Raw genomic sequence first — 235000 nt, 5'->3', positions numbered from 1 at the left:
AAAAAATTTATTTTATGTATTTTATTCATAGCATGTTGTGTGTGCTTGATGTGTATTTGCTTAGTGTAAGTTTCAGCATGTTTCAGACAATAAAAACGTGACATATTCTGGAAAATACAGTATAATAATGACAGGAAGGGTTTTGGGTCGGATGGGACGCCAGCAGCATCAGGAATCAGCTCTAAACCAATCATTAAAGTGCAGCTAACCACATAACAACAAATGTAGCTTTAGTTGCATACGTCAAAACCATGAATGACTGTAAAAAAAAAATACACGGCAGTCACAGACATTCCTATCTGGATTAGATTTCCCAGAGGAGAAAAACTGTAGATTTGATTTCTGATTTTTACACGTTCTCTGAGAGATGTCTGTGAAATCTTCAGGAGAAACTAGTCCAGTCAAAATGAGCTGAAGATCAAAGTCAAGCAGAGCACGGAGGACACTACTGCTTTATACACACAGACCAACACAAAAGACATAACTGAGGGAAGCACACAGTGACGGGAGTGAGATTAGTCAAATAACCAATGTCTTTGAGGTTAAAACCAATGAAAGCAGGTGAGACGAGACACAGTGTGACGGATGAACAGACACAACTCAACACAGCATCTACAGAAGAACGGGACTATCTGTGTGCATATGAGAGCACAGCTTCACCCACATGATAGAAACACCTGCAATCAGCCCTAACTAGTCCTCATGAAGATCAGTCATCAGACAGCATCTGAGAGGAACAGTTCACTCAGAATGATCATTCTGTCATCATGCTCTCTGCCTCATGTCACTCAGACCTGTGTGACTTTCAGAAGCAAAGACATTTTCAAAAACCTTGGGAACCAAACAACTTTGGACCCCATTGACTTTCACTGTATTAACAAAAACACTGCAACATTCCTTAAATTATCTTTTGTTTTGCGGAGGGAAGTCACACAAGTTTGACATGAGGGCGAGTAAATAATGAGAGAACGATGATTTTAGTTAAACAGACAAAATGCAGTACTGAGTGCTGGTCAAGTCAAGAAACAGTGATATAAAACAGACACATTGCATCAGAAAAAACATTAAAACACACGTTCATTCATTCAGTCAGGCAGCACCGAGTGTCATACTAGCATTGAGCAGATCTGAGGCTAGCTGAGCGTAATAAACAGCGGGAGTAATTGCCAAACAATGAGAATGTCCACAGATTGAGACTCTGTGCATTCTGAACACAAACACACCCTTCATCTGTGAGTGACATTAGAGCAGCATTTCAACCCCAGCAGAGAGAGCGAGAGCAGAAGAGCGTTACCTGTGTCTGGGAGGTCAGAGGTCATCTTCAGGACGCACAGCGTGGAAATACAGCAACACAGTAAGATGGGGGGGAGGGACAGAGTTCGGAGGGTTCGGGACAAAAGACGGAGGGAGGGGAGAGACGGACAGATCTGTTTCCTCACTAAATAAAAGAATGGAAAACAGAATGAACCATACCTTGGCTGTTTAACGTCAGGTGCGCCAGACCTTGAAGGAAAGAACAGAAAAAAAAGATAGAAATGAAAAAGAAGAAGGTCATAAAAAGGCACGGGAAGAAAGCAAGCATTGTCACAAGGTTGGACTGCAGTTTGTGACAGACATCCCGGGGCACGCTCGGATGTCAAAGATCAACTCAAAGAAAGAAGAGAGAGAAAATAAAAGCTGAAAAAACAAACGAACGGACGAACGAGTGAACGCTTCTTGAGTGAGGTGGGGATCGGAAAAAAAAGCATTTCATTCAGTGCAACCCCCGAAGGCCATTGCTCGCTCAAATGCTTTTTTTCCCCTCTGGTCTTATGGAAACACACACACAACTGTTTGGCAGAGTTCAAGAGTGTCTCATCTAGAGCACTCCGTCAGAACACAAACACCTACACTATTACCAGACCAACTCCGGACTCCAGCCTGAGACGTTACTAAAGACCTCGGCGTACTTCACCAGCTGATCTATGACACGAACAACTGAAAACATGTTTAGTATTTCTGAAATGTTATGTTCAAATATGCAAGTGAACTGGATGAAGCCTGGTTCAAAATTCTTGTTTGATTTCGTTGACATATTAAGAGTTAAATGCTTTTTTTGGATTCTGGATTTCTCTTTTTATCACTCCATAAATCAGAAAATACTGTCAACAGTTCAAAATTGTTTTTTGGTTTAGTTTGTTGTGTAAATCAGTGTGAATGAAATATGAACAAACCTTCAGAATATAGAAAGGAATAAAACTGTAAGTTTGGTGTTTGTAAGTGCTGCTGAAGAGGAGAAATAAACTCTTCAAGATAGGGATTGACATCTACAGAGGCAAATAGATAAAGTGCAATAAAATAAACACTTAAATGTTTATCTTGGATTTTTTTTTTCTTTACTCTAGTCTGAAAAAAAAAACAACAACAACAACAACAAAAAAACACATTGTGAACTGTCCAAAATCTCAAAATTGACCAGCGCATGTTTTTGCCTGCAGTGTCTTGCCTTAAGCAGAATTTTAATTATTTTCAAAATGAAAGACTGTAAAAATCTGTTTGTTCGCACATCATGATCAAACCACAATAACAATCTTGAACTGTCCAAAATCTCAAAATTGACCAGCACATGGCAGTGCATGACTTACATCAGGGTCCGTGTGTGTGTGTTTTGCCAACTAACCCAGAAATAAAACTGAAACGTGATTATGTGTAATGTGATCTTCTAGCATGTAACAGATCGAATATGCACCAATAAAATAGAGGATTTGACTGGACATCAACAACAAATCATGCAGAAGTGTCTTCTACACTCTTTGAAAGGCTACATAAAACAAGCTGTATAAAGCTGTCACATCATTACTTCCAGTGCGTGATCCAGCTCATGATCTGATTCCAGCAAACAACGTCTTCTGAAACACAAAAGGGTTTTTACATCCAACACCTACAGAGACACAAGACCATAGAAAACACACACACACACACACACACACACACACACACACACACACTCTCACACACGCACACTCTCTCTCTCACACAGACACACACACACACACACACACACACACTCACACACTCTCACACACAAACACACACACACGTATAAACACACACACTCTCTACAACTCACACACACACACACACACACACACACACACACACACACACACTCTCTCTCTCTCACACACACACACACACACACATACTCTCTCTCTCTCTCTCTCTCTCACACACACACACACACACACACACACACACACACACACACACACACACACACACACTCACTCTCTCTCTCACACACACACACACACACACACACACACACTCACACACACTCTCACACACACACACACACACACACACACACACACACACACACATGACACAAACACTCGATGAAATATTTTTTTTTTTTTTTTTTTTATAAAAAAAAAAACACACACACACACACAGTCACTCACACTCTCTCTCTCTCTCTCTCACACACACACACACACACACACACACTGACATACACTAACACACACACACACACACACACACACACACACTCACTACACACACTCAAAATTGACACTACTGTTGCCTCAAAACCCTCGACTCAAGCCGACCGTCAGAGGCAGCACATGGCCAGGATACGCTGCGAGAACACAGCATGTGCTAAAATGCAGCGATTTCATCCCGTAAGTCGAGCGCAAGTCAAGGACTGCTGGAGAAGCACTTTTCTCTTTTAGCAGAACATTGCTAATGGATGACACGAGCTGAAGAACCCAGTCTAAAAACACACATCCAGCCATTATCTATTGCATTTAGTTCGGTGATGCTAACTGAACTTAGCACAGGTGTGTAATTCTGATCAAAGACTGCAGAACTTCCTCTCCCTCTTCTTCTCCGTCTGTCAGCAGGATTCAGACCATAAGAATCGACTCCTTTGATTCATTAGTGTGAGTCTCAACTGAATTGTCCACAACCAGGCACGTGCAGAAGGTGTGTGTGTGTGGGGGGGGTTTAACCCTTTTTCAAAATTATTCAAAAGTGCCCCTCTCGGACAAATAACAATGATATTGTGGTCGATAAAACTAAATGCATTTGAATTATAATTAACATGACAGTCTGTTTATTTTTACATATCTGTCAATCCGAGGCGTTGCTGTGGTTGTGTGTTTTGCTTGACTGATGGATATCCCACAGTCTGTTCGGAAACTTCTTTCAGTGAGTGCCTATGGGTCTATGGGTCTAACTCAACAATAGGTTATTTTAAACGTTTTTTTCATCAATAATCAAAGTGTGTGTCGATTCAGCGGCGGCACTAGAGCGGGGCTATAGCCAATCAGAAACTTGCTTAGCCCCGGCACAGACCCCCCAAGGATTTCCTAATCATTAACACTGAAAAATAAACATTAAAAACCTAAAAAAATAATAAAAATAAATAAAGTGCCTAATACGTGGCCCTTTGTTTACTATTTCAAGAAACCATCATAGTTACTGAAGCCCAAGAGCCACCTACAGGCCTTTTATGTGAAGTGTAGGCTGACGAAATGGTGACGTGAAAGGACTTTATTATATTACCATTTTTTATAATTATGCAGCATTATGAAAGTGTCTTATGCTCATCAAGCCTGAATTTATAAAAAATACAGAAACAAATGTATTTAAAAAGAATAATTAAATTGTACTCAATTTAAAGTAATGTTTTTCTATTTTAATATACTTTAAAATATAATGTATTTCTGTGATGCGCAGCTGTATTTTCAGCATCATTACTCCAGTCTTCAGTGTCACATGATCTTCAGAAATCATTCTGATATGATGATTTATTATCAGAGCTGGAAAGAGTTGTGCTGTTTTTTAACCTGTATACTTTTTTGGTGTTTATTGATAAATGAAAAGTTAAAAGAAAAACAGCATTTATTCAAAATAGAGATGTTTTCTAACAATATCAATCTTTACTATAACTGTTTGAATTTAACAAAACCTTGCTGAACAAAAACTATTTAAAACTTGTTTAAAAAAAAACTGACCTCAAGCTTCTGAATGGTAGTGTATATTGTTACAACAGTTATATTTTAAATAAATGTTGTTCTTTTTTAGCTTTCTATTTATCAAGTAATCACAGGTGAAAAAGTATCACAGGTTTCCAACATTGATAATAAATCAGCCTTGCATAAAATGTATTTTAAAGTATATTAAATTTTTGATCAAATAAACACAGGCTTGATGACCATAAGTGACTTCTTGCAAAAATATAAAATAGTAATGTAACCAAACTTTTGACCTATAATTTATTTATTTATTATTATTTTATTTATTTTTTACATTGCCCCTATTTGAGCCCCTGCCCCTGAGGACCTCTCTGCATGTCCCTGTCCACAACACACGGGAAGCTGAACTAGAATGAAAGAAAGAGTTTAAACACAGCTGATGCATTCTGGGAAATTACTGTAACTGTTCTTCCACCCTGATCCAAGTTCATTAATTAAATGTGATGAAATATAGAAACTAAATGCAAATGTATTGGTAACTCTTTACAATAAAATCCCATTAACGATATCTATCTATCTATCTATCTATCTATCTATCTATCTATCTATCTATCTATCTATCTATCTATCTATCTATCTATCTATCTATCTATCTATCTATCTATCTATCTATCTATCTATCTATCTATCTATCCATCCATCCATCTCAATAATGCAAGGCTTTTTAAGCATCTTTCAAAAATTTCAATTCAGAATTTATTAACTCAACATTCTGAGTTTTACAAGACAAACTGCTTTCTATTATAATGAAAATCATCTTGTGAATTTCAAATCGTGTTAATTCTGCGTTAGTCACATTGAAATTGTAATTTTGCATCCTGTTTGATTTTGTCGAAGTATAAGCTGAATTCTGAATGACGCACAGCCCTGATGTAAACAGTTAGTTCAACACAAAACACTTTATTTACCGGTATGCAAATGCACATGTTGAAGGGACTCATTATATTGTGTTTTTGCCGCCGTCTGGTTTAATTATGCAGCACGATCGAGCAGAGTCACGCAGGTCTGGAAGCAGATTCAGGCGATATCTGTTTCTGGATAAACTCTTTCTTTCATTCGCAGGTTAGCACAACAAGGATACCTCATATCTCGTGTTTCAAAACCACACTAATTAGTTGTGAACTTAATGAGCAACATCAGAGATATAATGAGTCTGCAGTGCATGTTGGAGAGCAAATCTCGCTGAGAAACAAGAAGCGAGGAGAGTAGTTTGTAGGTGGCGACGCAGATCTCAAATGCTTTCATCTCTGAGATGATGAACTGTGGTCTGGGTTTGAGCAGTCACATGTGTGTTCGACGTCCTCACAGATAATGAGATGCAGCATTCAGAGCTTCCTCTTCACACAACATCACGCCGCGCTGACCTTCTCTGTCTTGACCTCTCTTTCCTGATCTGAATTATTTTGCATATACCTGTAATTGCTGCATTTTGGTTGCTCTGCTTTCCTCTCCACACGCTGCTGCTTGTTACCAGAGAAGCTTCTTTCTGTCAGCAGTTCTGCTGGGAATCAGGTCTGTTCAGGAAACCACCCTAAACGCAGCTAACCATATAATCATGTGTAGTTAGGATAACAAAAACCAATTAAGTACAGGTTAAATAAAAAAAAAATGTTTTTGTTAAGTGGTAGAGGATTGTGGTGTTGTTCTGCAATGTTAAGCTGGAGGAAAGCCAAACGCTGCGTGAGTTTCAGGTTTGTTGAGTGGATGGTGGTCTATAATCTAAAGTGCATTATAAGATTGTGCTTGGGTGTAAAAACCTACAGAAAGAATCAGAAGATAACATCTGCCAGCATTCGGAAGAAACACTGATGGCATATGCAGAACATGTTACCCAGAATTCACTTTTGCCCCTAAAAGGAAGCAACAGAGAGAAGAAAATAATGCAGCGATGACAGGATATGGAAATGCTGCTGTCAAACCACTGAGAAAGAGAGCAGTGAAGTAACGCAACTTAGACGAGCTCAGCCAGACAGTAGAGCAGCAAAAACAGTTACCGTAAGTATGAATTATGAATTAGACTCACATGGAGGACGTGTCGATTATACTCTAAAATCACCTTCAGTCCTCCTACTGCTGGTGACTCAGAGCAGAGAACAGGTGGGTGTGAGGACAAGAGCACCACAGATCACATCAGATCAAGAAATACATCCATACAGGACACAAAGATCAAATCAAATCAAAATAATTTAAATTAAAGAGAATAATAAAATTAAAAATTAAATACCATAAAACTATAATATAAAATAAGAACATATAAAATATCTAAAATAAACACACTCAGGTAAAATAAAATAGAACACTTTTATTAATATAAAATAAATAAAAATAAAAATAGACAGGCTCAAATATTGTTTGGGATCAAATAGAAAATAAATAAAATAACGTGTGTGTGGGGGGGGGGGGGTCTATATACTGTATATAATGAAAATGTAAATTAATTTATAAATAAAAGAAAAAGATAAAATAATAAACATAATAATGTCAACAGAAAAATAAATAAATAAAGTTAATTTCATGCAGTAAAAAAAATTAAATTCATTACAAAAAGAGCTCTTCCCTCCATCAGAGCAGAACTGAATTAATTTGAAAATATTAGTCAACTGACAGCACTAGTTATCATATAAATAACTATCTCTAAAAGGTCAACCTCACACACAGGCAGCGCAGGAGCATGGAGAGCTGTGATGAAGACACTTCCTGTACAAGACCACACACACATACACACACACATGCACACACTCACACACACACACACACACACACACACACACACACACACACACACACACACACACACACACACAAAAAAAAAAAAACTAAAAAAAATAAAAAAAAAAAGAAAAAAACGCACACCACGCACACACTCACACACACACACACACTCTAACACTCACACACACACTCTAACACGCACACTCACACACACACACACACACACGCACACTCACACACATGCACACACCCACACTCACACACACACTCACACGCACACGCACACACCCACACTCACACACACACACACTCACACGCACACTCACACACTCACACACACACACACTCACACACACACTCACACACACACTCACACACACACACACACTTCGTTTGATCTGAAGGAACAGGGCCAGTTGTAACAGGATCTGAGGAGGCTGCCGTATGATTGTCCATATGTGAGTGTGTGGAAAACTCCGCGGCCAACAGCGACATGGGAGTCCCATCGCTTTCACACGTCTCGCAGAAACACAGCGGTCCAGAATCCACAGCCAAATCAAACGCCCGCATCACTGCCATCAACAGATTACCAAACCCAGCCATGTGCTGCTCAGTCAACAGCCTAATAATAGAGCGGAAGAGAGTTTCACATCCTTCACTGTCATTAACCGTCTCTCTCTCTCTCACACATGCATTCATGACTGCGTCGTATTATTATTATTATTATTATTCATACTGCAGCGGAGCTCAAGCATCCTGCCAATAATTAAGACAACAATTCACAAAGCAGGCTTCAGCACACTGAGCATCTGATTGGCCGACTGATTGAGTGACAGATGGAGAAAGTCTCATCATTTTGTCATTAAGGAGGATGTGCTTGGAAACTCAAACGCGTCCTGCAGCTGCAGTCTGTCTGTCTGAAGAGCAAACTACTAGTGCTACAACTAGTACAGAGCTCACCAGTTAGTCTGATTCCACCTGGACCACAAAACATTTAACATTAATATAATTATCATCAGAGCATTTTCACACAGAATCAGTATCTATATGCATATGCACTAGTGCGATCACATCAGTTTGTAGCAAAACACTGCAAGTGCTCAAATGTCATTACTTTGATTTTGCATGAATTCTGAATGGATTCCAGAGTGGAGGATGAAGCATCGCTCTCTGCCATCATCATGTGACTGGACAGATGTGTGATGCTCCGCCAGATGATTCTCTGTTGGGACAAAAGTGCCAGTGAGAAAAATAACCATCATCATTATTACTGTGAGACGTTCTCAGCTCATATCCATCAGCATGAGATCAAACTCACATCCACCGCTGACACGTGACACATTCAAACAGAGTCCACACACACACACACACACACACACACACACACACACACACTCACTCACTCTCTCACACACACACACACACACACACACACACACACACACACACAGTCACACACACACAAATAAATAAATAAACTCACACACACACACACTCACTCACTCACTCACTCATGGTCAGAGTGTTGGACTTGCAACCCAAGGGTTGCGAGTTCGAGTCTCGGGCCAGCAGGAATTGTAGGTGGGGGGAGTGAATGTACAGTGTTCTCTCCACCTTCAATACCACGACTGGTATCTGTGAGGATTTCCATTCAGGATTTAGACCGTATCATAGTACTGAGACTGCTCTCCTTAGAGTTACAAATGACCTGCTCTGACCGTGGTTGTATCTCTCTATTAGTGTTACTGGATCTTAGTGCGGCGTTCGACACTATTGACCACAACATTCTTTTGAATAGACTAGAACACTTTGTTGTCATTAATGGAAGTGCATTAGCATGGTTTAAATCGTACTTATATGACCGCCATCAATTCGTAGCAATGAATGAAGAGGTATCATATCGATCACAAGTGCAGTATGGAGTACCTCAAGGCTCAGTACTAGGGCCGTTACTCTTCACGTTTTACATGTTACCCTTGGGAGATAACATCAGGAAACACGGTGTTAGCTTTCACTGTTATGCTGATGATACTCAGCTCTATATTTCTTTGTGGCCTGGCGAAACATACCAATTTGAAAAACTAGCGGAATGCATAGTCGATATAAAAAACTGGATGACGAGTAATTTCTTACTACTAAATTCTGAAAAAGCAGAGGTGTTAATTATAGGACCTAAAACCTCAGCATGTAATAACCTAGAACACTGTCTAAGACTTGATGGCTGCTCTGTCAATTCTTCGTCATCAGTTAGGAACCTAGGTGTGCTATTTGATAGCAATCTTTCCTTAGAAAGCCACGTTTCTAGCATTTGTAAAACTGCATTTTTTCCATCTCAAAAATTTATCTAAATTACGGCCTATGCTTTCAATGTCAAATGCAGAAATGTTAATCCATGCGTTTATGACCTCAAGGTTAGATTATTGTGATTATTTATCGGGTGGTTGTTCTGCACGCTTAATAAACAAACTCCAGTTAGTCCAAAATGCAGCAGCTAGACTTCTTACTAGAACCAGGAAGTATGATCATATTAGCCCGGTCCTGTCAACACTGCACTGGCTCCTTATTAAACATCGTATAGATTTTAAAATCTTGATTATTACTTATAAAGCCCTGAATGGTTTAGCACCTCAGTATTTGAACGAGCTCTTGTTACATTATAGTCCTCCACGTCCGCTCCGTTCTCAAAACTCTAGCAATTTGATAATACCTAGAATATCAAAGTCAATTGCGGGCGGCAGATCCTTCTCCTATTTAGCACCCAAACTCTGGAATAACCTAACTAACATTGTTCGGGAGGCAGACACACTCTTGCAGTTTAAATCTAGATTAAAGACCCATCTCTTTAACCTGGCTTACACATAACACACTAATACGCTTCTAATATTCAAATCCGTTAAAGGATTTTTAGGCTGCATTAATTAGGTAAACCGGGTACACTACCCATAACACCCGATGTACTTGCTACATCATTAGAAGAATGGCATCTACGCTCATATTAGTCTGTTTCTCTCTTATTCCAAGGTCACTGTAGCCACCAGATCCAGTCTGTATCCAGATCAGAGGGTCACTGCAGTCAACCGGATCCAGTACTTATCCAGCCCAGATGGTGGATCAGCACCTAGAAAGGACCTTTACAGCCCTGAAAGACAGCGGAGACCAGGACTAGAGCCCCAGATACAGATCCCCTGTAAAGACCTTGTCTCAGACGACCACCGGGACAAGACCACAGGAAACAGATGATTCTTCTGCACAATCTGACTTTGCTGCAGCCTGGAATTGAACTGCTGGTTTCGTCTGGTCAGAGGAGAACTGGACCCCCAACTGAGCCTGGTTTCTCCCAAGGTTTTTTCTCCATTCTGTCACCGATGGAGTTTTGATTTTTGATTGCCGCTGTCGCCTCTGGCTTGCTTAGTTGGGGACACTTCATTTACAGCAATATGGTAGACTTAATTGCAAATTATTGCACAGATATTATTTAAACTGAACTCAGCTGGATGATGACATCACTGAATTCAATGATGAACTGCCTTTAACTGAAAAATTAGTGTTTACTATTGTCATTCTGCATTATTGACACATTATTTTCCTAATTAATTTTGTACGGTTGCTTTGACACAATCTGTATTGTTAAAAGCGCTATATAAATAAAGGTGACTTGACTTGACAGACACCAAATGTACAGTTTTATTCCTCTCTATCGTCTGAAGGTTTTTACTGAGGGGTTTGTTCGTATTTCATGTATCTATTCATGTATTTCATGTTTCATCTTTAATGTATGCTCTAGAAATATATGCAAACAAGTGCATATTTCATTAGATAATAGGTTAGGGTTAGGGTGAGGGTCATTTGTATATTCAAACATATCATTTCATAATGCTTTCAACCCTATTAACCTGTAGTGACCCGCCTTAATTATATTTATATTTAATAATATTTAATATGGTTAAACTAGTCAAAGTCAAAGCAGAAGCATATTTCATTGACAGATCAGAATACAAATGATTTCCTTTCAGCGATTACAGCATCTGCTCGACGACGCAGCAGTGATTTACTTCACTATTAACTGGACCCGGTGAAGACAGAAGTAAGCTGCTCTCTCACACGCAGTAGATCAGCGTCCGTCTGGACGTGTACAGAATAAACCGCCGTCTTTCCAGAAGAATGCTTTCCTGCTGAACTTGAAGAGCTTTAATAATTCAGGAGGGTTTCTGAGGGAGGAGAGGGGAACTTATCATAACATACAGTGCACGGATGATAGATGCGCAGCGGTCCCTTCCTCGCCTCCGCGCCGTTAATAATTAAAGCGGGTCGCGGCTGCTATCAGAAGCGGGTGTTAACTGCCGCACAGCGAGCATGTGCTTTTACAGCCCTCTGTGATGAAATGTGTCTGTTATTATGAACCGCAAACCAACAGGAATAACTGACATCGTTCATATTTCTGCTGATCGCATACGGAAAAAAATCCATTAGAGCCAGACGACATACGCGACTCACCACCATTAGAGTATTAACAGATATTGTTTTAAAAAACCAAACTCCTCCCAAACCGATTTACTTCAGTGTAAAACATGTAAGAGGCAGATAAGAGTTTTGTGAAAAAAAGTGTGAAAAAAGCAAATTAATAATAATAATAATAATAATAAATAAAAAAAATAATACACCAATACACCAAACAAGTGTTTGGTGTATTAATTTTATAATAATAATAATAATAAATAAAAAATTAATACACCAAAAAAAAAAAAAAAAAAAAAAAAAATATATATATATATATATATATATATTTTCCTCCAAACTATATATATATATATATAATAATAATAATAATAATAATTTCTACAAAACAGTGTTGTAAAATCCATTATTTTATTTGAGAGGTGGTGGAAATGGGCATGATATTTTAGAAAAAATAACATAAAGGTCACAAATGATCATGTATTTCTGTAGCTTTAAATTGTAAAAAAAAAAAAAAAAAAAAAAAAAGTGGTGAAAGTGTGTTTGGTTCACATTAACTCCAAAGAGACTTTCTGCAGGTTTCTGCATCATTCCACCAGTAGAGGCAACAAGTGATTCTTTATGAGTGAGTCATTGACTTGAATCGATTCACTGAATCAATTCATTCAAACATTGATTTAGTCAGGAACAAATCAAGTGGCTGTCTTTATGAATGAGTCATTGAATCGTTCATTTAACTGATTCATTCAAAATCACTGCGTCACATAAATGCATCAGTGAATCATTTATTCAACTGATTCATTCAATAACAAGGAATAATTTTCTCTCTCCATGTCTCTCTCTACTTTAAAACCTTTTTTTTCATAATCTACTTTTTTTTATAATCTAAATGTGAAGATAATTCAACAGCAATAAATTAAAGATTTGATAGATAGATAGATAGATAGATAGATAGATAGATAGATAGATAGATAGATAGATAGATAGAAATCAAAAGACTCACTGCTTGTGCTGTGTGATTAAATGAATGCATAAAATAATACAATTCTCCTTTCAGTCTCTCAGGCAGAGAAATGCAATTTGCCTCTATTGTAACAATAATTATATAATGAAATTGAAGTAGTTCAGTAAATCGTTCAATGTTTCACATTTTCCTGATTAAAGCAACTTGCGTATACTTTTGGCTGATATCTTTGGAGTGGAGCGGCCGAGGAGGAGAGATCGTTTACACTCGTTTCATCTTCATTAATGTGCTCATAAATAAGTTCAGCCTCCATCTGCTGTCAGAGGATTTTGAGCGTTTTCTCATCTGCGAATGAAACCCAACACTTCAACCTACGGCAGAAAGCATTAATAATGCCTGTAACTTCATAAAACAAACTATCAATTAGCCATCTCTTCTCTCATATTTATTACAGTGTGTGAGACTGTAAATGTAGAGCGAGGCTCTCAGTGACTATAAGGATGATGAGTCTCCATAATGCCAGCGATCACATGCCACTCTTCTCATCTATTATTCATGGTGTGGAGGTTATTATAACTCTTGGCCTTCCTGAGCCGCACATCACAGGCTGCCATCAAACAGAAACACTACATTTACATTTAATGGAGCGTTAATGGGAGCCATGTGTTCTTCAAGAGTCCACACGTGTGCTGAGGATCAATGGACAGAAGAACAGCATTCATGACAGATTTCCTCTGGATCCTCAAACCCTTAATCAGCACTGAAAAGCCATCCTGACGTCATCGCTTGTCTCTCCATACGAACGAACATCTGCTGTCTTTCAGCTCATTTCTGAACCATCAGCAGACGAGCAGCTTCTTCTGACCGGACAGGAAGTGACTGAATCACAATGACTGACATTGAAAACATTTCATAATAACTCAAATGTTTGTATCACAGACAAAACTCATCATGTATCTCGTGGTGCCAAGTTCCTCAGATAAACCTCTCTCTGATGCCACTAACCTGGCAACTTCAGCCAAAATTAGGGGGAAGTCGTGGCCTAATGGTTAAGTTGTTTTGGTTACGTGTGGTTAGGTTGTTGGTTAGTGTCTCGGGCCGGCAATACCACGACTGAGGTGTCCTTGAGCAAGGCACCGAACCCCCAACTGCTCCCCGGGCGCCGCAGCATAAATGATACCCACTGCTCCGGGTGTGTGTTCACAGTGTGTGTGTGTGTGTGTGTGTGTGTGTTCACTGCTCCAGGTGTGTGTTCACGGTGTGTGTGTGTGTTCACTGCTTGGTGTGTGCACTTTGGATGGGTTAAATGCAGAGCACCAATTCTGAGTATGGGTAACAATACTTGGCTGTATGTCACGTCACTTTCAAATCTAACAACCAGTAGTATCCATATATATATACACGCTAAAGTATTTTATCAATACGAGGTAATAAGGCACTGTTCTTGAAGCAGATGAACTTACAGTTTCGCTGATGAAAATAACCATAATTTATACACTTCCAGTCAAATATTGCGCTGCAAACATCATTTACAGCTTTAACTTGTCAATGCTGGCAAATGACCATGGTATAAGCAGGATAATACACCACTAACTGATAACTGATTTTAATGCACTCTGTTTTAATGCCTCCATGTAAAATCGTTTAATGCAAAGCTACCCGTGTATTATCCTTTACACATCATATATATGGGAGTTTTACTGTGGTTTATCACTGCATCCATAATTAAATAAATAACAGAAAAGGACAAAAACACACAACGAAATTACAGCAAAAATAAATTAATCTAAAAAAGTATTTCAAACTATTTATGAAAACTATAATGATATGAAAATAACACTGACACCTTCGATTCCAGTTGAGCTCATCAAGAACATTCCTGCTCCGCCATCAGAGCTTCTTAAATCACTGCTTTAACGAAACAAAAGCGCAGCGTAAAGCCTGCAGCGTTTGAGTTTAAGATCTCATCTAAATGATTTCTCGCTGGTTATATTTTAACACTCTCATTAGACTGGAGTAATGAAGCTCTGCTTAATGTCCTGAACGCTGGCCTGGGCGAGAGGAACCACGCGCCGCGCAGCAGGTGCAGCACCACACATCCAGTAACGAGGAATTAATGTCCTCACGCAGAGACGCCACACAAATCTGCTCTGCCCACTAACTTATCTGAAAGCAATTAGCACGCTAAACTCACAATGAAAACTTTGAGGAGATGCTGCTGTTCCAATGAAATCAATAGAGGAAGCGTTCATCACGCGGTCACTGTGGCTTCTTCAGCACCGAGCCGAGAATATTAATAAATCTGTGTGAATGAGAAGCAATGGAGTGAAGAGCGTCTGAAAGCATCAGCATCTCGCGCTGATTGATTGGGGAGCTGAATGCGTTCCTCTCAAACGTTCCCTCGAGGTTCACGCCGAGCGCGCGCGCATCATTTCGGCCCGTCACGGACATTTGATTCTCACCCGCTGGAATACAGATGAGTTATTTATCTTTAGGTTTAATTTTTTTCTTCATGTGGATGAGGGTTTTTTTTAACTGTTTAATCAAAGTAAAGTTTAAATATTTAATAGGATGGAGGTTAATTATAAATGATGATGTTGATTGAATACACGCCAGCAACGCCGTAAGGATTCAGTTTGAAGAGCGAATGCCGACTGAAAACAGCGTTTTGTGTAACAACAGAATGACATTTTGCCTCAATGAAAATAGATTGGTAAATAGTAAGTAGACAGGCAACATGTTTTCACATTCAGAGGGAGTCTGGTGGACCAGAAAATATAACAACCAGAAGAAGTCAAAGAAGAAGCATTGCTATAGTTATCTATAGTTAAATAAAACCAAAATCAATAATAATATTAATAATAATAATAATAATAATAATAATAATAATAATGATTTGGTTTGTTTGTTCATATATAATAAATTTATTGTTAATATTAATTTTATTGTTGAAATTGACTTTTTTTTTTCATACTAAGAAAGTCAATGGAGACCCAACTGAAGGTGATCAAAAATGAATTTTTATAACTCAAATTCTAAATATGAATAAAAACTACAATAGTATCTCAGTGATAATCAAACTAATAATGATATAAATACTACTAATGATAATAATAGTAATAATAATAATACTATTTGCCCATTAAAGAATGGCAACAATCTGCTGCAGCGAGAGAGAGAGAGAGAGAGAGAGAGAGACTGCAGGGGGAAAAAAGTTGATCAGAAGAAAATTAAACTGCACTGAACCTTGTAAACAAATATTTCAACAATGTTTAACCGACTTTACAAGCCGACAGGGTCAGTGTGCTGTGAAATAGTGCTGCAGCGTCGCCCGGAGACTTATTTTACGAGCCGGAGACTTCACAAAAAAAAAAAAAAAAAAAAAAAAGAGAGAGAGAGAGAGAGAGAGACAAAAAAACGAGAGAGAGAGAGAGAGAAGAGCCTCTGTGGTGCGCCTCTGCAGGACCGGGCCGGACGCACAGACCCATGAACACCTGACCTTGAGCTGCCACGAGCGACACACGTGTCCAGTGTTACAGTCAGAACGGACTCCTGGATACTACGCGCTGATTGGACGGAGCGAGTGTCAATCACAGAGCGCTGCGGGCGGACGGGCGGCGTCGTCATGGCAACAGGCTCAGCTCAGAGGCTGCGCTGCACTACAGTATGACATACCCTGCGTCTCAGTGTGCCTACTTATACTACGCCCTTAAAGTTTGTACTCTTTTGGTGAAGAAAAAATACACACTTTTGAGTGTGTAGTAGAAGAGTAGGCAAGCTTTGGGACATTCTATCACGTCACACAATTGCGTCTTTAAAGGAGCGCTCTGTCGCAGCTGTCACTGTAAACTGACCTGTCAATCATCTGTCACAGTTAACATCCTCCACATTTCATTTCATTTAACTTCCTACCATACTGGAGAGAAAAGAAGAAGCTCGTTGATCTGCCAGTCGCGGGTCTTTCATAAGGAGAACTCTGCTCATATTCTCTGCATAATGACGAATTTAAAAGTTAACGACCAGATGGATGTTTATAAGAGTTCACATTGCTGATGCGGATGAAATTTAACACAGATAACAATAAATAAATATTTTTTTACCAGGTTAAATGTTGATTATAAGTACTGTAACTCAAACCCCTTTTTGTAAGCCTCTCTACCTAACCGTCGATCGCGCGCATGCGCCACGTTTGTAGTTTTTCTAACATGTTTTATTTGTGTTTGTAGTTCTGGACCGAATTCTTCGCCAAAGCGCAATGGATTGTGGAAAATTTCAGCCATTAAAGTGTGCACGGACCCACACTTCAAAAATCGACCTGAAATAGTAGAGCATCCGGGGGCTTCTGGCACACTCTTTTCAACATACTGTGCTTTGGGACACACTTATTCTAATCTCACATACTATTTAAGATGGATAGTGTGAACATTGAGACGCAGGGATACAGTCGCTCCGCAGACGCTTTCATCCCACAATGCCACGCTTCTACAACAGACAGTGTGTTACAGCATCAGAGAGACTCTACAGTCTGACGTGTGCCTTTAAACAGGACTGCGGGTCACACTGATCTCAGACCTGCTGATCCCATAAAGGCCGCACTGAAATGGCATTTGATGCAGGTGTCAGTTGCGTTTGAGGTGATTCACGCTTTACGACTTTAGCGCTTCATTAGATTTGGATTGTAGGACAAAAAACTATAAGTTCTGAGAAAATAACACACGCACCTCCTCTCTTATTTATTATCAAGATAGTAATGATGACTACAGGCCCTTAAAATAGGATTTCACTCCTGAATAAGAATCATTTGACCCTTTCAAAATTATATTAAAGGGGTCATATGATGCTGCTAAAAAGAATATTATTTGGTGTATTTAGTGTAATGAAATGTGTTTATGCGGTTTAAGGTTAAAAAACACATTATTTTCCACATACTGTACATTATTGTTTCTCATCTATGCCCCACCTTCTGAAACACGTCTATTTTCACAAAGCTCATCGGTCTGAAAACTGAGGTGTGCTGTGATTGGCCAGCTATCCAGTGCGTTTTGATTGGCCGAATGCCTTAAGCGTGTGACGGAAATTTTACGCCTCTTAACATACTGTGATGCCAAGCCGCGGCCGGCTGGTGTGAGCAGAGGCGGGCGGCTTGAGGCGGATTCTACAAAGGAGCGTACCTTGGTCTTGCAGCAACCACATGTGATGACCCCCGGCTGGCGCCTCTTAGTGAAAGCCCATTCCGCTTCGTCGACGACAGGTGAAAGCCTCATTTGTGAAGGCCAAACAAGTAGTTTCTCTGTGAAACACACAGCGTAGCAGATGTGTGGGGGTGTGTTGTGAACTTCTTAGAACGAAGTGTTTAGAGAGGGGGAACATCAGGGGGGCGTGGATGAGTCTTAACTTTGATAAAGAATATCTCTTTGGATTTGAGACTTTAGTCTTTGTAACTTTACAGATCTTCTTTATTCACCAAGAGCTTGTAACACTCCAAAGAGAAAGAAAAAATTTGAAATCGCATCATATGACCCCTTTAATCATCACAGTCAAACACATTCAGTCTGGGTCACATACACCTCTTTTCAAGCGTTTGTGTCAGTGAGATTTGTTATTTTTGAAGAAATTAATAGTTTTATTAAACAATGATTTCAAATTTGTCTGTTAATTTGTATATTATCTATTGCTCTAAAATTATTTTCCCACTGAACTTTAAAGAAATTCATACTTTTTTTTATATAAATTCATCTGTGAATCCTGAGAAATACACTGTATCACAGTTTACACAGAAATATTGAGCAGCACAACTGTGTTCAACATTGATAATAATCAGAAATGTTTCTTGAGAAGAATATAAAATATATCAGTTTTCACATGAGTTTTGTGTGAGAATGAATGTTGGAGTAATGATGCTAAAAATTCAGCTTTGATCACAGAAATACAAATTCATCTTAATCTCCTCAGATCTGTTCACATGTCTGTTTGAGAGTTTCCAGCACTAAACGTCTGTTCATAAACACGAGTCTCTCTAATGTCTCTACTGAACCAGCATGAGTGTGTGGAACCAATAAACAGCGCATGTCCTGTGGCGTGTGTGTGTGTGTGTGCAGGTCATCAGATCATGTGTGAGTCCAAGTCAAACCATCTGCTCTGCTTTCACCCGCGGCCTGACGGATCACCTGCGCAGATCAGAGCGAGCGCTTGCTGTGTGTGTTAATGCACTGCTGCTGGCTGGACGAGCGCATCCGGCCCCGAGCGCAGGTGAAGCCACCGGCAGTGCCACCCACGCCAGCACCCGCCCACCGCTCGCTCCCTGCCCTCCCAACACACCCGCCCGCCCCGGCACAGCATCTCTCACACACACACACACACACACACACACACACACACACACACACACACACACATAAACATTCACACACACACGTGAGCATATTTAATGAGTGTTGTGTAAGAGCGCAGAGGCAGTAGCGTTCCTGCAGGAAACAGGATTATCTGGCGCTCCGGAGGGATTCAGCTCCACACGGCACCTTTGTCTCACAGAAAAACCTGCTTACATGCATCTCTGCTGCAAAAAAGAGGGAAATTAGCAATAGAAGACGCCTTTGAAGTCGTTCTGGCAGAGATTAGGACGGTTTTGTTTCTGAGTCCAGTTTGTGTCTCATGAGCATGAGTCTCTCTGAATCTGCCTCTGATGGCGATGGACTTTCCTCCTACACTAAACATTCACACACACACACACACACACACACACACACACACACACACACACACACACACACACACACACACACACACACACAATTGACACCCATACTGAGTTAATTCTCCTTCTGCTGTTATTATGTTGCCTCCATCCCAACCAGGGACATTTCTAGAAAATCGCTCTCTAGAAGCTTTATAATGTCTGTCCCTCTGCAGAGGAGCTACCAAACTAGAGCTGCATGAAATCCAAATAGCTCTGCTGTAATGCTTAAAACTATAGTGTAATGAAACATGGAAATTCTGTCATCATTTACTCACCCTCAAGTTGTTTCAAACCTCTACATGCTTCTTTCTTCTCTTGAACATAAATGAAAATATTTAAATAATGTTGGTGACCAAACAGTGGATGGTAGTCATCGACTTTCATAAAATGGGGAAGTCAATGGCTGCCAGCAACTGTTTGGTTACCAACATTATTCAAATATCTTCTTTAATATTCAACAGGAGAAAGAAACTCGCACATATTTGTGGAGGGTGAGTAAATGATGACAGATTTTTTTTTTCATTTTTCAGTGACTGTTCCTTTAAATACGTTTTGGTAATCAAAAAGCATGCCTGATTATTTGAAATCATGAAACTTTCAAAAGTTACACTTTAAGGCCTTATGATATCATTTATTTTTTTTCCCCCCAAATTCAGTGTTTTCCATTCTTATTTTTTTCTGGATTCTGAATTTTAATCATCTTAATAATTATAATAATCTAATAATTGTAATTATCAAAAAGCATGTCTTATAAATTTAATCCATTAAACTTTTACCATCTAATAATTTATGTTTAAAGTTATATTGTTTATAATAATAGGGCCCTATGACATTTTTTTTTAACTTTTTGTTTTTTTCAGAAATTCTAAATGGTTTGGATTAAATTTTCTGAATTTTAATATAAATATTTTAATATAAAAATATTAATAAAAATATTTTAATATAAATGTATTATCAAAAACAGTGGAAAACAAATAAAGGCATAAATCATTATTAATTCAACTGATCTTTTAAAATGTAGGCTAATCAAATAAAAGTGAACAATGAAGACAAAATGAAGTAAATTGTGTAATACATCTTTAAAAAAACTTCTAAATTGTATTATCATTACTGGTGGCCAAGCACTGTAGGTTGTAAATTAGTCATAATCTTCTTCTTGCAAACATAGAACCAGCACAGGAAAGTTATGAAATTAGAGGACGTTCTCAATATTACCCACAGAAGTGTGGATTCTCTAACTCAAACCCTCTAGCGCCACCAACTGTCTAAATTTGCACTCATGCTTCTGCTAACAACTTCTGAATCGTAAGACTTCATCACAGCCGTCGGACACAGCTGGAGAAAGGAAACACTAAACCACAAGAAAAAGAAAATCATTTCAGTCGTTTCCAGCAGCAGCTTCTGTTCTACTTTGATTTATTCTCCACATGCACTTCTGAATGATAAATTGACTGTGCTTTTCGTCAGTCAGAACATCTGCTGAATGATGTAAATGTCAGTACGAGAGAAGCACAGACTCACTCGAGTTCTGATCATCTGAGCAGGTCAACAGGATTCAGACGGGGCCGAGAGCCCGAGGTGAACGAATCGCTCAAAGATGACGTGAAGGAAAACATCAGAGCCAACAACATTTACAGAAAACAACAGGCTGCCAGCAAAGCATGGCCTCTCGCACCGAAACAAACAGCAAGCCAATGAATTATTGAGGGCTACCTGGAAAGACGAAAGGAAGACTGAAATGATTCATCTTTGAAAACCACAAATAGCCAGAGCCCTGAATGCCTCACACGCTTATCTTCATCAAAGGGAAAGGCAATGGGTGAACAAATACATATATCAAACAAAACACGTATAGTGAAGCGACCCAGCCTGAGGGAAACACACCGCGGTAAATGAGACGTATCGCAGTAAATGCAGCTGTTAAACAGAAGCGCTCAGATTCCCTGAAGAACGGAATCGCTTGTGGACGCGTTTGCTGAAACTCTCAATGCAGACACACAACGCTGGATTTCAGAAATGTGTCAGCAGGCTTTTTATAATACAGGTTAGTTAGTCCACAGGTTAACTAGCTACTTAACTAGTACGGGAATGGAGGTCTGATATACGGCCACAGTAACATATGTTAAGGAAGCGCGACGGGGACTGAATGCTCACAGCGTTTCTGACCTCAAACTTCCTTTCAGCAGAGGAAATTCGGTTTCATGGTCTGAATCTCTTGACATTGACAACTGGGGAATATTAATGAGCTAATAAGCACAGGACTGGTGGGATACGGCGTGTGGGATCTTCTCGCTCCGTGGTCTCATTGTCAGGGCAGGATAGTTTGACCACAAGGTCAGTGAGCTGCTAAATCCAATTAAATCCAATTACCCAGCAGCCCCTGCTCTGAAAGAGACTTATATCTGTGAGTGGGTGCGGCCCGTCCGGCCGAATGGACAGGTGTGTGTGTGTCCAAATCCATCCGAGGTCTCTTCAGTCAGGAGAGGCTCGCAACCAGAGACACGCCGGGAATGACCGAATGAAGCGCTGCAGAAAGGACACACTGACCTGCTCGAAGCAATAAACACAACACAGCTAACCAATGCTGCACGAGTCTGATCCTGGACGCAGGAGAAACAGAGCGCAATCTCCAAAATGAATCAAATGTAAAATAAAACAGCATAGTCTTCACTGTATGAATGAAATATACATTGATTCTTATTAAAGCTTCTAAAGGGATTCAGTCAAGAGCAGTGAGTGATTTTCTCTCTGTCTTTTGTTGTTTGATTATCATTAAAGACACAGACGTAGCAGCAGGTTTATTAGGCTGCTGTCACTCTAAGACCTAAAGCACGAATCCAATATGATGATACATATGCTATTTTCTCCCCACTGTTTACATTCATTCTGATGATATTCTGTGTATGGCTATTCAAGTGCAATAAACTGTGTTAGAGAATCAGAATCAGAATAAGCTTTAATGCCAGGTATGTTTACACATATGAGGAATTTGTTTTCGTGACAGAAGCTTCCGCAGTGCAACAGAATGACAGTGACAGAACAAAAAACACATAATAAAAGAATAAAAAATAGAACAAGTAAGTAAGGAATAACAATATACAAATTGACAACTGTATGTGCAGGTATATTACAATAGGCAGTCTTGTATGTACAGGTATATTACGTGCAAACTGAAGTGTAGTCTAAGTATGTGTGTTAGATAAATAAGTGTATAAGTGTATAAATAGTGTTGTGTGTTCCACAGTTATTATCAAGTGTTCATTAGATGGATTGTCTGAGGGAAGAAACTGTTCCTGTGTCTGGTCGTTCTGGTGCTCAGAGCTCTGTAGCGTCGACCAGATGGCAACAGTTCAAACAGGGAGTGTGCTGGATGTGAGGGGTCCAGAGTGATTTTGCCAGCCCTTTTGCTCACTCTGGATGAGTGCTGTTCTTGAAGAGTGGGGAGGGTTGTACCAATGATTCTCTCAGCAGTCCGGACTACCCTCTGTAGTCTTCTGAGGTCAGATTTAGAAGCTGAGCTGAACCAGACAGTTACTGAAGTGCAGAGGATGGATTCAGTGATGGTGGAGTAGAACTGTTTCAGCAGCTCTTGTGGTAGGTTGAGCTTCCTCAGCTGGCGAAGGAAGTACAACCTCTGCTGGGCCTTTGTCAATGTAAATGTCCCACTTCAGGTCCTGAGAGATTGTGGTGCCCAAGAGAGCAGCATTGATGATAGTGTGCGGTCTGAGCTTCCTGCATGCGCTTCAGGTGAGTGTCAGTCAGCAACTGAATTCTTTCTGAAGTATTATTATTGCACCTTCATCACAGTCATTTGCTTCATCTCTCTCCTTTATTAAACAACTGAGACCTGGAGACAGATCTTCTTCCATGTCTCTTCTATTTGTGCACGACATAGTCTTATCCAATTATAATGAATTTATCAAATTCACTGGACAAAAGCGAGGCTAGCAAAAATTAAGCAGAGTCTTGATCCTGTATGGCATCACTGCCCTCAGGCCCCTGCAGATCTGATACATATCTTAAGTTGTGTCCATCCATAACTTCTTTTATTATTACAGCATAATTATGTATTGAGTACTTTTTTTAAAATGTATGTTTCAAACGTATGTATTTTAAATTTAGCTTAATTGAAACTATTTTTACAGTTTTTTATGCTGTTATTGTAAAAGTTCAATAAACAAATTAAGCAAAAAAAGGGTTTATATATATATATATATATATATATATATATATATATATATATATATATATACACTGTACTGTATATATATATATCTTTATAGATTTATATATAGCGTGTGACTCTGTTACAGCTGCTGTACAGTGAATCTGTCTCCCTCAATCACACACAGACACCACTGACCCTTCAGATAAACGACGCAGCTTCGACCTGCACAAGAGATGCGCTGAATAACCCGATTCTAGACAGAAACTGCAGCAAAGAATGAAAACACACGTGAGCTCAGAACAGACTGACGGCTCACGCTCATCCAAAAACTTGAGTTATTTCTAGTCGCTCTAAATGAAGGAAGGTTTCTCACATGTGAGCATCTGGATTGGTGGAAATCTTATTATTTTCTCTTCATTTTAATGGTCAATGTGTCTTGCGTCTCAAACGCAGCATCTGTCGCCCTGCGGAGAAGCAGAAGTTATGGACGCCTGTGACTGTCTGACTGAAGCTGCACGTGTGTGTTCTCAGTCTCCATCACAATCCACATGAAAAACACCAGCCGGAGCACGCGTGCATGTGTGTGTGTGCGCATGAGCGATTTTACAATGTGTGCATGTGATTTCATACGCTTACATCTGTCACAGCACAAGAATGTTTCTCTGGCCAGAATGTGTGTGTTTGAGTGTGTGTGGTTGTGTTTGTGTGGTTGAGTGTGTGTGGTTGTGTTTGTGTGTTTGAGTGTGTGTGGTTGTGTTTGTGTGGTTGAGTGTGTGTGGTTGTGTTTGTGTGTTTGAGTGTGTGTGGTTGTGTTTGTGTGGTTGAGTGTGTGTGGTTGTGTTTGTGTGGTTGAGTGTGTGTGTTTGAGTGTGTGTGGTTGTGTTTGTGTGGTTGAGTGTGTGTGGTTGAGTGTGTGTGGTTGCCTCTTATCTCTCTCTGCCAGATCCACTCAGCGCACAAACACTCGTCTGCCCGCAGGCCGTCCATCACACACGCCTGGTGAAATGTCACGAGAGAGAGAGAATGAGAGAGAAGCAGCTTCACCATCAGCTCTTATCACACCGTCACTCACCTGCACCAAACACAGAGCATGCTGGGAAACTAAACTCCTCTCTGCTCTCTCTCTCTCTCTATCAGTTTATTCTTCTGCTGGAGTCAAGCTGCTTTTATGCTGTAGAAACGTGACCATCCTCATTAATTATAGCTATACATCACATCGATGACAGCAATGCATTCTGGGAAATCTGGCTCTAATAAACTTGTTTTTTCTAGCTTTGAATCGCTCTGAATTTCAAATCAGTTTAAATACTTTAATTTTATAATTTAATAGTTTAATTAATTTAATTCTTTGATACTTTAATTTAGTTTTTTTTAGGTCTGAATTTATAATTTTTTTATATTCTTTTTTTTTTTTTATTTGAGGACCTGTTTATGCTGTGAGGGCGTGTATTCAAAATAAACAAAGACCAGGTAGCTAGTTTGATGACGCCGTGACTGAGTGTGGAATCATGGGAGTCTTTAACCCCACAGCCGATGCAATCCGACAGGGTAAAGCAGCGCTGTTTTATCACACTCTGTTATAATGCTACTCTGTGCGGTCATCACCGGTCTATTAAAACACACAACATATTAAAGCGTCTTTGGTGTTTCCATGTTTTCTACAAAAGAAAACCGGAAATCGATGGGGTTATTGGACGTGTCATTGGCAGGCGAAACACGGTCTGTGGCACTAGTTAAAATTGCTTATTTCTCTGGATTTAAACATTCTTCACAACATTTGGGATAATGTAAGTACACAAGTCAGCCAAATATATAACACTGTTCTAGTGGTTTTTGGATATTTTAATAAAAAAATTCGTACATATTGTGCCTTTAATTTCTGTTTTAAAATGGTAAGAGATCAGAAATATATATATATATTTTTTAATGGCACAGTCTACAAAGATACATTCATTATATTCAAACTGCACATTATTCAGAGAAAACACTGCAGGATGTGGCATATTTTTTTTTTTTAAACAAATAAAGGATTTGGCTTGCTTAGTTGGGGACACTTCATTTACAGTGATATCGTTGACTTGATTGCACAGATACTATTTAAACTGAACTGAGCTGCATGATGACATCACTGAATTCAATGATGAACTGCCTTTAACTGTCATTTTGCATTATTGACACACTGTTTCCCTAATTAATGTTGTTCAGTTGCTTTGACACAATCTGTTTTGTTTAAAGCGCTATATAAATAAAGATGACTTGACTTGACTTGATTCAAACGAATTAAAACTCTTATGAGTAATTATTAGTAATTATTTATTTTTTCCCCATCAAATTATGTTATTAATCAAGGGGAAAAAATAAATCAATAGATAAATCAATAATTAAACTAATGGCATTAATCTCACTCTCTTAGAGCAGGGATGGTGAACACCGGTCCTGGAGAGCCACAGCCCCGCAGACTTCAGCTCCAACCCTAATTAAAACTCACCTGCCTGTAGCTTTCTAGTAACCCTTCAGACCTTGATGAGCTTGTTCAGGTGTGTTTGATTAGGGTTAAAGCAAAACTCTGCAGGGCTGCGGCTCTCCAGGACCGATGTTCCTGGACCCTGTCTTAGACTGTCGCCCCACTGTAGCAGATGACCCGAGAGAGGCTTTCCAGGACCGATGTTTGTGTGTTTGTGTGTGTGTATGGGGGTAGAATTGCTGCATTATTCCAAATAAATAGATTATGATCCACAAATAAATGTAGAGATTTAAAAAACATTAAACATATTGACAAATAAATAGAATGAGGTCCACAAATACATCTCAGAGTTTCACAAACATTAATTAAACCTACAAATAAATACAATGATATTTGCAAATAAAAAGCATATTCACAAATACATTATAACGTCACAGACACAACTTTGTCGGGCATTCCTTTGTGAATTGTGTCCTGTGCATTTGTAGATTGCTGCACACATTTGTGGATCGCTCGCTGTGCATTTGTGGATTTTGAAACATTTCTAGCGTCAATACGCTGACAATCCACAGATGCGTGACTCCAAGATCACATCACCCCAATTCTACGTTCTCTGCATTGGTTACTAGTCCGATACAGAATTGACTTTAAAATTTTATTATTCGTCTACAAATCTCTTAACAACCAGGCCCCCAAATACCTTTCCAACTTAATTAGCATTCATAATCCATCATCATCTCTTGGCTGTTCCACGATCTCGCTTAAAATGAAGAGGTGATCAGGCTTTTGCAGTAGTTGACCCTAAGCTGTGGAACACCCTACCACTACATGTTAAATCAGCCTCCACACTAGCTGAATTCAAATCCTTGCTGAAAACACATTTTTTCTCTAATGTGTTTAATGTACCATAACTTGTATGTTTTTTGTCTTGTTTTGTTTGTTTTTGTTATTTTACTGTACAGCACTTTGGCCAACCAAGGTTGATTTTAAATGTGCTTTATAAATAAAACTTGATTGAATGATTGATGCGTGACTCCACCCACTGTCTACTCAAGCCAATCAGATAACAGCCAACTTCGCTGACTAATCATAGCACATTCTCGCTATAACCAATCAAGTTTTGCTTCACACTCAGGGCGGTCTAGTCCTGAAATAACTTCATTCATAAGCTGCGTTCCAATTCAAAGGCTAAGTCCTTCCAAGGACGCTCCACTAGGGCTGCATGATTAATCGCATGTGATTGTCCTGTGCATCTTGATCTGTCTTGATGTGCGATTAATCTCAATCGTTCTGTGATTCAGAAAACTGTTTGTGGCATTAGCTTGTCAGTGAACTACAGCTCTGTGTAGAATGCTGCTCCATCTGAAAATATGTGAAAATCACACATTTAATGAACATGTGCGATTATTACAAACTTCATAACGTTCAGTCGAGTTTTGAAAAAATCATTTCATTTCATTTCAATTTCATTTCATTGTAGTTTTATTGCTCCATGTAAATGTGAAAATTTTCATTTTCTTCTTTAGATAACATGTTATTCCCATACAAAAGGGATCAGAAAGAAGATAAAATCTTATAATATCCGTCAGTCGAGTGTTTGAAATAAATCCTTCTGTGAGATGATGGGGCTTCTCACACAGAATAAGGCACGCAACATATTTCATTGTATTCTAAGCAGTGATAATGGCCATGTCGATTAACATTACATTATAGATATACTTTATTACAATGAAACTTACAATACAGTAAGTCAGACTCAGATAAACCATATATTGTGGTAATTGTGTGTTTATTAATCATGCTGAATCAATGAAAGCAGTTAAATCTTCTGTTTACTGGTACGAGAAGAGAGCTGCCATATATTGTATTTGTTAATGAAAATAAACCTTTCAGACCTTGATGAGATTGTTCAGGTGTGTTTGATTAGGGTTGAAGCAAAACTAGGGCTGCAGCTCTCCAGGACCGACGTTCACCAGCCCTGCTTTAAATGTAAGTATTGGGTTTCGACTTTCTTGAATATTGTAAAGATATGAAAAAACTAAAAATAAAGTGGTTAAATGTTGACATATATCTTATTAAAATGCGATTTTATGTAGTTTATTGTGTTATTCATTATTATGTACATAAACGGACCAGGGTGAACATATTTGAACAGGTTTTCAACCCTGTTTAGTTTTATACAGCTGAATATAAAAGTCCACGTACAAACGTTACTGCCGCTCGTCAACGGTACCTGTCACAGTTGCTAGGCAACAAGAACATTCCTCCGTAGGCTAGACCGGTGTCCTGACATTTCATCCTACCCTTCAGACTGCCCTACACATAATTACTGTACTTCCGTTACTGTAAGGCTAGGTTTAGGGAATTAATAAAGCATAATCTAATGGGTAGTATTTTTTGTTACCTGCTGTTTCAACGAGAGGTAGCAAAATCTGACAGGATAGCAGAAATCGTCAGAACACCAGTCCGAGTCCTTCACACTACTCGGGTAGTTAGTTATTTACTTTGCAAAAATAAACAACTTCCAGAAGTACTACTTGTCTTTTATTTACAAGTTTCAACTTATGATACAAAAATAAAACAATACAGAGAAATTACTTTGCTTCATTTACAAATTATTTAAAATGACAAAAGTACAGAACTTCATTCATTTCATTTTTAATTTTCACAGCAGCCCCATTGTCTCCAGAACTGTTCCAAAAAAAGAGAAAAAGGAAAGACTCATGAACAATATTAAGACAGGACTGCAATCTTAAGATTATTTTATAGAGAATTTTATTATATTGCAAGTTACGTCCACAAATGTTTTAAGCAAACTTGATCCAGAAATAATCAGCCCTCAATTTAATAAATAAATAAATACAACAACTTTTGCCTCCGATACACATATTTAAGAAAGACCCCTGATTTTTAACACTATACCTCTAGCTATTTCAATAAATGAAAACACAATACTTACATTTATAAATGTATTTGTCAGTTGCCACAGAACTATTACCCACTATTTTGTTTGAAAAAAAAAAAAAAACTGTTGTCACCAGCACTCTATAGATCTTCCCACATAGTGACGTAGACGTTTATTTCCTTGTAAAAAAACATTATCTTCGTCTTTAGAATGCAGTTCCTTACAGGGGTGCAAAATGAATCTGCTCCCACCCTGATTGTAAAGCAAACCGTGATTGGCTACAGTGAGAATGTGCTATGATTGGTCAGCGAAGTGTGGCTGTTATCTGATTGGCTGGGTGGAGTCATGCAGTTGTAGATTGTCAGCATCTTAACGCTAAAAATGTTTCAAAATCTACAAATGCACAGCGAGTAATCCACAAATGCGATATTTGTTAATACGTTTAATTTTTTGTAAATCTCTTTACATTTATTTGTCGATCATAATCTATTTATTTGGAATAATGCAACAATTCTACCCCCGTGTGTGTGTGTGTGTGTGTGTGTGTGTGTGTGTGTGTGTGTGTGTGTGTGTGTGTGTGTGTGTGTGTGTCCATCTGTCGTCAGTGGTTCACGAGAGGCAGATGTTCAGTGGTTCATCAGTGGTTTCCAGGACTGAAGGAGGCTCATGAGTGTTTGAAGAGCTCTGTTTCCTCTCGTTCAAATGTGCAGCTGTGAACATGAGCACAGTGACTCACAGAGATTCACAACCAAACCTGATTTCAAACTAGAAACACACGCAAACAAAAGACAAAGATCACTTCATGAGCGTCAGTGGAGAGAGAGACAGATGATGATGATCACCATCATACAAGAGTTCATTTATACTCAGATCTCAAGTGTTTCCTTCTGTCTCTCCATGAGTATAGACACACACACTCACACACACACACTCACACACACACACACACACACACACACACACACACACACACACACACAAACAAACACACACACACGCACACACACACACTTTATCTAGTCAGTCTCAGAAACTTTTTAAACACGTATATCACCTTTGAATTATGGGACAGTTGGTAGGTGTCTATTAAATCATCTTTATTTATTACAGAAACTCTGATGTGTTCCTGCTGCACACGTCACATGGATCTTCACCACAATCAGACTAAAGTGGAGCGACTACACAATGGCATTTGACTGAATGAAGTAGAAACACGTTTACGAGTCTGTAAGTGTGTTTAACGCGTAATTGAGCTTCCATTTCATTTTCCAAACAGAGGGACGAGACAAAGTCATTTTCTGTGGCGTCTGACGGCGTCATACACGCTCAAACAACCATCTGCTCCCTTAGAAACACTTCCCATGATTCCACAGAGAGACAGAGAGAGAGATAACACTGAATGTGTGCTAGAAACACCAGTACTAAAGAGCCTGTCCTCCAACAAAAAACGACCATATAGGTCTTTTGTGCAAGCACCTTATAACGACCTATATTTACGTTTTAAAGTTAAGTGGCCTCTAGCGGGCGTAAAAATAATGACAGTATCGCGTTGCGTCTGTCGTCATGAAATGATGTATAACATCATTACCAATCAAAACGCACGTTTATTTAAATGCAGTGTGTGGACTTTTTACACCGATCTCACAGTAATTCGTACATATTTTACTAGGTGGCTTATTCGTTCGAATGACCACACCTAAACCCCACCCCTAAACCTAACCCTCACAGAAATCATGCTAAATTATGATTTATTGAGCATATACATTTTACGTGCACGTCTGTTCTCTGGGATCGAACCCATGATAGCATGATTGCATATCAAGGTATAACACAATAATCTACCAACTGAGCTACACGAAACGCAAATCACAGTGCAATAAAAGAGTTCAAAACATTAATATGAAAACAACCTTTTGCCGATAGGGGCGCAATTGTAGTATACGCTCTGATGGGTCGTATTTCAGGGATTTGGACAAACGACCTATACGAGCGTATTAGTTGGAGGACAGGTTGGTACTAAAATACAACACACAAAATCAAATGAATACCTCAGGAAACCTGATCAGTGGCACAGCAGAACATCTGCATTTACACACATACAGTATTCAGTGTCACGCATAATGAAGCCTGACCCAGAGATCTTCACTGAACACCATCTGACAAACAGCCATAATGAGTCTCATCAGCGAGAGATTCTGCTCGTCCACAGACAGAAACATCTACCCTTCATTCAATGACAATCAGCGTTTGAGGTGTGACCCAGAGATCTTCAAATGAGCGTTTGGGTTGAGAACTTCAGGTCAGTTGAAGAGTTAAAGTAGATGATAAACAGACTCTGGCCGGATGACATCCTTCGAGTCTGTCTGTCTTTGGGTTTAAGTGTTTGTGTTTTCTCATGCATCCACATCACTGACATTCACCATTCATGCAAACACTCACGTTTAATATTTCAGTAACGTTTATCTTAATTTATACATGTAACTATCATTTTCTGTGACATTATTCTTGTAATCCTGCAGATGTGTCTGCGATGAACATTTCAGCTCTTTAATGTTTCAGTGTGAGCGTCCAGCGATACGGGTCATTAAAAGAGCCCAGAAAATGACTGTAATCACCGCAGTCACGTCATTCAAACACATTCACAGGAATACATTACTATGGTGCCTGTGTGCGGTCAGAGACATGACAATAAAGTCTATAATAATAATAAAATAAATTAATTAATTAAAATAAACAAATCACTCCAAACTCACATGGTTCTCTGCAGAACACACACACATATTATTAAAAATCACTTATTTCCATTTACTGCATGCTGATCACTGCTCGAGTTTAGCTGCTGTTTATTAAAAGATTGCATATAATAAGACTGGGATATGAATCTGGATCTGTTTGTGCTAAAAAAAAAAAAAAAAAAAAAAAAAAAATCTTTCAGAAATAAAATGGGTTTCACAAGCATTTAAAGAAGTGCGTGAGATATTAAGAGCATGAGACGGTTTAAGCACTGTGCTTTCCGACTGACTCTCTCTCCTGTGTTTGATCAGGTGCTTTGATTGTCTCTCACCCACACTCTGAGTCAGTGACTGACTGAATGAATCACTCATAATCCAGCTCAAAACCATCAGAAACCTTCCACCGGACTCTGAGAGAATGAGAACTAAATGAGTCAGTTTCTGATCTGAGCTTTATTCAGGAAAACACAGCAGCTCTGCGAACAGCTGATCAAACGCTGCTGTTGTAGCGGCGTCCTCCTTACAGGAAACTAAACGAGTTCATGAACCGACAGACACACCGTGACACGCGTGTGGGAGGAAGTGACCTCAGAAACCACTGCTGCGCTTCCTGAGCAGAGATCGATAATACTGAGAAACTCCATCAATGATTCACTTCAGAGCACGGACACACGTACATTCAGCCAGTAACTCCAATAACATCATGATCTGGGTCTCACTGATTCAGAATAAACACAAGCAATCTGAGTGTGCATGAATCTAAAGACTTTGACTGCAGCAGAAATCCTGCTATCATTATGATGAAAAAAACATTAACAACACCTCCGTGCTCAGTTCATCTGCTGTTAACCGAACCTGTGGAGTTTATTTCTGACGTGTTCTCAGGCTAGCATGATCAGGACTGAAGCGTGTAAACAGTGACACACACACTGGGCTTCAAATCAATATTACTCAGAGAGTCTTATCAAAGACAGCAGCTCGACAGCCGCCGCGGGCGACACACGCCTCAAACGCTCTTCACGCCTCCAGATCTTTCTTCTGTAGAGACACACGCGGGAACCTTCAGAGCCATCATCTTCACCGATGCTTCTCTCACGCGCGTATTAAACCTGTGAAGAAAACACGGATATTCACCTGCCACGTCATCGACGAAAGCAACACCTGAATGACAGAAAAGATGATTCAAGAACAAAAACTAATGCATCTGGACGCACCGTTCGCTCCACTGGACTATAAAACACATGCTGACTTTCAGAAATCAAAACGTCCTTCCCTGTCCAAAAGAAGAAATGAAAGAAACTGAAGTACAAAAACATCTCATGATGATGATAAGAATCCCTCCTGCCTTCAGTGCCATGTGTGTGGAATATAAACGTGTGTTATGGATAATCTTAATGAACTTGATGAATGTGTGTGAGTGTGTGTGTGTGTGTGTATATGTGTGTGTGTGTGTGTGTGTGTGTGTGTGTGTGTGTGTGTGTGTATGTGTGTGTGTGTGTGTGTGTGTGTGTGTGTGTGTGTGTGTGTGTGAGGTGTGTGTGTGTAAGTGTGTGTGTGTGTGTGTGTGAGGAGAGTGTGTGTGTTTGTGTGTAAGGGAGTGTGTGTGTGTGTATGTGTGTGTGTGTGTGTGTGTGTGTGTGTGTGTGAGAGAGAGAGTATGTGTGTGTATGTGTGTGTGTGTGTGTGAGAGAGAGAGAGAGAGTAAGTGTGTGTATATGTGTGTGTGTGTGTGTGTGTGTGAGAGAGAGAGAGAGAGAGAGAGAGAGAGAGTGAGAGTAAGTGTGTGTGTGTGTGTGTGTGTGTGTGTGTGTGTGTGTGTGTGAGTTGTGTGTGTGTGAGAGAGAGAGAGAGAGAGAGTGTGTGTGTGTGTGTGTATGTGTGTGTGTGTGTGTGTGTGTGTGTGTGTGTGTGAGAGAGAGAGAGTGTGTGTGATTGTGGCAGCTGGTTTGCTGTAGTCACATGGTCTCTCTGCTCTTCTTCATGTGACTCATCATGTGTTTCTGAAGCTTCATTCTCTCTCTGGTCACACTGATGTGGAGATGAGACAGCAACGGGAGAAATACAGACACAAACCAAGACTGAGCAACCGCATCAGCACCATCACACAGACCGACCAGCAGTGCATTATGGGAAGATAAAACAGTTAAATACAATTAAATCCAGTCATAAAAGGGCAATGACTTCAAGGGGTCAATTATTATTTCTAATAATAATTATAATAATTCCCTGGGAATCGAACCCATGACCCTTTGCGCTGCTAACACAATGCTCTACCACTGAGCCACAGGAATATTCAATATACATATTTCTACAGGTCAGTAAGTATTTGTTAACTCGAGTTATTAAAGACACTGTCACACTCATCAAACCTCAACCCACAGATTCACAGCTGCTGGTTTATAAATGACAAACACACGACTAGACAAATGAAACATTAATACTAGTGGATTCAGATCTATGATCAAACCAGATGCTGGACTAACACAAAACACTAAGATCTTGACCACAAGATCCTGATCTTGACTAAGACCACAATGACCTGTTTCATCTGTATATCACACAAACCCATCGCATACAAAATGAGAAAAATTCTCTCTGGTCTGCTCTGGAGAATGTTCTGAACTAATCCATAATCTGGTTTAGTTGATCCACTCTAATCTGTGATAACTGCAAACTTTAATCTCATATCTACAGAGAACATCAGCCTTCCATTTTACGGCCAAGAGAGGAGGAAATATCCAAGATCCTCCAGCCGTCATGAGGTTTAATCCCGAATGTTCCAGAGGCAACGATCATTAGCTGGGATCGGGCAGATAAGGACCGCAGCCGATCGCCAGACCTGCAGTCAGACAAACAAACCAATCGCCCGTGACCAGAAGAAACAGCTTTTCTGCTCCCAGAAGCTCTGAATTACTGCAGAACAAACGGCAAAATGCTTAAAACTCATTCCAGGCGAATCAGAGTTCACGTACACGGTTAGGAAACACATGTGACAGGTTTCGGAGCAGAACGGGGTCATGGCGTTTCCGCCTCATCCATGTGCAGGGCTTTTCTCTTGTAAACGAGAGCCTCCTTCTCCACGGGCACCTGAGAGACGCTCGATCTCATCCATCTAACCCACCTTCTGAGCACATGGTCAGAGCCGCTAATTAGACCAACCCCTGAAAATAGGGCATCTAAGACCCAGCCAGGGCCAAAATCTAGGAGGGTCAACAATTAACCATCCGGCTTAAGCACGGCTGTCCGGGGAGGAACGACCGGCGGCTCCTCAACCACGCGTCCACTCATAATAACAGCAGGTTATCTAACGCTTTACCCTACACATTTATCACTGCCAGTTTCCACATCCACACATCTCTCACATTATTCACAGTCTGGTCATCTATAACAGAGCAGGACCTGAAGGATTGTGGCTATTTATTGAGCATAATTCTACTCATTCTCATGGGTTCTGCACTTGTAACGTGATGACAGATGACGGATGATTGAATGTATTGCCAATTTAAACTTAAGTGACTTTAAACCATTCAAGTGCAAAAAGAGTGAAAATACAGAACTCGTGCGCTCCCTTATAGACTGTTTTCTGTGCACACACACCCTAAAGTTAGAAGCTGCTGCCTCTGAAACAGCGCGCAACGAGTTATATGTTGTGCATTATTGTGCGGAAATAGTCAAATACCCACAAAATTATGTCAAAATGCCTGTCTTGGTGAGTATTCACGTAAACACAGTCGGTATGTAAGCTATTAAGTGAATGTAATTGAGATGCGTGCATGAGGTCTTAAAGAGACAGCAGCCCAAATAAATGTGCATCTTGTTATTGTTTTTGTTTGTGCTATTGCATGTCATTTATTTATATGTTCTTATTTCATTACTTACTGTATACTTGTCTTTTTTTAGTTAAAATGAACTGAATTCTTTGTTTGAGTTTGAGTGCATGTGGTCCATGGGAAACAGTCCTGCCACCACAGTCTCTTCCACAAATCATCTCATTATCTCCTTTACTCGCCCTCGTGGTAATCTGAAGATGTTTTTGAAGAACGTCGGGAACCAAACAACACTGAACCCCACTGACCTTCATTATATGGACTAATAATAAATAAATAAACCTTTATTTCTAAAGTGCTTTACAGATTGTTTCAAAGCATCTTTACAGTGTTGAACAGGAAAACATTGATTCAGTGATGCAAACAAAGCATCTGCTTGAGCCACAGTGAAACAGTGAATTATTACAATTATTATAATGCACTTCATTTATTTTCATAAATGTGCAGATAAAACTCTCTGTAGTTTTGTATTTTAATTTAGTAAAGGTGCTTTGGATAAAAACATCAGCCAATTGAATAAATGCAAATGTAATGAAACTCTTTTTAAAGATGATCAGACTGTTTTAAGTAAAGCTAAATTAACAAGCTGATTAACAAAATGGCCTTTTTGTAATCCAGGTCAGAATCTGACGAGTTCTTGCAGGTTTAGTTCATTAATAGATAATCAGTCATGATCACTCATCTATAACGGTCAAAGATGAGCTGACTCTTCAAACACCAGAGGTCTGCATACTAATCACCGCACAAGCGGTCAGCACTAGCCTTCTGACATTTGCAGGAATGACAGACACCTAATCAGTTTTTCAGTGTTTGTGTTCGTCTCGCTCTCTGCATGTATCTCATAGTTCATTATTCATGTAGCAGATGCTTACAGTGCCTGACTGACCGGAGCTGTGGACCAGATCTCTAGAGTCTCCAGCGTCTCACATCAAGGCCTCTCTGCTTTACTGACCCACACAACACCAGCAAATGTCAGCTGCTTCAATCAGAAAAAAACTGCTTCTGTCCACAAGGTTCTGAAACAATTATTTCTAGTCTCCCTCTTTGCAGAAGCTGCACAGACTCAGAGACTGAGAAGAGTTCAGTCTGAAGTCATGATGTGCTGCTGGAGAAGAGCGCCAGGACAAAGACATACACTTCTGACATCATTTACTCTCACTTTCCAAACACTTTAACCAGTCAATCACTATTGCCTCGTTTGCAGACCGCTGTTCAGATTTTAGTCTACACTATATAGGGTGAAAATTATTATTGTCCTCTTTTAATCTGTTTGAAACATTTGTTTCCTTCATACAGTTTTATTGTTATTGTTTTACTGTATTTAAATGTTCTTTTTGTTATTTGGGAAAAGTTGTTCAAATTGTCATTAAGGGGAAAAGGCTTAATGTTTTTATAACACAATTCAATACCACGATAAAGGTTTAAATTATTGTAATATGAAAATTGATATGCTTGAAAATGATATTGAATGGTGCTGAAGCTTCTGCTGCTCAGACGATAATGCAGATTTCTAACTTCGGCTATTATCAGATTTGTGTAAATCAAGCTGAAAACACTCTCTGGGAACATCCATGAGGCTCCTGCCAATGAAGCGTGTTCTGCCATCATCATCAGCTCACGCACACACGCATCTCCTCTGTTGCCATAGCAACGTGCCTCCCGAGGCATGTTGGGTAGAGAGGGGTAATCCATCAGCAGCGTCCTGATAGATGGAAAACATCCAGATACCTGCGCCTTATCCCCAAACACACACCTGAGGGAAGCACAGCGCCATCAATTACGCAGACAAATCCAGCCTGCGGGGGAATTATGGGTAAATACATCTGGCCCTCGACGGACGCGAGCGGAGTTTGGTCTCGCATCGTATCTGTCAGACACCGGAGGGACCTCATCGGGAGGGTTTGACCTTCAGCATACGGCATGAGAACCAGTCTACATGCTGAACTTCACACGACAGAGCGGCTTTAAAACCACACTGAGCCATTCGACTGCATTCGCTCCATTTCAACTGACTCAAAAATAAAAATCAAACCAACTCATAAGAAGAAAAGAAACAAGGAGGAAGAGTAAATCTCATTTCGCAGCAAATCAAAGCCCCCAGAAGTCGCCAAAACCGCAGTCCAATCTGAGAACAGCCTCGCTGCCGCCGACACCAATCCTCAACATCACACACCTTCTTAAACTGTTAATAATCAGCCGCTTACCTTCCACCGCGTACTCTTCTGTTCCCGGACAGCACCGAGGAGAGAAAGAGAGAGAAAGATTGGATTAGTGCCATGCTTCACAGTCACACATCTGACAATCAGACACATGAATCTTTCAGTGGAGAACTGATCAGATCAAAGCCAGCGAGCAAGAGAAGATGAAATGTCAGGCAGGTTCATTTAAAATGTGAGACGCCCCGCTGAGAAACATTAGAAAAGCAGTGTAAGACAATAGCAGATATGAGTTTCACATTCACACGGGTCAAACGCTCGTCCTGCCGCAGCTCATTAGAGGCGCTCCGCTCGCTCTCGCACCAGATTCATCAGTGTCTAGTTGTGATATTGACCTGAGAGACGCTTAACAGCTCAGCTGAATTAGGTTAATTACTGCAAAACTGTTGGTAAGAAAGTTCCGGAGAACACGACTTCAACACAGCCAACATGAGCCGAATCCGCTCACAGTGAATCTGGATACGTTCACACGTCCAGCCTGAGTGATGAGGCCCACTGACATGAGCTTAGGGACCATCTGTTTGACTGACCAGCTGACCAACGGCTCACACTGTATCTGCCACTGACTGTAGTTTATGTTAACACTGTTCTCAATTCATCCGCCTCCATTTCAACACATTTCCAGTGGTGCAGAAACTAAACATTACAAATCTCATTTTAGTGAAAATGATGAAAACAAATGTAAATGCCAGTAAGGGATGATGAACAGTGTGAAATATTAAATGAAATATCTGAATCACTGATCAGAAAGAGGATTATTGGCTTAAAGGAACAGTTCACCAAAAATGATCATTCTGCCATCGTTTACTGGCCCTCATGTGACTCCAAGCCAGTATGACTTCCTTTCTTCTGAAAAAAAAGAAGAAAAAAAAACACTGGGACCCAAACATCATCGGATCCATTAACTCGCATTATATGGACAAAAATAGACATCTCTCAAAATGTTTTCTTTTGTGTTCCACTGAGGACAGCAAGTTTAAGTTTATTTTTATCTTTAGTGAACTATCCTTTACAGTCTTTACTGAGCAGAGTCTTTAGATGAAGGAAACACACGGAGATCTGAGCAGATCTAGACGAGCGTTTGTGAAGCGTTCAGCGCCTGTGTGAGTGTGAAGGTCACGACTACAGACTAACGAAATGAGTGCTCAAAACATACTTCATTGGCAGTCCAAAGACACACACACACTCACTCTCTTTCTCACACACACACAGTTTCAGCTTTGGTGACTCTATGAGAGAGTGTGTTCATTTATCAGCAGTCTATTCTTTACTGTACGAGATTTTCTGGCCATCAGCAGGTCATGAAGTCTCTGCTCCCTCATTATATTTGGGCTTTGTGTATATTTTTAGATGTGCCCTAAAATCAGAGAAGAACAACCTTCTGATGACCCAGAATCTGCTGATGGCGGTCATTCTGAGGTCAGAGATCTGTGGATCGTGAGTCCTGATGGACAGACAATGTGATATGATACACAGTGTCAGGTTTAGATGTACAAGCTGTCATGTTATGCATCATCTGGCTGCTTTCATCACAGGTGGGAAATAAACACAAGCTCTTTTTTGTTTTTAAGATAGTCCACACAAAATGATCTTTCTGTCTTCATTTACTCAAGCATTAATTTGTCTCAAGCCTGTGAGTTTCTTTCTCCTGTTATATGTTTTCCAGCGGAGGGAAAGCTCTGGAGAGCGGTCGAGTGTGATTTACATGTTCAGATCACGCTCGTGAACGCTGCTGTTAATTGCCTGCGGTGATGAGGTTCTCTGAAGACACGCGTTTAAGTTTCTCTGGAGATGCCGTCAATCTCTGGAGTGTCCAACTGTCCCCGACTGAATTCACCGGGAGAATATAAATGAGAAAATACTCTCATATAACATCTTAATGTGATCTGAAGCAGAGGTGAGCGCTGTTTGCTGGCCTGTAGAGCTCAGATTAATGTTTCAAAGTTGTAAATAAAGGTTATTAGAGTACATTGTGCAAGAAAATACTTTTCTAGTCTTTCTACTTCAAAAACTGCCTTTTTATAATTTTGTACTGTTCTCTGAGGTCCTCTTATAATGTTATCAAGATTATTACATCATAATTGAGAAGTAATAGTCTGTTTTCTGTCTTTCTGTTTTGACCCTCATCAGAGCACTCTGTCTGAATAGATTTGGAGGATTGTCTACGTGTGTGTGTGTGTGTGTGACAGCTACAGCCTTCACAGATGGACGCTGCTGTGATTTAGGATAAAAACCATAAATACTCGGTACATATATAAAGATCTGTAATAACAGACAAAGCAATAGTGAGCATGTAATAAAAGTTGCTCACACTCGTGTGGTGTGACGTATTCGTTTTCTTTCATCTTAAAAAGGGATTTGTGGAGAGAGAGAAACATCAGCTTGTTCTTCTGTGTTTTCTCAAAGGTTCTTCCAGGTCGGATCCGTCCAGATGATAATCGGTCCGTGGTGTGAGTGTCCAGCGATTATTGATGAGACGTGAGAGTTGTGATGTAGATGTAGACAGGAGCCAAACCATACAAGCTCTTATAGACAAACAATAGGACCTGAAGCTGTTTCCTGTATGAGAGGAAGCTGGTGAAGAGAATCAGCACAGGAGAAGCTCAATCACATTACCACTGAAGACGTGAGACAGAGGATTGTGTAACTCCCAAATAAAGTGCACTGTGGTAATCAAGTCTTGATGAAATAAAAATGTGTTACAGCCTCCAATTCATTAAAAGTAAAAAACACAAAAAATAATCTCCCAATCCTTCTGAGTTGATAAAAACAGCCTTTGACCACAGGATTAATATAAGGGCTGAAACGAAAAGGACTCTCTTGAGATCAGTCAGTCCTGGAGCTTCATAAACGCTTAGATGTAAACTTCACAAGTGTTAAAGTCAATCATCTGTCTGAGTTGGGTCCTCCTGAAGTGAGGTTTGTTCAGGTTCTTGTCATGTTTCCAGTGGAGAATCCACACTGAGCTCTAAACACTCTCACGGCCGCCATCATGAAATCTTAATAGCGGGAGGGAGGGAGACAGATTTATGAAAATGAATAATTCACCAGTGTTTTCTCTTCTTCCTGTGAAAGCTCTGAGGACTGAATATTTAGAGATTTTCAGCTTATTTACTCTCACATGCTTTTCAGATGCACTGCTGTGTGTTCAACAGTGACTGTACTGTATGTGGAGTACTGTACACTGTCTGCTAAATTAAGAATCTCATTAAGAGCTTGTTATGATTTGAGATCGTAAAGCTTTGTTAGAGGCATGTGATTATTAGATGCACGTCAGTGACGTTACTCGGTTGTGATCATTTGCTTCAGCTGATGTCATCAGTCATTGTTTTTCTCTCACTGAACATCCTCTTTCCTTTAGTAACGTCAGATACGGCGAGTTCAGTTAGCTCTCTACTAGTTTACCTGTGTTAACTAAGTCATCACACAGTGTGTGAGTGTGTGTGTGCGTGTGTGAGTGTGTGTGTGTGTGTGTGTGTGTGTGTGTGTGTGTGTGTGTGTGTGTGTGTGTGTGTGTGTGTGTGTGTGTGTGTGTGTGTGTGTGTGTGTGTGTGTGTGTGTGTGTGTGTGTGTGTGTGTGCGCGTGTGATTGTGGGTGTGAGTGGGGGGGGGGATTGGCTCGGTCTCACTCCGGACTCCAGGTCAGAGTCTCCTCACAGTGGTTCTGATGGCACTGAGGGAATGACTGACCTGCATCACTCCATCATCTGTCCTCATTCCCCCGTCGGCCATCACTGCTCACACACAGCACAGGTGTCATGACATGGAAAATCTAAATGTCCCTAACTTAACTCACATCATACAGTGTTCGACAACAGCAGGCGATCGCTGAGGCTGCACTGGTTCAGTATAATAGCACTCATACAGCTCTATTACAGCGAGCACATTCGGTCGAGTGAAGTTCACCGATCACAGCAGTGCACGTTTACTTGTGTTTGTAAGGGTGGTTTCCCTGTAGGATTGCCGAAACACTAAAGAAACACCATCAGCACGATGGTATGATACTGTACATTCCTTGTCTTTTCCCACCCACTGCCACTTATACCAACAATGGGAATAAGCGCAGTTAGAATAGCAAAATATGTAGGAGAGCGTTGCTATTGTGATTATATTGTACTGAAATAGACTGAACTTAAATGTTAATGTTGAATCAAGTTAGCTCATAATTTATAAGTTAAAATGGTTTAATAACAATATTTCATTAGGGTTACACTTGAATTGATTACAAAAAATGGATGAGGGATGGTAAAACATAAACAGTTAAATGAAGCCAGCATGTATGTTACCTGAGAGAGAGAGAGAGAGAGAGCGAGAGATGGCTGCCCCCAGAGCAGAGATCTAGTCAGTAAAGCCGGTTCCCTGATTAGCGTTAAATCGCCATCACCTGCATTCAAATGGAGCGGCATTTAATAGACAGAGCCGTAGATCACTGACAAGCTACGCATTAGATTCAATAGATTCAAAAGATGAATCGCCTTCGATAATGAACGCAATATTGCGTAGCTTTTCAGCATCATTACTCCAGTCTTCAGTAATTTATTTCTGTGATGTGCAGCTGCATTTTCAGCATCATTACTCCAGTCTTCAGTGTCACATGATCTTCAGAAATCATTCTAATATGATGATTTACTGCTCATGAAACATTTCTGATTATTATCAATGTTGAACACAGTTGTGCTGCACAATATCTTTGTGAAAACTATGATACACTGAGTTTGGGTTAAAAAATGCAATTTTTCATCACAGGAATAAATTACATTTTACAATATATTACAATAAAAATCACTTACTTTAAATTGTAATAGTTCACTGTTTTTACTTTATTTTTGATCAAATAAATGCAGCCCTGGTGAGCAGAAGATACTTTTTTGACCACCAGTGTATAATATATACATACAAAGATCTGAAATACAGAGAAATGTTGTCTTAATGCAGAGAATATGAGTCTGAGCACTGCGTTCTACATTTGTACAAAATTACTGTCAAGCTTCATGTGAATTCAACTCAACCTGACAAAATAATGAAACAGGAGTCCAGACACCACTAATCAAACCCTGAGCGTCGTCTGTCGATTACAGAACAAGCGGTGAAAAGCTCGAGAGGATCCAGACCTTCACTGCTTCAGAGAACATCAGTGTTATTACTCTCCGTGAACAACAGGAGCACAAACTCCATTCATTCTAAACTGCTGTAGAAATGCTGAAACCAGTCAGGAGCTCTGGCTTGTTTTACAGGAAAATATATCAACATCCTCAGTAGATATAAAGATTTCATACAGGGTTCTTGAACACATTAAGCAAACACCAAATATTATTATCCACACTATTTCTGTATTATCCCATTACCATGATGCAAACACACACTTAATTAAGAGCATGCGTTTATATTCTCAACTGCTTCACTGCTAAACTGCTAAAGACTTCCTCATGTTCAGCTCAGATTGTCCAGCGTGGATCCGTCCTTTCTTCACGCTGCTGCTCGTGTCACGGTGAGCACATCTAATGCTCTCAGACAGTCGTGTCAAAGCCGACGCAGTGACAGTCTGACAGGCGAGAGAACAGTGACCTCTGCACGCGCTTCAGAATAAAGGTCCTGACACGATCTGCTCATCCAAACACAGGACCGCTGCTCTGGAGATCAACAGAGCTCTTCAGATCAGATGCTTCACACTGAAATATAACTTCTTTAAACATTATTAAACACTCATTGTTTTTCTGCATTCAGAAGAAGAAAACAACTGCAGCATACAAGTAGGGTGAGGAAATAATGACAGGAGGTTCATGTTGAGGATGATCTGATCCTTTAAATCGGCTCCAAAAAGACATTAAACTCTCAAAGGCTTTTTTTGCACGAGCAGAACATCAGGAAACTAACGAGCAAACATCTACAGGACGCTTCATCTGGAAAACACTCCACTGTGGTCCAGGTGACTGTGTTATTCTGCTCCACAATTCAAACGGATGATTCGATTTCCTCTCATCTAGCTATTTTAGCTCAAATGAAAAATGAATTTATGCAATCATGAAGAGATTGATTTTTATGTAACTCTGAAATCCAATCAGTTTTTCCCCAGAGACTGAGAAATCAGCGTCTGCTCTGTAGGAGTCTGATGCTCTAATATCCTTATGAAACAGGACACTGCTGTATTTATAATGTCCAACAGCAGCCCTTACACAACACACACACACACAGCAGAGGGAAAGACGCTCATTCTGAGGTTTTGAAACTCTTTTCAGACAGATGTGGGCTTGTGTCTCCTGTAGGAACATCTGGGAGGTAATTATAGAGCGCAGATGTAATTGCAGAGGTTTATCGAAGAATGCGAGTCTGGCGTAATGCTGGAGCGTCACCATGGAAACACGGCTAAAAGCCTCGAACTGACGCTCACGTGGCACTCCTAGACCATTATTAGCTGTGAATAATGGACTAATTACTGCTGATGTTTGTGCCCGCTGGCCGTCTGCAGGAACAAACCGTGAGCTGGAAATCTGGACGAAGAGCGTTTGGCTCACGTGAATCTGTACGTTTGTGTAGCGCTGCATCACCGCGCTCCTTCCCATCAATCAACGTCCGCTCGGCTCTCATCTGCAGCGTCTCGGAGTCAAAACATGTAACCCCGCCTCCTGCTGTGATTGACATGTGTCTTCACCAACAGTGACAAACGCCTTTGGCAGCCTTTCAGCTTCTGCCCCAAACAGCCGAGGCGCTCAAACAATCTGCCTGTGTTTGTTTGGAAAGCTTGAGATCTCGGTTTCTCTCAGCTGTAAATAATACAAATCACATATCACTCTCATCCCATCCCAGAAAACCTTTCTACAGATCGCAGCTCAACACAGGCCAAATCTAATCTAATCCATCAATGCTGAAAACAGTCGTGCTGCCCAATATTTGTGTGGAAACTGTGATACATTTTATTTTTCAGGATTCACAGATGAATAGAAAGTTCAAAAGAACAGCATTTATCTGAAATAGAAATTTACTGTAACATTATACATAATAAACATTATAAATCTTTACATACACTTTTGATCTATTTAATGCGTCCTTGATGAACAAAAGCAGCATTTTTTAGCAGTTTATCACAGTTTCCACAAAAATATTGAGCAGCACAACTGTGTTCAACATTGATAATAATCAGAAATGTTTCTTAAGCAGCAAATCATCATATTAGAATGATTTCTGAAGATCATGTGACACTGAAGACTGGAGTAATGATGCTGAAAATACAGCTGCACATCACAGAAATACATTACACTTTAACAGAGATTCACACAGAAAACAGCTGCTTTACATTAGAATAATATATATATATATATATATATATATATATAAAATACTGTATTTTTATCAAATAAATACAGCCTTGGTTAGCAGAAGAGACTTCTTTTTAAATATTATTAGAAATAGCATTCTCTTTTCATAAATACCATTTAATTAGATTACTATCCTACATTCAGTTTATTGGGTAAACTATAAATGAATAATACATAACAGGACCTGAAGAGAAAATCATCAGTCATTTACTGATCGTGCAGCAGGGTTGAAGGGAAGTGTGAAACACTCGTCCTGGTGTCAGGCCGCTCAGACAGATCAATGATGTGGAAGTGTTTCATTCTTACAGTGACTCTGAACAGTACAGTAAGTCTGGACATGAAAACAATGCAGCAAGGTCAGTGAGTCGGGCAGATGTTGTCCTGTTCGCGTCTCTCACTGACGGCAGCAACTTTCAGCATCTGCACCGGAGCTGATTTCACAGTCTGATCGATATACATAAACACATCTTTATCTGCTGGCCTCGACTGGCAGGATCTTCAAGGGTGAGCCGTGACTTTGGTCCTCACATGAACACAGAAAGCCTGAAAGATGAGACGCAGTGAGGAGCAGCTGACAGTTCATCAATGCTGCTCGTATATTAGTATCGACAGCAGCAGCCGGTGCGGGAGGGGCGGGGCTTATCGCAACAGACCAATCAGACAGAGCAGGGCAGAGCTTTATCTCCTAGATATGACATCAGACGACCTGACTGGACGCAGGTAAAGAATCAACTAAAATAGCTTCACATAGCACTAGATATGACTGTGTTTTATCTTTAAGAACAACGATGAAAATCAACTGCATTTCAAACTGAAAGCACAGACTGGCACAGGAATATTTCTACATTAAATCTAATCAGATCCATCATCTTTCCAGCCTGGATTACTGCTCAGGACACACACTGAAACACCTTCGCTGCTCCTCACCCGACCCGACCCTCCTGAACTCACTCACATGAAGACTCGTCCTCTGAAATAAACTCTACATTTACTTTAACAAGCATCTGCTAAATCAGTAGACGTCGATGCAGTGAAAATCTTTTAAACCTGGATAGTTCCGGGGTTTGAAATATCAAAAACATTATGTCACAAAATGAAGAGATTGTTCGGATTGTGCTCTATTTCTAGATCTATTTCTTAATCGAATGTAAGTAAACGAGTGCTACTGATCATGTGACTCTTTGTGCTGAAGCTGAAGATGCTCTTGATCAGGGGCCACCAGTAGCTCGCCAAGACGTCTTTTTCATCCAATCAGATTGAGCTAATATAGGTCTGTACCACACCCCCTCCACGGCAATTGAGGTTATTTTTTTAATAATGCAGTATTAGCTGGAAAACTTTGTTTACATCAGGATGAATAAAGACATCATTCATGCAAAGAATGGGAAAAAAATACTATTTTCATGAGGAATGGGAGAGAGCATTTTTCTTTACAAATGTAGGCAAAAGATGTGTTCTGTGTGAAAACATGACGAAAGGCAGATTGCTGAGAGTAACTGTATGAATTAATGAATTGTATGCATGCATAAGGGGAACCGACTGTCTTCAGTAAGGTTTCGATGGCATTTACTTTTCAGCTTCCCTCAGAGTAATGCGTAATAGAGCAGTGCTGCTGTTTTGTTGTAAATTTTAACCGGTACATAGAAAATTGGCTGCCTTGTTATTCAAAGTGTTGGGATTTTTAGAATGCATATTAGCTTATGTAGAACAAATTTATGGAACAGAAAAAATGTCATTTATTATTCTGACTCATCCTTTTCATAAAAAAAAAATAAAATAAAAAAAAATAAAAAAATAAATAATTAATAAAATGATTTAAAGGCTGAAATGTGAGGTCTTTCATTTTATGAAACATGTTTTGGTAACACTTTACAATAAGGTTCCATTAGTTAATGTTAGTTAATGAAAATACAGTCGTTCTTTATTAGTTCACGTTAATTCACAGTGCATTATCTAATGTTATCAAGCACAACATTTGATTTTAATAATGCATTGGTATGATTAAATTAACATTAGCTAAGATTAAGAAATGCTGTAGAAGTATTCTTCATACTTAGTTCATGTTAACTAAAGTTAACTAATGAACCTTATTGTAAAGTGTTACCCATGTTTTGAATAGTTTTTGTTCATTTCAAATCCAGCCATTGTTTTAAAGTTTTTATTTCAGTGTGAAAAAAAGAAAGCGCATAGTGCTGCTAATTTTATTTGTTTGTTCAACATAAAACTTGGTGAGATTATTTCAGTGTGTATTAGTACCTTTTTTTTTCTTTTTCTTTTTTTTTTACGTTTCCAGCACATTTGAACAGTTTGAATTGCTACATTACATGAATGAAATTACAATTACATGAAAGAAATTAGGTAGAGAGCCCTGCTCTGGATCGTCTCAGATGCTGCTGGATGATGATCATCAGGTGCAGTTCATGTAGAGACACAAACGCCATGCACATTAATAGTGTTTAATAATTATTTAAATAATAATAAAATACAATTCTAATAAAACAGAACAGAATTCAGTCTGATTAAACACACAAGCCTTAATCTTGTGTGCTTGACAACAATGTTTTTATATTTTTTATTCTTTACTCCTCTGCTTCTCCCTACCAAACTGGATTCAGTTTTTTCTGATTTAATCCCGATTTGCATGTCAAAACTGCACAATTATTGTGGTGACCTCAAATAACTGTGATTAGATCAAGTAAGCAGGATCAGATGTCTAATCAATAAATGTGATGGGCCTAATATGAAACTTTACTAAATTAGGAAAAAAGCAAATAGAAATGTTAACTGGTGACGAGTGAATGCAGACTGCACATCAGCTGCCGCTCTGTTCACTGGATTCACGCTGTCTGTGTCACTGCAGCACTTGTGTTTTCTGAGCTCACGGACAATACAAATGAACACAGCAATTCTGACTCTCTATCTCCTACATGTTTAGATAAAGCGTCCGTTCGCTAACGGTCCTCATTCTAACCCTTATTAAATTCTGGCCAGCACAGCTGCATTTCTCGGTTAATCACGCTGCCAAACACAGCAGGCCTCTCTCCTCCTAAACGCTTCACATCGCCAGCAGCAAACAGACTCATCTCAGCTCAATGAGACGTGCCGAGAAACGCTAATGAAGAGAGAAAAACAAGAACGCAGCACCTCGTCTCTGTAACCTTTACCGCACTGTCATTATGTGTTTACTCACAAACACCTCTCATGTCTGTCTGTCTGCTTCAAACCACAGCCATGCTAACACTGCTCACGCTGCACCTCCTGACCGCCGCCTAAAAGATACGCCAGCGACACGTGAGCTAAACATCCGCGCAACTATATCATCCGAGTAGCTGCAGAGCCGAGTGTATAAATAGAGGCGGAGAGGATTATGGGACATTTCACTTTTGAATATGACTCACTCATCGACGACGCTGTCATTCTAGCCAAATTACCAAAATAGATGCTCTGTGAACACCATGAGAATATCTGACTGTCAGAAACTTGTGCAGGATGTTCTCGCTGTCTGAACGTCTGGGAGGAACAACACAATGGGGGAGAATCCATTAATGCAGATATCAGCGCATGATCGGCGTCAGAGAGCTCCGCCTAACAGCACCGAAATGTCAGAATGTCATTATGTTCTCCTAATGTTGCTCACATCCTCCAGCTAAAGATGGTCAACGTCAATTTAACCTCACAAGACCTGCCTGCTTTTCACAACTAGGATTAGACTGAAATTGATTTGTTTTTATACATTTTTAAATTTTTTTTTATGGCCGTTGCATATAATTAAGGAATGCCAGTTATAGGCCGATATACCAGCCTCGGTGATATATCGGTCGAGCACTACTCAGAATCTGTTCACACAGCACACCAATAAACCCTGTGCAGCGGTACAGAATTGAGAGCCAGAGACTGAGGAAGACTTACACTCTGTTGTGGATGAGCTTTTTTTGCGTTAGGATTGAACCCAAGCGAGCACAAAAACACACTTTCTTTATTCAGTCACTGTTTCTCACAGATGAAAGACGCATGAATTATACGCTCGCTCTGGCCAGTGAATATGGATTGAGAGCTGAAGCTGTCTCATGTCTTAATGTTTTATTGGTTTTTAACGGTCCAATATTACACACCACAATCTCTGAACACGCAGCCACAGTTACACAGGTTCAAAGCGCCGCTGCTCCACGTTATATTCTGAGCATCTTCACCTCAAACACATCTCAAAGAGCTAACGATCCAAAGGCTTCTGCTTCAATCATTCAAATTAGCTTGTAGACAAATATAAATTGTGCCTATGTACTGTATGTGTCTCATTTTAGTGAAGGGTTACAGCAGGGGTCAGCAACCTTTTCGGTATGACGTGCCATTTTTAATTTTTCTGGTTAACCTCTGTGCCACTGGCCATCTCAGTCATTTTGACATTGACAAGCACTGTTAGACTGCTGAGGCTTTGATCTGAAGTGCCTAGTATGTGCAGCGGTCACGTGTGCATCCGTAGACTAGCACAAGTTAATTCTAACACTTTAATAGTATTACTCCTAACAGGCTGTGTGACTATGAGAAGTTATTACCTCAAAATGTACGTCAGTATGCACTTTTCCCTATTGCTCGTGTGCCAGCGATTATCCCTCTGCGTGCCATAGGTTGCCGACCCCTGGGTTAGAGGAACAGAACTAGCTGAAAATGTGCACACCCTCAGGCCATCAAAGGTGTAGATGAGTTTGTTTCTTCATCAGATCTGGACAAATGTAGTATCATTTTCCACAGTCCATAATAACACTTCCTCCAGTGAAAAAGTGCATCTCCTGTTGTCTCTCACATATTTGTTTAGAGCTGTTTAAACTGCTTGATCTGTGCAGATTTCTCTCCTGATTCACACCAGAACACTTTTTCACTGGAGGAAGTGTTATTATGGATTATAGACTCTATGTATTTGAGTTAAAAACGTCTTAATGCTGGATGTGTTTCATCTTTTGTCTTCTCCAGATGTTAAGTGATGGACTTGAGTGCTGTGGATTACTTGTGGATTATTGTGATGTTTTTATCAGCTGTTTGGACTCTCATTCTGACGGCACCCATTCACTGCAGAGCATCCATTGATGAGACACTGATGCAGTGCTACATATCTGTCTATCTGTCTGTCTATCTATCTAGATGTATAGATCATATATATTATTGTTCTGATGAGCGGTGTAATCCCGTGTTTGGTCGGTCAGGTCAGGTGTTGTAATCTGCAGGTAAACTCTGCCGGTCATCTCTCTCTCTCTGTCTCTCTCTGCTCTGAACAGATTACAGCGTTCAGGATCAAGCAGGGCTAATTGGACTTGTCCAGCTCAGCTCCGTCAGTCGTGAGGTGCAGACGCTTTCCACGGATTACAGACGGAATGGGACGACGTGTGCGGGCAATATATGAGAGACTAACTCAACGGCCAAACACTTGTCACTGGATTCAGTGCATCTGTGCAGAACGACTGATGTGATCTCAAGCTCTTCTGCTGCTGATCCATTAATCCAGGGGCTTGTGTTTTTAAACATCTTCTGTGAACTCAACCATTGTCAAGTGCTAAACAGATCTGTGGCAAAATAAACACTGAACTGCAGCAGTCAAACAAAAAGAAACTTGAAGACAGAGACACAGAGACACAGAGAGAGAGAGAGAGAGAGAGAGAGAAACAGAGAGACAGACAGACAGACGCCTTGAACTCTGTACAGCACAGCTCTTAAATCTCATCTACAAACCTTAATCTAGTCAGAGTGAATTATACATGACTGGAACATGGTATTAAAACATAGACAATCATCACTCACAACATCAATAATGCAGCGGCTACAAGAACATTCTGAATCAGAAACATCTCCCAGAGAGATCCTTCTCACTCACACACACACACACACACACACACACACACACACACACACACACACACACACACACACACACACTCCTACACACACAGTAAAGACCCCTCACACCCAGAACCAGCACCAGAACAGCCAGACACAAGAACAGTTTTTTTTCACACAGGCTCTATTCAACCTGAACAATTAATCTTCATAATTATACATCGTCCATCACAACTAACAGAGTTATCTGACATATTTATATTAAACTGCACACTTTGTAAATAACATATCTGCACACTAATAATATACATGTATGTTATCTAAACAATTTTTTCCCCTATACTTCTATTTCTGTATATATAGTACATTATTTAATGTTTTGTTTTTCTTTTTTTATATATAAATATTAGTGTTATATTACATCCCTACTGTGTTATTCCTATGTATGTCTGCACTATGTTTGTACTTTCTTCTACACTGGAAGCTTCTGTCGTCAAGTCAGATTCCTTGTGTGTGTAAACATACTTGGTAATAAAGCTCTTCTGATTCTGTTCTTTTTTGTATGTTTGCTATGTATTAAATACTTAGTTGTTTTTTTAACTGAATATAAACCCTAACAGAGCACGCAGATCATTAGGATCGAGTCAGTTAGAAATACCAAGGGTTCACACAAAACAAGGGGAATCTTCTTTTAGTTATTATCCCACCGGCAGTTGGAACCAGCTTCCAGAAGAGATCAGATGTGCTAAAACAGTAGTCTCATTTAAATGCAGACTCAAAACTCATCTTTTTAGCTGTGCATTTATTGAAGGAGCACTGTGCGATGTCCGAACTGATTGCACTGTATTTTATGTATAATCATTTTCTATTCTTAACTGTTTTAAACTAATTTTAAACCTCTTAAATCAATTTTTAATTCATTTTCAAAGTTTTTAATTTCCTTGCTTTATTGTTGTGATTATTTATTATTATTATTATTTATTTTTTCTTTTATGTAAGGCACTTTGAATTACCATTGTCTATGAAATGTGCTATATAAATAAACTTGCCTTGCCAAAAATGAAAATTCTGTCATTAATTACTCACCATCATGTTGTTCCAAACCCGTAAGACCTTCATTCATCTTCGGAACACAAATGAAGATATTTTGGATGAGATCTGAGAGCTTTCTGACCCTGAAGGTAACTACCACGTTCAAGGCCCAGAAAAGTACCAAGAACATCAACAAAATTCCTTTAGTGGGATTTCTGATTGCTTGTTCATATGATAATATGCAGTTACATATTTGCAATATTGTTAATTTTAATATAAATATTTAAGCAATTTAAACACACACACACACACACACACACACACACACACACACACACACACACACACACACACACACACACACACACACACACACACACACATATATCAAGTACATTCTTGCCTAAAAAAAAAAAAAATCTTAAAACTACTTTCTGTGACACAAAATAAGTATTACTTATTACTTACTAACTACTTTACTTACTTAACATTATAGCTGATTTGGGCATCTGCCATGACACTCGCTGTGAGAAATACTGCAAGCGGAGGGATACAGACGGTGAAGCGGCTGGAAGAGTTCTGTTATCACTCTAATATCACACACCTCTCAGACAATCAGACTGAACTAAAAGAACTGTTGTATATACAATACATACACACACAAATATAAATTTGTATCAAAAACACAAATGTGATGTTTCGAGCTGAATTAGCAGTGGTTTTAGTGTTTTAGTACCTGATAAATTAATTACTTCATGTTCATTTTAGACATTCAATCACATGAACCTTCACAACCTTCAGATCTTCCACGAACGCATACTGTTATTTTAATTATAAACACACACACTCCTCCTACTAATACAACTATAATAATGACAATGTGACCTTTTCAATTAATTACTTACAAACTTTATTAATAATTTCTCATTGTAAAGTGTGTTCTTTAAATGACACTTTCACAATGATTGACAGCTCTAATTTGCATGTAACATGTAGCTCATTTGCATGCACAATTCATATATCTATTACCTTATACTGTACAAACCGTATATTCTATCACTCTACCCCAACCCTACACCTAAACCTGCCCCTCAAACAAAACTACAGGGATTTTTACATTCTCAAAAAACTCATTCTGTATAACTTACTTACTTACCTCAACTTAGGTCCCCATGAGTCAGTGTGTATTCAGGTTTAAGGTTTAAGTCCCAAATTGGTATAGAAAAACATGTACACACACACACACAACTGAAATTTAGCCAACATCCAGATGTTTAGGTGTGCATCCTATAAATCTGCATGATGTGCGTCTCAGTTTGCTCAGTTTGAAGTCGTGTATATATCCAGTGCCCAGGGAGCAACTAGCTCAAGGGCACTTCAGTCATGGGTATTGAGGGTGGAAGAGAACACTGTTCATTCACTCCCTCCCACCTACAACTCCTGCCAGCACCAAGACTCGAACCTGCGACCTTCGGGTTACAAGTCCAAATCTCTAACCATTAGGCCACAGCTGCCCCTACCTGCTTTACTACCTAAACTCAAACATGCGTGATGCTCGTCTGCATCTCAGTAAATTAACACATGAACTTAATCTCCAGAGCTGCTCTGAAAGTCACTTCAGCGGGAAAAATAACACAGTCAAAGACACACACCAAAACACAGATCTTCACCACAACCAGCCAAAATAAGAGTCCAGTTTAACTTGACGAAATCATGATAGAAATGTCATATATATAAAAGATCAGGCCCTTTCTTTCAGAACATGCTGCACAGCTCCTTGTTCAAGCTCGTGTTCTGTCCAGGCTGGAATATTGCAACGCTCTCTTGGCAGGTCTTCCAGTCACTTCTATCAAACCTCTACAATCAATCCAAAATGCCGCTGCAAGATTAATTTTAATGAGCTGAAAGAACGCACGTCACACCTCTGTTCATCAGTTTGCACTGTCTCCAGTATCTGCACGAATACAATTCAAGGCATTGATGTTTGCATACAAAACCACTGGCTCTGCACCCCTTTACCTAAATTCATTACTTCAGTTATATTATATGCCTCTAGAAGCTTGCGTTCTGCAAGTGAATATCACTTTATTGTTCATCTCAAAGAGGCACAAAATCAATTTCACAGACTTTTTCCTTAACTGTTCCCTCCTGGTGGAATGACTGCACAACTCAATCCTTAAACGACTAAAAACACATCTGTTCCATCGTTATTTGACCCTCTAACTCTAGCACTCTTTATTCTATTTTAATACCACTTTATCTATTTATCTTCTTTTTTTATAAAAAAAAAAACACTAGCTTTCTATTTTTTCTATTCCATCTACTTGATTTTCTTTGTGTGTGTGTGTGTGTGTGTGTGTGTGTGTGTGTATATATACTGTGCTAGGCGCGTGTGCTAACCCAGACTTGTCATTTGCACTTACATATTGTTGCTCTTTTGTTGTTGCTCTTTTTGTTAGTTTTGATTGCTTCTATGGTCCTCACTTTGTAGAGCGGATTGTGCTTTGGATATAAAGTGTCTTAACTAGGCTACAAGTTTTACAATAATTTGTTTCATTAGCCAAACGTTTTGCTGCCCATAACAAATTTGCATCTGGGCCAAATCGTATTTGAAGTTTCTGTGAATGATATGTTGTGTTTTTATTTGTTTTGTCTATTGTTCCTGTGTTAAATTTATATGTTATTTTTTTATAAAATATTGTTTACATATTTCATGAGGACTTAAATTAAAAGGTCACTTCACAAGTATTTTTTGTATTTACATTCATTCTCGAGGACTAAAAAACAAGTGGAAAGCATCTCATTGCCTATTAATGGTATGAATTAATACTGTGACAAATATCAAATGATAGAAAGACATATCATGATAATATTTATGCCCATATCGGCCAGCTTATACACTGTGTGTGTGTGTGTGTGTGTGTGTGTGTGTGTGTGTGTGTGTTTTTTGTGTGTGTGTGTGTGTGTGTGTGTGTGTGGTGGTGTGATTTTTTTTAACAGGTTTTAGTATTATGTTCTATTGTGGGGAGATATGATATTTTTGAGGCACAACACAAGCCCAGCAGCAACTGCAATTATGAGACGTGTAAATAACCTGCCATTGTAACTGCACACACACACACACACACACACACACACACAATCACAGGTTGTTCAGAAAGGCACACTAACACACACGTGTCTCTCTGCAGTATATGATGTGTTTGAGTGCAACATCTGGATCAGAGACGCTGAACCAGGGCCGCCATGCCATGAGACAAAAATGTTACTTTTTTTTTTTTAATTTTAATGCAATTTATTATAACATAATTGCAGATAACGCAAAATGTACTTTTGACTCACAGCCTTCAATCATGTTTGATTTTTGGACATGTCTGATCTAGATAATCTATCAATGGCTGTAAGTGTCCCATCATTTCCATCAGTGAGTTTACAGAGGGTTTGTTTTTGACTCACAAACGCTCAACTTGGAGCATCATCAGATGGAGCAGCTCAAGCACTTCAAACACACTGGAAACATTATAACAAAAAACAAAAAAAACCCATCTGAATTCATAAAAAATCCCTTTTCTTTGATAATTAGGCCACTTAAATTGGAATATTTGAAATGGTCCACAAAATGTGTTTGGTGGTTGTTGATGCGAGAGAGAAGCGCTGATGCCATGAAAACACCTGAGAGTGAGACAGCCGTCTGTCTGCGTCCGCCGTCTTCATCATCATCATCATCACCACACATGCTCTGACCGCACGGCTGAAGGTTTCACTGTCCGTCCTCAAACAGCGTCTCACTAACATTTACTGTGTTTGTAATAAAGCTCATAGACAGCAAATTTATTCATTATTAAGTTATTCCTGCAACACCGTAAACATGCGAGAGACTCGTGAAATGACTAATGACAGGCTGTAAACTATTTCACTTTCTTCTAAACAACCTTGTTTCACAGTTTGCTGTAAATGTGATTATGGTGAGAGATATTAAGAGCGAGAGAGAGAGAGGACATGCACTCCTGAGCTCCTGCAAAACCACCTTTTAATACTGGATTAACTTGAACTACAGTATGTTAGATATTTTTTTTAGGAGACACACACACACTTACAACCATCAACATCACTACACCTTGGATTAAAATTCTTTACATTAATCTGGATTTTGAAACAAAATATCTGGAAAAGGACCCAACAGACCCTGTACCAGAAACTTAAAGCCATCAAAAGAGCTAAAGGGAATATCTGTTACAGAGGACTATTTGTTACAAGGGACCAAAGTAAATACCTTTTCTAAAATCTGCTCAACCTGATCTGCTCACACATACTGTCCTAGGACAAAATCTGCCAACAAAAGTAACATCCCGTGTGTAACCCCTCTCCCCCGGGTCCTCACCGCCACACCTTGTCCTTGCTCCAAGTGGGCCTCGAACCTGGGTCTCCAGCATGGGAGGCGGACGCACTAACAAAGAGGCTAAATGACTGCAGCCACTAACGTCTGCTGCACAGCACCTACTCGCTGACCTCCGTTACACATGAATAACAAAACATTTATCATATCATGTTTGAATTTTTATTGTTTGGGGTTATATTGTTTAAGGAATAGAATTCAAAAAAGAAGTCTTAAACTCAGAAATAATCATCCTGCAGGAGACATGGACCCACTGGCTTATTCAAGGCCTGAAGTCATCTTCTTTCGGAATGAACCAAACTGCCTGGAGTGGCTCAGGGAAGAGACTCAGGAAGGAATGCTTATCTGGGTGTAAGTCCAGTTTAGCCCACCATTAATATGTGTTAAAAAACAGGCCACTTTATACATAGATAGAAATTAACACAGCCGTCACCTCAACGGAGAAGAACATCTTCCTGTGTGCAACTTACTGTACATCCCTCCAAAAGAGTCTCCCTACTTTAACGACTGACAATTTCCCCACCTTAGAAGGAGAGATCAACTACTTCCAGTCACAGGGCAACATACTGATCTGTGGAGACTTAAATGCCAGAACAGGTGAAGAACTGGACACACTTCACTCCCAGGGAGACAAACACATACCAGGAGGTGACATCCTTTCATCACCAACACAAACCCCAAGACCATGATACAAAACAAACAGAAATGTAACACTCCTTCTACAGCTGTGTCGTGCACTGGGTCTGTACACAGTCAACGGCAGACTGAGAGGAGATTCGTATGGTAGGTACACTTATAGCTCAGTGCTGGGTAAACAGTACAGTGGATTATTTCATCACCAACCTAAATCCAAATTCTCTCAGATCGTTCACAGTCAGCCAAACTACTGTCAGACCACAGAAAAAACACCCTCTATCTAAACAGATAAAAACCTAACTCAGATGCATCAAAACAAACCCACCTACATGCCCTCAAACACACATACAGATGGAAACACAATAGTGAAGATACATATCAAACCCTAATTTGTGAACCAAATATACAAAACCCATTAAATAATTTCCTAGCTATGCCATTCCTACACAACACTGAAGGGGTCAGTTTAGCAGTAGACAGGATGAACCAAATATTTGCAATGACAGCAACACTATCTAACCTAAAAACCACAAACAAAAAATAAACAGGGAACATGTATATGAGAATTGGTTTGACAACGAGTGCAAAAACCTTAGAAAATAAGTAAGAACTTTATCAAATCAGAAACACAGAGATGCTGACAATGTAAACACACGGCAACTCTACCACGAGAAACTTAAACAGTATAAGAACATCCTAAGAACGAAAAAGAAACAAAATATACAAAATCAGCTAAAAGTAATAGAACAATCTCTAGAATGAAACTGTTTCTGGGAAAATTGGAACACATTAAACCGATCTTACCCATCCAGAACAGAGATGTGTGGATAAACCACTTCTCTAACCTCTTCAGCAATATAAACAAAAACCAGGAACAAAACTCACTATACAATAGACTATGTGTTCTAGAGTCAACCATTAAAGAGTACCAGAACACCCTAGATTATCCCGTTACACTAGCTGAACTGTGCCATAATATACAAACACTTAAATCCCCAAAAGCATGTGGTATCAATGGCATTCTGAATGAAATGATTAAATACACAGACCAAAAATTCAAACTGGCCATTCTTAATCTGTTTAATATCATCCTTAGTGCAGGTGTATTTCCCAGCACCTGGAACCAAGGCTTCATCACCCCAATGCATAAAAGCGGAGACAAATTTGATCCTAATAACTATCACGGAATATGTGTTTACAGCAACAGGTAAACTCTTCTGTAACATTCTAAACAGCAGACTCCTTCCTTACCTTACTGACAGAAGTGTCCTGAGTAAATGTCAAATCGGATTCCAACCAAAATAACGCACATCAGACCATATACAGGTATACACCCTAATTGACATAGAACTCCATCTGGCATGAGAGGGTTTACTTCAATTAATCCAATGCGGCATCGGAGGAAAAACATACAACATCATCAAATCCATGTACACTAATAACTAATTTGCAGTTAAAATGACATGAAGACACAGATTTCCTCCCCCAGAGTCGTGGTGTGAGACAGGGCTGTAGCTTAAGCCCTACACTATTCAATATCTACATCAATGAACTAGCAAGAGCCCTAGAACAGTCCCCAGCACCTGGTCTTACAATACTAGACACTGAAGCTAAATGTCTTCTGTTTTCGGATGATCTAGTGCTGCTGTCACCCACAAAAGAGGGTCTACAGCAGCACCTGGACCTCCTGCACACCTTCTGTCAGACATGGGCCATGTCAGTTAACCTTAAAAAGACTAAAATTATCATATTCCAAAAAAGGGCAACATCACAGTTTAAAAAAATAAAACAACATGCCCTTAGAACACACTAAAAAATTACACATACCTCGGAGTAAAACATCAGTAACACAGAAAACTTAAACACAGGGTCAGCTGTGGCCTAATGGTTAGAGATTTGGACTTGTATACCGAAGGTCGCAGGTTTGAGTCTCGGTGCTGGCAGGAGTTGTAGGTGGGAGGGAGTGAATGAACAGCGCTCTCTCCACCCTCAATACTCATGACTGAAGTGTCCTTGAGCAAGGCACTGAACCCCCAGTTGCTCCCCGGGCGCTGGATATATAGCTCCCCACTGCTCCGGGTGTGTGTTCACGGTGTGTTCACTTCTCACTGCTGTGTGTGTGCACTTGGATGGGTTAAATGCAGAGCACCAATGTATGGGTTACCCTACTTGGCAAATGTCACGACTTTCACTTTAACAAGGCTGTGAACGACCTGAGAGACAAGGCACGAAGAGCTTTTCACTCAATCAAGAAAATTATAAAACTTGACATCCCAATTGGAATCTGGCTAAAAATAATCCAATCAGTTATAGAACCAGTCGCACTCTATAGATGTGAGGCCTGTGGTCCTCTCAAAAAACCGAGACTTCACCAAATGGGACAAACACCCAATAGAGACTCTGGACTTCACCAAATGGGACAAACACCCAATAGAGACTCTGCCCAATAGAGCAGAATTAGGGCTGTACCCACTAATAATTAAAAATTAAAAAAAGCCATTAAATTCCATGCGCACCTAAAAAGCAGTCATACTGAGACCCTTCTCCATAAAGCCTTAAACTACCACAAACTGAACCCAGAGAAAAGCCCCTCAGAGAACTGACTTTACAATCCAAAACCCCAGCTAGACTAAATCAAATCATTAAAACACAGAAAGAGAAATATCTGAAACACTGCACAGAAGCAACAGCTCAGCAAAGTAAATTAGAATGCTATCTGTCTCTAAACAGAGAATATAAACTGACAGAAGACCTAAACACAGTGGCAGACCCTAAACTAAGAGAAGTCCTGACCATGTCCAGACTCAGTGACCATCACCTCACTATAGTGACAGACAGACCTGGCTGCCAAAAGAAGACAGATTGTGTCCACACTGCACACAACATTAAGTGGAAACAGAACTGCACTTTTTAACAACATGCCCTAATTATACACAAATTAGGGAAACTTTCTTTCCCCAATTCACAAACCAGCACAAAGACTTAAACCAGATACAACAAAAGGACAAACTGCCGTACATTCTGGAGAAACCTCAACAAGCTCTAACCTGCTGCAAGGTACGTCGAGTCCTGCCATGATAAAAGAACAAGCAGCAGAACAGAAGCAGAAGAAAACACTGTACAACACACACAACTGACATGACAGGATCCAGGCCTTCTCCTGTCTCTTTATCAGAATTTTTATTAGTACTTTTGTTTTACTGAATACAGATATATAGACTCTATATGCTATATACTTCTATTCTTATGTATACTTGTGTTAAATGTTTATTTAATTTTTTCTATGCTTTGACAATGTAAAGATACTTTTTTTACCATGCCAATAAAGCTACTTGAATCTTGATATTAATGAAAAGTGACGTGACATTCAGCCAAGTACGGTGACCCATACTCAGAATTGGTGCTCTGCATTTAACCCATCCAAAGTGCACACATACAGCAGTGAACACACACACACACACACACACACACACACACACACACACACCGTGAACACACACCCGGTATGATTTATGCTGTGGCGCCCGGGGAGCAGTTGGGGGTTCAGTGCCTTGCTCAAGGACACCTCAGTCGTGGTATTGCCGGCCCGAGACTCAAACCCACAGCGTTAGGGTTAGGAGTCAAACTCTCTAACCACTAGACCACGACTTATTATAATAAAACTATAATTGTAACTGCAGCTTCACACCAAAACAAAGGATTTTCACACACTTGTCAGACTGAAAAAACACCCCTGAGATTCACGATGGAGCGAGTCTCAAGAACACAAACCGTCTGCGTCTGCGACTGCGAAAGCAAAAGTGTTTTCTAATGCGGCGTTCATCAGAGCTCGGCTCTCTAGGTGAAACGCTCATCACAAGACGTCACAATTCAGAAATATGGCTCCTATTGCTGAAAACGCAGCAGCGCTGGTGAATTCATTCCCTGAGATGCAATTCATCTGAGATTTTCACCAAACACACTGGCCCATAAAAAACAACAGAGGGAAAATATCCGTGCAGTTTACTGAAAAATGTTACTGGACAAAAAGAAGATGTGAGGGTGATGGTGTGAATCTAACATTGTTCACACAAGCTCTCTAGTAGAGGCCAGTTTACTTGCTCTGAGAGGAAAGACGAATGGCTTTGGTCAAAGGCCTGGTTTACGGGTCGCTCTGGGCTTCAATTTTATAGCCTCAGCTCAAACAAAGCCACGCCTCTGTGGGTATTAGATAAGGCCACACCCCTCCATCACCTGATCAGACCTTTACACTGACAAAATCATCTCAACTTAATGAATCCCTCAGCCGTCGGTCAGAGCGACACACACACAGAGTGTTTCTAGAGAGCGTCTCTCAGAGCAGGAGTCACTAACACATTTCTCCATCTCACTCTCCTGACTGTGATTTCGCTCTGCTGTAACCCTCTACATCAGCATGTGTGTGTTTAGGGTTGGAGGGCAGATGATCCCGCTGTGATCCATGCGATGCGCTTTACATCTCCTGTTTCTCTCTTTACTTCCATTGCCAGCTCATCTGGCTTTTCTTCTTCTGTTCCTTACGACACTTTCACGTTGTCTTCCTCTCTGCTCCCTCTAGCTTTCTTTTTCTCACCTAGATTCTCACCTCGCTCACTCTCAGCTTTAGTTTCAGTGTAAGCGTCTTTACTGGCATTACCAAAACTGTTCATTCTGCAGCTTATCTGCACACTGTGAGAATGGGGTTGGGTATCGTATCGTATCAATTCTGATTCTGCCTATCCACTCCAATTTTAACAATTCCCAGTTTGTAAAAACAAAATATGAAAATGAACTCAAACATTTAGATATTGTAAATGTAAAATAACACTGCATAGTTTTATCCTTCTAAACGTTACAAAAGCAGACAATGAGAGGATGCAATATTACCACAGATAATGCAAGAAATGCACGTTAAAGAGGACGAGACAGCTGCAGCATAAACGTTACAAAAGCAGACAATGAGAGGATGCAATATTACCACAGATAATGCAAGATGGGTTAGCGTCTCACCAGCTGCAGCATTAATTAACCGATGTGACAGATTATCTGTACCTGAAGTCTCTTTAACTCACTGACTGAGCCAGCAAACACAGTCTCTCTCTCTCTCTCTCTCTCTGTTTGTAATAATGGTTCTGTTCCTCCTCGTTTAATTTGCTAAATAAATGTACTTTCCTAACGTAGCGTGTCTGCTGTGCTCTGGAGAACCAAGAATAAAACACAGAGCAAATAATACAGTGAAACACAGACAGAGAAAAGAGACGAGACGAGTTTCAAATGCTGTCATTACAGTGGTTTAATGAAATGATCAGGAGCTGAAGGAGTGATTAAAGTCTCCGGACTGCTTTTATTCTCCAGTCGCTCGCTGCAGAGCTGCACGGCTGCTTTCAAATGCAAATATGTACAAAGCACCTAAAACAGGCCATTTGAACCCCAGAGAAGAACAAAATGTCAAATGTACTTAAAGTCAGCCGCACTGCTAAACAAAGACACACTGATTAAACGCTCGAGAGTCTGATTGAAGTTTAACACATGACCCTCACACTCACCGTACATGTTAAACACGCTAATGCTGCAATGAGACCAATGTCTGCACATCTCAGGTACATCACTCTCTGAACACAGCATGTAGTGCTAAATAACCCTAAAGCCCCATTCGGACAGGATTCGTTTGACAAGGGTAGATGGAAAAATGTAATTTGAGCACAGGACGTTGGTAATATCAATGGCTTATTCATACAGGATAAGAAACTTCGGTAAAACTAGCACAAGTGGGAGGAGTAGCTTGATTCACGCACCTCAGTCTCCTCCCTGTCGTCATGTTGTGCAAACACAAATTAATTCATCGTTTGACCAGACCTATATATCTGTACTTGGAGAAAAAGCATGGAAAACTACTTTTAAACAGAAAATGACCGGATATTTACATATATATTCACAGCTGGTCTGTTCGCACGCGATTAACATTACCTGAGGTCATTTTTACAGACCTTTTACAGAAGGTAAAAGTCACCATAATCTTTACTGACTTTAGCCCAATTCGGATGGTAATGGGGACATTTACAGGGGTTAGTCGTGATTTTACTGCCGTCCAAATCCAGAATGTCAGTTTCTCTCCCACCACCCACGTAAAAATCCCCAGTCGAATTACCTCCTGTTTATGACAAAAGCCAAGGTTGTGTGGTGATCTAGCTATTGTCTGAATCCACATCTCTAAGGTTTACAAGAAGAAATCGATTCAAAATTCACTGTTTAAATCCTTTTTGACCACTGCCAAACACTGTGCGGTAACTGTTTAAAACGAACAAACACTGTGCGGTAAACACTGTGCGGTAACTGTTGCACTTTAGTGTAATTTGCATGCATATTTATTAGTTGCACTGTAACAAACATCCACACTCCAAACCTCATAAAAACACTAAACACACTTATTAATATAATTGTATGTATGCATATCATTCATCATTTATTTGCCTAGAAATAAATGTGTGTGTGTGTGTACATTCATACATATAACTATTATTATTGTGTCTGCTTTTTGTACACCCACATGCATATAATCCCAGTCCATCGCTGCTAGTGTCTGTTCTTGTAGTTCTTTAGTCCCCAACACTGAATGTGTGAAGCAGCACAATCAGTCATTTATTACCAGGAGAATCTTCAAACAGATGGTGAGAATCACAGATGCTGCAGATACTATAAAGAAGATCCTCTGAGTGTGTGTGTGTGTGTGTGTGTGTGGATATAAAGACCACACTAGAAGTCCAGACGGAGGCAGAGGGCCTATTGAATCTGCTGGGATCAATAAGTGCAAGGTAAATAAGGCCTCCTGCTGCGGTCAGGCTGCTTAACGAAGCTCTTCGCTCGTCAGGTGTGTTCAGATAAAGACAACACCAGCCAGCCCAACATCTGTTCTCTGACAGAGGCGATATATTACATCCTGCTGCCGGAGAGCAGAGAGGTGGAGCGACCAGCAGGAGTCTGCTAAACATCACACCCCCTCACCTGATCACCTGACACACATACACAAACACACACACAAACACGCACGCACGCACTCACTCACTCTCTCTCTCACTCACTCACACTCTATCCAGATCAGAGGGTCACTGCAGTCACCCGGATCCAGTACGTATCTCTAGATTCTAGATTCATCTTCCCAGAGTATTGTGGGTAACTGAGTCTAGTACAGCTTTGACAGATCGTTTGCTTTTTCAGCAGTCTCTAGCTCTTCATATATATGCTTCATTATTACATTGACATTTATTTATGTAGCAGTTGCTTTTATCCAAATAACTTATGAATTAAGAACACAACACACCAGTGATTCTTCCCGAGGAGATGATAGCATGAGAAAAGCTGCAATACAAAGACAAAGAACAAATGAGTGTATCCTGTATTTGAGTATATGGGAGTGGCTACATGAATGTAGGTGTGTTGAGTTTTGGAGTCCTATGATTGAAATGTTTTCAGGCATGAACCTGTTTTGGTTGGATTTGAGAAGATATTTCAGCTTAGAAATGATGAATTTGAATGTGCCATGATTATACTGTTAAACCATCTCTACAGTAGTTACCAGTGGCCTTGATCTGTTTGTGCCATCTACATCTGTATACTCTGTTCTATATGTTCTGCTGATGTATGATAGTGAGTCATTCTCATTGACCTGAATCAGATTGTTCTAGTCTGAATGATCTCTAGTGATGGCCAAACACGGTTCCTGCTGATATTTGTTTGTGAGTGTGTTTGTGTGTCAGCTGAATACTCAGGGCTCATAAAGTGTGAGTGGATGAGTGTGTGTGTGTGTGTGTGTGTGTGTGTGTGTGTGTGTGTGTGTGTGTGTGTGTGTGTGTGGGTGGGTGTGAGTGTGTGTGACTGTTGTGTGTGTGTGTGTGTGTGTGCGCGTGTCTGTGTGTGTGCGCGTGTTGGTGTGTGTGTGTGTGTGTGTGTGTGTGTGTGTGTGTGTGTGTTTGTGTGTGTGTGTGTGTGTGTGTGTGTTTTTGTGACATATCAGGACACAACTCTGTATAATGTCATGGGTAAGACACAGGTATTACAAGGAGAGGGTGACTTATGAGGACATAACCCATGTCCCATTTTTCAAAACGCTTATAAACCATACAGTATTAGTTTTTTTGAGAAAGTAAAAATGCACAAAGTTTCCTGTAAGGGGTAGGGTTAGGTGTAGGGTTGGTGTAGGGCGATAGAATATACATCAGACTCATCTTTTTCGCCAGCACTTGACCAACTAATACTAGCACTTACCTTTTCTTGTCTTTTCTTTTCTTTTCTTTTCTTTTCTTTTCTATCCTATTCTTGGGAAAGGAAAACACAACACAAAAACCTTGCTATGAGTTCTGTACTAATGAGACTACACTGAGACTTGTCATGGCACTGTTATTGCTTCTATTGTTCTCATTTGTAAGTCACTTTGGATAAAAGCGTCTACTAAATGATTAAATGTAATTGTACAATATATAGTTTGTACAGTATAAAAACCATTATGCCTATGGGATGTCCCCACTTTTCACAAAAACAAACGTGTGTGTGTGGTGAGAGAGAGAGAGAGAGAGAGAGTGTAATTATCTAAGTGATGTATTACTGTCCTGAATGTCCTCCACACTGTGGTGTCTCTGTGAACTGGTGCTTGAGTCTCGCCGACCCATGAGGACAAAATGAGCCATTTGAATGCACTAAAATGTCTGTGCTTGTGTGTGTGTGTTCAACACCAGCAATGGCTGAGCACCAGCTATACTTATGATATTTACATTAAGAGGTGCATTCTGGTTTGACTCGTCCTCGTGTAGATGTTTAACACAGCCATCTGCCAGTAATTTACACCAGAGACGTTTGCTCATAAACCCGCTCTAATCCAATCAGCATGAGTGACTGCACATGGCTCGTGTCGTTTAACTGATCGCTCTTAATGTGCACCCTTAATCTCTCGCCCTCCTGCTCCACGCAAATCTGATTTTACATCTGTAATTACAGAAAGAGGCCTGAGATTCTCACGTTTGACAGGCTGAAATACACATGAAACGACATTAAACAGCCCCGGCATCATTACAGGGCTCAGAGCGACTGAATAGCATTCAATCCATAATGCTCTTGATTTCAAAAACAGCTGGATGGAACAGAATGCACAATAATGCACAATTCATTTTAAAATACTGACTATTTTCAAGACAATTCCTCTGAGAGGGTTTAACTCAGCAAACAGAGAAAAACTAATTATTGCAGAGCTGAACAAACATCAAGATCAAAATAAGCACTTCAAAATAAGGTTCAATTCATTAACGTTAGTTAATTAAGCATTGTGAACTAACACTGAACAACCATTTTTACAGCATTTACTTACCTAAATGCTGTAAAACCTAAAACAAGTTCATTATTAGTTCATGACATCTAATGCACAAACTTACATTAACAAACTTAATTTACTAAACTTAAAAAAATAAAAATAAAATAAAAATATGTGATTCACTTGCCACAGAAAAATTTAGACCATCCGTAAAGTAAATAGCAGCTGTTTTCTGTCTCCACTACCAAGAGCTTCATCTTTCAGTTCAGAGCTGATAATTGTAATAATGCAGTGAGATATTTGTATGTTTAGGAGTTGGACAGCAGCCGGTGCTGCACACAGAGATCTGATCTCAGGACTGGATTATGATCAGATCAGATCTGTGTGCAGCACTGGCTGCTGTCTGACTCCTAAACATACAAATATCTCACTGCAATATTACAATTAATGGCAAAAGTAATGCTTAGAAATGTAAACTGATATTTCCTACTGACACACTACAGCAAAAGATAGAAATAACTGACTTAAATGGGACAATGGATGCCTTTTTGTTGTATGATTCTTTAGGGTCTTCATGAAATGTCTAACATACTTCCGTTAAAATCCCTCTGTAAACAGCGAGCTGTTTTGGTGCATGTCTCTTTAAATGATAATGAGCTACTCCTCACCTCGCCTGTTACCATCAAAAAACAAAACTAATGCACTGCATCCTCAGTGGTTTGATGTCGGGAGAAAATGAAGACTCCTATGTTCACTTTTACATCCAGCTACAAAACATCTGCACTGCTTACGAATCACCGCTGTCACTGCAGCTGCTCGAGCGTACAACTGGCTGAGGGCAGAGATATTCTAACCCTGAGGGGGAACACTAGACACCCCTGCTGAAGATTTCCCAGGGAAACAAATCTCTAATGCAGAAACTAATACAGAACTCACACAACGACTACCGTGCCCATTTAACGAGATTATTCCTGCTGTGTTATTCACAGAAAGTCAGAGCGAATAACTCAAGTTTCCAGCCCACAAGCCGCTTTACATTTTCTCAAACACGTCGACACGGAGTGAAGGAAACACATCTCAATAGCCTTTTCTCAAAAGGACAAACGTTTCCTGCAGTCACAGCGGTGCTGCATTGGTATGCTGCTCTCAGTTTAGCCGAGAGCCAAGCAGTATCAAACTCTCCGTGACCTCCGACTCGCATCCCAACACAGAGGAGAGAAAATACAGAAAAACCAATGGGAAATGGAGAGCAGAATCTCAGTCTGAATCTCATTTGAAAGCCAATAAAGACTTTGAATGGCCCAACAGAAGTAACACATGCAATTGATTGAGGGAAACAGGCTACATTTCTATTTTCAACTTATTTTTTCCTTAAGACATTTCCCTTTAAATACAATAATCATCATCTAAATGCAAAGTGACCCATATTTGGTTTTTAACCGCTGAAAATGTGTTCAATTCAACTATTTACACCTGGAGCCATACTGAGATTCCAATATTGCTGGAATTTAACCATACAGAGCCTTACAAATGAAGTTGCCAAAATTAAAGTTTGTTAAGACTCAAAATCTAAAAGGGCATTAAATATCTGTAAAACATCTTGAGTTACAGGCATGCAAACTTTTGAGAAAAACTTGAAAAGTGCTTTTTCCCATTTTTCAATGATCACCACTGGCGTGTAATGCAACAAAATGGCTAAAGTCAATTGCCAACGACCCCCCCCCCCCTCGAAAAAAAATTGTGGATTAGTCATTAAATAAACTTAGATGCAATTTATTATTTTGGCTTTCATCGCTATACATGTTTATCTTTCTTCTGAGAAAATATTGACAAAATCAAAAATTTGAGTCGGGAACCTCTGGTTGAGTTGACACAGAATGACTCTATTGGTCTTAAATGTGGGAAACAGCTCAAATAGTAAAGTTGCCATAATTCAGAAATGTAACCAACAGAAAGACAGCATGAAAATGAAAAAGATAAAAAAAAAATAAAAATAAAGAACCGGCTGAGATAATAGAAGAACTGGTGAGATGAGGAGGAGGAGAGATAGAGAGAAAGAAGACAGGAGCAGAGAGTAAAAACAGTGGGTCTGGAGGAAAGCATAACAGATGAGTGTAGACAAGTATAAAATGGATCTCGCTCGAGAAACTGAATTGATTTCTGGAGCTCAAGACAGCGAGCGATTGGGAGAGAATTGAAACTTGCTTTAGAAAAGAACAAAATATAAGAAGCAGTGATTCATCTCTCTTAGAACAGCCTGAACTGTCTAAAGGGTGGAACACAAATTGTCCAGAAGCGACAGCAACAGACAGACTGAGCAAGTCCAATCCAACCAGCACTACACCCTTTATAAGAGTTGTTCTGTAGTATGACCATTACAACATAATTCCCCTGGATTCATCCAAACATTGGTACATACAAAAAGCAGAACCAGTACTAGTCATGTCTTACGTGTGCGACTCTTACCTTCTTTGCAGTATTTCCCTCGGAAGCGTGTGTGGGAGCAGTCGCAGTAGACCTCGCCGAACTGGACGGTGCAGTGTCCCCCGTTGAGACAGGGGTTCTGCTTGATGCACAGATACTCCAGATCGTTATGAATGCCGTTGTTGTTGAGTAGAGTGGGAGGCATCTCGCCTACCTTCAGATTGGAGATCAAACCCATGAACGGAGGCTCGTATTTGACCGTGCTGGATGTGAGGGCGGACAGACGGATGTCCGGTGGAATGCCCCCCACGAACAGGTCACTGACGACCGCCATCTCCTTGCGCTTGGAACGCACCTCCGCCACTTTGGTTTCCCCGTCCACCATCAGCATGGTCTCGCGGTAGTTTCGGGTGAGCAGTACCATGTGCCAGCGGTCATCGTTGACGCGAGTCTCCATCTGCAGGGTGGCGGGTTCGGCGCAGTGGATGGCGAATCGCAGCTGTAGGTGTCCGCCGCCAATGAGCAGCTCCAGGAAGTCACAGTTCCCGCCGTCATCCAGGTACAGAACCAGCGCCTTGCTCACATTGGTCTTGAGGCTAAAACTGAGCTCCCCAATCGAGCCGGCCTCCCAACGGGCGTAACGTGCCCACTGCCCCGGGGCGCCGCCGAACTCCAGGGCCCCGGCTGACAGAAAGAGTCCCCCTAGCAGCATCGGCCACAGGGGCCAGAGAGTGAACCAACAACGTGACTTCATTTCTCCCACCCTGATGATACAAGCTCAAAATCCTGCTCTCGGCAGAGGCTGAGGGGGCAGTCTCAGACTGCAGAGTTTCTCTTTGACTTTGCCTGAGAGATGGGAACGATCGCAGAGGAGCTGAATTCCCAGAGCTGCCAGATCAGCACAGGTACCTTCTGCCAGACGGTCCGTTGTTCACTCCTTTTCTCGCTCTTTCTTGGCCTGTCTCCACTTTATCCAGACTCTATCTGTAGTCTCTCCATTGGTCGGTGCAGGCAGGGGTGATGAGGGATAGATGGGAATTGCTGCTTTTTATCCCCAGCTTGGTTGCCAATTTAAGTTTTCTTTGAGAAGCTTTGGATTGAGATTTCAAAGCAATGTGATTCTTGGGACTGAGGTTTCCTTCAGGCTGATGTATCTAAATGAGACGGAGAGGCGTGATGCAGCTATCCTGTGGACCACAGGTGATGGTCATGGTTGAGTCTTTATCTGTGATTCATTTGTCCATGTTCTTCCAAATTGTCTCATCCGACATGAGGAATCATGGCATGAACACTCTACTGGCCTCCAGATTCCAGCATTCTTTGGGCCTACAACACAAAAGGAAACATTTGATTAGCTACAGCAACATACACAACCTTACTAAATACAACAAGAAGGAGTTATGGTTTTGAGAGGGATATTCATTGACAAACATTAATCTGCGCAGACACTGGGATTTGAGGTTTGTGAGGTCGTCCACACCTCTTCACAGCAGAAACTGCTTGTGGTGTTTCAGATCTGATCAGGCATTTCTGTTCAGGGGGAAAACTACCTGCTACACACAGTCAACATCAGAAAGTTTGAAATGCTGCATTTGTAGGGCTGGTGTGAACCAGATTTAAAACACAAAGCTCTGAGAGAAAAAAAAAAAAAAAAAAAAAACAAGACAGCACACAAATGCTCAGCATGACCTGTATGGTGACAAGTTCATTCTCGGTTAGTCAAGTCAAGTCACCTTTGTTTATATAGAGCTTTATACAATACAGATTGTGTCAAAGCAGCTTTACAGTTTCAAACAGGAAACTAGTGTGTTTATAATGTAAGAGGACAATAGAAAACACAAAATTTTCCAGTTAAAGGCCGTTCATCATTGATTCAGTGACGCCATCATCCAGCTCAGTTCAGTTTAAATGGTATCTGTGCAATCAAGTCAACGATATCTCTGGAAATGAAGTGTCCCCAACTAAGCAAGCCAGAGGCGACAGCGGCAAGGAACCAAAACTCCATCAGTGACAGAATGGAGAAAAAACCTTGGGAGAAACCAGGCTCAGTCGGGGGGTCAGTTCTCCTCTGACCAGACGAAACCAGCATGACGTGGCTCCACATACTGTATCGTCTCTCATTACGCTGATGTATCTTAATGAAGATCTGTGCTGAGCACTGATGTTTATATTACAACGCTGCTCTAATCTCATCTGAAACAAAATGGAGTCGCTGTCTGGAAAGGCTGATTGCTGCTCTTGACCCGTTGGCCTTCACTAAGATCTGCCCATTATTTCTGAAGAGAGAATTTAACTGCCTGAATGGAGCGCACACAATTAAACACTTGTCTTCCTTCACCGGATCTCTCGGCTTAGCAGATCAGCCCTTTCTTTTGGGGTGAACAATTCCTCAAACTTTAACTGCTTGTGATCCTCCTCATCTGTAAGTCACTGCGAATAACAGCATCTGTCACATGAATAACTGTAAAATGTAAATGTTTATTGTCACTGAATTAGGCCACTCCCATCCCTTTAACCACACCCCTTTACCCAAACCTCATTTCCCCTATTTCAAGTCATTTCAGCCAATCGGATGTGCACAAATTGATTGACAGGCACAATATGCTGATGATATTCTTCAATCAGAGATAAGTGGGTGTGATATTATTCTGAAGGATTGTCCTCACATATCAGAGATCATGCACACGGCAGAGTTCAATATGGATTTCAGCTAATAGATCCTAAAAATTTCTTTTAGAGTAAAAATGAATTATAAATGCTGCAAACAAGAATGTTAATATTGAACGACCACACTGAATAAATCTCGCAGGAGAACTCGGAGCCATGTTTAATGCCGAGCCATTTATTAAAGGGTCAGTGATTGTCAGATGATGATAATGAGCATCTTCATGCGTATGCATATATAATGTCCACTTCAGAAACAGCAAAGCACTTATTCAACATCCACGTGCCCCGTGGGTCACACCACCGCGTGTGTGTGTGTGTGTGTGAGAGAGAGATGGCCAGATATGCTTGTTGAATATGGTGTTGGCAGCACTAGGACGAGTGTTAATGCTTTTGCGCTTGAGTAAGTTTGTGTGTGCATGTGAAACTTAAACATGATCTATCAGGTCATCTTCTGGTTAGCTGCTCTGGTTCTTTCAGTAACATGGAGTCTTTCTGTGACTGCCATCAGGTGCATGTGCACTTCCTCCTTCACAGGAAACACTTTTCACCGGTAATCTGCCAGACAGAAGCCATAGTGTTGTGTTGACCTCTGACCCCGCTGTGCTGCATTTCTGCTGAGAGAGGGGATTTTTCATTTTATTTAAATATTTTTTCAGTTGTCCTTTTAACTTGTGTAGTTGTGCACCATTTTCTTTTTACGCCAGTGTAATTAAACACAGATTCTTAGGGAATATGTACATACGATTCTGTGTCAATATATATCTGATTTGTGTGTCTGTAATACAGCATCATGTGAACAGAAGCATCGTTTAGCAAACTGATGCTTATTAAATTATTAATGTCATGTTTTCTGTGATTCTCGGCTGTGTGTCTGTCACTGATGCCCTCCGAAGTCATTCCTCTGTCAAACACATGAGAAGCAGCTGTAACATCTCAATGTCACTTCATTAGTTTTGCTTAAATATCACCTCATTAAAACTAAAACCTCATAGAACAGGCATCTGGCGTGGCATTCACACAGTTAAAACTGACATTCATTTACACCGACTAAACTCCCCAGAGATCTGAATGTTACACGTGCTGCATGTGTTAGAGCTGAACTTTCCGTCTGACGTCTTGTCATATCAAGCCTGTTCGCTTCAGTGTGTCTATGCAGTGCTGTTCACAATATATACAGCTTTACAAAGAGTTGAGCCACACACCTCCAGTGAGCAGCCAAAAAGAGCTTCAAGTAGACGAAGAAAAAACCTGGGAGGAAGTGAGACTCTTCCTCCTCGGGCTGAAACAGAAAATCATCCGACCCAGACTAACACAACAACACTGCTAAAGAACTAGTCACTGCATCTGACACAGTTTATGAGCTACATCAGATTCTGACTCAATCAAGTCTAATTTCTGGGATTTCAGGTAAAATGATTCTGTACATCATGAGAAAACTATGTGAACTGCTGTCATCCATTTAAACAGAGACAGTCTTCCAGAAATGGTTCTGAACGAGAATTAGATTGAATGCGGACCAGATAAATCTACTGTTCTGACTTTAAAATGTAGTTTTCTGCAGTGTGGCATCAAGCGGTTTCCATGCAGGTCTGTGAAAGAGAACGAACACACACAGACCGTCAGCAGTACAAGATTCTGTATTATGAACTAAGATTGTCAAAAAGCAATATGCCTCCCGCACACCAAGAGCCTCAAATCTGCACCTTATTAAAGCGCCCGGACTCTGGTCTGAACCGGCTCTAATTCAGCTGCCGGTTCTCAGACGGACTGATCGGATGAGAGACTGATGGAAAAATGATGAGAGAGGAAGTATAAATGGGAGCAGGAGAATCTGACACGAGCGGGACTCTAACAGGCTTCAGCACACGAGCTGCCAATCGATTTATCGAATTAATGATGTGTGCCAATTAATCAAAGCACATACAGAGAAAAGCACGCTAGTGAAAGACATTCAAAGACATTATCGTGGCGGAGGAGTAAATCAAACAATAAAGGTGTTACATTTTCCATATAGTTTCAGTAAATCAATGACCTTCAGTCTGCAGTGATCAGATCAATATCAGATGTTTGTTCAATCTGATTTTACATTAATATCATGTGTTATTCTTAAGCAGTTGAGTGTAAGAGACTCTTCTCAAGTCAAATTTATTTGTAAAGCACTTTTCACACATTATTTCATAGCAGCTTTACACCAAATCGTGATGTTCATTTCTTCTTGTCTTATGGTCACATTATCTGGGTGATAATATGGTTTACATTTTGCGACAATAGAAACAATCAAGCGATTGAGATTTACTATATAATGCCTATTGTTCTAAACACTGTGTGTAACTGTGGATAAACCTGGACAGTGGACACACTTATATATTCAATTCAGCTTCATATCTAGAGCTGTGCTAACACAGTGTGGCTGCAGTGAGTGAGAGAGACAGCAGCACTAGTGTGACATCATCAGCTGCTCGTCACAAACACTGACAGCTGTCACTCTGAACACTCTGAACAGTCCAGATGTGTTGCGTGTTGTCACAAAATATTAGCATGTGTAAAATGAGCTGTTCCTTTTTCCTGGATAATATCTATAACTTTGGCTGATGGAAGCACTCAAATCCACAAAGAGAAAGAAAGAGATGAAGTGATGATCAGGGCTGCGCTCCACTTCTGATTTGAATGCTCTTTCCTCGCTAACTTCCTCCCTCCAGCAGAAAAATAACATCAATACAATCAACTCTGATTGTGTAAAAACGAATCGTAAGGTAGTTTTTTGTTTTTTTTGATAAGATTTGTAAGGTTAACACCCATCACGCACTAGAGCTGTTGGTGTAAGTTAAGTGTGTTCTGCTGTGACATCACAATCGTGTTGCATTGTGGGAAATGGAGATGCCTTAAGTGTACAGATGAGTCGACTCACTCCATCATGACTTCCCTTTGCTAGTCGATGAAGTTCAGCGCACTTCAAACTGTTAGGATGTGTTAGGGAAGAACACCAGCGTGTGTCTGAAAGTGAAGTGAATGCAGCCTAGGTGTCTAGTGAGCAAGTGTGAGAGCATTTGTGAGTCTTCAGGAAACTGCAGCACAGCACGAGTTAAACAGGAAGTGCAGAAGTGTTCAGCAAAAACACAATAAATAGCAATAATGAAAGATAATTTAAGATAATTTATTCAGGGTTTCCGAAAGTTTTAGGAAGGTAAATTAAGACTTTTTATAACCAATTAAAGAAAATTTAAGGAGTAAATTAAAGAGAACACAATACATCAATAATGCTGGTGAACACAATGAGTGAATTAGCAACATTTCAAAGTTTGAAAATACAACTTCAAATCAATCTCCATCACTTTTTAATTATCCTTTGAATCTTGATTTAAGGATATTTTATGCAACATTTAACTTTATGAATTTAAGACTTCTGCTCTGATTTAAGACCTTTTTAAGTCCCACAGAAACTCTGTTTGATGTACTACAGTAAATAAATAATTTAAATATAATTAGTACAATGACATTAAAAAAAAGTGTTTGTGGTCCTTCAACAGGCCTTCAGTAGATCCTGACACACGATCTGATGCCTGATCGTGAACTGATGCCTATAATGCAATGTGGTCCCGCTGTGCTAACGCCGCTATAAACCCTGAGCTCCAGCACAACGCATCACTTCCTGTCAGAGAAATGGAGGAGCAGCCTGAAGGTCAGAGGCGTAACACTGCAGCGCTTCCACTGATAAGACTCTCCCCGGTGTATCTCTCATCACAGCGCTGATAAGACGCTCTAGGGCACTACACGGGGGACGAGGGTGCGAGCAGGGCCTGACCTTCAGCGCTGACACGCGCCGTTATCTGCACTGCGTTTGGGTGGGATCGCTGCAATTTCCTGATCTGAGGTCAGCTGTGGGATGTGTAGGATAAACGGGCTGTGTGTGACACCGCTATAAATGCTGATCTCAGGTCAAGTCAGAACTGATTCACATGTGGTTCAATCAGCTGCAGCTCCACAGGGCTTCAGCGCTGCTCATATCCTCACAGCGGTCAACTCACCTTAATTTCTATAGTGCTTTATACAGTACAGATCATGTCAAAGCAGTCTCACAGTGTTAAACAGGAAAACAGTGTTTCAATAATGCAAATTCATAGGAGAACAGAAAAACATTTACATGTCGGCTACATACAGACAAAATCTTTTTTTTAAAAATCACATGAATACAGATAAATAGTGTAACACTTTCTCAGAATTACGCCTGTAGGTTTAGCCTCGAGCTAATGATATGCATGTTTAGGTGTGTGCTTAAAAAACATATTTTGTGTGTTTTGTGCTAACAGCGATCTGTCGTCCAGCAGCAGAGGAACATGACGCTTTCGGGCAGACACGCAGCTTTCAGCTAAACATTTAACCTCCTGCATCTGTTCATCTCTGGCGAGAGATGCTGCTCAAAAATATTTGCTCAACGAGATCGTGACACCAAGCTCACTTATTTAACTCAATGTCATACTGACAAGGGCGTCACTGAAATATTCCTGATAAATCCTTAAGTGTCAATGGGATTGATGTTTATTTTCTCAAATGTGTGTTTCCATCAGAAACTGGCGATGCCAGATTCATTATTGAATCACTCTCCTGATCTAATTGGCCAAACAGGTTTGCAAATTCATTCAGACAGTTCATTTATGCACTGGATTGGTTTTTCACACCAAAATAACTGGATATTTTATATGACCAAAAACAAAAAGGACGCTGAAGTAGCTGGATATTTATCTACAATCCAGTGTAGGAAACAAAACTGGCAAATGTCTTCTATCATTTTCCTGTGATGAAGCGGCTCTTTTTGGCACATGCAGCTTGTGAACGACAGCTATTTATGTCCAAATCAGCATTAAAAAGAGTATCACTATATGGGCTCTTATTTGATGGGGGCCAGAAACGTCCCTGCTTACTGCTAAAGATTTGTTTGATTTTTAGATTTATGGGATTCAAGACATGATTTTTATACTGGGAGTATTTTTCAAAATATAATATTTGCAATCTTAATTCAAATGCTTGACTACACAGAAGAGACGCGGTTCCTGATTCTAAATGTTTATGGAGAAACGCTACTGTTTCTCCACAGCCCTGGAAATAATATTTAACAAACGTTTCATAAAGCATCATGTTCTCAGATCTCAATTATCTTCATCTAGTGGATTTGCTCAGAATACGGATGTTTCTGACAGACATATGAAAGCACAGGCGTTACGGTTCGCTCACGCTTCCTGCAGATTCCTGACGCTCACAGTGGCCCTCAGAGCTGCGGCGAGGCTCGTCCTCTCATCAGGCCGCGAGGCTCCTCTCCAGCGCTATAATCAGTTCTGCCATATGGCGCTCGGAGTAAACGTGCTGGGTGGAAGTTTAATGTGCTTGAGTGAATGTGGCTAATCATGGCTGTAAATCTGGGCTAGCGTCTCATGCTAAACAGATGAAGCTCAGTCCTGGCGTGAGGCAACGCTCGCATTCATTACCCCAGAGCACCGCCTGCACCTTTCCACTTTATTTTTTTCATATTTTCCCTCTCTTCTCGCTCACATTTTGTCTCTCAAGTCAAATATGTTTATCCAATCAGCCCTGATTACTTCAGCTGTTAATAAAGCCTATTTGAGGTGGTTTTGATTAGCCAATCAAACACAGCACGTCGTCTCCTAATGGTGCCGCTTTCCTGTTTGATTTGCACGCTGAGCGACGCCTCTGCTGCGGTTTCTGGCGTGACACTCGAGCCACAGAGCTAGTGTGTACTTCCTGTTGAACAAGACACTCAGAATGACTATGAGCCGGTTGACGCATTAGCTTTAGCACTGCTAATTAGTCTTGCATGACATACCGGTACTACAAAGGTATCACAATACCCTGCTTTTAAAAAAAGTATGATTCCTCATTTTACTAGTAATGGTACTTACAGAATGACAGTGTTTTAATAAGAGCCATATGCATGCACGCTGGCCGTGGTGGCAAACTTTATATATCCACGCAGCGCAGGACGCTTTAATCCATCAACAATTTAGAGTGATTAGGAAATATGCATGAATGAGAAAAAAAAGCATTTGATGTTACAAAGAGTACAGCATAATAAACCCCGAAAAACAACTCGCAGTACTCGCTCACTATCACACACCCGAAGTGCGCTCACGGAAAGCTGGCTCTCTCGGACATGACATCACGAAAACAGATCTCCTTCACTGCTTATTGAGCATCAATGGTCAAATACACACAAGTATGTTAATATGGCCATCTTGGCTTCTGACTCAAGTGAATGTAAACAGTTGGAAAAGAAAATGTGTGTATATCAATAAATTGGATCCATGCAGCTTTTAAAGTGACAGCAGACTGATATCTCTGCAGCTGTCTGTATCTATAATGTTACTCAAACAACAACAACAAAAAATAGAAAATCACTCACTGATCTTGACTGATCCTTATTAAAGCTTCTAAAGTTAGTCAATGTATATCTAATTCATACAGTGAAGTCCTTTATTTTTACATTTTGATTATTAATTTACTCTAATTCTTGAATGCTACTGTTAAATAGACTTTCTTTATCTGAAAACACAGGTTTATTTCATCTGTGTCTGTTTATTATATTTCTCCTTTTGTTTGTTACTTACATACATGTTCTTATTAATAATAACAGAGATAAAATAACCATATCATGATACAGTACAAATTGTTAACATAAAACAAAACTAATCATTGTGAAATAAGACTTTCATCATATTTCCCATCCCCAGCTCATGTGGTTTATGTTCACCCTGTCAAGGCAACTGGGATCAATAATAATCATCTAAATTGACTTTACCATTTTAGCAAACTCAGCAGTGTTGCAAAGATCTATATTTACCTGAAGACATGGATGTATCATACACTGGTTGCCCACCATATACCTGTGTGGCACTGGCATGAGAGTTTTTATTTTTTTAAATGGGGAGTAAATGCTCAAAAAGCAGGGCAGACACACACTGCTCAAGAGAGATTTCAGATTTATTTTTTTTTTTTTTAATTGATAGATAAAATGATGAACTTTAAGTTAAGTATAACTATGACCATTTTTATTTATTTATTTATTTTTTACAAAATGAGATTTAAGACAAATTGTAAATTAAATGTGTCCTTTTATTATTGCTTAGACAAAATGCTGCACATTTCTTTGTGAAACTGAAATATAACACTATAATAATATATTAATATAGCAATTGCATGTTATTGCTCTTTTGTTGGTTTTGATTGCTTCTATTGTCCTTATTTGTAAATCACTTTGGATAAAAGCATCTGCTAAATAACAAAATTCAAATATAAAGTAAATGTAAATAACAAAATTAAATTGAAATTTTAAAACAAGCCCCAAATCAAACAAATAAATAACACAAATAAAATGAAATCTCTTCATATAAACAAAATAAGGCTTTGTCTGTGCTCTTTCCATTTAAAACCAGAGGCAACCACTGCATTTTAATCATGATCCAAACAAAGATGCTGCATAATTCTTCATATAAACAAAATAAGGCTTTGTGAAATGTGAAACTATACATAAAACTTTAGAATGGTTTGACTTCAGACGGCTGAACGAAACAGATACATAGAAATATTTGCATGGAAACAAACAGCAAACAAAGCACTGAACACTGAGCAGGTGGAGCTTAATGCGTTTCCTTGGTTACCGCTTTAAACAAAGCACTTGTGAACACTGCAGCAGGTGGAGCTTAAAGCGTTTCCTTGGTTACCGCTGTCAACAAAGCACTTATGAACACTGCAGCAGGTGGAGCTTTAAGCGTTTCCTTGGTTACCGCTGTAAACAAAGCACTTGTGAACACTGCAGCGGGTGGAGCTTAAAGCGTTTCCTCGGTTACCGCTGTAAACAAAGCACTTGTGAACACTGCAGCGGGTGGAGCTTAAAGCGTTTCCTTGGTTACCGCTGTAAACAAAGCACTTGTGAACACTGCAGCAGGCGGAGCTTAAAGCGTTTCCTCGGTTACCGCTGTAAACAAAGCACTTGTGAACACTGCAGCAGGCGGGGCTAAAGGCGGACCGCTGTAAAGAGCTTAAAGCGTTTCCTTGGTTACCGCTGTAAACAAAGCTCTTATGAACACTGCAGCAGGCGGAGCTTAAAGCGTTTCCTCAGTTACCGCTGTAAACAAAGCACTTGTGAACACTGCAGCGGGTGGAGCTTAAAGCGTTTCCTTGGTTACCGCTGTAAACAAAGCACTTATGAACACTGCAGCAGGCGGAGCTTAAAGCGTTTCCTTGGTTACCGCTGTAAACAAAGCTCTTGTGAACACTGCAGCGGGTGGCGCTTAAAGCGTTTCCTCGGTTACCGCTGTAAACAAAGCACTTATGCATTATACAGAGACAAGATGAAAAGGAAAAATACCATCTAAACGTTTCTAAAGACAGTAAGTTCCCCTCAGACGTACATTTATATAAACTCCTGCCCCTAAATGAATCGTAATTTGTTTAGAATCTCATCCGATCTGAATCGTCACATATTTGAACCGATTTTCAACCGGCTCACGGTTAATCATTACATCCCTAGATATTAAAGGTGAAATATTTGATTCGTTTTTCTGATGGATAATGATAAAACACTGCTGTTTAGGAATGATTGTATCTATCCTACATGAATCACGTTTAATGTCACTGATGTATAAATGTGGAGGGTCTGTCTGTTTTTGTAGCTCAGTTTAAACGAATGCTCTTTCACACCAGAAATGGCTCTGTTCCATCAGATGAGGCAATAAACTGAAGACACAAACCCTGCAGCCTAAAATCACTCTTTCTCTCTTTTCATTCCCTCCTGTCCTGGGTGGGTCAGCTCAGGTGACTGACCTCAGAGGGCAAAGGTCAACCATCACACAGCATGTGTGTCATATATGATATCTTCTTTGAAAAACTGGGATCTTCCTTCTGCCTCTAGATAATCACATTCATAATGAATAATTCAGCCCTCCGTCATCTTCAAATACATGCAAACTACTGCAAATCATCTGCCCAACTAATGCATACATAATAATGAGTGGGCGGGGCCTTTCATTCTCATCAGCATCTCCTATTGAAATATCAATGCGTTCCAGCAGAGCGATCTCTCTGTAAATGCCCTGCGTCTCAAACGGCTGCGTTTAGCGGAAATCATTACAGCAGACGGACAGAAAGCGAACGCACTTTTCCTTTGCTTTGAAACAGCAAGGCCTCAGTGTCAACCAACCAATGCCGGAGAGGCCAACAAATCATATAAATAATTAAAACGTCTTGGTTAAGACATTACAGGGAGACTCTTATCGAACAAACACATGGAGAACTGCTGGATTCCAGTGTATTTGATGCTGAAATCAGATTATTGAACTGAACACCCAAAACGGCTGAATCTGCAGCAAGAACGAGTTACAGAACGAGCCGTCTCACTCTCTGTCTGTCTGTCTGTCTCTCACATCACGGGTTTGTGAAACATGTCCAGTTTGGTGGGACAGATTCTCATTAATAATACCAATCATGATTTAATTCACACAAACACCACTGATACACACAAAACCACTAAATAGATTCACACTCAGCTAATTCTTCAACCTGACAGACCTTCAAAACACACTCACACACACTTACTCACACAATCTTCTCTCACACACACACACACACTGATTCTAACACACACACACACTGATTCTAACACACACACACACACACACACACACACACACACACACACACACACACACACACACACACACACACACACATGTTTATCCATAAATTGTTTATCTCTCTCTCTCTCACACACACACACAGACACACACACACAAACAAACACACACACAACCACACACACACACACACACAGACACACACATACACACTTTCTCTCTCTCACACACACACACACACACACACACACACACACACACACACACACACACACACACACACACACAGACACACACACACACACACACTTTCTCTCTCTCTCACACACACACACACACACACACACACACACACACACACAGACACACACACACACACACAGACACAACATACACACTTTTCTCTCTCTCTCTCACACACCACACACACACACACACACACACACACACACACACACACACACACACAAACACAGGCATGGGTGTGAAATGGCTGCCTCTCAGACTCCATTTTCTGCGCAGACTCTGTTTTCGGTGTAACGCCCAATCAGCCTCTAAGTGTCTGTTATTAATAGCACCTTTTCACCTTCAGCAATACTGCAGCCTCCTCTGGCTGTAATTGAGGTATTTTCTCTCCATTTTGGTTTTGTGTTGGGAATAAAAGCATCATGTGGAGGATAACACCTGAACACACAAAAGCCAGAGAACAGCCACGATTAACTGTCATTAATTCAGAGAGAATCGTTTATAATTTCAGTGCACTTCTGTCTGTATTAAAATCAGAGTTTGATGGGAAGACGCGTGTCCTGCTGAGCCGAAAGTGCTGGGAGAGTCCGACTGCTAGAGAATAACAGCATGTGCTGCTCTGCAAGGACAATAAATGTCAATGGCTGGATCTTACTTCATTGAAAGATCCAGAACAAAAGCCTAAAAACAAAAGCACAAAACATCAACTGGTTTAAATGGGCTTTACATAAGCACAGAAATCAAATCTGCCACTTGCTCAGCATTTCTGCTCTCAATCCTGCAACTTATTCACATCTGCAATCTGAGTAACTTAAATCAAGTGGCTATCAATCATTTTAACACATGCTTCCCTTCTATGCAAATTTGGTTCACTTAAAATGATTTCACGAAATCAGCATAACTGAGAATCTCTTTCCAATGAACCCTTCACAGTAATAATACTAATAATATGTTTTGTTTACATAGCGCTTTTCAGAAACACATGGACACTTTACATAAAGTTGATACAGTTACATGAACAAACAAATAAGCAGACAGAGATCTTAAAGTGAGTACAAAAGCAAAGCATGGAACTGAAAAATGAGGCAGACAATCAATTAACAAAACATATTATAAATAAGTGAGTTTTGAGATCAGTTTGAAAGGTCTGGAGTGAGGAGACACCACAAAGGTTTTGAGGAAGTCCTGCCACCCACACCAGACAGTCTGAACTTAGGTACTGCTAGCAAATTCCCAGAACTGGATCTCAGAGTACGAGCAGAGACATTCGGCTGAATTAGTTCAGAAAGGTAAGAAGGTGCAGAACCATGACAAGCTTTGAAAACTGGGATGAGTATCTTAAGCTGAATGCGATAGATAACGGGGAGCCAGTGTAGTTGCTGTGAGACGGGAGTGATATGGGAAGATTTTTTTGGTAAATGTCAGGGCTGAATTCAGCAGCTGAATTTAGAATAAGCTGCAAGCGGTTAAGAGCTTTGTTGGGTAGGCCATATAACACAGTTACAATAATCCAACCGCAAAGTTATGAAAGCATTAATAAAAGATTCAGCATCTTTGAAATTGTTGTATATTGAAAATATTGGAATGGCAAAAACAGGACTTGACAAGCTGGTTGATATGGGGTTCAAAGCATAGTGTGGAATCAAATAGTACACCAAAATTACACATAGCTGGGGAGGGAGGGATGAACTATAGCTCCGTCGATGTTAATAGAGGAGACAAAGGATTTGAGCCTTCAGGTTTTCACATATAATTAACACTTTTAAACGCACCTTCCTTTCAGCCAAGTGAATCCTGCTCGGCAAACATCACATAATGTACAAAATATTAGTTACAGTAGAAAAACCTTCAACTTTAGCAGAACTGAGTAAAAATGAGTGGTAGTATTTGTTCACCTCACTATACTAACAAACAAACAAATACATCTGATGAATATAAATCTGATGAACAGATGAAATGATTGGAATGAGTCAAACCTGTTTATCAGACACTGATCTCCACATATGTGTGTGTGTGTGTGTGTGTGTGTGTGTGTGTGTGTACCCACACTCTCTCTCTCTCACGTGCTCACACACACACACACGCTCTCTTTCTCTTTCTCTTTCTCTCTCTCTCTCTCACACACACACACACTTACAAACATACACATTTGACACTGATTTTACATCCGAGTTAGTGCTGGCTGCAGATAAAGTTTTAATTGTTGGTGATTTTAATATCCATGTTGATAATGAAAAAGATGCATTGGGATCAGCATGCTTAGCAGTACCGTAACATGGGGTTCAGTCAGGGCCTTCAGTGAGCAACTGTGAACTACATACCCTTACACATCTATCTTACACATCTCTGTAACAGCTAACGAAGCCATATGCATATAATTCGCATATTATGCCTCACACAGGCTCTCAACGACAATGACAGCTGATCAACAATTTCAACAGAAGACCAGATGGGGGTGGGTTAAATGCAGAATAAAATTCCCTACATGGATCAGTAAAAGTAATCCACCAATCCACAGGTCACTATGAACATTCACGTCACTCTAAAATGACGACGCACTCACAGCAGCAAAACTGTTCAAATGTTGGACATCCACACACCACGCCACAGCATTATCAACCATCACATACACCTCCATAACAATGTGTCTGATACAATACTCCTCAAATAATAAAGCACTCACCTGTCACTTGTAAATAAAGTCTGTGCGTCTGTCATTCCATGTCCCTTTACTCATATTAAAAAGTAAACATGGCCAAATAACTTGTGCTCAGTGCTAGCTGTTACCGAATCATAGTTGCAATCTTTGAAATGGCGCACAAAACCTTTGTTATCGAATTCAGTTTGAGTAGTTTATCCTTTCTCAGTTATTCCTCTTTTGTCTGCAAAAGAGCGCCTTGAAAAAGGCATTTAGTAGATCAGCATCTAGATCTGGTGAAGGCGCCGGCGACTGCGGCTGTCATTTTCTTCTTTTCGTTTAATTTCACTTTCATACCTTAGAACTTCCCAACTAAACGCCGGGGCACAGTGTTGACAAACTGACATTTGCTGCGGTTTGTTTTTCATGTCCACTGGTTGAAGCGAACTCAGTAACGTGATATTTAGCCCCTGGAATGTGAATTTCACCAGGGGAACCCCGCCAAAAATGTGTATTTTTCTCCTGGAATGCGATTTTTAACGGGGGACCCCCTTGAAACGTGATTGAGCGGGTTTTGTCGAGAAAACCTGGCAACCCTGGGGCTAGCACTGGGCACGTCGCTAGACCCAGAGGGTGTGCTATCACTGAATGTCAAAATGTGATTGGCTGATGATTCTGTCACTAATGCTCGTTACAAATCAGATGTGACGTCTTTGAACAAAAGGGAAGTGCTATCTGTTGTGCTGGCCACAGACTTTTTTATGTAGGATATTCCAGTTCAACCTCAACAAAACCAATCATAGGCCATTTTGTGGACATTACACAAATGAAAATGATACCTAAATAATAATAATAATAATAAAAACATTTTTTATACAATTTTAATTTTTATAGGGCAAGCAGAGAAGGCCCTGCTGACCCTGACGGCCCACCACTGATTCATAGACATTCTGAACTCTATTGGGGTTAGTCAACACGTCTCAGGACCTATTCATTGTCGAAATCATACTCTAGATTTAATACTGTCACATGGAATTGATGATGATGGTGTTGAAATTATGCAGCCAAGTGATGATATCTCAGATTATTATTTAGTCTTGTGCAAACTTCATATAGCTAAAACTGTAAATTATACTCCTTGTTACAAGTATAGTAGAACCATCACTTCTACCACAAAAGACTTTTGTCACAAAAGGACACAGTGTTGCCCACCCTTCTTTCCTCCTCTGGAACTTATTTGCATGGCCCAAACACACATTTAGAAAAGTGTCACTAAAGCTTTACCAATGCATTATTCACTTACCAAACCACAACCAGAAAACCTTTTTCAATGTTATGAACACATTAAGTTCAAACATGATGGAAGAAGACTGAACTGTCTTGCATGCATTCACTTGTCCATTAACAGCTGAGTTTGTGTAAGACGTTGAACTACACATTGCTGTCACTTAGAATAGTTATTTCTCTGAATAAGTATGAGATGTGTGTGTTGTAGTTTGCATCGGTTTAAGGTTTGAGAACATAGTTATGAATGGATTTGGATGGAACTTTGTGATCTCTCTTTGTTTCACCCACTGCTTCTGCATTCAGAAGTCATGAGGAATTTTTATGGCTGTCACAGGCCAAAACCTTAGGAATCAGTCTGTTGGTGGGTGAAGGGCAGAAACTGCATTTTGACCAATGACAAATCCTGTCCTTCCCGGGGTTTGTACCAAAGGTCTTTATTCTTGCCCTCTAAGAGGTGTCTGGATGTTTTCTTATCATCTATCTGATGGCGTTGGACAGTTTGCTCATGTTAGTCCACCAAAATCCAATCAAAGTTTAGCAAACCTTTGTCCACTATTGTGGTCAGAGAGGGGCCCCGCCATAAACTGGGCTCTGAAATATGCTGTCCACTACAACACTCACAACACTCACACACACACACACACACACACACTCACACACACACACACACACACACACACACACACACACACACTCACACACACACACACACACTCAGGACTCAAAGGTCAGACGCTGTGCTGGAACAGCTCTCTGTTCTTCATTAGATACTCTGCTTTCACGTGTTCAGATGCTTTAATTGAGCGAGTGAGAGATGCAGGTGGAGGAGGAAGATTGAACTAAAGAAAAGAGAGTCTGTAGAGTCGTAATTAAACCAGAGGAAGACCTGGACTTCACATTTAGCCAATGAAAGCAAAGGTCAGGGGGTGCTGGAGGGCTGTCCGTATCTGAGCGCTCAAGGGAGGGACAAGCATCTGCCTCCAGAGACGAGACACAGCACCGCCGGTCTAATAAAGCTCAACGAAGAACGCTTGCATCCAGACTCAAAACTTCAGTTGCTTCTGTAAAAGACAACGGCTGAAAACTGGAAGTCACACACTCGCTCTCTTTCTCTCTCTCTCTCACACACACACACACAGTCCCCATGTTTTCATTGCTTTAGCAGTAAATTCTTTATGGCTGGTGTCACAGTAAATGCACACACAGCTGTCTCGGGTCCAGTGTGACATCAATGTGTGTATAAGAGCAGCAGAAATGCTAAGATTCACTTATGCATTATTCTGTGACATTTTGTAGTATAAAAAAGTGTGAGTATGGCATTCACACTGAATATTCCAAAAAGAAAAAGAGCACTTTAAATACCCATATACAATGTACACTACATAGTTGAGTACAGTGGCGGACTGGGACAGTAAATCAGGCCGGGAATTTGACTCCACCCCAGGCCACCTCTGTTGCTGCAGTCACCACCACCCTATTCATGTGTCCACCAGACTGCTAAACTTGTAGGCTAACCATGTTAGTTGATGTAACAGGTAGACTACCATACATAATATGAATTTATAAATAAATAAACCCTCAAAAACTCACTAGGAATCCACCGGAGAAGGACAAATCCGGCGAAACACGGAAGTAAAGCAGCGCCGCCATTACTGCGTGCCTTGCTGCTAAGGTTTTAGTTGAGGTAGCGTTAGTCCCGTAGGCGGCTGTAGCAGATTATAGCTGTACGAAAAGCTATTTTTATTTAGTTTTTTTTTAGTACGTATGCTGTCCAGTGATGCAGAGAAGAGTGTGTGGTGTGTGGTTGGCTGTTTTAACAACAGCACAAAACTACAGGCATGGAATAAACCCGTTTGTGAAATCCACGAACCTTTGTTGCACATTGACTGCCCATGTTCACGGCCATACGGATTACACAGAGTTCTTTACTATTAGCTAGAGATGATCAGTTCAGGTGCCGCTAGGGATCTGTCGCGTCACGTTTACAAGCACCAAAACGGTATTCATTGTTTGAATTTCATAATAAAATTGACAGAATCTGAGAGCTGAGATTGTCGGTCTCCGTGTCCTCTTTGTTTCGCGATTTTTTCTGTGCGTAAGAAAATGGATGTGTTGTGTGAGAGCGTGTGAAAAGCGTCAATTGCGTGTGTCTCACATTTTATTGCATTTGTATTAGTTTGAAGAGTAAAAAAAATCTGTGGGTCTTAACGCAATTACAATCGGCAAGTCGGTCGGACAAAAAGGGGAAAAAAATAATTAATTTTGTCAGTCCTAAATTGACAGGGTCGGTCAGTTATGGCAAACAAGAATATTTTTAAGGATGGCCTAATAGTTATTTTAAAACTTGTGAAGCTTGTGAACATATTAACAACACAGCTAGTAATGACAGCGTTCGGTTTTATTGTTGTCATCAATTAATACACTTCTTAATTACAATACATTACATATTTATACATTATTACATTATGTTGTCAATAAATTACCTTTATCAGTAAGTTTTGGCCACTGCCTGACATCATCTACCCAATTTTCCCTTTCACCAGACATTTTCTTTAATGAGCAAGATCCGCTTTCATTGAAATGTCATTAGAGGGCACCGGCAAGTGTCACACTGTCACACTTTGAAGTGTCGTTGTAATGGCGGCAGGCAAGATGGCGGCGCCCATAGAGTTTGCGGCGGATTTGTGTATATCATCTTTCCCTGAATCCCTCTCTCTCTCTCACTCTGCACATCTAGTTTCTCTGCTATATGAAATAAGCACTTTCAATAATCTATATATGCAGCCATCAATTGTATGTTCCCATGATCACAGTCCTACTACTGATGATCTTATAAATTATAAAAGCACATATTGTTCTAAGAGTATAGCCAGCATGTTTTAGTTTTGCTTATAGCTTAAACTTTACCGGAAGGTTCCTGCTCTGACTCAAAAGCTGAACTGTCCACCCCCTTTTGTTTAACAGCAGGAGCACTAGTGCTACTGTTGCTTCCTTTCCTACCTTCAAAATAAATAAATAAACATTGTAGACTAGGCAACATATTGTAGGCTATATGGAAAATCAAAATTTCTGGTCAAATTTGGCACTAAAAAAAATACTGTATCCCCATATGTAAAATAGTGTGCTAGTTTGTCATAAAGATGCTATTTAAAACTTCTATCATTAGGCTATATATATTTGTAATATTTTTTTTTAGAATCGTTTGTATCTATTGCAAGTCTCTTTGGATGAAAGTGTCCGTCTGCCAAATGATTACGTAAATATAAGGGGTGGAACAGTTCAACTTTTTCACGGTTAGGTTTGTTTCACAGTTTTAGAGTCACTGTTTCGCTACCGTTGTATGTGCTATGTTTATGGAAAAACGATACCTTTCAAAAAATATATATTTTATCATATTATTACGAATATTCTAACTACAGGCAACAGCACAAATAAATACAATAGAGTAAAGCTACAAATAAAATAAACTGACTTTCAGGTTTTTTAGGTAGGTATAGCATAGTTTTTAGGTACATAAATTGAATAAAGTAATCAAATGTAAAACAGCATTGCATTTTGGACTACAGATTAAAGATAAATCTTTATTAAAGTTACAAAAGCTGTTCGATCAAGAGCAGTGAGTGATTTCTTTGTTGTTGCTGTTCGATTAATATAAAGACTGTCACTTTAAAAGAATGCACTGATCCAGTGTTCGTGTTCGTATTGAACAAGAGTGAATGGTTTGGCCACGGGTTTTTTTTTTTTTTTTCATCGCTGTTGTTGTAATGTCTGGGAAGCCAGAATGTTCATCCATCAACAGAAACATATATTAACTGAACCCTGTTTGTTTTACGTGTTATTTATAGTAAACCATATTACAGATGCTTTGTCAGATTTAAGTTGAACAGCGTTTCCAGCGCGTGCCGAACCGTGTGTGGAGAACCGAACAGTTTGATTTTTTCAGTGAACCGTCCCACTCCTAGTAAATATAATGTAAATGTAATGCTGACCGACCTGCTCCCTTACTGGTGAACATGGCTGGGATTTTGCATCAACTTAATGCGTCTGTGGCCAGGGCTTTTCTCTTTTTTATACGTTCCCGCTCTGCTCCTCCTTTGCTTACGCTCCGTTTTTTGCACGGTTTTCTAAGATGAAGCCTGCCTCTGTATATAGCCAATTAGGCAGTGCTTCGCTGATGTTGGGTCATGTGGTGGTGTCATTTTCACTCCGCAATCGCCTGATTCGTAGATTCATAAATCCGTCAATTAATTCGAAGTTGTATCCCAGCCTATTGCACGTCAGCCTGATCGACTGCACAGCGGCAGCCGGCAGGCCAGAATGACCATCAGGCCAGCGGGAAATGTCCCGGTGCTCCCGATGGCCAGTCCGCCCCTGGTTGAGTACATAGTGCATAACTACATTGTGTATAAGTGCACAGTGTATAGTGCATCATTTGGGACACAGCTAGTGTCTGATCTGAGTTGAAGTGGTGGAGCAGGATCAGGATCAGAACAGGTCACTGACTGACTGACACTAAACCTTCAACATACTGCTGTTCCTGCATCTTTAGACTGTTATTCTGTCAGCAGCAGCTCCATTCTAAAGCCTCACACACAGACAAACACACTCACACAGAGAAACATGCACACTTCTTATATTTTGAAATAAGAAACTAGAAAAAAAACTCTATAGAAGAACAGGACACAGTCAAACTGTAATGTCTAACAGTTTCACTTCAAACAGGAAACACACACACACACACACACACACACACGCAATGAATATTTACTGATGGTCTCTCTGCTACTCTTTACAGTTTGTGTAGGTTGCTACCAGCAACAAAGAAAACTAATTCCACTGAGATCCTTTCACAGCTGTATTTCTCTCTCCTTAGAAGGAAGGATAGATAGATAGATAGATAGATAGATAGATAGATAGATAGATAGATAGATAGATAGATAGATAGATGTGGATTTATGATTATGGATGATGTTGATGCTGATGTTGTATTTCCAGAGTGTTTCTGTAAGTGTGGAAATTTCTGATTCTACAACCACCAGCAAACCATTTAATTAAATTAAACAATTACTCTAGCACAGTACAAATCACATTACTCTGCTTGTACTAAATTTAATGGACTTTCAATATTCTGTAGAAGAATGAGATGAAAACAGATGTAATTATGTGAAATGTGAAGAATTGCTGGTTAAATTACAGGTCATTTGTATTTACCCTCAAGCCAACAGATGTCTAACACTTACACTCACTGTGAGATCTGGACAGACGACAACACCATATGTGACCGAAAACACATACATGCACACAAACACACACACAGTGGCGGCTCTTCAGGAGAGGCACAGCTTTCCCAAAATTTTGAGGTGAAAATGAGGACGATTTAATGTTAATAAAACTGACAAGTCATTTCAGTTCATGTCTCAGAATGTGTATTTTTTGTTTGTAATTTCACAGTTGTAATACCATATAACGTGAAAGCGCCGTTTTTCTATCGTGAATGTGACGAATCTGCTGATGTAATTACAACCGCTAATGTTAGAGAAGGGGAGAGGGAAGCCGGGGAGAGATGAGCTCTCGTGCCTCCCTTGGTAAAAAAATAAAATTACCAATCAGCATCGAGTGTTCACTTTCAGTGCTGAGGAGTGTTGAGAAAAGAAACCTCGTAGGGGAGGCTAGCCTCCCTTCTGACATCAACCAATCAGAGACGTAAATTACGTGATAGTTTGAACGTCTCGCACTGTGCTGATAATGATCCAAGTACTTATGAAGAGTAGCGATTTTGAATATTTGGTTGGCGACAGATTTACCAAGCTGTCATTCAAACAGTATATATACAAATTTAAAATAAAGGGAGCTAGAACACGCCTAAGCTGGATATAGGCTACAGCAGTCGGCTTAATTAAATGGCACAACAGACAGCTCTCTTTTAACACAGACTTTTAAGAAGGGATGGATGTTTGCTTCAAGTGATAAGGTAAGTGAAGTTATTATCTTGCTGTATGTGTTGCTTTAGGTTTTCTGACTAAAAGCAACCAAAAAGCCATTAATAAGCAAATAATAATAATAATAATAATAATAATAATAATAATAATCAGCCAGGATCCCCAGACCAATACAATAAGTGTGTCTCCTCTATTTTAAAAACCCACGAGCCTACTGCACACACACACACACACACACACACACACACACACACACACACACACAAACACGCACACATACATACATGTGCTACATACAATGTGTGTGTAAAAATTGTGTTATCCAGTTAGTTTGTCTGTGAAAAAAGATATTTCCTATAACTCTTAACATCTTTGGTAGACTAAAATAAAAATATATAACAAGAAGCTTGAGAGCTTCAAAAAATTGAAGTGTGAGGCTCTCAGTGAAACACACGTTGTAAAGACACCCAAACAACACAGAATGACTGTAATTGGCTGCCTTTCAAAGTGTGTGTGTGCGTGTGTGTGTGTGTGTGTGTGTGTGTGTGTGTGTGTGTGTGTGTGTGTGTGTGTGTGTGTGTGTGTGTGTGTGTGTGTCAACAACAACATTTGAAAAAACTCTGTTTCTGTTCCCATGGCAACCTGAGGTCTAGTGCAGAAACTGTTATCATTTTTGTTGTATGAATGAAACCTCAAAAGGACAGAGATGGACAGACAAAGAGATGGACAGGAGGACATACACAGACAGACACACACACACTCACACACACACACTCAGTCATTTTTGTTGTATGTGTAGTAAGACAGGCCTACTGCTGCGGCCAGACAGTATTCAACATCTACATCAGTGAATGAACATTCAGTCTGGAGCGGTTCACAGCCACTGAGAAACCAGCACTGAACCGGGTCTACATCAGAACCTGGAGCTGCTGGATCATCATAGACAAACCTGGAAACATGGTAACTCACTCACTAGTGGATTCTCAGTCAGTCTGGACAAAACCAGACAAATCGTGGTGATCCAGAAGAAGAGCATCTAAGAGGAGAGCTGCAGTTCCCTGCCACTGACATCAGAGCATCCTGATGTTTTTTTTTGTTTGTTGTTTTTTTTAAATGATATTTAGGACAAATTATCAACTAAATGTGTCCTTTTATTATTGCTTGAACAAAATGCTGTACATTTTTTTGTGAAATTGAAATATAACTATAATATACTAATATAGCACTTGCATATCATTGCTCTTTTGTTGGTTTTGATTGCTTCTATTGTCCTCATTTGTAAGTTGCTTTGGATAAAAGCGTCTGCTAAATGACAACATTTAAATAGAATGTACATGTAAATAACAAAATTTAATTGAAATTTTAAAACAAGCCCCAAATCAAATAAGTAACACAAATAAAAGAGGCAGCCACTGCATTTTAATCATGATCCAAACAAAGATGCTGCATACACGCAACATGAGCAGTTTTGAATCTAAATTAGATTGTATAATTTAGAAATTTGAAGCAAAAACAGAATAGTTTGACTTCATTTTTGTGAAACTATACATAGAAATATCTTTATGAAACAGAAACAGCAGACGAGCTGAACGAGACGCAGATTCACTCTCTGCCAGCAGGTGGCGCTTAAAGTGTTTCTTTGGTTACCGCTGTAAATATATATTTACTCATGTTTACTTCATATTTCTTCTGACAGAATCATCATTTCTATACATTTTCCACTGATTAACGCAATCTGATGATAAATAGCCTCTCCCAGCGCTGTGTGTGTGTGTGTGTGTGCAGTGCTCCGTGCTCGCGCTGTGACAATCTCTGATTCGTCCTTCGCCTTGTCAATCTTTAGAGTCCCATAACAAGACAACGTCACATCGTGTCACATGCTTCCTTCACTCTTCTGCGTTGATATCTGACCGTAACAACACAGAGAAACCTCTGTAACCACGAAATATCCAAATAATAAACACACTATTACGATAGTAAATGGTTGGTATGTGATTTTCTTGAGATTTGGGGCATTTGTATAACAATATTGAAAATGTACATCTGAAATGCTAACTTGTGCAGCGATGTAAAAGGCTATAAACAGCATATTCCAGACCAAATTCCACCTGTGATCGCAAAAGGAAGTATATGAGCAGAAACCTTTTTATTTTGGGTATGTCATTTCTGTCTCCAAACAATTTTGACATAAATACTTCAGTGATTTATAAGTGATAAATAATGTATCAACTAATAACTTATAAACCATCTACTAATGATCAGTTTGATTTATTTCATGATTTAAACTTTTTAAGATAACTTACAACACATTTGTAAATCGTTAGCATACCACTCATTAATCATTTATGAACATATAGTCATGTTTTGTAAATGATTCGTTCATCATTAACTAATAACTTATAAGTTACTTATAACTGAATTAATAAAACATAACTAAAATGTTAACTTATTACTTATTAATCATTTATGAATATATATCATCATAAATCATAATATTCATCATTAACTAATAATTTATAAATAACTTATAACAGAACGTTATTATAAAGTGTTACCAAGGATTTTTAGGCTGCATTAATTAGGTCAACCGGAACCGGGAACACTTCCTTGTCTCAGACGACCACCGGGACAAGACCACAGGAAACAGATGAGTCCTCTGCACAATCTGACTTTGCTGCAGCCTGGAATTGAACTGCTGGTTTCGTCTGGTCAGAGGAGAACTGACCCCCCGACTGAGCATGGTTTATTTCAAGGTTTTTTCTCCATTCTGTCACTGATGGAGTTTTGGTTCCTTGCCGCTGTCACCTCTGGCTTGCTTAGTTGGGGACACTTCATTTACAGCGATATCGTTGACTTGATTGCAAATTATTGCACAGATACTATTTAAACTGAACTGAGCTGCATGATGACATCACTGAATTCAATGATGAACTGCCTTTAACTGTTTTGCATTATTGACACTGTTTTCATAATTAATGTTGTTCAGTTGCTTTGACACAATCTGTTTTATTTAAAGCGCTATATAAATAAAGGTGACTTTACTTGACTTATGATAAAGTTTTTCCCAGATTTGTGAGTATTTAGTGCATTCTGAGAGAAAGTGCAGCTCTGTCTCTCCGTCTCTATCATATGCTCGAGCCTCTTAGTTTGTCATCTGTTACTCTGCACAGAGAGTCTGCCATAGTCTACTGTCTTTTTAGGGGCAGATAACATTGCATTTTACTTTGTAGTTGTGTTTGAGTTTCTCAATGAGTGATGAAATAGTTTTTCATTTGTGCTGTAATTTGGTTGAATGTAATGTGTTTGGCAGTATTGTTCTTGTCCAGATCGGTGTGATGGGGGTTAGTGGATGTTTGTGGAACATCAGGACACCTAGCTCTGGAGCAGCTGAGAGATAGGATCGGTTCCTTTGTTCAGCTCTTGGCATTGCAGGCCTTTATGATGGTATGAGTCAGGGTCACTGAGTTTTAAATGCTTCCAGAATTTAATTGCCCTTTTCTGTATTTTTATAATTAGTGAATATTTGCCTAATTCTGCCCTGCATGCATTATTTGTTGTGTTCCAGTTGACATGTAGAATATTTTTACAGTAATCTGCATGTGGGGTTTAAATTGGATGATTGACCCTTTTGGTAAGTTCTTGATTTAGATTTGTCAGTGGAACCCACACCTCACTCACTCTTTCTCTCTCTTTCTTGTATACACACACACACACACACACTAACATTTTGGTAAGTACATACTTTTGTTTTTTTATTGTGTCTTAAATATCTGGAAATGTAAAATTGTGTATTAAATATCTGGAAATTTACACTGGCATTTTTTTTTTTATCATGTTTTGCTTTTTATTTCAAACACATATAGAATTTTATTACAGCTTTGTGTGTATCCAATTCTGATGGACAGTCTGGAATGAAAATCGGCATTTAACATTATTATTGTGCACCTCTGTAATGAATCAGTTTTGAATCGGTGATTGGTCAGGTTCATGATTTAAACATCTTATTTTTTTCTTTTCTTTTTTTTTTAAGACTTTGGCATTTGAATCATCAGGATATTTAATTAATGCATTAAGAAAACATGCACTGCTACAATATATTCTTCTGTTTTTTCTACGGTGTTTATCAGCCTTTGATTTAAAATCTGGTTTCAGCACTTCGTTTTGAGCTTCTATTGATGTTCCAGCATTTCTACACTCACAGAAGTTTTACAATCTAAAACCATTTAGAATTGAGGTTTGAATTGAACTGCATAACAACATTTCAACAAATACGTTTTCATTTGCAAAACCTTTCTTTAATCTAGATGTTATTATTGCGGCCTGTGTGTGTTTAATAGAGCTCCTCTATTCATCTGCAAAAGGCTTGACAGGAACAACAGGAATATTGATATCAATCAAAATATGCCATTGTCACACGGTCATTGAGCCTGTGCTGAATGTGTTCAGTACTGAAACAATTAAAGGGAACATCACTGTGACTAGATAGTAAAAGTTTAAGCACCACTGGTGTTCTTCACAGAGTTCTTACAGTTAAACTTCTGTCTGTTCAAGCGAGCTGCAATACAGTGCAGATCTTACGATGGATCCACAGGAAATTTTGCGAGTTACTGCAGGAAACCCGACCTGACCGATGTGCTGCTGTTAGTTTGAGTTCATCACCAGAGGCAGACGCACACCGGGGCTCCTGCAAGCGTCCAGATCTGCCCTGTGTGTGTGTGGAAAAATTAAATGTCAAACTGCTGCTGGGCATCTGTGAATCAGATGTCTATGGGTTAGTTAAGATCCTCCAACCGACAGACAACTGCCAAGACCAACACAACAGTAACTAACGTATAATGAGAAACTAAAGACTGGAATACACAACACTACTAAAACCCAAACAGGATTAAAACACTAGGCATCAAAACACTTGCCAACTTTGTCAGTGGTTACAGAGGAGAAAACTGGGCATAATGAACTAATCGTTAACTGTAAATCTGGGCAAAATCTGGGCAAAAGTCATGTATCATGTTCCAATCTTACAAAGAAAAAAGAAAAACAGCTGGCTAAGTGATGGACAGTGATCAGATATATTTGTTCTTGAAACACACACAAACGCTTGCATATGTGGTTTACGGGGACTCTCCATAGGCGTAATGGTTTTTCTACTATCCAAACAGTATTTTCTATCCCTAAACCTACCTCTCACACAAAACTACAGGCATTTTTTGAATTTCAAAAAACACATAGTTTAGTATGTTTTAAGCCATTTGGATTATGGGAAAACAGGAAGTGTAAACAGCATAAACCAAATTTACAGAGAACTAATATAAGGAGAGAAACTGATCAATGAGCCATTAAACTCAGCCCCATCACAGAAAGAGGAGCAGAAGTGAACGAGACTCCTGCCAAAATTTAACAACATGAAATTGGATGTTATTGCATTTTAATTAGTTTCAGCCCGTCTGCGAAAAGCTTCCTGGCAGAAAAACACCTTGAGCAGCCAAAGGTTCCCATCAGAGTCATTTACTCATATGATGAACGTTCCCAAGAATCTCACATTTAATGCTGCAGTCCTGATCAAACACAAACACAACACTTTATAATCCTCCTCACTATCACCACAAATTATTAACTTCAACTATTATACATACATCCAGCTCCACACACGGATACGCACAGCAGATCTGGTTGATGGTCACCAACTGTAAACTATCCCAGTCACTAACAGACATTAAGATGTTAGCAACATTAACTGGGTGAAGTGTTAATTTTACTGCTTGTTGTGACTGCTTCTTTATTTTAAAGACAATCTGTTCAGCTGTAATATTTGAGTCAGTGATACATCATTTAATTAAATCACTCAAAGGGTCAAATCTCAAACAGTAATGTTATACAATGTTGTTCAAATCTTCCAAAAGCAAAGTGAAGAGAATCAAAAGCAGAAGCTGCACAAGACTGGTCACAGGCATCTTTACCATCTATCTGATCACATGGGAGATGTCATGAACTCATCATGTGACCCGAGGACAACAACAAAATAAAGCCAAGCCAAAGGTCTCAAGCCAAAGGTCAGTGAATCCCCTGCCAGCCAAAAGAAAAAGTCAAAGCAATCGATAAGCATCTGTATCGAGAACAGACTGTTGATTACCAGCACTGAAATTACATACCCTCACTGTTTGGGATTTACATATTGAAATGGAATATCGATTCATATGTGTAGTTTATTTGCTGGCCACACTCTCTCTCTCTCTCTCTCTCTCTCTCTCTCTCTCTCTCTCTCTCTCTCTCTCTCTCTCGGTGTGCATGCACGAGTTGTGCAAACGAGTGGAGTGTGTCTGAGAGTGTTTGGTGAGTGTTGTGATCTTTGCTCTGTCTTTTTCTCTTTTGCTTATGTTATTATATTTGTTTAGTGAAAAGGAAAGCGTAGATAGTAGGGTGGAGGAAGTTAAAGCGGCCAGAATTTTTTGTCTGGCCGCTGTGGCTATTGTTTGTAGCCATGGCATTTGAACGGTTGATGCGCCGGCATGGCATTAAGGTACCGGTCAGAGTAGATTGCTCCGTTGAGGAATGTAGCCTCACGGTTGGAGAGGTTGTTGGACATAGTTGTATTAAGTCGGCATCGAGAATAAATAGTGCAATTGTACTGTTTTTGGAGATGATTGAAAAGATTAACCAAGTTGTTGAACAAGGAATTGTGATCAAGGACAAGGACATTGGAGTTTTTTCGCTTGTCAATCCGGCAAAAAAAGTAGTGATTTCAAATTCATCAGCAATGAGGTTATAGAATGTGAATTAGCAAGACATGGGCAAATTGTTTCAAGATTAAAAAAGATTCCACTCAGATGCAAATCCCCACTTTTAAAACATGTGGTATCTTTTCGTAGACAGCTTTTCATGATTCTGAAGGGTGATGTAGAAGAATTAAACAGCATTAAAATTCAAGGTAGAGGGTTTTGAATATGTGATTTTTGCCACAAGTGAGACTATGAAGTGTTTTAAGTGTGGAGAGACAGGACATCAAGTTCTGTTTTATTCAAGACAAAACAATGCTCCTCAAAATGAGGTAAATAATCAGAATGTCGCACAGGTGCTAAAAGAAGCTGAGCTACCCTCAGGTACTCAAAAGTCTACTGAAGCTTTAAATGCTGAGAAGGAAAAAGGTACTAAGATTAATGGGAGGAGTACTAATACTGTTTCAAAGACTCTGGAAATGGATATGATGAAAGAAGTGATAGAAGCTACGGCAGATGAGGATAGTGTAATGGTGGAGGATGAAGAAATTGTGTTTAAGGTTTCTGTAGTGAAAAGGAAATCGAAACAAAGTAAAAGGGGGTCAACATCAAAGAAACGACTATTGAATAGTCAAGAAACAGAAAAGGATGGGGATGATTATAGTACAGAAGATACTTCTGATGATGATTCTGATGATGCTTCTTCTTGGCTAGTTTTGGTGAAAAGGAGTTGTCATCTACTGCAGAGACCTTGAATGAGGGTCAAGAGCAAAGCAGGTATAGCCTTGAAAATGTTCAGCGGTTTTTGAGCATGACAAAGGGCAAACGGAACGCTGTAGTAGAAGATTTTTTTTTCCCAGATCGTAAACTCTTTATTGAATCATCATGCGTGTTAATGAGAGAAAGAGGTGAAGAGTTTTATCTATTCAAGATTTTCATAGACTGAAAAAGATTGTACAAAAGTTAAGTGCAGAACAAATGGTTTTGTTGTTATTTTTTAAATGGAATTTCAAGTCCAAATTGTTCTTTTGCCCTTTTCTTGTAAAATGTATGATTGTTTTTCTTTATATATATATATATATATAATATATATATATATATACCATGGTAAATATCACCCCCTCCCCCACCAAAGTTTTTTTTTTTTTTCATAATTGATTTGAAGTTTGCAACTTTAAATCTGAATGGAGCAAGGGATATTAAGAAAAGGAGTCAATTTTTCCAGTTAATCAAATTGAAAGGTAGATAGATATAGCTTTTGCTCAAGAAACCCATAGCAATGCTTTAAATGAAGTATATTGGAAAAGAGAATGGGAGGGTTTGGTTATCCTGAGTCATAAGAGCAGTAAGAGTAAAGAGTCTTCTTTGCAAATACATTTTTGCCAATCTCATATGAGGTGGAGGAAATTGTAGAAGGAAGACTTTTAAAGGTTACTGCGAAATTTGATGTTGCAACTTTTGTTTTAATAAATGTGTATGCTCCAGCTATGGTAACTGAGAGATTGTTGTTATTAGAGACACTGTCAAATACAATACAAAATTGTGATTCTGAACATTATCTCCTGGTTGCAGGAGATTTTAATTATACGACCAATTATATAGATAGGAATCATCTAGAGCCGCATACAGCTTCTAGGTTGTCCTTGATCCGGTTGATTGAAACCAATGACTTAGTGGATGTGTGTAGAAACATAATGATAATATTAAACAATACACATGGTTACAAATAAGGGAAAGTGGACTTTCAATAGCAAGGCTGGATCGTTTGTATTGTTTTAAACATCAATTACAAATGGTAAAATCATGTTGTATTAATCCTGTGTTTTTCTGATCATTCCATGGTGATTGCAAATGTTTTTATACAGTTTTTAAAAATTAAAAGTGCTTATTGGATTTTTAATAGTGCTTTGTTACAAGATTTGCATTTTAAGCAGTGTTTTGAGTTTTTCTGGAAGGAATGGAGAGGAAAGAAGACAAGTGTGTTTTCAAGTGTGAAGCAATGGTGGGATCTGGTTAAAAAGCAAATACAGCAACTATGTGTGCAGTACAATTTCAATGTCACCCAGAATTTGGTTGAAAATTAGAGCTCTAGAAAATGATATTGTAGAGCTTCAAAATATAGGTGATTTGTCAGGAAATCAAGTGAAATCTCTCATTGGAAAGAAAGCAGAATTAAGGGATCTGCTGGGTAGCAAAGCACAGGGGGCATTGATCAGATCTCGTTTTCAGAATTTTTCTGAAATGGATGCTCCATCCAAGTTTTTTTTTTCAGCCTGGAGAACAAAAATGGCCAAAGCAGAATCATTCATTGTCTTCGGGCAGCCAGTGGGCAGGAGCTCACGGAAACTGCTGATGTACGCAGGAGGGCAGCTGAGTTTTATAAAGAGTTATTTAAATGTGAGTATGCAGTAGACTATGAGCTTTTGCAGTATTTTCTCGGAGGCCTACCCCAAGTGCAGGAGGAGGCAAAAGAAAAGTTGGTGAGCCAACTATTTCCGGGAGAATTACGTGCAGCTTTAATGAGCATGGAGAATGGACGAGCTCCAGGGTTAGATCGTCTAACTGTTGATTTCTATAAAGCTTTCTGGGATCTGTTGGGTAATGACTTGTTGGAAGTTTTTTGTGAAAGCACTGCCAGAGGATGACTGCCTTTGAGCTGCAGGAGGGCAGTATTGACCCTTTTAGCCAAGAAAGGAGATCTAAAAGAAATCAAAAACTGGAGGCCTGTTTCTTTGTGTGAATTTTAAGATTTTATCAAAAACTTTAACCAACAGGTTAAGAAAAGTGATGGAGCAAATCATACATGCGGATCAGTCTTTAGACAATATTGTACTAATTAGAGATATTTTTGATATAGCCAAGATTACAGGTCAAAATTTGGGTTGATCTCATTAGATTAAGAAAAGGCTTTTGACCGAATTGAGCACCAATATTTATGGAATGTACTTGAGAGTTTCGGGTTTCCTCCAAATTTTATTTAAATGGTTAAAGTATTGTATGGTGACATTGAAAGTGTAGCAATGGTGGCTCAAGTGCCCCCTTAAAGGTTAGAAGGGGGATAAGGCAAGGCTGTTCAATGTCAGGAATGTTGTATTCAATAGCAATTGAACTGTTTTTATGTAAATTGAGAAAAACTTTAGAAGGAGTGTTACTCTCTAGAGAACGGGAGTTTTATTTATCTGCCTATGCAGATGATGTAATGGTTGTGGTCAAGGGAAATACTGATGTGGAAAAGGTTAAAGGGATAGTGGAAATTTATGGTAAAGTGTCTTCAGCAAAAGCAAATTGGTCTAAATGTGCAGCTTTAGAAGTAGGTAGGTGGACCCAAGGAAAACCAAGTTTGCCAGACAGACTGTCATGGGTTACAGAGGGTGTTAAATATTTGGGAGTTCTTTTAGGAAAATAACATTTTGTTATGAAGAATTGGGATGGGGTTTTGGAGATGGTTGAAAGAAAATTTAAAAAAATGGAAGTGGCTTTTGCCATGAATGTCATATAGATGACGTATTTTAAGCAGTACTTGAGCCACCTGCAGGTCTTTTATCAAGAGTTCAAGTCTTAATTGTTGATTTTATTTTGGAATAATATGCACTGGGTACCACAATGTGTTTTATATTTAACAAGGGGAGTGGGTGGGCAGGGTCTTCTGCATCTAGAAAGCCGTAAAACAGCTTTTAGATTAGTTTATTAAAAAAAAAAAAAATGTATGGTCAAAGAACTGCATGGACAGCAGAGATAAGTCTTATTTTGGAAAAAGCGGGAGGTTTGGGACTAAATAAAAAATCTGTTTTGGACTAAATGTGAAACGGGAGACATAAAAGAACTTCCCTAGTACTACTGCAGTGTCCTTTAGGCATGGTCATTAGTAAGAACTGTAAGGACTATGCCATCACTTAATTGGTTACTTGAAGAACCTTTAATCAAAGGTGAAAGGCTGGATGTTGCTAAACAGATAAGACAAGATTCCTACCAACAGCAAAAATGATTACTTTGAGACAATTACTGGATATTGTTGGAAATGTCGAAAATATCAATGTTGTGTCACAATGTCTGGGGCTCAAATTACAGAGAATGGTGGGTCTTTTTTGGATAAGATAAAAGAAGTTTTGAATGATGAAGACAAATTTTTAATCAGGAATTTTGATAATAGATTATTTGAACCTGAAGAAAGTGACATTTTTCCAAATATGGACATTTTATCAACATTTTCCCAAGAAGAATATCATCATGAATTACTTGCGTCTAAAAGGCTAGACGGGTTGGATTTTTGTTCTGTAAATGGAAAAAAGTTGTATGAACTATGTGTTAAACAAAGAAAAATTGAAAGACCGGGGTAGAAACGCAATGGGCTGCTCATTTTGGGGTTGAAACTAACTGTAAACCTGTGTGGAGAAGTACATACAAGCCACCATTGACCAAATCTAATGGAGATTTGCAGTGGAGGATACTGTATGGTATTGTTGCTGTGAATGCATTTGTTAGCATAATTAATTCATCAGTTGACAGTAAATGTCATTTTTGTGAACAGAGGGAAACCATTTTTCACTGTTCACTGTACATTGTGATAGGCTTAAAAGCCTATTTTTGATGCTTAATTTTATGTTTGTGGATTTCAAGGTTATTTTTTTCTACGGTTGGGTTCATTTTTGGTTTTAGGTTTGGAAACAAAAAGAGAAAGAAAGGACAACTTGTTAACTTTGTTATTGTAAAAGCGAAAATTTACTTGACAAGAAAGGAACAAATAGAAGGGGTAGTTGGTAGGGATGTTGTATATGTTTTTAAGAGTCTAATAAAAGTAAGAATCAATTTTGATTATTTATTTTATAAAAATATGAAGAATATTGAAGAATTTGAAAATGTAAGGGATTACAAAGAAATGGTATGCTCTGTTAAAGATGGAAAATTGCTAAGTGTCTTGAGTGAAGTGTATGTTTGGTAATTGTTTTTAATGGTTAAGAATAAAGTGTTATAAAATCTCTCTCTCTCTCTCTCTCTCTTTCTCTCTCTCTCTCTCTCTCTCTCACACACACACACACACACACACACACACACACAGAAAGTCAGTGGGTAAAGCTAATTTCTCATGATTTCTGATGGTCAATTCTGCTAAATGAGTTTTTTGGTCATTAAAATGACACCAGAGGCTGAGAGAGCAATGAACTGTGGGTAATAAATCAGCAAAGCCAAGAAAGCAATGAAATGAAATTAGCAAGCAAAAGAGGTCACATGGAAATGCTGAAAAGAATTACTGATCTAGCATGCTGTTGAATCTATCCATGTACAAAAAATAATAATTATATAATTACTCCTGCTAATACTTATAATTAAGTGTAAACTGGAGATGAAGTCATAGAAGTTAATAAAAAAATAAAAAAATAAATAAAAAAGAACATGCAGTAATTTGGACGGCTGAGACGAATGAGAAACGAGACACTGGGTAAAAACAGATAGCGAGCCAAGATTCTGAGTATTGAGTTAACCTCCTCCTACAGGGTCATGACAGAATCCTGCTTCAGACAAAACTAGATCTGTTACATATGGTGAAGCCAAGCCACGCTTCACATTATCCTGAGCGTAAGTTACCCATCTGACAGCTAACAAACACTGAGTGACATACAGATCTACGTAAAGAGGCAAGGCAAGTCAAGGCAAGTTTATTTATATAGCACATTTCATACACAATGGTAATTCAAAGTGCTTTACATGAAAAGAAAATAATAATAATAACTGTAAAAAAATAAAATAAAAAAATTACAACAATAAAACAAGGAATTTAAAAACTTTGAAAATGATTTAAAAAATGATTTAAGAGGTTTAAAATGAGTTTAAATCAGTTAAGAATAGAAAATGATTATACATAAAATATAATGCAATCAGTTCGGACATCGCACAGTGCTCCTTCAATAAATGCACAGCTAAACAGATGAGTTTTGAGTCTGCATTTAAATGAGACTACTGTTTTAGCACATCTGATCTATTCTGGAATCTGATTCCAGCTGCCGGTGGGATAGTAACTAAAAGCTGACTCCCCTTGTTTTGAACCCTTGGTATTTCTAACTGACTCGATCCTAATGATCTGAGTGCTCTGTTAGGTTTATATTCAGTGAACATATCTGCTATGTATTTAGGTCCTAGGCCATTGAGTGACTTATAAACAAGTTAAAGTACTTTAAAATCAATCCTAGATATAACTGGAAGCTAGTGTAAGGTCCTGAGGACTGGTGTGATATGCTCAGATTTTCTGGTTCTAGTCAGAATTCTGGCAGCAGCGTTCTGGATGAGCTGCAGCTGGATAATGGTCTTCTTGTGAAGGCCGGTGAGAAGACCATTACAGTAGTCCACCCTGCTGGTGATAAAGGCATCAACAAGTTTCTCCAAGTCTTGACTGAAAACAAAACATCTAATTCTTGCAATGTTTTTAGATGATAGAATGCTGATTTAGTTACTGCTTTGACATGACTACTGAAACTAAGGTCTGTCTCCAGAGTCACACCAAGATTCCTGACTTGATTTTTAGTTATTAGACCCCTAAAGTCAAGGTATGCATTCACCTTGAAAACTTCATTTTTGTTTCCAAATGCAATGAATTCATTTTTTCCTTGTTTAATATGGCACATTCAGCTGTTAATTTCATCAATGCATTGGCAGAGGGAGTCAATGGGGCTGTAGTCATTTGGAGATAAGGCTAGGTAAATCTGGGTATCATCAGCATAGCTGTGATAGGCAATTTGGTTCTTTCCCATTATTTGACTTAGTAGGAGCATATACAGGCTAAACAAGAGCGGTGCAAGGATTGAGCCTTGTGGGACTCCGCATGTCATGGATGTCCACTTAGACTTATGCTCTCCTATACTCACATAATAACCTCTCCCTTCTAAGTATGACCTGAACAATTTGAGTACCATCCCAGAAAGCCCGACCCAGTTTTCCAGTCTCTCTAGTAGTATGTTATGATCAACAGTGTCAAACACAGCACTGAGATCTAGTAATACCAGCACTGATATTTTGCCAGAATCAGAATTAAAGCGAATATAATTTATTATCTTAATGATCGCTGTCTCTGTGCTGTGATGTGGTCGGAAACCAGATTGAAAATTGTCCAGGTATCCATTTGAGTTTAAGTATTTGTTCAGCTCCTTAAAGACTGCCTTTCAAGAATCTTGCCTATAAAAGGAAGATTTGATATTGGTCTACAGTTGCTCAATACGGTGTTATCAAGATTGCTCTTTTTCAGAAGGGGTTTAACAACTGCAGTTTTCAGGGAGTTTGGAAAAGTCCCAGAAAGAAGTGAGGCGTTCACCAATTCTAAGAGATCTGCTTCTAAACAGTTAAGCACACTTTTGTAAAAAAATATGTGGGAAGTGTGTCAAGATAGCAGGTTGGCGATTTAAGGTGCTGTACTATTTCTTCCAAAATTTTGCTATGAGTTTCTTCAAAAGCAGACATAATATCTTCTTTTTGATATTGCAGTCGAATCTGTCTGACCTCTGCATAACTTGGGGATGTGCTAATTGCCTTCCTGATATTATTGATCTTCTCAGAAAAGATGGAAGCACACTCATTGCATTTGCTGTCTCAGAGAATTTCACTGGAAATTTGACTTGAGGTTGGGGTGGGGGGGGTTTGTCAGTCTCTCAGTAGTAGCAAAAAGAGTGTTGTTTAAGTTACTGTTTATAAGGTTTGAGAAGAAAGTCTGTCTAGCTGTGACTAGTTTCACATTAAAAGCATGAAGGCTGTATTATAGATGCTATACTGAATTTCAAGTTCAAGTAAAGAGGAGCGAAAGGCTGAAAAGCACAAGTGCATCATGATTTTTTTCAAACGCCAATCACTAATGGAGTGTGAGAGTGAATCCAGCACCTTCTCAGAGCTTCAGGAAACAAAACACCTGACAGAACAAACGCAGGCAGTGATCATCACGATGGGCTGCTGGAACACGCTGTAGACCCTCATGAACCAGCGACTGATTAGCATAATGAGATGCTAAAGAAACATCATTAGGCTAAAAAAAAAAAAAAATACATTCAGGATCATCTTCAGTAACAGCAGCAGCAGTCATGTGGTGAAGAGCACAAAGATCTCAAACACACACAACGACTTTATACAGCCGGCGATTAGAAGACATGAGCTGGATGTCTGGTGTTATTGTGGCTACTTACAGTGTAAGCCAAATATATTATTTTAACTTATTTTACTTGGAAACATTTAATAAAATAGTCAATTATACTGCTTCTTTCTCCTTATTTTATTCAGTAGCCATTTACATACGTAGTGCATATCACCACCGAACTGGTGGTTGTGTGATAATTTTTCTTTTTTTTTATTTAATCTTTAATCACTGAGAATAAGAAATATATTGTAAGTTTCATGCCAATTATAAAATAAAACATATCACATATATTTTTTATTCTAGAAATGCATTATAGAAAGTGCAAAACCATGTGTGAGATTACAATTAAATCAAATATATTAGAATAAAATAAACATTACCTTGTTTTAACAGTGTTTTATAAATAATATATCGATAACTATAATATATGACATTAGAATAATATAATACTACCTTAGATATTACTAATAGTGTTTTATAATTAACATATCATACAACTCTCTCTCTCTCTCTCTCTCATATATAATATATATATATATATATATATATATATATATATATATATATATACAAACAAATTACTAGTAAGGTAAGTCACCCTTATTTGTATAGCGCTTTATACAATACTGGTTGTGTCAAAGCAGCTTTACAGTGTCAAACAGGAAAATAGTTTGTCAATAATGCAAGAATAATGCAAGATGACAATAAGTAATTTTTTTTCAGTTATGCTGTGTCCCAATGTGCCTACATATAATACACCCTTAAAGTATGTACTCTTTTGGTGAAGAAAAAGTACACACTTGAGTGTGTAGTAGAAGAGTAGGCAAGCTTTGGGACATACTATAACGTCATACAATTGCGTCTTTAACAGTCCGCTCGGTCACATTATTAGATGCACCCTGTCACTGTAAACTAGCATGTCAATCATCTTGTTACAGTTAACATCCTCCACATTTCATTTCATTTAACTTCCTACCGTACTGGAGAGAATTGAAGTAGCATGTTGATCTGCGAGCCGTGGGTCTTCATGCAGAGAACTCTGCTCATATTTTTTGCATAATGATGAATTTAAAAGTTAATGGCCAAACGGATGTTTATAAAAGTTCACGTTGTTGTAGATGAAAAATCCTAAAACAGATAACATTAAATAAAAATATTTAACAGGTTAAGTGTTGATTATTAGTAACTCAAACCCCTTTATCTAAACCTCTCTACTTAACCGTCGGTCACACATATCCACCATGTTTGAAGTTTAACATTTTTTATTCGTGTTGGTAGTTCTGAACCGAATCATTCATCAAAGGGCAATGGATTGTGGGTAATATTAACCATCAGAGTGTGCACGGACCCACACTTCAAAAATCTACCTGAAATAGTAGACCATCCAGGGACTTCTGGCATACTCTTTTCAACATATTATGCTTTGGGACACACATATTTTAATCTCACATACTATTTAGGATGGATATTATGAACATTGAGATGCAGGGAGAAAGTCAGTTCATTGATGATTCAGTGATGTCATCATCCAGTTCAGCTCTCTTCCAATAGTGTCTGTGCAATCAGTCAAGTGTCCTCAACTAAGCAAGCCAAATGAACCAAAACTCCATCGGTGACAGAATGGAGAAAAAACCTTGGGAGAAACCAGGCTCAGTCGAGGGGCCAGTTCTCCTCTGAGCAGACGAAACCAGCATGGTGTGGTTTAATTCCAGCCTGCAACACAGGTGCAGAGGTCTAATCTGGTTCCTGTGGTCTTGTGCCGATGGTCATCAAGGTGACGAGGTCTTCATAGAGGATCTAACCTTACTATTATATATTAGTATTTATTGCATATTATATAACTATATTGTAATAATATATAATGATGTGCACAAACTGTCATGGCCACTGGAGTCATGTCAATAGGTCACCTATGCACTGATAGTTCTGAAGTAAATTAACCCTGGCACAGTAAGCTGCTATGGCTACTTGCCTACCCTGAAAGTTACCTCTGTTTTTGGAACTGAATGCTGAGTTTATCCGCTTATTTAGCCTTAAACATACCCAGGTATGTTACATACCCTGCTCTCTGGAATACCCCCCAATCCAATGAGACGCTATGTTTATGTGTATGTACTAGCTTTCACTTCATATGTATGTCTATAAGTGCATATAAATACAAGAGACCAAAATTCACATGAACAGAGAGTTTACAGCCTTTAAAATAATGTTAGATCTACAGCAGGACTGACAATAATAAACACACTCTCACACACACACTGCAAGCTACATCTAATCAAGAATGACATTTGACTCAGCATGTTGTCAGTGTGTGTGTGTGTGTGTATGTGTGTGTGTGTGTGTGTGTTCATCAGGGCTCCCTAAGAAATGACCTTGCCCCCAAATGCCAAAAACAAAGACGTCTCCATCTTTCTTCTTCTCTGTAGAGCAGGAGCTTCATTATGTGCCACCGCTGCATATGCTGCTTTTCCTCTTAGGTCTTGTGTCAATATCACACATCAGCGAGAAACTTAGACTCACAATCTGAAAGCCGCAGATCCAACACACTTCAGTGTGAAAAAACACATGAATACAAGAGACACGCAGTGATGATGATGTCACTATTGAAATGTGTTTGTGTGTTACTCCAACACTGCACATCTTTCTGCATAACACACTGTTTTTTTCTTGTTTACATTTGGCCAAACATGTAATCACTCAGCACTGGTATCATGAAAAATAATCATCTCAATGCCACCATCTTTTACATGCATGCAGACAAGACTCTGACTGCTTTCAACCCAGCATGAGATTCTGAGCTGAAATCACAAGCTGTCAGAAGAGAGTTAAAAACAAACCAGAACATCAAATTACAACCTCCAGCGAACACATCATCCTTCTGTCCCGAAGACAGACAGTCAGAACTGCTGATCTGGTGATGTCACTGACTGATAAACATGTGATCTGTTGTCAGCAAATGAAAATGCCAGGAAATGTCCTTGATTCGTAACTCCTCAAGTCCTTGAGCTCAGTCAAGGTCATTGGTTCAAATCCCAGACAACACAGATACTGTAAAATAATGTACACCTTGGGCTTTCATTCATTTAGCAGAGGCTTTTTATCCAAAGTGACATACGGAACATCATAAGCAATCTGCCATAACCTGAATCACTTTGGTTAAAAGCATTTGCCAGACACATATAAAGTGTTTTTCTGAAATACCCGTTTTATATTGACTTAACACTGTCATTTATTGTACAAAAACATCAAAACATGCAAACACAGAACAAAGGTTTAAACTTTTATTTTGATGTCGCAATGAACAGTTAGCATTTAGAAGATAATGATGTTGGCGTAGGTTTATAAATGGTGATGTGTGATTTCTTCGCAAATAAATCTGATAGAATGGTGCACTTGTTCCCAGATGAATGTTATAAGCAACTCAGACTTGCAGCATATGCAGAGATGGGAGTTTTTAATGGTCCACGCATGTGAATGATAACTGTTTGTGTGGAGCAGCATTTACTGTGAACGGAGCCACTCTGAGATGCACCTAACCTAGACTCATTGAAATATGGTGCATATTAAGATTAGATTAGATAAGATTAAACTTTATTTTCAATATGCAGAGTACAAGTACAGAGCTAATGAAATGCAGTTAGAATCTAACCAGAAGTGCAAGAATATAGTGTTTTTTATACATATAAGTGCAGAGTAAGTGAAGCTATGATTTACAAAATGTACAGTGGAGTTGATATATACAATATTAAGAAGAGTATGTACGGAATATAAATAGGAATGCAATGGAGGATTTTATGTACATTATGAACAGCAGCAACGTAAGAACAGTGGTAATAAATACAGTTGGTTGAGTGTACAATAGTATTGTTAAACAATGTATTCTATGCAAAATATCAGTAGTGCAATAAACTTTTTATAGAAATAGTTTAGTGTGCTTTATACAGTAACGGTAGAGAGTTTACAGTGTAATAGCTTGAACAATGTACAGACTGTGCAAAATATGAATAGTGCAAATACATGTATGTAAAGTACTATGACCAGTCCAGTAAGAAAGTAGGTGCAGGTTAGATGGGTGGTGTGGAGTTCAGAAGTGTCACAGCCTCGGGGAAGAAGCTCTTCCTGAGCCTACTAGTGCGAGAGCGTAGGCTCCTGTAACACCTGCCGGATGGAAGGAGGGTAAAAAGTACATGGTTAGGGGGAGAGGCATCCTTGATGATGTTCCTTGCCCTGCCCAGGCAGCGCTTGTGATAAATGTTCTCAATGGAAGTTAACTGGGTGCCGGTGATCCGTTGAGCAGTTTTCACCACCCGCTGGAGTGCTTTGCGGTCAGATGCGGAGCTATTGCTGTACCATACTGAGATGAAGTTTGTGAATATGCTCTCAATGGTACAGCGGTAGAATTCCACAAGGATCTTGGGACTCAGGTGAACATTCTTAAGGCTCTTTAAGAAGTAAAGGTGCTGCTGTGCCTTTTTGACCAGGGTGGAGGTGTTTAGGGAGCAGGTGAGGTCATCAGAGATGTGGATGCCAAGGAACTTGAAACTCGACACACGCTCCACTACAGCTCCATTGACGTAGACTGGGGTGTGTGCATGACTCCTAGTCTGCCTTAAGTCCACAATGATCTCCTTTGTCTTCTGGTCGTTTAGTTCCAGATTTAGTTCCTACCACCGTGGTTTCATCTGCGAATTTGATTATGGTGTTGGAGCCATAAAGAGAAACGCAGTCATGGGTGAATAAGGAGTACAGAAGAGGGCTCAGTACGCAGCCCTGTGGAACATCGGTGTTCAGGGTGATGATGGAGGAGGAAAGGTTGCAGAGGGACTGAGGTCTGTTAGTCAGAAAATCTAGAATCCAGTTGCAGAGGGATGTGCTTATTCCAAGCTGACTGAGCTTGGATATCAGCTTGGAGGGGATTAGAGTGTTAAATGCAGAACTGAAATAAATGAACAGCATTCTCACAAGTGTATTTTGACTGTCCAGGTGGGTGAGGGCAGAGAGAAGTGCCATAGAGATGGCATCCTCTGTTGACCTATTGTGGCGATAGGCAAATTGGAATGGGTCTAGTGTAGCAGGGAGACAGGATTTTAAATGGAATACAACCAGCCTCTCAAAGCACTTGGCAATGATGGGGTGAGTGCGACAGGATGGAAGTCGTTAAGGGCCGAGGTAGTGGAGTGCTTCGGTACTGGCATGATGGTTGAGGATTTGAAACTAGTTGGGACAGTTGCCTGGACCAGGGACAGACTGAAAATGTCTGTGAAGACCTCAGCCAGCTGCTGCGCACAGGCTTTAAGCACACAACCAGGTATTCCGTCAGGGCCAGCTGCCTTCCGTGGTTTCACCTTACACAGAGTGGAGTAAACATCTGAGGTGGGGTATGTGAGAGGCAGTACATTGGGTGGAAGCTCAGCTTTGAGGGAGACCTCCTTATTATTTTGATCAAAACGAGCATAAAAGTGATTGAGCTCATCAGGGAGGGAGGAAGACCTGGAGGGAGGCACAGTGCTGGGTGGTTTGTAGTCTGTGATAGTTTGTATTCCTTGCCACATACGTCGGAGGTCCAAAGAATTGAAGTGTTCTTCAATCCTCTGTTTGTGTGTGAGTTTGGCCTGGCTGATACCTTTCCTCAAGTTGGCTCTGGCTGAGCTGTAAGCTTCCTGGTCTCCAGACCTGAAGGCTGCATCTCTTGCTTTGAGGAGGATGCAAACCTCTCTGTTCATCCAGGGCTCCTGATTGGGGAATTTTTTTTTTTTTTTTTTTTGTGGTCACTCTGTCCACACACCTTTTGATGTGGTCCAAGACAGAGTTGGTGTTAGTGTCAATGTTGATCTGAGAGTTTGTGGTGGCCTGGGCAGCAAACTCACTGTGTGCTGGAATTGATGTTGAAGCATGGAGTCAGTACCTTCCAGACAGATTTTAACAGTTCATATTGTAGGTTTCACACGTTTGATGACCGGGGTATACTTGAGGAGCAGGAACAAAGAGAAGTGGTCAGACTGACCCAGGTGGAGGAGAGATGTGACTTTGTAGGCATCAGTCACATTAGTATATACATGGTCCAATGTTTTATGTCCCCTTGTAGTGCAGGAGACATTTTGATGAAATTTAGGGAGAACAGATCTTAAAGTGCAGTGATTTAAATCCTCAGCAACAATAAAGGCCCCATCCGGGTGCAAGGTTTGTAATTTGTTAATAGCAACCCAAAGTTCTTTCATAGCCACGTTAGCATTAGCGTCCAGCGTACATAAACTGCAACAGCAACAATGCAAGTAAACTCATGTGGTAGATAGAATGGCCTGCACTTCATAATCAGGAACTCCAGATCAGCAGAGCAGTAGGTATCAACAATGACAGATTCTGTACACTAGGCATGGGCCGGTATGAGATTTCGACGGTATGATAACCTTAAGCAAAAATATCATGGTTTCACGGTATCACGGTATTGTTGTTATAGCTCTGAAATGTGTGATTTTTAAATGACTGTTTAAAAAAAAATCTTATTTAGAATATTAGAAACAGTAGAATTTCTTTATTTTTTTATTTTTTGTTTATGTTTCCTAAAAAGAAAAAAAGAAAGACTGACATCTTTATTTCACCTAAAACTGTAATTACAGTTATTTAATTTTAGTTATATAATTCATATTTATATAATTTCATATCATTTTGTTATATAATAATAATCATACACATAATTTGATTAAATAATATCCCAATTTGAAGCAAAAACAGAATTTTCTGACAAGCTTTGTGAAATTATACTACATGCCTGAACGAAACAAACAGCAGAAGCTCTGAATGAGATGCATATTCACTATCTGACAGCAGGAGGCGCCTCTGGAACACAGATACAGAACAGATACAGCCTTTCCTTGGTTACCGCTGTAAACAAAGCTGCGCTTTGCTGAAACACTGCTTTAAAATTAACTATACAGAGACCAGATGAAAAGAAAATACCACGTAAACTTTTCAGAAGACAGTCAGCTCCCCTCAGAAACACATTCATATAAACCCCCAAATCAATATTGAGGATTTTCTTCCAATAGTTTGTGCATCATGAACAGTGAGTGATCTGCCTGCTACAGTGTTTTTCTCTGTGCGTCCGTCTTCAGCGTCTCTGGTCTGTGTTAACGGGCGTTAACAGACTTCATATTTTCACATAAATTGCAACGCAGTTTGTGCAGAACAGAGAGTTGCAATAAGCCAAAAAACGTCTGGTTGCCAATTGCGTAAAGGCCAAAATATACTTCAGCCGTCCGACAGGCATTACGATATTTTCGTACTCAAGAGGGCTCGCGGACAGCCGAGCACCCCGTGGTACTGCACATGTGTCGAGTTCATCCATAGGCGCTCATCTGCGGTTGAGTACACTTTTGAAAGCTGTGTGGATGCGGCTGTGCACGAGACGGAAAGGATTGCTGAATGTGAAGTGTATCCGGGCCTTAAGTTTCGGGGGCAGCTCCTTAAGTTCGGCCATCCTACACACACGTGACTGACCGCTTGCTCACACCAACAGGAGGAGGAGGGGTCAGTGTTACTCTCTACACTGCACTCAGCCTGAGGGATTCCTACTCTTTCAGTCATTGAGGAGACATGGAAAACAGTGCATACTGCAGGAACGGTATAATGGAAAATCTTAGTGGTTTTGAAACCGTGAAATTTTCAAATCACAGTATACCTTGAAACCGGTAATCAGCCCGTGCCTACTGTACACCATGATTTGTTTACATAAATGTATACTCCACCACCCTTGTTTTAACCAGAGGTTGCTGCTACTGCTACAGCCCAGAAGAAAGAGCGTCCATTCATATGCACTATACATCGTTACAGAGCCACGTTTCAGTAAAGAACATAACATTGCAGTCCATAAGCCATTTCTTGTGAGGGTCCAGATCTTTAGTTTGTCCAGCTTGTTCATCAGAGACTATACACTGGCAAGGAAGATGCTGGGCAGAGCTGGTTGGTGTGGGTTTAGCCTTAGCTTAGCACGCAGCCCTCCATGCTTTCCCCATCTTTGTTTACAATCTTGATGCCGACAGCAAACACTTCCGGTCGGTGCAAGTGATCCGCTTGTCCGCGGTGATCTCTGTAGCTCCGGCTGGAGTTCGCTGAAGTTGAAAGGGTGATCCAAAATTATGTTGGAACACTGTTGGTTGATGACCAAATGTGACTGTTTACTGTAGCTGTAGTTCTCATAAATGAATCGAGCGAACATGAAGGAAATAACCAGGTAAATTAACACTATTTTCCAAAATCTGGTAAGACTCTGATTATGATTATTATTATTATTATTATCTGATTATGAACATTATTATGATTTTAAATGGTTTTAATATTTTGTGCAGCCTTAGAAAACAGTCTAATAATGTTTTATATGGATTCTCATCTGTAGAATGCGCCACTTCAGGTACTTTGCCAGTTAATGCTCAATGCTTCAGAAAACATGTTGTAACTATGCCTAAAAACAGGATCTGTGTAAAAATACACATATACCACCTGTCCAAATTACACAGAAAGCCATCAAGTAGAATAATATGCAACTTTGGTGTCTTTAAAGAATCATGCGATCATGAATAAACACGCAAACAGCACTCGTAGATGTGATCGTTTATCTTTTATTTTATAATTTGATCTCCCCTGTTCAAGTTTAATTTTTGTAATTACGTTAAATGTACAACTAAGCAACTTACTATTTGCTTAGTCAGGCCAATAAAGCACATTTGATTTGAACAGAGACACAGATGAGAGCAAATGGCTGTCAAAGACTCTGAACACACATTAGAGCTGTCCGTGGTGCTGAAACTGTCTGTGGTGCTGAAAATCAGCTGCATTACCATCTGAAGCACTGGAACTAACTGTGTGATTCTATTACCTCAAACTGATCGTTTGTGAAATTAATATTACTTGGACACATTCACTTCTGATAACAAATCACTCTAAATTGTAATTTAGACACATGCATTTCCTGTTAAGCTGCTTTGAAACAATGTGTATTGTGAAAAGCACTTTACAAATAAATTTGAATTGAATAGAACTGGAACTTTTAAAACTCACGTTTGCCATCAAAATACAGCATTTTCTCACTTTCATTGAAACAGCAGGTAACCAGAACAAAGTGGCCAAAGTCTAGAACAGCAGATTGTTGAGGAAATAACAGCAGACCAATAATCCAGCATCCAACAGTTTGATGGAGCGGCCTGACCTTTCCATAAAAGCACCTGATCTGATGAAATGAGAGAGAGACAGACAGTTTGGTCTCTGAGACTCTCACAACACTTCAAAGACGACGGCAGCTGCAGCACAGACATATAAACAAATGTCCTTGATTTTCATACAGGTTTGCACACAGACACACACACAAACTATAGTGGTGTGTAGGTGGAGTGTCACACAGATTGGTGCTGTTCCTCTTTCAGTACATGAAGTGAAACATTCATTTATATAATTTAACAAGACTGAGAGAGTGTCACATTTATTTCTTCAGCTAGAACCCAACAGAGCTACAGACTCGTCTGTCTCCCTCTCCGTCTGTCTGTCTGTCTCTTCTGGTACAGTTAAAGTGTGTGTAGTGCCTCATCAAGGAAAAAGAGAAAAACTGAGAATCAGCTGCCAAAACAAGAGTATGAGAGAGAAATAAATTACAGCAGCAGAGATGAAATGGAGCATGAATTCTGAGTATGGGTCACCATACTTGGCTTTATGTCACTTTCATTTTAAATTAGACTATATTTATTGCGTCAAAATTTGTTAATACTTTACTGTAGGTTAGGGGATTTGTATAATTGATTTATTACTCATGCAACAATACTTTTTATTGTTATAGCTTTAATTAATAAGCATTGCTATATAAATGATAAATTGGTCTAGTGCTCTTATGAATTTTTTAGCATGAGTTTGTGAGTTAACTATACTGAATGCAATAACATAGACTTCATAGACAGTGTTTGCATATTTGTAACCTACTTATCCTACTATCTCTATACTAGTGTTAAAATGCTACTGTTTTTGATAGTGTTGATAACATTTCTTACAGATAACTATTTTTTTTTTTTTTTTTTTTTTTGCATTTGCCTTACTGAATCTGGAATCCAGAAATAACCTGTGCATGGGCTTTTTTGATTACTAAGCACGTTTCCATTACAAATTTTTGCAAAACTATGGCGATATTTTATAAATGTTTATAAAAAAAAGTATTGTGAAATGATGGCATTTCCATTAACCAATGTTATGTGACTAAAACGTAACCTTTTGCCTCTCACAATTAGTCATGGCAACGGATTTTGGTGGGATTTTGACAGATTTTGGCTATATTTTCAAAGGAGGCCTATTGCGTGTATCTTTACAGAAGCAGCACAGAGAGCCACTTCAGAAACGTGGTTTGGCACAGCTGGAATAAAAGCAAGCACTGACTAGAGTGGTCGCAATCAGCTTCAGTGGCCATATCAGAGCCACACTGCACCACAGACGTATGCAGTGTAAATTGTCTAAGCTATGATGGCAAGGAAAGCCCCTTATACTTGAGAGCGGCCACGTATGAAGTGTTTCTTAGAGGTTATAATACATTGAAGAATGATCATATGACTTTTTACATATGCCATGTGACCTGTAAATTCGAAAAAAGTTTCCATTGCAGTTTTGTGAAATATTCCTCTTACGAATTGCCTGAAAAACCACCTCATGCGAGCGCAAAAACTTATTTGCGATATGCGAAATTGACACGTTTCCATTAGGCGTATTTTCAATTCGCAATTTTAATTTGCGCAATTAATGGGTAATGGAAACGCAGCTACGGTCAGTTTAAGTGCCGGAATTGCAGTTTTGCCAGACATTCCTATGAAGACAAATAAAAACTGAGAAATACATAAAATAAACCAAAATTTGTTCAAATATTTTGTAAATAAGATATAATAAAGAGATCACTAACCCTAAACTGAAACTTCTCTCTTGATTAGCTCTAGATGGTACCAGATGATGAATAAGGGTGTTATCTAGTAAAACGATCGGTCATTTTCTTAAAAGTATAAAAATGTATATGCTTTATAAACACAAATGCTGGCCTTGCACTAGCTGGACTTCACGCATGACGTAATCACGTTGTAAAAGGTCATGCATAACATAGTCGGAAGCACCGACTCAACGTTTAGCTACAAAGTGAACTTGCAAAGAAAGTCAAACTCCCTTTACAAAAAAAAAGTCAAACAACGTGGAGGCTGCGTCTATGCCCTTTTTCACAACTAAACTGTCTAAACAAACTGTCTAAACTGAATTATACATGCAGACATGCATATGGAGAGATTTTAATGGCAAATTTAGCAGAGTTCCGGACCTCATAGCTGGCTATGGCCATGCAAACAGGATCACTAACCTATTCCACCACAGACAATGAGAATAACTACATATTTGGACAGAGATTTCAGCATAACAGTGTAAATGTTGAGGAGTGGAGATAAGAGTGGAGACGCAAACTCACATTTACACACTAAGAACTAAAGAGAAGTACTGAATCAGCATCAGCATTGCAGAGACACACAAACTAGTCTTTCAGCACATTCTCCTGACTGCCACTATACTTGTGCTGAGGGTCACTCCTCTGGTTTATTGCTTCTTTTATTATTATAAGTTACATTCATGAACTGCTTTGGATGACCACATCACTGAATCAATACATGAACTTTAACTAGAGCTGCACAATTTGTAGAAAAAATGTTTATGAGCAGCACAATTAATTGTGAAATGCATTGAATGCAGTGTTCCGTTTGGATCTTATGTCAAAGGCTTTTATTTACAAAGTGTTTTGCAGCACTGCATATTGACTGTATTAATGCAATGACCAATCCTTTACAAGGGTCATGAAATGAGAGTTTCACACCTCAGAGCTAACTCTCCAGGTTGAAATATGAATTTGTGAGGATGATTTTCCTCTAGACATCCCTTTACACATGTATGAAACTCTTAACAAGAGTGATTCTGCCGCTGAGTAAAACAGATGATGTGCCTGAGCAAATGAACAAGAATGTTATCACTGTTTTCTTAATCTCAACATGCTGCCATTTTTTTCTAAATATCAAATTAATTATAGCAGGCCTAAAGTTATAATAGTTTTAGAACTAAATAAAGCTAATATTTTCAAATAGTCATTCTCTTCTGCCACAGGCTCAAATACATACGGCTCTATCTTGAGAATCAAACACACATCACACATGCTGTGAGGGAAAACAGTGATGAAGTTCACCAATTACAGCAGTGGATTTTAACTTTAGCTTTTGAAAGGGGAGATGCCACCTGAAATGTAGAGTTTGCAGGGAGTAAAATAAGGATGCAAAATTATCATTTTTACAAATATTTGAAGTTGTTTGATGCAAATAACTTTGCTTAGTTCATAAGCTCACCTCTAGAAACATGATGTAAAGATCTTAAAATGCATTTTATAATCCCTACAGAGCTCAAATCACAAGAGTTTTGCTCATCATGAGCTCAGTGACTGTCTGAATATTTTGGTTAAGTTTTACTCAAAGCAGCAACCTTCAACATCTCACCGTAAACCTAGAGAAACCATCTGCCAAAAGAATAAAGAATACAAAGACAAGTCTCATTCAACTCTTCAGGGCTAATGCTGATCTAACTTTTTTAACCCTATGTGTTTAGTTCAGAATAAATCATTCAGTAATGTTTTGATGTCTATGAGATCTTAGTCACTTCACTGTCTGTGCTCCTACGAACATGGAGAAATTTCTGCATCATTTCATTCAGTCACCCTGGTTTTGTTTCTCTCAAATATCGACCAGCAATTGCTAAACTGTGACCCTAAAAACCAAAATATATTTGTCTTAGATATTCTCTTCTGGATTCTGCCATCTTTTACTCAGCCTCACTTCATACCAAACCTCTATGATTTTCTTTCTTCTGGTTCTATGAAAGTCTGACAGTGTTGGTCGCTTTTCCAAGCAATTACAGCAAAAAATGGACACTGATGCTTTCATGCAAAAGCATCTTAAAAGTATCTTAACATATGGCTCTGCAGTCACACAAACTTAACTGATAATCTCAACATAGGCCCAAACTCCCTGTGTGTTTCTCATGAGATTTCACATGAGAAGACAACAAAGCTGTAGGCTTTAGTTGACCTTGCATGGAAAAGAGTGACATTTTCTTCTGTTGATCTTCATGGCAAAGAAAGTAATTACAGTTTTAAAAAACACACAGGTTAGTAAATGATGAAAGAATATTCACTTTTGGGTGAACTGATTCTTTAAAGTTTCCCTTTCATGTTAGTAGGCCCCGTGTAAATCTACCCTAAGCACATTAGGCCTCTCAAGAAGACAACAGCCTCAGTTTTTACCAAAATACAGAACGCACACCTCCGTCACTGGACCGTCTCATCAAATGTGTCTGAAGTCTCGTCACGTACCACTAATCAGTGTCAGTGATGAACTGGATGATGTGATCAGAGGAGGATCTGCTCACTTTAGCGTTCAGCTTGTTTTAGAGACACTTCTGATCGCTACGCTCTCGTTACCTCTTTTTAAGATCTCTTTACCCGGGGCAGCAAGAGAGAGAAATGCAGAGGATCTCAGGTTGGCTGGTTAGAGGAGAGGGATTATAGTCAGATTAGCGACGCTGCTAACAGGCAGCAGTGAACTCTGTGCATCGGGGTCGAGCCGCTGTCACGGCAGGTGAGGAGGTCACGTCTTGGGCAGCACGGCTCCTTTAGCTGAGCTCTGGATCAGTGTTCAAAGACAAAAAGAGCTTTTTAAGCTGATCCCCCACTTTAAAGAGCTGACAGGAACTAAACTAAAAGTTAAAGGTTGAGAAATGTTAAAACATAGCCGGGCCGAAGACTCACGCAGAGTGATATATACTATATACTTCAATTTATAACAATGATTTCAGTATTTATCAGAGGGTGGGCTTCAAGTATAACTCATTTAAAGTAATGGTGCTTCATATAACATTATCCAGAGAAACAAGTGTTAATGATTTATTATATGTGATGTTTGTACTGGCTACTGTATACAGGCCACCAGGGCACCATAGAGACTTTATTAAAGAATTTGCTGATTTTCTATTTGAATTAGTGCTGACTGTAGATAAAATTTTAATTGTTGGTGATTTTAATATCAATGTTGATAATGAAAAAGATGCATTGGGATCAGCATTTATAGACATTCTGAACTCTATTGGGGTTAGACAACACATCTCAGGACACTCTCATTGTCGAAATCATACTAGATACGGTTGCTCCTTTATGCTTAAGGAAGATTAAGGAAAACAGTCTGACACCGTGGTATAATGAGCACACTCGCACCCTAAAGAGAGCAGCCCGGAAAATGGAGCGCACCTGGAGGAAAACAAAACTAGAAGTATTTTGCATTGCTTGGTGGGAAAGTAACCTATCCTACAGAAAAGCATTAAATACTGCTAGATCTGATTACTTTTAGTCTCTTTTAGAAGAAAACAAACATAACCCCAGGTATTTATTCAATACAGTGGCTAAATTAACGAAAAAAATAAACCATCAACAGGTGTTGACATTCCCCAACAGCACAGCAGTAATGACTTTATGAACTACTTTACTTCCAAGATCGATACTATTAGAGATAAAATTGTAATCATGCAGCCGTCAGCAACAGTATCGCATCAGATACTGTGCTATAGATCGCCTGAGGAACAGTTCCACTCATTCTCTACTATAGTAGAGGAAGAATTGTATAAACTTGTTAAATCATCTAAACCAACAACATGTATGTTAGACCCTATTCCATCTAAGTTCCTAAAAGAGGTGCTTCCAGAAGTCATAGATCCTCTTCTGAATATTATTAATTCATCATTGTCATTAGGATATGTCCCAAAAAACTTAAAACTGGCTGTTATTAAGCCTCTCGTCAAAAAACCTCAACTAGACCCCAAAGAACTAGTTAATTACAGACCGAGCTCGAATCTTCCTTTTCTGTCCAAGATACTAGAAAAGGTGCTATCCTCACAATTATATTCCTTCTTAGAGAAAAGTGGTATCTGTGAGGATTTCCAGTCAAATTACCTGCTCTTATCATCTGATCATTTTTATATCTCTCTATTAGTGTAGAATCTTAGTGCTGCGTTCGACACTATTGAACACAACATTCTTTTGAATAGACTAGAAAACTTTGTTGGCATTATTGGAAGTGCATTAGCATGGTTCAAATCATACTTATATGACCGCCATCAGTTCGTAGCAGTGAATGAAGAGGTATCATATCGATCACAAGTGCAGTATGGAGTACCTCAAGGCTCAGTACTAGGGCCATTACTCTTCACGCTTTACATATTATCCTTGGAAAATATCATCAGGAAACACGTTGTTAGCTTTCACTGTTATGCTGATGATTCTCAGCTCTATATTTCTTCGTGGCCCGGCGAAACATACCAATTTGAAAAACTAACGGAATGCATAGTCGATATAAAAAACTGGATGATGAGTAATTTCTTACTGCTAAATTCTGAAAAAACAGAAGTGTTAATTATAGGACCTAAAAGCTCTGCATGTAATAACCTAGAACACTGTCTATGACTCGATGGGTGCTCTGTCAATTCTTCTTCATCAGTTAGGAACCTAGGTATGCTATTTGATAGCAATCTTTCCTTAGAAAGACACGTTTTTCCATCTCAAAAATATATCTAAATTACGACCTATGCTATCAATGTCAAATGCAGAAATTTTAATCCATGTGTTTATGAACTCAAGGTTAGATTATTGTAATGCTTTATTGGGTGGTTGTTCTGCATGCTAAATAAACAAACTCCAGTTAGTCCAAAATGCAGCAGCTAGAGTTCTTACTAGAACCAGGAAGTATGATCATATTAGCCCGGTTCTGTCAGCACTGCACTGGCTCCCTATTAAACATTGTATAGATTTTAAAATCTTGCTTTTTACTTATAAAGCCCTGAATGGTTTAGCACCTCAGTATTTGAATGAGATCTTACTACATTATAGTCCTCCACGTCCACTGCGTTCTCAAAACTCTGGCAATTTGATAATACCTAGAATATCAAAATCAACTGCGGGCAGCAGATCCTTCTCCTATTTAGTGCCCAAACTCTGCAATAACCTACCTAACATTGTTCGGGAGGCAGACACACTCTTGCAGTTTAAATCTAGATTAAAGACCTATCTCCTTAGCCTGGCTTACACATAACAAACTAACACATTTCTAATATTCAAATCCGTTAAAGGATCTTTAGGCTGCAGTAATTAGGTCAACCGGAACCGGGAACAGCTATGCTAATTTATGCTTATAAGAACGGCATCTATGCTAATATTAGTCTGTTTCTCTTTTATTCCAAGGTCACCGTAGCCACCAGATCCAGTCTGTATCCATATCAGATGGTCACTGCAGTCACCCGGATCCAGTATGTATCCAGACCAGATGATGGATCAGCACCTAGAAAGGACCCCTAAAGCCCTGGATATCAGCGGAGACCGGGACAACTAGATGAACCCCAGAGACAGATCTCCAGTAAAGACCTTGTCTCAGATGGCTACAAGACCACAGGAAACAGATGATTCTTCTGCACAATCTGACTTTGCTGCAGCCTGGAATTGAACTGCTGGTTTCGTCTGGCCAGAGGAGAACTGTCCCCCCAACTGAGGCTGGTTTCTCCCAAAGTTTTTTCTCCATTCCGTCACCGATGGAGTTTTGGTTCCTTGCCACTGTCCCCTCTGACTTGCTTAGTTGGGGACACTTCATTTCCAGCGATATCGTTGACTTGATTGCACAGATACTATTTAAACTGGACTGAGCTGGATGATGACATCACTGAATTCAATAATGAACTGCCTTCAACTGAAAAATTAGTGTTTAGTATTATCATTTTGCATTATTGACACACTATTTTCCTAATTAATACTGTACAGTTGCTTTGGCACAATCTGTATTGTTAAAAGCGCTATATAAATAAAGGTGACTTGACTTGACTATACAGCAAATCTCAACTGCTTGACTGCTTACACTGTAACAAAATTTAAACCATATTGTTACACATCTCTAATCATACTATAATGAATGAAGATATTATAATCATTATAATCATGATTTTCCGCTTTGAAACAATGTTTGAAAAGCGTTTCACCTGTATATTTGACTTGACAAACTTGCAGATCCTGCAGAGGTCTGGCCAGTGAAGAATAGGATAATTCAGTCTAATAGCATTTAATGGCAACATGTATCCATTCAGACTCCTGCAGACATCTGCCAGATGAAGCTGCAGCACACCACACAAAACTCACCTACTACAAGGAAAAAACTATAAGTTAAACATAAAGAAAATGCATTTAACACCAGTTCTTGGTTTGGAAAGAGAGATACTCAGATCTGAAAGGTTCTGAATCTCTTCTACTTCACTGCAGCCATTTTTACTTTTACAAGTGATAATCCAATTACATCACCATATTATGTGTGCAAACATTGTTTCAAGTTTAATTTACTTGTTTTCACACACACACACACACACACACACACACACACACACACACACACACACACACACACACACAGTTCTAAAGCAGCTTTACACAAAAAACAGTGACTTAAACCTCAGTGTTCAAGAAAGAAGACTGAGCAGCAAAAGAAAAATCTCTGATATGATTAATGACAATAAAAATAAAATAATCAAATGCTAAAGCTATCATCATAAGCTAGAAATATTTGTATTTGTGAGTAAATCTGAAGTGTGCTGAAGGTTGGCATTTCCTTAGATGTGTTTGGTGCTGCTAAATCTCAGAAAACTCTGGGTCACTCACACAATTACAGAAGCAGATCAACCTGATACACACACACACACAGACACACACACAGACACACTGCAGCTCTAAACACTACCATCATTAACCTACTGATCAATCACACAGTCAATATATAATCTGCATACTAATAACATGTAATCGGAAACCACAAAGCAAGAGTATCAGTGTGCTAACACAGAATCACTGCGTAGCATTTATTTTATTTTTATTTTGTATCATGGTTTTGTTATAATTGCAAGGACATTTCCAGATATTTGGGCCCAGATGGAGGAGCTGAGTAAGAGGAGAAACCCCTCGGTTATAATAATGAGGAAATAGTCACAATGGGGTGTCTGAATTGTACAGAGAAAAATAAATTCAAGCCTACACACACCAGCTATATGAAAGAAACGAAATCTTGCACAGCATCATCATCCACCTCTGTGTATGAAGACACTGTCCCCCTCTCTGTCTGTCTGTCTGTCTGTGTGTGTGTGTGAGGCTCTGCAGGTTGTTCAGAGAGGTTGTCTATCGCACCCCAGCGGAGGATCTGCAAGCGTTGAAATCATCCTCACTACACATGAACTCATGAACTCACTGTGAAATCACACAGAACGCGCCGGTCCTTTGATTTCAGCACATTTAAATGTACATAATACATGCAAGAGAGAATGACACGATTTAAAATGAGTTTTGTGTAATGTTGGGGTTGAATTGTGTAATGTTGTTGAAAATTGTAATAAAGGTGTGTTGAAATTCAAAATTCCCCTTCTCTCTCTCGTGTGTGTCAGACGGAACAGTCTAGAGATCGTGGATGGAAACATTTTGTTTAATGTTTCGACAATACGCCAGCTGCTGAAATGGCATGTCAAATGTGTGTGCGGATACACATGAGTGATCGATGCTCTGATTATTAGAGTCTCTTCAGCGAACATTCATCAATCACAGTCACTTCCCTTCATGCGCATCCACCAATTCTCTCCTTTAACCAGCATCGTGTTTCCAGACCCCGAAACACACTGGAGACTTTAAGAGATCAAACCTGACATGATCCGAAACAAAAGATCATCTCCTCCATCCCTCCCTATCTCTCTCTCTCTCTCTCTCTCTCTCTCTCCACACACACACACACGGGTCCGCGTTCCTATCGGAGCGCTCTTGAGCATCTCATGGATGTAGAATTGGACCTCGTCATGATGCTGATCAAAGACACCCAAGAACGAACACACACACACACACACACACACACACACACACACACAGACTGATCAATCAGATCTTTACCTTCGCAATGCTCTCCCTGCGTCTCCGTCTCTCCTTCTTCCCAAATTCCTTCGCTTTTCACTGGAATCTCAGTACGGAGTAATGTCCAGTATCCGTCCGAGCGCAACGCGTCTCGATCCTGCGCGTCTTCCGAAGGGAGCTGCTAAGCGCCGCGTCACCTGCGTCCTCACATCAGCAGCGCGCGCGAACCCGCCCACAGAGACACGCCCCGCATCGTGGGCGGAGCCGAGCTGCAGTCAGAGCGACGCGACGCAACGCGCGGTACAAACCCTGTAGATCGGCGTTCTTCTCCAGAAAGAAGCGCTAGAAAGACCCCTCACGGAAAGGAGATTTTAGCGCTGACGCACGACGTGTTTAGATCCTCCGCTAGGTTCCGCCTACAGTCCATATTGAGCTGTTTCAACTCAAACGAGCTGCTGGACCGACTCCAGATGAGCGCGCGTCACCACATCTCCAACTGCTGCCAAATACAAGTCTCACATTACTGCACACTGAAATACATCACTGAAGTAAACGTCACTATACAGTAAACATTACCATATAGCCACACAGAACTAATGACTTCCATGAAGAGATGGAACGCGTGCATTCCTAAACACACACTTCAGTGCTGTAAGCATGCGTTTTAAGTAATCACACCACCTGTTGACACGAATATATTAAACCGAATTATGTCAAAGATCAAAGACGTTCTTCTAGCAGCAGGTTCTTACTTCCAGTCCTCGCGTACCACTCTGCACATTCTGCATGTTTCTCTGAACACTTCAGACGTTTGTTCTATTCAACCATAAGCGCCATACGAAGTGGACTTTACAGGATATTCAGACATTATTCCAGTTCGAAGGAAGCATATATGTTCCATTCAAAGATCATTGCGCGAGATGGGAATTAAAATTGTATTCATTCACAAAGTCAAGTCACCTTTATTTGTGTAGCGCTTTAATACAAAACTGATTGTCAAAGCAGCATTAGAGTGTTAACCAGAAAAATAGTTAGTCAATAATGCAAGAAGAAAATACCACAGAATAATTTTTCCAGATAAAGTGATTGTATGATTCAGTGATGTCATCATCCAGTTTAGTCTCTTCCAATAGTGTCTGTGGAATCAGTCAAGCATCCACAAGGAACCAAAACTCCTTGGGAAAAAAATAAAATAATACAAAATAAAAATAAACCTGTTTAATGACTTAAATAGTTTGTAGAACCCTTCAATACATTTGGTAAATATTTTTCCTCAACCTGGGGGAGCAAATAGACAGTCTCAGAAAAGGGGTTGCGGGAATCTAATTTTTCATTGTATCTTCTTTAGATTTTAAATAGAAACTCGTGAGACATTACTTTTTTTTTTTTTTTTTTTTTTTATTGCTCCAGGACTGATTTGATATATTTTTATAATAATTAAAAAAAAAAAAAAAATTCAGTGTGGTACAATTTTTTTCAAGGCACTTCAGTGTCTATAACTTTTTATCTTTTTGAGCATTATCAACTCTGGATGATGGATAGTAAAGCCCAAAGGGACTTCTTTCCGAAGACAACCAAATTGTGTGTCTTTTACAATTTTTAGTTAGGTAGAATTTTTTTTTAGGTATGTTTTAGGTAAAAAACAACCCTTCATTCATTTGGTTTTCTTTGTTTTAACACTACAAAACATCACAAAGAGAAGTAAGCTACCAATTTAATGTGATAAGTGGACGTGATAAGCAGATGAACTCAGATCATCTGCCTCTGAAATGAGATGTGCAGTGCAGAATCGGTGATAGTAGTGTGATAGTAGGAATAACACAAATCTGAGAATGCAAATTAAGTCGTTTTTGCTGATGTCTCTCGCTTTCCGGAAATTCTCAGACCACAGAGGAGATTTCAACAATGTCTCAAACTGATCTGCCAAAGTCTGTAATCAAAATGTTCTCATCAATTTCTTTCAAAAGCAAATTATATGAGCTGCTCAACACTAGTAGTCTATTAGAAAGATTTGTGATGATTACTTGATACTCAATGAAACAACTGAGAACTCGGTGAAGTCTCATGAACTGTTGCATGAAAGAGCAACATCTGAGCAAACATCCAGTGGGAGAGTCTAGCAGACCTGGGCCGATTCCTTGTGTTCCTTTAATTGACCTACAGTCACGCAATGTCATTTACAGTCAAACACCTTCATCTTCAATAAAGGCATGACATTTCATTTCTACTGAACATTAATCTGAGAGAGTCTTTAATTCTGAGCTCAAATCTAAACCACTGATGACTAAAACAGCCAGGTGCTCAAAGTGCTTACATTAAGAACATCACCATGATCATTGTGATACTGCGTTAACATTGATCATTCTTGCATGAACATGGAAATTGACATCTGCATGACATAACTCAATAATTCCAGAACAGCACCGAAATTCGATTGCTCCCATTTAGCACATAAGCTTTTCCTTGCCAGTGTGCTGTATATTATTACATTTGTGGTTCTTGATGTCAGGCATCTAAATGTTTATTGAGGGTACTTTTATTTGCGTACTTTTTTTTAATCACTTGAAGTGTCTTGTGGAACTCCACCCAGAATAAATTGGTCAATCATAACAAGCCAGCAACACTGCGTCGCTTCTGCCAGCCCATTATATTTGCATCTCTATTCTCATTCTTCTATTACAAACGAAAAGTATGCTTAAATACGTAAAGGCAGTTCTGGGACATATTATCGCACCATAAAATAAAACCACAAAACTATTTTCTTGCATAATATTTGCATTTACACGTAAGCCTTAGCATATAGCAAATTCAAACTATAAATATATATTATACTTGTGGGGTTCATACATTTTAAAATGGCTACATTGACTACACATTCCTCGGCATCTGGAAAAGTGAAAATGAACCATGAGAAATTCATCCTCTTCTGTGGAGTATCTTGCATGCTATTTAGGACAGATGGTGTGCAAATAGGAAAGATGTGAGAAGCATTTTGTTGTTCGTGAGTTTTTGCTGTTGCTGTATTTGATGTCAGTAAAGTATAAAATAAGGTTTACAGGTCACAGACACAATTATTGTTATCACAGTATCTGACATTCATGACTAAATAAATGTAAAGACGCAAAACCACAGGAACATACAAACACGCATTCAATTCCTGATAACGTCAGTCTTTGTTTACAGAGCGTGACCTCAGCAGGGCAGGAGATAAAACTGAACAGCATCTCTACAGCACACATACACAAAGCCTACAGAACCAGATATAAGGCTGCAATAGTGTTTCTGACATCTAGTTTTACACTCGCTATGCAGTTTGTGTTTCTTTAGTGTTTTTTTTTTTTTTTTTTTTTTTAAATAAATGATCGATCCGATACTCAGGATCCATATCGGCTCCGATACTGGCATTTTCTGCGGATCGGGTATCGTCAGACGAGACTGATCCAAATCCGATATTGTGAGTATACTAATATGTGTTGAGCCACACGAAAGACACAAAAACATTATAAAGCACCAAAACGTTTCTGTGCACTATATTTCAAGTGTTCTGAAGCTGTTCCATAGTTCAATGTGAGGTACAGATTAATATTTAAGTCATTAAATTCAAGTTCACATAAACTCTTCTCTCTGCTGCGGCTGTCTGTCATCCTCCATTCAGCAGTCAAACTGTGTGCTGTGTTCGCTTACTACAGTCAAAAAGATGAAACTTTTCAAGAGCGCACAGTTACTGAGGTATAAAACTGTTCAAAGAAAAGGCTCAATAAACTAACGCACAGATTTAATACACTACGTATTAATATCTCTTCCTTTTGTACTTGTGATGTCCGGTTCGCGAATGAAGAGTTCGAAGAGTTCGATTTAACCAGTTCACCAAATCGGACTGAATCGTTTTTCATATGTTTTATAGTGTGTTGTTGTTTGTTTGTTGAAGGTTAGGTTGTGGGTTGTTTTTTTTAGTTTTCGCGTGTAATCATGCACTTACGGTACGGGTGCTGCGAGCAGTCAAAATGCATGTAAAGAAGCTGTCATACACACGTTTACTTTATACTTTTGATTATTTTAACTAATTTAAAATTTTTAGTTTATAAATACTTGATTTTTGTACATAAACGTTTGTATTCTACATTAATTATTATTAATCGTTTATTAATGTTTATAAATGTTAATATTAATGATTTTCATTCATTTTTTATTTCATGTTTGTGTGTGTGTATATGTGCATTATATATATATATGTCTGTGTGTATATATATATATGTATGTGAATATATATGTGTTTTATATATATATATATATATATATATATATATATATATATATATATATATATATATATATATATATATATTAGGGCTGTCAAATGATTAATCACGATTAATCACATCCAAAATAAAAGTTTTGTTTACATAATATATGTATGTGTGCAGGGTGTATTTATTATGTATATATAAATACACACACATAAATTATATATTTAGAAAATATTTACATGTATATACATTTATATATTTATATTCTTATATTTTATATTATATATAAATATATTTAATATATAAACATAACATATTCTTCTTAAATATATACATGCATGTGTGTGTATTTATATATACATAATAAAAATATACACAGTATACACACATATATTATGTAAACAAAACTTTTATTTTGGATGTGATTAATCGTGATTAATCATTTGACAGCCCTAATATATATATATATATATATATATGTGTGTGTGTGTGTGTGTGTGTGTGTGTGTGTGTGTGTGTGTGTGTATATATATATATGTGTGTGTGTGTGTGTGTGTGTATATATATATAACAAAAAAAATGCATCCTAGCAATTGCACTGTGTCCCATTTTCCAACACACATATGAAGTGTTCCTTTATAGGTTATCTCATTCTTTCAAATCATATGTATTCAGAGTGACCCTGACTATCACTGTATTCATTTTCAAGGCATTTTACTGTATAGTTTTGGAAAAAAACTAAAAGCAAAATCACCCAAAACATCAAACTATATTGTTGCACTTGCACTTTTTCCCATATTCCAACTCTCATAAAAAGTATTTCTTTATACGTTAGCTCATTCTGTCAATGGATATGTATTCAGAGTGACCCTGACTATCCCTGTATTAATTTTCAAGGCATTTTACTGTATAGTTTTTTGAGAAATCTAAAAGCAAAATCACCCAAAGTATTTATTTCCATTGTTGAACTTGCACTTTTTCCCATTTTCGAACACTAAATAGTTGCACTTTTTCTTTTTTTCGATCATTCTTTCAATTGATATATGTTCAGAGTGAGCCTGACTATAACTGTAGTAAATTTTCAAGTCATTTTACTATATATTTTTGGAGAAAACTAAAAGCAAATTCACCCGAAAACAACAAAATGCATCCTAGCAATTGCACTATTTCCCTTTTTTTCAACATTCATAAAAAAAATCTTCATTTACAAGTCAGTTTTGGAGAAAATTAAATCCAAATTCACCCCAAGCATCTGAGTGCATAAGCACTTTTACATCACGTCCCATTTTCAAACCCTCATAAAAATCTTTTATTTACAGGTTTGCTCGTTCTTTTGATTGATTACTGTTTACAGTCACCCTGACTCTATTATTACTATTATTATTATTTAATATTTACATTTACATTTAGATTTAGCACATCTTACCAGCAAACACACACTCATTCACATCCTTCTCTTCACTCTCTGAGGCAGAATCTCCAAACTCATCCTTTCTAATCATCCTACTACTTGTCCGCTTGATCCTATTCCATTTCATCTCTTCAAGCCATTTCTCCTGCAGTTGTACCTGCACTTACTCACATCATTAACATATCGCTCCACACTGGTGTTTTCCCCTCATCATTTAGACAGGCTCGTATAACTCCACTACTTAAGACACCCACCCTCAACCCATCCATTTTAGAGAACTACAGACCAGTTTCCCTTCTTCTTTTCATTGCAAAAACACTTGAACGAGCTGTGTTCAACCAAGTATCTGCCTTTCACACAGAACAACCTCCTTGACATCAACCAATCTGGCTTCAGAAGTGGACATTCAACTGAGACTGCCTTGCTCTCAGTTGTTGAAGCCCTAAGACTGGCAAGAGCAGAATCCAAATCTTCAATATTTATCTTGTTTGATCTGTCCACTGCTTTTGACACAGTTAACCACCAGATCCTCCTGTCAACCCTACTGACAAAGGGCATCTCAGGAACCGCACTCCAGTGGTTTGAGTCTTACCTATCATAGGTCCTTCAAAGTATCTTGGAGAGGTGAGGTGTCCAAGTCACAACATCTAACAACTGGGGCGCCTCAGGGCTCAGTTCTTGGACCACTTCTCTTCTCTGTCTACATGGCATCACTAGGTTCTGTCATTCAGAAACATGGCTTTTCATACCATTGCTATGCTGATGACACTCAACTCTACCTCTCATTCCATCCTGATGAGCCGACGGTAGCTGCTCGCATCTCAGCTTGTCTAATAGACTTTTCTTGCTGGATGCAGGCACCTTCACTTCAACTCAACCTTGCCAAGACAGAACTGCTTGTGGTTCCAGTGTAGCCGGTGCTTTGCTGACTGCTGCTACCATCATCTGCGTTGTGTGTAAGAAGACTCAGGACACTTTGACTTCAGTTCACTAAAAGAGGATTTATTGACAGCCACGGCCAGCATTAACTTCATCCGTCTGTGGATTAACATAATAAAGTTCATATCTTTGTCCCTCTCATGGGCATTCTAAAGACATTCCTCTCACCAGCATATATAATGCGAACTCCACTTTAACAATTGAGTTTAACAATTGAGAAAGAGACCATTAACACTGAAACATAATATTAACGTAGTACAAGAATATAGAAAATAAACAATAAGAGTAAAATACCTGTGGATTAACATGAATAAAGTTCATATCTTTCTCTCTCTTGGGCGTTCCAAAGACATTCCTGTATGATATAATATTTGTTAGCTAATTAATGACTCAAAACCATGCCAATAGCATATCATACGGCCCACATGATATAACTTCATATTCTTAATCCACTCACGCATAAAATTTACAACAGAACACTGCATACAGTCTCAGGAGTACTTATAATAGAATATTTAGTCGATTTATACACTTTGCAAACTTAATTCACCCATAAAATGAAGAGCTCTGACAAACGCTTACCTCTCACCAGCATATACAATGCAAACTGACGAGAAGCGCGCACTCACTTGAAAATGGCGTCAGTCGAGCGCCAACAGAAATAATCAAAATAAAAGTCTCTAAACGGTGAACAGCAGCATCAACATATGTTGCTCAAAGAAAAACGGAAATAAATCAATAATACAATAACAAATAAACCCATAATACAATAAAAAGGATTTTAGTGAAAAGCAATATGTTACATTCAAACTGTATTCACTATAACTCGTTACACCTGCAAACCCATCGTTTCATCACAATTTCACCATCAAGTTAGGCACATCAACCATAACTCCTTCAAAAACAACCAGAAACCTTGGAGTTATGATTGATGATCAGCTAACTTTATCAGACCACTTTCCTAAAACTGTCCGGTCCTGCAGATTTGCTTTATTCAACATTAAGAAGATCAGGCTCTTTCTTTCGGAACATGCTGCACAACTCCTTGTTCAAGCTCTTGTTCTGTCAAGGCTGGACTATTGCAACGCTCTCTTGGCAGGTCTTCCAGCCAGTTCGATCAAACCTTTACAATTAATCCAGAATGTGGCAGCAAGATTAAATTTTAATGAGCCGAAAAGAATACACGTCACACCTCTGTTTATCAATTTGCACTGGCTACCAATAGCTGCTCTCATAAAATTCAAGCCATTGATGTTTGCTTACAAAACCACCACTGGCTCTGCACCCCTTTACCTTAATTCATTACTTCAGACTTATGTGTCCTCTAGAAGCTTGCATTCTGCAAGTGAACGTCGCTTGATTGTGCCATCCAAAGAAGCACAAAGTCACTTTTACGGACTTTTAATTTAAATGTTCCCTCCTGGTGGAATGACCTGCCCAACTCAACCCAGCAGCTGAGTCCTTAGCCATCTTCAAGAACTCTTCCCCTCTCAGTGACACAGCTGACTGAATGGCTCATTATGCAGCTCATTATGCAGGCCTTTGTCTTCTCAGGTGTGAATTCATGATAGTTGATGCCTACTCGCATATGACTTTTGCCAACAACAAGTGTCTTAGAAAATTTAAATCAATATATTGTTATCTGTAAGTGAGTAAACAAGATGATTTTCACATAATTTCGAAAGAATAATTCTAGGCTACAAGCTCCAGTTCTCAAAAGCCCCGGGAACCAATGTTCTGTATGTGTTTTATTACCTTATTCAAGTGATTTAACATTTTTAGTTTTTCACTAACCACGCATAACATTTTTTTTCTCAAAAACACAATCATGTACATACATACTGCTCACATATTATTATAGCCCAGTTTGTGCTGATTACAGTGAGATTAGACTTTAGCCATTTAGATATTTATAAGAAACTGAAAAAAAGCATGAATGTCAGGGCATGACAAAACTTCTCCAGGCCCCCAAAATACCCTTAGACTCCAGAGGGTTAAAGTATATTCAAATAGAAAACTATTATTTTAAGTTGTAATAATATTTCACAATATTACTGTTTTTTCTGTATTTTTGATCAAATAAATGCAGGCTTGATGAGCAGAAGAAACTTCTTTCAAAAACATTAAAAATAGTAATGTTTCCAAACTTTTGGTCTGTACTGTACATATATACACATTCACACACACAAACATACAGATGCACACATTCAAACATACAGATAAACATACGCATGCACATACACACACACATGCATATAAACATGCACACACGCGCGCACGCACCTATACACACAGAGAGAGATATGTGCATGCACACACATAACGTTACACGAGCAAACATGGACGCATGCATGCACATACTTACTAACACGCGTGTGCAACACACATATACCACATAAGTGTATGAAACAGTGCTTTTTCGAACTGAAACACGCAGTCTATGACTATTTTACTCACATTTCTCATTGATTCATCAGAAAGAAACATAAGCTTCACTTACCAATCCACGTCTGGATTAATGCCAGCAGTATACGCCTCCTCAACATCTAAATACAAAAACCCCGGGTCCGAAGTGATGCTCAGCCTCTTCCCAGGTGTCATCAAAGATCAAATCAATTGCCTCCTCTCTTGTAAAACCTTTCTTCGCCATGTTTTTGTCCGTTTTTTTTAAATTATATTTTGCACTCTCAAACCTGCTGCGCTCCGTATCTCCCGCTTCAAATCCGTCCTTCTCCCTCTACCCGAAAGCCGCTGTGAATTGCTGCTGGAAAGCATGCAGTTACCGTATTAAGCCGTATATTGTCATAAAGCGCAAGTTTACTATCAGATGCAATTGGATTATATTATTTTTTCCATAGAGCAAACGGTTGGTGAGTTATGATAACATAAATAGAGCATAGTCAGAGCCGTAGATCGAGGAAACTGATTCCGCTAAAAAAACAGTTTCCTAATGTTTCTCAAACTTTCTAAAACAGTTTTACCATCCAACATCTATGCAGTTTCTATTTAAATCAATGTTACTATCAAATATCTGTATTACAAATCTATAATGAAATATCACTCAAAATGTCAATTTTTTAATCTTTCCAAAATTTTGCGATTTTGTTAATTAAAATAAAATTTGTGTAATTACACCTTTATTGCATGTACACACGTGCATGTAGTATGTGCATTTCTTGCTTAATTAACACTTACATCATCCTCCACAATCAACACATGCATCGAAATGGTGATGTTTTAGATGGATGTCTGCCCATTTATTGTAGCTTCTCTTCAATTTTGGCATAATTACAGTCAGCTGGTTTACATTAAAGGCGTTTTGATTTCCCCAATGAAATAAATGCTCAAGAGAAGTATGATTTTTACATTTTCTGAACAAAATGTGGGTGGTCTATACAAAATTTACAGCCATGATGTCAGAGTGTTATGGATGGTTGTCAAAGCATTGCTTAGGTGTGCTGAGTGGTTGTTAGTGTGTTGCTATGGAGTTGCTATGCATTTCCCAAAAGCATTGTTAGCTAGCTGTGGTCGCAAGTTCCATGAAGGTGCACATGATGGAGGTCGGGTCTCTAGCTCTTCTCAGTTTGCAGAGGAAGTAGAGACACTGCTGTGCTTTCTTGGCCAGTGCTGCGGTATTGTCGGTCCAGGAGAGGTCCTCTGTAATGTGCACACCCAGGAACTTGGTGCTGCTCACTCTCTCCACAGTCGCACCGTTGATGGTCAGAGGAGCATGCTGAGTGTACACTCTTCTTAAGTCAACAACAATCTCCTTCATCTTCTCCACATACTACCTGAGGTCTTCCAGTCAGAAAGTCCAACAGCCATTTGCACAGCGAAGTGTTGAGTACCAGCTGGACCAGTTTGTAAATGAGCTGTTGAGGTATGATTGTGTTGAATGCTGAACTGAAGTCTATGAACAGCATTCTGACGTATGAGACCTTTTTGTCTATATGTGTGAGTGCTGAGTGGAGGGCAGTTGTGATGGCGTCATTGGTTGAGAGGTTGGACCGATATGCAAACTGGAAGGGGTCTGGGGGGGGGGGGGGGGGCGGACTTGATATGGTGGATGACTAGCCGTTCAAAGCACTTCATGAGGATGTGAGTAAGTGGAACAGGACGGTAGTCATTGAAGCAGGATGGAGACGGCTTCTTCGGGACTGGAATGATGGTGGTAGCTTTGAAGCATGTGGGAACAACAGCCTGACTAAGCGAGATGTTGAAAATATCTGTGAAGACATCAGTGAGTTCCACTGCACAGTCTCTCAGTACACGCCCAGGAATGTTGTCAGGACCCGGAGCTTTGCGTCCATTGATCCTGCTGAAGGATCTCCTCACACTGTCTGGGGTCAGCATCCTCACTTGAGCCGCGTTTAGTCTCTCAGTACACGCCCAGGAATGTTGTCACTTTGGGCTGGTACTTGGTGTGTTTCCTCCGCAGGAACCAGGAACTAAATAAAGTTCAGGGTAAAAAAAATGCGCCTCAGAAAGTCTCTGCTGGCGAGGTAGTACTTTTTTAAAGTTCTGGAACTTTTGGGGGCGGGACTTAGGCGCTAAACATGCTGATTGGTTGAGTTCATGCAGCATTGTGATTTCAAACACCATTTATTCGGATCATTTTCAAAATATTACTGTTATTATGTCATGAAATGTAATTTTAAAAGTATTTCAGGCGAGAATATAGTTTGTTCAAAACTCAAATCTGTGGTTTATTTATAAAGACAGCACCTATTTAAAAATGCGTTTCACCGATTTCAGAGACAGTCAGCTCCACGCGATCAGCGGGAACTCAGTGATCATGTATCCGCCGAGAGCAGCCTCACCTCGGCTAATCCGAGCCGCGTGTGCCGCTGGCTCAGATGGTTATACATAAAATATAATTCGTTTTGAGTAAATCTAACAGGTAATCTTTGGTCTGTATTCAACTTATCTATATGTTAAAATGAAAATAAAAAAGGCAAATTGATATAATATTTCGCTTCATTGTAATGGTTGTATATATACACATTTCCCTGAACTAAGCACATTTCTGCGGCTATTATTATTTTTAAATGAAAACGAAAGGAGGCAGTGGTATTTCATATCATATTTTGTTTTATTGTAAATATACATTGAGGAAAATTGCAGTAGCCAAGGCGAGCTGACTGATGTTATCAAGTATGCTGCTGTTTGCAGAATTACCGGATTTACGTCGTTGCGGACATCACACTCCCGAGTCGAATGCGCAAAGTCTGAACTACCGAGGATGCAAGTCCAAAATCAGCGTACTTTGTATTGAGAAACGCGCGCAGACCTACGTCACCAGACTATTTGCCTTATCTTCCCGGTACTTTAGACCGCGGTGGAAAAACAGAAAGCAACAGGTCTGGGGGGGAAAGAGTTCCTGGGGAAAAAAGTTCCTGGTACAAATGTTCCGGGTAATTTCGGTGGAAACGCGGCATTGGTCACCAGGAGGAGGTGGAGTCTTTTGTACAGTGCTGCTGTTTTGTTCCTCAAATTGAGCGAAGAAGGCGTTCAGCTCGTTCAGCAGGGAGATGTTGCTGTTACAGGTCCGCGGTGGGGGCTTGTAGTCCGTAATGGTCTGTATCCCCTGCCATGGGCTCCGAGTGTCTCTGCTGTCACTGAAACGATGGGCTATCCTCCTGGAGTACTGTCTCTTATCCTGTCTGATGCCGCGGGATAGGTTAGCCCTAGCTGTCCTCAGGCCCACCTCATCTACAGCTCTGAAGGCAGTGTTCCGCATCTTCAGAAGTCTGTAGACCTTCCCTGTCATCCACGGCTTCTGGCTGGCCCAGACAGTGATGGTCTTTGTGACTGTTACATCATCAATACACTTGGTGATGTAGGCAGTGACAGTCTCTGAGTACTCTTGGAGGTCTGTGGTGTTATTGTATGTGGCAGCCTGCTTAATTCCAGCCTGCTTATTCCAGTCAGTTGTGTCAAAACAGTCTTGAAGAGCGTCTGACGACCCTTCCGGCCACACTTGAATCTGTTTTTGAACTGGTTTGGCGACTTTAACGAGCGGTCTGTATGCAGGCATTAGCATGACAGTGATGTGGTCTGAGGCACCAAGGTGGGGGAGGGGGAGGGCTTTGTAAGCTCCTCTCTGTGTGGTGTAAACAAAGTCTAAAATGTTATTACCTTGTGTTGGAAAGTTAATGTTTTGGTGCATTTTTGGAAACACACTCTTTAAGTCTGCATGGTTGAAATCCCCAGCAATGATGAGAAAAGCATCAGGGTGGGCTGTCTGCTGCTGTGCTGGTACAGTTCATTTAGTGCATCGTTCCTGTTGCTGTTGTTGTAGTTTGGTGGAATGTATACAGCAACGAGCAGTATGGCTGTATATTCCCTCAGTAGATAGAATGGCTGGCATTTAATAATCATAAACTCCACCAGGGGTGAGCAGTGTTTGCAGACCACAACAGCATCTTGGCACCACACGTCATTGATGTAAACACAAAGCCCGCCGCCGTGGGTTTTAACCTCCCACGACGAGAGCTCTGTCCGCTCGATAGCACGTCAGCTGATCGAGCTGAATAGCGCCATCTGGAACGCTGTTGCTAAGCCATGTTTTCATGAACACAAAAACACAACATTCTCTTACAGTCCTCGGAATTGAACATTTTTGATTTGAGACTTTGAGGTTTTAGAAAATAAAAATAGGCCTGGCTTTGGGGTTGATTATCTCTGGTGGGAAAGCAGATAGAAACCTGATTTTTTTCCTCTATGGCAACATTCTGCTGTAAAAATTACAGTTTGGGATTATACTGGTTACACAGCTAGAGCTAGTAGAAATCGGCAGAAAAGCCTACTTTCTTATTGGATTTGGATAAATAAAAAGGTGTAATATGCTGTAAGCATAACAAATAATACAGTATTTTACAGTAATTAGGTTTAAGACTGACATATAATAGAGCAGGGGTCAGCAACCTACGGCACATGTGCCAACAGTGGCACGCAGAGGGATAATCGCTGGCACGCGAGCAATAGGGAAAACTGCATACTGACGTACATTTTGAGGTAATAACTTTTCAAAGTCACACAGCCTGTTAGGAGCTATTAATACTATTAAAGTGTGAGAACAACTTGTGCTAGTCTACGGATGCACGCGTGACCGCTGCACATACTAGGCACTTCAGATCAAAGCATCAGCAGTCTAACAGCACTTGTCAATGTCAAAATGACTGAGATGGCCAATCAAATCAAAGTAGACGAAGTTTACTGTTCATAGAAGCAAAGCGTGAAGCATCAGTTTAACTTTAAAGACAGGGAGGTAAGATGAAGCTGCAAACCATTTAACCCTCTGGAGTCGATTAACGCGTATACGCGTTATGAGGCATTTTCTCCTGATGACCCCGAAAAGAACTTAAATTACACTTTCAGTTTTGATTGTACAGATAAGAGCAATACATCAATCGAATCTGTAAAGGGTCTACTTTTTTTGTATACAGACATAATAACAACAAAACTTTGTGCACTTATAAAATAAAAATAACAAACAAGGTGTGCTGTCTGCAGCCTTTGTCTGCGCTGATCTTCATTTACAAACCCGTCATTAAAATGAACTGTAACTCAGTGAATACTCAACTAAACTAAACAAGTGCTGCCGAAAACAAATATTCTGTGATAAAGTAATCCATATGAAAACAACCACGATGTCAGTTTTTCACGTCTCCCTTCTGGTCAGCTGGACAAGATTTTTGTTGCCTCGCCTGAAATGTAGGCGAGAGTAGGCGGCTGCAGTAAGGGGAGGGGTCAAAAAAAGACCTTTGAAGTCAGACACTTCCCGAATCTCGCTGTTTTGTGGCCTGCAAACGTCAGCAATGGAGGAGATCGCGTTCGCGGTTTTTATCACAGACGAAGTGGATGTAATCGAAATACCACTGTTTTGTCATCATGTCCATCAATTCCTTTGTTCTGCTGAACACAAAGGAGGAAATTTAGAAGAATGTTTGCAAACAAGCAGTTTATGCCACCATTTCACGTCCATAGTATTTTTCCATACTATGCAAGTCAAAGCTGTTTTGTAGCAAACATTCTTCAGAATTTCTTCCCTTGTTTTAAGTCAGACCCTGACACTTCTCAGATGAAACCACAAAAAGATGAGGCATAATGGCTAAACAGTCCATTTAGATATGTATGTGTGCAAATATATTTTTAATGGATTGATTTATTAATTCACACAAACATACAATAGAATAAAGTGAAAATTACAAGGAAGAATTCTAATTAAGAGAAAAATAAAATAAAATGTCCTAATTCTTAACTTCACTAGGCGTGTTTTGTTTTTGTTTAGTTCGCATGTAAATATAAATAAATAAATGGGTAATCTAATTCTTAGAATAAAGAGAAAATGTATCAGTTGACATTCTCAGCCAATGAGCATGAAGCTGTGTCGTCAGTCAGTCGTTTTTGACTAGAGCAGTCGGTGGAGAGCAACTGCCCTCGACTGCTCAGTCCGACACAGCCGCCTCGGCGTCGCGAGAGTTTTTTTGGCACACGTCAACATGACATCAGAGCAAGGCGGACGTAACTCGGACACTTTTTTAACCGGCATGCATCTCGCGGTGATCACCGGTGATCGGTTCTGCACAGATTTTGCTCATCTCAAACAAGCCTAATATCTTCTAATGCGACCACGCCCCCGCGCTGAACGCGCTATTCAGATTCTAATGTTTCACTGAAGCACGCGGCTTGAATACGCCCACACAACAGAACCAGGGACAGCGCTCCGCACACGCACATCACGCACTGCGCGTAGGGCACCAAGTGCTTGGGGGGGGCACCAAAAAATCTGGGTCGTGAAAAAATCATCACAATAGGCTACTAGTATAAATAACAAATAAAATATTTCTAAAAGCATGTTTATATACAAAAGCAATACAAAAGTAATATAGGCCTAGACCAAATTAGTCGAGAAAAAGGTGAATCTCTGTGCCAGTCTCCCTCTGGTGCCCCCTCCTTCCCCACCTCCCAGTGGTCTGTTCGATTATGCCTCAATCAATGTCAAATTTGGCAGACACCGACCTCAGACATGGCCTCGAAAAGGCACCAAGAGTCGGGGGCGGAAAAAAAAGAAGAGACAGCGGGGTGATGCTCGCGTGCATATAGCTATTAGTGCAGAACGTTCCCTATTGTAATTTCTTCGCTACAATACAATGTCTATCTGCCTCAGTCTGAACTTTAGAAAAACCCAGCAACTGAACGTGATGTGATTTTGCAAAATTAGACCGCTTAGAGAAAGATTTTTCCTTGTTGTACTATGGCATGCGGTCATTTTCAAGAGGTTCGGCCAAGGGCGACATCTGTTGGTGAAACTGCAATCAAATTATTAAAAAAAAACACAATCTCAGTGTTTGTATATTTTCATATTCACAGAGTTGTCAAATTATTAGGGCTGGGACAAGATTAATCTCGATTAATCGCATCCAAAATAAAAGTTTGTGTCTACATGATATATGTGTGTGTACTGTGTATAATTGCATGGTTATTTGCAGTTTAAAATGTGCACTTTAAAATTCATACTTTGTGTACTGTGTATAATTGCATTTTTTTTTGCTGAACTTTTTTTGCACTTTTAACTTTCTGTGTTTACATTGTTCAGTTCCAATTATTCATTTGCAGCAGTTATTTTGGAAGTAAAGAGAACCTAACTAAGAAATTCTGAATGGTAGTTATTTCTTTGGTTGGTGGGTGGGTGGTTGGTTGGGGAGGGGAGGGGGGGGGTGGGCACCGCCAAGCATTTGTGCTTAGGGCACCCAAATGGCTAGCGCCGGCCCTGATCAGAAGACAACGCAGCGAGATTGTTCTTCAAGTTTTTATTTTTTATTTTACTGTTTGCTTCGCGATGAGAGGAATAATTCACCCCAAAAAGTTGTGATGTGGTTGAGGATTTGAGATTTGGATTTCCTCAGAAAAAAGAATGAAGCACTTTATTCAGCAGAGATCATAAATATGAGTAAGTCTCTTTTTTTAATTTATATACTTGTACTAGTTTTCACATAACGTGTAAACATTTTACTAGTTAGACTTTTTCCAAACTATAATTCCTGACTAAATGTATAATCAAGTGAAATATTATGAAGTTTCAACAACAATATACACTACTATACCATTCAAAAGCTTGATGTAAATAATATAAATGTAACAAATAAATGTAACTAACAAATGTAACAAACAATGCTGTTCTTTTAATTTATACCCCCTATAAAACCTGAAAACCTTTTGAACATTAATAATAATAATAATAATGATAATAATAACAATAAATTTCTGAAGGATTGTGTGACTGGAGTAATGATGCAAAATATTCAGTTTGAAAGTCAGCTTTGATTGTTCCTTATAAACTGTTTAACTGCACTCACAAGTGAATATTAAATTTTGTTGTGGGATAATTAAATATATTCTAAATAAACTACAAACATAAAATTATATACATTTATTTTGTCCTCACATTCTTTCTTGTAACTCTTCCCCTCTCAGTCACACAGCTGACTGAATGTCTCATTATGCAGCTCATTATGCAGGACTTTGTCTTCTCAGGTGTGAATCACACAAATATTCATGAGAGTTAACACCTACTCGCATATGACTTTTACCAACAAAAAGTGTCTTAGAAAATTTAAATCAATATATTGTTTTGTTAAAGTGAGTAAAACAAGATGATTTTCACATCATTTAGAAAAAAAAAAATTTTAGGCTACAAGCTCCAGTTCTCAAAATATCTGGGAACCAATTTTCTGTATGTGTTTTATTGCCTTATTCAAGTGATTTAACATTTTTAGTTTTTCACTAACCACACATAACATTTTTTTCTCAAAAACACAATCATGTACATACATGCTGCTCACATATTATTATAGCCCAGTTTGTGCTGATTACAGGGAGATTAGACTTAAGCCATTAGATGTTTATAAGAAACTGAAAAAAGCACAAATGTCAGGGCATGACAAAACTTCTCCAGGCCCCAAAAATATCCTTAGACTCCAGAGGGTTAATATTAGTCAACTTTTATTGATATGTTTTACGATAGAAACGTGAAATGACCGAAAACTTTAGCAAGTGATGCAAAATTTTCTCAAATATGGCCATTTTGAGAGAGATGTTTGTTTGCAGATGATCTAGTGCTGCTGTCACCCACAAAAGAGGGTCTACAACAGCACCTGGACCTCCTGCACACCTTCTGTCAGACATGGGCCATGTCAGTTAACCTTAAAAAGACTAAAAATATGATATTCCAAAGAAACAACAACATCACAGTTTAAAAAATAAACAACATGCCCTTAGAACACACTAAAAATTACACATACCTCGGAATAAACACCAGTAACTTTAACAAGGCTGTGAATGACCTTAACCTACAGTCTACATTTACATTACATTTAGTCATTTTTAGCAGACGCTTTTATCCAAAGCGACTTACAAATGAGGACAATGGAAGCAATCAAAAACAACAAAAGAGCAATGATATATAAGTGCTATAACAAGTCTCAGTTAGCCTAAACACAGTATACGTAGCAAAATGTATCTAGTAAAAAAACGTATCAGTCTACACATCAAAAATTAAAAGAAAGACCTTTACACAAAGGCTCTTATGAATACTATTGTTATTTAACAGTCATTACATATATAGGACCTATATACAGTGCCCTTCATAAGTATTGGAGCAGTAAAGACAAAATTGCTTTCTCTGCTGTGGAGTCAAGACATTTGCAAATATGATGAAAAGATGACAAAACAACTAGGTCTTTCGACACATTTATGTTTTATCAAATAAAAAGGACAGCACTTTTCATCCCACTATTTGATGTGAGCATAAGTATTGGAACAGTTGAATTTAAGACAGATGTAAAAGATTAAAAGATAATATTTAGTTGCAGATCCATTGTATGCGATCAGAGCAGTGAGTCTGCAACCCATAGACATCACCAGACTCTTGGTCTTATGCTTTGAAATGCTTTTTCCCAGTCTTTAATGCAGCCAAGTCCAACTGTTGCTTGTTTTGGGGAGTTTCTGTCTTTATTGATATGTTTTACGATAGAAACGTGAAATGACCGAAAACTTTAGCAAGTGATGCAAAATTTTCTCAAATATGGCCATTTTGAGAGAGATGTTTGTTTGCAGATGATCTAGTGCTGCTGTCACCCACAAAAGAGGGTCTACAACAGCACCTGGACCTCCTGCACACCTTCTGTCAGACATGGGCCATGTCAGTTAACCTTAAAAAGACTAAAAATATGATATTCCAAAAAACAACAACATCACAGTTTAAAAAATAAACAACATGCCCTTAGAACACACTAAAAATTACACATACCTCGGAATAAACACCAGTAACTTTAACAAGGCTGTGAATGACCTTAAGGCACAAAGAGCTTTTTACTCAATCAAAAAAAATATATAAAACTTGACATCCCAATTGGAATCTGGCTAAAAATAATCCAATCAGTTATAGAACCAATCGCACTCTATAGATGTGAGGTCTGTGGTCCACTTACAAACCAAGACTTCACCAAATGGGACAAACACCCAATAGAGACTCTGCAGGCAGAATTCTGTAAAAATACTCTGTGTACAACGAAAAACTCCACACAATGCCTGCAGAGCAGAATTAGGACTGTACCCACTAATAATTAAAATCCCCCCCAAAAAAGCCATTAAATTCCATGGGCACCTAAAAAGCAGTCATACTGAGACCCTCCACCATAAAGCCTTAAACTACCACAAGCTGAACCCAGAGAAAAGCCCCTCAGAGAACTGACTTTACAATCCAAAACCCCAGCTAGACTAAATCAAATCATTAAAACACAGAAAGAGAAACATCTGAAACACTGGACAGAAGCAACAGCTCAGCAAAGTAAATTAGAATGTTATCTGTCTCTAAACAGAGAATATAAACTGACAGAAGACCTAAACACAGTGGCAGACCCTAAACTAAGAGAAGTCCTGACCATGTCCAGACTCAGTGACCATCACCTCACTATAGTGACAGACAGACCTGGCTGATGAAAGAAGACAGATTGTGTCCACACTGCACACAACATGAAGTGGAAACAGAACTGCACTTTTTAACAACATGCCCTAATTATACACAAATTAGGGAAACTTTCTTTCCCCAATTCACAAACCAGCACAAAGGCTTCAACCAGATACAACAAAAGGACAAACTGCCGTACATTCTGGAGAAACCTCAACAAGCTCTAACCTGCTGCAAGGTACGTCAAGTCCTGCCATGATAAAAGAACAAGCAGCAGAACAGAAGCGGAAGATAAAAATGTTCTAAACTGGTGAGATGAAAGGATTGTTTAATTCTCTTGTATGACAGGATGAATTTTTTTTAGTGTCTTTGTTTTACTGAATACAGATATATAGACTCTATATGCTATAGGCTACTTCTATTCTTATTTATATTTGTGTTAAATGTCTTTTAAAATGTTTCTATGCTTTGGAAATGTAAAGATACTTTTTTACCTTGTCAATAAAGCTACTGAATCTTGAATCTTGAGAGAGAGAGACAGAAAGAAAGAGAGAGAGAGAGAGAGACAGAAAGAAAGAGAGAGAGAGAGAGAGAGAGAGAGAGCGTTGTGCAAATTGTCTGCGTCTGTGTCTCAACAAACAATGAAGCTTTGTTTAGTTACTAAAAAAAAAACAGCGATTTTACCCCCCTCTTTGCTGAGAAATATAATGTAACGATTCAGTATCAATTAATAAAAGTCACCTGGCAGTACTGACAAGTTTATGAGCTTCTGAATATTACTTTGTGCACAGCACAATCTCGGATCTCTCTGTGTGTTCGCACATCAATTAAAGCAGTGTATTAATATAGAACATGATTAAACTGAACGGCACAGTGGCACAGTGGTTAACCAGAAAAATAAAAAATGGCACGTCATGCTGAAAAGGTTGCCTACCCCTGCAATAGAGCATGCATGCCAGTGAGGTCTAAAACAGTGGTTCTCAACCAGGACAACTAGAGGCACTCAGAAAACTTCCAAGGATGGATGAATAATTCTTAAAATGAATTTAAATTATGTCATGTACCATGACATAAAGACCGCCCCTTGAAAACTGGAACATTAAAAATGGTCAAACAGCCAGCTTTACAATTTTTGGACCACTTGAAATGGACCACTGACCCATATAAATTATACAGCAGTTAAAAATTGCTTCCAAACACAAGCTCATTGATAAGAAAGAGAAACATGAAGAATACAGAAGAGAAACATTTGAAATGTTATGTCTTTGAATTTAACCTTGTGAATGTCTGTAATGCCAACCACACAAACAAATCCATACTGACACATATACAGTAGGGCAGGGCCGCGGCGTTAAATGCAAGTCAGTTACGTGTTAAAATCATTTGCGAAACTGCTGCCAGGTGGCACAAAGGGACGGATTGCAAACTGACTGTAATTGTAAAATGTTGATTTGTAAATGGAGATGAAAGGACGAAGTAAAACAACAATAACATTATAATATAACATTGTAACATCCTTAAAAACCATTAAAAAATTTACAGTGAGTTAATTTCAAGACGTGGGATAGTCTTAGGCTACAGTCTACATTTACATTACATTTAGTCATTTAGCAGACGCTTTTATCCAAAGCGACTTACAAATGAGGACAATGGAAGCAATCAAAAACAACAAAAGAGCAATGATATATAAGTGCTATAACAAGTCTCAGTTAGCCTAAACAGTATACGTAGCAAAATGTATCTAGTAAAAAAACGTATCAGTCTACACATCAAAAATTAAAAGAAAGACCTTTACACAAAGGCTCTTATGAATACTATTGTTATTTAACAGTCATTACATATATAGACCTATATACAGTGCCCTTCATAAGTATTGGAGCAGTAAAGACAAAATTGCTTTCTCTGCTGTGGAGTCAAGACATTTGCAAATATGATGAAAAGATGACAAAACAACTAGGTCTTTCGACACATTTATGTTTTTATCAAATAAAAAGGACAGCACTTTTTCATCCCACTATTTGATGTGAGCATAAGTATTGGAACAGTTGAATTTAAGACAGATGTAAAAGATTAAAAGCTAATATTTAGTTGCAGATCCCTTGCATGCAATCAGAGCAGTGAGTCTGCGACCCATAGACATCGCCAGACTCATGGTCTTATGCTTTGAAATGCTTTTTCCCAGTCTTTAATGCAGCCAAGTCCAACTGTTGCTTGTTTTGGGGAGTTTCTGTCTTTAGTCTCCTCTTCAGCTGGTGAAATTAGTGTTCAATTGGATTTAAATCTGGAGATTGATTTGGGCAATCTAAGACTTTACATTTCTTTGCCCTGATAAAGTCCTTGACTGAACTGGCAGGGTGTTTTGGGTCATTGTCCTGATCCAATATGAAGTGTTTTTCTAATGAGTTTGGTGGCTTTGGTTTTCTTGAATATTGGTAGCCAAGATGATTTTGTACCCTTCCAAATTCATTCTGTTACTGCCATCATACATTAAGTCATCATTAAAATGAAGAGGTCCTGTTCTAGAGACAGCCATGCATGCCCATGCCATGACACCACCTCCACCAAGCTTTACAGATGAGGTTGTATGCTTAGGATAATTTGCAGTTCCTTTTTTTTCTCCACACTTTTGCTTTCCAATCACTTAGATAAAGGTTAATCTTTGTCTCATCGGTCCATCAACTCAGTTCCAAAACTCTACTGGCTCATCTTGCTTTTCTATTTTTGGTGCTGATCAGAGGTTTGCATCTTGCTGTGTAGCTTCTGTAATTCTGTGACAAATTCTCCTGCATACTGTAGATTTACAGAGCATCACCCCAGGTTTCTGGAGGTTGTTGGTGATTTTACAGACATGTATTTTAGGGTTCATTTTCACAGTTTTTATGATTTGTCTGTCATCAACTACTGTTGTGTTTCTCAGCCGATCAGGTCGTCGTTGGTTGCTGATGTCGCCAGTAGTTTTCAAACTCTTGATTTTTCCATGTTATTTGATTTTCGTATAGTTCTAATTGACTTCCTCTTTTCTTTTAGCATCCAAATTGCTTGCTTTTCTTTCAGAGTCGGCTTCCTCGTCTTCATCCTGGTTTGTGTGTGTCATCATCGAATGCAAGACTTAGAATGCGGAAACAATGGATATGACTGATAAGACACATTCCCTGCTTTTAATATCTGAAGAAATAATGCAACAGGACATAGCTGAACACTAAGAAAGACCTGTAAGGCAACTGTTCCGATACTTATGCTCACATCAGATAGGGAGATGAAACTCTAAAAGTGCTCATCTTCTCAGCTGGTGAAACATCTTTGTGTTGAATCACCCAATAATAAAATGTGACATTCTGTAGTTTTGTCTCATATTCATCTTTTAATCGTATTTACAGATTTCTTTACTCCACAGCAAACAGAACAATTTTGTCTTCACTGTTCCAATTATTATGGAGGGCACTGTATCTGTATATATATATATATATATATATATATATATATATATATATATATATATATATATATATATATATATATACATATATACACACACACACACAGATTAAAAGCTAAATGTTTTTATTTTGGTTCATTCTTGGTAGAAAAACTAAATAATAAAAAATAAAGTCCTTCAGGTCCATATGCAGAGCGAAATGAGAACGGTCCAGCATTTAGAAATAAATAAATAAATAATAAATAATTATGATTTTTTTTCCGTCGATACTGAAACAAGTGTGAACTACAAAGCCTATTTTACCTAATGAATAATAGTTAAGCTTCAAATGGGCAACATCACGAATATGGAAACATTTGGATTTGTCCCGAAAGAGAGAGGTTAGCCCAACCTTACCTTATGTTTCGCTTTAAATTATTATAATTTTATTTTATTTTTATAGCTAAGTCTATATTATTATATACTGCAATTGTATTTATCCATTATACATATTTAATTCTTGTTCTGTTCTGATAGTTACATTTAAAGGATTTGCTGTAAAGTGAGGGGAACTAAAAATATCCTGTTGGTACATTATAACATTATTAGGCATGCCATTATTATTTCTGAATGTAATAAAATGCGACTTATACATGACTTATATATATTTTTTCCTCTCAAAAACGTCATTTATTTTTAGCGTGTTTTTAAAAAAAACATGCAGCAAACGAAAATAGGCGATTAGTCGGTTAAAATGTGTTACTGTAGGTTAACAAATTTACATTATAGTATACTTAGCAACAGAGTCTAGGCCTAATCTAGGCTATGTTGTTAACTATTTACAAGTTTCGTGTATGTCTTTATCCAGTTTTTTTTTTTCATTGCATCTGAAGATTACTTTAAGAAACAAAAAAGCCCCAACCCCCAGCATTTTCACCCGTTTCAACTTATAAACTCCTTGAGATTTTAAACTCCGTTTAACAGTATTGAGATTCAAGTTGAATCTAGTATTTAAAAAAAGCTTTAAATTGCTTAAATTATTTCTATGAATTAAAGTAGGCTAACTTAAAAATATGTCCTACAACAGTTTTTTTTTTTTTTTTTAAATAAGGACTAATTGTGATTCTTTCTCTTTTATTCTTTAAAAAATAATGTTTATTCTTGTAGAAAATGTATTTATTCTTTAAGAAAATAAGGGACAGAATAAGGGACGATCCAAATATTTGTAATGTAGCCTACAATAATGTAGGCCTATATCTGGCTGCAGTTAAAAAGTTATCAGAAATAATCATATTTCACCCATTCATGTAGGCTACAATTATTCTAAAAAAATAAATAAATAATGTCATACAAAAAATGCCATCGGCCTGAGTAAATTTTACCATTATATAATTGTGACCCAAGGGTAGTAATTTAAGTTGTGGTGAGGTAAAAATACTGTGAAATTACAAATGTCATGGAATTTTAAAGAATAACAACTGAAGGTCTATGAAACGTTAGTCAATAAATCATTTTTTTTTTAAACAATGGCACTTAAAGTTTTGAACTAAAATATTATTTCAGCCATATAGCCTTATATTAACTCTCTATTTAACTTACAATGAAATACATCTTCCTTCAGGTAGATTGAATGTTTGCCTTGCTAAGTTTTGGGCTCATAATCAATGTTACATTCGCCCAAACTTATTTTGTAAAATCAAAACTTGTGGACGGTGAACCTGGGTGCAGTTAGCACGAGTCGGTAGCTGTGAAGCGGGAGCAGCTGGCAGAGGATTCCGCTTGGTCTTAAAGCCTTCCTCAAATGCCTACGTTCACAAATAACAATGATTTTCTGCTGTGAGTGCAGGCAGCATAATTCAACCCAGTAACATGACAACACACAGCTCTCAGGCCAAAAAACGAAACAAATTCAGTTCAGCTGGAGGGGGTTGGGGTTTGTTCTGTATAGCTTATGGGGGTTGAAATAAAGGTGTGAATCTCTTGCTCTTTATATGAACAGTGTCTTATGAGGGTTTCAAACTTGCAGAGCAGGTTTAGTCAAAGTAGGACAAATGCCTTGTTTGGTTTGGCTTTTGTCATTTTTGCAACTGCATACAGAGTATTAGATACATTATAATATATATATATATATATATATATATACATATATATATATATATATATATATATATATATATATATATTTTTTTTTTTTTTTTTTTTTTCTCAGGAGAGATGAGGCACCTCTGAAAGAGAGACAAAGAAACTGCCATAAGAGACGCGCATCTGCCAAAGAGCAAAAACATTTGTTCTTAATGTATTTGTTGCTTTGTAGCTACTATTTTCAGTTTTAATTGTTCGCGGCAACACTGCAGTAGTTTTGGCAATACAAATGTAAAAATATATTGCTGTAATAAGAAACTGTATCGAGACATCATGTAGGCCTAATTATTTTTAGTTTCATTACTGGGCAATTAGTTACTAATGTGACATTCACAGTCAAAACCTGAGGTCTAATTCACGAAAATCTTCTCAGAATTTATGCAAACACATATAAAATGCTTTAAAAACAGAGCTGTCTAGAGGGTATTTAATAGGTCTGCCCCCCACATAAGATTTTTCTAGTTACTAGTAGCCTAGTCGTTCATTTAAGTCATTACTCAACTAATCGCACATTTATATTAAATTAACATCTATAATCTATAATGAGCCTTAATTTATTCCACGCTCAAGCACATGCATTAAGTTTGCCACAAAGCACAGGCAGAAGTAGCCTAATAATTGTGAAAAAGGAGACATTTTAATTATTTATTAATAAACAAATGTTTTCTTGTCGGCTGCAAGATGAAATTCACAGTGCTAACTCTCATCTCCACAGTACTGGACGCGCCTTTAAAGAGAAATGCAACCTTCACAGATTACATAATGCTTACATTTCAAGCTTTCTGTAGATATATTTCTCATGTATTTGAGGCACCCTAATTTTAAGTGATCGAGAGGGCGCCTCCCTGTCATGCATGCGCAATAATAATTTTCGCACAAACACTTGAATATGAATAATAATAGAGCACATTTCTTTTCGGTTATAGTACTTGCAGTACTTACAGTAATCTTCACAAGTCTACAACAGAGACAGATGCAGTTATAACCTGTGAATTGAAGGCTATTTAATGTTTTAAAATGATCTAACGGTCGATGCCACTCCAAATCATTGATCATTCGTTGTTCTTGATCAAGATTAAACGGATGCATAACTCTTATAAACTTGTTTTAATAAATCTCTTTTGCATTAAATAATAAAGATATAAAGCAGGTTAAGTTAAATATTATTGTACAAATAATTATAAAATGCTATAGACTGCGAATAAGATGGAAGTTTCACATTTTGCATGTGCATTACAAAAGTAAATATATATATTTTTTTACATGCAATTATCCAAAATAATAGCAAACGATTTGTAATGAAGATAAAATATGTAGACAAATAAGAATAAATGCTGCGTGTTGCACTCATCTTCGTCCGCACCATGCAAATCTTGCACTCTGATATATTAAGGAATATGATACACACTTGCATTTAAATGCAGCTGCATTTTTTTTTTACTTATATTGTATGAAAGCAAGTAGGGCTGCAACTAACGATTATTTTGCTAATCGATTAATCTGTCGATTCTTTTTACGATTAATCGATGAATCGGTTTATGTACTTATATTTTAGTTTTGCCCATTTTTTTCCCCAAGTAAATTATTAACAAAGGGTCTTTATCATTCAACATAGACTTTTTAGAGATTTTTAACCATTTTGCATTGTCATATCCTCATCAAAAACATACCTGGAGTTGTGTTTTATTATGTGATGGTTATCCTTGTCAAACTCTTCTGCAATCAAAACACTGACCCATACATACTCTAGCAAATTTCACAAGGAGATTTCAAGTAATGTTTTCACCATGGCAGTCCTTAGGGCTCCTAAAGTAGTTTAACATCCCGAACAAAGCTTATTAAGGAATCTTTCAGAACATATTTTCACTAAGAATAAGAAATAAAACAGAATAAAATTGCAGTAAATTGCATTTTATTTTATTTTTTCCTGTAAACACACAGCTTATACATGGGAAACAGCTTTATAGCTTATGGTGTGAAATTGTAAACAATCCTTCGAATAAAGTGCCAATGGCATGAAACCTGAATGGAATTCACATTTTAAAGTAAAATTTAAAGTAAAAACCATCAGAAGGTTGTCCAGAAAAAAAATTGGACACACACACAAAAAACCTGCTGTGTGAAAAAGAGCAGTGAATGCTTAGAAAAAAGTGCATTTCAAATACATTTAAACATTAACCTCTCTCAGTCAGTCATAATTAGGCTGCAAGACTGAATTATGAACTGGTAAATGACAAAGCTTTAAATGTTAATTGTTAAAAAGCAATGTTATCAGCTTTTACGACTAAACATTTGCAAACAACATTGTACTGCAGAATCTACACAAATAAAAGTCTTTGCACACTGTGATTTTCATCGGATTTAAATATGTAGTGGTCCTTATAACAGTGCAAAATTCAAAAATGTAATAAAGCGATAAAATGTTAAACAAAACAGCTTATGCCTGAACTGACAGGAATTCAACTACCTGTGGGAAATGAGGCAGAACACTATTCACTCATTATTTGAGAAAAACTTTGCATTGCAGTGCAAAAAGGTCAACATGTCCAAATGTTCAGGGCTTAGGCTTGCTCTTTTTAGAGGATATGTTTCCTGCCGCAGAAAACAGCCGCAGTTTACAGGTTACTCTTCTTTTTTGAAGGCTCAAAGTAAAGTGCTCCCACACTTTGGATGACTTCGTTCGATTAGTTTTATCTTCCGCTTTTTTCTTTTTCTTACTCGAGCTTACTTCACTGCCGCCTGCCTCACCCATCTCGCTGAATGCTGCAGAGACGCTGTGCGGGAAGCACGTGACATAAAACGAGGCCAGCTATTGGCTATTCGCTGCTTCTCCTGCTGTACTGGCTGAGTAAAACCTACGGTGGCTCATTACTGCCACACTTTGGGTCACCGCAGATTTAAAATATGCACGAAATGAGCCGCTTACGGCAAATAAAAATTATTTAGCAATGAATCGATTACTAAATTAGTTGACAACTATTTTAATAATCGATTTTAATCGATTAAATCGATTAGTTGTTTCAGCTCTAAAAGCAAGTAAAGAAGGCTCCCTTTAAAATCACTGAAGTTGTCAATTAATAAAGCTCTTTTTTACATCGTTTGCACTTTGGTGATTATAATGAGAGAACTTGAGTTTAAACGTGAGGACCCAGAAGAATTAGTCCATTTTTAGAGTTTCACTGATTTAGCTAAATCGTGCAGGTTTAATTTATTTGTTTCTTGTTTTATTTTCTTTGTCTTCTTTCAGATGAGCGCATTCCTGTTGTGAACCTTCACTTCATTGATACTTAAGCCGCTGTACCAAACTGCAGCTTACCTTCACCTGACAGCTCTACTTAACACAGAAATAATACGAGAATGACAGATGATCACAATTACACAGAAATAGAGTAGCATAGAATTCTAGCAATCTGAGCTCTGACGCAAATATTCTAGGTTATCATGTCATGTACAGCATCTTTGCTTTTCTTACTGCAAACAATAAGTTAATCTAGTGTAAAAACAAGCAATAATAATAATAAAGAAATAACTAAGTCAGCAATCATGATTAACTATGTCATTAATATTTGATCAAATTTTCTTAAAAAGAAAGTTTAAAGTGACAGACCTAAACAAATGGACATGTCTGCCACGTGAATACACTAAAAATGGAAGTCAAGCACAAGGAGTTCTATAATACATCATCAAACTATAATACAAGTTCATACCGAAGTTACATTTTATCATTAATTCTATTATTTTACACATACAGAGGAAATTAACAATGGGATTCAAAATCACAGTTGCTCACCTTCAGTTTTTCAGTCGCCCTCTTTCCTGTTTGCTTCTCGACAAAATCTGATCACGTGTTCACATCTAAAACATTTGAGAAGCATGTAATAATGAATGGAAACAGAGCCAATGATTAATTTTGAACAAATCGGTTGAGTGAATAATTCATATGCACATTGTCAAAGGCTAACCTGTTGACTTATATAAACTTGGACTTTAGAAACACATATCCATTTCACTTATACAGTTCTTTGCCGACAAATTAACATCTGTGTACACATCAGGAAGGTGTTATGTAGATTTTGTGTTTAATTTAGTCCAAAGTTTGTTACTGCTGTGTTTAATTTGCAACCTTTGTTTTTTCTTTCTATCTTAAAGCTATTTTTCTCCCTCTAATCAGGAGAACAAAATGCCAGAACCCAACAATTTATGTATTGATTACCTTTTATTTTTACAAATCATTCTCTTTACTGTAGTTAAATTTCCCAGTTCACACTCTGTACAACCAAACCCATAATCGAGGTCAAACTTTTTTTTTTTTTTTAAAGCAACAGCCACATCACTTCCTGGGGAAGCTACCATTTTGGCTAATGTCAGAGGGGGAGAATTTCTGCGAATGTTTGTTGTATTATCAGTTTGGGAAGTTTAAATCTGGTTGTGCTGAGTGTTTAAAGCATTATTTGATTTGATTGTTATATACTTTTTAGTTTTGCTAGTATGTTGGTATGCCCAATATGCGGGACTTTAGCCTATATGTAGACTTCCTGGTTGAAGGCATTTGGTTCTGGTAGTGGGCTAAGAGATGTAAACAACCTGTTGTGAGCTGGACCAATGGGGTTACACATTGTTGCTGTTTTGTTTCCTTTTGTACAGTGTTTATTTATTTTTATTTTCCTCTGCACAGTAAATTACTATTTTTTTTTTTTGCACCCTTCAATAAACCACCATTTTGAGATTATGCACAAACTTTTTGTACAGAACGTCATTTCCTATTTCCCTTTCAACTGTTGGGCCTTGCTACAAACATGATTTTAACTGAGGCGAACACCCTGCTTTTTTACACAAAATTACTACAAATAAATTACTTATCAATTGTAAATTACTCCCGATATAAATGCATTCATCATAGTACTAACCTCTTCATACCCAACAGTATTTCTTTTTCACTCTGTTTTTAATATCTGCTTCATTTAAAGTGGGAAATACCACTTCTATATATTTTTAATCAGTGGTCAATAATTCAGGCCTGATGGGTTATGTGCAGAAATATTCTCCTGAAAAGTGAAGAGATGCAGCTCTCGGTCTGTTTTTATCAATCCGTCCTGCTGAATGCAGCGTCTCAAGGGACACAGCCATTTGAACTGCTCGGGTCTCCATTGCTCATATGTTCTCACAGGGAATGAGGAGAGAGATGGAGGAAGAGATTATCAGCAAGAAAGTGTAAAACGCAGATTCAGTACCTGCATCCAACCCTGTAGGATTTTCCCATGAGATTTCAGACCCCGATTTCAGGTTATTTGGCAGAAGATACTCTACAGACTCAAACAGATTTTGCATCTTATTCTGACCTTTGCATCTTTTGACCACTGAGTGCCATTTTAACCACAAGATATCAAGCAAAGCGCATTTTCACAAATAGCCGTAAGGTTTGCCTCACTGATGTGTTACATTTGACGGCTGCAGTCATTGGCAAATGAAAGAAAAACACTGTAGTTAATATATTTCATATTCACCGATGCAAATTTAGTACTTATGAAGTTATGTGCATTTCTCATTTAAAACAAATTCAAGCAGGATAAATGTCAAGTCTATGAACTTGTGCTTATATTTACGCTAAGTATTACACCATATTTTAGATATGAAACATTTAACAGGTGTGCAGCATTATTTATATAATATGAATCATGTGTTAAATTACCTTAAGGAAATGGTGGTTTACTTGGTATCGGAGCATTAAAAGTGGTAGCCTATTTCAATAGGCTAGGCCAGGGGGTTTTCAAACTGGGGTCTGCGGACCCTCGGAGGTCCGTTACGCAAAACCAGGGGATCCGCAAAATAATTTGCTGTACTATATTTTCTGGACTGCAACTTGTGTTTTTTATCTTCTGAAACGTACTATGATTAATTGAACATTGAAAAAACACCAACGAGTTGGCCGGCGACAGCCTCTGATGTCACTACCGGCGCGACTATAAACAGGCACCAGGATAACACATCATTCTCTTCTTCATCTTCAAAACTGACCGTTTTGTTTGAAGCGTGCATCTGAAAGAACCGGTAAGAGCGCTCTTTCTCTGTCTATCATGGTGACTACTAGCAAGCGTTTAGACAATGTGTGCATCCGTGTGGGTGTTATTTGACACCCGATGACACACACGATCTTTGCGTCATTTGTTTGGGTAAAGAGCACGCACGCGATGTCTTTGAGGAGGCAATATGCGTGCATTGCTAGCGTTTTTTCAAGGAAAAATCTCTGCCTCTTTCGTCTCTATTTCCGAGAAAAAAAAAAAAAGGCAGCCATCTGCTTCCCATGGTTCAGGACCTGCTGCTGCTGAGGCACGGAGGAGAATGAGCTCGTGAGAATTTCAGGTGGATCTGTCTGAATGGTTTAAAGAGGGACTTTCCCTTTCGCGCTCATAATGGCGGCGGACGAGAGAGAGCCTCGGGAAGATGATGTTATATCTTTAACACTTTCTGATAATGAGGTTAGTGCTCTGCTGGGTTTTTACCCAGGAAAAGCAGGAGATATTTGAGGATGGTGAAGAAGCTGAGGCTGAGCCTTCTCAATTCTCCTGCCCTGCGTATGTAGAGCTGTTGGAGTTTATGGATCGGGCCTTGATGAGCGTTATCTTTCCGACCTTAGCCCTCCAGCTCAGGTGAGCCTTCCATTTCTGCCTAATCTCCAAGTCAAGTCAAGTTATCTTTATTTATATAGCGCTTTAAGCAAAAAAGATTGCGTCAAAGCAACTGAACAATATTAATTAGGAAAACAGTGTGTCAATAATGCAAAATGACAGTTAAAGGCAGTTCATCATTTAATTCAGTGATGTCATCATGCAGCTCAGTTCAGTTTAAATAGTATCTGTGCAATAATTTGCAATCAAGTCAACGATATCGCTGTAAATGAAGTGTCCCCAATTAAGCAAGCCAGAGGCGACAGCGGCAAGGAACCAAAACTCCATCAGTGACAGAATGGAGAAAAAAAAACCTTGGGAGAAACCAAGCTCAGTTGGGGGGCCAGTTCTCCTCTGGCCAGACGAAACCAGCAGTTCAATTCCAGGCTGCAGCAAAGTCAGATTGTGCAGAAGAATCATCTGTTTCCTGTGGTCTTGTCCCGGTGGTCGTCTGAGACAAGGTCTTTACAGGGGATCTGTCTCTGGGGCTCTAGTCCTGGTCTCCGCTGTCTTTCAGGCCTGTAGAGGTCCTTTCTAGGTGCTGATCCACCATCTGGGCTGGATACAGACTGGATCCAGGTGACTGCAGTGACCCTCTGACTTGGATACAGACTCGATCTGGTGGCTACGGTGACTTCGGAATAAGAGAAAAAAACAGACTAATATGAGCGTAGATGCCATTCTTCTAACGATGTAGCAAGTACATCGGGTGTTATGGGAAGTGTTCCCGGTTCCGGTTTACCTAATTAATGCAGCCTAAAAATCCTTTAACGGATTTGGATATTAGAAGTGTATTAGTATGTTATGTGTAAGCCAGGTTAAAGAGATGGGTCTTTAATCTAGATTTAAACTGACAAAGTGTGTCTGCCTCCCGAACAATGTTAGGTGGGTTATTCCAGAGTTTGGGTGCTAAATAGGAAAAGGATCTGCCACCCACAGTCAATGTTGATATTCTAGGTATTATCAAATTGCCAGAGTTTTGAGAACTCAGCAGTCGTGGAGGACTATAATGTAACAAGAGCTTGTTCAAATACTGAGGTGCTAAACCATTCAGGGCTTTATAAGTAATAAGCAAGATTTTAAAATCTATACAATGTTTGATAGGGAGCCAGTGCAGTGTTGACAGGACCGGGCTAATATGATCATACTTCCTGGTTCTAGTAAGAACTCTAGCTGCTGCATTTTGGACTAACTGGAGTTTGTTTACTAAGCGTGCAGAACAACCACCCAATAGAGCATTACAATAGTCTAACCTTGAGGTCATAAACGCATGGATTAACATTTCTGCATTTGACATTGAGAGCATATTTCGTAATTTAGATATATTTTTGAGATGAAAAAATGCAGTTTTACAAATGCTAGAAACGTGGCTTTCTAAGGAAAGGTTGCTATCAAATAGCACACCTAGGTTCCTAACTGATGACGAAGAATTGACAGAGGAGCCATTAAGGCTTAGACAGCGTTCTAGGCCATTACATGCAGAGCTTTTAGGCCCTATAATTAACACCTCTGTTTTTTCAGAATTTAGCAGTAAGAAATTACTCGTCATCCAGTTTTTTTATATCGACTATGCATTCCGTTAGTTTTTCAAATTGGTATGTTTCGCCGGGCCACGAAGAAATATAGAGCTGAGTATCATGAGCATAACAGTGAAAGCTAACACTGTGTTTCCTGATGATATCTCCCAAGGGTAACATGTAAAGCGTGAAGAGTAACGGCCCTAGTACTGAGCCTTGCGGTACTCCATACTGCACTTGTGAACGATATGATACCTCTTCATTCACTGCTATGAATTGATGGCGGTCATATAAGTACGATTTAAACCATGCTAATGCACTTCCATTAATGCCAACAAAGTGTTCCAGTCTATGCAAAAAGAATAGTGTGGTCAATAGTGTCGAACGCAGCACTAAGATCCAATAGCACTAATAGAGAGATACAACCACGATCAGATGATAAGAGCAGGTCATTAGTAATAATAACTCATGAGTTATTAACTAATAACTCAGGCCTGATGGGTTATGTGCAGAAATATTCTCCTGAAAAGTGAAGAGATGCAGCTCTCGGTCTGTTTTTATCAATCCGTCCTGCTGAATGCAGCGTCTCAAGGGACACAGCCATTTGAACTGCTCGGGTCTCCATTGCTCATGTGTTCTCACAGGGAATGAGGAGAGAGATGGAGGAAGAGATTATCAGCAAGAAAGTGTAAAAACGCAGATTCAGTACCTGCATCCAACCCTGCAGGATTTTCCCATGAGATTTCAGACCCCGAGACCCGGGGTTATGTTTGTTTTTCTTCTAAAAGAGAGTAATCCGATCTAGCAGTATTTAATGCTTTTCTGTAGGATAGGTTACTTTCCCGCCAAGCAATACGAAAAAACTCTAGTTTTGTTTTCCTCGAGCTGCGCTCCATTTTCCGGGCTGCTCTCTTTAGGGTGTGAGTGTGCTCATTATACCACGGTGTTAGACTGTTTTCTTAATCTTCCTTAAGTGTAAAGGAGCAACTGTATTTAAAATGCTAGAAAAGAGAGTCCATAGTTTCTGTTACATCATCAAGTTGTTCTGAGGTTTTGAATATGCTAAGGAATTGGGATACATCAGGAAGATTAATTACAAAGCAATCTTTTGTGGTAGAAGTGATGGTTCTACAATACTTGTAACAAGAAGTAGAATTTACAGTTTTAGCTATATGAAGTTTGCACAAAACTAAATAGTGATCTGAGATATCATTGCTTGGCTGCATAATTCCAACACCATTAACATCAATTTCATGTGACAGTATTAAATCTAGAGTATGATTTCGACAATGAGTAGGTCCTGAGACGTGTTGTCTTTTCCCAATAGAGTTCAGAATGTCTATAAATGCTGATCCCAATGCATCTTTTTCATTGTCAACATGGATATTAAAATCGCCAACAATTAAAACTTTATCTGCAGCCAGCACTAACTCGGATATAAAAACAGCAAACTCTTTAATAAAGTCTGTATGGTGCCTTGGTGGCCTGTATACAGTAGCCAGTACAAACATCACAGGGGATTTATCATTAACACTTGTTTCTCTGGATAATGTTATATGAAGCACTATTACTTCAAACGGGTTATACTTGAAGCCCACCCTCTGAGAAATACTGAAATCATTGTTATAAATTGAAGCAACACCTCCCCCTTTACCTTTTGGACGCGGCTCATGTTTATAACAGTAATCTTGGGGGGTAGACTCATTTAAAATAATGTAATCATCAGGTTTTAGCCAGGTTTTTGTCAAATAGAGCACATCTAGGTTATGATCAGTGATCATATCATTTACAAAAAGTGCTTTTGTAGAAAACCTCAATTAAATTGTTACTCTTACATTGGTTTGGACGTTTTTTGTATTTTCTAGTTCAGGGAACAGACACAGTCTCTATAGTGTTATATCTAGGTGAAAGAGTCTCTATGTGCTGAGAATTAACTGACTTCTGTGACGTGAGGCAGCTAGCAGACGGTCAGTTTAGCCAGTCTGTCTGCTTCCTGACATGGGCCCCAGTTAGTCAAGTACAAACTCTAAGACTATGGCCCATATTTCTAGTGAGAAGAGCAGCACCACCCCATGAGGGATGAAGACCATCTCTTTTCAAGAGGTCAGGTCTGCCCCAAAAGCTTGTCCAATTGTCTATGGTTTCATATGTTATTCTACGTAATTCTGCGGGCACCACTTAGACATCCAGCCACTGAGTGATGACAATCTGCTATGTATCTCATGACCATGGTAAGCAGGGAGGGGACCAGAGCATATTACAGTGTCTGACATTGTGCTCACACACCTCTTTGATGTTACTGTAACTTTATAGAAACAGAAACCGGCATTGTAGGCTAGTCTCACAGGAAACAGTCCTCGTCCTTCATAAAATGCGCTGTGCAACCTAATATTTGGGATAAATACAACAGTGTTGTAACTACAACTTAACCACTGATTTCTAGTTGTGTCCTCTTTTGGAAGGCCAAACAAAGTATTAATACTTTCACAACGAAACACACAGCATCTCCACAACATGGCGGCAGTGGCAACAGTGAGAATCAAAGGTTACGCCTTCTTTCTTTGTGTGAACATTTGGGCGGTGTTATGCAAATCTTCCCACATTGTGACGTAGACATGTGATGTGTGGTCTTGTATATTCAAGTTTCTTTTATTTTTATGTCGATTTTAACAATACAGATTGTGTCAAAGCAACTGTACAGCATTAATTGGGAAAATAGTGTGTCAATAATGCAAAATGACAATAGTAAACACTCATTATTTAGTTAAAGGCGGTTCATCATTGAATTCAGTGATGTCATCATCCAGCTCAGTTCAGTTTAAATAGTATCTGTGCTATCAAGTCAACGATATCGCTGGAAATTAAGTATCCCCAACTAAGCAAGTCAGAGGTGACAGCGGCAAGGAACCAAAACTCCATCGGTGACAGAATGGAGAAAAAAACCTTGGGAGAAACCAGGCTCAGTTGGGGGGCCAGTTCTCCTCTGGCCAGACGAAACCAGCAATTCAATTCCAGGCTGCAACAAAGTCACATTGTGCAGAGGACTCAACTGGTTCCTGTGGTCTTGTCCTGGTGGCCATCTGAGACAAAGTCTTAGATGTCCTGGTCTCCGATGACTTTCGGGGCTTTAGAGGTCCTCTCTATGTGCTGATCCACCAAGTGGGATAGATCTGTACTGGATCCGGATGACTGCAGTGACCATCTAATCTGGATACAGACTGGATCTGGTGGCTAAGATGACCTCGGACTAAGAGAGAAACAGACTAATATTAGCATAGATACCATTTTTCTAATGATGTAGCAAGTACATTGGGTGTTATGGGAAGTGTTCCCGGTTCCGGTTGACCTAATTAATGCAGCCTAAAATCCTTTAACGGATCTGAATATTAGAAATGTATTAGTGTGTTATGTGTAAGCCAGGTTAAAGAGATGGGTCTTTAATCTAGATTTAAACTGACAAAGTGTGTCTGCCTCCCGAACAATGTTAGGCAGGTTATTCCAGAGTTTGGGTGCTAAATAGGAAAAGGATCTGCCACCCACAGTCAATGTTGATATTCTAGGTATTATCAAATTGCCAGAGTTTTGAGAACTCAGCAGTCGTGGAGGACTATAATGTAACAAGAGCTTGTTCAAATACTGAGATGCTAAACCATGGCTTATTGAATATCAGGTCCGTTTCTACGAAAGCACTTTTTGTAAATAATATGATCACTTATCATAATCTAGATGCACTCTGTTTTGTTTGAAAGTGGCTTGGATATGATGTTTTGATTGTTTTATTTGAGTCTACACCCCAAGATTGATGTTATATGTTTGAGATAAGTCCAAAAGGTAAAGGGGGAGGTGTTGCTTCAATTTATAACAATGTTGCTCTTGTTTTGTTTTGCAACTTTCACCTGGAGCTTTAATCAAGAGAGGGAAGAGTTCAAGTTTAAGTTATCCAGAGAAACAAATGTTAATGATAAATCCCCTCTGATGTTTGTGCTGGCTACTGTATACAAGCCACCAGGGCACCATACAGACTTTATTAAAGAGTTTGCTGATTTTATATCCGAGTTAGTGCTTGCTGCAGATAAAGTTTAATTGTTGGTGATTTAAATATCCATGTTGATAATGAAAAAGATGCATCGGGATCAGTATTTATAGACATTCTGAACTCTATTGGGGTTAGACAACACGTCTCAGGACCTACTCATTGTCAAAATCATACTCTAGATTTAATACTGTCACATGGAATTGATGTTGATGGTGTTGAAATTATGCAGCCAAGCGATGATATCTCAGATCATTATTTAGTTTTGTGCAAACTTTCATATAGCTAAAACTGTAAATTCTATTTCTTGTTGCAAGTATGGTAGAACCATCACTTCTACCACAAAAAGACTGCTTTGTAAGTAATCTTCCTGATGTATCCCATATTCCTTAGCATATCCAAAACCTCAGAACAACTTGATGATGTAACAGAAACTATGGACTCTCTCTTTTCTAACATTTTAAATACAGTTGCTCCTTTACGGTTAAGGAAAACAGTCTGACACCATGGTAAAATGAGCACACTCGCACCCTAAAGAGAGCAGCTGGGAAAATGGAGCGCAGCTGGAGGAAAACAAAATTAGAGGTATTTCGTATTGCTTGGCGGGAAAGTAACCTATCTTACAGAAAAGCACTAAAAACTGCTAAATCTGATTACTTTTCGTCTCTTTTAGAAGAAAACAAACATAACCCCAGGTATTTATTCAATACAGTGGCTAAATTAACGAAAAATAAAGCATCATCAAGTGTTGACATTTCCCAACATCTCAGCAGTAATGACTTTATAAACTACTTTACTTCTAAAGTCGATACTATTAGAGATAAAATTGTTACCATGCAGCCATCAGCTACAGTATCACATCAGGCAGTGCACTATAGATCCCCTGAGGCACAGTTCCACTCATTCTCTACTATAGGAGAGGAAGAATTGTATAAACTTGTTAAATCATCTAAACCAACAACATGTATGTTAGACCCTATTCCCTCGAAGCTCCTAAAAGAGGTGCTTCCAGAAGTCATAGATCCTCTTCTGACTATTATTAATTCCTCATTGTTATTATGATATGTCCCCAAAACCTTCAAACTGGATGTTATTAAGCCTCTCATCAAAAAAACACAACTTGACCCCAAATAACTAGTTAATTATAGACCGATCTCGAATCTCCCTTTTCTGTCCAAGATACTAGAAAGGGTAGTATCCTCACAATTATATTCCTTCTTAGAGAAAAATGGCATCTTTGAGGATTTCCAGTCAGGATTTAGACCGTATCATAGTACTGAGACTGCTCTCCTTAGAGTTACAAATGACCTGCTCTTATCATCTGATCGTGGTTGTATCTCTCTATTAGTGCTATTGGATCTTAGTGCTGTGTTCGACACTATTGACCACACTATTCTTTTGCATAGACTAGAACATTAATGGAAGTGCATTAGCATGGTTTAAATCGTACTTATATGACCGCCATCAATTCGTAGTAGTGAATGAAGAGGTATCATATCGATCACAAGTGCAGTATGGAGTACCTCAAGGTTCAGTACTAGGGCCGTTACTCTTCACACTTTACATGATACCCTTGGGAGATATCATCAGGAAACACTGTGTTAGCTTTCACTGTTATGCTGATGATACTCAGCTCTATATTTCTTCCCGGCCCGGTGAAATATACCAATTTGAAAAACTGGTATGCTAAGTCGATATAAAAAACTGGATGATTAGTAATTTCTTACTGCTAAATTCTGAAAAAACAGAGGTGTTAATAATAGGACCTAAAAACTCTGCATGTAATAACCTAGAACGCTAAGACTTGATGGCTGCTCTGTCAATTCTTCGTCATCAGTTAGGAACCTAGGTGTGCTATTTGATAGCAGTCTTTCCTTTGAAAGCCATATTTCTAGCATTTGTAAAAACTGCATTTTTCCATCTCAAAAATATATCTAAATTACGGCCTATGCTCTCAATGTCAAATGCAGAAATGTTAATCCATGTGTTTATGATCTCAAGGTTGGATTATTGTAATGCTTTATTGGGTGGTTTTTCTGCATGCTTAGTAAACAAACTCCAGTTAGACCAAAATGCAGCAGCTAGAGTTCTTACTAGAACCAGGAAGTATGATCATATTAGCCCGGTTCTGTCAACACTGCACTGGCTTCCTATTAAACATCGTATAGATTTTAAAATCTTGCTTATTACTTATAAAGCCCTGAATGGTTTAGCACCTCAGTATTTAAATGAGCTTGTTACATTATAGTCCTCCACTTCTGCTGCATTCTCAAAACTCTGGCAATTTGATAATACCTAGAATTTTAAAATCAACAGCGGGCGGCAGATCCTTCTCCTATTTAGCGCCTAAACTCTGGAATAACCTACCTAACATTGTTCGGGAGGCAGACACGCTCTTGTAGTTTAAATCTAGATCTCTTTAACCTGGTTTACACATAACACACTAATATGCTTCTAATATCCAAATCCGTTAAAGGATTTTTAGGCTGCATTAATTAGGTAAACCGGAACCAGGAACACTTCCCATAACACCCGATGTACTTGCTACATCGTTAGAAGAATGGCATCTATGCTAATATTAGTCTGTTTCTCTCTTATTCTGAGGTCACCGTAGCCACCAGATCCAGTCTGTATCCAGATCAGATGGTCACTGGAGTCACCCGGATCGAGTTCGTGTACGTATCAGATGGTGGATCAGCACCTAAAAAGGACCTCTACAGCCATGAACGACAGTGGAGACCAAGACAACTAGATGAGCCCCAGATCCCCTGTAAAGACCTTGTCTCAGACGACCACCGTGACAAGACCACAGGAAACAGATGATTCTTCTGCACAATCTTCACACAATCCGCACAAACTTTGCTGCAGCCTGGAATTGAACTGTTGGTTTCCTGCTGCCCCCCCGACTGAGCCTGGTTTCTCCCAAGGTTTTTTCTCCATTCTGTCACTGATGGAGTTTTGGTTCCCTGCCGATGTTGCCTATGGCTTGCTTAGTTGGAGACACTTCATTTACAGCGATATCGTTGACTTGATTGCAAATGATTGCACAGGTACTATTTAAACTGAACTGAGCTGAATGATGACTTCACTGAATTCAATGATGAACTGCCTTTAACTGTCATTTTGCATTATTGACACACTGTTTTCCTAATTAATGTTGTGACATTAGTGACACAATCTGTTTTGTATAAAGTGCTATATAAATAAAGGTGAGTTGATTTGACTTGTGATCAATATGATACCTCTTCATTCACTGCTAAAAAATTTATGGCGGTCATATAAGTATGATTTGAATCATGCTGATGCACTTCCATTAATGCCAACAATGTTTTCTAATTTATTCAAAATAATGTTGTGGAGGCGTGTTAGAATGAACCATTTTAGGAGGGCGTGGACAAGTCTTAATGTTTATAAAGAATATCGAAATTATAGTCTTCTCTCCCAGGATCAGTAAGCAGAATATCTTTTTTTTTTTGTGTTTAGTGTTTTTTTATTTATACAAAGAGAAAGGAAAAATTAAAATGGCATCATATGACCCCTTTAAAATTTATTGTAGGTGTCTCTCGTCCATTTGACTGTTTGTTTTTTTTTTTTATTTTTTTTTTTTTTAGTGTATATGGTGGGATGGGTAAATCTAAAATCTCGCCTAGGGCACTAACAGAGCCTGAGCCGGCCCTGGGCCATTGTTTTGACCTTCTGCATTAGGTGACTCAGGCACATTTGGCTTTCCCTTTTATTTTTCTTATTCTCTTGAATATTTTACCTCATTCATTTGTCTTGTTAGCCAAGTATGTCGGGTGGAAAAATCTGGACTGATCTATTTAAGTACATCATTCTGATGGGCTCTCTGCTCTCATGTCATTTGCCGTTTTAGCACTCCCTGTTGTATGTGATACATGTTAATGCTGGACATATTAGTCAAGTGTTGAGGGTCGCCATTGGTCCCTGAATGACAGCTGTGTGTGTTTGTTACTTGGAGTAAATTCAGCGTCTGTGCGTGTGGACAAAATGCCATGAGGTGCTAGCAGGTCCTTATCAGTCTCTGAGCAGACGAGAACTGCTCTTCTTAATTCATTTTCACCTGATTAGGAGGCCAAGAGTGACATTTTACGTGTGGGTGTGGGTGTGTGTTAGAGGAATGGGAGGTGAATTATTTGATTTTACTCCTATTACACTGTAGTAGTTGATAGAATGAAAGCTGCAGTTCTAGTTTTGTCCACTAATGGTGCCCTAAAGCTCCATGTGGTTTCATTCAGAATGGAGCAGCTTAAATTTTACATCATGCTCTTAAACAGAAAATTATTATTAACTATATTATTCTGATTTATTAAATTGTTGGCTGCCTAAAGAGAACAACAAATCATTGCACAACAAATTAACACAAACAGGATCGTTACATAGGAAAAAAGAACACAAACATTACGAATCAGCCATCCGATCGCAATGAGATGAGTTTATGAGACAACACTTCACTCAAGTAGGTGTTCTTGTGAAATATCTGTCCTTTATCTGCTCTGATGTGACACCTGAAGCACCCTTCAACACAGAATGTTTAGATTCCATTGGCAAGGCTTTCATCCCAAAGATCTTAGTTGAGGTGGTACAACCCAGAACTTGATTATTATTATTATTATTATTATTATTATTATTATTATTATTATTATTTTAATATCTATTTATGTTTTACCTGTGAAAATTAAAGTTCTGTCATCCATTCATTTTCATTGAAGGTGAAGGTAAATGTGGCTGTGTTTCCCAAAAGCACTGTTAGCCTACTATGGTTGCAAGTTCCATCATTACAAACATTGGTTCACCAGGCAGGTAAAAAACCCATGTAGCGCAAAATTTTTGCCCCCCCCCCCACCCACATTTAAATAATACGTGGTGCCGGACATCATCATGTTCTAACAAAAATAAATGTTTATTTTAAAGTATATCAGACAGCCACTGTAAGCCTACCATAATTATATGGTATATGATATATAATGTGAGTGAGATTATATATATATATATACACACACACACACACACACACACACACATATACAAAAACACACACACATTATATATATATATATATATATATATATATATATAGTATATATATATATATATATGTATATATATAGCACAGATCTTTAAAGATAGAGAGAGAGATGTGAGAGAGATCCCACAACCCTAATTACAGCTTACATGTCACCCAGCAGATGTAACTGTAGTCTGTATGTCTGACAGCACAGCTAACATGAGCAGCTAATGGTAAAAAAAAAAAAAAAAAAAAATTCTATTTGTTTTCATAATAAACCATACCTTCATAAGTAATGTTTTCCAGCTTCTAGTCATGTATTGTGCATGGCTACCTTATATTTACCAGTTGTTTTTTTACTTTAATAAAATTGAGATATGTCATGCATGGGATTGGTACCATAGGGTTTAAAAACCAAAATCTAAATGTAGATATCAGCAACATTATTTTGCAGTAAGTTAGTAAACACTTGCCAGTCACATTAATCTTTGCAAGCCTCCAAGTTTGGTAGCAAATCTATGCATGATTCCACGGTAAACCAGAGATATTAAAGTTGTTTACCAGATTTCTTGTCATTTATTGTAAATGCTACCTTATATTTTTCAGTTTTTCAGCTCAGCAGCTTCGGTTTTGCATATTCTAAACTAGCTACATATTCTGTCAGCTACGGAGCCCTGCACGTCACCTGTAGGAGAAAAAAAAATCAATCCGTGCCGACGGTTTTGCAATCCGTCCCCTCAGTTTATAAACCGTGCTCACGAATTCTTAAACTGTTCCCGCCCCCTCGGTTTACACAAATCGTGCCCACGGATTAATAAACCGTACCCAGATTTAGTCTTATAGTCTTTCTTTTTAGCGTTTATTTTACATTAATCACCAATAGGATAAGACACCGCCGCCTGTGTTTTACTGGCTAAAATAAACGCTAAAAAGAAGAATAGAAAATTCCCTGAATTTAAAAAAAATAAAATAAACAAAGGTAAAAAGCAATGTTATAATAGGCCTAATTATTTAATAATAAAATTAATACTGAAGCGTGCATCTATTTTTGTGGGTGTAGGTAGTTTTTTGGATTTTTTTAAATAATTTTTTAATTTTGGAAAATTTTGTACACAAACACATTTCCACTGTAAAAGGTTCTTTATAAAGCATTCATTAATTATTTTATGACAAACATTTTTACTGTCTTAAGTGCACTGAATTTATTTAGCCTATAAATTAAAATAATAATAATAAAAATAATAGTTATTTTTATTATTATTATTACATATTATTATGCAGGTTTATGCATAAGAAACTTACAAAAACGACGACTTACAAAAGAGGAACAAATTACTCCAGAGTCAGTCACAATGCCAAGTTTATTATACAATAATAATCAAGTGCTAAGATTATCACAAATTAAACAAGATTTTGATGCACATCTTTCTTATTAAATTTGCTGTAGGCCTATTCCACATAATAATATCCTATAAAACTGTATGTTAACACGTAGGCTACCTTCGAGCTTGCTGCATGAATCCTTGAGTACAGTTTACAAATCTGAGGGAACGGATTGCGAAAGCGTGCGCACGGATTATGAATTCGTGGGTACGGATTCAAAAACCGAAGGTACGGTTTACAAAATCTGAACGCACGGATTGGAAATTCGTGGGGTACGGTTTATTAATCCGTTGGCCATGATTTGTTAAACCGAGGGAACAGTTTAAGAATTCGTGAGCACAGTTTATAAACTGAGGGGACAGATTGCAAAACCGTCGCCACGGATTGATTTTTTTTCTCCTACAGGTGACGTGCAGGGCTCCGTAGTCTGCTACATTCCCAGTGTTAGCAAACGCTAGCTAGTCTGTTAACATGAATAACGTATTTGCAAGCCTCCAAGCATAGACGTCACATTTTAAATCCTACCTGTTGCCTTTCACCATCCACTTATTTAGCTGCTGTTGCATCCCCTGACATGCCATCTCCTTTTCCCTCTTTCTTTTTCTATTTTTTAGCCCCCGATAGCTTTTTTTGCTTTATCCATCTTGTCTTTTTCGAGTTTCAACAACTCACTAACGTTACTGCTGCTCACTCAGCGCTCACGGCGCCCCGCCCACTCGCCGATATTACCCTTCTATGTCTAAATTCTATGATGGAATCTTATGTGGTCGTCGGCTACTATAACCTGTTAGTCCTCTAAAATTTATATAACTTTTTTTATATATAACTTTTATATAAATTTATATAACTTATTTTATTTAAAAAAAAATAATAATAATTAACCATCGCTTTGGCGCCCCCCATGGTGCGGCGCCCCTATGCGCCGCATATGGCGCATACCCACTTTTTGCGCCACTGATTACCAACATAGTACAATGATTCATTGTTTCCCGAAACCATAGTTCAAACGAACATTCGCAAACAGCGTCGTAAATTTAAGTGGTAGGAACTATAGCTCTTGACATGTGGTTAGAAGCATAGTTTCTTGTTAGTAAGACATATGGACTTAAATAAATTAGGCACAATAAATAAGTTAACATGCAGTACAATCTATATCTTTCATTCAATTTAAATATATATGCAGTTTAATCGATAAATTTTAGCACATCCTCAATAAGCACCGTTTTTGAAGAGTGCACATGTGCATAAATGCCTAAGGCAGTGGTTTTCAACCTGTGGGCCGCGGCCCCCTAGTGGGTCGCGATGGTATTGAAGGTGGGCCGCCAATTACTATTAAAATAAATAATAATATTGTTAATATATGTAAAAATGTCTAAGTCATAACATAATAACATCATTTCATATATATAATTAAATAAGCCAGAGTTATTTTCTGTTCATTGCCAGTTCATTCTAGGGCTGTGCGATAGAAATCGTCATAAAATCACGATTTTATATATGTAAAATTTCTAAATCGCTTTATAGCTCGATTTTTCCGCGGCCCTGACCTCCCCGCAGTATGGCATGCGATCTAATCAGAATGCAACGCGCCTAGCGCGAGAACAGAACAGACTGGGAATATGCCTACGTAACTCCAGGTTCACACACTGTCTGTGATGCGCCTTTTTTCCGAGCCCATGTTTACGGATCAGAGTGTTCACACTGCACGCGGTAAAAGGCTAGAAATAAAAACATGCGAAACGAATTAATATCTAGCACATGAGCATAGAGAGAGTTGTGAGTGCACAGGACACAGTTTGAGCGAGAGAAGACACGTTTTAAGTGCGCGCACTTTCTCCGAGCGAGAGCAGCGTGTATCTGAGCAAGCGCGTCTGGTTTTGTGACAGAGCAAAAGAAATGTGCGTGCGTGCAGACAGATTCGTGCTCGCGCATTAATTTAATGTGCTTTCGCGTTACATTAATGCGCTCTCGCTGCTGCTTCTGCACCGCATACACATACTGTATACGCACTGCAGACGGAGTAGGCCTACGTGTGAACCTGTATAATGTATAACAAATCTATTTCAACACCTGAGGCACCGCTACAATTAATGAGCTCTATGAACAATGTATGGCAAAAAAGAAAAAAAGTCCCTGGACACAGGATTTATTTTTTATTTTTTATTTTTTTTGCCATAAGTCTAGAAATTTTGTTACACCTTTATTTAGTGATTATTTTGACTTATGTCTGTTCTAGAGACATTACAACTTTTTGATAAAGCTCTAATTTGTTTTCTTTTGGAAATATGTTTCAAATTCATACTGAATGCATTTATGACTGTAAAGCATATCTGTGTGTGTCAAAATTGTGATTAAAATTGATCAAAGAAATCGCGATAGGTTTTTTTTTGTCCATATCGCACAGCCCTAGTTCATTCAATAAATACAGTTAACAATCTAGCTTCTGAGTACTAAGTTATTAACCCAACAATACCGGGGTCAGTTAATTTTTTTGCAGTGGGCCGCGCAAACATATGTGTTTGGTTGTGTGGGCCGTGAGTTGAAAAAGGTTGGGAACCACTGGCCTAAGGGAACCCTGAAGTATGATGTAAGAGGAAATCCGCGATGAATCAAACATCAAATAAAGCAAAATGACAGGGAACAAAACAAATTAAATTAGTCACCAGGTGCCATGTTCAATACAGCAGCATCTCAGAAATCTTGAATCAATGAATAAACAGACATTATTACTCCACCACATGCCAGTGACATCATTAAAACAGCCCTAAATTGTTGAACTAATGTGGTTCAAACGGCGGAGATAAGACCGTGTTCGGGAAACAGTCGTGACTGGCTAGGTAATTTCCACTACAATGCATCGTACTATGGTGGTTAATCAGTTAGTTACGTTGTTGTACGGAAAACGCACCCCTGGATGGATGGTTGCCCAGTCTACTGCAAATTCATCTTACATGAAGTCAATTTAGATATTTAAGTTGCATGATGTATTAAAAACTGTCATTCTGAAATGACCTTTGGATTTCCCTATCTTCACTTTGTCCTCTGGAAACTTTCTTTGGTTCTGCCTTGTACATTTTCTGTTTGCAGTGTTTTCCAGTGAAATGTTCAGAGAATTATATTGTTTTTTTGTTTTTTTTTTCCAGCAGATTTTTGCACTTATCACTGCAGCTGGTTGCTAGCAAACAAAAGAGGACAACAACAGTAAACAAAGTTTATTAAATGAGGCTTCAGATGAGGAGAAAGCAATGATCACAGGTGTGGATATTCTTGTAGAGAGCACAGAATTAGCTGCATCACACTGCATCGTTTGCAGGCAGTGTTGGACCTGGAGAGTGTAGAAGATTAACAGGTAAGTAGATCAGGGAAAGCGCCAGGGAGTTTGATGCACATATGTGAACAACAAGACCAGACACTGAAGAAGGGATGTGATGGTGGCTTTATACTTGGCTTGATTGGTGTTGACAGGTGGAGTGCATCAATATTCAGGTGATTGTGAATGAGTTGGAGGAGCTGAAGTATCTGGCGTTGCTGTTGATTCCATGACACTGTTATTTTTATGATTTCCTTTTCTATGTTTGCACCTCTCTGACTCTCATCCTTCTGTTTTTACACAAACACAAATTACACTAGAGGAAAAATACAGATTTGCACACTGTACAGACTCCATATACATTGGATAGTTCTATAAACATCTTTCCATTTTAGTCAAACATTTCTTAAAAGTTATTCATTCTATACTGTATTCTATTTTTATTATGTGTGTATATGTCCACAATTTGTTGTTGATTTTGTTTGCTGCACTGTGGGATGAGAAACTAAGAGAAAACATTTTCCAATTACATCACATGTATGTGAAAAATAAAGATTCTTGAACCAGAATTTATCTTACTGGTGCCTGGCTGTTTATTTCCTTTCCAGTGGAAGTCAGTTTGTCCTGTGAAGACACATGATGTTCATGTCATTAATGGAAGGTTTGGGAATATTCATGCCTGTATTTCTTGTGTGTGTGTGTGTGTGTGTGTGTGTGTGTGTAAACTTAGTAGATGACTGTGTACTTTACTTGAACCACTGAAACATTTATTAAACAGTTACATCTAGCATAGATGGACAAGATGAGCACTTGCCAGATATCTTGCCAACAACATAATTAGGAAATGAAAACCCCAAGTACTCACATACGAACTATGAGTGAAAGGAAGCAAACACAACACCGTGGCGCTTCTCCTGGTTACTGAATCCCAATGAATTTATCCAGTTTTCCCTAAACAAACTGACCAGCACAAACAGATAGTCCAAGCAGGGAAATGACCCTTCTTATGAAACAACATCCTCTGTTAAAACCGCTCATAATGCTTCAGTCTTATTGTAGAAATGCAGAGACATTGCTTCATCATCTCAATTACATCAGTTAAATGTCAAACGACAGTCAGAATGTGCTGCTATCAGTCAGTCTCTCATCATGTGTGTTAAAGAACAAGAAGTACAGTACCGAGCAGGAGCAGATGCTGCCATGTGGACAAAAGGTGTGAAAATGCCCTCATGCAAATGCCAAGCCGTCACTCAACATCTGGGAAGTGAAAATTGGATTGAAAGTCCTGTTCCACCCCATGGTCAGTGGGACGTGATGAACATGTTGAGTTATGCTGCCTTCATGTGCTATCGGAAAATTCCTATGAATCCAATATTCCTTGTGAAGTCATGATTATGAGATTGTCGTATTAAAGTGCTTTGTTGTCAGAAAGAATAAAATGTAGCATCCCATTGGTTGACAATCATATAAACATTCACCGTGCTATATAAGCATTTTTCTGAGAATTCTGGAATTTCGGTCAAATACATGCTTATTTCACTGCTTATAAAAGATACAATATACTTCGAATGATCGTTCATATCAAGCCTATAAATACACTACTTTAGCGATAATACAAGGGGATGTAGTTTTGAGAACAGCATTGACAGCAGCAATGGTTGTCCCCTCTACCATGTTTAAACTTTATGGCCCGCCCAACTCGGAAACTCTGGTATCATTTTTTTTTCAGAATTTCCCAGTAGTAAATACGACTTGAGAGATGTTTTCTGATTAGGAAACTTGTTTTTACGATAATTCCGATAGCACGTGAAGGCAGCATTATAGACGCATTCAGAGCTTCACCTGCAATAACATACAGACAGAAATTACAATTCAGATTTTTCAAACATTCCAGGAAATCAGGAAGAACTCTGTAAGCTGTAAGCAGGGAAGTGGATCTATATTACTCCTCCATCTTTCCCAATCCTACAAACAATGTTCTCACACTCTAAATCATGGCAGAAAAACATAGAGCAAGTCTACAGCTTGTACACAGATAGACAGATTTTTTATTCACCACATCATCAGCTCTTCAACTTGCACGTTTGATTCCAACTCTTGAACTCAGAGCCGTTGGCTTTGATGTTGCATATGTTTGACATCCTCGTCTGTTCCTCTGCTCTCTCTTCTTAGGGTTGATGTCATGTTTTGTCCATGTATCTTGCAAATCAGAAATTGACACACTTTCACACACGTACACGAATAATCATAAAAAACATTTGAAAGTGCGGCTTTCTGAGTGTTGAACATTTTGTTACCACAAACGCCCTTTTGTGTCATTAGTATTTTCTCACTCTATCATTTAGTGATTGAATTACATTTTACATTTGCCACAAAAATCTCCATTTGTACAGTAGATGCTTCAAAGATGCAGAGCAACTGCTGTGTATTTCATACCGTAGGAAGAATCCGGGTCGGAGAACATGACTTTGAGCTCAGATCTTCTCAGTATGAAGTCTGAAGCCTTTGTCATTCGTCCATTAGGCTGCACAATTCTGCAGACAAAAACAACCACTATGGAGGTTTTTAATTCTTCCCACAGTCACCTTTGGCTTAACAAGGGTTTAAAGAAAAATATATTAAGGCATCTTTAAATAGAATTTAAATCATTATCACTGTGATATCATTCTGTAAAGCTGCTTGTGTTGAGAAATAAGCACTATATAAACAAAATGTGTGTTTCTCTTGTTGTGTTCATGTTGACGTGTGTTTAAATGATTCAGCATATAAGATTACATCCCTCCACAAACGCTGTCTATATGTGTTTGCGTGTGTTGTGAGGACAGTTACAGGCTTAGGTTGATTAGTTACAGGTGAAAGGCCCACAGCAGACTAGAGCGTCTCTGTGTTTGTGTCTAGTTACTGAGGAGTGAATTGTTAATTTGCTCTTTAACATTAAATCCATTGACTTCAAAGACCTTAACAGTTCAACAGCAATAATGTTAATTATCAAGTTTAAAAATCAGCCAGTCTACAAAGGTGTAGGGTCGATGATCTGTTTTTTTTTTTTTTTTTTTCCAAAGATACGAGACTCCTCCTGCCCCAGAAAGCATCAGTCTCAAAAGAAGCTCACACTAAAAATAAGTTTTTTTCTTTTCTTTTCACTGAGCTACAGAAATGGCCTGCAAATGCAATTAGCAAAAATAACAAAAAAAGAAATAAATAAAAAAAAACAATTGAGTATAATCATTTAATTTATTTTTAATCACTCCCATCTGTAATTTTCCAGTTCTTTATTTACGTACCTATTTTACATATTATTATTTCCTGATTACATACGTCTGCCTTCTGAAGGTGTATGGAAATCAAATAATAGATTTGTATTTCTTCTTTGTTGCCCATGTGCTCTCTTAATGTTGAAATGTTAGTTTTGTGCCTTTAGTTTGGGAAGGGTGTTAAAGGTCCTTAGAAAGCCGCATCATTCTCCAGGCCAATACAAAATGCATGACACAGAGAGACCGGCCCAAAGCTAATGCTACATCGCGGTCCAGAGTAACATAGCAACAGTTTCTAGCTGAACTTTAGCCCAGCGTAACATCCATTAACCCGGAGTAAACCGCCAAATGAGGGACACTCATGGTATTTAACAGCAAGCAGCAGCTAAACATGTTTCAGCTTTACATGGCATTGAAATCCTTTGAATAATTTGTAATGATTGTAATGATAGTATTGTCCTTTGACAGCACCTGTCTATCACTGCATGAGAGTCTCCTACACCTACAGCTTTTAGAGATGTCAGATGTCACGCACACGTACTGTGTGTAAAACGTGTACAGCTGACGTCCTCGAGTAAAACTCATCCCATGAAAACCAGACTTCCTTCTTACTGCCTGTCCTCCCTAAACTTTCACATCTCTTTCCCAGTCACTCTGTCCTGATATGAAGGCTTGGCCTGAGGGGCGAAAGCTTTTTGAAATAATATTTAAACATTTTATTCTAACACAAGCCTTATCGTAATTCTTTCTTGCATGACGACTGGCAGTCCCAGGAGCCCAGTGGCTCCATGTGACTGAATCAAATGTGAAATCCAAATTTAAATGAAAGTCCTATAAGCTGTAATCTGTCTTGGTAAATATATCTGTCTCTGAGTATGGGATCTACGTGTGCAAGAAGAAAATGAAAAGGGATAACACACCTTCAGTCACTCATAAACCCTGATGCTAAATGCATGTAAAATAATAATTAATATTGATCAGAATGTAAATAATTTTATTCTGGAAGAAAGAGAGAGTGTCAAGAAACTAGCACAGATATTGAGTAAATCACTGACAGAATGATAAATTCTACATAAATATTTGACAGAATGCTGAAGATCTGTGGGGTAGTGGTAAAGTAAGTGGATAATTGGACCTTTGTAAAATAAAGCAAACCTACAAATGCATTTCTGACAGTTCAGTTGGTCACACACATTTTACACAAACCATGATGACGAGGGGCTGGAGGAGTTTGAACCAGGAACATGAGAAAGGTGTTGTATGTTGTGAATGCTGAGTTTGAGGTAATGAGCTGCAATGTCAGAGAGGAACACGAGATCACATCTGTGATGGGAGAAGTGAAGACAGCCGAGTCTCTTTTCCCCAAACATATGCTGGAAACACTATCAAATAAAATGAAATTAGTTTGGACATGTTTGTCCATGTCAGCTTTGGTAATGATATAAGTTTGCTGAGCTTTATTCAGGTTTACAAACACTGAAACATATGATGCATTTATTCATCTAGAAGATGCTTTTATCCAAAGGGACTTACAGTACATTCATTTCAAGTGTGCAAGATCATCCATAAAGAAAATAAACGTCTATTGCAGCAGGTAAGAACAAAAAGCTGACGACTCGAGTTAGGTAGGTAATACGCTGTGTTGATGATTGACAGAATGGTTTGAAAGGTGCTGCACCTTTAGAAATAAAGATTCCAGAAATAGAGATGCTTAATTATGCCTTTCTTTTCAAAAGCTAATGAAACTAAGCTTCAGCTTATGAACCGGAGGAAACAGCAGGTGTGCTCTGTTACAGTCAAACAGACTCCATTATACTTCATATGTATTAGTGACACTGGCCTCTATTGCAGCGATTCAGGCAGCCAGTCAATTCCTCCCATTATTTCTGTCTGTGAGTCACTTGGCAGGATAAATGCATCGCTCACGTAGCGGATTACTAGTCAGAATGCGATCCTGCTCTGCCATCAGCTTCACTGGTGTTCACTGACACACACACACTCCTGCGGTCATCAGCTACTGGGCCGGTCCATCCTGCACTGGACTGATAGCTTAAGCCCTCAGGACTGGGTTCAGATGCAGTCAGCTGTAGAGATCTGCTCTCCAAACGCACGTCTCACCTTACAGCTGCCCACAGGACAAGACACACCAGGTGTCACCCAGCAGTTTAAGGCCAGTCAATATGGCCAGACTCTCACTCACTCCCTGCGGAGGGACAGTTATTCACCTTTTCATTACACACTGCATATTTAACAGCACGGAGGAGACGGAGGAGGATGAGGAGGTCTGAAAACTGTCAGTCTTCTTTCTGCCACAGACACTCCACCTGTCCAATCATAATCGTGACCCATCATCCTCCTTTACTCGTTCATCTCACATGAGGGTGCTAAATGCAACATTACATATGCACATATATGTCCATAAATAAACACAATATAGTTTTCAGAACAAGACAGAGACTGAGAGTGAGACGGAAGGCCCACATCAATCACTGTCAAGTGCGGCTCTAGTCCTAAATACACACTGCTATCTATTCCCCTAATCTCTCGCTCCGTCTCTGCAGCATCGTTTATAAGTTTTGGTTTGCCAGTGCTAAAATCATAGAGTGAAGATGAGGCAGATGAGTGCAGTAGTATAGCAGTGCTGGTAAAAGAGTTCACTGCACGACAACGCTCCTCTACTGCTCTCTGCATCTGTATATTCTGTTCAGATGCAGCTCAAAGATTACCAACCATTAGCTTACGGTTTAATCACTGCCTACATAATGCTGGACTGTAGAGCTTGATCTGTTCAATGAACAGACGACTCATGTTACACGTAACATAGAGTTAAATGATATTGGTGTAGAGACATTGATTTAATGGCAGAAGAGGACAAGCTCTGTCTGCAGCCTTTGTCTGCGCTGATCTTCAGTTACAAACGCGTCATTAAAATGAACTGTAACTCAGTGAATACTCAACACAGAGACATGAGAGAGATATCTATAGAAAGCCTGACATGTCTACTTTTAAACTAAACAAGTGCTGCCGAAAACAAATATTCTAGTGTGTGTGTGTGTGTGTGTGTGTGTGTGTATATGTATATAAATCCTCTAGTTAAAGTATCCAAATTTCACTTAACCAACAGTCAAAATCTCTAACCAGAAATCACACAGATGTTTTACGTTTAGTTTTGCAATGTTTTTCTTAGCTTTAGAAATTACCTTTTTTTTCTGAAGTAACTTTTTGCAAAGTTTGCAGCTTAAGCTGTTGAGGTGCTCATTCATTTTGTTTCTAGATTATTGTGTAGAGTGATCAGATCCATTTTAAATAATTTTTAAAAGCTTCATTGGCCAAAAAAAATAACTTTTCACACACACACACACACACACACACACACACAAATTTCATTGTTTTTTTTATCTTGACACAAAATGACTAGCTAACATTAATTTACTAACCATATCAGCGGCACATGTGAAAGTGTGAATAAGTACTTCTCAGGTTAATAACTATCATATTAATTAGATTGTAAGAGGAGACTGTTTGCTATAAAAGGAGGGACGAAATGCTTCCAATCATTGTGTTCTTGTTAGCAATGGTTACCTCCAAAGAAACACATGCAGCCATCATCACTTTGCGTCAAAATGGCCTCACATGCAAGGAAATTGCTACAAAGAATATTGCACCTGAAAGAACTATTTACTGCATCATCAAGAACTTCAAGGAGAGAGGTTCGACTGCAGTGAAGAAGTCTTCAGGACATCCCAGAGTGTCCAGCAAGTGCCAGGGCCGTCTCCACCTGTGGAGTCAGCTACAGAATCGCGTCTCCAGCAGTGCAGGCCTGGTGTCAAGAAGGTCAGCAAAAAAGCCATTTCTCTCCAAGAAAAACATTAAGGACAAGACTGAAATTTTGCAGGAAGTACAAGGATTGGACAGCAGAAGACTGGTGCAAAGTTATTTTCTCTGATGAAGCTCTTTTCTTAATGTTTGGAACATCTTTAAAATCAATTGTTCAGTTAAGAAAAGGTGAATGCTACCGTGAGTCCTGTGTTGTGCCAACAGTCAAGCATCCTTAGACCTGCCATGTGTGGGGTTGCTTTTCAACCAAGTTAGTGGGCTCTCTCATAATTCTGCCCAAAACACTGCTATGAATAAAGAATGGTATCAAAACATCCTGCAATAATCCATGAGCAATTATATGATGATGCAATTTCAGCGTGATGGAACATCATGTCACAAAGCAAGAGTGATTAAGAAGTGGCTTGAAGATCATTACATTGAAATTTTGGATCCGTGGCCAGACAACTCCCCAGATCTCAATCCCATAGAGAACCTGTGGTCAGTCCTCAAAAGGCAAGTTGACAAGCAGAAGCCCACAAATTGGGATCAACTCCGAGAACTAATAAGGCAAGAATGGATCACCATTAGTCAGGATTTGGCCCAGAAGCTAATATCCAGCATGCCACAGCGAATTGAAGAGGTTATGAAGAACAAGGGTCAACACTGTAAATACTGACTCATATTTGTTAGCCAATAAAAGCCTTTAAAACTTATGATATGCTTATCAATGTTTTTCAGTATACCATAGAAACGTGGAAAAATAATCTACAAATACTGAAGCAGCAAACTTTGCAAAACACAAAATTTATGTCACTGCCAAAATGTATGGCCATGGATGTAGCTACAAACTAAAATAATGGAAAAGAGCATGAGTTTGTGTATGTAGAAAGAAAGTGTAGCTGTTTTGGGATATACTATCACATCATTCATTCCTGGAGGTCTTTGTTGATATTGTGGAACCTCTGCTGTGTTTGTGACTTAGCATTTTGTTAAATTAATTACAATTCAATTCACTACCCTTTTAACTTTTTCAGTTAATACAGTTAAAAAATTAGGCTGGCATTGCCGCTGTGCATATTTTTACACAAGCCAAAGAAGAGCCACCACAAACCTCATGTTCTATTGAGGAAGGGCTGTAAGAGGAGCTTCAGATGACATTCACTGAAATACTATAACATACAGACACCTTTGGCAAACAAAGCTGATTGTAGTTTCACTAAAACTAACTAAATTTGAGGATTGCTATGTGAATGGAGAAAAACATTCAGTAAAACTAGTTACTTTGACTGTTTGCCAAGATACCAAGAAAAGACATGGAAGTAACTGGTTGGTGTTTGACCTAACTATTTATAAATCCCTGCTAACAAGGAGAAAAAAGGGGGTGTGGCGGGGGGGGGGGGGGGGGGGGGGTGCAATGTGACGTGCAAAATCACAGAAACACACTGAAACATTCACGAAAGCACACACGTAACCCTTCCATCTATACATGTACTGTTACTTTGTTGTTAAATTATTATCATGAACATTTTTTTTGTTGTTGTTCAAGCAAACGACAGAAGCATACATTCAGCATTAGAAGCATGTTTATTACAGTATATATCTGTGTAAACCTGCTTTACTCTGTTTTACATCTGATTTCAGATTTACCTGCACTTAAAGCCACAAAACAACTGAGGTCAATTTATATCCCAAAGAGAGAGTCTCTTCTTGAACAGAGTGAACTAGTTAACAGACTGTCAACACCAGATGATTGTGATGTTCAGTTGAAATCTGCTGTTCTCTGGCTGACCATCCTCTGTGTAGAGCACAGTTTTATCTGCAAAAGCTGCACACAGAAGACCTGTAGATCTGAGCTTCCTCTCAGGAGAAACAAACTAATTAAAGCACTGAATAGACTGATCCGACATGCTGCATTGTGCAGTTCGTTCCCTCATCTCTGTGCGGCAGCATGAATTCAGAGGGTAGAAGGTGAAGAGGGAGAGAAGGGTGACTTTTGTGTCTCTGTAACAGGGGATATTGGACTGTAATGGCTGAACGGTACTGTTAATTAAGTTCAGGATGAAGAGAATGGGACCTGAATTCATGTGTGTTTGGGTGTGTGTGTCCAAAAATCTGAAGGAAGCCAGATTTGTGTTGTGATAGAGAGGGAAATCTTTTAGCCTGTTTCAGAACTAATTGGAAGACAGGAAGACAAAATGAAAAAAAGATTTTCCAAATTAGAAAACAGCTGAGACGACACTGGTCATAAATCCAATGAATATTTTGTAAAGGAGAATGTCAGCCCTGATGATTCATCATCATTTCTGCTTGGAGATGCACATGGAAATGACAACGTTAGCTTTAACTGCAAGAGCTCATCATCCACACAAAACAAGTTTAATGAGCCATTTGTGTTCACTATTAGACTTTCATTTCATTTCATTTATTACAATATGTACTTAGAGATGGATGCAAATCACACCATTAAGTCTCCATTGAAACCAAGAAAGTGCTGCTGATCTCTCAGCATGACTTACCCTTTAACCTCACCACTAAGGATGCTGGGAAATGTAGGCTGTGAAATACAGGAAGGCACTTTTCTCGTCAGGCCCAAACTCAAGACAGGAAGCACTGACTGACAGTGCTTGCAGGTCACCCACTTGCTTGACCAAAAGGAGGGTGGTCTTAAGCGACAGAATCAGAATCAGAATCAGAATGAGCTTTATTACCAGGTATGTTTACACATACGAGGAATTTGTTTTCGTGACAGAAGCTTCCGCAGTGCAACACAATGACAGCGACAGAACAAAAAACACAAGTAGGTAAGGAATAACAATAGACAAATTGACAATTGTATGTGCAGGTATGTTACAATAGGCAGTTTTGTATGTACAGGTATATTATGTGCAAATTTGAAGTGTAGACTAAGTATGTATGTTAGATAAATAAGTGTATGTGTGTATAAATAGTTTGTGTGTTCCACAGTTATTGTCAAGTGTTCATTAGATGGATCGCCTGGGGGAAGAAACTGTTCCTGTGTCTGGTCATTCTGGTGCTCAGAGCTCTGTAGCATCGACCAGATGGCAACAGTTCAAAGAGAAAGTGTGCTGGATGTGAGGGGTCCAGAGTGATTTTAAAAGGGAGGGGCCTGTAGGACTATAGACAAGTAGTATGTGGGACACATCACAAGCTGCACACCAGTCAGAGAAGACTGACCATCTAAGGGCATAAAGACTATCTTGTAGATAGAGCTATAGCATTCAAAATATTATTAGTTACACTCACAGGGAGTTGCAAAGTCAAGTCAAGTCAAGTCATCTTTATTTATATAGCGCTTTAAACAAAAAAGATTGCGTCAAAGCAACTGAACAACATCAATTAGGAAAGCAGTGTGTCAATAATGCAAAATGATAGTTAAAGGCAGTTCATCATTGAATTCAGTGATGTCATCATGCAGCTCAGTTCAGTTTAAATAGTATCTGTGCAATAATTTGCAATCAAAGGCTCCAGTTGAGGGGCCAAACATGAAGGTTCCACAGCTCTGGCCAGGGATGCCAAATCATGCCCTTCACTTGCGGGAGAAGGTCCTTCCTGAGTGGTATCAGCCAAGGGGCTGCTTATAGCAGCAGAATCAACTTGAGGAAACACATCTGATTCCTCCAGAGTGGGGCCACCAAGAGGATTGAACATTCTCATTCTCAACACTATAGACAAGTAGCATGTGGGACACATCACAATCAAGATAACCCTAAAAAATTGTTTAATTCAATCAACAATCTTTTAAACAGAAATAATTTTTCAGATTTTTCTGCTTCTGTTCAATTATGTAACAGGTTTCTTGTGTTTTTTGGTAATAAGATTGAGGGGATAAGAGATCAGATTACTACTACAAATACATTTGTTACCCCAAAATTAAATAATATAGAATTCTCTGGTATTTATCTTTCAGAATTCTCCACATTAGATTCTCAATCCCTGTGTAATGTGGTTTTAAAAATGAAAGCTACCACCTCAAATGTTGATCCCATACCATCTAGGTTGTTTCAGTCATGCTTTTCTTCATTGTGGCCGGTTGTTTTGAGTATTATAAATGACTCTCTGTCTTCTGGTGTTGTGCCATCAGCACTTAAAATTGCCGCTGTAACCCCTGTTCCTGTCACGGCGTGATAAAGGACAGGAGGCAACTGCAAGTAATAATGATGTTTATTAAGAATATGTGATGATGAATGGCTCTTGGAGAATGACGCAGGAACTTCGGGTGGCACCACAGACAAGTGAGTAGATTCCCTTGAGTGCGATGATGGAAGTGGTGAAGACCTGACAATTCCCTTGAGTGCGTTGGTGGAGATAGTGACGAATTAACACTCCCCTTGAGTGGGTTGGTGGAGTTGGTGAAGGCGAGGTATCCGTGATATGAGTAATCCAGAGACGATCAAACAGGAAACAGAGCATGAAGCAGGAACGCTGAATCACGAACAGACAAACACCACGCGGACCTCACACAACGATCTGACAAACAAGAGACGAAATAGGCTGCTGTAACGAGCTGCACCTGCCGCTGATCAGCCGATCAGCGGTAACACCCACATGAAACAATTAACATGACGTCACAACAAACCAGCAGGAGACGGTGCATTCATGAACCGTGACAGTACCCCTCCTCCTAAGGACGCCTCCTGGCATCCACAGAACCCCTTACCTGTCGATTGTAATCATCGATAAGAGAGCGATCCAGGATGTCCCTAGCAGGTACCCAACTTCTCTCCTCCGGACCGTAACCTTCCCAGTCCACCAAGTACTGGAATCCGCTTCCCCTCCGTCTAGAGTCCAGAATGCGATTGACCGAATAAGTGGTCTCCCGCGGACCTCACACAACGATCTGACAAACAAGAGACGAAAGACCGGGCATTAAATAGGCATCTACGAGTCGCGGCGGGGGGGGGAAGGCGGGATGAATTCTCCTGTATGCAGGAGGGAGTTTGAGGCAGACTGCCACCGGACTAATGATCTTGGTGACAGTAAACAGGCCAATAAATTTGGGAGCCAACTTATTAGATACGGAGCGGAGAGGAATATTCTTAGTAGAAAGCCACACTTTTTGACCCACGACGGGAGGCCTAGAACGGTGGCGATCGGCTTTAGCCTTGGTGCGCGCCCCCACTTGTAGTAGAGTCTCGCGGGCTCTAGTCCAAGTGCGGTGACACCTCTGGACGAAGGCGTGAATGGAGGGGACCGCGACTTCGGATTCCAGACTGGGAAAAACAGGTGGCTGGTAACCTACACTACATTAAAATGGTGATAGGCCCGTAGCTGATATGGGTAAGGTATTGTGGGCGTACTCCACCATCGACAATTGTTGGCTCCAGCAGGAAGGATTCTTGGAAACCATACATCGCAACACCCTTTCCAAATCTTGGTTGGCTCTTTCGGTTTGACCATTGCAGACTTACAGTCGCCCCCAGTAATCTACAGAACTCTCGCCAAAATCTGGACACACATTGGGGTTCCCTGTCGGACACCACGTCTATCGGGAGGCCATGTAACCGAAAGACGTGATCTACAACGGCCACCGCTGTCTCCTTGGCTGAGGGTAATTTGGGCAAGGGAATAAAATGGGCCGCCTTCGAGAACTGGTCCACCACGGTCAAAACTACCGTGTTGCCCTGAGAGGGCGGGAGGGCGGTGATAAAATCTAGAGCGATGTGGGACCAGGGTCTCGAAGGCACCCGGCAGCGGTTGAAGTAACCCATCAGGGGGTCGATTGGAAGTCTTACCAGTGGCACAAACCGAGCAAGCCAACACAAAACTGTGAATGTCGCGAGCCATCAATGGCCACCAGAATCGTTGCTTGACCAAAAACTTAGTACGGTTAACTCCTGGATGGCAAGCCACATTAGAACAATGTCCCCACTGGATAACGTTGGACCGTAATCCCTCCGGCACAAATAAGCGATTCGGTGGGCACCCGGGCGGAGGCATTACCCCTTCTAAGGCTGTCTTAACCTTCGATTCGATCTCCCATGTGAGTGTGGAGACCACTAATGTCTCAGGAAAAATACACTCGGGAGTGGACAGGCGTTCGAACGGTCAAAAATACGTGATAAAGAATCGGGTTTAATATTTTTGGAACCCGGGCGGTACGAGATAGTAAAATCAAAACGTCCGAAAAAAGTGCCCACCGAGCCTGCCTGGAGTTCAACCTTTTAGCCGTACTAATATATTCTAAGTTCTTGTCGTCAGTCCATACAATAAAAGGAACCCCCGATCCCTCTAACCAGTGGCGCCACTCCTCCAATGCCATCTTGACCTCCAACAACTCTCGGTTACCAATATCGTAATTTCGTTCGGCTGGAGATAAACGATAAGAAAAGTACGCGCATGGGTGGACCTTGTCATCTGAGGAAGAACGCTGAGATTACACCGCTCCTACCCCCACCTCCGATGCATCGACCTCCACCACAAACTGACGTGATGGGTCAGGGGTTATCAAGATTGGGGCTGAAACAAAGCAGCTCTTCAGTTTGGCAAACACAGCCTCGACTATGTCTGACCACCTGAACGTAGTCTTGGTGGAGGTCAAGGCGGTCAGAGGTGCGGCTAGTTGGCTGAAGTTGCGAATAAACCGCCGATAGAAGTTGGCGAACCCCAGAAACCTCTGTAGGGCCTTACGGGAATCTGGACTTGGCCACTCTACCACAGCCTTAACTTTCTCGGGATCCATGTGTATTCCCTCAGTCGACACGATATACCCCAAAAATGGAACCGACTGTGCATGAAACTCCCATTTCTCCGCCTTGACAAAAAGCCCATTCTCTAGCAACCTCTGAAGCACTCGTCGAACGTGCTGCACATGTTCCTGGAGAGAAGAAGAAAAAATCAATATGTCGTCCAGGTAGACATATATGAACTGATCAATCATATCTCGCAGCACGTCGTTGACGAGTGCCTGGAAGACCGCTGGGGAGTTGGAAAGCCCGAAGGGCATGACCAAATATTCAAAGTGCCCCCTGGGGGTATTAAAAGTGGTCTTCCATTCATCCCCCTCCCTGATTCGGACCAAATGATAAGCATTACGTAAGTCCAGTTTTGTGAAAATCGACACTCCCTGCAACCTCTCGAAGGCTGAAGACATAAACGGCAAAGGATAAGTATTCTTGACCGTGATGTCGTTCAGTCCCCGGTAATCAATACAAGGTCGCAGTGAGCCATCCTTCTTTCCCACAAAAAAGAACCCCCGCCCCCGCTGGAGAAGAGCAAGGGCGGATGAACCTGGAAGCTAGAGAATCAGAAATATATTTCTCCATAGCCTCCCTCTCTGGAACCGAAAGTGAATATAATTTGCCCTTAGGCGGAGACTTACCCGACAGTAATTCTATGGCACAGTCGTAGGGACGATGCGGAGGAAGAGAAGCAGCACGAGACTTACTGAACACTTCCTTCAGGTGGAGGTACTCCGCGGGCACGTTAGACAAATCCACCGCCTCCTCCTGCAACACAGACATAGAAACAGACGGACAGGCAGACACTAAACAAGACTCATGACATCCTTGACACCAAGTTTATTTGTTATTTGAAGACCAGTCTACTTTCGGGTTGTGGAGGAGGAGCCAGGGGTGACCAAGGACTATGGGTGCCAGGGGGGAGTCAAGGATGTGGAATGAAATGGTTTCAGAGTGATTGCCAGAGGTGATGAGGGTGATGTCTTCAGTGACATGAGATATGACCGGAAGCTTCTGTCCATTGAGGGCTTGAACCGTGATGTGGTGCGAAAGGGGTCTGAAAGGAATGTGAAGACGGTGTGCTAGTGTGCTGTCCATGAAATTATTTTCTGCCCCTGAGTCTATTAGTGCTTGACAGTTGTGGGTCTGTGCTGCCCACCTTAGCCTTACCGGAAGGAGCGTGGATGATGATGAGGTCTTCTCGGCAGAGATCCCACCCGATAGTAGCCGCGTAGATCTGCCCTTCTGGACGCGGTCAGCCCAGCCCACCTGCAGATCGAAGGGGGCTGGCCGCGTCCCCGCCGCTGGACCATGGGACCACGATGTGGAACTGGGTAAGCTCCGCATCTCCATCCGCGTCAGCCGCCCTGAGGCCATTCAGTGAAGTAGGGAGGTCCCTCGTTCTCCAGCCAGCCCATGCAGGAACATGTCCCCCTGCGCCTCCTCGTTCCAAAGACACTCCACCGTCAGGGTCCGGAACTCGATGGAATAGTCAGAGACGGATCTGGTCCGGAACTCGATGGAATAGTGATTGATGGCCACCTCCCTCCCGGCGACGGCCCGATCAAAGACCCGTCTCATCTCAGTGGAGAGTGACTGGAACGAGGCGCAGCATGGATCCTGGTTCTCCCACACCGCCGTTCCCCATAATGCCGCCCTCCCAGTGAGCAATGTGAGCACAAATGCCACCTTGGCCCTCTCGTTGGCAAAGGTTCTGGGTTGGAGGGAAAAATGCATGTCACAGCGGGTTAAAAAAGCTCTACAATAGTTAGGCTCACCCGAATATGACTCCGGAATGGGGAGCCGTGGTTCCGGCTGGGAGGGGGCTTCCGAAGGGGCTGGCGGAACGGCCGGTGTGGGCGGCGTTGGGGTTGGGAGCTCATAGTAACTGAAGTTGTTGGGTGAGCTCGGACACCTGCGTCACCAAAGCCTGAACCGCGCGACCAGTGTCGTTAAGATTCCTCTCCTGGGAGTCCATCCTCCAAACACTGGCACTGAGAAAATCCTCCAGAGCAGACGGTTGATTACTCGCTGCCTCCATTGGTGGTCAGATCGTTCTGTCACGGCGTGATAAAGGACAGGAGGCAACTGCAAGTAATAATGATGTTTATTAAGAATATGTGATGATGAATGGCTCTTGGAGAATGACGCAGGGACTTCGGTGGCAGCACAGACAGGTGAGTAGATTCCCTTGAGTGCGATGATGGAAGTGGTGAAGACCTGACAATTCCCTTGAGTGCGTTGGTGGAGATAGTGACGAATTAACACTCCCCTTGAGTGTGTTGGTGGAGTTGGTGAAGGCGAGGTATCCGTGATGATGGCATTAATCCAGAGACGATCAAACAGGAAACAGAGCATGAAGCAGGAACGATGAATCACGAACAGACAAACACCACGCGGACCTCACACAACGATCTGACAAACAAGAGACGAGAGACCGGGCATTAAATAGGCTGCTGTAACGAGCTGCACCTGCCGCTGATCAGCCGATCAGCGGTAACACCCACATGAAACAATTAACATGACGTCACAACAAACCAGCAGGAGACGGTGCATTCATGAACCGTGACAGTTCCAAAAACAAATAGCTGTGACTTTGAGAATCTAACAAATTTTTATCCCATCACTAATCTCCCTTTTATTGCTAAAATCTTAGAACTTGTTGTTGCATCACAACTGCTCTCTCATCTGTCTGTAAATAACCTCTTTGAACCTCTTCATCTGGCTTCCGTAAAATGCATAGCACTGAGACAGCATTAGTTAAAGTCACAAATGACTTATTGATGGCTTCCGATTCTGGATGCTTATCAATATTGATTTTGCTTGATCTCAGTGCCGCTTTTGACACTATTGATCATTGTACCTTACTTTCTCGCCTAAAGTCTGTCTTTGGTGTATCTGACTCTGCTCTGAGTTGGTTTAAGTCTTATCTCTCAGACTTTGAGAAACTTGTTCATGGCTTTATCACCAGCAGGGTGGACTATTGTAATGGTCTTCTCACCGGCCTTCACAAGAAGACCATTAGACAGCTGCAGCTCATCCAGAACGCTACTGCCAGAATTCTGACTAGAACCAGAAAATCTGAGCATATCATTAAAGAAGGTTATCCAAGAGTGGAAAAGGGTGAGACTCATGCTCTTAGAAGCTCTTAGGCTTCTGACTTCTTCGGCAGCCAGGGGCTCCTTCTACAGCAGTGAGCAGCAGGCTGAGCTGAGCTTCTTCCTTCTTTGGCCTCTTGCTGAAGGAGAAAAATTCTGACGAAATGGCGCTCAGAGCCAACTTATATAGAGGTTGGCTCCTCTGTTTTTGGAGGGTTGACGCACCATTGGTTCGTGCTCTGTTTGATGGGACTGAAAGTGTAGATGGACAGCAGCCAAAACCAAACACACAGCTGGACGATCACGCAGGTCAAAGGTGAGCTCTTTCTCCATGCTGTCACAGCTGTAGTGAGCTTTGAGAGTGACTGGACTGTTTTTCTGGTGAGAGAAACAGAGAGGAATACTGTCAGTAATGAGAAACACATGCAAACTCATATACAGTCACTGTCTCTGAATCAGTATCTTTGACACACACAAACTTATCACTGTTATGCTCATTCATGACAGTACTACAGTCTTCTGTTCAGACTAAACTGAAGCCTAACACTACTGTAGTCAAATACATACACTCGTTGCATGTGTAAACAAAAAAAAAAAATTTTTTTTTTTTTTGATAAGCCTATGTCACAAACACGTTTAAAAATAAACTGAGCATATGTGTGTGTGCAGACAGGCAATGAGACAGAAGCACAGGCAGCCAGGCAGACAGAGTTGATACTGTGATATATCTTATTGTCCCACAACACAACAGCTATACAAGAAATGCATCACTGATCAAGCAGACAGATGCTGCATGTGCATGTGTGTGAGAGAGTGTTGAAGATGTTGTCAGCCACTACAAAGACTGGAAGACAGGCTCCCTGCCCTCTCAGGTGAGAAGAGTGTGTGAGTGTTTGTGTGCATGTGTGTGAGTATGTGTGTGTGGGTTTCTTTATACCCTACGCCAGTGGCTCTCAGCTGGTTTGGCCCAATAAATTTGCTTTTTTTTTTAGTATATATATATATATATATATATATATATATATATATATATATATATATATATAACAAATATTTGGCATGCTAAATACCTGGACCTGTCAGTGATTCAAAATCCTGCTGTGTGAAATGAGTTCTGACTGAAAGATACTTCAGCGATGACCTACAGCCAATGAGAGAGCAAGATACAGGACAGTGGGAAGTTTCCTTATTGTTTCTTCCTATTGTTCTTCCGATTCTTTCTATTGTAAAGACATGCAGTGTGTAACCTCCTTTTCCCGATCCATTGTGCAATGTGAACAAGCAGCAACTGAATGTGACCCCAGATAGTAGTGCAGTGTGAAAACAGTGACGTGACATTCAGCCAAGTATGGTGACCCATACTCAGAATTTGTGCTCTGCATTTAACCCATCCGAAGTGCACATACACAGAGCAGTGAACACACACACACACTGTGAACACACACCCGGAGCAGTGGGCAGCCATATGCTGCGGCGCCCGGGGAGCAGTTGGGGGTTCAGTGCCTTGCTCAAGGGCACCTAAGTCATGGTATTGAGGGTGGAGAGAGCGCTGTACATTCACTCCCCCCACCCACAATTCCTGCCGGCCCGAGACTCGAACTCACAACCCTTCGATTGGGAGTCCGACTCTCTAACCATTAGGCCACGACTTCCCCAAAAACAATGGTGATCCAACGACTTTGAAAATCTTGTTGCGTGAACTCGGCATTACTCTCATCTCATCTGACAGCAGATACTAAATCAGGACAATGCGTTTTTCTCAGGCACTCTTTACTTAAAACGCATCTGAAAGAAGTGTCAACAGCTTTCACGCGTGTCTTTCAAAATAAAAGTCTTGCATCAGAAAAATATTTAGAATTTTTGTTCTGTTGTTCCTGAGGTTGTTTCTTTGACTGTACACTCCGTGGTTTTGTGACCCCCTTTTGGGTTGTGACCGACCAGATGAGAAACGCTGCTGTAGATTATGAGATGTTTCTGGTACAACTGTTCTGGTAATCCAGTTTTGCTGCACAATCCTGTATTGTGTTAACCTATTTGTTAATAAATGACTGGTTCAGTGCTGTGTGCCCAATACGGAATTGTGAAATTATCATGTCATCCCTTCTTTTGCCAAAGACTTTTTTCATACTTACTACTTCTTTATTTATTTCATATAAGTGTCTTTCCTTTTCTTTCAGTGTCCACAGCTCTTGCCATATATTCCTAACTCTATTTCAAGATGTTGAACAGGGTCTGAAGGGATTCTATAAGTATTTCCTGTCTTGAGTCAGATTTACCATTTTTTTTCAAATTTTACGATCATTATTATTATTATTATTATTATTATTATTATTATTATTTATTATTTTTGCATAAATGTCTAAAGGGCGCAAAATAACACTTCAAGATAAAAATAAACACAACTAATATTAAGAAAATATAGAAGTACGATACATGAATAATAGGTTGTTCCATGTAAAATCAACCAAATTTTGATTATGTTTCTAAATTTAGATTCTCTTTCTTGAGAAACTTTTCTTTTGGTATCTTCATTTTAAAGGCCCATATGGCTCATTCACAGAGATATAGGGATCTTAGTGTGGCTCCATGTTCAAATTGTTGAACTTTACCCACATTCAATGAGCAAAAACCAAATGTGGTTCACCTTGCATACAGCTGATACTTATTGCATTTAAAAGAGGAATGTCTGAAGAATAAATAATATTGAAACTAGAAATGTATTTTGTTTCCACTGCATAAAAAAATAACTCTCTGTGTGCCAAGAATCCACTGAAATGGTCAAGTTGAGGGACATCAGCTTGCTCTCAAAAAGTGTATTTATAAGAATCTATATTTGAATCAGTTTCAGGAAAATTTGGAAGAAGTTTTTTTTTTTTTTTGTTTATTTTTCACAGCTTTTGGAGCTACTAACAATTCAATATCTTAGCTAAATGTTGCATTGGCATCCCAATATCTCAAAGCAAAAGCAACAAACCCTGATAGCACACATACATCAAGGTGATGTCAGCATTTACATCTGCCAGATGTATTTTTTTAGAGTGTTTGCTCATCTGCAATACATCTTTAGGACGTATCCTATCAGATATCAAATAGACGTTTAGAAGATGTCTTTAAGTTGTTTTTGATCTAGAATGTATGTAAAACTGACATCTTAAAGACGTCTATCAGCTGTTTGTACACAGCAGATGCTTTCCAGATGAAGCAATCTTTAACAGACATCTTGCAGATGTACTTGTGCTATATGGAAAAAGACTTTAGAAAAGGGATGTACTGTAGCTAACTAGCTAGCCTAGCAACAAATGTCAGAAATCTGTTAGCATTATAACAACATATGGAAGTGTAACTATAATTCAATGCTGCAACAAAGACTATATGATGCCTTTAAAAACAAAGGTCAACAAATGATGAACATTCAGTTAAATAGCAGCACACAGCCAGACCCACCTGAGCAACAGAAATGCTAAGATGCTTGGTTTAGCTTGCAGTGTCGCGGGAGTGCAGCAGACGTGAGTGCTAAAAATACGGAATGGAGTATAATTTATGGACTCTGACTGAGATATCAGGAAGCAGCAGAGTGGAAGTCCTTATTTGACCCTCTAACTCTAGTGATTTCTATTCTATTTTATTTCTACTTTATCTATTTATCTTATTTCTTATGTAAAAAAAAAAACACCAGCTTTCTATTTTTTTCTGTTCTATCTACTTTTTTTATTTGTGTGTGCGTGTATTTTAAATAACGGAATGCATAGTCATATAAAAAACTGGATGACAAGTAATTTCTTAGTGCTAAATTCTGAAAAAACAGAGGTGTTAATTATAGGACCTAAAAACTCTGCATGTAATAACTTAGAACGCTGTCTAAGACTTGATGGCTGCTCTGTCAATTCTTCTTCATCAGTTAGGAACCTAGGTGTGCTATTTGATAGCAAACTTTCCTTAGAAAGCCACGTTTCTAGCATTTGTAAAACTACATTTTTTCATCTCAAAAATATATCTAAATTACGGCCTATGCTCTCAATGTCAAATGCAGAAATGTTAATCCATGCGTTTATGACTGCATGGTTAGATTATTGTAATGCTTTATTGGGTGGTTGTTCTGCACGCTTAATAAACAAACTCCAGTTAGTCCAAAATGCACCAACTAGAGCTCTTACTAGAACCAGGAAGTATGACCATATTAGCCTGGTTCTGTCAACACTGCACTGGCTCCCTATCAAACATCGTACAGATTTTATAATCTTGCTTATTACTTATAAAGCCCTGAATGTTTTAGCACCTCAGAATTTGAACGAGCTCTTGGTATGTTATAGTCCTCCACATCCGCTGCATTCTAAAAACTCTAGCAATTTGTCATCTAGCAATTTGATAATACCTAGAATATCAAAGTCAACTGCGGGCGGCAGATCCTTTTCCTATTTGGCGCCTAAACTCTGGAATAACCTACCTAACATTGTTCAGGAGGCAGACACACTCTTGTAGTTTAAAATCTAGATTAAAGACCTATCTCTTTAACCTGGCTTACGCATAACACACTAATACGTTTCTAATATCCAAATCCGTTAAAGGATTTTAGGCTGCATTAATTAAGTAAACCGGAACCGGGAACACTTCCCATAACACCCCATGTACTTGCTAAATCGTTAGAAGAATGGCAACTACGTTAATATCTGTTTTTCTCTTATTCCGAGGCCACCATAGCCACCAGATCCAGTCTCTATCCAGATCAGAGGGTCACTGCAGTCACCCGGATCCAGTACGTATCCAGCCCAGATGGTGGATCAGCACCTAGAAGGGACCTCTACAGCCCTGAAAGACAGTGGAGACCAGGACAACTAGATGAGCCCCAGATACCCTGTAAAGTCCTCGTCTCAGACGACCACTGGGACAAGACCACAGGAAAGAGATGATTCTTCTGCACAATCTGACTTTGCTGCAGCCTGGAATTGAACTGCTGGTTACGTCTGAGAACTGGCCCCCTGACTGATCCTGGTTTCTCCCAAGGATTTTTCTCCATTCTGTCACCGATGGAGTTTTGGTTCCTTGCCGCTGTTGCCTCTGGCTCGTTTAGTTGGGGACACTTCATTTACAGCAATATCGTTGACTTGATTGCACAGATGCTATTTAAACTGAACTGAGCTGAATGATGACATCACTGAATTCAACGATGAACTGCCTTTAACTGTCATTTTGCATTATTGACACACTGTTTTCCTAATTAATGTTGTTCAGTTGCTTTGACACGATCCGTTTTGTATAAAGTGCTATATAAATAAAGGTGACTCGACTTGAATAGGTCTATTTTTTTCTTCCATCAATATAAATTATAATTATCAGATTAATCAACAGAATAATCCACAGAAATCTCTGTTACCCAATTAATCGTAAGTGATGACCTTAGAAGAAAGGGTCTGTCCACACTTACCAGAATTTGTGCCCGGATGTTGTGGACCATTGGAGGTGGCTCAGAGGCAACAGCATTTGGTGTACCGGGCAGTGATGTTGCTATAAAAAGAAAATATTGTGATTTTAAATGAAGTAGAGAGCTGAGAGGCAGAGGAGCACGGCCCCTGGGGCTTGAGGTGGGAAACTGAGAGAAGCGTGAGACAAATGGAGGAAAAGAAAGATGTGTTAGTCTGTGTTGTGAGTGGAGGCAGCCTCACGCTCGTGTCTCCTTTGGGAGCTAGAGGCCACTGAAAAGGAAAAAAGGGGTTATTAGTAGTAGGAGGAAAAAGACCGAGATGTGTGGGCCTTTGCTACAAGCAGAGGCAGCCTCGCGCTTGCTTCAGCTGCAGGCCACGGGAAAGGGTGGTTTGTGACATTTTGACGGGAAATGCTGAAATGCCAGAGTAGTCTGCTGCGTTGCCAATTTAGCCATTTGTCATTTAGATTTAGCAATTTCTTAAACTACCCTAGCAACTTGTTTTCCAAAAGCATGTAGCAACAAATGTCCTTTTTTATGTTAAAAAGACATGCATTTTCCTCTTAACCACATGAAGAAAGTATTGAAAAGCTAGCCAATGTGCCACGTTAGCTAGAGACTTGGAGAGAAGTGCCTAGTAATACTCACGTCACAAGTGAATTAGGTTGCTAGTTGCACTTAATCAATTGTTTCCTTTATGATAAACCTTATGTGCCTATAATCGTTAATCATTTAGGTACATAGTTAAAATCATTTTCTCTCAAATCAATCTTTTTCATCCGAGTTTCATCTGAGTTAAGTGTAATTTAAAATACAGGAAAAATTGCTAGCGAAAATTAAGAAAATCTGAGAAATTTCTTTGTATTCTACGCCGTTTGCAACGTGGCTAAAAATTACATCAGCATCCTTTCGTGTCACAATGTCGTTTAACAACTTTCAGCAACAAATGATCTACCTTTTAGCGACTTTATCTAAAAATTAATTTGCAACATGGCCTGTGCTGCTAGCGCAAGAGCTTGAGTCCCGGCTGCATACAACGCTGCGGCCGGAAGAGCCACGGTAAAAGGTTGAGTCAAAGCAGGAGCGAGTGAGGCTTTGCTGCGGTGAGATCAGGGGCACGGCCCAGGCTCATTGGAAGCCTGCCGCTGTGACCCAGTGCTTAAGGAGAGCCAGGTCTTGTGCACTGCGGGGCAATGGAGGTGTCGAGCAAGGCAAGTTCGGGGCATGGCGAGCTTTGCTCGAAATATTGGCCGCCCTGCTGTTGTGGATTTAGGAGTGAGGTTTGGCTGATTGCTGGGAGGCGAATAACTTAGATCGTACAGATCCGCTTTGTTTACCCTTCATGAGGACAAAGCATTGGAATTAATCAGCGTTTGCCTCAGGCTTAAATACGGTCAACTTTATGATTGGAGGAATTGTAGGCACAGCCGAAAAATAAGAGGATGCCAGGGAAAAATTGGAAGTGACGCTGGTAGAGGCGAGGTTAAGCCTCTGTGTCATGGAGAGCATGTGGCTGGTCGAGCAGAGAGCACCTGCTGCAATGAAGCCACAAGGAATCCAGAAGCAAAACATATCAGAAAAGCATAGCCAAAGTAACATAAATAAGAGGCAAACCAATGCAAGAGAGGGACTAATAACATAATTAACTGAACACAGGTGAACTGACTGAACTAATCAAGAAAGGGTAAACTAGAGCCCTGTCCATATGAACGTGGGTATTTTCAAAACCACAGCTTTTTTTATGAAGTTTGGCTGTCCGTCAACACGTAAATGCAGCACCAGGTCACTGAAACCGAACATGTTAGAAAACTTCTGCCAGGGTGAAGATTTTCAAAAACTAGTAAGATTGGTATTGGGCCCAAAAAAAAAAAAAATTGTGGGCTGTTACTCTGTGTTAAATCCTGTAATAGGACATTCATTAACAAAAATGCCACATTTGTATGGTGGTGTTCGGAATGCTGAGCCGTCTGAAGCGGTTCACTCAGAGTTGTAACAGAAAGTTTAAGAACATCAAGAGCGTTGAAGACGTAGCTTTGGATCTGCACTGAATTGAAAGCAAATCTGCAAAGGCTATTGTTTGCTAGCGATGAAGATCTTTATTAGATGAACACCGCATGTGCTGTCTACGGTTCGACAGGTATAACTTCCCTTACGAAAAAGAAGTTTATTCAAGTGTGCTATTAGTATACTTCTTTTAAACTAAAAATAGGAAAGTATGCTTTTAGTTTACTTTTTATATACTTCTCAGAAATGGGCTTTATGTACTTCTCAGAAATATACTTAAAATGACATTTAAGTATACTTGACTTATACTTACAAAAAGTTGAAATATACTTGAACTTTACTTAAGTACACTTAATTAAATAAACTTGAAGTATACTACTTTTTGGTAAGGGTTAGGCTATACTCGATTACAGTACACAATACCACTATGACATTAGTTTGTTGTACGTGTAACTTATAACAGAAGGGGAGCCAAGTTGAATACAGCTTCCAAAAGACAAAATATAGCCGATTAATATTTTCCATATCTGATACAATCACACCGGCGTAAGAACGTTCAGTGAGTCATATCATCAGCTGCTAAATTCAGATCTGCGTTCGCTGGCTGGCGCTGAGCCAGAGACAGACGCGCTTTTACAGCACTGCGCATTATAACCAATCACGCAAGATTCTTTTGAGCTTATGAGTGCAATGACCAGTCAAAGGTTTTCCGATGAGTCATAGCTAAAATGCCTGTGCTTCCTTCACTCGCTCGCTGACTGAATACAGTGTGAATACAGTGTGAATTTCAGTGATTTTAATGGGAGTTTTTAAGAGTGATTGAACTATAGACTGTCATTGAAAATGTTCTTTGATAATGTAGATGTTATTTGCTCTGTTTCTGTACAATGAAAGATTAGTAGCCGTTTTTATATCACATTAACTTTCAATGTTAAATTCACATTCAGTATAAAGTCAGTCGTATTATAAATATGTTATGGCATGACACCCATATCTGTTACTTAAGTAAACAGACAGGTTTTTATGCAGGGTTAATAGATTACATTATTAGGCTACTTTGACCATCGCATATTATCTAACATAATCTTTGAAGGTGAGAATCGAGATATTTCATAATATAGTTCATGTGTCTGGGAATGTTTCTAATAAAAAATATAATAATAATAATGCAAAATAATAATTTGTCCCATTCTTCACTGTTAATTGCACACCTGTTAATTGCACTCAGCTGTCCCCACTTTCATCGTTTTCACCTGTCCATATAAACCGGTCTGTCGCTATCTGTTTCATGGTGTCCTTGGTTTATGTCACCCTGCTTTTCGCGGTCCCTAGTGTTTGTCATGTTTCTTGTTTTGGACTGCTTTTATGGATATTGACCTCTTGCCTGACTGGATTACGATTATTTGGATTCTCCTAATAAACACTGCAAATTGTATCTCTCTGTTTGTGTGTATGTGCGTGACAGAAGGATTCCATCATGCCCAGATCCAGCGCTGTGGGATTTCGTATCTGTTCCCCAGCCACCATAGAGGAGCGGATGGGGAGAATTTCGAACCTAACCACCCTCCATCAAAGGGGGAGCGAGGTGGGTGGTTTGGCTCAGAAATTTTGGACGATGGCAGTAGGGCTGGGGTATAATGAGGGGGCACTTAAGGACATATTTAACGCCTGCCTGGATGACCCTGTGCCTGGGTGGGAGATGAAGGGGCTGGAGATCCTGGACTTTTCGGGGTTCACCAGGTACCTACACCATCGTTCTCAATGGGATACCTTTTATCTTTACCCAGCCACACCTGTCTCATCGTTCTCAATGGGATACCTTTTATCTTTACCCAGCCACACCTGTCTCTCCAGACATGATGGCTGACTCTAGGCCTGTGTCTCCACACAAGATGGCCAACAGCCCAGCACCACGGCACAAGAGGGTTGCCAACCCAGAGTCACAGTACAAGATGGCCGCCAGCCCAGCGCCACTGCACACGATGGCCACCGACCCAGCGCCACTTCACCAGATGGCCGCCTGCACAGCGCCACGGCACAAGATGGCAGCCACAGGGGTCCCTCCAGAGTCGAGTCAGGTCCCCGTGGTCCCTCCAGAGTCGAGTCAGGTCCCCGTTGACCAGGTCCCCGGTGATTTCACAGAGTCGTATAAGTCATATAAGGATATTGCACATTTTTATTGCACAAGTGGGGAACATTTAACTGTTCATGAGGTAGATTGCCTGGTGGAAGAAACTGTTCTTGTGCCTGACTGTCCTGGTATTTGCGGCTCTGAAGCACCGGCCAGATGGCAAAAGTTCAAAGATGGTCGATGTGAGGGATCCAGAGTGATTTTCTGAGCCCTTTTCCTTACTCTGGATGTAAACAGTTCTTGAAGGGTGGGCAGGGGCGCACCAATAATCCTTTCAGCAGTCCGAACCATTCTCTGTAGACTTCTGATGTCTGAATTTGTAGCTGAACCAAACCAGACAGTTATTGAAGTGCACAGGGAAGACTCGATGGCTGAGTAGAACTGTTTCAGCAGCTTCTGTGGCAGGTTAAACTTACTCAGTTGGTGAAGGAAGTACAACCTTTGTTGGGCTTTTTTAACAATGGAGTCAATGTGATTGTCCCACTTCAGGTCCGGAGAGATGGTGGTTCCCAGGAATCTGAATGACTCCACTGTAGCCACAGTGCTGTCTATGATGGTGAGTGGGGGGAGTGCACTCCACTGTTTTGAGAGTGTTCAGCTCCAGGTTGTTAAGACTGCACCAGACAGCTAGCTGCTCAACCTCTTGTCTGTAAGCAGACTCGTCACCGTCCTGGATGAGGCCGATGACTGTAGTGTCGTCTGCAAACTTCAGGAGCTTGACAGAGGAGTCTTTAGACATGCAGTCGTTAGTGTACAGGGAGAAGAGCAGTGGGGAGAGAACACATCCCTGAGGGGCACCATTGTTGGTGGAGCAGCTGTTGGACATGAATTTCCCCAGTCTCACTAGCTGTTGCCTATCTGTCAGAAAGCTGGTGATCCACTGACAGATAGAGCTAGGAACAGAGCTGGGTCAGTTTGGTCTGGAGGGCTGTTGGGATGATGGTGTTGAAAGCCGAACAAAAGTCCACAAACAGGATCCTCACATAAGTCCCTGTTTTGTCCAGATGTTGCAGGATGAAGTGCAGTCCCATGTTGATTGCATCATCCACAGACCTATTTGCTCAGTAAGCAAATTGCAGGGGGTCCAGTGATGTCTTTCAGATAAGCCAGAACAAGTTTTTCAAACGACTTCATGACGACAGAGCCACAGGTCTGTAGTCATTAAGTCCTGTTATCTTGGGTTTCTTTGGAACAGGGCTGATGGTGGAGCGTTTGAAGCAGGAAGGCACTTCACACAACTCCAGAGATCTGTTGAAGATCTGTGAAATAAATGCGGGACAGCTGGTCAGCACAGGTTTTCAGACAGGCTGATGTAATGCCATCTGGGCCTGTTGCTTTTCTTCTTTTGTTCTTCCTGAAGACCTGGCGCACATCATCCTCACTGATTTGAAGTGCGGCGTGGGGGGGGGTGCAGGAGGTGTTAACGGTTGTGTAGGGAGATGGTCAGAATGGGTGTGGGGGGTTTCAAATCTACAATAAAACTCATTCAGGTCGTTAGCAAGTCGTTGATTTGGCTTAGTGCAGGGGGATGGTGTATTGTAGTTAGTGATGGCTCTCAGTCCTTTCCACACACTGAAGTTGAGTCGTTGGAAGTAAACTGGTCTTCCAACTTTTTAGTGTAGGTACTTTTAGCCACTCTAATCTCTTTGGTCAGTGTGTTCCTAGCCTGATTGTACAAGACTCTGTCCCCATTTCTGTAGGCATCCTCTTTGGCCTGACGAAGATGTCTGAGTTTTGCTGTAAACCATGGCTTATCATTGTTGAATGTTAAATAAGTCCTGGTAGGAATGCATATATCCTCACAAAAACTAATATAGGATGTCACAGTCTCAGTGAGTTTATCCAGATCGGTGGTAGCAGCTTCAAAAACACTCCAATCAGTGTGGTCAAAACAAGCTTGTAAATCCTGCTCTTGTAAATCCATCTCTTCACAATATTTACTACGGGTTTAGCAGATTTAAGTTTCTGCTTGTAGGTCAGTATAAGATGAACCAGGCAGTGATCAGAGTGCCCCAAAGCTGCTCGTGGAACAGAGTGATATGCATCCTTTATTGTGATGTAACAGTGATCTAGTATGTTATTGTCTCTGGTGCGACATGTAACATGCTGTCTGTATTTTGGCAGTTCACGGGAGAGATTGGTTTTATTAAAGTCCCCAAGAATGATTAAAACAGAGTCCGGGTGTTGTTGTTTTGTCTCTGTGATCTGATCAGCGAATTTCTGTAATGCCAGGCTTACGTGCGCTTGCAGAGGGATGTAAACTCTCACTAGAATGAACGAGTGAAACGCCCGCGGCGAATATATAACACAGTTATATCTGTACACCACCGTTCATTGATGTAAAAACATGTCCCGCCACCGCGTGATTTTCCTGTTGATTCTGCATCGTGATCTGTTTTAAACAAGCTGAAAGTCCGGCAGATGGAGCGCGCTGCCTGGAATGGCGTCATTCAGCCAGGTTTCCATGAAACACAGAGCAGCAGAGTCTGAGAAATCCTTATTTGTTCGAGACAGCATAAAGAGTTTGTCCGTTTTGTTGGGTAGAGAGCGGAGATTTGCCAGATGGATGCTAGGCAACGGCGTTCGAAATCCACACTTCCTGAGTCTGACAACCCTTACGATATTGGATGGCCTGAGTCGAAATTATTAGTTTTGTTTTTTTTATTTGAAATTAGGAAAGTATACTTTTAGTTTACTTTTTATGTACTTCTCAGAAATGGGCTTTATGTACTTCTAAGATATATACTTATAATGACAATTAAGTATACTTGACTTATACTTACAAAAAGTCAAAATATACTTGAACTTTACTTAAGTATACTTAATAAAATAAACTTGAAGTATACTACTTTTTGGTAAGGGAAGCACTCCAGCTCGCTTTCCCCATCTGCTCGTCCTGTAGCGTTTGATCAGCACTGCTGCTCCGCTGACAACAACATTCAGTAAAACGTCTGAATAATTGAAATCTGGTAAAAGATCTTGTGGTATGTTCTGCCGAATGTTCAGCAGTTCATCCCTGGTGAAACTGATCATGTTTGTTAAACAAAAAACAGGAAAAACGAACAAAAACAGTACAAACACTGGAGAGCCAAGCACTGAAGCAGGCGTGTGCGGCGCCATCGAGAGCTATTGTCTCAAAGGAACTAATATGTGACCCAAAGTACCTAACTACTTGAGTAGTTTTTTTATCCGATACTTTTTTTACTCTTACTCAAGTAACTATTCAGACTAGTACTTTTACTTGAGTAAATATTTCTATAAGTACTTTTACTTTTACTTGCGTACAGTTTTTGGGTACTTTACCCACCTCTGGGCCCGAGACTCGAACCCACAACCTTAGGAGTCAAACTCTCTAACCATTAGGCCATTACGTCTTCCAACGAACTATGTTTTATTTCCTCACATTTGTATCATTTTAACTTGCTTGTTACACAATGGAGCCTAACTTATTGTAATAATTATTAGACGTAGCCTACTACACATTTAGAATTATTCCTTGGCATCCTCACGTACTAAACGGAATTGTTGTTTTTTTTTTTTTTTTTGCATGCTAGAGGTACGCTATTCCATCGTGTGCAGAGTGATGTTAACATTTAAGCTAGCTGGTGAGAGAAAATGGCACTATCAAAGAGTCTAAAGAGGAACATTGACGCTGAAAATAGGGCATTCAAAGAAGAATAGAAAGACAACTATGCATTCATATTACCTAGTTTTTTGAATGCAAAACCAGTGTGTTTTATCTTCAACAAAGTTGTCTCTGTTTGCAAAGAATAAAATATTAGATGGCACCACGAATTAAAAGCATTTCAAATTAAAAGCTCTCAATACATTTAAAAAAAGTTCTCATACTTTTATTTTGAAATCACTAAAGATTAAGTGATTGTGAGCAACTGTTGCTGTCATGACAAATCTATTTCAGAACCAGCTGCTATCAAAATAATCTGGCTGTGTGTACAGGCCAGATATTATTGCCGGCAGGCCAGTTTTGGCCCGTGGGCACCTGTTGCCGACCACTGGTGTAAACAGCGAAACAGGAGATTTTGGCTTGAAATCGGTGCATGCGCTGTTATTTCCACCTACTGGAAATGGTTTCAGGCTTCTGATTGGCCAACATGATTTTATGGTTGAGATTATATCACATGTTGGTTTGGCATGCTCTTAACAGTGCTTCATATCATGCATTTGTGTTTTCATGTGGGATCTGAGTGAACTCAATCCCACAAGATGATAGGCGTGTCAGAGCTGTCACCAAACCAAGAATAAAACCTGACAACATTTATTTGTAAAATACATATTTACAATGTCTGTCTTATTTTCCTTTGTATTATTTGTACAAATATACTGTATTAAACATGGCTTCGTATACAGAAGTTGTTAGCCTACATATATTTTAATACAAATTATGGTCATTTTTCATTACCCATATTTTGCAGTTTCCCATGTGATCCAATTTCAAACAAAATTAAAAACCAAAATTTGACAGTGTAGATTGCCCAAAATTAACAAAAGAAGCTTGTCAAAATTCATAATAAAATTCTATGAGCATGCAATATGTTTGCATGTATGTTGTTTAAACACGTATTATTACAAATATTGTTAACATAAATAGCCTTAACATACTGCACAGTACCATATTCCTCAAATATAATAATGGGGTTCAAGTCTTGGTACCGGCAAGGATTGTAGGTGGGGGTGAGTGAATGTACAGTGCTCTCTTCCACCTTCAATAACACGACTGAGGTGAAACCCATGAGCAAGGCACCAAAACCTCCAACTGCCCCCAGGGTGTGCAGCAAAAATGGCTGCCCACTGCTCCAGGTGTGTGTTCACTACTCATTGCTGTGTGTGTGCACTTGGGTTTGTTTGTGTGTGTGTGTTTGTGTTATTGTGTGTGTTTGTTTGTAAAATTTTATTTCCTTTCCATTCCTTCACATACAGTACCTATAATACAGTAAAAAAAAGTCATCATATAAATAATTTTACTTTATATATTATATATATATATATATATATATATATATATATATATATATATATATATATATATATATATATATATATATAATTCTAATATGCGTATTTCATATATGATATAAGCCTACATCTTTATATTTCGTGAGGATGTATATATGTCCTAATGATATATTGCCTGATATGAAAATATATGACATCACAACTCGGATATAGGGAGTTATTTGTACATATATAACATTTAACATGGGAAAGGGATAGAAAATAGAAAATACAGTTTGTACAGTATAAAAACCATTACACCTATGGAATGTCCACATAAAACATGGAATCCTAACATTCATCTACACAGTAAAGAACAGCATGCTCTCCTGCAATGTGAAGCATTTTAAATACATCACTCTTATGCTCATCCAACATAAAGAGTTTCAATCTTTACAGAAACAGAAAAAAAAATCACCTCACGTTCACGTTTTCATGTTCACTGTTTTTAACCAAGAATGGGAATGTTGGAATTAAATGCAGTTGTCTGAGTCTGAACGGTCCCGTGCTCCTGGATGAGAGAGAAAATTGGTAAGCACTTATCTTCATGAGAGAGAAAGAGAGAGGGGGAAATATCACTGAGAGCTGCAGGGCTTTTCAATGAAAGAGCCCGTCATATAGTTTTTTCCCCAACACTGAATAAAAAATTGGGTCTGAAATTTCACATTTGCAAAGCAAAGGAGAAAAAGGCCATTAAAAAGGCGGCCAACGATATAGTGTGAATGAAATATGAAATATTCCCACAGTAGACTGAATGGCCTCTGAGACCATTAATATTTTCCAGCTCTTCACAGAATGTTCTGAACACAGAAGGCACATGAGTGTGTGTGTCTGCTTGAGAGAGAGAGACAGACAGAGAGAATGTGTGTGTGATTCATGGGTTGTGTTCCTATTACCTTAGTTCTTAAATATCTTTGAATAATCATAATATTCATATAATCAGACTGCATCAAAAAAAATGATGTTTTTGTTGTTGTTTTTGTTATTTAGATGCCTGAAAGATTGAGGGTTAACACTCTGGGGTCTAAGGGTGTTTTGGGGGCCTGGAAACGTTTTGACATGCCCTGACTTTTGTGCTTTTTTCAGTTGCTTATAAACATAAGAATGGCTAAAGTATGAAAATATGGTATTCAGTACAAACTGGGCTACAATAATATGTAAATAGCATGTATGTACATGATTGTGTTTTTGAGAAAACAATGTTTATGCGTGGTTAGTGAAATCTGGATCTGGATCTTGTTTACCTTGTTAATCATCTTGTTTACTCGCTCACAGAAAACAACATATTGATTTAAATTTTCTATATACCCGGTTTGTTTCTATCATTGTCATGGAGTCCTTGGTTAATGTCACCCTGCTTTCTCGTGTTCCCTAGTGTTTTTTGTGTTTCTTGTTTTGGACGGCTCTTATGGATTTTGACCTATGCCTGGCTGGATTTATGATTTTGGATTATCCCAATAAACACTGCTACTGGATCTCCCTGTTTGTGTGTGTGTTTCGTGACACGCCTTCAGAACTGCCTTAATTCTATGTGGCATTGATTCAACAAGGTGGTGAAAGTATTCTTTAGAAATGTTGGCCCATATTGATAGGATAGCATCTTGCAGTTGATGGAGATTTGTGGGATGCACATCCAGGGCACGAAACTCCCGTTCCACCACATCCCAAAGATGCTCTATTGGGTTGAGATCTGGTGACTGTGGGGGCCATTTTAGTACAGACTCATTGTCATGTTCAAGAAACCAATTTGAAATGATTCAAGCTTTGTGATATGGTGCATTATCCTGCTGGAAGTAGCCATCAGAGGATGGGTACATGGTGGTTATAAAGGGATGGACATGGTCAGAAACAATGCTCAGGTAGGCCGTGGCATTTAAACAATGCCCAATTGGCACTATGGGGCCTAAAGTGTGCCACAAAAAACATCCCCCACACCATTACACCACCACCAGCCTGCACAGTGGTAAAAAGGCATGATGGATCCATGTTCTCATTCTGTTTATGCCAAATTCTGACTCTACCATCTGAATGTCTCTACAGAAATCAAGACTCATCAGACCAGGCAACGTTTTTCCAGTCTTCAACGGTCCAATTTTGGTGAGCTCGTGCAAATTGTAGCCTCTTTTTCCTATTTGTAGTGGAGATGAGTGGTACCCAGTGGGGTCTTCTGTTGTTGTAGCCCATCCGCCTCAAGGTTGTGCATGTTGTGGCTTCACAAATGCTTTGCTGCATACCTCGGTTGTAACGAGTGGTTATTTCAGTCAAAGTTGCTTTTCTATCAGCTTGAATCAGTCGGCCCATTCTCCTCTGACCTCTAGCATCAATAAGGCATTTTCACCCACAGGACTGCCGCATAGTGGATGTTTTTCCCTTTTCAAACCATTCTTTGTAAACCCTAGAAATGGTTGTGCATGAAAATCCCAGTAACTGAGCAGATTGTGAAATACTAAGACCGGCCCGTCTGGCACCAACAACCATGCCATGCTCAAAATTGCTTAAATCACCTTTCTTTCCCATTCTGACATTCAGTTTGGAGTTCAGGAGATTGTCTTGACCAAGACCACACCCCTAAATGCATTGAAGCAACTGTCATGTGATTGGTTGATTAGATAATTGCATTAATGAGAAATTGAACAGGTGTTCCTAATAATCCTTTAGGTGAGTGTATATATATTGTTTGTGTTTTATTTAGAATATATTTAATTATTACACAAAATAACTTGAGATTCATTTGCAAGTGCAGTTAAACAGTTTATTAGAAACAATCAAAGCTGACTTTCATAGCTGAATTTTTAGCATCATTACTCCAGTCACACGATCCTTCAGAAATCATTCTAATATTCTGAATTGCTACTCAAAAAACATTATAATTATTATTATTATTATTATTATCATGTTGAAAAGAGCTGAGAATGTTATTATTATTATTATTTTTTTTTTTTTTGATGATTTATGTGGTTAATAACGATTGGGCGGAGAGTCAGAGCTCGCGGGTTTGTTTTGAGCACTGACAGAGAAGGGAAAAGAAAAAAAAAGAATGAGTGAGCGGGACACAGAGATTTTCTGAGTTAATTTGTGAATTAGTAGTGCACAAACCAGTGTGTAGATTGTGTCTTATGATTGTTTCCACAACAACCGGTGAGACGAGTGACAAGCTGCATATTGAGAAACAGGAAGAACTTCTGCACGAAGTTCAGCGACTGTTTATTTTGTGTTACTGCTAATTGTAACGCTTAGCTAAATTTAAGTATAGGCTGGAGTCCGTTCATTACAACTGAATGACATTTTTTAGCTAAAGTTTGACTACCTCAGTTGAACTGTGCGAGGGGATTATCTGCTGTTTTCGACCTGAAGACAGGGAAGAGACTCAGACTGGGCTTGGATTTACCAGGATTTCTCTCGTGGGTTTACCGAAACTGTGAGGAGAAAAGAGAAACGGCCATTACTTTTGGGCCACAACGAACACAAGCATCGCATCAGGCCTGCTATGGTATTTAGTTTTATAATAATTTTACTTGCCGGCTTTAGATTGCATTAAGGTGTGTGTGGGCCCACAAAATATGTTGTTTTCAGTGATTTTGAAGTTAATTCATCAAGGTTTTCTGAATTAATCCAATTGAAGGTTAATAAGGTTTAAAGAGTTGTCTGTGCATTTATATGTAGTACAGTTTTGACAGTATCTTCCTTTTAAAACGAGGGACATTTTATGTTGAAGGTTTAAAAAAAGAACAATCATATCCTTATTTCATTGTCTTATTTCATTGGAGATAAAAATTTCTTTATTGAGTAAATAATTAAGATATATTTTCCTAAAACCTTGTGTTGTGTTACTTTATTACTTATCTGGAAAGAGGTTATCATTTGGTTCGAGGAGAGGAATATACAGACACATGGTTAAAAATCTTTATTAAAACTATAACTTAAGAACTGTGAATTCATAAGTAGGTTATAAAACCATTTCAGGGGTGTACTATAAAAGAGAGATCCAAGATAACATTTAAAACTTTAGTTAATCAGGGTTAAAACACATTTGATAAATACCTTAAAAGAACCCAAAAGCCCTGCCCTCAACAATATCCAGTCTGAGGGGAGCGCTACATATACTGACTCCAAGCTTTTGAATGGTATAGGGTATGTTGTTACACTTGGAGTAAGACTGGAGTAATGATGCTGAAAATGTAGTTTTGATCAAAATATATTTAAATAGAAAGCAGTTTTTTATATAGTAAAAATATTTTACAATATTACTACTTTAGCAAATGCAACTTTATGTATTTTGGATCAAATAATGCAGGCTTGATGAGCAGAATAGAATTATTTACATAAACATTAAAAATCTTTCTGTTCAAGAGCTTTTGACTGGTATTGTGTCATGCTGAAATATATAAATGAACATCACATACCTGGCATTTCCAAAATGTATTTTGTTTATGTGCTCTGAAGGACATAAAAATAAATAAATAAATAAATAAACGTTTGAAGGGACTAATGGGATGGTGTGCCTCACTTGGTCTTTGCTGGGTTCCAGGTTCCTGAGTGGGCTGCTTATTTACATTGGGTTGCTTTGCAACAGGCTCTTTTGCACTGTTATCCTCATATCTGAAATAAAAAAGTAAGCATGCTGTTTACTCAAATAAACTACATTATTAATATTATTGTGATGGTCACTTATACTAGTAGTAATTTATAGAAAAAAAGAACACAATTACCACATAGCACAGATATTATCAGTGATATTTACAGCTTAGTTGAAACATTTACACCTCAGACGATCGCAAACACCAATGAGGGGGATATAACATTCAAAATATTTACACCAGATCATATATTCAAGAACTTAAGTTTAGTTACATTCATAAACACAAGCATGCTTTGAATGTAGGCCTATACAATCAAAAATATATAGTAATGAAAATATATGGCTATATTCATGAACAGAGAAAAGCCTATCACAGTAAAGTTTTGTCTAATCATTCTTACTGACATTAGGATAGTAACATTATAACTCATATTACTTTTATATCATATTGCTGTCTACATTATAGAACCTAAAAAAAATAAAATAAAAAAACATCCTCACGCTCATGTTTATGATCTCTGCTAGATCAAGCTGCTGCATTCTTTCTTTTCTGGGGTAATCCAAAGCTTCTTGAGGTGAATTCTGTCTTATCTGTCACAGTGAATCTTTTCTGAGGTAAATTCTATCTTATTCCTCTCAGTGCAAAGCGAACAGTAAAACTGAAAAAAAAAAAAACTTGAGGTACAGTCTCGCCATTTTGTTTGTGGCGTGCTTCACATGGACCATTATAATATCTATAGCGCGCTCAGCATGTGGTCTCATTAGGTTTAATGAAGGGAGACGTGAAAGACTGGACATCACGTTGGTTTCATATGGATTACTTCATCACAGAATCTTTATTTCGATAAGTTCGATAAGATTAGTTTAAAAGTAGACATGTCAAGCTTTCTATAGATATATCTCTCATGTCTCTTTGTTGAGTATTTGCTGAGTTACAGTTCATTTTAATGATGCGTTTCTAAATGAAGATCACGCAGACCAAGGCGGCAGATAGCGCACCCTGTTTGTTTTCTTTATTTCATAAATGCACAAAGTTTTGTTTTTATTATATATGTATACAAATAAAAGTAGACCCTTTACAGATACGATTGATGTATTGATGTTATCTGTACGATCAAAACTGAAAGTGTAAATTAAGTTATTTTCAATGTTATCAGGAGAAGATGCCACAAAACGTGTATCTGCATTTGTCAACCCCAGAGGATTCAATTCAACAAGAAAAAGTAGAAAACAAAGGAGATTTAAGCCACATTTACTTGTTGATGAAAAATTTTGCACATAAAGAAATTAACAACATATTCAAGAGATAACAATTTTGGGTTTTCATAATAAAAAATAATATCTTTAAGGATAAAACTGTGGGTCATATTAGTAGGGTTAAAAATCTAAAAACTTAAATCAACCCAAAATGTATTGGTTATACTACAATTACATAATTGTCCTGAACACAGGCTAGGAGACACAGAGGTAGAGGTCAAACAAGGGTTTTTATTGATGAGAATGAGAGTGAACCAGATGATGATGAGAGGTGAGTGGAGCGTGAGGAGAAGGTACTAAAGCCTAGCTTGCTGTGACAGTTCTTTGCTTTCTTGCAGGGATCTCGTGGAGCAGTAGAGAAACTGGAATGTCTGAGGTAAGGAAACACACAGGCAAGTCAATAAAGAGTTTGGCTAGGTTCAAGGTTGTGAACAGTAGATTGGACAATAAGCATGAGAGTCATGAGCACTGTTATGGGGAGGCTTAATGAGAGCTACAAACATGAATAAAACATGTTAGAAAAACTACAAACGTGGCGGATGCGCGCGATTGAAAGTTAGGTAGAGAGGTTTACAAAAATCACTAATAATCGACATTCAACCTGGTAAAAAAAACATTTATTTATTGTTATCCGTCTTATATTTCATCTGCAACAGCAATATGAACTTTTATAAACATCCATTTATTCGTTAACTTTTAAATCCAACATTATGCAGAAAATGACCAGAGTTCGCCGCATGAAAGACCCGCGACTGGCAGATCAAGGAGCTACTTATTTTCTCTCCAGTATGGTAGGAAGTTAAATTAAATAAAATGTGGAGGATGTTTACTGTGACAAGAATGACGTTATAGTATGTCCCAAAGCTTGCCTACTCTTCTACTACACACTCAAAAGTGTGTTCTTTTTCTTCACCAAAAGAGTACATACTTTAAGAGCTTGGTATGAGTAGGCACATTGAGATGCAGGGTGATTCAAGATTTTTATTTGTCACATACATGGTTATATGTAGAGCATATGACCAGCAGTGAAATGTAAGTCAGGTCCGCTTCATGGACAGTGCAATTATTAAAGAATACAAACGAAAGAAAATTATATATAAATATGGTATGGAAAATGTAAGATAAAAAATAAGAATAAAATAAAATGCTTATAAAATAAAATAAAACGTGCAGGACAGTATACTGTAGACTTACTATATTAAGATGAGCAGGAATGTACAAGAGAAAAATGTGCAAACAGGTTGTACAGGGTATTTACATAGCAGCAATAGGGATAAAAAATAAAAAATAAAATAAAAATTACAGAAATTGTTGTGTGCAAGTGACAATGTCAGTATATTAAGTATCTTACTGATAATTAAGTGAAGTCATGTAGAAGTTAAGAGACTGAGTTTGAGTTTAGGAGCCTGATGGCCTGGGGGAAGAAGCTCCTCCTAAGTCTCTTGGTTTTTGCCATCAGGCTACGGAAGCGCTTATCAGATGGCAGCAAAATGAAAAGACAGTTACCAGGGTGGTCCTTAATGATTTTTACAACTCTGCTTTTGCAGCATTTGAGGTAGATGTCCTGCAGAGAGGGGAGAACAGACCCTGAGATGCGCTCAGCTAAGCGCACAACTCTCTGCAGGGTTTCACAGTGTTGACTGGAGCTGTTCCCATACCACACTGAGATACACTGAGTCAATGGCTCCTGAATAGAAAGTTTTCAGGATTGCTGGCGAAACCCTGAATTTTCTTAGCTGTAGCAGATGGTACAGTCTTTGCCTGGCTTAGCCGGTCTAAGACTTGATGGCTGGTCTGTCAATTCTTCGTCATCAGTTATGAACCTAGATGTGCTATTTGATAGCAATCTTTCTTTAGAAAACCACTTTTTTTGGAAAACCACTTTTACTGCATTTTTCCATCTCAAAAATATATCTAAATTATGGCCTATGCTCTCAATGTCAAATGCAGAAATGTTAATCCATGCGTTTATGACCTCAAAGTAAGATTATTGTAATGCTTTATTGGGTGGTTGTTCTGCACACTTAAAAAACAAACTACAGCTAGTCCAAAATCCAGCAGCTAGAGTTCTTACTACAACCAGGAATTATGACCATATTAGCCCGGTCCTGTCAACACTACACTGGCTCCCTATTAAACATTGTATAGATTTTAAAATCTTGCTTATTACTTATAAAGCCCTGAATGGTTTAGCACCTCAGTATTTGAACAAGCTCTTGTTACATTATAGTCCTCCACGTCCGCTGAGTTCTCAAAACTCTGGCAATTTGATAATACTTAGAATATCAAAGTCAACTGCGGGTGGCAGATTCTTTTCCTATTTAGCGCCTAAACTCTGGAATAACCTACCTAACATTGTTCAGGATGCAGACACACTCTTGCAGTTTAAATTTAGATTAAAGACCCATCTCTTTAACCTGGATTACACATAACACACTAATACGCTTCTAATATCCAAATCCGTTAAAGTATTTTTAGGCTGCATTAATTAGGTAAACCGGAACCAGGAACACTTCCCATAACACCCGATGTACTTGCTACATCGTTAGAAGAATTGCATCTACGCTAGTATTAGTCTGTTTCTCTCTTATTCCGAGGTCACCTTAGACACCAGATCCAGTCTGAATCCAGGTCAGATGGTCATTGCAGTCACCCGGACCCAGTACATATCCAGCCCAGATGGTGGATCAGCACCTAGAAAGGACCTCTACAGCCCTGAATGTCAGCAGAGACCAGGACAACTAGATGAGCCCCAGATACAGATCCCCTGTAAAGACCTTGTCTCAGACAACCACCAGAACAAGACAACATGAACCAGTTGAGTCCTCTGCGCAATCTGACTTTGCCATAGCCTGGAATTAAACTGCTGGTTTCGTCTGGCCAGAGGAGAACTGGCCCCCCAACTGAGCCTGGATTCTCCCAAGGTTTTTTCTCCATTCTGTCACCGATGGAGGTTTGGTTCCTTGCCGCTGTCGCCTCTGGCTTGCTTAGTTGGGGACACTTAATTTACAGCAATATCGTTGACTTGATTGCAAATTATTGCACAGATACTATTTAAACTGAGCTGAACTGCATGATGACATAACTGAATTCAATGATGAACTGCCTTTAACTGTCATTTTGCTATATAAATAAAGGTGACTTGACTTGGCTTGACTTGTTGTTTTTCAAACCACATTACTTTTGTTTTTGAGCTATTTAAAACCAAATTTAAGTCATTAAAAGCTTCTTGAATAGTAATAAATTTGTTTTTAAAAATCATCATATGACGGTCCTACAGCATAAAGAATTTTATCATCTGCATATAAGTGATTATAGATTTTCTGACTACAGGTGACCTGAGAAATATTATTAATGTAGGTTGAAAATAGCTTTGATGCTAACACAGAGCCTTGAGGAACCCCTTATAGTTAATCATTCAGATAACTGTTGATCAATCTTTAAATATTGGGATCTATTAAATAAATAGTTAGAGAACCAAGATAAGGTTAGATTAGACACACCAATACTACATAATTTGGATAATAAAATAGAATGATCAGCTGTATCAAAGGCTTTAGCAAAATCAAGACAGGAAACAGGAGATACAATGGCTAATTTCCAAATTTTAGGTATCTCTGCTGTAGTTCAAACAGGTGCTCCACCAACACTGGTGCCCCTCAGGGATGTGTTCTTTCCCTACTGCACCTCAAAAGACCTCTCTGTCAAGCTCCTGAAGTTAGCAGACGACACTGGTCATCGGCCTCATCCAGGACGGCAACGAGTCTACTTACAGACAACAGGTTGAGCAGTTGGCTGTCTGGTGCAGTCTTAACAACCTGGAGCTGAACACGCACAAAACAGTGGAGATGATCGTGGACTTCAGGAGAAACCTGCATTCCCCCCACTCACCATCATAGACAGCACTGTGGCTGCAGTGGAGTCATTCAGATTCCTGGGAGCCACCATCTCTCAGGACCTGAAGTGGGACAATCACATTGACTCCATTGTTAAAAAGGCCCAACAAAGGTTGTACTTCCTTTGCCAGCTGAAGAAGTTAAACCTGCCACAGGAGCTGCTGAAACGGTTCTACTCAGCCGTCATTGAGTCTGTTCTGTGTACTTCAATAAGTGTCTGGTTTGGTTCAGCTACAAAATCAGACATCAGAAGACTACAGAGAACGGTTCGGACTGCTGAAAGGATTATTGGTGCTCCCCTGCCCACCCTTCAAGAACAGTATACATCCAGAGTGAGGAAAAGGGCTCAGAAAATCACTCTGGATCCCTCAAATCCAAGTAACCCCCTTTTTGAACTTTTGCCATCTGGCCAGCGCTTCAGAGTCGCAAATACCAGGACAGCCAGGAACAAGAACAGTTTCTTCCCCCAGGCAATCTACCTCATGAACAGTTAAATGTTCCCCACTTATGCAATAAAAATGTGCAATATCCTTATATTTATTTGTTACTCCTCCATCCTAGTACATCTCTGCATCTCACTCTATTCTATTCCATTATCATCTATAGAACAACTGTTCATACAGTTTATTTACTTTTTGATTTATTTTGCAATATTTGTGTTTTTTTTTTAGTTTTTTTTGTCTGTGTGTGTTGTTGTCTCTGTGTACTGGAAGCTTATGTCACTAAAACAAATTCCTTGTATGCGCAAGCATACTTGGCAATAAAGCGCTTTCTCTTTCTGATTCTGATTCTAGATAAATTAAATGTTAAAGCATATATAAAGCATACTCCTTGTATCAATGTATTTTGGGGATTTAAGGGAAAAAACAACAACGTTGTGATACCAAGATAGGCTACTATGAAGGGGGCCCTCGGGTTTGCTATAGCCCCATATGTGTTAATCCAGGCCTGCCACTGGGCCCAAATCTCAGGTTCCTAAACCTCTCATAAACACATGGTAAGTCACTTTAAACAAAAGCCAAATTGGCTACTTGGAATTTAAACAATACATTTCTCAGTTCATGAAATATTTCTCTTATGCAGGTCAGGTGAGGCATAAAACTTGGCTGTATTGGATGTTTTATGCATTTTATGGAGCATTAGACCACCAGTATGTTACTATTTACTCTTAAGCATTTCATATACATCAGCTCGACTCTTCGAGTCCATGGCACACTCTGCTGGCCATCTGTACTGTCATACGGTGATGATTCTGAACGATTCATTCGCTAACAACATGGGCTCAAAGTGTGGGCCTCCTAGAATGAAGCCATCTGTTCTGATTATGAGGAACCTGAAGGAGGTGACTGTGTTGACTGCAGTGCTGCCATAATGAAATTACAGAGTGGCGTAATCCAGTCAGGCAGCCGGAGGGTCATCTTCACCCCTCCTCTCTTAGGACCCCTATTTACCTTCATCCAGATATGCCACCTGTCAGCTCTTGCAGCAGAGAGAGAGATCATGTGAGTGAAGAAACACAAGAAGCACTGCACCATCTTACTTCCAGTATACAGCCAAATATATTTAATCAGTTCTGCAGCATGAGCTTGAGTCACACTGAAAGTTATTGTATCCTGTTTGTACAGAGTTTGATTATGCTGCATAGATGCTACCTGAATAGCTGTTTTTGAAAGACACCCAGTGGGTGACACCTGCCCCTTATTAGCTTTCCTGGTTTGTCAACAGCTCATTTTTTATTCAATTCAATTCAAGTTTATTTGTACAGCACTTTTCACAATGCAAATCGTTGCAAATCAAATTTACAGACAATTAAGTTTCTACAATATTTAGTAGTAGCTTATCAGTGGTGGCTGTCAGTTAATATACATATGGCAGAAATGTACAGAAAAATCAATTAAAGACGTAATCAAGATATCCAAGATGATGCCGCAGATGACAGCCATGGTTTGTCGCTCCTTGGTACTTAGGTTTTTTGTTTGTTTGACCTGTCTTAAAGGGTTAATTCACCCAAAAATAAAAATTAAGCTGCATTTTTTCCTCACCCCGAGGCATCCTAGGTGTATATGGCTTTCTTCTTTCAGACGAATCCAGTCAGAGTTATATTAAAAAATTGTCTTTGATCTTTCAATCTGTTTCATGGCACTCAACGGGTGTTGCATTCCTTCAGTCCAAAATACGTAAAATAAAAAGCGTGCTTCCATAAAAAAAAGTGTCTCACACGGCTCCGGGGGGTGAACAAAGTCCTCCTGTAGTGAATCGATGGGTTTTTGTTAGAAAAATATCCATATTCTAAAAATAATAATCACTTTACATTTATGCATTTAGCAGACACTTTTATCCAAAGCGACTTACAGTGCATTCAGGGTATGCATTTTTTTTATCAGTATGTGTGTTCCCTGGGAATTGAACCCGCAACCTTTTGCGCTGCTAACACAATGCTCTACCACTGAGCCACAGGAACACTTTAATCTAGCTTGCGCTCACTGTTGTAAACTAAGCAGTTCCAGAGCATGATGTATGAGGTCAGCGTTGCGCACATGCCGGTGAGTCTCGTGAAAACCAACATTTGTTTACAGGATCATAAGAAAAAAATTTCTCCTCTTGGCTTATGTTGAAATCCTCCGACATTCTTCTTTACAAATCCAAATTTTGTACTTCTAATTAGTGACCATTGTTTTGTTTTTGATCTCTCTGCTGTGTTTCCGCGTGCGTCACTTCTGAGTGGCGCATGTGGAAAGTTGACCTCATATGTAATTCCCCCAGAACTGCTTAGTTTACAACAGTGAGCGCAAGCTAGATTAAAGTGATTATTACATCTTGAATATGGACCTTTTTCTTACAAAAAACCATCAATTTGCTATAGGAGATCTTTGTTTACCCTCGGAGCCATGTGAGACACTTGTTTTTTATGGAAGGGTGCTTTTTATTTCAAGTCTTTTGGACTGAAGGAATGCCACACCCGTTGAGTGCCATGAAACAGTCAGAGAGACAGACAGTTTTTAACCCTCTGGGGTCTAAGGGGGTTTTAGGGGCCTGGAGAAGTTTTGATATGCCCTGACTTTTATGCTTTTTTCAGTTGCTTATAAACATATACATGTATAGAGTCTGAAAACACTGTAATCATTTTGAAGTCACTGAAATAAGGTCATTAAACACATACAGAACATTTGTTCACAAGACTGTCAAACATGGACCTTGTAGCCTAGAATTTTTGCTTCAAAATGATGTGAAAATCATCTTGTTTACTCGCTCACAGAAAACAATAGATTGATTTAAATTTTCTAAGACACTTTTTGTTTGCGAAATGGACATATGCGAGTAGGCGTGATTGACCATCAATATTAGTGTGATTTACACCTGAGAAGACAAAGGCCTGCATAATGAGCTGCATAATGAGCCTTTCAGTCAGGTATGTGACTGAGAGGGAAAAGTTAAAGAAAGAATGTGAGGACAAAATAAATGTATATATTTTTATGTTTGTAGTTTATTTAGAATATATTTAATTAACCTACAAAATAACTTGAGATTCACTTGCGAGTGCAGTTAAACCGTTTATTAGGAACAATCAAAGCTGACTTTCAAAGCTGAATTTTGAACATCATTATTCCAGTCACACGATCCTTCAGAACTCATTCTAATATTCTGATTTTCTACTTAAAAAAAAAAAAGAAAAAAGAAAAGAATATATATATATATATATATATATATATATATATATATATATATATATATATATATATATATAGCTTGAAATAATAATTTCTAAACATTAAACATTGACTTGTCAGTCTTTCTATATAATGTTTATATGGTAACTAATAAATACTGTTAATTTTATTATGCTAGCATGTGTGGAAATATTCAAACCACGAGTGTTACAACTTGCCCCGCGTTACTTTGTGCCCTGCACTCCCCTATGGCTATATTCGTGAACAGAGAATAGCCTATCACAGTAAAGTTTTGTCTAATCATTCTTACTGACATTAAGCTAGCAACATTGTAACTCATATTACTTTTATATCGTATTGCTGTCTACATTATAGAACATAAAAAATAAAAATAAAAAAAAAAAACATCCTGGCGTAGTGAGACATTTACATGTTGTGAATGAAAATTCATAATCTTTCACTTGATTATACATTTACTCAGGAATTATAGTTTGGAAAAGTCTAACTAGTAAAATGTGTACAAGTTATGTGAAAACTAATACAAGTAGATTAATAAAAAAAGAAAGACTTACTCATGTTTATGATCTCTGCTGGAGATTAGCCGATTAGCCGATTAGCCTCAAGCCGCTTCATTCTTTTTTCTTCATTCTTTCTGAGTTAATCCAAAGCTTATTCCTCTCAGCATGTCTATTTGGAGTGAATTACATCTTATTCCTTTCAGCATGAAGCAAAAAGTAAAATTGAAAAAAATTGAACAGTCTCGCTGCTTTGTTTGCTGTGATGTGGGTGGTTACCCGCCGCATGCTTAACATGTACGATTATAAGATCTATAGCGCACTCAGCGCTAGTGTTGTTTTTGGCGGCCTATTTTAATTTTAGTTTTAGTCTAGTCTTTGTGTGAAGCTGTCATTTTAGTTTATATTAGTTTTAGTCACGTTCATACTCTTTTTAGTCTAGTCTAGTTTTAGTTGACGAAAACTGATGACATTTTAGTCTAGTTTTAGTCGACAAAAACTGATGACATTTAGCTAGTTTTAGTCAATGAAAATTGTATTTTAGTCTCTTTTTAGTAATGCCATTCTATTTAACCCAGTCAATATAGTACAAGTACCTAGTAGTATAGACGAAACCAAAATTACCAAATTACAATTATATTATTGTTACCTTATAGACTCAAGAATACATCCATTCCAGACAAGAAAGACTCTCTGATTTGAATTTACAACATTTATTTTAACAACCAAACATGTTAGAAGTACACACAAATAAATTTTAATAAAAACAATTTAAAAAAATTTAAAATCTGCTAATTTTTCTCCCAAAGACGAACCCCGGCTGGCCACCCATCGGCCCCTTTCTTTGTTTCAAGGCTGAGTTATACTCGACGTGTCCACAAGTTCGCTTGGGTGAGCGCGGAAAATATGATGTCATCATATAATTAAAACTTTTTTTGGGGGGGGAAAAAAAATGTTTGCATAGTTTGTCCAAGGTTTCTTATTTGAAGTAAGTTACGTTTTTTTGTATAAAATAGAATAAGTATTCATTTAGATATTAATTATACACTATTTCCTTTAAGTTGTCTTGTATTTGATGCGGAATACAGCCAGTAGTTTAAGATTGTTTTAAGTTTGTACATAAAGAAATTATTAATTCATCAGCTCATTCATAACAAGACTTGTACTGGCAAATGACTTCTCACCAGTGATTCCCGACGGTTTTAGGGGACAAAGAATAGTACAATGGCGAATGCGACAAGTATAAAAGCCTCATCCTTTTGGGAAGGTGCGAGGCCTCAGTCAGCGGAGGCTTGCGGAGTGGAGCCAGGTGAAAGTATAAATCCCGCTTAACTTTGTTTGTTGTTGTCGTCTTCTAAATAATGCCGCGAGTGGGGCTTGAGGAAGTGATGTTGCCTGCGTCTGTGCAGTGCGACCTGATGCAGCCCTTGAAGTGAGACAAAGGAAACAGAAATACTGCAAAATAATAATAATGCGACTAAACAAGACAAAATAACATTATAACATTTTGTTTTGTCTCATTTTGGTCAACGAAAATGAAGAGACATTTTAGCATAGTTTTTATTTTGTAAACCACATTTAGTCTCCTTTTTATTCATCAAGAATATTGCATTATACATTTAATTATAGTCATCGTCACGTAGCATTTATGTTGCGTCACGTGTCATTTTCGTCACGTGATGAAGGTTCATTAACAACGATATTTAGTCATAATTTTCGTTTACAAAAGCAACACTACTCAGCGCATGGGCGTGGTTGCATTAGATATAATAAAGGGAAACGTGAAAGATGGGACATCATGTTGTTTTCATGTGGATTAATTTATCACAAATTATTTGTTTTGTATTTTGTTTTGTATAAGACTTGCTTTGTTTAAAAGTAGACATGTCAAGCTTTCTATAGATATATCTCTCATGTCTCTTTGTTGAGTATTTGCTGAGTTACAGTTCATTTTATTGACGCATTTCTAAATGAAGATCACACAGAACCAAGATGGCAGACAGCGCACCATGATTGTTTTCTTTATTTTGTAAATGCACAAAATTTTGTTCTATTTCTGCTATGCTGCAGTGCACACTCTGAATTAAAGTGACAGCGAATGTTTCACATTAAAAATGAACATGGATTGACACGGAAATGTAGTAATTACACAATAAATGCATATAATTAATGTCTACTATTTCACAGTCAACACATGGCTTTTTGGCTAGATTTAAAACAAGGAAAAGTGCACTTTTAGATAAACAAGGCAATAATAGATGGCACTCATGGAGGTAGGAAAACAAAGTTATATTTATTGAGTTTAAACGTGAATATGGGCCCTATTTTAACGATCTAAACGCAAAGTGTAATGCGCACAGTGCAGGTGCACTCAGGGTGTGTCTGAATCCACTTTTGCTATTTTAATGATGGAAAAACGGTTGGCGCGCCCGGGCGCATGTTCTAAACGCGTTGTCCCTATTCTCTTAATGAGTAATGGGTGTTTTGGGCGTAACGTGCAATAAACCAATCAGAGTTTCATCTTCCATTCCCTTTAAGAGCCAGCTGCGCTCGTGAATTTGGCAAGCGCAAAGACAGAATGCCTCTGAGATGAAACAGAACTGCTCATGTGCGAGCAAATAGATAGCCTAATTGTGATACATGCGATGACTATCCATTATGACATGTAGGCATTTTTATATTTAATTAGCCTAAAAAAATTCTTATGCATTGCAATCCTTTAATTTTGATTGAATTTTATTTAATGTTTGTGTGCTGCTGTGCGTCCCTGTGTTTAATAAGCAGCGTGTACACGCGTTGTGGACCTGCCTATACTAATACGCTCTTTAAATAACAAAGAACAAATATTGCGCCAGACTTTAGACCAGGATTGAGTTGGTCTATGGCGCAGTCTATTTTCAGCTCCTTAAAACAGCAATGCGCCAGCAATGCACCTGAACACACCTCTTTTTTAGACCAGCACGCCCATAGGTGCACAAATGGGCGCAAATGCATTTGCTAATTAAACGACGTGGCGCCGGACTGAAACTAGCAAACACACTTTCGCTGCGCTTGCGTCGCATTGTATGATTACATGTTATTATGTGTATGATGATTATTATTATTATTTTGCTATATGTCTAGACATTTTGTCACACATTTACTTTAGTGATTATTTTTACTTATTTCTGTTCTAGAGACGTTATAACTTTTTGATAAAGCTCTAATTGGTTTTCTTTTTGAAATATGTTTCAAATTCACACTGAATTCATTTATGACTGTAAAGCATGTCTGAGTGTGTCAAAATCGTAATTAAAATTTAAATCGCAAAATTGATCGAAGAAATCACGATAGGTTTTTTTTTTTTTTGTCCATATCGCACAGCCCTACTGGAAACCCTTCAGAATAAACTGACCCAGCTTTCTTTGCCCACCTTCATCTGTCAGTGGATCACCAGCTTCCTGACAGGCAGCAGCTAGTGAGGCTGGGAAAACTCACATCCAACACCTGCAACATCAGCACCTGAGATACTCAGGACTGTGTTCTCTCCCCATTGCTTTTCTCCCTCTACACAAATGATTGCACCTCTAAAGAAACCTCTGTCAAGCTCCTGAAGTTTGCAGATGACACCACAGTCATTGGCCTTATCAAGGACAGCGATGAGTCTGCTTACGAACAAGAGGTTGAGCAGTTGGCTGTCTGGGGCAGTCACAACAACCTGGTACTGAACACGCTAAAAACAATCTATTGTTATTATATTTCTGATGCTATCTATTTTATCAGTGAAGAAATTCATAAAGTCATTACTATTAAACTGTGAGGGAATATTTAGATTGGGTGGCATCTGGTTATTTCTTAATCTAGCCACTGTGCTAAATAAAAACCTTGGATTGTTTTGGTTATTTTCTATGAATTTGTGGATATGCTCGGCCCTGGCAGCTTTTAGAGCCTGTCTATAGCTGGACATACTGTTTTTTTTCCATGCAATTCTAAATACTTCCAAGTTAGTTTTTCTCCATTTGTACTCAAGACTATGAGTTTCTTTCTTGAGTGTGTATTACTGTTGTACCATGGCACAGCACATTTTCTAGTGACGTGACATACAGCCAAGTATGGTGACCCATACTCAGAATTCGTGTTCTGCATTTAACCCATTCAAAGTGCACACAGTGAACACACACACACACCGTGGGAGCAGTGGGCAGCCATTTATGCTGCAGCACAGGGAGCTGTTGGGGGTTCGGTGCCTTGCTAATGGGAGTCTCAGTCGTGGTATTGCCAGCCCGAGACTCAAACCCACAACCTTAGGGTTAGGAGTCAAACTCTCTAACCACTAGGCCACGACCCCCCCCCCCTTTCTCTAACAGTTTATTCTTCTTTTAAGGTTTGCAAAACATTTAAAACTTATTAAAACACACAAACACCTGTATGAACATCACAAATCATTTCAATTCAAGTGGAAATTGAATTCATTACTTGAAAAGCCTATGATGATGAAATCAAAGATGAATGAGAGGGGAAAAAAATCCATAGGAAAAGCAAATGAAACGTGCAAAAATTGATACTTGATACTCCACCCAATAAAAGATTAAGTATGACTGATTATTTCAGAATAAATAAATGAATAAATATATAAATAACATGATCTCACAAGATCAAGTTTACAAAACAAGCAAAAAAGTTATAATGTCATAATGTCAAAGTCAGTCTCCAAAAACAATTTAAAGGTGCTTTTCTATGAAATGTAATAATGTCAAAGTCAGTCTTGGACGTAGTGTCCGTGACGTCACCCAGTAGACTCCTCAAGAGCGGTTTTTGAAGCTCAAAGTGTGCAGAGCGGGCCGTCGCCATCTTGGCAGCGCGTCACTCGCGCGACTCTCCCGGATAATCGAAAATGGGCAAAAAGGCGGGAGCTGGTTGCTGAAGCCACGCCCACCTAGCGCGACGGCATTGTCACTGCGGCAGCGGCAATCCACCTGTCACTCAAGTGGCCACGCCCTTAATTATGCAGAACTTAAAGGCTTAATATAATTTAAACGGTGAGTTATAAAAAAATTCACCCCCCTCACAGTTGTCATGAAAGGCAAAATTAGCAATATAGACCAAAATAATTTTTTGAACCAGGCTGTAAACAAGTTTTTTTCTGCTGTAAAGTTGGGCATTTTAACATGGGAAGTCTATGGGATTGACTCCCTTTTGCAGCCAGCCTCAAGCGGCCAGTCGATGAATTGCAGTTTTAGTCACTTCCTTATTGGGCTTCACAAGTGAGAGCGCGAGGTTGCCGCTCCAAAAACAATTTAAAGGTGCTTTTCTATGAAAATACACCTTATTTTTATTTATTTATTTTCTGCTGAGAGACATAATTACCCAAACTACTACAGTAATAGAATCTTTAAATACATCTGCTGTTTTACAAATGACATACACTTCTGCACATGTTGACAACATATTAAAACCAACTCATGCAGCGCAAAGTAGTAAATAATACCCAGTGCAACATGACTGGCTATATTGTGTATGTGTGTGGAGCAGGTGATGTCAAACCTGATCTCACACTGTCACACCGCACAGCAGAGATGAATCACTTGTGTGTTAAATTCACCATTTAGAAATGGTTAATTAATTGTGGAAGCCTTTTAAATTCTAATGGCTCAAAAAAAAAAAAAAAAAATTGTGGGGAGTTGATAGCTTCTTGTTTTCAGCTCAATGAATGCTGAAACCACTCACAAGGATTTTATTAGCAAATAAGGCCCTTGCCTCACAGGGCCAGGTACACTCATTCCTCAGCTTAAAAATGTCTTTGCAAAAAATTTATCATGGTGGAAATAGACCCTATTTACCCATGGCCATCTCACTACATAGGAGAACATAAAACACACTTGATAAGTCAAGTCAAGTCACCTTTATTTATATAGCCCTTTAAACAAAATAGATTGTGTCAAAGCAACTGAACAACATTAATTAGGAAAACAGTGTGTCAATGATGCAAAATGACAGTTAAAGGCAGTTCATCATTGAATTCAGTGATGTCATCATGCAGCTCAGTTCAGTTTAAATAGTATCTGTGCAATCATTTGCAATCAAGTCAACGATATCGCTGTGAGTGAAGTGTCCCCAACTAAGCAAGCCAGAGGCGACAGCAGCAAGGAACAAAAACTCCATCAGTGACAGAATGGAGAAAAACCTTGGGAGAAACCATGCTCAGTCAGGGGGGCAAGTTCTCCTCTGGCCAGATGAAAACAGCAGTTCAATTCCAGGCTGCAGTAATGTAACATTGTGCAGAGGACTCAACTGGTTCCTGTGGTCTTGTCCCGGTGGTCGTCTGAGACAAGATCTTTGTATTGTATCTGTGTTTGTGTGTGATATGGTTGTTTTGGTTTCATGTGGTGTTCATTGCTGTACAGGTCCTTTCTAGGTGCTGATCCACCGTTTGGGCTGGATACGTACTGGATCCGGGTGACTGCGGGGAAGGCGTGGCCTAGTGGTTAGGCCACAGGGAAGTCATGGCCTAATGGGTAGAGAGTTTAACTCCTAACCCTAAGGTTGTGGGTTCGAGTCTCGGGCCTGCAATGCCACGACTGAGGTGCCCTTGAGCAAGGCACCGAACCCCCAACTGCTCCCCAGGCGTCGCAGCATAAAATGGCTGCCCACTGCTCTGGGTGTGTGTTCACAGTGTGTGTTCACTGCTGTTTGTGCACTTTGGATGGGTTAAATGCAGAGCATTAATTCTGAGTATGGGTCAATGTCATGTCACTTTCACTTTTTTTACACTTTTACTGCAGTGACCATATGCAGTATAAGAGAGAATACAGAGAGTAATAAGAGAGAAAGAATAAGAGAGAAACAGACTAATATTGGCGTAGATGCCATTCTTCTAACGATGTAGCAAGTACATCGGGTGTTACATCTGACATCTGACTTTGCTGCAGCCTGGAATTGAACTGCTGGTTTCGTCTGGTCAGAGGAGAACTGGCCCCCCAACTGAGCCTGGTTTCTCCCAAGGTTTTTTTCTCCATTCTGTCACTGATGGAGTTTTGGTTTCTTGCCGCTGTCGCCTCTGGCTTGCTTAGTTGGGGACACTTCATTTACAGCGATATCGTTGACTTGATTGCAAACTATTGCACAGATACCATTTTAAACTGAACTGAGCTGCATGATGACATCACTGAATTCAATGATGAACTGCCTTTAACTGTCATTTTGCATTATTGACACACTGTTTTCCTAATTAATGTTGTTCAGTTGCTTTGACGCAATCTTTTTTGTTTAAAGCGCTACATAAATAAAGATGACTTGACTTGACTTGTTATGGGAAGTGTTCCCGGGTCCGGTTTACCTAATTAATGCAGCCTAAAAATCCTTTGATGGATTTGGATATCAGAAGCATATTAGTGTGTTATATGTAGGCCAGGTTAAAGAGATGGGTCTTTAATCTAGATTTAAACTGCAAGAGTGTGTCTGCCTCCCGAACAATGTTAGATAGGTTATTCCAGCGTTTAGTTGCTAAATAGGAAAAGGATCTGCCCCCGCAGTTGACTTTGATATTCTAGGTATTATCAAATTGCCAGAGTTTTAAAAACACAGTGGACGTGGAGGACTATAATGTAACAAGAGCTCGTTCAAATACTGAGGTGCTAAACCATTCAGGGCTTTATAAGTAATAAGCAAGATTTAAAAATCGATACAATGTTTAATAGGGAGCAAGTGCAGTGTTGACAGGACTGGGCTAATATGGTCATACTTCCTGGTTCTAGTAAGAACTCTAGCTGCTGCATTTTGGACTAGCTGGAGTTTGATTATTAAGCGTTGTAGAACAACCATCCAATAAAGCATTATAATAATCTAACCTTGAGGTCATAAACGCATGGATTAACATTTCTGCATTTGACATTGAGAGCATAGGTCGTAATTTATATATATTTTTGAGATGTAAAATGCAGTTTTACAAATGCTAGAAACATGGCTCTCTAAGGAAAGATTGCTATCAAATAGCGCACCTTGGTCCCTAACTGATGACATGAATTGACAGAGCAGCCATCAAGTCTTAGACAGCATTCTAGGTTATTACATGCAGAGTTTTAAGTCCTATAATGAACACCTCTGTTTTTTTCAGAATTTAGCAGTAAGAAAATACTTATCCAGTTTTTAATATCGACTATGCATTCCGTTAGTTTTTCAAATTGGTATGTTTTGCCAGGCCACAAAGAAATATAGAGCTGAGTATCATCAGGATAACAGTGAAAGCTAACACTGTGTTTCCTGATGATATCTTCCGAGGGTAACATGTAAAGTGTGAAGAGTAACAGCCCTAGTACTGAGCCTTGAGGTACTCCATACTGCACTTGTGATCGGTATGATACCTCTTCATTCACTGCTACGAATTGATGGCGGTCATGTAAGTATGATTTAAACCATGTTAATGCACTTCCATTAATGCCAACAAAGCATTAATGATGTCAATGATGAACTGCCTTTAACTGTCATTTTGCATTATTGACACACTGTTTTCCTAATTAATGTTGTTCAGTTGCTTTGACGCGATCTTTTTTGCTTAAAGCGCTATATAAATAAAGATGACTTGACTTGATTTTTGTTTTATTCGCTATTTTTATCAAATTGAATTGATTTGATTTTACTACTTTTATCATGAGTTTTTTTTATTTGCTATTTAAAATTTTAGTTTGTTTGAGTTTCTCTCATATAGTCAAACACCACCGGCTCCAATCAGCCAATCAAGCAAAATCAGACGGCAGCCACAAACAGCACAACTGGAGATGGGTCAAATTTGATAACGTAATTCAGAGAGCAGGAAATGTACCTCAGGAAGGACATGCAACAACATAAAAAGCTATTAGGACACTTGGATGCAGTCAGACAGGATCATGTAGGATGACTCCAGACAGGAACAGGAATGACAGAGAAGTCTCAGAGACATTACGTGTCAAAGATTGTGTGAAAGTCCAGAGTCTGGGACATTGTTGTGGGACATGCTGAGGTCACATTACAGCAATACAAGACAAGAACTTCCTATGATCAGTGTGTGAAGATAAACCTGTTCCTATTTAACAGACTATTTTTCACATTATATAATAGTAGTAATGAATGAGTTGGTGTGTCCAGACCTCCAACTGCTGAATGAGTGTTTCCTCCAGAGATGATGCCCAGGCTCTGGTCAGCTCTCGCTGGGGACGAGGACAAGGTCTGACGGGTATCAGAGTGGCTTGTCTCCTGGGTTCATACGGCCATTTAATTGTATTGACAAATCTGATAAATAGACATAATAAAGTCATCACAAGTGACCAAAAATGTAATGTATAATGCAATCTTAGTTTCTTCACAGTCGGCACTGTGTCTCTAGTTTCTGGACATTCGTCAACCAACTTTTTAATGACTTTAAACTCTAGTGAAAGAGGAACATGTGCAAGTTTGCATTTCCTTCATGATCCACTACAACATTTAAGCAGAAGCCTTCAGATCCAAACCTTTGACTGGTGCCATATACGAACATACTGAGAAACATCTCAATGGTTTTATGCATGTTGACTCAAGGCTTCCACCACAAAAAAACTGGCATTGCTCACGGAGGGGGTATGACAGAGCTGGTACACTGAAGTCAGATATCACTCATTACCCAGCATGCACACTGAGGAGTGGTGGGCTAGCCTTGCAAACTGATGTGTGGCAGATATAGCAGCAACCCACCAAACCTAGACTCATTCTGTAATGTCAGGCCATGCCAATCACACAGAGTGAAACCTTCACTCTCCCCGTTCTACATTCTTTCACTCAAGGTGCTTCTCAGAGAGAGAGAGAGAGAGAGAGAGAGAGAGAGAGAGAGAGAGAGAGAGAGAGAGAGAGAGAGAGAGAGAGAGTGTGAGGGGGGGGGGGGGGGGGGGGGGAGAGAGAGAGAGAGAATGTGAGATGAGTGGTTAGTGTGTTTTGTTTGGAGAGGAGATTGGGTGGCTGCATTTCATGGGAAATTCAGACACCGTACACTGCCATCATATTCATCCATCTGCCTTCACAGCAGATCTGCACATATATCGGGGGAAGGTTCATCTTACTACCGCTGTACGTGGAGCAAAAACAGCTTTCTACATAGATATCATATATCATGCAATCAATCACATTTATGGCACATAAAACCAAAGTAAGTTGGCTGAATTTGAGCCAATGAAAGTCAGCTAGTGGTGATAGTGATGTATACATACCGCATTCACTATCTAATGGCGATGTCCATTTTCTATAAAAATATAAACTCTCTGGTCTAAAATGTTCTTAGAAAGGGGAATCTGGAAGCCTGTGCATTCATTACTGTTTGACTGGCTTGAGCATTTGCTAGCTTTTGAGTCATATGCATACATGGGGTTAGCAAAGCGTTGCCATTAGCATGACGTTAATGGGGCTGTTAGTCGGTGTTCTCATTCCAGATTGGCTTGTTTCTGTTCATATCAGTCTGACACTGTAATTGCCTTCGGTTGACACTAATGTCCAGATTGAAGTACAATCAAAACTGCAGTGCATTTTTGGCGAATGGCTGGTGTTTATAAATTGTTTAGCAGGGCTGAGGGATTTCAGTGTGTAGTGGGTCATAATTTCACACAGCTGCTGACATGCAAAAGATCAATATGAAAGTCAAAGATAATGTCAGTAATAGAGCTTTATTTGTCTTTCTGTTCCCATCATTTACTCAGAATATATCTGCAGTACATCAGTACACAGAGAGCTATGTTATTCTATGAAGTCAGATATGCTGAATCTGTTAGTGAGGAGCAAAATTTAGAAAATTTAAATTTGGAAAGATTTTAACATTTTAAAACAGCTGGTATTTTAATGCCTATATTATAGCTGCCAAATCTCTCTTTTCGATTTGGAAGAAGAGCAAGAATGAGGTAGTGAGTGTGTGATTTTGTCTTCCATACCAGTTTCTATGCTATATAAAAATATGTCAGTCCCAATTTCTCTCTCAACATGTAATGAGTCACCAAACAGATTTGCCTTAAGTAAACTGACAGTGGCCATTTAAAACACTGATGTTGAAGCCATTTACAGCACAGACACTTAGACCTGGGACAAACTATTTCGTATTGCATGGCAGGAAAGTACTTCTACTTATAGAACAGCTCTAAAAACTGGTAGAACTGCTTACTTTTTTGTCTCTCTTAGAAGAGAACAAACACAACCCCAGGCATTTATTCCATACAGTGGCTAAATGAATGAAAAATAAAGCATCAACAGATGCAATGATTTCCCAACAACACAGCAGTTTTTTCTTTATGGTGTTTTTTTGTTTGAAGATTTATGCTTTTAGAGATGAAATTTTTTCACAGTATTGCAACAGATAGTGCACTATAGACCCCCCGAGGAACAATTCCATTCATTCTCTGCTATAGGACAGGAAGAACTGTATAAACTTGTTAAATCTTCTAAACCAACAACATTTATGTTAGATCCTATTCCATCTAAGCTACTAAAAGAGGTACTTCCAGAAGTCATAGATCATCTTCTGAATATTATTAATTCTTCAGTGTCTTTAGGATATGTCCCCAAAACCTTCAAATTGGCTGTTATTAAGCCTCTCATAAAAATAAATAAATAATATTAACTTAATCCTAGAGAATTAGCTAAATTACAGAACAATCTCAAATCTCCCTTTTCTGTCAAAAACAGTGTTAATTTTGTTTGAGTATATGAATGTGATTTATATTAGTTTATTATCATTTTTTTTGTTTCTTAGATGAGACGTTGGCGAGCTAAAAATAATATCTGATGATGAAATTATGACGAAATTTATGCTGCGTCTTCGTTAACTAGACGAGACTGGACTATAATGTTATTTGAGGACTACCGGACATTCAAAATGCATCCTATAGGCTATTGTCCTTCAAAATGTGCGTCCTTGTCATTGGGCGTTTGCATATCTAGTCAGTATAGCAGCTGCAGTGGATGGATAGGCTAATAAAACACGAACTAGCGATCTAAAACAATGGCCTCAGCACCCAAAGGGGTAGGGATAAGGTAACCAGATGTCCCGTTTTTCCCGGGAGTGACAATTCGTTGTCAATTAACTTAAAGTTAGTGAAGGCGGGATAGGCGGAATCGTGCTGATAGAAGTGCTCTCTCTCTCTCGCGTGCACACGCTCGCTCCACTTCCTCAGTTCTCATATACAGCGCGCGATCAGTTCTCAGCACTCAAATACACACACAGCAGTCTAAATGTTTATCGTGTAGAGTATCTCACGTAAATACAGTAGGTTATGGATTAAGTGAACGTGAACAGGTGGGTGAAAACTGAACGTGTATCAGTACTTCATGCATGCCTTCAGTTTTAAAAGGACAGCATTCCAAATTAAATACCTATCTGTCATTAATGTTAACCAACAAAAGATGTTAAATAAATGTATAGATGTTAAGTAAAACCTACTGTATCCGAAGAAGAGTTTAATTTGTATGTCTATTGTATTTGTCTTATTGTGCTTCTTTAAAATAATAATAATAATTATATATATATATATATATATATATATATATATATATATATATATATATATATATATATATATATATATATATATATAAAATATTTTTATAAGCTGCTCCTTTTTCACTATACTGTTAAAGGGATAGTTCACCCAAAAATAAAAATTGTCATAATTTATTCAAGTTTTTCCAAATTCAGTCCTTGATTCAAATTTCTCATAAGCTTAATTGATTTGGTCTAAAGAGAGAAAAATTAATGATTATTTTAGATTAAAGACTACATTTAAAAAGAGCTACCAAAATAAATTTTGGTAACTACACTTTGGCTAAAACTATTGACTAAAAGTAATGATTAAAAGTTGACAAAAATGCAATGACTTTTCGTTAACTAAAACTATGAAAGACTCAAATGACTAAAATGTGACTAAGACTATTAAGCATTTTCATCTCAAGATAAAGACTACGACTAAATAAAAAATGCCTGCCAAAATTAACACTGGTCAAAAATGCTAGAAGAGACAGTATCTTCTCAGCTATCTTCCTTCTTAGAGAGAAATTTTATCTGTGAGGATTTCTGGTCAAGATTTATACCGAATCAAAGTACTGAGACTGCTCTTATCATCCGATCATGGTTGTATTTATCTGTTAGTGTTACAGGATCTTAGCGTCGCATTTGACCATATAAACCTGGTTCTGTCAACACTGCACTGGCCCCCTATTGAACAAATAATACATTTTAAAATCTTACTAAATACTTATAAAGACCTGAATCGTTTCGCTCTTCAATACTTGAGAAAGCTCATATCACATTATTGTCCTTCACATCTGCTGTGGTCTCAAAATATTGGCCATTAAATAATACCAACAATATCAAAATCGACTGCGGGTGGTAGATCCTTTTCCTATTTAGCACCCAAACTCTGGAATAACCTGCCTAACATTGTTCAGGAGGCAGACACTTTGTCAGTTTAAATCTAGATTAAAGAGCCATCTCTTTAACCTGGCTTACACATAACACACTAAAACATTTCTATAATTCAAATCTGTTCAAGGATTGTTAGGCTGCATTAATTATGTCAAACATAACCGGGAGCACTTTCCATAACATCTGATGTACTTGCTACTTCATAACAAGAATGGCATCTACAATAATATTACTCTCTTTTATTCTTATTCTGAGCTCACCACAGCCATACGGATCCAGTCTGTATCCAGATCAGATGGTGGATCAGCACCTAGAGATGACCTCTACAGCCCTGAATGTCAGCAGATACTATGTCAACTAAATGCGCCCCAGATACAGATTCGCTGTGAAGACCTCATCACCTCGACGGCCATCAGCATAAGACCACAGGACCTAGATGAGTCATCTGCACTTTTGTTGCAGCCTTGAATTAAACCATGCCAAGGTTTTTTTTCCATTTCTGTTACTGATGGATTTTTGATTCCTTGCCACTGACACCATTGGCTTGCTTAGTTGGGCATGCTTGACTGATTGCACAGACACTATTGGAAGAGAGCTGAAGACTTTTGCTATTTTCCTGTTTAACACTGTAAAGCTGCTTTGACACAATCAGAATTGCATAAAACACTATATAAAGGTGACGTGGCATGACTTAAGGTTTAAAAGACGCTCTAGTACCCCAGTTTTTGATTTTTGCTTTCTTCTCCTCAGTTGGGAAAGATAATTTTATATATTTACCTGCTTTGCATTGGCATTGCATTTTAGGCACATTACTAGCACTTCATGTGTTTTTCATAATTCATATGTAAAATTTAAAGTTTGGTAGAGGCTGAAACACAAAATGGATGTACTGGCAGTATCAAAAATGCAAGCAGTATTACGTGTTTACAGCTACAGAAATGTGAAATATTCACAAATGCTTTATATCATTCATTTACTGTACTTATAGCTACCTTTTTACATTTTATTGATATATTTTATATAGTTAACCCCTTCCCTAACCTTAAATATAACTGATTTTAAACAATTAGAAATGTATTCATCATAAATGTTATTTTAAGATTTTAAATTAGTCTATTTTAAAATAAAATAATCTTTGAAGTGAAGTGATGGTAGTAGGATAGTATGATGATGTTTTATTTTTGTTTTTTATAAAGGGTTTTAAACATAAAGTCATTGATCATAAATACAGTTGAATCAACCAATTAATAATGTTCCAAGTGGTTTAAACATGAATATATCAGTATTGCACATTTTAATTGCACATAATTACATTTACATAAATACTCATGTTTATTTTAATTTAAGTAGAATGAATCAAGAAACTACACTGTTATAAATTTTGAAAAACAGCAGAAACACAGATCATAAAAAAGCTACCAATTTATTAAAGATGTAGCATTTCAATATTATGTCACATCAGTTTCAAGATAAGAATTAAAATCAAGTCAAGTCACCTTTATTTATATAGGGCTTTTAACAATATAGATTGTGTCAAACCAACATTACAGTATAAAATAGAAAAATAGCATATCAATTAAAAAAAACAGTATCACACTAGCACATTTGGTGCGCACCCAGGTTCAATTGACATCAGAGTTCGGTATGTTTGGCTAGTGTGAAAGCGGTCATGCGAACGCGGGTGCGCACCGGGTATAGAATCCCAGACTACCTGAAGGAGGTTGTATAAGTTTGATTGCACTAGAACTGTGGTGCAGTTCGCGTGAATTTAACAGCAACTCTGACTCAGGTGTGCAATTGCTCAGGAAGTAATGTAACCTGCGCATGTGTTTTAGCCGATTACAATGTATTTTCTTCAATAAAACACATATAAGTGATGATAGTGTTGCTGATTTACCTTGGATTAGAGCGAGAATAAGCCTGCAGTGTATTTGCATGTAACAACTGCAATCAGAGTGGCAAACGAATGGAAATAAAATCCTCAAAATAGCTATCTACATGCGACACACATACAGTAAACTCATATGTCAAGTCAAGTCAAGTCATCTTTATTTATATAGCGCTTTAAACAAAAAAGATTGCGTCAAAGCAACTGAACAACATTAATTAGGAAAACAGTGTGTCAATAATGCAAAATGACAGTTAAAGGCAGTTCATCATTGTTTCTTATTCAATGATGTCATCATGCAGCTCCCGTTTTCAGTTCATCATGCAGCTCAGTTCAGTTTAAATGGTATTTGTGCAATAGTTTGCAATCAAGTCAACGATATCGCTGTAAATATGTTGTTTACTCTGCTGCACATAATAGCACCAAATAAATAAAAAAAACACAATATATTGACCCACATTCTGTTTTCTATCATACATTATGCACGTGTATGAAAAAGGAGGGAGATGAATGTGTTTAAAAGAGAGAAAAAGCTATCAGTCAGGTTGGATGTGGAGTGTTAATGGTTTGCTGATTGCTGTGCAGTAACCAGCTGTTAGCAGGTAATTTCGGCTGAAGTGTGTAAAAGCCCTGACGCCCCACACACAATTCAGATTCCATCAGCGCACGCACACACCCACACACGTACTTGATCCAACACTCACCGCTGCAATAGCTGTCATATTACAACAGCAAGAGGTGCTTTGTTGGCTGTTTTGTTGCTTACTTTGTTTTTTTTTGTAATGACTCATAAAAAAAGCATACATAAAGTCCATTTTCGTTGTGATGTTAAGCAGGGTTTGATTGTAAACCCTGAAAGATTGACGGAAATCTGGCATTCTGGGTATAAGATGGTTTTAGGTTTATTTATTTTGTTGTTTTGTTGATTTCAGAAGTACATGATTACTTATTATTTTATATTTTTTATTTCTATGTTGTAGATGTTATAGAAATATGAAACATGAACACTTCTATAACAGCTTTTATCCAGCAGTGGTGAGACTAATGGCTAATTCATAGAAATAGGGTATGTATGGTATATATGGCTAGCAAGCACTGGTGCACTGTGTTTATTTGGCTAGCAAGCACTGGTGCACTGTGTACTCTAAGGTTGGATGCAGTACAATTCCTATGTATGTGTACAAATCTCTTTGTGCTCTGCAAATGGCAAATAAAACTTTGACTTCAATTTGGACATTTACTGACAAAGAATAGAGACTGTTAACAATCACTGGAAACAATTAAATCCAGGAAAGACCAAACTGACCTTAATATAAGATGTGGAAACCTCATAGATAGACAGAGGGGTTTGTAGGGAGATGCACTTTCTCTGTGTGTGTGAACTGTGAGGGTTGCCAGGCGACAGGGTTGCCTGGAAGCATGACATTGATGGACAGTCACAGTGTAACAGATTGGAGCCCCTGCCGTTCACAGTTTCACTGCAGCCATGCAGACGCTGCAACAAAATGGCTGCCACCGGAGCCGCTGCTGATCAATGACTGAGCAAGGCAATTAAACAAACTAGAGCTCGAAGAGACCCAGAGACTTCAAACCCTGTGCGGCAAAAGGAAAACACAGCCACGCACACTTGGTATAATTGTGTGTGTATTCATTCTTCTAAAGAGTGTTTTTTTTGTTGTGGGATCTTTTCAGAAAAGTGATCGAGTCACATGAAGATCAAAGAAAACTTCATCTTGTGTAGGTCAAAATGGAAGAAAAAAGGCTCTCAGGTGCATAAACTTCTCATTCTACAAATTTGAGGAAAAGGACTTGGAAATGTATACATTTATAAACACAAAATACTTTTATACTTTATATTTGAAATTCATAAAATCCTTATTTTTAACCTTAAAAATATGTATTTATGCAGCACATTTACATTTATTCATTTAGCAGACGCTTTTATCC

The 235000-nt window shown here is 39.1% G+C and overlaps 1 protein-coding gene across 1 annotated transcript; it reads right to left on the bottom strand.

Moving 5' to 3' along the window:
- Positions 1 to 1093: 1093 nt before the first annotated feature.
- Positions 1094 to 126018, bottom strand: LOC109061935 (neurexin-2-like). Its single transcript, XM_042759340.1, has 4 exons — positions 125409 to 126018; positions 69168 to 70451; positions 38192 to 38209; positions 1094 to 1503 (listed from the first exon to the last, which is right to left on the bottom strand). The coding sequence occupies exons 2-4, from the start codon at positions 69877 to 69879 to the stop codon at positions 1439 to 1441; spliced, it is 795 nt and encodes a 264-aa protein (XP_042615274.1). The 5' UTR covers positions 69880 to 70451; positions 125409 to 126018; the 3' UTR covers positions 1094 to 1438.
- Between the last annotated feature and the right edge of the window lie 108982 nt (positions 126019 to 235000).

This window comes from Cyprinus carpio, chromosome A7, assembly GCF_018340385.1.
Source record: "Cyprinus carpio isolate SPL01 chromosome A7, ASM1834038v1, whole genome shotgun sequence".
Classification (NCBI taxonomy): domain Eukaryota; kingdom Metazoa; phylum Chordata; class Actinopteri; order Cypriniformes; family Cyprinidae; genus Cyprinus; species Cyprinus carpio.
Note: the sequence above shows the minus strand (reverse complement) of the source record. Positions and strands in the feature narration are given on the sequence as shown.

What these genes read in the sequence shown, in the direction of transcription:
- LOC109061935 (XM_042759340.1), bottom strand. Translation starts at nt 69,879, where the DNA reads ATGAAGTCACGTTGTTGGTTCACTCTCTGGCCCCTGTGGCCGATGCTG.